This window comes from Calliphora vicina, chromosome 3 (assembly GCF_958450345.1).
Source record: "Calliphora vicina chromosome 3, idCalVici1.1, whole genome shotgun sequence".
NCBI classification, from domain to species: Eukaryota; Metazoa; Arthropoda; class Insecta; order Diptera; family Calliphoridae; genus Calliphora; species Calliphora vicina.
In genome coordinates, this window is record NC_088782.1 from 627419 (window position 1) to 866652 (window position 239234).

General features: G+C 29.4%; 10 protein-coding genes across 11 annotated transcripts; 4 read left to right on the forward strand and 6 right to left on the reverse strand.

Moving 5' to 3' along the window:
* Positions 1–6134: 6134 nt before the first annotated feature.
* On the reverse strand, positions 6135–10708 carry Bre1 (E3 ubiquitin-protein ligase Bre1). The gene is made up of 4 exons (XM_065503045.1): positions 10585–10708; positions 9231–10344; positions 7896–8797; positions 6135–7812 (listed from the first exon to the last, which is right to left on the reverse strand). The coding sequence occupies exons 2-4, from the start codon at positions 10338–10340 to the stop codon at positions 6726–6728; spliced, it is 3099 nt and encodes a 1032-aa protein (XP_065359117.1). The 5' UTR covers positions 10341–10344; positions 10585–10708; the 3' UTR covers positions 6135–6725.
* Positions 10709–14825: 4117 nt separating this feature from the next.
* Tektin-C (Tektin C) lies at positions 14826–16928 on the reverse strand. The gene is made up of 3 exons (XM_065504995.1): positions 16657–16928; positions 16084–16590; positions 14826–15546 (listed from the first exon to the last, which is right to left on the reverse strand). The coding sequence occupies exons 1-3, from the start codon at positions 16827–16829 to the stop codon at positions 14967–14969; spliced, it is 1260 nt and encodes a 419-aa protein (XP_065361067.1). The 5' UTR covers positions 16830–16928; the 3' UTR covers positions 14826–14966.
* Positions 16929–32288: 15360 nt separating this feature from the next.
* On the reverse strand, positions 32289–71582 carry S6k (Ribosomal protein S6 kinase). The gene is made up of 9 exons (XM_065502764.1): positions 70885–71582; positions 63456–63496; positions 58768–58894; positions 58430–58695; positions 58168–58359; positions 58012–58102; positions 57704–57952; positions 57524–57631; positions 32289–33456 (listed from the first exon to the last, which is right to left on the reverse strand). The coding sequence occupies exons 1-9, from the start codon at positions 70981–70983 to the stop codon at positions 33220–33222; spliced, it is 1410 nt and encodes a 469-aa protein (XP_065358836.1). The 5' UTR covers positions 70984–71582; the 3' UTR covers positions 32289–33219.
* Positions 43839–56096, forward strand: LOC135954106 (uncharacterized). The gene is made up of 5 exons (XM_065504174.1): positions 43839–43981; positions 54190–54375; positions 54444–55426; positions 55515–55653; positions 55721–56096. The coding sequence occupies exons 2-5, from the start codon at positions 54249–54251 to the stop codon at positions 55891–55893; spliced, it is 1422 nt and encodes a 473-aa protein (XP_065360246.1). The 5' UTR covers positions 43839–43981; positions 54190–54248; the 3' UTR covers positions 55894–56096.
* Positions 71583–72589: 1007 nt separating the features above from the next.
* LOC135953095 (uncharacterized) lies at positions 72590–74372 on the forward strand. The gene is made up of 2 exons (XM_065502765.1): positions 72590–72989; positions 73049–74372. The coding sequence occupies exons 1-2, from the start codon at positions 72831–72833 to the stop codon at positions 73562–73564; spliced, it is 675 nt and encodes a 224-aa protein (XP_065358837.1). The 5' UTR covers positions 72590–72830; the 3' UTR covers positions 73565–74372.
* A 423-nt stretch (positions 74373–74795) lies between these two features.
* Positions 74796–92655, reverse strand: Tbc1d8-9 (TBC1 domain family member 8/9). The gene is made up of 11 exons (XM_065502760.1): positions 92163–92655; positions 89478–89644; positions 88051–88309; positions 87689–87950; positions 87451–87622; positions 87100–87376; positions 78406–78997; positions 77547–78332; positions 76603–77476; positions 75962–76053; positions 74796–75687 (listed from the first exon to the last, which is right to left on the reverse strand). The coding sequence occupies exons 1-11, from the start codon at positions 92204–92206 to the stop codon at positions 75358–75360; spliced, it is 3855 nt and encodes a 1284-aa protein (XP_065358832.1). The 5' UTR covers positions 92207–92655; the 3' UTR covers positions 74796–75357.
* Positions 92656–93579: 924 nt separating this feature from the next.
* LOC135955193 (uncharacterized) lies at positions 93580–159693 on the forward strand. Of its 2 annotated transcripts, XM_065505517.1 has the most exons (4): positions 93580–94275; positions 153776–154031; positions 154994–155114; positions 155228–159693. In XM_065505517.1, exons 1-4 carry the CDS (start codon positions 93727–93729, stop codon positions 159549–159551), a joined length of 5250 nt encoding a protein of 1749 aa, XP_065361589.1. In that variant the 5' UTR covers positions 93580–93726; the 3' UTR covers positions 159552–159693. The 2 variants fall into 2 exon arrangements, with proteins under 2 accessions (XP_065361589.1, XP_065361590.1); XM_065505518.1 differs by lacking the exons at positions 93580–94275; positions 153776–154031 and adding an exon at positions 154670–154817.
* Positions 97093–111211, reverse strand: ebd2 (earthbound 2). Its single transcript, XM_065504736.1, has 2 exons — positions 111052–111211; positions 97093–98457 (listed from the first exon to the last, which is right to left on the reverse strand). The coding sequence occupies exons 1-2, from the start codon at positions 111133–111135 to the stop codon at positions 97342–97344; spliced, it is 1200 nt and encodes a 399-aa protein (XP_065360808.1). The 5' UTR covers positions 111136–111211; the 3' UTR covers positions 97093–97341.
* A 298-nt stretch (positions 159694–159991) lies between the features above and the next one.
* On the reverse strand, positions 159992–161225 carry LOC135953838 (bromodomain-containing protein DDB_G0280777). Its single transcript, XM_065503851.1, has 2 exons — positions 161214–161225; positions 159992–161026 (listed from the first exon to the last, which is right to left on the reverse strand). Exons 1-2 carry the CDS (start codon positions 161223–161225, stop codon positions 159992–159994), a joined length of 1047 nt encoding a protein of 348 aa, XP_065359923.1.
* Positions 161226–169697: 8472 nt separating this feature from the next.
* Positions 169698–174645, forward strand: LOC135954732 (uncharacterized). Its single transcript, XM_065504953.1, has 2 exons — positions 169698–170505; positions 172904–174645. The coding sequence occupies exons 1-2, from the start codon at positions 169888–169890 to the stop codon at positions 174386–174388; spliced, it is 2103 nt and encodes a 700-aa protein (XP_065361025.1). The 5' UTR covers positions 169698–169887; the 3' UTR covers positions 174389–174645.
* Positions 174646–239234: the final 64589 nt, after the last annotated feature.

Below are 239234 nucleotides of genomic sequence, written 5' to 3' on the forward strand. Positions count from 1 at the left end.
AAAATATTTATTTTGATAGATATCCCACTCGCATTCCACTAAGCGACCAAATAGGTCTTCAAGGAAAATATCTAAGCTTTATTTTAAGAAAAAAGGGCCCATATTAAAAAAAACGTCAAAAAAGTTTTTGATTTCGGAAAAAAAATATATTAAAAATTTTTTATTTCTTTTTCTTTAATAAGCTATTTGGGACACATTTTCATGTTTTTTTAGGAAAAATAATAAATAATTTATTTGTTTGATAAAACAGAATTTTTGCCAAAAGATTATCGTCCAATCGTATCGGCTGGGCTGGCGACGGCACCACACTCCGGTACGCTATCCCACTACTGCTTACCGCGGGGACTCTTGGCTGCTGGTTTTCACCCCTGGCCCGGTACACCCCTCCTTAGCCAACCTGAATACCTTGGACTCCTCCATGGTACCCATATTGACGGCAAGCTTAGTGCGGACGTTCCGTCAACATGAGGAAATCCACCACACAGAACCCCCAGCCTCAGACCATTCCACAATCCGACCGCACAGAAGCGTGATTACAGAAGATGCCAACCTTCCAGTCGAAGTAAAGTGATTATAATTTCAGTATAAGTCATTTGGTAAAAATGTGAGTACACTAATACTTATGCATCTCTAGAGGTTTTAATTAAGCACAAATTCGATATTACATACATACATAATATCGCTCATTTTCAGCATCAACGTCATAACTCAAAATCCGGGTCTTTTGAACTGAGTAATACAAAATATGCGCCGTTCTTTTTAGTCTTTCATATAGTTTATCAGTTTTAAAAAAGTCAATTATTTTTTGTATAAGAGTGTTTTTTTTTTGTAAACGTCAAAATTAAAATTCATGTTTTCTTGTATGTTTGACAAGTAGAAATTTGGGTTAAATACAGATTAGAATGATATTAATATTTAAGAAATAGTAAAATGTCACAAAACATTCAAAGCCGTTTTTCTCGAAACGACTTTTTTTTGTATTATGACGTTGTTGCAGCAAATTAGCGATATGTATGTATGTATGCAAATGTGTATTATCTTTTATTCTTTACCTGAACAAAATTTTTAATTTAAATAGTACAATTTTTGAATATAAATTAGTTTATGTGTGTTCATTTATTGTGAATTTATTGTTTATACTAATTTACCATATTATGCTGTCTTTTTGGAAAGTTTTCATCGACTGGAGGGTTGGCATCTTCTGTAATCACGCTTCTGTGAAGTCGGGTTGTGGAATGGTCTGAGGCTGGGGGTTCTGTGTGGTGGATTTCCTCATGTTGACGGAACGTCCGCACTAAGCTTGCCGTCAATATGGGTACCATGGAGGAGTCCAAGGTATTCAGGTTGGCTAAGGAGGGGTGTACCGGGCGAGGGGTGAAAACCAGCAGCCAAGAGTCCCCGCGGTAAGCAGTAGTGGGATAGCGTACCGGAGTGTGGAGCCATCGCCAGCCCAGCCAATATGATTGGACGATAATCTTTTTAACCAAATTTTTGTTTATTTAGACAAAAAGTTTAATTTATGAAACAAACATTTTTCATATAATAAATATTATTTTTACGTCCTGGTTCAATACCCAGGTCCTCCAAAAAAATTTGGTTTTAATATTTTTTTTTTTTAATTAATTTAATGACAAAAAATATTTACTAATTATTTTTGTATTGTTTCATTTAAGTTAATTTTCATATTATAATCCCAAATCCATTTTAAGCTTAGTTTTTCTTTTGTTTGAAAATGTTTCTACGTGATAAAGATTATGCAAATGAGTTTCAAGCTTATTTTGTAGCTGAAAATCAATGTTAGCTACCGTTAACGAAATAACTTAAGTAGCCTTTAAATAATTTAAATTATAAGCCACAAATTTAAATTTAAACAATAGCGGTATTCACAATGTAAAGTACTTGGCCTAGTAAAAAGGCTATTTATTGACAAACATTTGAATTTGTAATGTATTTTGTTTATAGTCTACATTACCAGGCCATTGTGAATACCGCTAATGTCTTAAAGAAAAATGTCCATACAAAATTTGATTTTAAAACGTTGTTTAAATTTAAAAAATGTTTATGAATAAGGCCTTAAACAAAAAATAATAGCGCCTTAAACAAATCATACATTTGTCAACATATTTTTAATTTATGTAAATTTTATTAATAATTTATTTCAGAAAAACGACATTTGAAAAATGTATTTAGTCCAGCGGATACCACACTGAATTCTCATGTCTCGAACATTAAGAGCTTTTGATTCCTTAATATTTATAACGCCCATAAAATCAGATGAAGCAACATGAGACAGTAAGACAACATTTTGTCTTATGTGCATTAAAATCTAATCTATTTGCACAACCCCATTCATGATTTGCTCCAATCTCCGGCAGATTTGATCTATAGAGTAAGTTCGGGTAATGTGGTATACCTATTTTTTATTTGACTATAATTTTAAGAATCTTAATTCGATTGGAACAGTTTTCAGCTGGTGTTTTACTACAAGTGTTAGGTTTACATCCATGAAAGTAAAAAGTCTTTTAAGTTCAAGTTTCAGAGAAATTTGGGAAAAAGAGAAAACACCCATAAACAAGCCATTGAAAAAATTGGCGGGTAATGTGGTACACCATGTTCTTTTAATATTGTATACCAAACCGCATAACCGATACATAGTATTTTAATTTGTAAATGAGTTGCGTTTTATTTAAATCATCTTTAATGGATGCGGTTAAAGTTGGCGGCTGACCAAGCTTACCAGAAGCTCCTCAATACATTCTTCGCTTCGTAGGAGACATTGAATGACTGATGCGAAACATCATTAAAATCTTCCGCTGCCCATTTTCATACTTCACATTTCTTTGGCATATTATTTGCTTGAAATTCTTAAGCTATACCACATTAGCCGACCACGTGGTTTATTGAAATTATTATAAAATTAAACATATACACTAAATATACTATATTGTTACATATGTATGTTCTTCAATAGCAAAATATTCCCATTTGACTTTAAAATTAAATTAATAATGTTTAAAACACGTGATTGTAGAAAAAAATTCATTTTTAACAGACCACAAAAAAAGTCTACCATAAGATAATGCTGATTTTTTACAACTGACTATTAACATGACCTGCAAAAATGAAGTTTAATTTTAATTTATAATTCCTTTAGTTTTGCATTTCCCAGAAGCTGTTGAAATGGATGAATTTAAATAAATAGAAATAAATCTATGGTGTGAATTTCTTACAACCTATTGTCTTTTGCTGTTTTATTTGCATTTTTGTTATTTCTCTATGTTATACAATTATTTTTTTCCGAATGCAAAAGCCTCTATCTTTTCAAATAATTTTCAAATATTTTTTTGGAATAATTTCTTCTTGCAATTCATGTTTTCCTACTAATTTTTGAATGCTGAACATGAATTTTACATTTTTCAATCATTTAAAAAAATGAATTACCATGAAAATATTTTACCATTTTGTTTTTGGAGAATATAATTTCCATGGCATAAAAATAAATGGTTAAAGTTGGAGTTTGCTTAAAAAGTGTCTACTTTTAAAGTTTTTTTTTATCTTATGTTGTATTATTAGCCGTTATCTTAAATAAATCACGTTAAAAACTGACAGATGGCATAAATGAAATCAAAATAATTTAATTCTATTAAAATGCAAAATCCTCTATCTTTTCATTTTTATATACACATTGAATATTTTGAGAAGAAAAACTCTCTAGCATACCGAATTTTAATAACTCAAGTAATACGCGACAAAAAACAGTTTTTTGGCTTTCCTGAAAAGTTGTTTTTTAAGATAGAGAGTTTTGAATATATTTGAATATTTTTATATAGAATTATAAAAATAACCCTGTTTCAATAACAAAATATTATTATTTTTGTACTAAACTTTGGATACGGTAATTTTACCTAAAAAACGGTAATTTTTTTAGGGCTGTACGGTAATCGAAATTAAAAAGTTAACATCACTGGGGTTATTCTTTGTTTTTTATAACAACTCTCACTTAAAACAGAGCGAAATCAATACTGTTAATTGTTTCTCTTATTTATTTACTTAAGGTTCACATGTACACGTTTTTGCATATGTGCTAGTAACATCTTTCAACGCTTATAACTTCTAAAAAACTGAACCGATTTGAATAAAATATATATTCTGCACTTCTGTGAATAAATCCCTTTAAAATGGTATATTTCTTGCCCAAATTGAATGTATAATGCGAGCGTAAAAGGGGTCTAAGAAATCGACTTGCCTATTAATATTATGATTCACAATTTATGTAATATAAGCCTTTAAAGGCCCTTAAATTATATTACAAATTAACAATTCCTGAGTATATATAACGTAAAATTAAACTGAAATAAAGAAAAATTTAAATTGAAATTTTAATTGAAAACAGGGGCCGAATTATCGCATTCGTGATCGAATGAACTATCGTATCGAAAAATAATTTCGATATCGTAATTATAACAAAATGTACTAAATTTCATGCTGGATATCGAATGCCGTAATATCAAATAAGGAAATCACGATCGATTTTACTCAATATCGAATGCGGTAATTCGGCCCCAGTATGTATTTTAAATGGCTCCCCCCCCCATCCGCAATATAAATTTACAATGAAAAATAAAAAAAATAGTAGTAAAAAAGAGATAACAAACAGTCCATTATTAAAAAATGCACTTTAAGAATGGATAAGTAGTTAAATATTTAGTAAACAATAAAAGGTAAATATTATTTAAGAAGCATTCTGTTGAAAATGTGCCAGCAATTTAAGCCTAAAGGTATTATTACAGTGAGATATCATGATGATTATCAAATAGTACATTGTATTAATGTAATGTAAGAAACAAATGGATCACATCCATGCACTTTTGTGACAGTTGAAGGATTTTATCTACAGGTGTTTAAATTACCCATGTTCGCACTTTTTTGAGCTTTTATTTTAAAATTATCTACAAACTCTCTTCTATACATGGAATTTGACGGATGCTCTAACAGTAAAAATAACATTATTTTTTTTCTGTATTGATTGAGAGCCACATACTTTTTTTTTGGAAAACTTGATACTCCACTTTCTATATCTTATCATTAACAGGTCATAGTGTAATTCGATTCGAAAGAAATCATTTTCAAAGCATACAAATTCAAATGATTTGCTTTCGAATCGAATTACACTATATAACCCCCTTCATTTTAAATTTTAAAATATTAGCTCTGTTCAATAACTAAAAGTTGTTACTATATAGTTAGTAACAATTGTTACTGGAAAAGCATTCATTAACTCAAAAAACTTGCAAGTAGAGAAAAAATCATGAGCGTATAAATTTTAGAGATTGTTCTCTAGTTGCAAAGTATTACAAGTTCTATTTTGAACTCGTAATAGTTAGCAGCTTATATTTCATATGTTTTATTGTTATTTGTTATTGTTTATTTATTTACAATTTTATTTTTGTGGTGAAAAATATAAAAAAATAATTTTCAATAAAATTTAAGAAAATGTGAGTATTTATACATTTTAAAAGGAAAACAATATGAAAATGTTGTGTATAAAACAATTGTTACTGGAAAAGCGTTCATTTACTTTTTACTAATTTTGAGAATTTAAGAGAGTAATTTTGTAAATTTTGATTTTAATCTCTCGTTGCAAGTATTTACTGGGAAAGTATATGAACAGACCTATTATGAGAAAACATAACGTAATTCAAAATTTGTTCTGAAAAACCTTTAGCTTCTGAAATATTATTTCTTTGGCCAGCGTAAACATTTTTGTTGCTATTTTTTCTGCATTTGTTATTAGTTTTTCCCATTTTTGTGTGAATAACTTCTCAAATAGTATACATAATTCAAAAATTGCGTATGGTTCTTTTGAAACAAATATGGCTTCACGAGAATCCCCCCTCACAAAGTCGTGGCGACAACAAAAAGTCTTTTGTGTAGTTTTTGAAATATTTTATTTGATAATACATATTCAAAATAACTTATTAGTAGTATATATATTTTTACCATTTTTAATTGAATTGTTTTATGCTCTCCTGAAAAATTATACAAAAACACATAGAACTTTTTGTTGTCGGGTCGACGATCTTTGTAATAAATAGCCGTTACAAATAAAAATGTTAAATTTAAAACCAAATGGATATTTTATATATTTTTTGTTATATATATATTTATTATTATTTATTAATTCGCTTTTTGCTTTATGTCCATCTAAAGCATTAATTTTAAGTTTCATTTAAAAAATATAATCCTTTGGGATTATGTTCATGTATATTTTGTTTGATTTAAAATTAAAATAAAAAAAACATCATGTTAAATAAACACATTAAACAAAAATGGAAGTGTATGAATGTTTATAAGTGAGTATGTTTCTCTGTTATTATGTAGGGATGTGCATAGAGGAAGGCATAGAGCTAAAACTCGGAAAAAAACCAAACAAAATAAATTGTTATTGGTTTCATACAGTGTATTAAAATACATTCTTACCAGGACGACAATTCGGCAACTCGATCCAAAATGAAAAGGTACGAATTTATATGCATACATTGGTAAATTGAAAGTGTTTTTTTTTTGTTTTTTTGAAGAATCGATTTACGGAATACTCCTCGGTCTTAGATTTATGTCAGCAGAGTTTCCTCTCTATGACTTGCTCTATGTGTATGTTTGTTATTATGTGTGTGTATATATTAAATATTCATCCTATGCGATAACTGTAATTTAACTAAACTAGCTTAAGTTAAATACAAACGATGATAATCATTGGCACCGAAGGCACAATTACACTTGGGACATTTGCGCTGTCTTGTCTCGTAGCGCGTACGCAAACAATCGTAGCAAAAGACATGGAAACATTTAGAGAGTACGGCATCTTTACGTTTAACTTTGCAAGATGGGCAGGTGAGGGTCTCCTTGTATTCACGGATCTCTTCGAGCATAACTTCATCAATGGTTGTACCGGCCATTTCGATTTTCTTCATACGTTCTGCTTTACGTTTGAATTGAGCCAATTCTTCTTGCAAACGTTTAGTTTTATAGGCTTCGGCTTCCAAGGAACTTGTCTTCTCTGCAACCACCTGTTGGGCCTCTTTCATTTGGGCGTGATATTTTTCCAAATGTAATTTAAGATCGGCTGCTGATTGGGCTGATTCAATTGCTTTACGCTTATGCATTTCCATGGCTTGTTGCCGCAGTGCAAGCTCTTTTTCAATAGCAGCTACTGTAGCTTGTAAACTCCTTTCCTTTTCCTCGAGTTTACGCAAAACTATATGCATGGCTTCTATTTGTGTATCCCGTGTAGTCATTTGATCTTCTAAGATTTGTTTTTCCTCTCTTAGTAGTTTGTGCATTTGATTGGCTTTAATGCGTTCAGACATCAATTTGAAATTAGCATCATCTTTTTCACGCAACTGTTGTATAAGACGAGAATTTTGCTCCTGCATGTCTTCGAATGCTTGACCGGTTACTTCCATTTCGTTTAGCAAGGCCTCTTCTTCATGAGAACCTACAAAGGGACGCGCATAATTGGGCCCAGCAGGTCCCCAGTTATCGGGAGGCTTTTGGCTGGCCACTTGTTTTTGCAATTCATATTTTTGTTCTTCCAGTTGTTTGATTTTACGTAGGGCTTCTTCGTCGGCAAGTTTTTTGCGCTCCTCTCTTTTGCTTTCCTGTAATTTTTTCAACTGCTGGCGCAATTCTTCGATTTCGGATCTTAATTTCTTTTCAGTTGCCATCAACTGGACCTTGTCACGTTGATCTTTGGACACACCTTTATACATGTCCAACAGAAGTTTCATTTCTTTTTGATCATTGAGAGCTTTTCTAAAATGAAAACAATATATTGAAAGTACGTTAAAAAAAAATACACAAATTATGTAATACGCTTGTAATTCGGGATAACTTACTTTAATTGGGCTTTTAGGTCGCGTACTATTTCAGATTCTTGAACTTTAACATCTTTAATTTTTTGAACATCCTTAGCGTCTTTTTCTTGTTTAACAGCCGTTGCAGCTGTAACCGCACCACCAGCAGGTGTGGAACTAGAAGTATTAGATCCGGTTTGATTTTCTTTTTTATCTGGACCTCCCGGTGATGCAAGCTCCTTTTTGATTCCTTCTTTTTGATCCTTATTAAAATCGTCATCCATAGTTTCATCTTCCGATTTAATGGCTGCACCTTCTTCTTTTACAGCAACACTACCGTCTGTTCCCACGCCACTGGTATTCGCTGAATTACCCGAGTTGCCAGGAAACTCTTCTTTAATGTTCCCACTACCCTCTTGCTTAATATCTTCGCCATTTCCTGCCTGTCCTGGTGTATTTTGTAATTTCGTACCCTCCAATTTGGCTGTCGATTCTTCTAATTCTCTGCGCAATTTAACATTATCTGCCGATGCGTCCTTATATTTACGTTTATATCGTTGTACCTCTCCCTTCAATTGGCCGTTATGATTTTGCAAAGATGTTATCAAATGTCTCATTTCCCTGTTTATGGGAGCCGTCTGCTCATTTGCCGCCATATTTTGCTCAAATTCAATACGCAGAGCTTCATATTCTTTACGTATTTGTGCAAGGACATCCTCCATTTGAATCATTTCACTTCGAACCTTCTTCTGTGCAATCAATTCTTCACTTTCCATTACTTCGATTTGACGTAAATGCTGATTCTTGCTAGTTTGTAGTTGATTTCTGGTTTCATCTAACATCGTTTTAATTTGCATCGATTCATTGTACAAAACCGAAAATTGAGATTGTAAACATTTATACTCGGTTGTTTCCACAATTACCGACTCGGGGAGTTGGCGAATCTGCAAAACAAATCATATATGTATAAGTTTTTTAACAAGTTCAAACTCTGTCAAAAGTCAGTAGATCTGATATTTTTTGGCAAAATTAGTTCATAAAATTTGTCTGATTTCTTTAATTTAGAAAACACCGCCTTTCATAGTAAAATTTAACTTTAATTATTGTTAATTGAGCTAGAGAACAGATTTATAAAATAGTATATGTTTTCATTTCCAATATTTCGCTACTCCATTGTGTAGCATCTTCAGGTAAAATTAACAAAAACACAATTGGTCAATTCACAAGATCTCCTATCATGCCATATTGTCATAATATCCTAATATTTCTCAATGGTTTAAAAAGTATGGTATTGCCTTTCAAGCAAAAAATGTCCTAAAATAATACTACTCTATTATGTTTATAATAATTATCAATACGTTAAATTTCTCAACTTACATCCATTTTAAGTTTTTCAACTTCTTTTAAGGTCTCTCGATGCGTAGCATGTAGTTTGTCCAGTTCTTGTAAACGATTGTTGGCCAAATCTCGGTTTTCTTCAAGTTCTTTTTGCAGATCTTCAACCTGATGACTACTAACATGAGTGTGTCCTGAACCCTTGGAAGTTGAGGAGCTTTTATTGGGATCGCCATGCATTTGATGGTAGGCCTTTAGTTTTTCTATAGCCTCAGCCAAATGGTTCTCAAGTTTGTCATTTCGACAATGGATTTTTTCCAAATCGTATTGCAACTCATCAATTTGATTCTTGAGTTCTGCATTCTCTGTCTCTTTGGCAGTCAAGGCATCTTGATATTCTTTCATTTTTAGAGACATTGTATGAAATTTTTCATGAAGAGAAGTATTAAGATTTTGTAAATTACAATTTTCTGTCATAATTTCAATGTGGGTTTGCTTAAGAGTCTCTTCAATGTTGGGTATGTTATTAGCAGCAGTGGAGTCTGTCTGTGATTCATCTCCTGTTTCTGAAGTAGATGAGGACGGACCCGTAGTTGACGGCTCTCCTTTTAAAGACATAGTAATTTTTTCATTTCTTTGCATAATTCTGTCAATAACTTGAACAATTTTGGCCACAGCCCTCTTAGAGACTTGTACTCGATTGGCAAGTTTATCGTCAAGTTCTTCCTTGTCCCAAGTGGACAACTGCGTCAAAAATGATGTCGTAACCTCATTTTCATTGCGATTCTCAAGTTCGTCGGCTGTTTCGGCATCGAACCTTTGCAGCAGCACACGTATATCTTCATTTAATTGGTTCCAATACCGGTTAACCACATTGAGAACTGCGTCGTCTTGTGTTTGACGTTTTTCCAATTGTTCTATGCGATGCCTCAGTTCGGCCTCTGTGCGCATTCTTTGCTCAATGCGTTGAGCTAATTTTTTATTTTGAAATTCTAATACTTTAATATCCATTTCCTCCAAAGTAGATACGGGCCCAATTAGATGTGGCTCAAAATGTACTTTTTTAATGGGTGGTTGGCCGAGATTGGTGTTAGCAGCGGTGTTACCCGAACTGCCAACACCGCTGTTGTCGTCAGCAGCACGTTTAGACATTCTTCTGAAATGTAATTAAATAAAATAGCGATTTGTTCAATTTCAATGCATTGGGAAGTATGTACATCGTTTTCCATATTTATTTACAGGTTTTAAATTGAAAATTTATAATCTAGTAACAAAATATGTCGAGTTGGAAACCACACAGCGTAATTATGTTTTGCCAAATAACACAAAAACTATACAATATTTGTATATGAAATTGTATTATGTTTAAAATATATTATTAAATAAGCACACTTACAGTCTATTTTATTAGTATTTTCCCTAAAAATTTATATAAAAAGACCTGACAAAAATATTCTCCACGAATATCAGAAAAAATGCCGTCTATAAGAATAAAAAAATATGTATGTGTGCGTTGTTTTGACAACTACCAGTAATGGTAAATTTGTTCAACAAAAACCGCTAAATTTGTGACAAATATATTTGTTAGATTAAACGCTAAATAATTTTATGGATTTTTAAAACATTAAAACAAATTTCAATTTATTAAGCCCTATACTATCAATACCTTAAGTAAATCGATCAGCGCCGAATAACTCTATAAACCAATTTAACGAGCCGTTTTGCTCCAAGAGATAACAATTTTCTGTACAGCAAAACCAGTTCATCTAAAAACCGCATAAAAATAAATTGTTTCGTGTTTCCCTGTTGTGTTTATTTATTCGTTCCTGCTATGGCAGATTTACGCTGCGTTTACACATGCAAGTAGATTGATGAAAGTTGATAATACGTATTATTATCGAAAATGTCGAAAATACATCGAAATGTCTACAAGTTGCTTGAGCGTTTACACATGCAAGTAAAAGTTCATTTTGTAAATGTTAGCGAAGGAGAATGATGTCTTCAAAATGCCACAAATATAAGAATATTACAGCTAATTCGATAAATAAACCTTTTATATATCAGCATTTGTTATTTTTAAGTCCATTTGCGGCTTGAAACCAAATTTTATTATTTTTATTCATAACAATAAAGTGTTACCATGATATTCAAATATAAAAATTTCTGGGGAAAATGTTAGGTTAACAATTTTTATAGATATTAGTAACAATTTTATTTATTAAAACTAATGAAATTGCTATTTTTACGAAAACGATAAGCATTAGTGGTCATTTGTACTATTTTCTTTTACAAAAATACATAAAATAAGTTAAAAATATAATTATTATTTTACCACCTTCTGATAAATTTTTTAAAAGCTATTTATTGGCAACTCTATTTGTCATCACTTGTATGAAAGTGTCGAAAATCACTGTCCACCTAAATTCAGTAGGCAGTGAGCTGCAAGTGGCTGCATGTGTGATTGTGTTAGTGCAAAAGTATGTATGTATTGTGTTTTTCGAACTGTTACTTGCATGTGTAAACGCTAGGTTAACAAGGTAGAACAGCTGATTGTTTTTTATATATTGACTTTGACAGTCACAACACAGTAAAGGAAAACAATATGTCTGTTATATGTCAAACATGCGGTCTGCATGTAATATTTCTATGTAAAGGTAGGGTCACACATGGCAAATATTTGCTCAAAAAAGCGTAACCACTTTTTTAGCACAAATTTGTTTGACGTGTTTACTCTTACAAGTGTTTTGTAAGATCAAACAGCATCAAATAAAATAAAACTAAATTTTTTCTTTCGAATCATCCTAAGTAAAATAAGTTTTTCAAATAAATAAAAGCATTCAAATGTATTTTATTTAGTGGTTATGTCTTTATCGTCAAATATTTGTCATGTGTGACCCTATCTTAAGCGATAGAATTTGACATTATGTTACAAGGAAACGCTAATACCTAAATTAAAATTACTACACTTTAGAAATCGCTAATTATCATTACTGTGTATTTCCAACCTTTTAACCAAAGTAAATTAATATTAATATTAATTTACTTTGCTTTTAACCTATACAAATGCTAAAAATTGTGATACGACAAAACAGAGTTGTACATAATAGTACTAAATTCTTAACCCTCTGTCAAAAAGCACTAGAAAAATTATTTTTTTCATTTGAACAACAAAACGCCAGTTGTTTTTGCATTTGTTGCCGCGACACCAAGGCGAATCTATAGAAGGTGACGACAGAAGAACAGCTGATTATTTTTTTATTCAGTTGTTTAGACAAGTGAACTATCAATTCACTTGTGTTTGTTGTGGCGAAAAATACAACAAACACAAAAGCAGAAACAACCACAGGCAACTTTGACTGTTCACTTATCTTTTTACAAAAACAAAGTACCTGTTGTTTTTGTACATGTTGTAGTTCTGTCGTCACCTTCAATAGATTCGCCTTGCCGCGACACATTCACCCATGGTCAATGCGAATTTATATACCAGGTGGTGTCGATTCTACAACATTTACAAAAACCACTTGCAATTTGTTTTTGTTTATGTGGTTTAAGCTGTCAAAGTTTGCCTGTTGTTTTTGTTACTTTTACATTTGACAGCTCAAACATCCAAACAACATTAATCAGCTGTGCTATCAACACCACCTGGTATATAAATTCGCCTTGCCCATGGCACAAAGTATACAGAGGCGTCACGAAACAGAAAATAATATAGTTCTATATTTGTTTCATTTTTAGTAACTGCCCTTTTCATTTTGTTTTAGTCTTAATTTTCTGCCGCAATAATTCAATTTCTTTATGATTTAGTTTGATGCAATCATTTATTTTTGTAATATTTCACTTTTAATTGCCATTGTACATGTGGAGTTTTATTTTGCAAATGTAAAAAACAACCAAGAATTTTGTTTCATTTAAATTTACACGTAAACAATACACACATTTTTATAATTTTCCATTTTAAAAAATTTTGTGCCACAGACTACGAAAAAATTGTCTTTCAAATTTATTTGTTTGTTTTGTTCACATTTCTTTGTCTACCAAATTCGTGTTGTATATAGCGTTTTGCTTTAACACATCACTGATATTGTAGTACAAAATATATTGCTATCTCTTTTTATGAGAACTGCCCTAACATCTGATTTGGCGTTTTTTAAACGTCAAATTTGACACTTCTGTATATTCTGTGCCCATGGTGTAATGATATACAAGGTGACATTAATCAAACAGCTGATTATTTTTTTGCTCGAGTTTGTTTACAACTTTAATCTTGTCAAAATTTTGTTTGCAGTAGTTTGTATACATTATGTCAGTTGTTTTTGACACTATAAAAGTTATATGTTTTTGTATTGTTGTATTTGTTGCCGTAACGCATACACCTTATAATCATTACGCCATGCATTCACCTTATTAATTAGGCATTATGGTTTCGATAGCACAATTGATTTCACTTCACTTGTTTAGGGGCTCAAGCAGTCAAATTGGGTAAAAAGCAAAAACAAAATGTATGTTGTTTTTGTATTGTTGTAATTGTTGTAGGGACGAGTACACCTTATATGAATTCGCCTTGCGTAAAATCAACAAAAAAAAACATCAGACTTTGACAGTTCCAGTCATCATAAACAAATTGCATGTAGTATTTCGTCACCTAAAATGCAAAACAACGTATCATCAAAAAATTCGAAATTGGTTTTATTACTGATTACGATTCACTGCATCATATTACATATGTGTACAAAATTTTAAACTTTTACTATCAGAAATATCCAAGTTATAACCAAAATAGAAACTAAAGTATCATCAAGTATATGATTTTCTTAAACAAAATAAGGTATACGCTTAGAGTAATTAATTAATAAATAGTTTTTACCTTATTTTAGGTAGTTTCCATATTTTTTTTAATAAATTTGTTGCAATTGAATATTTTTTACAGTCTTAATGAAAATTTAATTAAGAACCATTTTTAGTTTAAAAAAGTAGTTGTTAGTAATTAAAATAAAAAAAAACATAATAAAATAATAAACTGCTTTTATTTAAAATAAAAAAAATATTTTTGTTTCAGTTTTTATTTTTTCATAAAAATTTATATTGATGATACGTTTTTTTGTTTCAGAAAATAACAATTCAAAAAAACGTAAGCCACATATCTTAAAGCAAGGCGTATTTATTTATTTATTAAATGCACCTTGTCTTAAAGTGTGCTTTGAAAAAATTATTTTTTTTTATAAAATATATTTCTAGAGTCATTGTAATTCAGATTTGAAAATTTTGTTTCAATATCTCTAGTTTTCATTTTATATCGTTTTTTGCTTCACCTATAAACTTATGAAAAGTGATGTTACGTTATTTTGCATTATAGGTGACGATTTGTATTTGTTGCAGAATCGCTCTCAAGGCGTATTTAACAAGGTGATAGCAGTGGCGAATTGAAATAAATACAGGCGAATTCACTTATTTTTTATATATAGTACGGGCGAATATTTTTTATGTGTGTAGTTTGACATTTCTGCGTGCTATTTCTGTAATCACCTGTGCTGCCGATGGCACCTTATTAAATACACCTTGATCGCTCTCATCTTATAATGAATTCGCCAGGGTTCAGAATAAAAATACCGTAATTTGTTAGTGAGTATGTAGTGGATTTTAAAAGTTTATTGAAACGTGAAAAATATTTTACAATTATTTAAAAATAGTCCAAATTTGTGTTGGTGACTAAATAAACTTTGTAATTTTATTCATGTGCAGTTATAAATATTAAAATTTCGTAGGTCTCAACAAATCTTTTTAAAATGAGGAATATTTTAATGCATGTCGTATAGTCATACAATCTACTTCATCAATTTTTATAGAATTCGATTTAATATTGATCTCCTCTTCTTGCATTACTTGCACATGCAACAAATAACGCAAAGATGCTTTATTCTCCTGTATCTTCTGATTTAATTTACACATGGACGCTTTTAAAGCGTTATGCTCATGATAGAGAGCGTCTTGCACCTCGTCACATGTTAATTCTAGTCCAGGACGTGTTGCACGATTGCTTAAACGTGTCAAACATAACTGTTGAGCTCTCTGTTTATCGGCCAATCCTTTTTCCAATGCATTTATATTATTTTGCACTTCGTTGATATGATTCATTGTGTCGTTGTGTTTATTTTCCAAACATTTTTTAACATGCCGCAATTCGGCTATTCTATGTTGGAAAGCTTCGTTAGTGCGATCAGTTTGATTTTCCATGTCTTCACATACTTGTTTCAGCAATAGGTCAATATACGCTCTAAGTTGAGCTGCAGAATTTAATTCCTTTGCGTTACACTCTAAATTTTTATAAGTTGTATGTTGCCATTCACCTAATGAATATTGGCTAAAATGAAAAGGTATGAATTTCGTATATATATGTATGTATATAAATATTTCTCTAGTTTTCATTTAGTGGAGATCGAATGTATGAACTAGAGACCTCATAATTATAAGTTAAGTTCGAAAAATGTTCATCTAAAACATATTAAAAAATAAATACCACTAAAATACCACTTTAGCTCAACTACTGGTATCGAATAACTCCAATTACCGTTACCGATATTATCGTTAATGCTGCCAACTCTAAAGACCTTTGCAAAATTTGTTAATTATTTAAGTCAGACCGATATAACCGTTACCAAAATAACAGCAAATACCGTTAAAGAGATAAGCCAAAATACCTTTCTTTACCTATTCAAATCGGTAACCAACCTTGATCATAAACATACATACATACGTTACTCAAAACTAGAGCTACATACTAAATGAGTTTTAACAACATCATATGGTGTTGTTTTCTGAATTTCATGAACTAAACTTTATTTTTAGAGTTAGTACTTCGAATTTCAAATTAATAACATTCCACTCAAATCAAACTTACCAATGGTGATGGGCTAAATCACCTCCACGTAAATTTTGTGAATCCCTAAGAGTCAAGTTCTTTTCATCAATCAGCAGTGACTTATCCTTTTGAGCTAAATCTTTATCTAATAAATACATTGTTGCACGTAATTTACGCAATTGTTCGTTTGTTTCCTTCAAAGCCTTGTCCATTAAACATTGGCATCCTTTGATAACTTTTAATTCGCGACGTAAATTGCGATCAACTTCATCTTCACATAGATCTACGCCTAAACGTCCTTCTCGCGTAACCAAACAACGTTGACAAATTGTTAAAGACTTTTCCTTTAGAAATCCAATGGCATTGAGAACACGACAGCGGTAAGTGTTTAAAGCTTCATCCTCCAATAACGCCGTTTTCTTTTGCTTATTTAATTCATCGCAAAGAAAACGAATTTCGCTGGCTCTCTCGCGTAAATGGTGTTCAACTTCACGTTGCCAATTGCGCGTCGTGTCATTAACATCGTCCACAACACGGCGAGATTCCCTATAAATAAATCTTAAATTATTTGACAAAACAAGCATATGTACAAAAATTTGTCGTTAAGCTCACTCCATTATTCGTTCTGCCATCCTTTCCTGGTCACATGTTATTCGAAATTTCATTTTATTGTTAAAATCCCAATCTTCATCAGAATATTTTGGAGGTAATTTGGCCATTTGACTCATACTTTTACCACACATATGAATGCCAGAAATGCGTTTAGTTCTCATATTGGATAACATTATAGTAAAATTTAAAAAATGTCCAAAAATTAGTTAATTCTTCTTAATCTATGTATATTCCGTTCTTTTTGTTAAACGTCTTGTTATCAATCTCGAAAATTCTAAACTCAATTTGTTATTACTTTGACTATAACTATTTTTATTTATTTTTTTTTTGTATACGATTTCCATAACTACAGTAGAAAATAATAATAATACCTATGCATGTATTCAGTAGTAATACACGGAAAAAGATTGAGCATAAATAGTATGAATTACTTTCATTAATTCATAAATAATCCATCTTTGTTTGATGTTTGTATAACTTTTCAGTGAAATAAAATCTATAAAATTATTTAAATTTTTATTTTGATGTTGCGAAAAAATGTCTAAAATTTTAATGGTAAACTAATTTACGTTTTGTTTAATCAGAATTGTAGGAACTCATACTCAAAATTTCTTTACTATTTGTTGATCTCCCATTAATGTATCTAATATCTGGAAAATGCATTATATCATCTTGCGTTAATAGCGAAGTTTTTTGTTGAAATAGGTGTTTCGAAAAAAAAATTAAAACAAATTTCTTCCAACTTTTTTTTCTGTGTACTTAAATTTTGCCATTTGTATTAACCTCTTAAATCTGACAAATAAACTTCTGTATTGAGTTTACATAAAACTTTTGTTACAGTGGCATATTTCTTCTGCGCATAAATGTCATATCGTCAGTGCGCCTACAAAAAGAGCTATTGTAAAGTTTTTTTATTCCACAATTTGAATGCCTTACTTATCGGTTTTGGTTACGCACCAAACCGATTTCGAAATTCTCTAGTGGATATCATGGCACAATCAACCAGGTAGAATTATTAGGTAGAGTTGTTACCTTTTATGTTAAACTACGGAAATATACACAACATGCATCACTTCAAATTTTGATTTTATCTGCTGGACATTTCCAAGAATGCATATGTATCTTTCAAAAGAATTTATAAATAAAATTGTAATATGAAAATTATTTTATGTTTGACGTTTTTATGCATCTGACATTTTAGCCAAATTATACCTGGATGATTGGGCATGATGTTTTTGATTTAAACAAATAATAATTTAAAATCGTATACTAATAACTTTGTATGAAAAAACAATTAATTTTTCACATATTAAGGTATTTACAGATGTCAATACTGTGTATTAATACTTTCAAATTAAAATATTATTGAAAACATTTTTGTATGTCAAGAAATCGTTCGTATTTTAGTTTTTTATTGATTGATATTTTTCTGCAAACTTTATTTTTATTTATACCTGGTACACTTGTACATACTTATATAGATTTTCCTCACATTTTTGTTTACCTTGCGGTATTTTCAGACGACAATACTGATTATTATTAATAAATAAATAAAAAAATAAATAAAATAAATAAATAATTATCAAAAACGTATGTACATATTATAATACAATTTCATCGTCTAAAGAAAAATATTATAATACAATTTCATCGTCTAAAGAAAAATTGTATAAGATTTTTAAATAATACAAATGATTTTTTTGATTTACGGTAAGTAAAAGAACTTTTATGAAATGAACTTTTGAACGCTATAGCTAATTGACGAACATAAAATCTATTTTTTGCTCTTCTATAAAAATTATTTTTGTAGGCGCATCGACGATATACATATGGGGCATTTCACGTCAAGTGAACCAACTTTTGAAATCGATGTCTTCCGATCGCGATGAACCAATGTTAGTTCTATTGGATAGTAATTCGGACACCATTTTTCAACAAGATCGGTCAAGAACTCTCTGAGTTATAGGAGGTCAAAATTTGACATTTTGGCCAAACAGGTGTTTTTTTTATCCATATAACTTATTACCTATTGTTCTTAGCAAAATGTGTCCCAAATAGTTTAGATAGCTATTTATGCAATCTTTCGAAAAAAAAAATTAAAAAAATTTAATAAAATATTTTTGATTTTTTTTTTTAAATCAAAAATATTTTTGACTTTTTTTCAAAATGGGCCCTTTTTATTTTTTTTTTTTATTTTTTTTAAGAAAGCTTAGGTCTTTTCCTAAGCGACCTATATGATCGCTTAGTGGGAAGCGAGTGGGATATCTATCAAAAAAAATATTTTGTAACTCAAGATTTAAAATTTTTGAATTTTTTTGCAAAATCAAAAACTTTGTTGACTTTTTTTAAAAAAATGGACCCATTTTTTAATTTTTGCTCAAAAGAAAGCTTAGGTCTTTTCCTTTAAAACCTTTTTGGTCGCTTAGTGGGATGCGAGTGGGATATCTATCAAAATAAATGTTTTGTATATTTGTGTGTAAGTGTTTCTAAAACCTTAAAAATAAAAACCACAACAACTGACCGATAATAGCCACTGGAGGGGTGCAATATGAGGCCGACCGCTATTAATTTTCCTCCCCCAAAATTTGTCTGAGTTTTGTATCTTGCTGCTTTTTTAGTCAATCCTAGAGGTAGTTTTCAGCGCACGTGATTTTCATTGTTAAAATATCAGGTGCCCCAGAAACAAATTTTTGGAATCAAGTGGAAATATTTTATGGCCCTTCTCCGAAGTACCAGTTTATTTATTATTTTATGACATTTGACTTTAAGAAGTGGGTGGAGAGGTAGAAGTTGACAGGTAGGTTATTTATATGGTGGTTTATTTTTATTATTATTTGTAACATTTGGTTAAACTAGGTACTTTAGTATGTAAGCCCTTCTTGACCCTAATAGAAGATTTTAGACTCATTCATTAAAACGTACTACCTATATGATCTTAAAAAACTATTTATTGTCCTTCTGAAGACATACGGAAATCAGTTTTTTAGAAACAGCGTTAAAGTTAAGACGTGTGTTATTTACATAAATACTTACAAAATTCAAAATGTCTACGACTTCTAAAAAGGCTAAGGTTGAAAATGAAATTTATTCGTCTTTTTGTTTTAATCCCTTTAACAAAATGAAGCACAGATCATCAGATATGCGAAATATTTCCGACGGCTTATTAAAAAAATTCCCTACGCTGTCAAAACGCTTGAAAATTTGTGGATCATGCAGGAAAGAGCTCGGAAAGTTGAACGAATTACCGAATTTGAATAGTAATGAGCCTTGCGTTGAAGTTATTCCAGATGAAGACAAAAGTAATTCCGAGAATCAAGACAGAACTGTTGATGATGATGGTTATTCTAACTTTTCAAATTCAACGAATGAGTGTCGAAACCAATACCATAAGGATGCAGTAGAAGTTCTTGAACAAATAAAAGAGAAATACAAAACGTCACAGAGTGAAGCTGAAAGAATTCAACTTCTCACGCTTGCTCCAAGAACATGGAGTTCTGCAAAAACAATGACTGAGTTTGGAACGTCTCAACGAAAAGCAAGAATTGCTAAACAATTGGTTGCTGAGCATGGGATTCTCACACTCCCAAACAAAAAGAAGGGAAAAACTTTGGAGTGCGATACTAAATCTCTAATAACTCAGTTTTATCAGCGAGATGATATGAGTCGCCTGATGCCAGGGATGAAAGACTGGATGTCTGTACGAATCGATGGCAAAAAAGTTCAAATGCAGAAGAGAATGGTTCTCTTTAACCTGAATGAATTATTCGCAACATTTCAATCTGAATACGAGGATGTCAAAATTGGATTCACAAAATTTACACAACTGAGGCCAAAACATTGCGTTTTGGCAGGAAGCAGCGGAACTCACACAGTATGTGTTTGTATTTACCATGAAAATGTTAAATTGATGTTGAAGGAAATCAACTTAAATTACTTAAAAGATGATTCATCAGAAGATTTACACCATTACCGCGATTGCCTTAAATTGACTATGTGCCCTAATGCTACAACTTCTTGCCACTTAGGTGAATGTTCGAATTGCCCGGAAACCACATCCATCAAAGAAAATTTAATCAACTCTTTTGATCGAGAATGTATTGAGGAGTTAAAATTTGAATCTTGGCTTCAGACTGAAAGATGCACACTGAAAACCATAATTTTAAATGTGGATGATTTTGTGGAAGAACTGTGTAGAGGATTGCTAAATTTGAGAACCCATGACTTTTTAGTCAAAGAGCAGTGGTCATTCTTCAAGGACTTGAAAACACATTTGAAGTCTGGTGAATTCATTATTTCATTTGATTTCGCAGAGAACTATAAATATGTTCTTCAGGATTCCATACAAGCATTCCACTTCAATAACGACCAAGCAACTATATTCACAGTAGTTATTTACTACATGAAAGAAGAAAACCTGGAACACAAAAGTATGGCAATCATATCCGACGATTTAAAACATGACACCGTTGCAGTTTATGAGTACCAGAAGATAATACTAAATTATCTAAAATCAAAATTTACAGTAGAAAAGGTATACTACGTTTCGGACGGAGCTCGTCAACATTTTAAAAACAAAAGTAGCTTCGCAAATCTTACAGCTCATGAAAAAGATTTTGGAATGCCAGCTGAGTGGCATTTTCATCCTACTGCTCATGGTAAAGGAGCATGTGATGGTATTGGAGCAAACCTCAAAAGAAATGCAGCGAAGTATAGCCTCCAGTGCTCTCATCAAGATCGCATCTTAGATGCGACTGCTTTATTCCATTGGGCAAAGAATTATTGTAAAGAAACTAAAATAGTTTTTAGTAGCAAAGAGGATCATGAGGAAACATTGAAAACACTAAAGAGCAGATTCGATGCTGCGGTAACAATCGATGGCACTGCTCAATACCATGCTTTCATACCGCTTGTCGATGGAAGACTCAAATTAAAAAAGTTTTCTGCATCTACTCAATGCGATTTCTTTCCAAAGCCAAAAAAGAAGCCAGCAGCGAAATCAGTAGCTGATTCTAATAACGCCCAGAAAGGATTGACAAAAAAAAGCAGCTAATAAAGGTGACAAATAAGGAGGATAAAAGTATGGATATTTGAAAATTTAAAAACTTCATAAATTAAGTGTAAAAATAGTTATTATATAAATTGATCTATTGTGATTAAGATTAAATTTTACTAAATTATTCATCTTTTTATTATTATTATTATTATATATTAAATTAATTATTATTACAAATAAATAACAAAATTAAATTATTCAACATTTCCATAGAAAAAAAGTGATTTTTATTCCTGAGGTTAACATATTATGGGTATTACAGTATCGAGGCTATGAAATTTTAGTTGGGTATGTTACATACCATCGGAAAGGCTAATGTGTCTAGTTTCTCTGCGTAAGTTTAATTTTTAAGGTTTACACACAAATATGAAAAAAATTAAAATAGTGCAAATTTAAAAACCTTTGTCTTGAGTTACAAAACATTTATTTTGATAGATATCCCACTCGCATCCCACTAAGCGACCAAAAAGGTTTTAAAGGAAAAGACCTAAGCTTTCTTTTGAGAAAAAAAAATTAATAAAAAAAGAGTCCATTTTGGAAAAAAAAAAGTCAAAAAGGTTTTTGATTTTTCAAAAAAAAAGTAAAAAATTGTATGTCTTGAGTTACAAAACATTTTTTTTATAGATATCCCACTCGCATCCCACTAAGCGACAAAAAGGGTGTTAAAGAAAAACACATAAGCTTTCTTCTGAGCAAAAAAAAAAAATTAAAAAATGGGTCCATTTTTTTAAAAAAAGTCAACAAAGTTTTTGATTTTGCAAAAAAATTCAAAAATTTTAAATCTTGAGTTACAAAATATTTTTTTGATAGATATCCCACTCGCATACCACTAAGCGACCATATAGGTCGCTTAGGAAAAGACCTAAGCTTTCTTAAAAAAAATAAAAAAATAAAATAAAAAGGGCCCATTTTGAAAAAAAAAGTCAAAAATATTTTTGATTTAAAAAAAAAAATCAAAAATATTTTATTAAATTTTTTTAATTTTTTTTTCGAAAGATTGCATAAATAGCTATCTAAACTATTTGGGACACATTTTGCTAAGAACAATAGGTAATAAGTTATATGGATAAAAAAAAAACCTGTTTGGCCAAAATGTCAAATTTTGACCTCCTATAACTCAGAGAGTTCTTGACCGATCTTGTTGAAAAATGGTGTCCGAATTACTATCCAATAGAACTAACATTGGTGCAAATTTCATCGCGATCGGAAGACATCGATTTCAAAAGTTGGTTCACTTGACGTGAAATGCCCCATATGTATAACATTTTATAAACATAAATCCTTCTCATGATACCGTTTTATGTCATGAATATTTAATATATTTTGTTTACAATGGGTTATTTCTTATATTGATCATACAACATACTTTTAAGTTGTTGCCTAGACAGGTATTAATTAGAATGTAGGCTTGGTTACAGTTATGTATGTGAAGACATACTTATGGAATGAAGTACACTAAAAATAGCATTGCTTTGGATTTTTTCTTCTGCATTTAAAACTATCTGATGATTTTAGGCCAATCAAATAACAAGAACTCGTGCTGAAAATCGATTGAATGTTTTAAAATTGGGTAAACAACAAAGGTACTTAATTCCATATTGCGAGGACTTATATTTTATTACAAAATGTCTAAGAATAAATAGAACTATTTCACAAGAAAGTAATTTTATATCAATCACCAATATAATACGGGCACCGATTTTTGTGCATTTTGTAAAAAAAAACATATACATATTTAGTTTATTGATTTGATATTTTTTAGTACCAGGAAATATCAGTTATCTGGACCAAAATATGTCCAAACTTAGATTTTCATATATTTTGATCCAACAGATTTTGTTTATTATTGGACACATACCGTCAGCTTAGTATTGTTTTGGTCCACCGACCATTTCAACAAAAATTTAGTTAGGAGTTTATTATATATGTATATTTTAACTGTCCTCTTTCTAATTTCTCGATATTTTGTATGCATTTTGAGATGTTAAGCATTATCAAACACAAAACTAAAGCATGTTCACAATTTTACAATTTTTATTATGTGCTGTTTTTCTATAGCGAGCGAGTACTTTGAGTGGAATTTTAACATGTGTTTTGTTATTGTAACAAAAACAAAATACATGTAAAACGTCCACTCAAAACGTTCATTCGCTATAAACAAACAGCACATTAATTTTGTTTGTGGGCTTTATATGGGAGATATGAAAATTTATAACAGTTATTTAAATCTAATTTTAACTCAATGTCGATTTTATATATAAGATAATTATTCACGTTAAAGTGATTTTCAGATGTGGGCCTTATGAGGCTGTTTCGTCAATTATGGACCGATTTTCGCAAAATGTGGTGGTGTCAGTTTCACTAATATGCATAAGACTTATTTACGTTGGATATTTATGGCATTTGTATTGTGCCAAAAATCAGGATATGAAAATACATCGCTGTTTATATGGATATACACCATTCTTAAATGATACACAAATTTGATATGCATACAAAATAAGTCTTTCTATTCCTCAAAAGCTTAATAACTTTTGATTAATTGGATATAATGTTATACAAAATAAAATTTTTGTTCACAATATAAGCTATTGTGGGCAGGTACGGCACCAGGTCAACCATTTGGGAGGGAAATAAAGAAAAAATTATTTTTCATCCCCGATAAAAACAATAATTGGTGACTGGCTTAAAACCACCCAGAAAACATGTTCCAAAATTAAGTATTAGGTAATTCAATTCACCGTTTTTTCCCATTGCGACAATGCGAACTTCCGCACAATCACAACAACAACAATGATACGAAACAAATGACAGTTTTCAAAAAAGTAATATCGATCCCTATGGTTATTTTAACGTTCTACAACCACTTTTCAATGGTTGGGGTTTGCAGAGCGAGATAAAATTATGAAATAAATTTCAAATGTGTTTAAGAATTTAAAATCGATTAAAAATAACTGTGTTTGGATTCGTCAAATGTAAGTCTTGAACCAAACCTACTGTCTCACAGTGAACAATTGTTCGCTGTAGCGCAATGTAATCTTTGGCAAAGTGTCCAATATGGCATAAACGCCTAAATCTCTGTTTTAATTTTTTGAATAAAAAATAAACCGGTATATTATGAAAATCGATTTCGACAAAAACAGTGATGGGTTTATCGTTTTCTTCTTTTATAGATTGTGTATTATTTAAATTTTATAACTTTTTCACTAAGTGTTATCTGTTATCCATCATATTGTATTTGGTTTAAAAAAAAAAAATAAAAAAATGGAAGCTATGGAAGCCCTAATAACTGAATGAATGAATAAAAAATAATAAAACTTGTCGACCGAATTTCGATTTTCATAACATACCTGAATAATTCGATAATTTAAGTGATTTCAACATGGTGTATATCTTGTTATTATATTTAAATATCGTTATGTTAAATTAAACTTAAATTTATACTGAAACTTATAAATATTAATTACATATTTGTTAAATTTTACATACATACACAATTTGTTTTCTTTTCTTTTATTATTTTCAAACAAGGACATTTTTTTGCATTTTTCATAATGTCAGAATTAGTTGTTTAATCATATTCTCAGACAAATACCAACCAACATCTGAATAATTACATATGAATGAATTCTAATTGCATACATATTTTTATTTTTATATTTTTGAGTGGAAATGTTTAATTTTTATTTATAAACATATTTAATATTTAATGCAAAATCTGTTGTGGACACATTACCACATCAAATTGGCAATAGTTAATTTAATAATAAAGTTGAGGGATTGGATAATTTTAAGTTTGTCTGTTTTTTATTTATGTTTTGCTCTTGTGTAATAAGACACATTAAACATGATGATGATGATGATGCCGATGATATTATGTAGTAATTCGTTAATGCATTAATTAATACTTCTTTTAAAGATAATAGAAAAAATGAAGTTATACTTGTTATAATACTTATTATTATTATCCATATAGGTATTTTTTGTTTGCGTAATGCTATATCGAGAGCGAATATTCAATAAGGACTCTCTGCATTATAGATAGACCTTTTTGAAAATAAGCCATCGATATGTATGTAATTTTTATTTTTTAATGTGGAAGATTTTAAGTTATTTTAATTAAATTTTGTGTATATGTGTGTGTGTGTGTGTGTGTGTGTTGAACATTTTTTATTAATACTTGTGTATTTGTTTATAATAAATAACAGTTTTTTTTCAATAGTTTGTTGATTTGCTATGTTTTGTTGCTTTTTGTTTGTTTGCTTGTAATTAATTCATTATCTAAACTTTTTGGTTTTAATAAATTGGTGTTCCTAGAAAAGAGTTAATGTTTCTTTTTTGTTTGGTTGTAGTTATTTTTCCATTTTAATTTATATAATCAGGCAGTGTAATTTAAATATTCTTTTATTTTCTATTTCTGTTGTTTTAATGTTTTGTTTAGTTATATTATTATCAGTTTTATGTTACTTTGTCAGTTCCTTTTTATATGATTTTCAAAAATTATATGTAGTTGAAACTTAAGTTTAGCATACAAGAAAATAAAAATATATTTACTTATTTATTTTCGATTTAAATTATTAATTTAAAAACAAACAAAAATACATATTTTTCGTGTTATATGTACTAAATTCAGCTATTTCCTTTTTTTATTTTTATTTGAGGTAATTTTTAATATTTTTAGTTATGGTTCATTCCTTTAAGGTTTTTGTTTTCAAGTCCCGGGCTTTATTTATTTCTTATTTTATTTTGAGTTTTAATAGATTTTAAACATTTATAAAAATAAACTTAGTTTTCAGTCGCATATGAAACATAATTGTACATATAATCTTTTTGAGTATTGTGGTATTTTTATTTAAAACACATTTTGGGCAAAGGGAAATAAAAAACTAAATAAATACACACTATTTTATCAAATCATTAATTATCTTTTTCACGATGTTTTGTGTTAAAAGGCTGTACTTTCTTTTTAAGGATGGGCTTGTTCGGAATTGTCTTTTTAAATATTTGTTTTATCATACTTAACACTGAATTAATTACATACATCGTACGTGACATTTGTATGCCTATAGAGTGAAATAGATTTTGCAAAATAAGAGTAACTGCAAAATAATTTCCATTCAGAGGGTACTATATTTAAATAATAAGCGATTGAGGTACATGCGAAAATCTGAGAACTATGTGTTTTTTCTTCTAAACCAAAGATTTTTCCTTAACAATCCGTTATATTTAAATATAAAAATTAAAACAAACTGTATGTTTTTATAATAAATAAAATTTAATATCGTTTGTGACGTACATACATATATAGATTTTTCTTTATTTCTTATCATTTAAAACATAAACATTAAATATATGAAAATTGTGAAAACTAATTCATAATTATAAATTTGTTCAATTCTGATTGATTTTATAGATGTTTTTATTCTATAAAATTTTTGGAAAAATGTGTACTAATTATGAAAAAATTAATCAAAGTTTGAAATATTTTAAAAGTGGACGTTTTAGGAAAATAGCGTTTCTGCGAATTCATGGATTCAACTGCACAAAATTTCCAAATTGAACAAAGTTAATGAACGAGAAATTGGAACATATTTTATGTGAAATATTGATCCGCGATAGGGGTGAATATAGTTGGATGTTCCAAATCACAAAAAAATAAAGTTACTTAACTCTCAATTTCACTAGAAATTTGTGAGATCTATTCGGAGATATCAGTAACATATGTTATATGTATATAACAATGAAACTGATTTTCATCAGGTATGAAAATAATAAATAAATTCGATGACATTTTTAAACAAAAAAAAAAATTTTCTATAAAAATATAAAAATATATAAATATGTATGTAAATTGTCCCTATTATTTTTTCCTTGCGTTTTTATTGAAAAGCAGAACATTTAAAGATTTTTTAATATATTTTTTATTTCTATATGCTAGCACAAATTCATTTCGCCACCGTAGCCCATTAGGAGGTACCAATTAAATTAAAAAAATAAAGATAGTAAACTGACTACATATATTTAATTTTATGTTATTTCTGCCCTTAAAAAGTTTTAATTAGCTCTAAATACCTTAACATAGTAAAATTTGACTATTATTTACAGATATTCTGCCTCCAAAGATTTTGTAGTGTTTTTACAAAAATTCTGCCGCAATATAAAACCATTTTTTAAAAATAAAATTTATTTATGTATAGTTATTTAACTTTATTCGATCTTTTTATAATATTAATGTAATAATTAGTTAAGCTTTTAAGTTGCGTGTAGCCTACGGCACAGCTGTCAATTTAAATTAATTTGACAAGCGGTACGTTAAAAAAACTTGAAAGCAAAACTTGAATGCAGCCACGATAATATAACAAGCATGAATTGTTTGTTGGGCATCATTATTGCATCTTTAACAGCCTGTAATGATCTAATGGGAAAATATTGATGTCATATACACACATAGTACTTTATGATGGTTCCAAAGCATAATTGGACAAGATTTTGTCTGCTGTAAATGTGCTCTAAACATCAAAATAATGTAACAAAAAATAGTTTTTTTTTCGCTTCTATTTATACTCCACATACAAAATTTAAAATTTGCATTATTGAAACTGTAAATTTTTGCAGAAAAACCAAAATAACTCAATTTCTTGCGCTCAACACATAATCGGACAAAGTAGAATTAGTATTTTAACGTGTGCGATCAATATTTAGTTGCATATCCTTTGTTGTCTAGAATGGCCTCCTTTATAATCGATTTTACCAAGTATTGGCACAATTCCGGCACTGTTGAGTGTCATGCTTCAAGTAAGGACTCTTCTATCTGAACTAACGTGTTAAATTTTATTTGATGCACTCTCCTAGCTAATTCCTCCCAAAGATGCTTAATTACATTAAAGTCTGGACTCCGTGCAGGTGTTTCTATACGTTTAGGACAGTTATGGATCAACCAAAGCTCTGTAACACCTGATGTGGGCTCGGAACCGTTATCTTAAATAATGGCAAAGTATAACAGAGCCTACTATATGCTTAACAGTGTTCTTATAATGAAATTCGGCATTTCGGTCACACAAACAGCTTGCCATGTAAATTAAATTTACTTCCGTCAGTGAACAAAACCTTGAAATTATGAAAACTAACTTGGGGCTGGATGTAATTTATATGGCATTATTTTTTAAAATTTTTGCAAATTTGTGTAGTCGAAAAGTTCAGAATCCTAAATATTCATTCTGTACGTTTGCGTGCAAGATTACTATTTCCCATAATTTTATATTTTTTTTTGCATTAAAGATGTCCAATGCTAGTAAAACCAAGCCCATAAATTAATGATAAATTTTAATATCAGATAATGAATAAATTAAGTAAGTAACTATATTACTTACTTAAAAAGTGTCCCTACTGAAAAAACATTTTTTTTTAATTTACCCAACTTTGAATTCAATAATTTCTTAAATCAAAGCAAACATAGCAAAACAAAGTTAACACACTCAATCATCTCTAAAAAAGTACACAGTGCGTCTTCGAAAAATGTACATGATACCATACGGATTTGATTCCACTTTCGATCGGAATGGAATTCGGCGACAGGAGAACATATACATATCGTCACCTTAAATGCAAACGGACGTAACTACACTTTTATTTTATTTTTTTACAGGAGAAGCAAGACTTTATACAATTAATAATGATAAAGTCAAACGTCCCACAGTGGGGTCAAATGCCCCTTTTTACGGATTTATTAATATCACAACATCAATAATAGCGACGCTCGCAAAATTTTACGTGGGTAGCCCTTAGACCAATCCTCATATTGTAACAAAATTTTAGGGATATAGGAGGGGGAAGTCAATTACCCACCAAATAAAATAATTATTAACTTGTGCTATATCTATAGAACTACAATAGTTATGACCACTAAATTTACTCTAAAAACAAACTACAAGTTCCGCCAAAATCGGAGGGGTATACGAGGGTGGAATCCGGTTCCCCCCATACAAATGAACTATTAATTCTCCTATATCTATAGAACTACATCAGTGAGACACACTAAATTTATGCATGTTATTGATAAAAAAACTACCATATTGTTTTAAGATGATATCATTATATTAACTAGTAATGGGAGGTTGAATAATAGAGATCTTTCCCAACTCCTGCCACTAAAAGACTTGCAAAGTTTAAATGTACTGCTTTGAAATTTATACAACACAATATTTGAAATGAGACAATATAAAAACTACAGATCTGAACGTGAGTGATAACTGGCTCCCGATATAAAACTTTAAAATTCCCGCGATCGCGCTCACTAACATGATTTTATATTAAGCTAAATTGCCTGCTATCGGATGACTTCGTATTAACCACAAGAAAAAACTTCGAATTAATCACAAAAAAAAAACTTTTAAACAAAACTTGTATACAAGCGTGAGTGCATGAGAGTTAAATTGTTAAAATTCCGCGTGCTATTTATTCACGATTAGAAAATCAATGGATTTTCCATCCATAAACTGAAATAAATAAAAATAATTGGTAAAAGTTTATTATTGTTTATCTCATTATAATACAAGAATATAGCCACGTCCAGGCCTGACTCACACGTGACTCTCGTATTATTAATCACAACACTTGCACATCTCTTATGAAACAAAAAAAAACCGTTGTTATTGTCATTGGTTTTTTTGTTTCATAAGAGATGTGCAAGTGTTGTGATTAATAAAACGTTTTTCAGAATCGCAAAGTGCTTTTTGATGGTAGACTTAAAGGGTGAAGCTTTTACTAATTTACATATAACTTATGAGGCGCAGCGATGCGCAACCTAATTTTTTCTGAAACAACGCCTTACTGTCCAGGCTTTTAAATTATGTTGAATTCTCTGCCCAGCTGAGCCCAGCTAATAACTTTATGTCCATTTGAACTGACAAAATCCATTTTTTTTTGCACTTCCAATATAAAAACTAATATCAAAGCCACTTCCACAAATAATTAAAATTTAACCAAAACATATCAATAAATACCTGAACTTCATGGTTGCATAATTAGATTTGTTAATTTTTTAAATTACCTATCACAAATAGTATTTATTTGCGCAATTTTTTTAGGTTTTTTTCTCACAATATGTAATTTTAACACGTGACTATAAAAATACCTTTTAATATTTCGCATTAATTTTTGCCTGCTAATGTAGAATTTTGTGCTCTTTAAGCTGGCACTTTCAGTTTTCACGATACTTGAAATTTGTTTATTCAATTAATCCGCAAAATTAGTGTGTTTGGCCCCTCTGTGCGTCCGTTTGAATTTCTTTAATAAAGTTGTCATTTTGGATCGCAGGGGTCTAAAAATTAGCTTGAGAATTTTGTTTGATAAAAATAATCATAATCAATTATGATTAGTTACATCCGTTTGCATTTAAGGTAATAATAATTTGCCGCAATTTGTGGAATAAAGTGTTGACAACAAAATAGAAAAACAAAGAGTGGAGGATTACACTACAAAACAAAGCATTATCATTGTTGTATAATATTTCAAAAATATTGAAAGTTTGGGGGGCCACATTATCCTAAGCGATGAAGCTCATTTTCACTGATGGCTTTGTTATTTGTCAAAATTGCCTCATTTGATTGTTGAAAAAAATTCAGATTTTGGGCAGTAGGCATCCTTGAACTAAACTTCTGGCTAGATGTGCTTTACTTTACAATCAAAAAATAACAATCTGAAGAAAGAAAATATATTCAAATCTTGCGTAGATTTTGGGACATCCCAAAAAATAATTATTTTGCTATTTTCCAAATGGAAAGTGTTTTTAAAGTTAATTATTAAGAACATACAGTAATTACAAATTCACCCATGCGTTTAGACACCTTTTTTTATAATTTTGAAATAAAAAGTCAAATATAATTTTTTTCTGTTTTTAATAATAACAAACAATAATAAGTAAAGTAATTATATTTTTCATTAAAAAAATAAACTAAACGTAAATTAAGAAAAAGAAAATGAAAATCTTGAAGTAATTTTCGATTTTTAACACTTTAGAACACAGGCTTCATTAATTTTGAACAATAATTTTGTTTAATAATAAAGTTATCTTATGTTTTGTTTTGTTTTATGACTTAAATTTAATTTATAAAGTAAAAAAAAAAAATATATATAATAATAAACAAAATATTTGAATTGTTTTATTATTTTCTGTTACTATGAATATTCACTTAACATACATTGATGAATTTACGGCTGTTCTTTATGTTATTTATGTACTTTCTTTAGAATATTATTATTTTAATAGAAATTTATTTATATTTTGTTTTTTTGTTTGTGTTTTTTAATTTATGAAATTTTACTATAGACTTTTATTATTTGTCATATTATATGTAAGATATATATATAGTATGTATATGAAATTTTTAATGGATTTATTTTATTATACATATGTAATATTTATTTATTTATTGTAATTATTTTTTGTGTTTTTGTAATTATGTATTTTTTAAACAGCAGTTTAGGAGCTTTTAATATTTTTTCTATAATATAAAATGTCATAGGTGTTTTTTTTTATTTTTTATTTTTGGAAATTTTATTTTGTTTGTTTAATATTTAATTTATTTCTCTTTTGTATTCGTATAAATAATTATATGTTTACTTATAAGGCGCAAGCACCTTGTTAATTTCTTTTTAATCTTGGTCTATTTCATTTTACTGTAATTACACCATTTTCTTTTTAAAGAATTTCGAAAATATCAACGACAGAGATATACATATGTACTTTCAAAATATCTACTTGAAATTCAGCGATAAGTGAAGGTTTCGTTTCTAGATTTATTAGATATTTGCTATGATCTACTTCCTGATTTTAATATTAAACATTGGTTTAGTGTTTAGAGATGATTAAAAAAAAATCGAAAAAAAATCAATGATTTTGAATTTCTTGGCATTTAAAACTCCAATTAAAGCTAGTACATAACTAGTTCCTGGCTGTTTTAAAAACAAAGCTGTATTAAAGCATTTTCTAACAAAACAGATAGATTTTACTTTGGCATTGAAAACATAGCTTAAATTCAAGTCCTAGAGTTAATTTTCTGTAGTATAATAGGATTTAAATTTTCTTCTGAATTTGCAATTGAAAATGGTGTAAGATTTAAATTTCTGTATTTCTTTATCAACACACCGCCGCAGTACATTACATTTACCATAACCAATTTCGGTTTACTTTAATTTTTAATTTCTAGTTCATTAAAAAACAAAAATAACATTAACATTCATTTTTGTATTATTTAAATGTAATCAATCAATTATCATAATCATATATGTTTTGAATATGTTTTTCTTTATTTTTTTTTCTTCTGTTTTTGTTTTTAATTTATTTTTCAGTTTTAAAATCATCCGATTTTATGTTGTTTTGTTTTATACATGTGTAGTTAACAGTACTTTTAGTATTTATATAGTCAGCATTTCAAACGCCTTTAACCATTGCCTTTAATGAATTTTTGATGGCTATTGGAGGAGCAGTTGCAGCTGCTTTTATGTACGCACTACGACATGGGCAAACCTTGCACATCCATCATTTCGTCCTGGGGAGAGGGACGTGGGGGAAAAGCTTGCAAATGTGGCGGCGTTGCTCGTGCGTACATGCCTCTTGGAGCTAAGGGATATTGTAATCGATAGGAACCATCATGTGCTTGTCTTGGTGTACGTCTAGGAGAACGGGCCGGCATTCGGTTAGCTCTTTGCATTTCTTCTAAAATTGATGGCGCTACATATGTGAAACCCTGTAAATAAAGAAATTTTTGTATTTATTATAATTTCTCTTTATAATTGGAAATTCTCTTCGGTTTTAGGTTCTCTTAATATTAATATATACATTCTCTGACTATTATCTCTGCTCTTACTAATTACATACCGCATTTCATCGTTGAGCATGTTCACATTCATTACTTGCTTCGATTTACCTTGAAGTTTTCGTTGTTTTAACACAAGGTTTTACGCATGATTACAACAAACAATTAGGTGGTGATTTATTTTTATAAAATAATATTGAAATTCGAATGATATTTAACAAAAAAATATACATACGTCTCTATACTTTGTTACAATTGTTATAGATACGTTTCAGAACATGTGAATCTATAAAATAGTATGGCTGCCAAAAATGACTTCCCAAAGACATTATGCCAAAAAAATGTTCTTACATCCGCATAAGAAATATACATACATTTCTTTCATAGATTAACTTAGCTGACCAATTTATGTGATATATGTATGTATAATCTTGATACCAAATTGAAGGTAATTAAAAAACTTGTCGTGTAGTAGGAACATTTTTGAAATTATTTTTATATTTTTAGAGATGAATGTTGAATTGACTTTTAAATATGGGGCATTTCACGTCAAGTGAACCAACTTTTGAAATCGATGTCTTCCGATCGCGATGAAATTTGCACCAATGTTAGTTCTATTGGATAGTAATTCGGACACCATTTTTCAACAAGATCGGTCAAGAACTCTCTGAGTTATAGGAGGTCAAAATTTGACATTTTGGCCAAACAGGTGTTTTTTTTATCCATATAATTTATTACCTATTGTTCTTAGCAAAATGTGTCCCAAATAGTTTTGATAGCTATTTATGCAATCTTTCGAAAAAAAAAATTAAAAAAATTTAATAAAATATTTTTGATTTTTTTTTTTTAAATCAAAAATATTTTTGACTTTTTTTTCCCAATGGGCCATTTTTATTTTTTTTAAGAAAGCTTAGGTCTTTTCCTAAGTGACCTATATGGTCGCTTAGTGGGATGCGAGTGGGATATCTATCAAAAAAAATTTTTTGTAACTCAAGATTTAAAATTTTTGAATTTTTTTGCAAAATCAAAAACTTTGTTGACTTTTTTTAAAAAAATGGACCCATTTTTTAATTTTTTTTTTGCTCAGAAGAAAGCTTATGTGTTTTCCTTTAACACCCTTTTTGTCGCTTAGTAGGATGCGAGTGGGATATCTATAAAAAAAATGTTTTGTAACTCAAGACATACAATTTTTTACTTTTTTTTTGAAAAATCAAAAACCTTTTTGACTTTTTTTTTTCCAAAATGGACTCTTTTTTTATTAATTTTTTTTTCTCAAAAGAAAGCTTAGGTCTTTTCCTTTAAAACCTTTTTGGTCGCTTAGTGGGATGCGAGTGGGATATCTATCAAAATAAATGTTTTGTAACTCAAGACAAAGGTTTTTAAATTTGCACTATTTTAATTTTTTTCATATTTGTGTGTAAACCTTAAAAATTAAACTTACGCAGAGAAACTAGACACATTAGCCTTTCCGATGGTATGTAACATACCCAACTAAAATTTCATAGCCTCGATACTGTAATACCCATAATATGTTAACCTCAGGAATAAAAATCACTTTTTTTCTATGGAAATGTTGAATAATTTAATTTTGTTATTTATTTGTAATAATAATTAATTTAATATATAATAATAATAATAATAAAAAGATGAATAATTTAGTAAAATTTAATCTTAATCACAATAGATCAATTTATATAATAACTATTTTTACACTTAATTTATGAAGTTTTTAAATTTTCAAATATCCATACTTTTATCCTCCTTATTTGTCACCTTTATTAGCTGCTTTTTTTTGTCAATCCTTTCTGGGCGTTATTAGAATCAGCTACTGATTTCGCTGCTGGCTTCTTTTTTGGCTTTGGAAAGAAATCGCATTGAGTAGATGCAGAAAACTTTTTTAATTTGAGTCTTCCATCGACAAGCGGTATGAAAGCATGGTATTGAGCAGTGCCATCGATTGTTACCGCAGCATCGAATCTGCTCTTTAGTGTTTTCAATGTTTCCTCATGATCCTCTTTGCTACTAAAAACTATTTTAGTTTCTTTACAATAATTCTTTGCCCAATGGAATAAAGCAGTCGCATCTAAGATGCGATCTTGATGAGAGCACTGGAGGCTATACTTCGCTGCATTTCTTTTGAGGTTTGCTCCAATACCATCACATGCTCCTTTACCATGAGCAGTAGGATGAAAATGCCACTCAGCTGGCATTCCAAAATCTTTTTCATGAGCTGTAAGATTTGCGAAGCTACTTTTGTTTTTAAAATGTTGACGAGCTCCGTCCGAAACGTAGTATACCTTTTCTACTGTAAATTTTGATTTTAGATAATTTAGTATTATCTTCTGGTACTCATAAACTGCAACGGTGTCATGTTTTAAATCGTCGGATATGATTGCCATACTTTTGTGTTCCAGGTTTTCTTCTTTCATGTAGTAAATAACTACTGTGAATATAGTTGCTTGGTCGTTATTGAAGTGGAATGCTTGTATGGAATCCTGAAGAACATATTTATAGTTCTCTGCGAAATCAAATGAAATAATGAATTCACCAGACTTCAAATGTGTTTTCAAGTCCTTGAAGAATGACCACTGCTCTTTGACTAAAAAGTCATGGGTTCTCAAATTTAGCAATCCTCTACACAGTTCTTCCACAAAATCATCCACATTTAAAATTATGGTTTTCAGTGTGCATCTTTCAGTCTGAAGCCAAGATTCAAATTTTAACTCCTCAATACATTCTCGATCAAAAGAGTTGATTAAATTTTCTTTGATGGATGTGGTTTCCGGGCAATTCGAACATTCACCTAAGTGGCAAGAAGTTGTAGCATTAGGGCACATAGTCAATTTAAGGCAATCGCGGTAATGGTGTAAATCTTCTGATGAATCATCTTTTAAGTAATTTAAGTTGATTTCCTTCAACATCAATTTAACATTTTCATGGTAAATACAAACACATACTGTGTGAGTTCCGCTGCTTCCTGCCAAAACGCAATGTTTTGGCCTCAGTTGTGTAAATTTTGTGAATCCAATTTTGACATCCTCGTATTCAGATTGAAATGTTGCGAATAATTCATTCAGGTTAAAGAGAACCATTCTCTTCTGCATTTGAACTTTTTTGCCATCGATTCGTACAGACATCCAGTCTTTCATCCCTGGCATCAGGCGACTCATATCATCTCGCTGATAAAACTGAGTTATTAGAGATTTAGTATCGCACTCCAAAGTTTTTCCCTTCTTTTTGTTTGGGAGTGTGAGAATCCCATGCTCAGCAACCAATTGTTTAGCAATTCTTGCTTTTCGTTGAGACGTTCCAAACTCAGTCATTGTTTTTGCAGAACTCCATGTTCTTGGAGCAAGCGTGAGAAGTTGAATTCTTTCAGCTTCACTCTGTGACGTTTTGTATTTCTCTTTTATTTGTTCAAGAACTTCTACTGCATCCTTATGGTATTGGTTTCGACACTCATTCGTTGAATTTGAAAAGTTAGAATAACCATCATCATCAACAGTTCTGTCTTGATTCTCGGAATTACTATTGTCTTCATCTGGAATAACTTCAACGCAAGGCTCATTACTATTCAAATTCGGTAATTCGTTCAACTTTCTGAGCTCTTTCCTGCATGATCCACAAATTTTCAATCGTTTTGACAGCGTAGGGAATTTTTTTAATAAGCCGTCGGAAATATTTCGCATATCTGATGATCTGTGCTTCATTTTGTTAAAGGGATTAAAACAAAAAGACGAATAAATTTCATTTTCAAACTTAGTCTTTTTAGAAGTCGTAGACATTTTGAATTTTGTAAGTATTTATGTAAATAACACACGTCTTAACTTTAACGCTGTTTCTAAAAAACTGATTTCCGTATGTCTTCAGAAGGACAATAAATAGTTTTTTAAGATCATATAGGTAGTACGTTTTAATGAATGAGTCTAAAATCTTTTATTAGGGTCAAGAAGGGCTTACATACTAAAGTACCTAGTTTAACCAAATGTTACAAATAATAATAAAAATAAACCACCATATAAATAACTTCTACCTCTCCACCCACTTCTTAAAGTCAAATGGCCATCAAATATTTCCACTTGATTCCAAAAATTTGTTTCTGGGGCACCTGATATTTTAACAATGAAAATCACGTGCGTTGAAAACTACCTCTAGGATTGACTAAAAAAGCAGCAAGATACAAAACTCAGACAAATTTTGGGGGTGGAAAATTAATAGCGGTCGGCCTCATATTGCACCCCTCCAGTGGCTATTATCGGTCAGTTGTTGTGGTTTTTATTTTTAAGGTTTTAGAAACACTTACACACAAATATGAAAAAAATCAATTTAAAAACATTTGTCTTGAGTTACAATAGGTAATAAGTTATATGGATTAAAAAAACACCTGTTTGGCCAAAATCTCAAATTTTGACCTCCTATAACTCAGAGAGTTCTTGACCGATCTTGTTGAAAAATGGTGTCCGAATTACTATCCAATAGAACTAACATTGGTGCAAATTTCATCGCGATCGGAAGACATCGATTTCAAAAGTTGGTTCACTTGACGTGAAATACCCCATATACATATCGACTAAATTTTAAAATTTAAAATGGCCAAGATACACATTATGTACGTTGTATACGTGTTTTTACAACAAGGGGTAAAAACACGTTATGCTGAATATGCTCGTTGGTATTTTAGTACTCACTGATTTTTTTTAGCACGATTCACTATAAAAAGAAGTTATGATAAAAAAAAATTTCCCAAATGCTAGTATTATTATTAAAGAGAGAGTGTGTCAATCGGCCACCAGAAATGACATATCCATGTTAAATACACCAGTCAATAATGTTGCGAGAGGGTTGAAAATTCACTAATAGTAGTTCTCAGTGGCTAACTAATTGGATTTGGCGGAACTAGTTCAACGAACTGCAGGGAAGTTATGTTTCCGTGGTGAGTATGTATGAATTGACGCAGCTGATTATAACACTCTTGTGTGCTAAAAGAGTCCTTTTGCATATTCATTTGTGTAAATACTTGAAAACTTAATTGAGAGTCACATGGAATATAGCAAACAATTTTGTCTGTATTTCTATTTTTTTTTTTTGTTTTAACATAATGTTTGTACCTTTAAAATAATCTACATACATACATAAATAAAAATCAAATGTCGTTCGTTGGTAATTGCATCAGTTAAGAACGGCCGGACCGATTTCGACAAACTTTTTCTAAAATGTTGGTCATAGTTCAACTTAGATTCTTACGGATTGAAAAATTGAACACGTCCACTTTTTTCGATTTATCCAAAATCCGAAAACGGCTGCACCGATTTGGCAAATTTTTTGTTTAAATGTTCATTGTAATCCAATTTAAGTTTTTATTGAAAGAAAAATTGACCACCCCAATTTTTTTTCGATATATCCAAAAATGCAAGACGCCTGGATTTGGCTAATTTTTTTTAATGCTCGCAAAAGATTTACAGAAAAATTGTCCACGTATAAAAACTCAAAATATATAAAATCGTTAGTAACTTGGCCAATAAGCGCTTAATCAAGAAAAGGAGCTAATTACTTGGCCATCATGAAAAAGAGCTCGATCTGTGATCACTCATATTTCTGACAACAAAAAAAAATCGATTTTTAATATAAAAACTCAAAATATCTAAATTCGCTAATAACTTGGCCAATAATCAAGAAAAAGAACTCGATCTGTGATCACTCATATTTCTGACAAAAAAATCGATTTTTTATATAGAAACTAAAAATATCTAAATACGTTAATAACTTGGCCAATAAGTGTTTAGTCAAGAAAAGCAGCTCGATCTTTGATCACTACTCATATTTCTGAACAAAAATCGATAACTTATATAACAACTCAAAAGATGTACATAGATTTAAATGTATTCTGTTGTTGCAAGACTTAAGGTAGTGTCACACATGACAAATATTTGACGAAAGAGACGTAACCACTAAATAAAATCATAATATTAATAGGCAAGTCGATTTCTTTAGACCCCTTTTACGCTCACATTATACATTCAATTTGGACAATCAATATACCATTTTAAAGGGATTTATTCACAGAAGTGCAGAATATATATTTTATTCAAATCGATTTAGTTTTTTAGGAGTTATAAGCGTTTAAAGATGTTACTAACTCAAGGCATGTTTGTTCAATTTGTTGTTGTAAATAAATAAGAGAAACAATTAAACCGTATTGATTTCGCTCTGTTTTAAGTGAGAGTTGTTATAGAAAACTAAGAAGAAGACTTTAGCAATTTAAAGTCACAATAATATATGTATTTTGAAGGTGTTTTTTTTTTTATTTTCTAACTCCCATATGCATAAACAATTTTTAAATATATCAAAGGTTTATAAAACTAAATTTCCATTCAAAATTTGTTTATGCATATGGGGGTAAATATGTAATTGTACATAAGTAAATAGTTATTTTATAATATGTGCAGAACTATAATTGTGACGGTTTTCAAACTTCATACGAATCAATTACTTATCACTGCATGAAGTTTAATCAAAAATGGGACGGGTCGGAAAAAATGGTGAGTCGCCTCCCATACAAAGTAAATTGTTATTTCTAAATATTGGTTCTTTTATAATTTTGCATAGTTTCGCTGAAATTGTTCGGGATTGGAATAGTGGGCGTGGCACACGCTATACAAAGTATATAATAAATTTTGATTGTAATTGTAAAAGTGATTAAACTTATAGAGAAATAATTTCTTATTACTGTGCGGAGTTTAGCTGAATATAGACGGAATTGGATTAGAGGGCATAGCACACAAAATGGGAGGGGTCGGAAAAGGAGGTGAGTCATAATATTTGCAAGGTTCTTCAAACTTTGTCCGCATAGCTCTCTTACCATTTTACACAGATTGGCTGAACATGGTCGGGATTGTGGCACAAAGTAAATAATTAATTTTGAATATCTGGAGAACTATAATTCTAAAATAATTTAAACTCTGTATCAATCAATTCATTACCATTCTACGGAGGTTAGATAAAACGAATTTATTTCTGTTCCCTGTTCGAAGTTTAGCTAAGCATGATCGGCTTAGTAGGAATGACCCCTCCCTTATAAATGAAAGTTAAAGTAAAGCTTGATATTTACATAAAAGGTTTAAAAATGGGTGGGATCGGAGCAGTGGAGTGATATCTCCCATACAAAATTAGTTAGTAATTTTCGAATATCAAGTGAATATCAAGTGAGATTCTCAAATTTTGTATGTGTTATTTTCGTATTTTCATTCCTATTTTTTTTTAATTTTACTAGGGTAGGGGTAGCGAAGTGCACCGGGTTATGCTAGTACATTTGAATTGTTTTATTTATTTCAAAAACTTATTTTACTTAGGATGATTCAAAACAAAAAATTTTGTTTTATTTTATTTGATGATGTCTGATCTTTCAAACCACTTGTAAGAGTAAACACGTCAAACACTAAAAAGTGGTTACGCTTTTTTGAACAAATATTTACCATGTGTGACCCTCTCTACCTTTAGGTTTTTGACAACAGACTTATGTTCTTTGTCTCTCATTAAAGCTTCCATGTATATTTTATTCTATGACCATAAGATTCATTGTACATATTTAAAAATCAAATGTAAATCAAACATAAAACCCATAATATAAATTATCATTCAACAATACGTTTTTTTTCTTTTAACTATTTTTACCCATTTCAAACCGCTTCTCACAAATTCACAAATCGAACACAAGCATTTTCATTTGGACAGGACAAAGTCTGTCGGGTCAGCTAATAAATAAAAATTTGTCTTTAAGGAGCGCTAAATAAAAGTAAAAGTAGATTTTTGATACATTTTTATTAGTTTACTGTTAAACCGACTTCCCCATCTATAACGATCGTAAATTAATATTATAGAAATTAAAAGCCAACCATAGAAATTATATAATTTTTAAGATTTTTCACCAAAATTATATATATTTTTTTAAATGGATTTATTAGCCAAATTTTTATTTTTAATTTTTTAAATTTCAATTGATTTTGTTCACATCATTCATTTTACACTTAATCCAATTAATATTCACCATATTCATAATCAATTTTAAAATTTATTGAAGTTTTGTAAAACAAATTTTGTATGGAAATTTTGTTTTATAAACCTTTTATAAAGTTACTATTTATTATGTTTTTCTTCCATAAATACGAAAATAATTTATAAATTTGTCTCCAAATCTTAATTTTTTGAATGTTTTTGCAAATAAAATGTTCATTTTTTATAATTTGTTTTAAAATATTTATATGTATATATATTTTTAAAAAAAGGATAAGATTTGGATAATTTGAAAGACAATCGAATTTAGAAAACTTAAAAAGAAACATTTCGAATGTGAAAAATTTACGATATACATTTTTAAAACAACTCTCAAAGACCGACCTTTCATGTGATACCAAAATTGCTGCATATGGTTCCTTTGGAAAAAAAATATGAGATAAATAAGATAAAGCTGAAATAGTATTAAGTAAAATATTTACGACTTTTTTCCAGTGCTCTCCTAATTTACATACACACAAATATATATCAAAATTTACATAATCGCGATACATTTAACTACCAATATCTTCAAAGAAAACGAACACATTACTATTTCAGGTTAAAAATCCAAATGAAAGAATCTTTTAGAGTTTGCAACGTAAAGAGAGAAAGAAACTTGGATCTCAATATGAATATTTATTTATTTATTTTTGTTTGTAAGTATGTATTTATCATTAATCCATACAATTTTCTCCAATATGTAGAAGGCACGAACGAGTTAAAAGAAAATTACAAAAAAATCTCTTTCTTTAACTACATACATATACATATATTTATAAACTTAAAGACAAGGCAGGCAGTTGGTAGTGTTGGTTCATGGTTAATAAGGCTGATCCAAAAGTTTAGTCAGGCGTATGTATTCAAGGTGGTCGGCACGCAAGCGCACAAGATTTACAAATACGTACCACAAATAACGGATTAATTTACTAACGCAAAATATTAAATAAACAGAAAGAGCAAAGAAAGCTAAAGCCACAAGTTTAAAACTAATTTGTATTTTTTTAAGCGCGGTTGTTTAAATTAACACTTTAAAGTCCCATAAAGATAATATGGTAAAGATATTATACATACATGCTCTTGAAGATAATAGAGAAATAATTCTAAAGAGAGGAGAGTAATAAGTCCCATATGTGTGTAGTTCCAATATAACCTATGAATATGAATTTATAAGAAAGTACCGTCAGTTTATGCTAGACTCATAACGAAGGAAATAAAAAAACAACATTGAATTGTTATTTTTAAAAGTCAAAGAAAAAACATAAAAAAGAGGTCGCGCCGTCTAAACGTGAGTTTAAGAACACGTTACAATTAACAAAGAAAAAAAATACATAGTGAGCGATGTAACTTTCCAAAAAAATTGAACATGTATAATAGAATTTTTTGTGATATTTTTTTTACAACATAAAAATGCAACATTCAACAACTAGACGACGAACGAACGAGTTGGGATGAAAGTGCAATTTCTTGAATAGATATTAAAAATAAAAGAAAAAAGTTAAAAAAGATAATAAAATTAACACACTGAAAAACAAACGGGCTTTACAACTTTGCCAGACTCGCGCGGCGATTGATATTAAACTGAAATCAACAACCACTTGATGAATGAATGAATGAATAAATAAATGAGTGACTTTCGTAATTTGAAAATAAACAAAAGCTACGCGACATAACAAATATTTCTTGGCTAAAGTAAACATTATCAAATTATATAGTGAATGAAAGACTATTAAAGTGTTATTATGTAATAGAAGCAATACGAGTTATAATAATAAAAACTCAAACTGGTCAAACTATCTTCTTCATCATAAGCAGCAAGAAGACCAAAAGCAAATAAAAACAATCAAACAATTAAAAATTACATTAGAAGTGGTCGTATGAATTATTAACATTGTTAACAAAAGCACAAACAACTGAAACAGAGTAATAATTTCAACTTAATTTACTAGTTGAAATCAATGTAGTACATGCGCACCTGACTCAAATACTACCATTATCTATATGTACATAAAACAATTTACTAGGATGTCAAATGAAAATACTGAAAAATGTCATTGTAATTTTCAACAGCAGCACTTTCTAGTGCTTTCATACGAACAACAAAAACAACATAAACAACCGCCTCCTAAATGTCGTTACAATCATGAAAAATGTGGTAAAAGTAAAGGCGGTAATCGCACCACTAGCATTTGTTGGCTCTTATGCACTGTACTTGTACAATTTCTGTATGCTGCTGAAAGTACGGCACAAACTTTAGATGCTGCTGCAGCATCAAATAACATTCCATCTGCAGCTTCAGTAGTAACATCTTCAATAGATGCTACTGCTGAAGCCTTTATTGAAAATAAGTCAAGAGTTAGTAAACGTAGTCACCATTCAACATTCTCGGACTTGGACAAAGAAGTAGGTATGACTGGTATTCCATCTTAGATCACATTTATTGTACTATTTATTAACTACTCCATACCATATTCTTTATTTGTGCAAAAACATTCCCCTTTTACGCCTGTGACTACAATCTGCAGCTATAGCTACTCCACCACCATATCAACTCACCATCACATTATGAAAAAAAGCTACATTCATATAATAAACATTCAACAACAAATAACAACAAAGTCGACGTCGTATGTGCGAAAGTGAAATTTGTAGTACATACACACATACATACTTATTTTCTATATGTACAAATTTTAATATTTCGGGTTTTTCTGTACATACATACATATGTATATATATGTATACAGGTACATACATATGTATATATGTTTAAGATATAGTAAGTGTGTATACAATACATAAATATCTAGACATGCTGATTAATCACAATAACACAATTGTGTTATAGTTTTTTTTTAAAGCCTAAACGTTAAAAAGGAAGTATAACATTTGTATATTTTTACGCAAATAAGGACAAGCCATATAGATTTTTGACAAGTGACATTTGACGCTAAACTTAAAGTAACTATGTAGCAGAGCTGTAAATTAATAATTAATATTCGATTTTTAATTCGTTTCATCCAAAAAAAGTATTGAGGACGAATTAAAAAGTTGTCCAAAGTATTTTTAAATCCAATGAGTAGCTTGATTATGAATAGCGATTGAGGACCAGGGCTGTCAGATGTGGCGATTTCTCGCCAAACATGGCGATTTTTCATTGCCTTTGGCGACCAAAATTTTCAATTGGCGACATTGCGATTTTTTGGCGATTTACAGACTATTTGGCGATTTTTTAACAAATTATTTGTTTTTCTTGAAATAATTTTTTTTTATTTATTAATAAAATTAATCATTTATAATATGATCATATGGATGCAGGTAATATACATGATCAAATAGTTTCAACAATATAAATTTTTTCTTCTAAAATGTTTAAGCCGTCATTTTTAAATAATAATGGAAATATTGATAACCAATTAAAATTGGCTATCGGTTCGACGGATTCTTTGGAATCAGGAATCTATCGATTTTGGCACAGAATTTCAAAATATAAAAATGGAGGAATATGATGTAGAAATTTTAAAAGAAATTTGTTTTTTGTACTTAAAAAGCTTTTAAAAGAAATGCTTAAACAGTTACCAGAAAATATAAATATTTTTAAAGTATATAATAGCGGTATTCATGATGTAGTGCTCTTGTCTGGTAAAAGCGCAAAAGAGCAATTTAGTGACACAAAATTTTACACATTGTGAACGTACCTTTAAAATTTGCTGTCGATAAATTTTATTCTCAAACCATAAATTGCATTTGTAATGCACTTTTCGATTTCTTTCTTCGGATTTATCCACATTATTTTGTATTATATTTTTTTTCTATAAAATATATTTAGAAATAATATTGAAATTATTTCCAAAACACAAATAATATGTCATGAAATATCAAATACAAAATTACCTCAAATAAGGTCTGTTCATTTACTTTCCCAGTAAATACTTGCAACGAGAGAATAAAATCAATGTTTACAAAATTACTCTCTTAAATTCTCCAAAATAGTAAAAAGTAAATGAACGCTTTTCCAGTAACAATTGTTTTATACACACAATTTTCTTATTTTATTCCTTTTTAAATGTATAAATACTCAAATTTTCTTCAATTTTATTGAAAATTCTTTTTTTTTAATTTTTTCACCACAAAAATAAAATTGTAAATAACTAAACAATAACACGAAATATATGAAATATAAGCTGCTAACTATTACGAGCAGCGTTGCCACTCATAAAATATTTTTCCTAACAAATTTCTAATTAAAAACTACCAAAACCTACCAAATTTAAAATATTTGAGAAATGAAACGAATCAATACGTTTCAAAATTAATAGTTAACTAAAAATTATATTATTGCTGCTATAAAATTACCCAAAGGAAGAAAGTTATTTAATAACTTCATAATAATCATAAATACGTTAAAATCGTTCAGTTTTCGAGATTTTATTTTTGAGTCGATTTAACGATGTCCTTCCATGCGTCTGTCTAGCTGGTTGTCCATGTATTTCACATAGCCCCCATATAAATGTCCTCCAGAAATAAGACATTATCCGTCATAAATGCTTGATTTATATAGATATTAAATAACATTTTTACAAATAAATTACACCTAAAAATTCAATTTATAATTGACCATAGCTCCCATATAAGACCCTCTTCCGAAAATTACTTAAACGAGCATAAAACTCCTAAAAGTGTTGGTATCCCGAAAAAATTCAACACAAATAAGTTTCATATAGAAATAAATTACGCGTCCTAATTTCCATAATTGGATATTTAAAGTGTCAGATGAAACTGAAATATTGAAGTAGAGTTTAACACATATTATTAGAAAATAAAAGTTTTGAGAGCCCTTTGTCATTTTTTTAACTCAACACTACTAAATAAATACACATTTACCTGACTAAACTAAATATTTAAGAAAATGATATCTTCATATTTTGCAAATATGTAGTTTTATTATTTTGGCTTAATATATGTAGTTTTTTCGTTATTATTTTAATTATTTTGTTCTTAAAAATACTTCTGTATTCAGAAATATCGTAGCCTACCAGAATACGACAAATATCGGAACAAACCAACCAAACTACCAAAAGTCAATTTGTTAACTTGAAACTACCAATTTTGGTCCATTTGGACCAAAGCGGCAACGCTGATTACGAGTTCAAAATAGAACTTGTAATAGTTTGCAACGAGAGAATACACTCTAAAATTTATACGCTCTTGATTTTTTCTCTACTTGCAAGTTTTTTGAGTTAATGAACGCTTTTCTAGTAACAATTGTTACTAACTAGTAACAACTTTTAGTTATTGAACAGAGCTATAGTTTAAAAAGCAAAAGTGTAAAGAAGTAAATAAGTAGTTCTAATGTATTTTGTTTTTGGTTTTTGCTAAACTGCTCTTTTGCTACTTTGCTAGAGAAAGTACTCTACATTGTGAATACCGCTAATGAATTTTCAATATTAAAATGTGGAAATTCATTAACTTTATTTTTAAATCCAAAAGTATCTGCAGGGGAATATGAATTGCAATAGTCAAATTTAGCATATATCAATTGGACTTAAATCTTTAAAGGTGAAATTACAACAAATTTGATAGATTTTTGTCCACAAGTTTACAATTATTGCGATGCAGGCATTTAAAGACTTAGCATTGGTCGTTCTAAATATGTTAATTTTTCCAACCAGCAACGCTTGCATGATAAAATTCAATATGAACTTTTAGATTCATTGATAATAATTTAGTTGCAATTCATTTCAGCCTAAAAAAGTTTAATTCTAATACAATGTATACTTTTGATATCAATTTAATATAAATAACTAATGCACTAGATTTAAACCGAAATGAAATGACTTTATAATACATACAATAAGTATGTACATATGTATGTATTTCACAACAAAGAAATCAAAAAAATTATTTTGACGATATTTGGCGATTTTTCGCGATGGAGGTAAAAAAAAATCGGACAACCCTTTATTTTTTGTCAGATAAAAACTCAAAAATTAATTACAATGAAAGTCAAAGTGAATTGAATTCTTTTTTTGGGATGAAACAATTGCATTCAAGAATTTTTAATTCATGATGAATTCATTAAAATTTTAATTCAATTGATATTTTAAGGAAATTAATTTTTTTTTATATTTTGGACAAAAAATTTAAAAAAAAATCATTGATTCAAAATTTCTTTAAAAAATCATTCTTTTACAGCTCTGCTATGTATTTTTTGTTGCAAAATATTTTGTTTTTTGGCGTTTTAAAAGAAATAAAGAAAATTCATTTTGAAAACTGGAAAACATTTTAATGTTTAAAGATAATCGATATCGAACAACGTAAATTATGACATACAAATTATAACAAAATCGAGTACATTTTATTCTAATTTTTTATTGAATCCATCTATTCTATAGGAAAAATATGTGTATTTGTTCGATTCGAAAGATCCATCGGTATCGGAAGGTATTAATAAATAAAGTAAAATTCGGTGATAATCTCGCATACAACTAATTCTTAACTATTCTTTTATATAGTTTTTATTTTTAACGCATTAGTAGCTTCTAAAAACATTTTCTCGAAAATTAGTTTTTTATAGCTAAGTATTCCCTGACTAATTTGTCATCTGTCATTTAAATTTAAAGAAAATATATATATTTTCAATGGTTTTTTTTTTCATAAAATTTGTATTGTGCTATCTAACACACAATTTATTTTGTTAGTAAAAAAGTGCTATATGCATATGAAATATCAAAAGTTTTTTTTATAAAATATAATATAAATTACACCGTACGACACTCAATATTAGACACGAACCGGATAATATACGTCTAAAACTATAAATTAAATGGAGAAAAACTGCGTTTTCAATTTTTCATTTCGTGATCCTGTTTCATTTTAAAAGGACTTCAAATTTTCAGAGGAGTAAATTTTTGAAAAAATGTTTTAAAATTCTTCTGATCATTCTACTATGCCAAATTTGATGTCAAATGATCAAGAAGGGTTGTAAAATATTTCGTATTATTTTGATTTTATCCTGTCTGGATCAAAACATGTTCAAAATGTCCTTTCAAATTTTTATTTCCAATAATTTTTTTTCCCAAAAAATATTGAGTTAAAGATCAAAATATTGAATACCATATTCCAATATTTCATCCTTCTATCTTCACTACTTAAGTGTTAAATAATATTTTAAATTTGCATTATTTGATTTTTTATATTTTATTTTCGAAAAAATATAACAAAAGCCGTTGTGAAAAGAAACGAAGAATACATTTTAATAAACAAGTAAAATGATATAGTCGGGCAAGCCTGATCAACCAACAAAATGTATTCGCTACACTGTCTACATTTGAAACGTTTTGGAGTATGTCCTGAGAAAGTAAGCAAATTTTTTTAAAGACCCACGTAGCACAGCTTCCTACAAAAAGAAATTCTGTGGAAAATTCTAGAAAGCTGATTAGCTTTATGTATAAACTTTCTTACAACTACGAAGTTCTTCACGTATGTAAATCTATGTCCTATACAACTAAGCAAATATTAAAAACTCATGTTATAGGGCCCATACACTACACCCTCATGAATGTGCAATCAAGTGATTGTGCCAGCTGCTGGTGCTTTATCAAAAGTAGTTTGATATTTTTTTTGATTGTACCAGTATGATTGAATCGAGTGTTGTAAAATTAGCTCATAAAAGTTTCCAAACGCGTTTCTTCATTCAAACGCGTTTTAGGATAATAGCTATAATAAATGCATTACAAATTTATTTATTCATTACAACCTTTTCCACACAATTTTTGGTAAAACATTTATTTTGTACCAGCATGCTGCTGCAGTGTGTGTGTCCAGCTTAATTGCACAATCACTTGATGGTACATCATTGATGGTGTTGTGTATGAACCCTATTACTTACATAAAAACCTCAAAGTTTACATTAAAGTTAATTTTTATTTTTGTTCAAATAGTGCTATCTGCTTTTTTCACTGTTAGAATCGAAAAACTTCAACTTGTAAAAAGTGATATCTAACATATGAGCGCGAATATCAGGAATTAATAAAAACTTAACGTAGGATTTAGACGTCGTTTTTAAATAACATTGTAAAATAATCTTTAGTTATTAATTTTTTTCGCTCTCCTGTAAAATGTTGATTTTCCTTATAGCACTATTTGAATAGAAACCCTCGATATAAATATTTGAATTAACATCGATGTAAACTAATGAAGATAATGTTAGAAGCTAATTGGTAAAAAAAATGATAATACAAAACGTAAGCCGTAAATGCCCCGATTCTAACATAAAGACAACACAAACATCATATAACATTCTGGTGTCAATGGATTTACGTACAAATTCTATTAATATAAAATTGTAAAAATTTTGCATTTTTCTCACGACGTGTAATCAGAGTTGGGTACTGATTCTCTTGATATGTTGCTTCTCCTAAACACATATGGAGGAGTTTTTAGAACAAATTAAACGATTTTACAGTTGCTAGGATTTAATTTGTTTAATCTTTTAATATAGATCCATTTTCATCCGACTAATACTAATGAACGATCCTATATAATTGCGATATATGCATTTTCAACCTCTTCGAAATATGTACATAGTTAAAAGGAAGTGTTGGCAAAAACGGTTTGAAGTGTAAATGCACAATATGTAGGTAGGGCTTTCGGATTCTGAAATAAAAATAAAATTTATACATACAAATGCTCTTTTTGTAGACGCAGCATCGAAATGTTACCTCCTTAATTTCATATAATAAAGTTCATTTATAATTTCTGTCGTACATGTTATGTAAATAGTATTAGTCTACAATACAATATGAAAATATTTTTTAAGCATTAACACTCATCTCATATGTATTTAAATAAACATAAAATATTCATTTATGTAGAATAAGAAAACAATTGCAATTGTTTATGGCCACCCAATTATCATCTACTCAATTTAAAAACTAAAAGCTAATAAAAAAAAATATTTGGGGTATTCACACGGTCTACTATAATATTTTTGTTTGTTTAAAACACAACAACAACTATTGTAATATAGTAGGACATTAAGATAATATGACTAATAGCAGACCGTGTGAATACCCCAATTGGTTCAACCTCATGTAAAAAGCATATCTTAGTCAACCATATAAAGTGATGATAATGCATGGAATATTAATGCGAGTGGGTCAATAACAACAACAGTTAACTAAATTATGCGTTCAAAATTTTAATTGAAATATGTAAATCCCAAAAACTTATATGCAAAATGATTGTATAAGAAAAATTTCATAAAACTGTATAATTTATTGGAAACAGCAATGCACAAGACGATGTTTTTATTCTAATTGTCAATTAATTCTAATTAAACTAGTATTTTAATTTTTTTAAAAAAAATTGCTAAACATTTCCCTATTAAGCTAAGTACTCTGTTCAAAATTTCGTGAGAAATGCTGTCAAACTACATATGAAATTCGCACGAAATAAAAACCAACAGCTGATCATTTGTTGCAGATAAAATTTAATGGTACATATTTAATTTATGAGCTCAATGTGTGTTCGGAGGAGTTCAAACACAAACATAGTGACACGAGATTTTTTATATTAGATGTATGTATTTTTCGAAATGCTTTTCAATGATATACACATCTGCTCAAAATAATAGATACACCAAAATTTATTTTTTAAAAACGAAAAAAAATAATGGTATATTGTAAAATTATAAAAAAAATTCAGTCGATTTTTATTTATAGTTAAAAGGAGAGTAAAAAACAAAAACAAAATATTTCATAATTAATAATAAATATTATAAAGTAAATTAAATTTCTTAAATTTCGAAAAATTTGGTGCTCATAATAATAGATACATTTTTAAAAATTCTTATTAAACAAAAGCTAATAAATTTTATCTTAAAAAAATTAGTTTATTATTAAAGTAAAGCTAGTATCCAGTATATCCACCTTTGTTTTGTAAAACTTTCTCCACTCTTCTGGGCATACTGGATATCAAGTTCTGACACTTCTCCAATGGAATCTCGTACCATATTTTTTGCGTTTTCTCCCATAAATCGTCTTTATTTTTGAAAACTTCCTTCGAAAGCCTTATCTTTAATTCACTCCACAAGTTTTCTATTGGGTTTAAATCAGGGGATTGGCTGGGCCAGCTTAAAACAGGTACGTTATTCTCCAAGAACCAGTTTTTAACTAATCTTGAACTATGTTTTGGGTCGTTGTCCTGCTGGAATGTCCATATTAATGGCATATTTTCCGATGCATATGGAAGCATTACGTTTTCCAATATGTCTCTATACTCACTAGCATTCATGGTATCTTCTATTCGGAATATCGGACCAACACCATTCCATGAAAAGCAACCCCAAACCATTATGTTTCCCCCGCCATGTTTTACCGTCTTTTTTGTAAATTTAACGTGGAATTCTTTTCCTTTTGGTCGGCGTACATTTCTTTGGCAGTCGTTTCCAAACAAATTTATTTTTGTTTCGTCGCTCCATAAAATATTTCTCCATTTTTTTTCGCCTTCACACCCGGACCATTGTAAGTGCTCTTTAGCAAATTCTAATCTTGTCTTGATATTTTTTTGGCGCATTAGTGGCACTTTTCTGGCAATTCTTCCCGGCAATTTAGCTTGTAAAAGACGACGACGAAATGTTTGTGGACTGATTTCGTTACATAGCTCCGCAGAAATAGCTTTCGATGATATGAAAGGGTCTTTTTTAACCATAAGGACGATCCGCCTATCTGTTTCTGGACTGGTTTTCTTTGGTCTACCGCGAGTTTCTCTTTTTTGTTTTTTAGATAAAGCATTTTGGACAAAATGTAAAGATCTTACTATGCTCTTTACTATTTCCCGTAATGATTTTCCTTGATTTCTCATCGTTTGAAAAATTTTTTTCTCATCTTCGGTACAATGATGATTTCGTCCCATTTTCTTCAAAAGAGTCCTATTTTTTATAAAATTGTTGCTAAAATTTAAATTATACTTACTGTTTCACGTAAATAGGAACAAAAAATTGCACAAAAAAAAAAATTGTATATAAACAAATTACAAATTACTGATGTGTATCTATTTTTATGAGCAAATAATTTTTTGTAATTCAAATAAATTCGTTTTTAAAAATCAACATGAAAGCAAATAGTTGCAGATTTTTGACTGACATGACATTGCCAGATAGAAATTTTAATAATATGATGTATTCTTAACGCTTGCGAGGAAATTTTCAATGTTACCGCCATTTAAATTTTTTCCAATTAGGTGTATCTATTATTTTGAGCAGATGTGTATGTACCAAATACATTTCACACATATTCCACACCCTAGAATCGAACTACTGATGCTAATAAAATCATATAAATAAACAAGGTCCGAATTACCCCATTCGATGTCGAGTAAATTTGATGGTAATTTTCTTTTTTGAGATTATGGCATTCGATAACCAGAAAGAAATTTAGTACATTTTATTATGAAATTATTCTTTAAAATTTTAAATATTAAATTATTTTAGAAATAGGTAGAGTCCGACCGAAACAGGGGCTTTCAATCCGAAATTGAACTTAATATTCGGCAAACAAACAGAAACTTTTCGAATGTACTATCAAATCTTCATAATAATTTTATTATCTTAATCATAGAGAAAACAATAAAAAACTCAAACAAAAAAATTACTCAAAAAAGTTACACTTACAAATGTTGGTTTTGTTTTCACATAGTTTTTTCAGAGAACTGCTTTGACCCCTTTCACACTAGGCAACAACAAAACAGCATGCAAAATTTTATTTTCCTTAACCCGATATTAACTCTGGCATCTACGAACACAAGAGACTTGCGCAACTAAATTGCCTAGTGTGAAAGGGGTCTTTAATAGGGTAACATACAGACGAAATACCTGCTATTCAACGTATTTGGTTGTTGTATGAGACATACGATTTGTTGTATTTTTGTGTGACAAATCGGAGTGTCTCTTCTCCATGTATAATTATCTACGACTGCTTTTCTGAATGCTTAGACATTTTATAATCAAATATAAGTTTATGGATTAAATTTATTATATTCGGTCTGTTCAACTTAGTACAAATTGTATTTGTTAAAAAAAAAATTCAAATTACTGCGAAAATTTTTAATAGTTTTTTTTTTGTTATTGAACAGACGACCAATTTCTCAAATACACCAAAAACTCGTTTCTCCTATAAAATTCCACAATCTATGTTTTTTTTTCATTATAAAATTTACGGTATTCGGGCATAATTTGCCGAAACCGAATATTCTAGAAATCGGTAATACTTTAAAAAAGTTTCCGTTAGATTCGGATATAATATAAATGAATATAAATGGATTAAACAACAAAAGTCCAACCAAAATCCGGTTTTTATAGCCAACATTTAACTGTATAGTTATGTTACGTATTGATAACCTTAGCTGTAATCATAAAAATTAATATTAGTGGTTATTATTAATTAATATTATTAATATTATCCACATACTAGAGGCCTTATTTATAATCAATTTTTAAATTTCTTTATTAGACTAATTTAGTATGTAAATTCTGTTTTATAATATTTGAAAGTTTTAAATTCTATTTTTTATTTATGGACGAATGACAAAAACCTTTGTGATAATTATTTTCAGTTGAACGTTTAATCAAACAATGGGCGCCAGTAGTTTGGTTGGCTCCAGAAGAGAAATTTATGCCCCTTGGTGTGGAAGAGTTTTTAGCACATGTCCATCCTGAAAGTAAAGATAATTCATTTACGCCTGGCATGCCACTGGGAGACAACTCAGAGAAATCGTTCTTAGTTACCAACACAGAAATAGGTAAAAATACGTTTACAATTCAAATCTAACGAGAATATAATTAATTGTAATTAACAATCCATGTGCAGATAAATTGTTAGAGAATGAAACATCATTTATACATGGACGGAATCCTAATGTATCACCAGTTCCTATATACGCTGTGGTAACATTATGTCATCAAGATCAAACTATGCCATCCATACAGAAAATGGCGATAATATCATCGTCTACTCAAGCCAATTATTCGCCACAACCTCCTATATCAAGTTTACAACACGGATTTCTGTCAACTTCACTGGAACTAACGAAACCAACAAGAGGACCCTATATCCCCATAACATTAGGGCACCACAATGAAGGCGATAATAATTTACGGCGTTCTTCACGACTGTATCCCATGTTCCATAAAACTAAACGTAGTTTACCAAATTCTCCTATTACACCATCAGGTCCTGTACCACCATATGATTTAGTAATGGGCGAATCTGTGCAAAGTATTCCTGTAGAACGAAGAATACCAATACCAACTTCAGATCCAATCAACACTGATGATGAAGATTCCGAAAAAATTAATAATTTTATTGCGAATTTAGCAGATAATGTCAAATTTAGTATACCATTTAATGAGCAGGAAAATTTATTGGAAAATGAGAGTGGACAACAAATGACGGGCTTTGGTAACACTGAAGGCACCATCGTACCCTCATTTCACGTAACATACTGGATGTTTTATCCATACAGTCAGGGTAAAAATATGTGCACAGTAAGTTTAGGACCCTTTGGTCGCATCCCATTTCCCGCCGTATATGGATACTGTTTGGGACGCAAAAAGGATATTGGCAGCCATATAGGAGACTGGGAACACATGACTTTATATTTTACTGCATCTGCTGAGCCAGAAGCCATGTATGTTTCGGCCCATGATGCGGGCGCATATTATGTCTATAATCGTTTGACAGGCTCTTTCGAATTTAAAAGACAAGAGACCCGCAAAGGTATTTTACAAATGCCTAATTTTCCAAAAACGGTAACTACGTTTAATGATCATCCTGTACTGTTTGCAGCTAAGGTATGTACACTAATAATTAAAACATACGTTTTTGTTCCGAATACATTATTACTTACATATGTACATATTTGTATAATTTTTGTTCCAGGGTTCCCATGGTTTATGGACAGCACCGGGAAAACATCGTTTTGTTAAAGTTGCAAGGTTGTATGATATTAATGGTTTTGGTACACCGTGGAATACATGGAAACATGTTCAAATTACATATGAAAATTTAAAATCTTACGGTAAGTTCAACAAGTATCTAAGAATTATAGATTTTCCGTTTGTTATCGTGTGGTCTATTTTTTCCAGGTCGTTCTTTGGCTCCTTCGTGGCTGTCGTTCAAAGGTAAATGGGGAAATCCCAAAAGTAAATGTCATCCTTTACGACGGATCGGCTTGAATTTTTGTGAATTTACGGATGGTCCCACTGGTATTCCACTAAAGGAGCCACATTTTCAATGTGGTGCTACATATAGACGTTGATAAATAATTACTATTTTACACGAATTAGATCATAAACATTGTGCAGTATTTTATCTCTATAAATTATTGTTGGTTCTTTCTTACATATTTATTTTAGAAACATTTTATTATATAAAAGTTAAATAAATCCTTTTCGTAGCAACGTTTTAAAAACTTTGTTACATATTATTATGAGAACTCCTTATATGATAATCATGAAATAAGGTGTTATGTTGGTCAATACAGTGATTTTACAACGTCCTAACAATAATTTTAACAGTGCATTAAAATATTGTTTAGTAATTTTACAGTAATATTACAAATTATTATTTAATTAGTTCGATTTTTGTATTAAAAAAAATAGCTAAGAGAAAGTACATTATCAATTATACTGTAATTGATAATGTATTCAATTAATCGGGTTTCTAGATTTATCGGTTAATCGGGCAAATAATTAATCGGGGTTTAGATTTAATCGGTTAATAATCGGTTGATATTAAATTATTCGATTAACCGAATAATTTCTATTTTAATTTTAAATTGAAAAGAAAAACACGATTTTTGTATACTTATATAAGCATTTTGGTAATAAAAAGAACAAAAACTTAAAAAACAAACAAAACATAATAATTCAACAAAACAATAAATCTAATATATAAAAATCTCGTGTCACAATGTTAGTGTTTGAACTCCTCCGAAACGGCTCAACCGATTTTTATGAAATTTTGTATGTATATTTGGTAGGTATGAGAATAGGTCGTAAAGTATATTTCGAATTTAAAAGACCGTTAACCGTTAACCGATTAACGGTTAATCGATTGAATACCCTAATAACCACACAATATTTATTAAGTAAAAAAATATTTAATTTATTATCGAAAAAAGTTTTATGAAATTTTTTTTTTAATTAATGCAAAATTTTTTGAACTTTTCCAAATTGTACCTTAACTTCTTTTATCGGAAACACTTCGTCTTCGTTCTGTCTCTCTACTTCTCCGTTATTTCTTATGTGCATTGATTTAGGTTTTAAAATGAAAATAAAAAACTATTTTGAAACTGAATTTCAAAAATGTTTTCTTTATAATCTAATTACGCAGTAATTGACGACAGCGTCATTGGTTCTAGGTCACACATGGATCAATGGCATTTTGGAGCAAAAACATAAGGTAACATAAGGTCACACATGCCAAATATTTATTCAAAAAAACGTAACCTCTTTTTACCACAGATTTGTTTGTAGTTTACTCTTAAATTCAAATATATTTTAGTTAGTGGTATAGTATATTTCATACCGCTAGGTCATTAGGGTGACCCTATCCAGAATTTAGTATTTTGTATGAGCAATATCCAAATATCAATATTTAGCTATTTTTATGAAATTTTTTATATATTTTTGGTAGGTACGAGAATATTATATATCATACCGCTAGGACATTAGGATGTCCCTATCCACCCATTTTTTAAAATATTTTTCGCCAAAAATTTTGTTTGTATTTCTCTTCATTTGCCATCAAAAATACCTATGATGCCAACTTCACTTAGAATACATTCGCTATTTTTTATTTAACAACCAAAATATTCACTAGAAATAATTTGTATGGCAGAACAACGTTTGCCGGATCAGCTAGTAATAAAAATAAAATGTACTTACTTGGAAAATTAAATTGACACTTTCGCTAAGAGTTGTTTCATCTGGTGAATCTACGGGAATTTGTCTAGTAAATCTTGTATCAAATTGAGACACATCATCTTCACTGCGCTATAGGGACAATTACAAATATAAATAAATAAGAAATTGGATGAAGAAACTAGAGTGTATAAAGCTATTTACCAATAGAGGTTTAATTGGTGGATCCAAACGTCTAGCAAGTACATCATCCCAATTTACATGCTTAAAGAAGGGATGGGCCTGAACTGCTGCGGCATCTTCAGGGCCACTACCTAAACGTTGTGACTCTTGACGTTTCATTAAACGTCGTACTAAATCTCTAGCTTCTGGTGTTAAATAAGCAGGCAAATTAAGTTTAGCTTTTAAAATAGTCTCTATTGTTTTTTTACGATCTTCCGCTGTGAAGGGTGGCTAAAATTAAAAATGATAACATTACTTCCATTGACGATTAAGAACACGCTATTACTTACCACACCAGTTAACATATCGAACATTAAAGCACCCAAGGACCACCAATCAACAGCTTTACCATGACCACGGCGTGTAAGGATTTCTGGAGCCCTAAAAAAAGTTAGACAATTTTACATTACAGGTGTTGTTCCACACATTCGATTAATTTGTCTTACATATACTCTATGGTGCCACAAAAAGTATGTGTAACAATGCCTTCCTGTATATGTTCTTTGCACAAACCAAAATCTGTTAATTTTACATGACCTTGAGCATCTAATAAAATATTTTCTGGTTTTAAGTCACGATATATAATGCCCAATTTATGTAAATGGCCCAGGGCCATTATAATTTCACTTAAATAAAAGCTAAAATAATTGCAAAAAAACAATAAAATTAGTATTAGTGTGTTATATATTGAATTTCATTCCTTCTTACCATGTTGTATCTTCTAGGAAAATACCTTCGCGTTCTAAATGCATAAATAATTCCCCACCACTTAAATATTCTAAAATCAAATATAATTTGCCATCCGTTTGAAAGGCATAAACTAATTCTACAATAAATGGATGTTTAACAGCTTCTAATATATTACGTTCAGCACGAGTATGTGCTGTATCTTTTTGATTTGTGACTATTGAGGCTTTTTTCAAAACTTTCATGGCAAAATATTTATTAGCATCACGACCAGAAGTCTTACGCACCTTGAATCATTAAAAAAAAACATTTGTAATTTAATTAATATGCCATACCTTTTCATTTTTACAAGTACATACCTGAAATACTTTGCCGTAACCACCTTTGCCTAAAACTTTCTTCAATTCAAAATCTTTTGGACCTAACTTTATTTTGCCAGGATTTACATTTTCCTCCGATAATTGAATAGTTTCTTGACCTTCAGCCCTTAAAAAGAAGAAATTTAAAATTATTAAAATTTTATTTGATTTAAATATTACAAGTAAAAAGAATTGTTACAAAATTAAGTAATTTTATGTGTCAGTATAAAATTACTTAATTTTGTATTTTAGATAAGTGTCACTGAAATTAACTTGAAATGAGATGACTCTTAATGGATGAATTAAGAAAATTAGTAGTATGTAGATAAAATATCAGTTTAAATAATAAAGGTCATCACAGAAGAGGGAAGCAGCGCCTGACTTATACACTTGCCTTATACTCTGCTTCATTCGTACTTTTACGATTCTAAATTTTCCAAAAATGTAAATAAAAAGTAGTGCAAAATTGTTGTAGTTTTGACAAATCTGACGCGAAAATCAGTGACAGTTTTTCGAACTGGATATAAAAAGGACGACAATTTCACTACTGGAAGCAGTTAAGAAAATTCTCAAAATATTTGATTACCGAATCGTCGGCTGCAACAGAATTTGAACATTTTTTTCATCCCCATTTTGAATTATTTTAACGATCTATTAAATGGCTATCTAATTGACTAAATTTTCCTTTTGAGAATTTACACAGAAAACAAGTTGGGGATATTTTTAGCTCCTTCTCTTTCAAAAACGACCGCTACATCAAACATTTTCCAACATTAGGATGTTATAAAAGGATGAGATTTTTATATAATGGACGAGATAATTCGCGGATCATAAATTAACTTAATGGCCCTCTGAAGTGTATGGGTAGTAGACATATTGTTGTGTAGTATTGTAGTGTAAGAGTAGTAGACATCTTAGATAAAATAAAGAATACAATAAAAAACAATTGTAGAGAAAACAAGTAACAGAGCTATATATAAAAATTAATGTATATCTATTTATTTGTCTGTGACTTATAGGAGCCTAAACCACAGGACCGATCCTCTTGAAATTATATTTACCTTGTTAGAAGACAATTTTCTCTAGAAGATAAGATTTATTTCAAATGTTTAGAAAATTTTATTTAAATAGGGATTTTTCAAGATATCCAAAAAAGTACCAGTATTTACCCAATTTTACAACTTTCAATCGATTTATCCGATTGCACTCAATTTTGCAGTAGTTAGTTTTAGCTACTAATGAACAAAATAAGACCCACCCAAAGCAAATCAATTTTTAAGGGCATGTCTAGTGTATACAAAGTAAATCTGGAGAACTATAGTTGTGAATGTCTTAAAATTCTGCCCGAAAATCTGCCTTATTATTGTACATAGTTTGGCTGAAAATAGGCGGTATTGTATTAGTGTACGTAGAACATCAAATACAATGCAAATCCTTAATTTTGAATGTCTGAAGAACTATAATCGTAAAAGTAGTTAAACTTTGTACGTATAAATCACTATACGGAGTTTGGTTGAAAATGGGAGGAATTTTTTAAAACAAACACAAACTGCAAAGCTTTTTGTTTGTCTACAGACATACCAAAGTATCTGACGGGAATCGAACCCGCAACCCTCAGATTAATAGTCCAACATACTATCGACTGGTCCATCGGGGCACCCTTGATTGTATATGTGGGCGTGGCACCTATCATACAAATAAATATGTAGGTATTTTCCAATATCTCGAGAACTATAATTGTGAGTCTTCAAACTTTATATGAATAAATTTCGTACCACTGCACGAAATTTAATCAAAACAGGGGTGAGTACCTCCCTTACAAAGTAACCAGTTATTTTCCAATATCTCGAGAACTATATTTGTGAGACTTCAAACTTTGTCCGAAGAGCTGTGTTATCATTTTACATAGTTTGGCTGGAAATAGTCGGGATCGGATTAATGGGCGTGACACCTGCCATAGATAAGACAAATTTTATATGTATAGGGGATGCAATAGCAGCTATAAGTATGAATATTTAAGACATAAATTGGCGGACTACCAACAACATTAAGTATATATACATATATATTGTATATAAAAATTAGTTTGTGTTTGTTTGTATGATTGTTTGCTTATTTGTACTTTATAGGAGGCTAAACCGCTAAAAATTACATTACTTTACCGGGAATTCCCGGGAATATTGAAATTTTCGGCAATTTCTTTTTAAGTTTTCTTCTTAAAGTTACAATGTACAGAGTAATTCCAGTGACCAAATTTGTTGCCAATTGAATTATTATATTATATCTGCTCTGATAGCCTAAGTGCGATAAGGGCTCTAATGAAGAATCACCATGGTATCTATGATGACATGTTGTGGCTGCAAGATGGGCAGATTTTGTTATTATGGATCCCCTCTCACATTGGAATTCAGGGAAACGAAAGTGCAGACCGCGGAGCGAAAAGGGCCTTGGAATTATGTCATGTAACGGAAGTCCCATGCTTCCCAAAATCCATAAGCAACCCCTTTAAAATTATTCGAGACCAACAGAATCCAGCTACTACTAGCAGACTAAAATATAATAAGAATTTAAAAAGATCACAATGTATTATGCTTGCCCGCCTAAGAGTTGGGAAATGCATCTTCAACTCCAAACACTACTTCGAAAAAACTGATCCGCCTAAGTGTACCAATTGCGATGAAATTCTCACCGTATCTCATGTTCTAACAAATTGCCCGACTTCAAGGATGGATGGCACACTGGAGGAAATACTCGACTGTAGTAAATCTAACAACGTATGCAGAATAATGAGATGTCTACAGCAGCACAATATTACTGAAGTTTAGGTTTTATTTTATAAGTTTCTTTCTTCAAAATTCACCATTTCCGGAATTATGCTTTTTTATTTTAATCTTTTTTAATTAATTTTTTTTTATTTCCTGGAATCATTTATTTTATTCTTTATTTTCATCACTATGTATATGTACTCTATTTTTATCTTATTTTGTAGTTAATCATAATACGAGCGCTTATGGTCTGGTTACCGGCGCCTTTTTTGTATATATTTTATAAATTCATTTGTAAAGTATATTATAGATAAATAAATAAATATTATATTTTGTTAATTTTCGGGAAATGTTTGTCGGGAATTGCTTCATAAGTTTTCTTCTATAAGTTACAATTTTCAGATTCATTTCTATGGCCAAATTTTTGCTAATTGATCATTCCATTATATCCATAGATTTTTTCTGTTCTAGCAATAGATAGTCAGTTGGCAAAAGAAGTATTACAGTTGAAATAACCGAATTTTTTTTCACTCAACTCAAGTCACAGCAGACAAATTTGGTTATTAAGAATGAATCTAATTTAAAGTTTATGCTCTTAAAGGAATTATTAAGATGTCTAACATTACAACTTTTAGGGATATTCAATGAATATTATTCATATTTAGAGAAAATAATTACAATAATAGTGGTTCAAATTTGTTTATTTACAATCAGATATGAAAGATGTCCCCAACTACGCATGATTTATAGATTTAACTTAGTCGAAATTTGTAAGTTTTTTAATTAAACAAAGAATTTATTGATTTTATACTGATTAAAACTACGACTGTGACAATACCGATAAAATGCCAATATTAAATAAGAAACTCTTATAAAGGCTGGACCAACACTGTACAACCAAATATAGTTATTTTATACTTCTTTTAAAACCCTGGTACAATTACAAGTCAATTTATTCGAAAAAAATTTCTGGTTTTTGGTTTAATTTAATATTAAGAAATTCCCGGGAATGAAACGATTTTTTAATTTCCTCCGGGAAAGAAAAAAATCCGGGAAATTAGGAACCCTATATTATATCCATTGACAGTAGACAAATTCGATTATTAAGAATGAATCAATCTGAAATTTAATGTTCTTAAAGGAATTATTAAGGTGCCTTTACTTTACAACTTTTAAGGATATTCATATTAAGTGAAAATAATAACATTCATTTTTTTTACAATATGAATTGAAAAATTTATCTTTCGAAACTAACTACTAACTGCATATTATACAGATTTAACCCCTTGTGGACCAAGGCTATAAATGTTGAAAAAGTTTTATTTTTTTAATGAAATATTGAAAATAAGGACTTGAGGTAGTTATTTACAAAATTTTAACTTGGGCCAGCATCAGCCAAAAAATAAAAAACTCATAGATTTTTGTTTAAATTATATTAATATATTGATTAGTTTTGTAACTTTTATAACTTTTTCTATTACAAGTCTATTTTATGGTATTTTACGTAACAGTATTTTTATCATTACAACATATAGGCAAAAAAAATATCCACATATGTATACTTCAAAGTACTTTTTGGCAAAAAGGGTCAAAATATGTTTTGTTTTCATTTTGTAAGCTTATTATTGTTATGGTACTTATAAGTACCGTCGGTCGACAAAGGGTTAACATAGTGGAAATTCTTAAGTTTTTTAATTAAACAAAAAATTTATTGATTTTATACCGATAAGTGTCACACTTCACATATTCAACTGTCCCGGGAATTCCCAGGAATGAAACGAGTTTTTAATAAAAGGAAAAAGTTCGGAAAATTAAGATACCCTTAAAAATAAAACCAAATTTTAGTTGATTTGTTTTCGTGATCGATATTACAGATTATACTTTGGTTTGATAAAATATAATAGAACATTTATTTATACTTACTCTTGTTGTAAATTTATGCTTAATTCTGGTTCCAAGTCAACCTAAAACAAACAAAAAATATATATTAATAAAATTACAACTATAGTTGTATTTCAAATTACATAGTTATAGGAATTACTATATTCGGATGAATCGATTGTTATATGTACCATTTTAAAAGCATAAAGTAACTAGAACCCAATCTCCAACAAACCGAAACTTTAAATTTTAATCGATGGATAAATGTATCTTAAAAAAATCAAATAATTTTTGGCTCACTGTATATTGTTAAATAACAAGAACTTACTAAATTAAAAATTTTGTTTTCCAAAATATTCTTTGATATAAAATTGTTTACGATTATAATAAACACTAAATTTAAGCTTTTTATAGAGTTTTTTTTTCAATATTTCCTTGCCACCAAAATTGTTAACCCTTTTATATCTGGGGTCAAAATTGTCCAAGACATCAAAGTTAAAGTTTTATAAGATTTCAAATAGATTATTATAAACTTTTTTCTTTTCGTGAATTTGTAAATTTTTTAACTAAAAATAGACCATTGGTCTTAGTTATATAACTGATTAACAATACATCAATTAAAATTAAATCTAGAAGAAACGTACTGAACGTTCATGAAATAATAGAGTCCGGCCGAAACCGAATAATATAATAATATTCGGTCAAAAAACATTGTTTAGCCTACTCCGAAAAAACAAAAATTTTTCAAATGCACTATTATTTAAAAAAAAAATATTTTAGCATGTTTCAGGTCATTTTTAGGTGCCCTACAGCAACCACCTTACATTTATTTTTTTCATTTTAAACTGAAACGCTTTAAACATTTTGTGTTCTATTATATTCTCAACATGTTTCTACTTTAAAATTTCACAATCTTTATAAACGTTTCAGTTACGGCATTCGTCAAAATTCTTTCCGAATATTGGTAGGCCGATTTTCGATCTAATTCTGTTGTAATGAACAGAAATATAGAGTCCGGATTTGGTCAAAATTCAAATTAAAACACATATTTAAATTTGAATTAGTCAGAAAATTCAAATTTAAATCTCGTTTAGTTGACAAATTTTATAAAAAAAAAATATTTCTAAACATTTCAATAAAAATACCAAAAACTACGCCATGAATAATTTCTGAATATTTAGGAATTAGTTCAATACCTGAATGAAATGTTAAAGTATACAAGTCATGTATGATTTATAAAATTTAATTAAAACATTTCGCTATGAACTTTTATTCTGTGTTTTACAAAAACAGGACCTTAACTAAAGTTTGTACCAAAGCGCAGCAAAGCTGCTACAACAACAATTACTTGCAATGTAAGTAACTAATCAAACTAGATTTCAACTGCATATTGGCATATTCTAATTGTACGAGAAAAATTATATTAGTACTTTTGTCCACAATTTTTTTCAATAAAGTATTGATGATTATAATTAGCATATTTAAATATACATATCTTAGTTACACGTGTTTATATTACGAACCCTTAACTTTGTTTAAATATTGGAGAGTAATTATAAAACAGTACACATTTATACGTGTTACCTTATGATATAATTAGTTTTTAATGATTTACAACAGCAGGTATTAGTTTGAAATGTTGATAAATTAAGTAAAACTACATTTATGAAATCTTGTTGGCTATATTTCATTACGAAATAGTTGATGTATTTAAATATGTGGATGTATTTACAATACACATAGGAAAAAGATAAACAAAAACTTAATTAACATATTGATCATAATTTATAGCGTTCGTAATCTAAACACGATTACCCTACAAACTAATAACATCAAAAATAGTACCTATAAAAAATGAACAACAACAGTTTCATCAATGCAAATCAATATAATATCTACATAAGTGGTACATAGTAATAACATAACGTCGGTAGCATTTATAAATCTGCGTCTATGTATATTCGCATATACATTTATAAATATATACCATATGTACATACCAACATGATCAGAAATTACAACCTAATGAAAAATATTAATACATATAAATTAGATCAACTTAGTTAGATATTGTAGTATCTAAATAAATATTGTAATTTATATTAATAGAATACATTCAGAAATATTAAAGTCTGTTCATTGCTCAACTACATGGATTTTTCTTTATAATCTTTATTACGAACCATATGTTATAATATTCTGATTTATGGTCTAGTTACAACACATATTATAATTCATTGATATTAGATATTGAAATCATACAATAAAGTTAATTAAATACACATTATGCTGAAATATTCATAAGTATCATAGTGATTATCTGGTTGCACTCCAATATCATATTTTAAATGAACTTCGTAGTGACATAAAAGTTTATTGTTTATCTTTTTCAGAAATGTTTAAAAATTAATGCATCAATATCAAAAATATCCTTTTACATAATTTAATACTTTTGAAGGAAGGATTATAAAACATGAGAGAACTTGATATGGATGGTCTTCTGGGACTGTCGAAAGACTATTTTGGGGAAAGATAGCTCTGCACATTGACGATTAACACTATACCACTGTGATACCTACTCAGGGTCAGGTCAGGAGATGCCTGTGCCACCTCGTATTAACTTCATAGTCGTACTAACTTCACATTGAATTTTCACTACGACCTATCCTGTCCATTAAAATTTCCAGGCAGACATAAACAGCCTAAATGAAGGACCAGGGAACTACGGGTTCAAAGGTCGATGGTTATGAAGCTGTTTAACAAGGCAAAGCTCACAAGATTACAAAGTGAGCTTCAATAAGTATCCGTTGAAAACGTCAATGAGTTATCTAGGTTTCGGCAATTTTATCCAAAGCCCCTAAATTCATAGGGGCTGGGAGACTCTCTCCTTGCTTATGGAACACACATTCCTGATAGTGTAGGGATTGGAACTAGGGATGACGACCAGGGGGACATTGTGGCGGATATCTTTAAGAGCCGTCTCAGTAGGAGATATCTGCCTAGTGGGTGGAGAGAGGTTAAGGTAGTTTTCATACCAAAAGACGGTAAGACTAAAACCTCAAAACCAAAGGATTTTAGACCTATTAGCCTATCTCTTTTCTCTTGAAGACACTACAACGACTGATAGATCTACACTTAATAATATAGATAGATGCTCACCTCATTAGCAATACTCAGCATGTCTATCTTAAGGGAAAGCTTGTTGAGAGTGCGCTTCATGAGGTGGTGGGTTGTATAATGCACAGTACATGTTTCAAAGCTGAATTATTTTGTAAGAATCACCATAAATTAAATTTTACTTTTAATATCATAATCAAAGATCAAATTTATTTAATTTGTATGAAAAAAATATATTTAAACATTGAGTAAGCCGCCTTAACTACGTTCAAAATTTTGATAAGTTACCCGGCCTAAATTTGTTTATTTTTATTTTTTGTAGATGTAAATATTTTTTAAATTGACTAACAAAATTTGTGGGTTTAAAATAATAAATTGAAGAAGGTTTTCTTAATTGGCAGGCTATCTACAAGTAGCTCCATCTTCAAGAAGATGAAAATACTGCAATCATCGAATCACTTCCAGTCGTCCTACATATATCTTCATCTAGGAAGGATTGTTTTTATATCCTGGTTTATTTTTTCCAAAATTAATTTTAATGGTAATCCTCTAAATTATAATTCCAAATAAAAACCTTTGTAGTTAGTACCTTCTTTATTTTTATATACATAATTAATTATGTATTTAAAACTTGTAAATAAATAAAAATATATATATAATTCCAAAATGTGAATCACAATAGAGCTTTGTGTGGTACTTCTTCATCAGTGTCTTTTTACCACCTAAATTCAAGGTTTTAACAAAATGGAATGGTTTATTGTAAACGAAACTGTGAAAACAGTTATGCAAATTAATACCAAACAACAATAATTTGCTTGAACATCCTTAAGTGATAATTATGATGACGCCTGAGTTAATATACAACTCAGACTTAAGGGAGCGAAATTTTATTTTCTCCGTCTACAGCTCAAACCTATTAATTGTGGTTTCCTACAACAGTTTCGCAAAAAATAACAAAAAGTAATACATCTATAATTAAATACATATTAAGAAAGTGTATAAATATTTCTTTTTCTAATTCAAATTCTTGACAGTTCTTAAGATTTAATAAATAAATGTTATGGAAACTTTGACAATAACGGGAGAGCAGTGTAAAGAATTTATAAATGAATTCTTATCATTTGCTTAACAAAATTTACGAATGTTTGTATGTACATACATATTTATATGTGTTTGATAAGATTTTGAGTTATACATACAAGTGTAGACATGTCTGAATGTTCATAGTAAAAACAACAAAAAAATATATTTCATACTAGGTAGTACTGGGTAAACTGTAAATACTTAAACGTTTAAAAAATTAAACCAAAATATGAAAAACATAATAAAATAACATTCTATGTATTCCAATAAAAATTGACTGCATTAATACAGTAATCATATTAAGTCAGGAGTGTTTAGAACATATCGGTGTGAATTGATGATAGTCAATGCTATTAGTATAGGTAGTTGATACAATTAATCAATTTTTTTTTATTTTTAACTAACACAACTACCAGTCCTCTATAAGTATACAATAAACAATACTCAAATTTTGTCGAGTATCTTATCACTTAAAAGGATTCAAATGACGTTAAAACATGTTATTACAACTGTTTTTTGGAAAACGTCTATTTAATAGATAAATTATTTCGTGGGAAAATAATGGTTAATTGCAGTAAATTGTGGGTATATATTTCTTGAAAGTAAATGGTTATCTCGAAAAATACACAAATTCTTGATTGCAAGTAACATACAACTAATACCAGCTTTTTTGTAATGGCCTGTATACAACCTCAGCCCACGCCACTGCAATCTCGCATAACTTACAAAATAGGAACAATGTCCTCAAGGCATTAGCCGCCAGCACGTGGGGTATGGATAAAGAAACCTTGATAACTACATGCAAGACGATTGGTCGGTCAGTGGTCAACTTGCTGATCCAGTGTGACGATGATTGATACCCAGTGGAGAAAAATTCAAAGCTGTCAAAATGCAGCCTTAAAATCCTCAAATAACACCCAAACACTATCTTCACGAGGATTCTAAGGTTATACCGGAACAGTTCCTTCTGGGATATCATCTAAACATCGACATTACACAGTTGGACTCTCCCCCTAGGCATATCAAACAGAAAAACATATTTAATTGTCCAGCTAGCCAGCCCTACTTCACTGCGTCCAGAGGATTTATGGACTCATCCTGTCGACGTAGTACAATATCATGCAGAATCCCATGCATAATATTGTAAAAATGTTTATGCTGTTACAACAACAACCAGCACAGTATTCGGCAACACTATTCACTACCTGAGCGATGCTTAATATAGGCGTCGCAAAGTCCAACTGTGAACCACCCACACATTTTGTGGCGTCACATTTGACAGCTTCTTTACCAACTCACCTCATGTCACTGCCATAACGCACAAATTGTAATGTAGAAACAATGTTCTCAAAGCACTTGGCGGCAGCCAAGATAAATTACTCTGTTTTAGTGTGATAACTAGTGGTAAAATATTCAGAGTTGCTAATATAATGCTCTAAAGAATGTCACGGCTGCATTCAAATACCTTCGGAACACCATCTACGTGAGGAAACAGAGGTTCTACCACTAATGGGAAAACATAATAGTAGCCATCCAGTATCGAAATCACACAGCTGAAGTCTTCCACCATACATGTCAGGAAGGAGAACATACAGATGTTTTATAGGATCCATTTGATCGAAATTCGTATACTCAGACGCGGAGACAAGGGATCCCCGGCGCCGATGCATATCATACGGATTCGAAAATATAAACTTCTGCAGGAAGTTGCATTCCAAATCAATTGCTATTGCAAATTAAAATATGCCAATCTCCTAGAATCACTCGTAGTTAAAAAAACTTAACTTAACTCAACTCAAATTTTACTTTTGTTATATCATGATATCACAAAATCAGAACACAATTTTTGTTCCTTAATCTCGAACGAAAGGCAATTTTTTTAATTTCGACTTGTCGCATTGAATTGGGTTTAATGAAAAACAAGTATTTTTTATAGTAGGTATATCTTTATAATTATAATTAAATTTGGTAAAAAAATAAGTTTTTTCAAAGATTGAACTATAGACCATCATTGAAAAAAATCGGCTACACACTTAAAGGTTAACTAACTACTATAAATACCCCGAGCACATCCGTCCCAACAGAACTTAGTCTACTTCAGTATTTCGTAATGTATTTGTGCAATCAGAGCGTACCTACTTTTGGGAAACTGATAATCTTATAAAATGTTATAGAATAGGAAACAGCTGATATTTGTTGTTACCAAGTATTTCAAAAACATAATACAATATCTGGTTAAAAATGAAAAAACAGTTTATGGTTCCAAAAAATGTTGATTAACAAATTATATGTATACATACATATCGCACTTGATCAACAAGAGGGTATTAACTCAAAATTTTTAAAATTTCACTTTTTTCAAGAAATCAACTAAAAACATCAATATATATCTACTATAAAAATTTCAACGTATTCCGATTACTCTTTCGTCTCGAAAACAACATTTGAGACCATTTTCGTGATAATGTAGTGACTACTTTTATACAACAAATAGGTATTATTTTGAGTTAATACAAAAGTTGAAATAGAAATGTATCGTATATTTTCATAAAAAGGGTATTATTTTGAGTTGAGCCTTTATTCCAGTTAAAAATAATCAAATTGTTTTATTTATATTTGGTTGTATTTTGAGTTGATACTGTTTTGTTGATAAAATTTGTTTTACTTTTTGATTTTAATTCGAAATGTGACTCTTTTTATAATAAAATTGTTCACATTTTTTCGGAAAAATGGTATTAACTCAAAAAACAGATTTTTTTTGCAATAATTGGAAAAATTTAAAAGAAAAAGAATGTAATTATATTTTTAAATGGAATTTACATACTATGATGTATTCAGATTTTCAAATTCTCTTAAAATGTAACCACTAACAGTTTTTATCCTCTACTGAAAATTTTAAAATTTTGAGTTAATACCCTCTTGTTGATCAAGTGCGATATGTACAACACACATATACTATGTACATAGTAATAGAAAAAAGTAAATTGCATTCAGAATTTGATCAAGTTTTGTATCTCCTTCTTTCAGTACATATTTCTTTTTTGTATTTCCGTCTGTCAATTAATTTACTCATGATTCTCGGTGCTGCCTGCTGTTGTTGGTGTGTTCGATTGTATGTGTATTAAAACGCAATTAAGCGACAGCAACAGCATGTTTTCATTTTAGTCTCTTATTTTGATTTTGGTTAAGGAAAATTTTTACATGGAATTCTTTGTTTATTTTGATTTGGAATTTCCTATATTAAAAAGTCTGTAGTGTAATTAATACTTACATCGTCCAATTCTATTTTGTCATCATCTGAATCACGGGGATTTTCATCCTCGTGTAACTCAAGAACAAAGAGTTCATTAGGGTCACTCACGTCAGCCATTTGTTGCAGCAGATAAAGAGAATAACGTGGAGTGAAGGGGAAAACACACGGTGAAGCAATCACCTCAACAAAGAAGTCGCTGTGACAATTTTCTGTTTCTTCGTTTCGCTTGCTTTTGTTTTTTGTGTTTTTGCTTCTTGTCTCCGTTTATAGCAGCAGCGGAGATTCAAAAACAAATTAAATCACTTTTTTAAATGCGTGCGCAGCTAAAAAGCTGCTTCTGTCTGCGCCTTTAAAGACCTTGAAGACAAGACAAAGCTCTAAATAGATTAGTTGTTTGATTGTCCCAGACAGCTAGTCAGTCAGAAAGGCTGATCACCAAAATGCCAATGTAATCAATCAGTTAGGCAGACTGACAGACGATTAGAGATGTCCAGAGCAGCTTGCGAGCAAAATCAAGCAAGCTCGTGGCAGAACACACTACACAATACACACAAAAAATATTTTAGAGACAAAAAAGCACACCAAACTCCCGTCCGTATGCAGAACTTTGTACAATTAATTTCCGTATGTAATGGTTAATAAGTTTGTTACAATTATCAATTGAGTATAACAAATAATTTTTTATAGAGCCAACGCGTTTATTTTTCAGTTAAATCTTTTTTCCTTCTGTTGTTATAAATAAAAATTTCACACTAATGATGACGAACGAGCGAACGAAACACGAGGAAATTTTGTGTTGCCATACGCATAACTTATACATTATGTTGCCACTGCATACCTGTCATGTTAGAGTTGCCGCTTTCATGGAATTAATCCATAAAAACAAAAAAGTTTTTCCTACAACACAATATATATTATAATTTCTTTTAATTTAATACCACCGATTTGAGAACAACAATTTTTGTGTATTTTTCGAAATAATGTGGCTTTCTTTATTCACAAAAACATTTTGTGTGTTTTCTTTGCATTTATCGGTTTTGCTTTGGCATTTAACATACACACGGTTTTTTGTGTGTATTGTGGCTCAGAGAATCAAGCCGACCTAAAATATTTGCGTCGTCTGGACTATTTTCTTCCGGCGGCGGCGGCTTTTATTAACCAAAACTACGGCGGTTTTAACTCGATTAACTTTTTTATAACCAATTTTGCACTTATTAGTATAACGCTTGATTTTTATTAAGTCCATGGCTTAGAATGTATTATCTTTGGGCAGATTTCAATAATTTGAATGGCTAAAAAACCTATATGCATACTTTATTATTATCGATGCTACCCATATTATCTCATTCCAACAGCCAGTTGCTCAGAAAACATGTTTTTTTCCTTTCTATAAATTAGAGCAAAAAAAGTATATTTTTAGTTTTAGAAAAATTGGGACATTCAGAGTTGTAAATGCATTTAGTTGCATGAGTTTTTGAGATAAACAGTTTTTGCTAAGCTGAAAAATTTTATTGGTAAACAATTCGATTGTTTTATGAATTTTATATAATGTATAAAAATTGACATGGCATAATCATTAAAATCAAATGCATTATTAAAAATATTGATAAATATATTTTGTTTGTTGGAAAAGAATCTAATGTTGCCGTATTTGAGTCAATATGTGTTGAAAACTAAAGACTTGGCATCACTTTGTTATAATTAAAAATATCTGTGTATATAACAAAGAATACAAAGTGGTAAAAGTCAAACAAAACGAAGGCGAAAATAAAAAAAAAACGAAAATATCAATTATTAATAATTGTTCCATAGAAAAAGAAGTTCAACATTCATTACTAAACAAAACATCTTATTATATGATTTTTTGTTGCTTTGATGCGATAACCATAGATAAGAGAACGTAAAAATTTTAAAATACTTAAAAATAATATACATTTATCGGCAAATCGAGCGAGTCAATCAATATGTCACAGGAAGAGGCTACACCTGTTAATCCAAATGATTTGAAAGACCTAAAGGAACGAATGAAGTTAATAGTAGACGCCGACCCAAAGCAATATCATAATGAATATTCATTAAAACGCTATTTAAGAGCATTTAAAACAACTGATGAAGCATTTCAAGTAAATTTTCTTTAATATCCTTGTCTAATTATTTCCTTTAACTTCCGTTTCCTTGGCAGGCTCTACTTAAAACCAACAGATGGCGCGAACAATATGGAGTTGAAAATTTGGAAAATCTGCCAGATTTACAGAAACACAGTAATAAAGCTCGAGTTTTAAGACATCGTGATTGCATAGGTCGGCCTGTTATTTATATACCGGCCAAAAACCATAATTCCAGCGACCGTGATATAGATGAATTAACGAAATTCATTGTTAAATGTTTGGAAGAGGCCTGTAAGAAATGTTTTGAAGAAGTCACCGATAATCTATGCATTGTGTTTGATTTGGCGGAATTTAATACATCCTGCTTGGACATGCAATTAGTAAAGAATATGATTTGGTTGTTGAGTAAGCATTACCCGGAACGTTTGGGCGTGTGTCTCATAGTCAACTCTCCGGGCCTCTTTTCTACCATCTGGCCATTAATTCGTCAATTAATTGATGATAATACAGCAAAGAAAGTTGTATTTGTAAATGATGAGATTGATTTGTGCAAATATTTAATACCTGATATTTTGCCCACAGATATGTAAAGGAAACAACAAAAACAAGGTTATTTGTATTAATAGCAGAGCTTTTAAAGAATGAGTATATCTTCAACGTATATGTTGAATTGTAATAAATACCTACACATGTGAATTCAAAAGAATTTCATTTGCTAAAGTTTTCCGTTATTGACACTGTAGTACCTATATGATTAGTCACTGCTTAATCGTTTAGTTTATTATCATCTATATTTGGATTATTTTATTTATTTTCTTTATTTTATACTCGATTCATTCATTCGCTTTTCTAATAGTTTCTATTAATTTTTATTATCAATTAAACATTCCTTAAAATCTCTGACTTACACTAAAGTACATGCAATATGCTACAATATTGTTTTTCTTGTTTCTAACAATATACATACAACCAGTTTTGTACCTTAAATAATCTACATGTTTCATGCTAAAACTTAACGCATTCCCATATTTGAAATAGAGATTATGTAGAAACCTAACTAATAACATAATTATATATATATAAAGCAAAAGATCCCCGTATAACAACTAAACCAAGAACTGATTTACTCAGTAAAATTACTTTAAAGCGTCTGTAATCTAATCTATGTGTGTATCTACATAATAATATTATTGTATTTGTTTGTATGTATGTTTATAGATGTATCTATATTAAAATATATTTGTTATCTATATATTATATGAAAAAAAAATAACTATTGATGTTTATTTGTGTAATATTTAGTTTGGACATATTTGTGCAATAAACTGCTTTTAATGAGTGCAACAACAATGTTAAAATTAAAAATAAATATAAAATTTTAAAAACAAATATGAAAAATATTTATTGTTTATTGTTATGATCGTAATTAGGTGACTTCTGGTCATGTTATTATGAAATTGATCAAATATTTTTGATTCACTGAATATGTTCTGCAGTTGGAAGGAGTTTGAATATTTGTGAATAAGCTACTTTCGCTTTTCGTGAATATATTAGAATACATTAAAAAAGCTGTAATCATTTATAATACATATCCAAAGATTTAGATCTAATATATCACTAGTGCACCAAAAAATACAATCTTTCATAACATATTGGATCACTTCCCTCCTATGACAAACGCGTTTTAAATTCTTTGGTGTTATACCAAAAATGAAACTACTTAAGGTTGTGTTTTACCACCAATTCGTAACGACGAATAAAACTCTTCTTATCATACAGCTAATATTTGAAGAGTCTATTACAATTTAAAAGATTCAAAAATTGTTTATATATTTCAACATTTATTTAATTGTATGATGCATTATTAATAATAGTAGGTATATTTATGTTTAAATTTTGTTACGTTATAATAAATATAATATTGTATATTGTAACCATTTATATTAAAAAAGTAAACACCATTTTCCTTAATTTCGCTTCAATTGCTAAATAAAAACATTTCCATATAATTATTTTACATTTCCATTACAATAATAAATGATGCATCAAAAATATATTACGTACAATTTTTTTTAATTTAGAAATGAAAAAGTTTATTTTTAAATTTTAATAAATGGTGAGGCGAAAAACAAGGTGATAAAAAATGAATTAAAGACAATTTAAAGCTAAAATATTTATTTATCTTAAATCAAATGATCAAAAAATCTATATAAAAACTTGCATTAAATGGTTGCTGTTGTTTGTATTTTTATAGTTTTATTTTAGCCTGCTAAGGAGGAGCAATTCTATTATTTATTTAAATTGTATTTGTTTATTGTTTTGAAACAAAAAAACAATTTGATTGGTTTATATAATACACATTGTGTGTGTGTGTGTTCGATAGCTAATAATTCGATGATATACATTTACGTCTGTTCTTTTGCATCTTTTCAATATTCTCTTTGATGGGTGTACGATTGTAGAACCCTTTAACAATTGTTGTTACTGCTAAAACTGTGGCAATAAATTGATTAATTGATATTTCCCAATCATCAAAGTCTAGTGAACTATTGCTACAACTAGTATTTTTACTGGATTTCTGGTTGTTTGATGTTAAAGTCCCATCTCCACCTCCATTATAACGTGCTTGTCTCAATTCCTCTTCTAAATCCACAAATAATTTTGTAGTTGTTAGTGGTTCACATGGGGTAGTAGGATTTCCATTCGAATCAGGCTGTAAAGAAATACATAATATTATTATTGTAAAACATTTCTCCTTTGGAGGCTGAAAAAGATGACCGAAAATGAAGAAGACTAATGACATTTATCAGATGAACATTTAACAGCAATATACATTTTGCAAATATGAATACAATTGCTGAATTCATATTAGTTTATGAACACGAAGTTAAATTAGTTACCATATATAAATGATTCTCGTATGTATACTTAGAGATGAAGATAAATAAGTATTCAAGATTTATGAATTAGAATAAATATATATTTACCTCTTCATTGCCACCCAAATTCAGTTGCGTAAAACTTTCCAAACTGGAATCCTTTCTTATATTGTCCTTGCCCAACTCTAAAAGATTTTCATCTGAAATTAAAAACATAATTGTATTTAAATAGATCATTTGCATCGGTAAAATATAGCTTAATATAGACTTGTATTCAAAAATGGGTTATTTTAAATAGAAACCTCAAGTCAAGACGTAAACTAAAAACTTAGAAAATAACACGAAATAAATTCTGGTCGAATTATATTTCACATATTTTTAACAACAATAAATCGAATTAAAAATTAATTAATAAAGCCATTATTTAACAAGTTATATACTAAAAAGTTATTAAAAATTTATAATTCAGAAAAATTACTTAATATGACGAGTTATTATTACGGTTCCATCCCTGAAAAGGAAACCATCTTTTCTTTTTGTGAAAAACAGTATTTTTTAACATTCTGAACACAATAAGTCTTTTTTTTACATGACATGTAAAGTGAAGTTTTGAGGAACCAAAATTACAACATATAGATATCTACGGTGTAAAAAATACCCAGCAGATAAATTTATAAATAAAAATCAATATCTACGGTTAAAAATATTCGGCTGCCATTGTGAAAATGGGTTTAAAAGTATGTACTTACAAGCTTGATTCATGTCTGCATCAGTTTTGCCCAGAATTTCTGCTAAACTTCTCCACAATATTTGGAAATTAGTCTTCTTCATATTCGGTATATTCTTATTAGGCGAACTAGCATCATCTGGCTGATCCAGAAGATAACGTAAACTGCCCAAACTTTTCGTATCGGTATTCGAGTCAGTACGATCTCTTTTGGCATTTGTGTTTACTATTAGATCGCTGATTTGTGAAAAGTTTGATATAGTTTCGACATTTAATTGTGGTGGTGTAACTTTAGCAGCACCCAGATCGGATATATCGGAAAAGGTATCTATGGATTCAAAACGACCTTGCTGTTTCAACTGTGCTATGGTCGACGAACCATTTTGAGAACGAGCAACACCGGCCATTATGGCTGTGGCACCGCCACCACCAGGTGTGCTATTTTCGTCTTCTGATAGATCCACATAAAATGTCGATGTTCTAGCATTGACAGCCATTGATGAAGCATTTGAGGCGCTAGATAAATTGGGTGTCCTTAAGATGTCCATAAAAGTATTGCTTGTTATGCCTGCTAGTGAATGTAGCTTTTGTGTGGCCGTTATTAAGGCATAATCATTTTCATCGAAATTATTGTCGGTAGGTGATGGTAAGGCCTCGATAGATTCTGAGGGATCATCACCAAAGAAATCTTCAGCTTCGATGGCTTCTTCAGCATCATCTTTAGTTTTCTTTTTTGGATTTCTTACTTGTTCGATTTCAACTTTAGATAGTAGAGGTGGTAAATGCAAAATATACAAAAGTTTAAGTTTTTCTGTATATTTACTGGAACATACTAGACCCAATGCATTCAGGATTTGCGAGAAATCTAACATGCCAGTACTTTTTTTGTCGGTAAGCTGAAAATAAGAAGATACATTTAAGTGTCAATAACATTTGATTCTACTATTTCTCCTTTTGATTACCTACCCGGAATAACTTTTCAGACAAATCAATCGTTTCACATGTGCGCCATGGTGTCAGCTCATAAAATAATACACGGAATGTATCAAAATCAATACTATATGCCTCAGCACGACTACAGTTGTTGTCGGGAAAACCGAATCGAGGGTGTGTAGGTGAAGGTGATGGCACTAAAATGGGAGATTCACCAATGTGGGCCTGCAACTTCTGAAGATGTGCTTTGCGAAAAGCCATCTTCTCCTCGCGAATAATTCCCAATAACAAGCGTAACTCCTCATTGCTAAAATACATATTGTCCGAGTGGAATTTCACAATGGTTTCCTCATTGTCTAAATCAAATTTTCGCATGGTTAATCGACGATGTTTATTACGCAGCTCCTCTATTCTTTGCAAAGATATATCGCCGAACTTTGTGTAGGCTTCGTGGATTAACGTTTGCACAGACTGTGTGCGTTTGCGTTTGTCATTTGCAACTGGCAGATCGTAGTCGGGATTGTAAATACCTTCTAAGAATTTGGAAAGTACCAGCATGGCCTCGCCATCATCGTTGCAACGTAACAATTTCTCTTTGTTCCATTCCAAAATTTGCAAAGCCACAACAAATATTATTTTAGCTCCATCATAAAAGAAACAATCGATTATTTGCAAAGAACTTTCGTACGATATAACACTGATGAAAATGGTCAAGAACCATGACAGTGATATCATTTTAATGGTACCCAATTCATCTAAATGATGGTGCAGTTCGGGCAGATAATGTTTAACTAATTCATTTAAAACGCCCTGATCAATCTAACCAAAAACAAAAAACAAAAACACAACTAAATAAATTAGATCAAGCTGTAAAGCACTTTTCAGAACATACCTGTGCTCCAACGACTTTATCTTTGTAATAATCGGGTAAAAGACTTTCACACAAACTAGCCAATAACCAAAAGGCATTTTCCTCATCACAAAACAGTAGAAATACTGAAGTTACAATATTCATGGCCTGTGTGTATCCAACTTGCGGATTTCTTAAAGCATATGCCTGTAATACGCGCTTCAGAGCAAACAAGCCGTCATCATTTTGAAAAGCTGGATGTTCCGGCAACGATCGATGCAAATCTCGTTCGATTTCATCGTGCGTTGACGAATGTTTGATACAAGCGGCCTTTTCCACTAAATCCTCATATAGACCAGGATGCATTTCTTTTTCATGTATAGCACCTGAAAATATCATCCATATTTCTTGCCGCAACTTTTCGGGAATACCTTCGACAATGAGATTTATTACAGCTGTAGTACGAAACATCGATACGCCGCGACCATAATCACGAAAATGTGATTCCCAACGAGATAGTTTTTCATCTTGTATACGTTGCATTTCCGGAGTAAATTTTGTTTTAAACGTATTGATCAAGGCTGATTGTTTACTCCATGATATATCATATTTTGGACGTTCACGACTGATGGGACTAAAAATTATGTACGAAATTTCACTTTAAAACATTATCTTCTTAACATGTTATACCATATAACCACAGATTTAAAATAAGCTACTTTATTATAGAAAGTTGAACGATAACAAATAACATACGACTATTAAATACTAATTGTGCCAAAGTTAGAGAATTGATTTGAATTGACCCTACCAGCGTAAAAATGTTACATCTTGAAAATTAAAAAAAAACGTAATAATTTCACAAAAATTTAGATAAATAAATGCATATAACTGTAAAACTACACAATGTACAACTTCAGTTTTGATATAGAATTTGCTTCTTGAATATACATACATCATACATCTTATATATAAAAAGAAATGTACATTTTGATGTCACCACTAACTGCGAAGATCGACCGATTTCAAGGTACATTGGGGATGGTCTGTAGATGGTTTATGTAAAGTTTGCACGAAATCGGCATAGTGGTTCCGGAGATATGGCTGGACCGATTTTTATCAAATTTTCATTGAATCTTCAGATTTTTGATTTTCGGTCTGTGGGCACAGGGGCGTGGTAAAAATCAAATTTTTACACTACATCGCTAATGATTTCAAGGTAAAAAAAAAGTGTAAAAAAAATCCCAAAAAAAAAATTGTCAAAAAATGATTTTTATTTTTTCATTCGAGAAATAAATGCTTTTTTTTCATTCCCAACGATCAAACAATGCTAGTTTTAATTTCGTTGCTTAACATCATTCTAAAAATTGTAATTCACAGTGGTGTACTCTGAAGCGAATGATTTGGTGTAACATGTCCGGTACATACCAAATTTTCATATCGTTCGATAAAACAAGTAGGCCGTTGTTAACATTGTACTATAAAAGTGCTTTTATATTATCAACCGATGATAAAAAAATTTACCAAAGTACAACTAATATAGTATAGTAAACAACGTCGACAAATCAGATTTCGTTCCCGCCGAACTTCTGCCAAATGCAAATGAATATTCAATCCGTTGTCGACAAGGTATTCACAACCAACTACAAAAATTCGGATTGGCTGTGGGAACGTGCAATTTTGGTACCAAAAAATGATGATGTCAACAAGCTCAATGAGCGAATTAATTGAAACTGACTGGCGACACAATGAAATACAAATCGATTGACACAGTAATGAACGAAGAACAAGCCTCAATTATTCTACTGAAACATTGAAGGTTGGATCACAGATAATGTTTCTCCGCAACATAAACGCGCCAAGATTATGCAACGGAACACGATTGACCATCAAAAAATGTTCACCAAATTTAATTGAGGCAACAATCATCGGTGGCAGATTAAAATGCGAAGACGTAATGATTTCAAGCATAACAAAGATTTCCAACGACAATGCATAAGGCCAATCGTTGACTATTGCTGGCTTACATTTGGAAAATTCATGTTTTGTATGTGGTTTGCTCCCGAGTAAATAAAAAAAAAACGTATATCCCCTGTCCTTAAGATGAATTCATAAATATAATGTCCCATTTGCCTTAAATATATCCGTTTCTTTTTTTTAAGGGCAATCATGCCACTGTACTTATAGATATCTGCTACAACTTTGTCAAATGACCACCTCGGTGTTTCGGGTGCGATGTCAGGTCGACACTGTATATTCAAATCGAGATGTAATATAAAACAGAATTATTGTACGGGCTAGCAACGCGGACCGGGTTCAGCTTGTATATATGGGGCATTTCACGTCAAGTGAACCAACTTTTGAAATCGATGTCTTCCGATCGCGATGAAATTTGCACCAATGTTAGTTCTATTGGATAGTAATTCGGACACCATTTTTCAACAAGATAGGTCAAGAACTCTCTGAGTTATAGGAGGTAAAAATTTGACATTTTGGCCAAACAGGTGTTTTTTTTTTATCCATATAACTTATTACCTATTGTTCTTAGCAAAATGTGTCCCAAATAGTTTAGATAGCTATTTATGCAATCTTTCGAAAAAAAAAAATTAAAAAAATTTAATAAAATATTTTTGATTTTTTTTTTAAATCAAAAATATTTTTGACTTTTTTTTTTCAAAATGGGCCATTTTTTTTAAGAAAGCTTAGGTCTTTTCCTAAGCGACCTATATGGTCGCTTAGTGGGATGCGAGTGGGATATCTATCAAAAAAAATATTTTGTAACTCAAGATTTAAAATTTTTGAATTTTTTTGCAAAATCAAAAACTTTGTTGACTTTTTTTAAAAAAATGGACCCATTTTTTAATTTTTTTTTTTTGCTCAGAAGAAAGCTTATGTGTTTTCCTTTAACACCCTTTTTGTCGCTTAGTGGGATGCGAGTGGGATATCTATAAAAAAAATGTTTTGTAACTCAAGACATACAATTTTTTACTTTTTTTTTGAAAAATCAAAAACCTTTTTGACTTTTTTTTTTCCAAAATGGACTCTTTTTTTATTAATTTTTTTTTCTCAAAAGAAAGCTTAGGTCTTTTCCTTTAAAACCTTTTTGGTCGCTTAGTGGGATGCGAGTGGGATATCTATCAAAATAAATGTTTTGTAACTCAAGACAAAGGTTTTTAAATTTGCACTATTTTAATTTTTTTCATATTTGTGTGTAAACCTTAAAAATTAAACTTACGCAGAGAAACTAGACACATTAGCCTTTCCGATGGTATGTAACATACCCAACTAAAATTTCATAGCCTCGATACTGTAATACCCATAATATGTTAACCTCAGGAATAAAAATCACTTTTTTTCTATGGAAATGTTGAATAATTTAATTTTGTTATTTATTTGTAATAATAATTAATTTAATATATAATAATAATAATAATAAAAAGATGAATAATTTAGTAAAATTTAATCTTAATCACAATAGATCAATTTATATAATAACTATTTTTACACTTAATTTATGAAGTTTTTAAATTTTCAAATATCCATACTTTTATCCTCCTTATTTGTCATCTTTATTAGCTGCTTTTTTTTTGTCAATCCTTTCTTGGCGTTATTAGATTCAGCTACTGATTTCGCTGCTGGCTTCTTTTTTGGCTTTGGAAAGAAATCGCATTGAGTAGATGCAGAAAACTTTTTTAATTTGAGTCTTCCATCGACAAGCGGTATGAAAGCATGGTATTGAGCAGTGCCATCGATTGTTACCGCAGCATCGAATCTGCTCTTTAGTGTTTTCAATGTTTCCTCATGATCCTCTTTGCTACTAAAAACTATTTTAGTTTCTTTACAATAATTCTTTGCCCAATGGAATAAAGCAGTCGCATCTAAGATGCGATCTTGATGAGAGCACTGGAGGCTATACTTCGCTGCATTTCTTTTGAGGTTTGCTCCAATACCATCACATGCTCCTTTACCATGAGCAGTAGGATGAAAATGCCACTCAGCTGGCATTCCAAAATCTTTTTCATGAGCTGTAAGATTTGCGAAGCTACTTTTGTTTTTAAAATGTTGACGAGCTCCGTCCGAAACGTAGTATACCTTTTCTACTGTAAATTTTGATTTTAGATAATTTAGTATTATCTTCTGGTACTCATAAACTGCAACGGTGTCATGTTTTAAATCGTCGGATATGATTGCCATACTTTTGTGTTCCAGGTTTTCTTCTTTCATGTAGTAAATAACTACTGTGAATATAGTTGCTTGGTCGTTATTGAAGTGGAATGCTTGTATGGAATCCTGAAGAACATATTTATAGTTCTCTGCGAAATCAAATGAAATAATGAATTCACCAGACTTCAAATGTGTTTTCAAGTCCTTGAAGAATGACCACTGCTCTTTGACTAAAAAGTCATGGGTTCTCAAATTTAGCAATCCTCTACACAGTTCTTCCACAAAATCATCCACATTTAAAATTATGGTTTTCAGTGTGCATCTTTCAGTCTGAAGCCAAGATTCAAATTTTAACTCCTCAATACATTCTCGATCAAAAGAGTTGATTAAATTTTCTTTGATGGATGTGGTTTCCGGGCAATTCGAACATTCACCTAAGTGGCAAGAAGTTGTAGCATTAGGGCACATAGTCAATTTAAGGCAATCGCGGTAATGGTGTAAATCTTCTGATGAATCATCTTTTAAGTAATTTAAGTTGATTTCCTTCAACATCAATTTAACATTTTCATGGTAAATACAAACACATACTGTGTGAGTTCCGCAGCTTCCTGCCAAAACGCAATGTTTTGGCCTCAGTTGTGTAAATTTTGTGAATCCAATTTTGACATCCTCGTATTCAGATTGAAATGTTGCGAATAATTCATTCAGGTTACAGAGAACCAATAGAACTAACATTGGTGCAAATTTCATCGCGATCGGAAGACATCGATTTCAAAAGTTGGTTCACTTGACGTGAAATGCCCCATATATATAATATAATTCAAAAAAAGTCGTTTCGAGAAAAACGGCTTTAAATGTTTTATGACATTTTACTATTTCTTAAATAAATGTTCAACAAATCATGCGATTTCATAAAATCAAACCTGATTTAAATAGTAGATATTAATATCTTTCTAATCTGTATTTAACCCAAATTTTTACTTGTCAAATATACGAGAGGATATGCATTTTGATTTTGACGTTTACAACGAAAAAACACTTGACTCTTTTTTATCTATCTATCTATCTACATATATATATAAAATACAAAAAATGTGTCTACCTATGTCCGTTATAGACTCTGAGACCATCCAACCGATTAGCTCCAAACTGGTATCATTAGAAAGGAAATTTTCTGAATATGGTTTTGGACACCTAAAATACTACATTAGGTCCATTCGGTGATTTCTTAAAGAAGATTTTCGAATTTTCTCATACAAACATTTTTCATCAATATATATAATCTTCAGAATATCCTAGCGGGTAACACTCTGCAGTCAGATTTTTGATTTTCGGTGTGTGGGCGGAGGGGTGTGGCAAAATCAATTTTTTACATTATACCGCTAATGCCATCTATATATGTATATAAAAAACCGCTGGACCGATTTTGATGAAATGTTCAGGGAATCTTCAGAATAGCCCAGAGGATAACACTGTACAGTCAGATTTTTAATATTCAGTCTGTGGGCGCGGGGGCGTGTAAAAATCCAATTTTTACATTATACCGCTAATTCCATATATTTTATAAAACTGGATGTGTGTATGTATGTTCCGTATGAACTCAACCCGATTTTGATAAAATTTTCACGGAATCTTCAGAAAAGCCTTTTGGGCAACAGTGTATGTCAGATTTTCGGTCTGTGATAAACAATTTTGTTTACTCTTGCATATTAGGTGCATGAATAAGAAATTTCCATATGAAATCTACTTTTAATCAATAAAGTATGATGTTAACAAGCTCGATGACCAAATACAATTGAAAGTGTCTGGCGAAACAATAAAATACAAATCGATTGACACAGTAATGAACGAAGAACAAGTCGTCAATTGTCCTACTTAATTTTTGAATTCATTGGAACCAGCCGAAATGCCACTTTTTCCGACACTGTATATTAAAATCGAGATCGTGATGCAATATAAAACAGATGTTTTCTAAAGGCCAGCAACTCGGACCGGGTTCAGCTAGTAACTGATAAAACTACATATATGAAAGACTAAAGAACGGCGCATATTTTGTATTACTCAGTTCAAAACACCCGAATTTTGAGTTATGACGTTGTTGCAGCAAATGAGCGATATATATATATGTATATACAGTGGGGAGCTCAAATGAGTACATGTTTCTATTTTGTGCACTTCTTATGGAATAAAAATAAAACTAATAAAGCAAATCCAAAAATGTTTTCTGTCATTTATTTTATGTTTAATATGTAACAAAATTAATTACAATTCAAAACAAAAAACATCCAGTTCTAAATAAAAAAAACAGACAAAACTAAAATAACTCGCATGTACTCAATTTTGCACCCCACAATAACTTTAGGGAAGAATTGCATTTTTTAAAAAAATGTTCAAAATCCTTTATTACGTAAATAAAATTTTACATGCATTGGCATATTTTCTATCAATTTTTCATTAACTTTTTTTGGAATACTCTCTCTCTCGTGCTTAATCCGCTGTTAAAGCTCGTACAAATTGGTAGGAGTTAATCGGTATTGTTTCAACCGCCAATTCTCGATTCACCAAAAATTCTCAATAGGATTGAACTCAGGACATTGAGCTGATAACTGCATTAATAAGAAATTTTTCTAGGAACACCATTCTTTACGATTTTTGACGTGTGCATTGGGTCACCATCCTATTGAAAAATTACTTCTTCTGCAGGATTTTCTCTTTTATATACAAAAACGTGATGATGAGACTAAAAAATCGGTATGGTGAGTCTGCAAAATACGCAGATGGTTTTCTTTACCCATTATTTCATTGATTCTTTGCATTGGTCCAAGGTGGCACCATATAAAGCAACCCCATATCATTACCGTGTTTTACTGTTTCCTTACTGTATCACCAATTTTGAAAAAATCGGCGAAATAATGAGTTAAGAAGACTATCTGCGTATATTGAAGACTAATCATACCGAATTTATAGACTTGCCATTCCGATTTTGTAGATAAGAGCGCCAATCATGCCGAAGAAGTTATTTTACAGCAGAATGGCGAATTAAAGCACTCATCAAAAACTTTGAAAAATGGTTTAGTGAGCAAAATTTCTACCGAAATAGTGTCCAGTTCGATATACTGACCTCAACACGTAATCATCTTTGTGTTTTTCACATTCATCTTTTGACTTTGTAGATTATAACGCTTATCCTGCAGAAGAAGTAATTTTTCAATAGGATGGTGACCCAATGCACACGTCAAAAATCGTAAAGAATGGTGTTCCTAGAAAAATTTCTTATTAATGCAGTTATCAGCTCAATGTCTTGAGTTCAATTCTATTGAGAATTTTTAGTGAATCGTGAATAGGCGGTTGAAACAATACCGATTAACTCCTACCAATTTGTACGAGCTTTAACAGCGGATTGAGCACGAGAGAGAGAGTAATCCAAAAAAAGTTGATGAAAAATTTATAGAAAATATGCCAATGCATGTAAAATTTTATTTACGTAATATAGGATTTTGAAATTTTTTTTAAAAAATGCAATTCTTCCCTAAAGTTATTGTGGGGTGCAAAATTGAGTACATGCGAGTTATTTTAGTTTTGTCTGTTTTTTTATTTAGAACTGGATGTTTTTAGTTTTGAATTGTAATTAATTTTGTTACATATTAAACATAAAATAAATGACAGAAAACATTTTTGGATTTGCTTTATTAGTTTTATTTTTATTCCATAAGAAGTGCACAAAATAGAAACATGTACTCATTTGAGCTCCCCACTGTATATAATTAATCAAAAAACTCTCTTCTGTACACCTAAAGAGTTATGAGGTTGACGCTCTTTGAGTTTATAAGTTATGAACCAAAATGTAGTATGAAGATAAAAAATTTTGTACAGACTGTAAAAAGGATTTAATTTTATTTAAAAAAAAAGTTAAAAAGAGCCAAATCCGATTCCATTTAAAAACGGTGAATTCTTTAATACCACTTTTTCAACTTTGACAACCTTTATATCATTTATTATTTAAACACACTCAATTACCTCCACTTCATCTTCAGTTTATTTTGAGATGCAACTCACTGTGTGCCGTTATGTGCTCGTTAAATTTTTCATATGAGTATCTACCTACCTATCTATCAATCGTTCTCAGATATTTTTTTAAGAATTTTAAAATAGTCAGTTTTTGTGATATACAGTTTTTGATATATTCAACACCAAGAATTTAAAAATAAAAAAAAATATCAAGTCCAAGATAGCTTTTTTTCAGTATTCAAGACATCTTATTTCTAGACCGGTAAAGGTTTCCAGTCGAAAAGACAATGATTTGAAAGTATAACATTTCATTGAAATGTTTAAAAAGTATTAAATTTATATAGTTTTTGAAATCCTTTACAAACAAATTTAAACAATTTAATTTGACATGATACTGTAAATTGATTTACCCCCATTAATACGTTTTAACTAATAGTTATACTGACAGTTTTCATACAAAAATAATTTTAAACGACTGTATAACTTTTAGTTAGCACCTAACCAGACTTCGTGTTAATGGGGGTAATAAATATTGATTTTTAATCTCTAGAAACTTATACTTACACATGAAATTTTGATAGTAAATCAGTAATTTTTGTTATTAAAATATCACGATCGACTATTTGAGCAAATACAAATGGTACATTTTCTGAAGTTATAATAACAATTTGATTTTCGTAACGATGATTGCCATCGTCCTTTTTCTCTACACTTTTAATAACTTTTAGAGGAATGACCACGCTAACGAAATCTTTGATTTCACTAGTGAAACAAAAGAAATTTGTAGATAAATAAATATTTCCTCCGATATAACGTTTTGAATACGGTGTCCATAAATTAGCTAGAACGTTTGAGGTAAATACAAACATTTAATTGTTTTCAAATTTAAAAGTAGTAGTCATTTGTTAAACTCACCCTTAATAGTGCCATCTATAATTTCGGATTGTGGTAAACGGAAATACACACGATATTCTTCTGATTTCTGACGGGCTGTCAAATCACGGCACAAACCCGGTTTCTTAGAGGTTTTACGACCAAACCGCAACAATAACGATGAATCGTGATCTATGATGGGACTATCGGGATCCTTAAAAATATATATACCAATTAATTTTATAGGGTGTGAGACGAATGGTTATTTTATATTGTATACCTGTATTATTCTTTGTATAGCCATTTTATTTAGTTGTTCTATTAATTCATAGGCCTCTACATAATCAAATAATATTGTAAAATTATATTGCATTTTATTATTGGTTTTCAAATAGATAATATTTGCATGTTTAGATAGCTCTTCGAGTTCTGTGAAACGTATACTTCTCTTGGTCTCCTGACCCAGCATGTACGAATAAAAACTAACATGATTAAGTGATATATAGAGATGTCCTTGTCGTGGTATTTTATTTTTAATATATCTGTAATATGTTTATATGTACGTACATACATACATGCATACATAGATTACAAAATAACATAAAACACTTATTTACTGTAATCTTAAATTAAACAACTTACGTGCATGAATAGTAATTTACTAATTGCTCTTCTTCGGGCATATTGAAGTATTGTCGAAATTTCGATTGCATCACTTTAAAATCAGCCGAATCTCCAGATTCATCTTGATTATTTTGTGTATACAAAGATTTGATTTTACAGATTGTAAAATTTGTAATTTCATCTTCACTTTCCATTTCTTTTAATACTCTAAATAGATTTTGGGATAGCCACTCCCAATCTTTGTATATTTCTGCTTCCGTTATTCCAATAGCAATTTCTGTTAAATTAAACATGTATATGTATATTGTTTTAAAGTTCATAGCAAAGCTGTACATTGAGAATATTTTTACTCCAAATATTTGCAAAGAATTAATTATTTTTAAAAATAAAATTATATTGAATTCCTTTCATATTATTCAAACCATAGAGTTCTTTTCTAGTTTCCGCTCTATTTGTATTTATCTATGATAGAAACTAGGATATTCGTAATTTATATTTATTTATTCAAGAAGGAATAAGTTGTATGTCATTTATTGTGCGGAGAAATGATTTTAAAATAATCATGAAAATCATTATAGTCCGACTTAAATATTTTTTTTTTCAGAACCGTATCTGTTATTAACCCAATCTCCATCCAACATATCGAAAGTTTTAAATTTTAATCAATGGATAGATTTTAGGATTTTTATTATCTTAAAAAAAATCAATTAATTTGTGGTGTTTACTCATTTTTGAGGCTGTGTGTATATGCATACAAATTGTATGTTGTACAATTTTTTTTTATAATTAAATTTATGTACATACAGACATATATGAAAATTTTTAAATATAAAAAATACGAGGGCATTACTAAAAGATTTTGAGATAAGAATAGTTCTTTTTATTATTTTCTAAGCCTAAAATGATAATGAAACCCTGATAACAAAAAAATGCAAACGTATATTTTTACATATGTAGGTTTTCTATAGAAACAAGACTGTTTTGAAACACTTGCTCATTAATTATTGCAAAGCTGTTCTTTTAATAAGAAGAAAAGTGTAGAATATTCTTTGTTTAAATTTTTTACAAAACTAATAGTTTTATAACAAACGTCATAAATTATAAAAAAAATTCAATGAATTCATGAATCTTATCAAATTGAAACATTTGAAAGGGAGAATGAAATACATGTATGTATGTACCAATTAATTTTTTTAGTTTGCATTACTTTTTTCACACAACTTATGTACATATATTAAACCAAGTGTTATATGTAATATAAAAGACAAAATAGTGATTCATTGCTAAATTAAGTGAAAAATTTATTTTATCAATAACTATCATTTTGTTAATATTATAAATTCGTCCTTTTTTTACTCAAACAAGCCACATTTAAGGCTGATGGTTAAGCAAACAAATGTGTATAGTTTTTATAATTTTATGCTTATTTCCAAAAGGCTACTTACCGTAGGATACTTCTGAATTAGGAGTTTGATGTAATATTCGATAAGGGGCTGGTTTCGTATCAAATACACTGTCAAATGTCCCCACCAATAATGAACCAAAACCTCGTGATTCGCCATGACCTCGGCGTTTGTGCAAAACAAAATAATTCGAACGTTTTTCCACCACCCTGTATAGATAATGTAAATAAAATAATTTGTAATAAGAATTAATTAATTACATAAGAAATTAAAGGGCACTAGTTTCAGCGGTTATAAGTTCTTAATGTTGATTAAATATAGGTACACAACTAGCCAACCAGTGCTTCAGGTTCTGGTGAAAAGCCTATGAATTTAACGTTATTGTGTCATTGTAAGCATGTTGTCAATTTCTTGACTACTTTTTACTGCATATCCGTTTCCAATGTAATTTTTAAGAAGAACAAAAAAAATGCTAAGTAAAACTGCCAATTAGGCCCTTTGGGTTTTGAAATAATTAAATAAATAAAAAAAAACAACTGACGTGGTCTTTCTATTAAACTATTTAATTTTACTGATCTCATTAAATCGATTTGATATAATAACGTAGAATCCTGCGCTTTCCCGTTTTTAAAAATTAATAGATAGATCCATAGAATACACAGAAAATTAAACAACACATACATTCTCATGAATAATCAAGTTGTCATTTATGAATATAGCTTTGACAGGATTGTTCACGCATAAAGCATGCGGAATGTCAGATTAATTTATAATGCAAATAATATTATTATTTATTAAAGTTTATTTTTTAAAGACCATAAAAGTTTAAATTAATACCAAAGGAAAAATTACTAAAAATTTTTGTCGTGGCATCAGTATTTGTTGATCTGGATCAAAGAAAAAAATTAAAGTTTTTAAGAATTTTTTTTATCTTTCGACAAAAATAAAATGTTTGTAGTTTTTTTTTGCAAAAATTTTTTTGTTCGAATTTTATTTAAACTTTTCGAAATCTTTTTTATTACGGTTTTACCCATCCAAATAAGCGCAGTTATATATCAACAAATATTTCACGCAAAAGATGTCATTCATTTAAGATTTTCAATGCTGTTGTTTATTTTATGCGATAAATGAGTTCATTTCAAAGATGCTAAAAATATATCATATGTGTCTTTTGCGAATAATATGCAACAAATCTTAAAAACCTTAAAAAGGTCCTTTTTATCCTTTGATCCAGCTCACCAAATAATGAACTTAGGACAGCCAATTTGGGAAACGGTATCTCAGAATGGATCCCACTTTTTTTAATTGGGAACACATCCACAAAATTTTGTTTGGTTTAACCCTAATATACGTACATATTTGGGGGATTCAAACGGTCTCCTATTACGTCGTATTGTCATAATGTCCTAAAATATTTTTTTAGTTTAAAACATGGTACAATCAGTTACCAGGTACAATTATTAGAGAGAGTTTTCATTATTCAACCCTAAAACGTCAAACTATGTGTTTAATTACTTACCTTTTCCAATTTGTTACCGCGATATTTTATACATTTTTAACGTTTTAATTGAAATTAGTACACATTTATTTAATAAAATATAGTTTTTCTTCAATTATTAATGAATTTATGGTTGAAATTGAATTTTTTCGTAACAAAAATTTAAATTCAATTATTTTTTTTAGACATTTTCTTTTGATATTTTTTCATTTTCTTTTGTTTGAAGTTATAGGGAATGTATAATTGAGAACATACTTTCTAATAATTGTACCTTGCTTGTTCTGCCATGGTTTAAACAAATTATGTTGGGTTTCAAACAAAAAAGTTATAAACTAATAAGACTTTTTGAACTATGTTTATTGGTTTGTCATAAAATAACACTTTTTTTGTTTGCAGCACAACAAGAATTTGTTTAAACTAAAAAAATATTTTAGGACATTATGACAATACGACCGTTTGAATCCACCAATTATGTTCGTCTTTATTCGATATCTCGAATATTTTTTTACATTTTTACCATACCTTTAATTTTTTGTTTGGCAATAAAATGAAATGTATCAATATTAAAATGTATTAAAAAGTATTATCACTTTTGTTTCTAATAGTTCGATTTTAATTTATAATATAGTAAAAAAATTAACATTACTGATTTGACATGTTTATTATCAAACAAACCCAATAAGCACAAAATCCCAAAAAAAAATCAAGCACTTGAACATTTTGTTGGAATTTGACTTGAATGCAAATAGAATTATGTTTTAAACTTGAAAAATTAAATATTTTTCAATTCGATATGTACGATGAATCGATTGTTCGACTTTTTTCCAACTAAAAAGTCGATTTCGATTTTTATAGCATAAATTCAACTGTTTGAACAATCGACTTATAGAACCCTACATACATCATTCCCATGACAGCCGGATCTACGCACCGAAATGACCCGAGTTCACTCCGCTACGGGCTGTTAACTCAGCAATTACTGCTGCTACATCAACCCTACATACATATACTAATGAAATTGGAAGACTCGTACAAATAAATAATATTTTTCTTTATATTTCTATAGTATATTTTAGTCCCATATGAAATTAACATTGAAAATTACTTGGTAACTCTACTTATAAAATAAAAACACCCAAAAATTCAATGCTTCTGACTAGAAAAACTTGCCAATGATCTTATTGGAAAAATATAAAGATATTAGCCAATTGTAAACGACAATAACTTACCAAAATGCCGATGGTAAAAGAATTTCTTTAGGTTCTATCCACATTTTGCTTATATGTTTCTTCTTCTATCAAGTTATACAAAAAGTTGGCAAAAACTTAACACAAAGAAAAGTTTCCCATAAACGTTTAATTATCTTCAATTATTAACAATTGACTTTTATTTATTTTCTGCTATCTTTGTGACAGTTTTAACTCTATTATTATGCACTCAAGTTTCGATTCTTTTTTTTGACGATAGCAATGGAAAAAGAAAAATACAACAGCCGTATGATTGTTATTTAAAAATCACAATAATCACTTTTCTATTGGCATTTTTTTGTTTTGTAAATATTACATGTTTTTTCATATTTATTGTATAATACTTTAATTTTACAAGATTTGAACTTTTGTTTATCGTTTAGTTTTAATTTTTATTGCGTATTTATAATGTAAAAATACTTTCTCTCTACTTTCAACTCCACCGCTTTCAAGTAAATGTCACAGAAAATATGTGTAAATCGAAATTAATGAAAAGAATAGCACACAAAAACAACAGTCATAAAATTCTTTAACTTTATTTATGCATTTTCTTTCTTTTTCGCTATTCTTTGTTTTATTTACAGTTTTTTGTTTATGTTTTATCTCTTTTTGTTCGGCTTTTAGCTGAGTGGGAGCAAAAGAGATGACTGAAACAAATGAAAACAGCTGATGAGGATTGTCAACATGTGTGGATGATTTGTGGATAATAAATCGGCACTGAGTTGCCAAATTTTACTAAATTGCTAGAATTCAAATTAAATTGTTTTATTAGCCTTGTATAACAATTATACCAATTGTTTATGCATATGGGGTAAGTATAACAAATAAAATGTATCTGATGTTTGACTTGCAAAAAAATATGCATTTACTTACTTTTTTTATTATTCGAATTTTTTCAAATTTCAATAATCATGAATTATTGTGAGACAGACCTACTTGTAGTCTCAAAAATATTTCTGTTTATTGCAAAAATAAGGTTTAAAAATTTCAATTTTGATTTTATGTTCTTCAATTAATAATAATCAAAAACTTATTCAATAATAATCAAAAACTTATTCGTTAAGCATGACATTAGAGGCATTGTACCTATGTATGTAAATTAGCCCTGGCCTTAACATACTGAATTGATTTGGATAGATCTTATTTTTTTATTATCCAATATTTTGAACTTAATTACAGTGATAAAATTATAACAGAACCGAAAATTTTACAACTTTTACATGGAAATGTTTATAATATTGTCATTGTCATAAGTTGAAACTTGTAAAATTGTGTAAACAATGATAAATAATATTTTTTAAGCGTAATTGTTTTTTAATTTTACTTAGATGACATTTTTGTCTGAAATCATTCTCTCTTTGAATTTATTATAAATTTATTTTACATTAATCAAACTAAATGAAAAACTTTAAGGAAAAGATATTAAAAAAATATAAAATTTGCATTACATTTATTCATTAAAAAAATTATAAAAGTACTGTTATATTTCAAATACCAAACATTTTATACAAAATTTAAAAGTTTTAGTAAAATAAAAAAATACAAAATGAATAAAAAATTTGTACTACTTACGTCAAATCAAACCCCTTCAAAAAATCCCTATGAGATACGAACATATATGGGAGAATCACTAAGTTCGCCAGAACCGGAATGGCATACCGGCAAATGTGTTTATCAGCGTGATTGTGATGTTCCACAGAACTCGACTATAGCTAAAGTTTTAACGCTACAAGATGAAATTCGTAAACTTCATCAAAAAACTAAACAAAATATTTTCTTAAGACCATTCTGTAAGCAATGCAAATACGAAGATCACTTCACGACGTGTGTAGTACCGCAGAGAACATCCGAACAATTAAGACAGCACGCTGTAATGTGTGAAAATTGTCTTAAGGTAAAACTCGAAATGAACGAACGTGCTAGCGACGTGGGCAATTTATATTCCCATCATAAAAGTTTAATTCGACTAATAGATCCGGAGGAACAGAACGAAGATGAAGAAATGGATGACTCTGAAGGAGGCGAAGGCATTATACCCGAGCTAGCTAGCCCGGAGTGTAGCCGTGAATATATTTATGTGCCACAAAAAAAATTGGTAAGTTTTGGTGTTATAAATTAAACAAATCAAATAGATAACATGGAAAACTACCAGCCCTATTCATAATAGGAACAACCAGATCTACTTGCTATCCGATTTGTATGATACACCATCCAAAATACTCCGAATTTAATTGAGCGGAAACTCGAAAAACACACGAGTGTGGTTTTTGTTTTCACATAGATCTTTTACTAATACATTCTCAGGTCTTTGACAGGAGAATTTCCGATCTATGTGTATTTATCTATTTACGGTCATTCTCACAATGTACGATTAAAAGTTAACGTGAACTTTAACCGCAAGTTAGGCTAATTTGAATTTCACAATGTACGATTAATTCTTAATTGACACTATTTAACAACAAAGTTGCTGTTAAATATAACCGAACAAATTTCGCCGGTTAGCATCTTAATTGTAAGAAATATAATAAAAGAACATGGAAAAACATTTATATTTTTGTAATATTTAGAATTTTTAAAAGTGTAAAGCGAAGAAAAGTAAGTTTTGCACGGGGTGATCCATATACCACCCGGATATTGCACTTACAAACCAAACAACAAATGTGCACTTTTGCTTGTTGGTTTTCAGTAATTGTTGTTCAGTTTGTTCTGTAAATTTTACAGTTAGGTACCTTAATATTTTTGAGTTTTATACGTTTTTTTTATTATACCACTAAGAAAACACAAACTATTATTTTTTATGCCGTCTTTTAGACAATTTTTTATATTTCAATCTTTCATTACACTATTTTTCGTAAACAAATGTATGCATTATTGCCATACTATCTACTGAATGCTTTGGTTAAGTAATCAAATGATGGTGAAACGTAAATCGGTAACCGTTGGTTAAATGGTCCCCGTTAAACAAACCGACAGTTAGTTAATTTTCCGGTTAAAATGAAATAATCGTACATTGTGAAAATGGCCGTTAGTTGTATAAAAAACAACAACAACGCCAAAAGAAACAACACACAAAAAAAACAAAATACGCAAAGCATGCACATCCAAAAACATACGTTTTGACAAACTTATATATACCCTTCTCACGAAGGTGAAGGGTATAAAAATACAAGGTCTGGCTCATTCATTCACTCACCCACTCACTGATGAGTCAGTGAATGAGTGAGTGAGTGAATGAATGAGTCAGGCCTTGTATTTTTAAATATATAGATGTTTAATAAAAAGCCCAAAATCGATCGTATGTATACTTTTGTAACGGTGTGCATATATACGAACTGGGTTTTTTTCAAAAAATATATGGCAACACTGATTGCATGTATTTTGTTTTTGTATGAAAAGAGAGTAATATTTTACTCTCTCCTTCCGTTCTATGCGTTTATTCTATGACTTTCAGTTAGATCAAAAAGTTTTAATGCCTTTGAGGATTACCTGTATGTTTTAATGCAAATTTTAAAAGAATATTTTGTAATTTTGTAATTTAATAATTTTCTTTTTTCGATAAATATTTGTTTTCAACTGTTATTCTTTATACGAATATGAAGGTTTTTCATGTAACTGTACTTTTTTTGTAGTAATTGTACCAAAAACCTATTTTATGATTGAAAATTATACGAAAACATTTTATAGTTTTGCTATGAAATATTGAAGAATGTTAATTAAGAATTGGAGTTCTTTCATTTTTGACTAAACAAAAGTCAAATTTCATGTATGAAAAACGACAGAAAAAAACTAATTGTTTCAGATGTAACGCTAATCAACTAATTGAGTTCACGTTTAATAGACATTCTTTAGAATGTTTTTTCATATATTTACATTTAAGATGTTTCCGAAGCTGACACTTTTTCAAGTACATATTAGCTGTGATCATTAACTTTTTATAGACTTACGGCACACCAAATGAATACCAATAGAAAGCTATAATTTTTCCGATTTATATTTAGTTCTTAGGATGTGGATTGAGTATAATATTTAAAGTAATTTTTTATTTTTTGTTATTTTTTATTTTTAAATTTTTAATTTTAATTTATTGAGCTTGACTTTTAATACCGAAACTGCGACTGTGAAACTGTGTTTCATAAACAAACTAAATTAGATTAAAAAAAAAAAACACTGAACAATTTAAAAAGTCGCAGTTTCGGTATTAAGAGTAAAAAGCGATCGGGTTTGGGATAGGTATTAAATATTATGATAATGTCCCGCACAAGAAACATTTGAAATATATAAAAATCATATAACTACATTCCTCGTATGTTGATAACTCGTAAATTAATTGGTAATATTTTTTATTGAAAGGTTTTCAAATATGTATGGATTAACATAACTTGTACATCGATTTTATTTGAGATAAATTAAGAGCATTAATTATTATGAATATTTTTTCTTGTACCTCTCTAAATATCTATGTCTCTCTCATATACTATTACTTGTTTCAAAAAAAGGAAAATATTTTCAGAGTTAATTAAATGCTAGACTATCTTGGGGAATTAATCATCAGGATTTAAAATACCTTTATCTACTGTTACGTCTGATTTTACCATCCATTGTTTTTGAAATCAAAATTTTGAATTTATCTGCTGAAATAAGTTCTAAAAGAAAAAACTGAAAATCGATGAATAATTGTCGGTTTTCGGTTTTAAGACAAATATTTAAACAAAAAATCTGCTTGTGACTCAAAAGATGTTTTTAAAAATTTAAAATTTTTGTTTGGAATTTGCAGAATATTTTCTTAGAGTAGGATTATTTTATTGTATTAATATTAAACGGCCATTAACCATCAAACAAATTTGAGCAAGAACATTTATAAAATGATTTCTAGTCTTCAACAATAAGTAGATTTAGATAAATAATGGATTCATTTTGTATGGTGTAGAAATAAATTTAATTTATTATCCTTTTTCATATATTTATTCTTAGATTAAAGTAAATAAATTCATTTCAATAATATACTGAAAAATTTAGGTGACTCTTAAAAGTATGTAAATTAATAACTGACTTCATAAATACAGCTTAAAACTATTGAAATAAATACATATTTATAAGAACGCTTAAGTACGTTTGCATGTAATTGATAAAAAAAACTTAAATTTAAAGGATTGCTTTCAAGTTATTCAATCAAAACGATATCATCAATGTCCGGATAGATATTATCACCATTTGTGTCTAAATCTGCCGCGTTTATATCATTGGTAACGGATGTCGCCAGCGACAATTGTTTGTAGGCACCTTCGTCGGCTTGAGTTTTCATATGAACACCCAGTTGGGAGATTAATTCCAAAGCTTTGACGTCCGAATTAAGTAAGGCAAATTGGTGTATAACAGCTAAATGTGGAAAGATGCTGTGCAGCAGAGCAGCGGAACCCGCATTCATACGATAATCTTGAGCGACCGTGAGATCAGTTTTTTTCAAATCCTCAGTTGTAGGGGAGAAATTTGCGGGTATTGGTAGAATTGCTTCCTTGGTTTTAATTTCAACCACTTCAACATCGTCGTTGTCGTTGTTAACCGGATTCTTATTGTTCTCTTTACTGTCGTTCATATCGTCATCATCATCTTCATCCGATATTTCAAAGTCATCGTTACTATTATCATCGTTTATGATGACTGGAACTTCAGTTCGTTTCATTTCACTAACAACTGCCACTGCAGCATCATCCTCCTTGGCCGAAGAAGTAATGGCAGATATTTCCTTTTGCATGAAACTTGGCAGAGAATCCTTAAATTCAATGATAATATCCTCAACAGACAATTCGCCTTCGACGGTATTTGGTCCCGTGCCAGATCCCAAATCTTCATCGTTATACTTGTATTTACCGCGAAAACGATTCAGCCAACGATAGGAAGGACGAAAAGCGGGCAGATTTAGAATAGCAGCCATTTTAACGGCCGTCTCTTTAAGTGTTTCATTTGTGATACTTTTACGCAAACGCATTTGACGACATCTCTCCACCCATTGATGCAAAATGAAACTAATGGCGCTCATTTCAAATTTACGTCTCTTGCGTGTCATCTCTTCGATTATAATCGAAGCGTCTGCTTCACTTAGAGTGGCCAGCTGCTGTAAAAGTTCCTGTTTGCGCTCCAATATGCGGCGAATTTGGGTGGCGCAACAGTGAAACATTTTGGCCAAACTGTTGCGTGATATATTGGTCTCATCGTAATAACGTATGACGGCAATTTTCTCATAAAATGTAAGAATATTACGTTCGTTGCGTCTTTTTGGCTGAAATAGGAAGAGAATACAACAATTAGTAAGAGAAAGAATATACAAATATTTTCCAAAAATAAGCTCTTCAACTAACTACTTAAATACACAATTCCTTTGTTCAATGTAATTTCATATTAGATCAAAAGTTATAGCAAAAAATCAAAAATAACATTTTGTTGAAGCAAACTTGTTGTCTTCAGACTCATATTAACCCTTTGACGACCACGGGGACACCGGTGTCTCAACACAAAAATATTGAATAACTAAATAATGAAAAAAAGAATGGGTTCCATTTTATTTTTATTTAAAACTAGTTGACCGCCCCGGCTTCGCCCGGTAGCATTTACTAATGTTAGTTCGTCAAGTTTCTCCAACCCTGCCTGTTCTTATTTATTTGCAAATAAACTATCTAAATTTGTGCTGCATTCTTTAGGGGCTTTTTATTACAGTTGACTGGACTCAAAAAAACCGGTTTTAGCCGTAATTTTTTATTATTTTTTTTACAAACCAAATCGCTCCAGCCGTTCTCACGTAGAGATAGGTAGATGGAACCCATTCGTAAACTTATTAATGTGTTTAGATTAAAACAAGTTCGGTTACAGCATTTATTTTTTTATCGTCTATGAAAATTGACAGTATTATTGTTACTTTTTTCAAGAATTGTTCAAAAAATAATCTTCTGGTTGTGAAAGGGTTAAAGGGTTGGAAATTGGTTAAAATAACTTATTCCATTAAATATTCATTCATAATTCCTTGTTCTAATTTGTATGTATGTATGTCATTTCATTTGTGCAGGTATGTGTTACTTCCAATATACATACATATATGGCCAGTGTGACACAAGTATGAAATACGTCATTTAGGGTTAATTTTGTGTTATAAAAGAGAGTGGTGAGTGGCCCAGACTAGATACATACATACTAGGGTATTCAATTAATCGGGTCTCTGGTTTAATCGGTTAATCGAGCAAATAATTAATCGAGGTTTAGATTTATTCGGTTAATAATCGGTTAATTTAAAATTATTCGATTAACCGAATAATTAATATTTTCATTTTAAATTGAAAATACAACAACGAATTTGTGTACAAAAACATAAAAAACAGCAAATAAGGTATTTGAGATCATTTTTGTAAACATATCGCCTATTTGCTGCAACAACGTCATAACTCAAAATCCGTGTTTTATGAACTGAGTAATACAAAAAATGCGCTGATCTATAATCTTTCATATAGTTTTCAAAAAAGTCAATTATTTTTTGTGTGAGAGTGTTTTTTTTTTGTTGTAAACTTCAAAATTAAAATTCATGTTTTCTCGTATATTTCATAAGTAAAAATTTGGGTTAAATACAGATTAGAAAGATATTAACATCTACTATATATATTTCTGAAATCGCATGATTTGTTGAAAATTTATATAAGAAATAGTAAAATGTCATAAAATATTCAAAGACATTTTTTGGAAACGACTTTTTTTTAATTATTACGTTGTTGCAGCAAATGAGCGATATGTGTGTTTTTTGGGGTTTTAGTGAGATCTTCTGAAATAATCTTTTATAAAAAGAATATAATTTAAACGATTTTTTTCTTCAGATTTAATAAAACTTTTCTTAGAAAAAACTCTCTCGCTGATTGTATATGTTGGAGAAATCAAAAGCATGAATATTCCTTTTTGGATTGTTTTAGATTTTGATTAATTTAATAGATTCGATTAGTTATGATAAAAGACTCAATTCAAAAAAGTTTAGTCTATACATGTAAATACAAAGTTTCAAATACATGTAAATTAAATATGTCAGTTGTTATATATACTCACTAATCATGTTTATTGGATGTTCAAAAAATATCTAATTTTAATTTGTATTTGAATTGAAACGGAAAAATAAATACAAAAAAAAATGTTTAAAGTGCAAAAAAGAAGGAATTTCGGTTAATCGGTTAATCGGTTAATCGACACAAATTAATCGGTTTATTTGTTATTTGAAAATCGGCCATTTCAAATTATTCGAACAGTTAACCGTCCAAAATTAATCGGTTAACCGATTAACGGTTAATCGATTGAATACCCTAATACATACATATGTAGGTGACGGCATAAAACCATAGTAATACCAATAACGTGCATATACACATGTCACTACCATTACAATACTAAATATATAGATTTTGTAGTAAAACAAGCACATGCAGCGCAATGATATGTTATTCCAATAAAGCCCAACTCAGTCACATAATTATTGCTTACTTAGCTTCTTGTATTTAGCCAAAGAAACAAAATACGATTGAAATTTTAAATGATGATGAATCAACTATAGACATACATACATACAGTGGTGACCTTATAATTAGAAACGATGTTTTAAGAAAATAAAACGGAGTGCAATTTCTTTCAAGACCCACACTATCAATTATAAGTACAGTTACTTAACGGCTAGACAATTAACATTATTGTCGATGCAAAAAAACGTGGAGTTCAGTTTAGTTATTAAAAAAAATTAAGATTATTTCCCAAGTAGTTGCTTTTAACTGGCCACTTAATTAGAAACGTGCAGTGTTCGCTTTAATTTCTGAACTTATCGTATTTTTAGTGACAACGTAAGTGTAATTTGGAAAGCAATAGAGAGTTTGTTGTTGAAAAACTGAAGGCTATCGTATAAACGTTTGTTTACTCAAAAAAAACTGTATTTGGTGCAATTCACTTGTATAATAATTCAAAGGAGTTTGAAACCATAGACAGGACGCCTAGGGCACGTAAGACCACCCCGACAGAAGATAGTATTATTTGTAGTGCCATTAATCCATTATTGTCTTCGCACGGATTAAATGCAGAAATATTCGCACTTACAATAAGAAAGCGCTTGCAAGAGTCAGGACTGCGTTCTCTGGAGCCATGAATCTAAGTTAAACTGTTGCAATCTGACGCCAGGTAAACTGAGAAAACGGTAAAACACGCTTTTGCTGCAAAGTCGTATACGTACCATGTCTATGTGTGTTTTCAAGTACACTTGAATAATAGACAAAACTAATTTGTAGAAACACTGGAGTTCTCCAAAATTATATGTCCGAAAAATAAAAATATTAATGTACAGTCGCAAGAACTTATTTGTTTGTCATATTTTGGCGAATAAGTCCAATTTCTTAACTGTTATGAATTTCAAAGGTAAATTTTGCAAATATTTGGAATTCCGAATAAAAAGATAACGAAATACTAAATATTTTGTGGGTCGGCTTTTATGAAACTTGAGAAAAATCGTGATACTAAAACCTATATTGATTTAACATCAAACGTATCTCCAGAATCTTATTTGTGAAACTAAATTACATAGAGAATAGACATAGAGCGGAAACTCTCATGTCATAGACCTAACTCAGTTGTCAGAAACCTAAGTGGTGAGAATGTATTAGTAGAGTTTTTGTTTGAGTTTTTTTTTTCTAGTTTCCGCTCTGTGTTTCTCTATGCAAATAACTTTTATTTCCTAAGCTAAAAAAAAAACTCAAAAAATAACTTTTTTTCTAAGCAAAAAAAAAAAAAATAGAAAATAATGTTTAAAGTTGAGTTTTTTAATATACGGTAGTACTTGCAACAAGTATCATGTTGGTTATGGATACAGCACTTCTCTTTCAGTATGATTTTTTTTACTGCGAACTTAAAAAGCATGGGATTTCCAGGAACAAAAATGTATATTTTCGAATACTGGCAAACGAATCCGCATACCACCTGCTTATATGCTATGTAGAGTCAAATACATATGTACTTAAATTTAAATTGTATTTACTAAATACTAAAGTTTATTGTGTAATGTACAATTGTTATTGTGTTATTATTGACTGTGTACAATCGTACATAACTATTATGTGCTTTAAGAGCATTATTGGGTTTCGTGTTCTTCCAAGCGTTACCTTACAACAAATACATCGTGTATTTATGTCGGTATGTGTGTGTTCGTTGTTGGTATTGCATCTCTGTACTAAAAATACATATACCCAGTTGGCCACATAGTCGTCCTAGACGACTTATCTAAGACATGTCTTAATGCCTTGAATGTTGACGTAAAGATGTGGTCTTCTGTTAACTTATAGCCGAATTTTTCATTGTTATTGTGTGAACGACAAACTGAGCGATATTTGTTGGAAAAATTCGTTGACGATTTGTTCTGGCTGTCCCTCATATATCGTCGATGAATATACATTGTCGTGCACCTATCATTGACGATATATTGAAGACGGGGCCAACTGGGTAATATTGTATGTTTAGTACACTAATAGTTAGTGTATCAAACATCTATCGTATGTATTTGTTCTTATTTCGTATTGATATTAGTATGTATAAAATACTATTGATCTTACGTAGTAAAGTCGACTAGTAACTTGAATAAATTTTTGTTATAACGACTACTCATGGACTTATGTTATACTTAGTAAATTCATTCAATATACAGTGGATGACAAAACAATTGAAAGTTTTTCAAATACATACATTAACTAAGTAATAAATCAAAATCCAAAATTTTATATACTTTCACATACATATATTAACCAAAACAAGTAAAGCTGAATTCACCCAGGAGTTTCTGAAACATTTTTTGTTCGGAACAATTTTTTTTTATATGTAGTTTGAAGTCTCTCTCAAAAATAGAACGTCAAACTACATAAAAAAAATTTTTCTTTTTTTTGGTGAAAAAAAAATACGGCTTAAAATTTTTTTTCCGATTTTGACCCATTGTAGGTCCAACTTACTATGGTCTTATATACATCGTTGCAAAGGTCTTTGAAATATCTATCATTAGCAGGGAATCCAAAATATGCAAATGCATGTTTTTTCTGGTGAGTCTAATGAGCACATGGATAAGATATTTACACGTTTCAGAAATATTTAAGAATTTTGGCATCGATTTGTTATTGCATATTTTTGCATATTTTACCCTTAAATGCATATTTTTGCATATATTCGTTTTAAGAGCATATTTATGTCATATTTTTGCGTTTTTAGAGCATATTTTACTGTTTAATAGCATATTTTGACTTTATTAAAAACAAATTTTGTCTTACTTATTTTTCGCTGTTCTGTTACAGGATTTTACTTCCTTTGTTTAAAATTCAAAAATAGATGGCTTTTTTTAATATAAAATAAGCACAATTTTCATAATAGCGCCATCTAAATATCAAATTTTAGTTCTAATTCAAACTTAACCGTTGTAAGTGTTAAAGAAATATTGTCTTTTAAATTTCCTCCTGTAACATCAGTTGATGTCGAAAGAACATTTTCTATGTATAAAAATGTTTTCAGATCCAATTGTAATTTATTGCAATAGTAACCTTAGTAGAAGAAGTGACTTTATATTTATATAAAATACCTTTATATTTATATAAAATAGCTTAAGTTCCTATTGTTATACCCTACACCACCATAGTGGGGAGGGTATTATGCATTTGTGCAGATGTTTGTAACGCCCAAAAATATTAGTCTAACACCCACCTTAAAGTATACCGAGCGACTTAGAATCAATTTCTGAGACGATTAAACGATGTCAGTCCGTCCGTCTGGTTGGCTGGCTGTCCATGCAAACTTCATAGCTCCCATATAAGGCCCACTTCCGAAAATCACTCACGAATATAAATTATTGATATTTTTACTCATTTACTTGATGTATGTTTTATTATATTTTTTGTTAGACATGTTTTAGTTCATGTTATTTTTGTTTATTTTTTAAATAAAAGTATATTTTTTGGTTAAAAATTATGTAAAAGTTTGTTTTTTTAAGAGCATATTTTTTTAAATTTTAAGAGCATATTTTAAAGTTTTTACTGCATATTTCCTGATCATTAGATATCCATATTGTCTATATTAATGACTTCGTAATCCAGTAGCTCGTTTCTGTATTTCTCGCATCGGAAAACTTCTCACATGAAGTGTGAAACAAAAAATTCCATCGTTTCTCGATGTGCGAGAAAAAAGTGTTTCTGTATTTGAATGCGAAAACAGACAACACAGATTCTGTTCTTACTGGAATATTTCCAGTAATTAAGTGTCAAATGCAAGACAAACGTCAACGAAAGAAAGAAATTATAATAAAACGAAAACAGTGAAAGGCTAAAAAAAATTAAAATGCCAAAATATAACAATTGTGTTTTATTGATTGTCATCATTTAAATATAAAACAAAAAGTATAGTGTGGCGCTTGTAACTGCTGAATTTAAAAAAATAATTTTGAAACACATTTTTGTGTACTTACATACTTACATTTTCGGCTGATTTGGGTTCCATATTTATACATACGAAGTTAAAATATCTGTATTTTTTAAAATTTAGTTTTTCTCACACCAATTTCAAATGTGACTTGTTTTGACAGTTCTTGTGAGAAACTTTTCGCAAAATATTGTTACAGAAACACTTTTTCTCACATCCTTCCAATAATTGCTGTAAAATTATTCAAATGACATATAATTCTCGCAAACTCAAGATCCAGAAACACTTGTGCGAGAAAAAACACATTTTATTTCATTTTTACTGTTTTTGTTGCAATTCAATCGTTTCATGCGGAAAGTTTTTCGATTCGAGAAATACAGAAACGGGCTACAGATATACGTTAAAAATAGGTCAAAAATCGAGGTTGTCCTGGGGGGTTACTCTCTATTGCGATGCGAAAGAAAAACTGAACCATTGGTACCCTTTACTCCGTTTTCGCATCGCAAACAAATGTGTTTAAAATGTTTTTATTTACAAGTTTTGACATTTCCTTTCGCTATTGTTTATTTTGTGGTACCAGTGTTGCTTATTTTTCAACTTATTTTGCGAAAGCGTTTGCGTAGATGATACATACTACGTTTATACGCACGGCTTATTCGCAAATAAAAATATTGCATTTAGAAAAATTTGCCGCATAAACAGTGAATTAATTTTTTATTTGTGAATAGCTAACTCACGAAAACAATTCCTGATTAACGACACTATTTGCAAATAAGATTTTAAGCATTGAAGTTTACCATCCGGCATCACATAAAAACATAAATTTTCCGACTTATAAACAGTGAGTTAGTTAATTGCAAATAATTTTTATTTGCGAATAGGCTAAGTATAAACGTAGTAACATAGTACTAAATTGTATTCTTATCGCATTTACCTTTCGCATCGCAATACAGAGTAACCCCCCTGGTTTTTTCCTCATATCTCAGCCATGTGTGGACCGATTTTGCTGATTTTAAATAGCAAAATTCTCGAAAGCATGTCTGACAGAATTATTGAAGATTTGGATCCCGAAGATATCTGGGATCTTCAGAAAATAGATTTTAACAGACAGACGGACATGGCTTAATCGATTCCGCTATCTATAAGGATCCAGAATATATATACTTTATAGGGTCGGAAATGAAAAATGTAGAAATTACAAACGGAATGACAAACTTATATATACCCTTCTTACTTCTACCTTCGAAGGTGAAGGGTATAAAAATATGAGAACATTATTAATCGAATTCTGAAAATAGAAAACCGATAAAGCAATCGTTGTATAATTTTGATGCCGTCGTATTGTACCACGCGCTTTAAACATCGTGTATAATGAATCTGTGTCCGATTCCAGTAATAGTATCTTTATGATATGAATTGGCCACTGCCAAATTTGACTGTCTTATTTATGCATTTGTGGTCCAGTATTTTACCCTTGACCGTCTTACAAATATTCTCCCACTAAGAAGGGACTTATAGGTACTTTTTCTTAATACTTTTCATTTAAAATGAAATTTTGGTTTGAAAATATAAGAGATCACAGATAATTGTCCTTTTTTCAATTAATAACGCTATTTAGCGAAGGTTAGCAAATTTAATATGTTTTAATTTAAATAAAAGTTAATTTGAATAGGAAAATAGTTTAAACATTTTTTTCTTGTATTGTCACTCACTGTATGTGTGTATTTTCCCCCTCTATTCCCACTACATACAAACATACATACATACATACATACATACATACATACATACATACATACATACATACATACATACATACATACATACATACATACATACATACATACATACATACATACATACATACATACATACATACATACATACATACATACATACATACATACATACATACATACATACATACATATGTATAATTATATTTGCAACATGCACAAGTGTGTGTTAACTTTAATTCATTTGTAATCTTTTACAATAGTTTTTTTTTTGTAGTCGTATGTGTGCTTCCGTGTTTTTCCTCTCTACTTGTTATTGTTAGTAACATGGCATTAGAATGTTTGCATATTATGGTATCCGTGTATTAATGATATGTCGTGTATATGAATATTTATATCTATATATATACGAAGGGTGGCTGAAAAGTCCTTCTACCATAATTAGAATACATATCGCTCATTTGCTGCAACAACGTTATAACTCAAAATCCGTGTTTTTTGAACTGAGCAGTGTTGCCATTTAAGAAATGAAGAAAAGCGCCAAGTTTATAGTAAAAACGGGTAAAAAGGGTAAAATAATTACGAAAAAAGGGTAAAAAGCGCCAAGAGAAAAAATAAAATTTTTACAAAAATTTTGAAAACGTATTCTTTCTCTATGCTAATAACATCTTAAAAAAGGGTAAAATGGTAAATTTGGCATTCAAAACAAGGATAAAAAAATTTAAAAAACAGGTTAAAATTTAGGAGAAAATCATGGTAGAACTCATGATACAATAACTGTAGAAGGTAGAATCACTAGGGAGAGTTTTCAATATTTAGCCCTATAACGTCAAACTTTGATTTTGATTTTTTTCATATTTTTTTATATTTTCTTTTGTTTGACGTTACAAGAATTGTGTAATTGAGAATTTATTTTCTACTGAGTGTACCTTATATTGTTGTGTTATGGTAGAACTAACAAAGTACAATTATTAGATAGTATGTTCTCAGTTATACATTTCCTATAAAGTCAAACAAAAGAAAATGTATAAAAAAATAATTGAATTTAAATTTTTATTACAAAAACTTAAATTTCAACCATAAATTCATTAATAATTGAAGAAAGAGTATATTTTTTAAATAAGTGTATACTATTCAATTAAAACGTTAAAAATTTATAAAATATCGCGACAACAAATTAAAAAAATTTAAGTGATTAATGTGCTGTTTTTCTATAGCGAACGAGTACTTTGAGTGGAAATTTAACATGTGTTTTGTTATTGTAACAAAAACAAAATACATGTAAAACGTCCACTCAAAGCACTAGTTCGCTTTAGGAAAACAGCACATAACTACATAGTTTGACGTTTTAGCGGTGAACAATGGAAACTCTCTCTAATAATTGTACATGGTAACTGATTGTACCATGCATGGGAGTAAACAAAAATTTAAAATAAAAATTTAATAAGGATAACTTTTTATAAAAAAAACAACTTCATTTTCAAATACATCTGTTTCATAATCATCAGCATCATCGGGCCACAAAACATTTTTAATGAAATATTAATGTTTTAAAAGTTTGATTTGTTTCAAAATCACATGGTTGTAACAAAAAGCACCAAAAACGCCACAAAATATGAAAAAAGCGTAAAAAATACCCTTTTTTAAAAAAGGCTACTTTTTTCATGGGTCCTACTTATAAATGTACTTACATTCAGCTCAGTTATAAGTACATAGTTACATTCACAACAAGAATATGAAGCTAAAAAAAAAACAGAAAAAATGCCGCCTTGAGTGGGAATCGAACAGACAAATTATTTGCTTGTGTTTGATAGTCTAGCTGCTAACTCACTGCTCCATGTACGAGTTATTTTATCGTAAATTAACGATGGTTTTAACATAAACATATAAATTAAAATTAATGGCTTTGACTGGTTTCGAACCACTAACGTCTCGTTTTTCAGTCAAACACCCTAGATAGCTGTGCTAAATGCAAAATTTCATTACCAAATAAGTATCTACTCTACTAAATAAAAAAATGTGCTGGGTAACCACCACTCAGTACAAAATAATGTATGTGGTAACTAGTTTGAGAAAATAAAAAATAAATTGTGTAAGTTTTTTCCAAAAAAAAATTTAAAACAAAACAATTTTTTATTTTACTAGGTAAAAAGAAAAAAATATTTTCTCTTGAAATGCCTTCTAGATTTAATTTGTTTTCCCGAAAATGGAAATTTAAGAAGTGCTTTTGAGATGGCACTCGAATGTTTTGTACATGTTTACATTTTAGTAGTATACATATGTGTAGGTATGTAGTTATGTATTACTCCATAGATGCCAATTGTGTGACGACGATGACTTTATTATATCTATACATCCCTTTAGTTTGAACTAAACTTGTAGTTTATTGCTCGCTCTTAGAAAATAGTAAAGGCGAAAATGGAACGAATGTGAACTTATTGTATAAAATAGTCTTTGTTTTCTTGTATGTAGTTAGTTATCCATAGATTAGTTTGAAGTTGTGTTTATTACAATATCATTTGTTTAGTTTTCAATATTATTTTCAACATTCGGCTATGTTTTCTTTTATTTTGTATATGTATGTATTTGTGCGTCTTAACAATCATGCTTTTGTATGGCTGTATTTTATTTATTATTTGAATCAACAACGACTGTGTCATTATGGCTGCTTTATACACTTGTTATTGATTTGTATGTTTCTTCATTCTAAGGGTTAATGATTAAACATTAACTATAATACACACACATACATCCATATATCCTAAACAAACACACACACTTACATCAGCGTTTCAATGTTGTATAAGTTGTTGTGCTTCGACTGACCTTTCCGAATAAGCTAAGGGATAGTACTTAGTTGACGTTTTTCTTAAACAAAATTCAAGCACTTGAACATTTTGTTGGAATTTGGCTTGAATGCAAATATAAATACATACATATGTTTTAAACTTGAAAAATGTTTGAAAAAATTTTATATTTTTCAAACTAAAAACATATGGGCTTGAAGTTATGTTTCCTTTTTACTTTAGAATGCTATTGAAATAATGTGTAATCCGACTGTAATTCAATTGCTTGGCTATAATTCAAGGCTTGAATTAAAATAGCTTTCAACTTGAATTCCAGCAAAAATGCTTATTGAGCTACATCTGTGTTCAAAATAATAGCACCATCACATTCAAATTGTTATAATACTGTTACGAAATTGTACTTGAATTCAAATATAACGATTTTAAGGGCTGATTTAAAAGTAGCATAATGCTTTCAAATAACAGTACTGTAATTGCAAACTGTAACATATCTGTGGGCATTATTAAATAAAAGCTTTCAGTTGACCATTGATCGTAAGTTGGCAACGCTGTTTGAATTCGAATATTCAGTTAAAGAACATTGTAGAAAGTACACCACAGATGGCGTATGATCTAGAATATTCGAACTTTGACAGTTAAAGAGCAATCTAGAGTGAAGATGGCAGTGTTATAAATAGTGACAGAGGTTGCAGTCGTGATTGAGTTTATCAGAGACGCTTTTCGAATAAACACCAACTAAGTGCCTTAAAGTGAGTTGTGTTTTTCAAGTAAATTCGTGTACATTATAAATTGTGTCTGTATTTCTGGGAATTTATAAACGTGTATAAAAAACATTGAGTGGCTATTTAATTCTGTGGTTGTTTTACATTTTAAATAAAGAGTTGTTACAATTTTTAAACTACTAAACCTCTTTTATTTGCAATCAAAAGTATCCGGTTTATTTAAAGGAAATAAACTAACGTTTTGAAAAGGTTAAAACGTAACAATACGTAGAAACTGTTAAATTTATTTTTGTTGTGTTTTTATGAATACATACTTAATCCTCTAATCTTTCAACAGTAATACAATTTTTTGAAAATTATATGCATTTTATTATTATTACTATTTTGAATTATTTAACTAAAACTCTTTCCTTACTTGTATGTTGAAGAATGATAAGTATGATTTTTAATTTTTTTCTGAATCCAGAAATTATATTTTTTTTTAAAAAAATTTAAATAGTCTATAATATTGCTAAAAAAAACTTGTAACAATGTTGAAATGGTTGCTGTAAACATACACAACTATATTTTTTCTCTGCGTGTAACTACCATAAAGATTAGAGTATCCAAAACCGAAAACCGGTCAACCGGTTTTTTCATCTATGTAAACTCCACCGGATTCAGTTTTTTGACAAACCGGTTTTAATGAAATATATTTTCTGAACCATTTTTAAAAATATTGATTTATTTTATAGAAAATTATAGCATTTCACAATATTTCGTAAAGGATATATAATAATTGCAAAAAGATAGAGCCTTAAGAATTCAAAAATGCAAAATTTTCGAAGATTTAGTACATTATTCTTAACACATTTCCTAATAGCGTCCACAAATAAAAATAAATTTAAGGAGACCTTTTTCATATTAAATAAATAAAAGTTTAACATAAACCGGTAAACCGGTTTTTTTGAAGACAAAAACCGAAACTGTTTAACCGGTTTTTTTAAAGGAAATAATCAAAACCGGATTTTTCAAAAACACACTTATTCGGTTATTTCGGAAACCGGTTTTCCAAATTTGCCGGTTTTTTGGACACTCTAATAAAGATGTTGGTAAAGAATGTGAAGTATTTACATAATATGTAAGTAGTTGTGATTTAGTTAAAAATTTTAGTTCTTACCTTTTTTGCGGGCGATAATCCTGCATCTGTTGATCCATTCGAATTTGCACCTGATGAACGTCTTGATAATGTAGCCATTTTCATTATAGGGAAAACAACTCTTTCTCTTCCAATAAAATCTGTTGGTACCTACTATGTGTAATTATGTATGTATATAAATTGTTCAAAATTAGAGATGTGATGAAATTATTCCTCCTCCTTTTCAGAAATGATAAACACACACTTGCAGCATTTAATATGCCAACTTTGTAAAGTAAAAAATATGCCTTTTTATTGCATTATGTATTTCGATTTGAAAATGTCAAAACTTTACACACACACGTACATTTAGTACACGTAATAATTGATGTGCCAATGTATTGGTGGAGCGAGAGTGTATTAGTGCAATAAAAAAAAATTCAAATTTGAGGTTATGTGTTTGTTATTAGTAAGGAGATGGATGGATGTGTTGTTGATGCCATAACAACAAAACACTTGGTTTGAAATATTATTTGTGTTATTACGTTGTTTGTTTTCGCATTTCTTGCACATCTAATTTTGTTTTTGTTTGGTTCTTATCCAGCTTTATTTAAACGCAAATTATTTGAGATTTTAAAAACATTAATTCTTTTAGTTCAGTAGTAGTAAATGAGCTGTGAAGTTTTTGTTTTAAACTAAATTCGACTTTGCAATAAAGGTAGTGAGTGAACGAACACAATAGTTTTTGTTTAGTAAAACGTTCTCACTGTTTTTCTTTTTGCTTGTTTTTTAGTCTTTCTTTTTTCCTTCTGTTTTTTGTATTTCTCGTGTGTGGTGTTTATGTGCTGAGTAACACTTTAATACTAATGCTTCGCTAGTACACGTTTGCCATATGGAATAAAAACGGTATAATACGAGTATTTGTATGAGTGTGTTGTTGCTGTAGTAGCATTCGTCGTCGTTGTTGTTTTTTGTTGTTTGTTTTTATTTTCATTTCATATTGCCTAGTTGTTCTTGCTGTTGTTGCCAGAGTATACAATTTGCGTGTGACTGAGTGAGTGTGTGTATGTATGGATAATGTACATATATTCATACATATCTACTTATATACTTTAGGAGAGTGTCTGCTGTTGTTGTTGTTGATACAAAATGTACTTAATATCAAACAAACCCATCGACAAATGAATTTAATTATTCTCACATGTACACGAAAAGAACACAGCACAAGGTATCAATTGTATTCTATCCAAACGTAAATAGTTCTGTGTCTGTATAGGTGTGTATTATTTGTATTTTTATTATATTTCTCTGTTTGTTTTTATTTAATTTTTTTTACTTGCTGGTGGTATTCATTCAGTCTATTCATATATATATGTACTTAGTGTGGCTAGTCAAGAGTCTATCTATCCAACCATCCATGTAGACGGCATCTACCACTGTACTAACTACTACTACTACTACTACTACTACTACTACTACAAACAACAACAACTATTAGTTCGCTAGCTATTTTGTGCTATGGCTAATAGTTAGAATAGAACATGTAGTGGTTTTCTACAGCCGTTTCTATAGTTGCCATAATGGTATGCATTAATAGCTAGTACACTAATATATTCAAACAACCGACATAGACTGGAGCAACATCAACAACAACTACAATAATTATACAATCATCATCCGAAGCCCATTTCATGACTAGACTACGAGGGTATATTTTAAAGTCCTTTCAAAACTATGGAAGAATATGGCTCATTATCATAGTGAAAAATAAAGAATACTTTAAGAGAATTAAACTCGACTTTACTCAAGAGTGGACTTTAGGTCTATCATAGACAAGTTAAAGTATACTTCTGACGTTGAAGTCGACTCTAAATATAAAAGTGGCTGAAGCTGTTATTAACTCGCTGTTTTTCGCCAAGTAAAAAGTTCGACAAAAAGTAAAAAATGTTTAAAGTTACAAGATATTGACAGAGATTTTGCAATTATTGAACAGTTATCAATAAAATTAGTACCAAAATATCCTAAATATGATATTAATCTTATCTTTTCCATTTTTCCACTTCAAACTACTTTTCCCGGTTATATAGGTATGGGCAATTTCTCAAAGGTCCACCGTGACCGAAAATAAAAATTTAATAACCAAATTACAGTAGTTTTCCGGTTTAACGACCATTCATTTCTACGAATATCGCATTTAACGAACAGTCAAATTTTTCCTATTGAGTACCTTAAATAGCGAACAAAAATTATTTTTTGTACTCAATTTAACGAACAAATACAAATAATATTTGAATAAAATGACATTTAAAAAATATAGCAAAAAACCTAATGTGTAGTAAAAAAATATACCGTTGTTTTAAGAGGTGTTTTTTGTGTTCTTTTGATGTTTTTGGTGAAAATAATATTTCACCTGAAGAAAATGATGAAGAAGAAATTGAGCATGATGATGAGGAGCATGTTGTCGAAAACATGGATCCCAAAATAAGACACGAGGATGCAGTCAAATACTTTGAAAGCTGCTTTAAATGGACGCAGCAAAATAATATTGATTTTTCAAAATCAATGATTTTAAGAGAACAATCAATAAAAATTAAAATTTCTACACCAAAAAAACAAACATTGCTAAATCAATTTTTTAAATATGTACATATGTAGATTTGTTTCAAAGAATTTTTTTGTATGTTTTTCTTTATGTTCTTTATTTTTTATTATTTTTATAAAACAACAATTAATTTGTGGTATGAATTGTTTTCTTTTTTGTATTACTTTTATAAAAAAAATAATTAATTTTTATAAAATACATTTAAAAAAATATTTTATGTACTTTTAAATTATTCTCATACCAAAAACCCACATTTAACCCTGCATGACCAACCATATTTTTTATGCGTTATGACCAATGTTAGTTGATTCGACTAACATGCGCGAAAAATCGATTCTGTGGAACCGGCGATACGCCTACTTCTCAAAAAGTACTGAAAACGTGAAATACTATACCACTTTATATATAAAAATTAAAAACATTTATATTTGCTATGGTTTTTGTCACTTGGCAATATCACTTGGAGTTTTAAAAAAAAATAAAAATAAATGAAATAAATCGAAAAATTAAAGCTGAAACAAAGTTGTACTTCAATGTTTTGCACAAAAGACGCAAAGCTCAACTTTGTGTTCGCCACATATATTTTTTCGCATTTTGAACATGCAGTCTTTGTCATGCTGTGTTTCTGATAGGAACATAAAACGCAAAATTTTTCTTTTCTTAATTTTTTCAAAACTCGTCTCCTGAGCAATAATGTCACTTGGTTATTCATCGCTGTCTTCTAAATCGTGACCACTGCTTTCATAATTGTCACTGTCCACTATATCTTCCGAAGAACTTTCTTCAGATAAACGTGGCGCGTATTCGCTCTCGGAGGTACTAAAATCTTCTTCATCATCATCGGATATAGCCAATATTCTTTAAAATTCATCATCAGATATTCCAGTTGCAGTCATTTTGTAAAGAAAACAAATAGTCGTTACGACTACGCTGCTTTTACAAACATATTCATACCACTTAAATGAGTTACACAACAAGTTAGTATTGATCGACAGCAGTCTCACAACTAAATCAGATCTCTCAACGTAAAAAATGATAACGATACAGAAAGAGAAAAAAAGTTTGGACGGTAAAAATCAATGATGTTAGTCGAAACGACTAACAGTAGGCATGCAGGGTTAAGTTAGTACTGCATATAACGAACTTTTCGATTTTACGAACAGGCCTGACAACATATAGGTTCGTCAAATCGGAAAACTACTGTATTACAAAAATTTTATAATATAGGACCTATATTATAGGTAATGTATTTTTAGCTAATCTGAGTTATTATCATGAGAAAATTGAACTGAAAATTGAAAATATACATGTAGGTATTTGTTTTAGCTCTTATCCACAATAAGCACTTGAACATTTTGTTTGACTGGAATGACTTGAATGAAAATGTAATTATGTTTTAAACTTTATTTTTGAAATATTTGAAGAAATTAAAAAAATTTCAAACAAAAATCTTATGGCTTGAATTTATGTTTCCATTTTCCTGGAGAATGCTATTAATATAATAGGGTTTTTACACTTACGTACATTTTGGCGAAACGTATGAAAGATGTTGAAAACTTGAAAGATTTGTTCACACTTGTAACATCTAACAAATTGCAAAAATATTAAAAATCATATTGTTTTAATGAAAACAAAATGAATTGAGACTGATTTTCTTTTTTATACTATCAAATTAAATAAGAAAATAATTTCACAAACACATTTCAAACAAATAAAATTATTATTATACATTATACAAATATTTGTTTACATTTTTTTTTAATATAAATGAAATTTTATTAGTGGTGACACTAAAATATAAAGTGTAATATGTACAACTATAATTCAATTGCTTGACTAGAATTCAAGGCTTGACTTACACTTGCTTTCAACTTAAATTCCAGTTAAACTAATTAATTCCAGCTACTTTTAATGAAATTTTGTCTTTAGTATTTATTGTTTATATTTTATATAAGTGATGGGATTTCAACATTTATATTTTGTGACAAATTGATGTAAATAACGTGCAAAAATGGGTTCAATTGTGCCCAGATTTTGGATCATTTCTTATATACATACATAATTTGTTAAAAAGTTGTGGTAATTAATTGCGTAGCACAGTACTCTGTTCTATAGACAAAAGTCGAAAATAAATGTTTCTTCCAAATTTTAATAAGATATATATAATTTGAAAGCTAAGAAGACAACTAATATACGTATCCAAAAATTATTTTGATATGACCATATTTATTATTGAGAGAAGGCTCTAAAATCAGAAAATTTTTCAGGGAAACGAAAGTGCTTTTGAAGATAGATTTGCAAAAAATATTATAAAAATTTAGGTTTTTAAAAAAATGTTTTTTGGTTTAATATTTTAAATAACTATGTATACGTTCAATTACCAAAAAACAATTTGTTGTGGAATTTCACTCCTAGAATGTTTTTACATAGCTTTAAAAAATGCATATAAAAAATTAAAAAATATCTCACTTTGGTGGAAAATATAAACAAAGTGTGTAAAATGTAGTATTTTTTTGTTATTGCTTTTTATAGTTAATACATTTATTTATTAAAAATAAAAATAAAATTAACGGAATTTTTGCCGCATCTTTGAAATAAATTATTTTTAAAAATGCTTATTATGGTTAATTTTAGTATAAAATGTTAATTATATCCCAAATTGAAAATTAAATTAAATCATTTAAATTGTAATATCAATTGTACAAATTATGTATTTCAAATTTTGAATAAATTTTCTTTAAAAATTTGTCCTGTTTTTTTATTTTCAATAATTGGTTCATTGGAGTTGCTAAGTATTGTTTGTAATATTTATGGGTTTTGTCACTTAAAAAAAATATTCTATAATTTTGGAATTTTGTTATAATTGTTCTCGATATTAATATTGATTTTTAAATAATAAGTGATGATGTTGTTTGACAACATTTTAGTAAAATTAGTGTATTGAAAATATACAAAATATTTTTTTTTATCAATATGGTTGTTTTAAAACATTTAGACTTGACTGATTGCTGGTTTCAGTATCTTCAAGTAAAAGAATAATAAAAATATATAAATTTGTAAGAGAAAAAATTGGTAATGTACAGTAGCCCAAGAAAGTCTACATACAGTAAAAATTATTGTGTTACTTTAAAGCAGTTTTTTAGTTTTTTATGAGATATACATGTCTTATGTCGATTTTAGCAAAAAAAAAAACAATTCAAATAATGCCCAAAAGTTCATCGTTATTAGAGTTATTGATTCTGAGTAAAATAACGAAACATTTATTCTCGGTCATGCCTACTTTTGGGTGGGCGGGGCTATTATGTTTCATAATATTTTGAACATTAAAGCCCAAAAACCAAAAAAAAAATTTCGTTATTTGGCTCAGAATCAATAATTCTAATAACGGTGAAATTTTGGACGTGATAGGAAATGTTGCAAAACCCGAATTAAGTGATGTTGTTTTAATTTTTTTTTATATGAATTTATTTTTTAAACAAATATATTTCATTACTTTTAACTTACAAATGCAGTTTTCAACGAAAGAAATTTAATTTGAATTCCTGTATGTAGACTTTATTGGGCTACTGTATGTACATTTTGAAAAAACAAAACTATTTGAAAAAGTAAACTTTTTTAATATGCGTATAACTAAATTCAGTAAACAGTGCTATTATAAATGTCATTAATAAAATTAAAAACAATCCTTAATTATAAATTAAGAAATAAAAATCACTGAATATGCATTTTTAATTTACCGTTTTTAGAATTAGCAAATTTGAGACTAATACATATACCCTTGTACATTATTTAAAAAAAAAATTATATTTCCAATAAATAACTTTTATAATTATTACCATTTATTTTCCAATAGAAAATTGGATAAATTAAGTGAATTATCTCAAGAATATTCAAAAAATGGTATTTCGATTTGTATAAAATCGTCGAACGAATTTTATATAAATTATGCTTATATGGAAGTAAAAGGAGTCTTTGTCTTTAAGGTTAAATTTGTCATACAATGAAACACCTTAATTCTAGAGATAACTGAAAATGTGTGAGACATTTTAATCAATATTTTAGCTAAAACGTAATTTTTAATATTCAGGATATATGGCAGGTAGGCAAGTCCTTCATCCGATTTTGCTGAAAATTTGTATTTTATTTAGCAATGCAAAAGGGTATTAGTGTACCAAATTTCATATCTCTACGAAAGCCCCTTCTACTTTTGTCCATTCGTTATATGGGGACAAAGCACTGTGCGTCGTACCAATCTCGTGGATTTTCTAGACTCCAAATGTGGCAATAACAATGATTACGAATTCATCATTATGAAAATAATTATTTCAATAAATGTTTGTAAGCGGAAAACGAGATACATACTTTTATAACAAAACACTTCCTTCGTGGAAGTTTTCAAATCTGAATGCAAGAATAGTAAGCTTTTAGCAAACTTTATACGAAAATCGAGAGGCCCTTAAAAAATTCGAATTTTCATATCAGATAGTATGTATATGAATTTTTTTTAAAACTTATTGCATCAATTTGGATATACATATATGTATGTATATTAAGCTAAATTAAAAAATACTGTTAGAAACCTTTCATTTCTTCTACAATTCCTGTATATCATGAATCAAATATTTACAAAGCTAATTAGGTATATAGAAATAAAAATTTTGATTTTAGTTCATAAAACTAACGGGAATACTTTGTAGTAAAAAAGTTAAAAAATATTTTTTTTCACACTAACCCCCATTAACACGAAGTCTGGTTATGCCTTAACTAATAGTTATATTGTCGGTTAAAATTATTTTTGTATGAAAACTGTCAGTATAACTATTAGTTAACATTTAACCAGACTTCGTGTTACTGCGGGTTAAGCTAATAATTTTTAAATTTACTTAAAATGTTAAATTAAAGTATTATTATTTTTTAAACAGCGATTACTTTTGGGTCCCCACCTCAACGGATTATTCACGCTGAAGCACTTATTTTTATTCATACAAAACGTAATTGATGTGCTTAAAAAAATTGTGTTTTTGTCCATTTACAAAATATTACCGGTATTCGAAAATTGCATTACTTCTCCTGTGACGAACATTCTACATTAGAAGAAGCTCATTAAATCGCTGATTTTAACATTTATCTAGAGGCAGCAGAAAACGAGCTCTATTTTTGTCTCGTTCGGGATACTATGTTCCCAATGAGCATTTTTACTGTAATTCAAGCCTTGAGTCCAGTGTCAAGCAGTTAAATTATAGTTGTATTACACTTTATCTCAATAGCATTCTCCAGTAAAAAGGAAACATAAATTCAAGCCATGTTATTTGTTATATGTTATTTTTTAAAAAATAGAAAGCAAAAATTTTACGAAGACGCGTATATCCATTAAAAACTCTATTTCGAATTTTTTGGTTGTCATGCCCTTTTGTTTGTTAATTTCGAAGATACATAGTACATATAGCAAAATATAAAATCTGAAAACTCAGATCCTTGATCTCTTCTATAAGTATTTGAATCTAATATTTTAAGAGACTTTTCAGAATACCCACGCATAATAGACTTTGTTCTTATGTGCGCTTTTTTTTGCTGTTGTCGTTGCTATTATTGAGTACTGTATTTTTGTTGTTTGTCTCATTATACTACATTCAGTTTATTATTCTTGTTGTTTTGCTATTCTGTATATTTTTTTATCATCCGTTCACATCCACCTTGCTCTTGCTCGATAAAATTATGAAAAATTTACTCTTATGCGAGCAATAATAAAATTTTTATTATTTTTAGTAGGTATGAAGTACTATTGATGTTGTTGGTTATTTACTAACCAACAACATCAAATCAACATCAAGTACTAAATATGTACACAATTATTATTTTGCTTATTATTTTTACTAACATCAGATCTACTATGTATTGCAATCAAAATTAAGTTTATGTTTTTTTTTTTTTCGTTATAAACTCCATCTAATATCATTTTCTGTACAATAATTTAATAATATTATAGTTACCGATGATTATGGACAGAGTTGTCGTTAATTTCGCTATTAAAAATTTGTGATATTTTCTGCAAAAATAAAAAATCTAAAACCTTTTTTGCTTTTATAGTCATGTGCATTTATAATTTTAGGAATTTCAGTTTTTATTGGAAAAATCATTGTGAAAAACAAGTAAGAGTTCTATATTCGGCTATGCCGAATCTTATATACCCTTCACCTTTGTTGTGGATGCATTATTATTTTTTATAATTTTTATATATGTATGTACATTGCCCACTTTCAGCGTACAGCATCCTAAATTTATCAAGAACACAAAAAACAACAACGCCAAACGAAACAAAACACCAAAAGAAAAAACAAAATACGCAAGGCAATGAAACCAACACACATCCAAACATACGTTTAATTGTATAAAAAACAACAACAACGACAAAAGAAACAAAATACGCAAAGCATGCACATTCAAACATACGATTTGTTGTTTTTTTATCAAAAAAAACCAACACACAACCAAACTAAACTTTAGTTGTATAAAAAACAACAACAACGCCAAAAGAAACAAAACACAAAAAAAAAACAAAATACACAAAGCTTGCACATCCAAGCATACGTTTTGTTGTTTTTTTGTCAAAGCATGCAATACATTGTGTTTTTTGATGAAATTTTCAGAGGTTGTCTCGGATTTTTGCTCATATCTCCGTTATTTATGGACGGATTTTGCTGATTTTAAATAGCAAAATTCTCGAAAGTATGTCTGACAGAATTGTTGAAGATTTGGATCCCGAAGATATCTGGGGCCTTCAGAAAATTGATTTCAACAGACAGACAGACAGACAGACAGACAGACAGACGGACATGGCTTAATCGACTCCGCTATCTATAAGGATCCAGAATATATATAAAAAATTCCATATTCTGCATCACGAAATGATGTCGTTTAATAAAAAATATAAGTACAAAAGAAGTCGAGACAAAATTCATTTATTTGAAAATAAAAAAAAGAACCCAACAAAACTTCAATTTGAAATGCAACATATTGCATTATTATACCCTTCAGCTTCGTGAGAAGGGTATATATAAGTTTGTCATTCCGTTTGTAATTTCTACATTTTTCATTTCCGACCCTATAAAGTATATATATTCTGGATCCTTATAGATAGCGGAGTCGATTAAGCCATGTCCGTCTGTCTGTCTGTCTGTCTGTCTGTCTGTCTGTCTGTCTGTCTGTCTGTCTGTCCGTCTGTCTGTCTGTCTGTCTGTCTGTCTGTCTGTCTGTCTGTCTGTCTGTCTGTTGAAATCAATTTTCTGAAGGCCCCAGATATCTCCGGTATCCAAATCTTCAACAATTCTGTCAGACATACTTTCGAGAATTTTGCTATTTAAAATCAGCAAAATCCGTCCATAAATAACGGAGATATGAGCAAAAATCCGAGACAACCTCTGAAAATTTCATCAAAAAACACAATGTATTGCATGCTTTGACAAAAAAGCAACAAAACGTATGGTTGGATGTGCAAGATTTGCATATTTTGTTTTTTTTTGTGTTTTGTTTCTTTTGGCGTTGTTGTTGTTTTTTATACAACTAAACGTTTGTTTGGTTGTGTGTTGGTTTTTTTGACAAAAAAACAACAAAACGTATGTTTGGATGTGCAAGCTTTGCGTATTTTGTTTTTTTTTTGTGTTTTGTTTCTTTTGGCGTTGTTGTTGTTTTTTATACAACTAAACTTTAGTTTGGTTGTGTGTTGGTTTTTTTGATAAAAAATCAACAAATCGTATGTTTGAATGTGCATGCTTTGCGTATTTTGTTTTTCTTTTGTGTTTTGTTTCTTTTGGCGTTGTTGTTGTTTTTTATACAATTAAACGTATGTTTGGATGTGTGTTGGTTTCATTGCCTTGCGTATTTTGTTTTTTCTTTTGGTGTTCTGTTTCGTTTGGCGTTGTTGTTGTTTTTTGTGTTCTTGAAAAATTTAGGATGCTGTAAGCTGAAAGTGGGCAATGTACATACATACCTATATACTAATTATAAAAAATAATAATGCATCCACAACAAAGGTGAAGGGTATATAAGATTCGGCATAGCCGAATATAGCACTCTTACTTGTTTTTGAGCTATAATTGTCAACTCCAAAACAATGACTAGACTAACAAACTCAGAATGCTGTATGGGTTCGAAACAAACAGTTTTTTTCAAGTCCATACATAATTATTCTATAGCCTGACAAATTATGTATAATGTATTTTTTTGGGTATATTAATAATAAGGTTGGTTCTTCTTTCTAAACAATATCAAACAAACTAGATTTACACAAATTATGCTCGGCGTTGAATATTGTTGTTTTTGGTTAAAAAGTTTAAAAACTAACAACAATCGTAGCTAGAACAAGAAAATAAGATAACGGACTTAAGAATGCTGGAATTTTTTTTGATAAAATTTATTAAATATTTCGCCGTGGACCGAATGTGGCCCAAAATATAACACTTTGGTCCATATTTTTTCAACTAGACTAGGGTTCCTAACCGGAATGAATATCCCGGTTATTCTAGGGAATATTTTTTTTTGGAAAACCCCGGGATATCTTTGATGGAAAATTTAGGGAATTTCTTCTTAAATCTGTTTTATCCACTCAGATAAAACAGATTCGTTGTGATTCGATTGCCATTCGAATGATTTGATAATATCTATCGAGTTTTTCTATACTAGCAACAGAAAATCAGTTGACCCAAAAATAATTACGATTTAAGTAACCGAATTTTTGTCACCCAAGCTAAAATTGGACACTGTGAATTATTTGATTATCAATAACTTCGGTGGTTATCACAACCACAACTATTCCCTCTGTGTGAAAAATATTTAAAATAGCTTAACATTAGCACTTGTAAGTATATTCATATTGAGAGAAAAAATTACAATAATAGTTACCTTTACATTTCGAAACCAATTACACATTTTTTTCAAATTTAACTAAATACGACTTCTAAAATAACTTAATTAAAGTATATATACTTATTGAACTTTGACCGATTATTATTAATAGTTTTAAATATTTTCCGGGAATGAAAAATGTCCGGGAATAGAGGACTTTTAATATTAAACTGCTTAGGACAACGATAAACTATTTGCGTGAATCTGATTAATTTCTATATCCATATTTATCATAAACATTTCAACATTTTTACAAGTTTTTTTTTGACAATATTATGGTCATTGTAATTATTTATATGGTAGCGGTAACCATAATATGTTTAAGTTACCATTCACATGATTGTAGTAAGTAAATGTGTTCACGATAAATCATATCAGAGTGTATTTATTACCTCATAAAAATGATTGCCACAAACATATACTTAATTACTTCAATCATATATGTATGTATGCATAGTTTAAGCGTAAAATTAATTTTTCGGGTTTATATAACCCCACAAATTAATTTTGAGTTGTGTCACTTTTGAACTGGGTGTGCGATATGTGTGTATGTAGATCTATCGATTTTCTTTCAATCGAATTTAATAAGGATTGATATATTCATTATATGTATATTTCAAAATAATGTATAGAGCATTAAATGGAAACTAATAATATTTTGAGAACAAAACAATCATTTTAATAGTTTTATGGGAGATGAAAAGTTCTTTTTAGTTTATCTTGTTATTAATAAAACAGTTCGTTTGTATGAAATGTATTGGGAAATGTTTTATTCAATAGCTACACAAACTATGTAAATTGTAATTCAAAAAGCTTTATGTACCTATTGTTTTTGGATAAAACAACTATGTAATAATATTATTTGCCAATCGTTAATATTGTTTTTTTTTTAAACCCCAAACCCCTCAACAAAAAATAAAATACACTGTTTGGGTATAGTAAAATAAAAAAAATAATAAAATGCTTCATAACAGTGTTGCCAGTATACTTTTGGTTTTCACATGCTGCTAAATTCTCAAAAAACATATCATTAAATCTTGTAAATAAGAAACATATTTCATTTAACCCTTTGTCGACCGACGATACTTATGAGTACCATAACAATAATAACCTTACAAAATGAAAACAAAACCTATTTTGATGCTTTTTGCCAAAAAGTACTTTGAATTACACTATCATCTTTGGAATAATATATTTTTTTTGCCTATTGGCAAACTCGCTTACCCAGAATAACGGTGAATTATTTCATGTTCTCATTGTGATGTTTATTTATGTTGTAATGGTAAAAATACTATTTCGTAAAATACCATAAAATCGACTTATAATAGAAAATGTTATAAAAGTTACAAAACTAATCAATATATTAATAAAAATTTAAACAAAAAATGTCGATAAAATTTGTTATCTTTTGACTGATTCTGACCTAACGGTACCAGGTCCCTTTCGGATCCTTGCAGGGCCTCCACAATTTTTTATTTGTTATTAAAATTAATCATATTTTAGTTGCAAAAAGTTTGCGCTACGAACGAAGCCCCCAATAAACTAAATCCCAAAAACGAACATGAATTAAGTCCCATAACTAGCTGAAAATTTGCCAAAATGGCATCACTTCTACATACTCGTAGCAAAAAAAATGTATTCACTGACTACTTAACTGCTATTTTTATGACGACTGCTTAATGTATGTATGTGAGTAGTAAATACTATTGTACATTGTATTATTTATTTTGTGAGTGATTTTATACCATCCACCACCAAAAGTCATGAATGAGGGTGTAGTATAAAAGTTTGTCATTCCATTTGTAACATTGAGAGAAATATCCATCTGAGACCCAACAAAGTATATATGTATGAATGTATATTAATGACCCTTTGGCGATTGTGCTATGTCTGTCTGTCTGTCTGTATGTCTGTCTGTGTCAAACACTCTCACGTCCAAAATACATAAGCGAAATTAATGAAATTTATTCCGAAATGCTTATAATTTTAAGCCGTTTGGTATTGAAAATCAGCAAAATCGTATTAGTAGGACCAGAGTTTTGGAACGAAATGTAAGACAACCTCCAAAACTGATGATTATTTTCATATATTTGTTGTTATGTTATGATAAAAGAACAAACTCTGTTGAAAATGTTAAGAATGGGTACAAATTTCTTAACGGAATATGGCTTTATGGTCCATAAATGCCTATAGAATAGAAGTTTTCATACATAATTCAGCAAAAACGAGTTTCGAGCAAAAAGGAATCGCAATACCATGCTTTTTTGGATCGGTCCATATTTGACCATCTATATATGTATAAATGAATGTATGTACATATGTCTGTAAATTTATTTGTTTGTTTGTCTGTGACTTATAGGAGACTAAACCACAAAAATAGTTAAATAGTAAAGGTATCTAAACATAAGTATTTCTAAATATCATGAGAACATTGCGATATTCTTCAAATTTTGTTCGAATAGCTCTTTTATGGTATGGATTAGTGGGCGTGGCAACTCCCATACATAGTAAATAGTTAATTTTGAATATCTGGAGCACTATAATTGTGAAAGTCTTCAAACTTTACACGATTCTATTTGTTATCACTGCATGAGGTTTAACCACAAATTGGAGGGGTCGTAAAAGGGGGTGAGTCACCTATTATACAAAGAAAATAGTAATTTACAAATATCTTGAGAACTATAACTAACTAATTCAATGTCGAAAAATAGTCGGTATTGACTTAGTTATATTCATTTAGTTTTTTATAAAATACTTTAAATTTTTTTATTTTACTACGATAGGGTTAGCAAAGCGCAACGAGTTACGCTAGTTTTAAATAAAATATCTTCTGCCTTAATCCTATAAAATAGCAAACATTGATGAATATGGATATGGATGAATATGGTGTTTATACCAGTGTAATTTCTATAATTGTCATCATATTTAGGTGGAGTGTATTTAAGATTCGGCACAGCCGAATATTGTACTCTAACTAGTTTTTTGTTTTATTATTAAAATCGTTGATTGTGTGTTTTTTTTGCTTTATTTTATTTTATTTTATTTTATTTAGTACATTGTGTTATTTTAGCACTTCGTTTTTATTCTTTGCTGGTGACACTCTCCACTCAATTCTGTTGTTGTTGTTATTATTATTTGTGCATCGTATTAAAATAATATGAGTTATTTGTTGTTATTGCATGTACTCTAGCAATACTGTTATTGCAATATGTATGTATGTACCTACATATATGCTTTTGTTTGCCTTTTTTCTAAAGTGAATTGTAATGCAGTGTTGCCCTCCCTATGTGAAGATTTATCTATTTGTGAAGTTTTATTGAGTTGAGAAGATTTTAGGATTTTCAATCCGAAATTAAGATTTTTGAGAACTGACTATTTCGTAATTTTTGCTCTGTTTATTGTAGTTTTTGAAATAAATATACATATGTATGTATGTACCTATGTACATTAATTAAATTAAATATGTCTAAGAGGAACTAATGACTCGCTGTTAGTGGTGTTAACAAATAGTTTTAAAACTACTTTGCATGTACATATGTATTTGGTAAGAAAATCAAGGCCGAACACCACAATCTTAAAATATTTTTTAAATCACAATTATTTCTTGAAATTATGCGATTTTTTTTTTTTTTTTTTAATTTTTATAACTTTGAGAACATGTATGTATAGGTATAAATCGTAAAATAAATATGTTTAACAAAAAAGGTTTTGGATTCGATTTTTTAAATAAAATAAAAAGATATTTCAAAATAATTTATGTGATGTTGATCGTATTGAACTTATTCTCTTTTTGTTGTTTTGATTTGAATTTTGTTATTATTTGTCAAAGTTATGATGTTTTTATGCACCTGTTTTAATGTTTTCATTTATACTAGCGGTACTTTTTTGTTGTTGTTGTTATTTGCAATAAAATCAACCAAAAGTCTGCCGTCAAACTGATTCCAATGTTATTAAACAGTATCGGGAGAATTTGTCCTTTAATAGAAAACCTGGTTCATGTAGAAGGAATGGTCCACATGATGTTTTTATAGCCAATAAATAGAAAGGATTTTCAAAAGAGCTCCCAACACATCCGGTAGGAAAGCAGTCCGGTTAGCTCAGTACTCGGACTATTTGGTACGAAAAGTTAAAGCCAATGCAGGTTTAAAAACATACAAGGCTTAAAAAGTTGCTGACAGGAACTCTGCTAAAAATTTAGAGGCCAAGAAATTGAAGTCAAGTTTTATAAAAAAAAATATTCCTGCTGCATAATGACAGATTTTTCGCAGCTTCCGGGTCAAAAAGTGAAGAAAAGTTTAGGACTAAAAAGCAGACAAAATTTCCCAAAAAGTTCTTGGTATGGCAAGCAATATGCAGTTGCGGCAAAAAAGCCAAACATTTGTTACAAAAGGCTCTATAAGTACCGAAATTTACATCAAGAAATGTTTACAAAAGAGGATGCTTCCATTCATAAGACTTCTTAATGTGTCCACTTATGAGTTGGCATCCTATCACTTGGTAAAGAAGGTCTTGAGTGGTAAAAGAACAATAATGAGGTATTTGTACCAAGAGAGACAAATCCTCCAAACTGCCTGGAGCTAAGACCAGTGGAGAGATATTGGACTCTTGTTAAAAGAGAATTGAAGAGCACAAAAAAGGTGTCCAAAAGTGTGGTAGATTTTAAACGGAGATGGACAACTTGTTCGAACAAAGTGACAGACAGCACTATAAAAACCACATAGAAAAAGGTTCAAAATTTCATCACTAGTTATTAGAACTATAAAAATATATATTTTTTTTTGTAAATTATAATAATAAAATTTAATAATAAATAAAATAAAATTAAAACTGTAAGTTTAGTGGTTTTATTTTTATTAACATATACAGTGGTGGCCAGGAATTTAAGACAAAAATTGTTTGCTAAATTCCATGTAATTGTCAATTATTTTTTCAAATATTTCCACAAATATGTATGCATGAGGACTGTTTTATTCGACTGTGTCCATTCATACATATTCACCATGAACACATACTATTTTTCTACAACTTGACCAACATTTTTTTTTTTTTAAATAAACATATTTTCTCACATTTATATCATTATAATTTTATTATTATAAAATATTCGGACCAAATTTTGTATTTTTAGTTCCATTAGTTTCGGTCATATCATGTTATTAACAGCGGATGTTCGCTGAGGTGGGTCAACGTATTTCCACATATCTTTGTCCATATATGTTTTACCGATTTTTCCAAACATTTTTCAGAAACTAGAAACATTAATAATAAATTTCATACCCTTAGAGGTCCTTTTATTTTGGCTCTATCGCACTTAAAATTCAGTTGATGAAAAAAATTCAAGTATTTGTCTTAAATTGGTGGCCACCACTGTATGTATGTATGTCAGGAATTTTTCGATCTCAGTCCTTAGTAAATTTTTAAATACCTATAGGTATGAATTTATTTTAAAAAAACTTAAAATTTTCATTAAAAATTCTTGAAATATCACATAAATTATGGAATATCAAAATTTTAGTGTACTTGTTTGACATAGGTATATACAGTGAAAAATTATTATAGTCCTACTTGAATCTTTTTTTTCACAACAGAATCAATAATTCAACCCATTCTCCAACAAACCGAAACTTTTAAATTTGAATCGATAGATAAATTTTAAGATTTTCATTATCTTAAAAAAATCATATAATTTTTTGTGTGTACTCACTTTTGAGGTTCACTGTACATTAGGGTGGGTCGATTTTGTTCATGAAAAATCGTATAGCAGAAACGCATTCTATGGAAAATTCTAAGAAATTTTCCCCAAGAAACCATCGGTCTAAAATCAAATCCTATCTTGCGCATTTCATCTTTTATCCAATGATATTTCAATGTAATTTTTTTTTAATAGTTTTTTTATTGGATAAAAGACAAAATGCGCAAGATATGATTTGATTTTAGACCTATGGTTTCTTGAGAAAACTTTCTTAGAATTTTCCGTAGATTGCGTTTCTGCTATACGTTTTTTTAGTTTTTGATCGTCCATGCAAATCGACCCTGCCTAATATACATATATCGTAAGATGGGCCTCGAAAGGCTTTTTTAATGTTACCCCATATTTTAAGTGTTATCTTGGGAGATTTTTATTTTAAACAGTTCAGATTACTAGACCAAAAATATTTTGAGAAACATCATAAAACCAAAAAAAAAAATTTTGGACAAAAATCAGCTGGGCTAGTGATGCCTGAAAACATTTTCCCTTGGAGCATATAAAGTTTGAAATTGTTGTTTTAGTTTTAAAAGAACAATAAGTAAAACAAACAATAAATAAATTAAATAAATTAATGTCATAGTAATCCAGATATAGGTCAAAAATCGAGGTTGTCTTGGTTTTTTCCTCATATCTCAGCCATTTGTGGACCGATTTTGCTGATTTTAAATAGCAAAATTCTCGAAAGCATGTCTGACAGAATTATTGAAGATTTGGATCCCGAAGACATCTTTGGTCTTCAGAAAATTGATTTCAACAGACAGACAGACGGACATGGCTTAATCGACTCCGCTATCTATAAGGATCCAGAATATATATACTTTATAGGGTCGGAAATGAAAAATGTAGAAATTACAAACAGAATGACAAACGTATATATACCCTTCTCACGAAGGTGAAGGGTATAAAATTAAAAACGTTTATATTTGTTGTAAAATCACTAATTATATTTATAATAATATATTTAATAACATATTTTTAAAATGTATATTTATTTTTTTGCAATTTATAAAATTTATTGATTTCTTGCAATCTGATTTTGAAAATATTCTATTTTTCCAATATAATCCTTCTAGAACATTCCTAGTAGAGTATCTAAAACCGAAAACCGGTCAACCGGTTTTTTCATCTTTGTAAACTACATCGGTTTCGGTTATTTGACAAATCGGGTTTTGTATGACAATATTTATGAAAAACTTTGATACTATTTTTAAAAATATTGATTTATTTTATAGGAAATTGAAGCATTTGACAACATTTCGTAAAAGATAGAAAATAATTGCATAAAGAATTCAAAATGCTAAATTTCCATTAAATAAAAAATTAATATAAACCGGTTGACCGGTTTTTTTGAAAGACAGTAATCGAAACCGGTTTTTTCAAAAACACACTTTTTCGGTTAAACCGGAAACCGGTTTTTTAAATTTGCCGGTTTTTTGGACACTCCAATTCCTACACGCATGGTTACTGTAACCATTTCAATATTGTTACAAGTTTTTTAACTATATTATAGTCACAGTAACCATTTAAATGATTGTGGTAACCATAATATGGTTAATTTACTATTCACATGATTGTAGCAACCATGGTTACAGTAAACAAATATATGTTTGTGACAACCATTCATATGATGAAGGACTTATCATATTATGTTGCTCTCGGCTTAAGGCTTATCATAATCCGAGAACAACATATTATGATAAAATTATTCATCATAAATATGGTTGCCACAAACATATATTTGTTTACTGTAACCATGTATATGGTTGATACAATCATGTGAATCATAAATTATGGTTACCACAATCATGTAAATAGTTACTGTGACTATAATATTGTTAAAAATCTTGCAACACCATTTAAATGGTTACAGTAACCATGCCCAATTATATTTTTTATCTGCGTGTAGGTATTAATTTAATATTTGATTTGTAGAATCACAACTGTGATTAAAATTTGTTACGAATATAAATAAATCATAAATATATCAAATATACTTAAAAATAAATATCATCGTGCATAACTCGAAATATATATTTACAAAAGTTTAATGCTTTCTTGCGAGCTTTACACTTTTGGTACACTCTAATGTACAACTATATTATTTATCTGCGTGTAGCCTTTCTCAAAAATATACATACGTTTCATTCAATGAGTTTTAAGTAAGATATATGTATGTAGTTTGTTAAAGAGCGATGTTTTTAAATATGTATCCTGTTTTGATAAGATATTTCTAGCAAATAACTATGATTTATTAGCTTCAATATAAAATCCAGATTGAGAATGTTAAAATGCTATTACCACCTATAAAAAATATGAAATTAAAACCTATATACAACTGAAATTAATGTGAACTGTATATTGTTTCAATTGTTAATTTGGTAAAGAAAAAATCAGAAAAATTCGGGTGTACATTATTTATTTGTGTTGGCAAGGAAAATCAGAATAACCTGAAAAAGAACGTTTTTGTGCGTTGATTCCTCAGATTCCAAGTTTAAAGCCACCTACCTAGCTTTAACTTTTGTTGGGAAAATTTACCAAAATTGCTCACAAAACAAGTTTAACTGGGAATACATTCTAAAGGATATGTTTGTATGTACATATGAATGTATATGTGTAAATGTTTATGGTTATTTATAACTATTATGCGTATAAACATCAATACACATATAGATAGACACTAACAATATTAAAAACTTAAAAACAACAGACAGGTGTTAATAACACTCATAGATACACACAATATGTAGGTGTATATGGAGATAATAAAAGTTATAACCAATTTACAGTCTCAAGGAAGTATGGATTGCATGTGTGAGTTCAGGTATGACTGGGTATATGTACATATGTATGTATGTATCTACAATAAAAACATACATAAACTACCAATTTTGGGTTACTATAGTGATTTGAGAAACAAACAAAAAATTAAATATAGGAACACTACAACAAGATCTTGTCGACATCTAAGTGCACACATACACACGATACATTTATATTTTTACACACACACACAATTACACAGCGCTTATGCGACATGTATGTATGTATGTATGTATGTATGTATGTAGGAAGGTATTTTAACATTTTCTAAATACAATTTCTTTATGTTTGCTCTTTGTTTTCTGTATGTGTTTTTTACGAATATTGAAAAGCAAATAAAAATTAAACGAATGACAAACATATGCCACATGAATGAAGTGCATACAATAAATAAAACATAACATGTTTTATATGGATGCATGTTGCATGCATATACACTATCGGTCAAAATATATTGCACAAAATTCGCGATATAAATTCTTTTGCAATTCCAAAGAAAGTAAAGATTTTAGAAACAACAAATGTACTCTAAAATAAAAATACATCCTTAGTATTATTAACAACGACATTTAATTTCAGCAAAAAAGATAAAGAATACATATTAATATTTTGTTCTAAGCATAGAGAACTATTAAGATGCTCTATTGTTCTAATTTATAGCTTGAGACAATTTTGTTTGGATCTCGATGTGTTAAGGTCGGGTCATATTTTGGTAATTTTCGGATAAAAAATCTGTAACTTTTGAATGGGTACGGATTTTTGTAAGATTTTGTTTTTGTTGAATAGGTGGAAATTTAAGCTTTAATATGTATATTTAATCATACAAATCGAATTATTAAAAAAAAGTTATGAACGGTTAAAAATACATTTTTTGATTTTGTTTTTGGAGTTTTTGTATAACAGTAATAGTACTATAGTACCTCTAACTCACATATTTTTAGACCAATTTCAAAATTTTAAACAATTATGGAGAGGCATCGAATTAGTCTTTCATAAATGTCTGCATATTTCATGAAATTATGTAAGTTTTTATAAAAAGTGTCACATTTTTTTATTTTTTTTCGTAATTTTTCAAATTCAAATTCAACAATAGTTATTTTAATTTTTTTCTATGAGAACCTATTTTTTTGCACAGTGTTTTAAAGATAATTTTATATAGACAAAAATGCAACATTACTTCTTAAAATCGGTTTACATTTGCACAAGTTATTAAACTTTTTCAAAAAAGTTAGAAAAAGTTAAAAAACATTGTTTTTATACTTAGTTTTTTGTTTTTTAGTTTGTTGTTAATGAAAAGTTGAATAACTTTTACAATTTTCATTCGGTTAAAAAAATTTAAACACTGTTTTGTTAAGAACTAAATTTACTTTATATATAGTTAAACATTTTTATAAGCTATCATAGCAAAATAAGCAATGAAAAGCAACTAAAATCAAAAAAAGGTGATAATTTTTTTTTTTTAATTTCTGAGTTGCTCAAAATTTGTGCATGCCATTTGTTTATAGGCACCAAAAGGCAGCTAGTTTTGATATACTTTTAGATAATAAGTTAAACTTTAATTCTATGTTAAAACTAGATCGGCGGCAAACGGCGCCAATAGTTAAAATCCGAATCCAAGTTGCGTAGGTAAGCCAAAAAACATTATATATTTTAAATGAATAAATTTCAAATCTGCTAACAATACAAAACTAATTAAAAATATAGAATTTGAACAAGATACCCTTTCCAACTAGATATAACAGTCCTAAAAAAATAATTATAAATATTAAAAATACGCCCATGAATATGGTATAATTTTAACTCCCCAAATCTTTAAAGTCGAAAGTAGTGTGTTCTGTTGCCATTTTCGATTGACATAATAACTATAATTTCTGCAAATAATTATTGCTTGAAATCTTTCTTAACTTTACGATAGAACTTGTTTTATGGTTAATTTCAATCATTTGCAAAAATCAATTATGAGATGTATATAATCCACTGTGCACTGCATGACATTATCGTCTTCCTATTCTAAAAACTCCTTCACCAATTTGCATGTCTGTTTAGGGCCATCGCAATGCATTGCTAAGTTGAAATATCCATTGGTGTGAAATTTTATCATAGGCATGAGGCAGCATCTTCTGCAATTTATTTTTATACAGTTGTCTGTCCATAAATCATCATTTGTATTTAAAGTCCTAAGCATTCACCAGCAAAGCAACTTAACCCCATTAAATGCCTGCATCCATGCTTATCTGTTCCAGTACAGTATTTGGGATGTAGTATATTTTTGACCGGTAGTTCAAATCTCCTCTACTCTAGATTCTGGAGTAATACATTAAAGGGGTTTTGCAGGATAACCCCTTCAATTGATCTTGATGTTCAATTGAAATTTTTATTAAAAAATTGTAACGGTAAGTTTCTATTTTCTCATTCAAATAAAACCGGTTTTGTTCAATATGTTTTGTCGCTGTCTTATTATATGCTATTAATTGTTTTATCTATTTAATAATAATTTAATTACTTTTTAATTATATTATTTATCATTTTATGTTTTTTAATTAAAAATCCGGGTTGGAACTTTTCGTAACATATATTTTTTGTTTTAAAAAAACAAGGAAATTTGTTGCAATGTCTTTTGACCGACACTGTACATTTGTATGTAACATAGTTGGTGGTAACTAAGCATAATACCAATTTGTTTGCATACATGCATATACATACATACATACATATATAAACCATATGCATCCACATACATGGATACATATACATACATACATACATACATACATACATACATACATACATACATACCTACATACACATTATGTGTTTGTATGATTATTAGGAAGGCGTCAAAGAATCTTTTGGCCAATGCCACCAACTAAAATTAAATTTCGGATTGTTGTAGGGCAATATTTTTGTATATTGTTTTTTAGCACTTGACCTTGGTTAGCTGACAACTTTTTTGGTTTCATACAAATAATGGTGCCATCCTAATGTACACACATTTGTAGTACTTACTTTCATACCAACATACATATTTACATACAAACATGCAAAGTGATTAAGTATAGGTACATATGTGTCTATCTATGTTAAAGTCTGTATGCTGCAGAGTTTTGGTAAGGTGATTGAGTGTGTGTGTTTGTGTGTGTGTGTCTGAGTATCTGTGAATGTATGTATAAGTATGTTTAGATGTATGTATATGTTTTGCTTTTTATTACTATGAACATAAAAATCGTGGGTTGTTTAGTTTTCGTGCAGTTTTATGTAGGAAAACAAAATTGTGGAGTGTACAGTGTTATAATAAAATAAAAAATTTAGATTCTTTACAGTATTACTTTGCCCGGGAACTTCAATATGTATCAATATACATACATTGTTCTTAAATTTAGTTTAGTTCACCTAAGAAATGCATATAAATTTATTTTTTTCCTGTATGTCCTATAAAGCCGTCCATGAAGTAGTTATCAGTTTCAGAACATTTTAAGGATTTTGGCATCGATATGTTAGGGCATATTTTAGCATATATTGGTTTTTACAGCATGCCCATGGCATATTTTTCCTTATTAGAGCCTGTTTGTATAATTTTTTTTGTATTTTTCTAATTTTATATTGACAATTTTTTTCATAACTTTTTTTTTAGAAAGAAATTGTTTTTAATCTTTATCTTTAAATAATATAAAGTGTTGGGTATATAAGATAACCCAATATAGCTTTTTTATACATTTTTTTTTTTTTTTTTTTTTTTTTTTTTTATTAAAATTCTGTAATAATAAAAGCCTTCATATGGCCAACAAAGTATTACAATAGTTGCTTAATTTATTCTTAAAATAACCCTAAGAAAACTATGTTAAATATAGTTTTAAAAATTATAATACGGCATCAATTTATAACAATTATAATAAACGAAAAATGTAACGAAAAAATTTAAAGCCCAAAGTCAGTGGTAACATAATTCGGAGTATCTTTAAGTGTTATTAAAGTGTTCAATCAGCTTATTGGAATAGACGGAAGGAGAAAAACGAAATAACCTTAATGATGTTGGCAGTTGATTCCATAAGCGTGCAGTTCTAACTAGAAAGGATTTTTCAAAGAAGGAAGTATATATTCTTGGTATAAGTACTTGTACATTTCTCGATGAACGATTAAATTGTATTCGTTGCATTATAAATTCAGGAGTTGAATGTTTGATGATTTTGTAAAAGCTTAAAAGAAGTTTCATGGTCAAGAAATTTGAAAAAGAGCATCGGAGAAATTTAATAACATATTGTGACACATGATCCCGTCGTCTGAGCTGAAATACAAATCGTACGATTTTATTTATCAAAAGTTCGATTTTTCTAATATTTCCATTTGATGTACACGAGAAAATATCCAAACAATATGATAGTTGTGACATCAATAAGGCATGGGCCATTTTATATCTTACGTGATACGGTAAATATAAGTTAAGGGAATATAAACGTCGGAGCGTAAAATTAACTTTTGAACAAATTCCATTTATATGAGATGAGTAGCAAAGTCCGTCATCCAGCACCACACCTAAAACTTTCATTCTATCCACATAATCAATATTTTCCCCATTAATTTGAACTATAAAATTTTGAGGAAAAGATCCACCAAATTTCATAGCCTTCGTTTTAGATAAACTTATAGAAAGACAATTTGATATTATCCAAGTTTCCACCATGCACAAAGTATTACTGACCAATGTCTGTAGCATATCCAGTGATTGTGTCTCAAAAAATAGAAGTTGGATATCATCAGCAAATGCATAGATCTTACATGAATCTAAGTCAGTAACAGAAAACAATTCGTTCATGTACATTGAAAAGAGTAATGGTCCAAGTACAGAGCCTTGAGCTACACCTGAATTTATTCGTCTCAAATTCGATCGAGATGCATTAAACATAACAAACTGTTCACGGCCATGTAAGTAGGAAGACATTAATCGACAAGACAGTCTCGTAAACCCGAACTCTAGGTTAAGTTTCCTAATCATTTTAACATGATCGATGCGATCGAACGCTTTTGATAAGTCCAAGGAAACCAAAACGCAAGATCTATTTATATTAATCCTCTCCCTAATTGCCTCAGTAATACCCAATAGTGCAGAGGACGTGCTACAATTCCTTCGGAAACCAGTTTGTCTGTCATCCAGTAATGAATGTTGAGAAATATATTGTCCTATTTGTGATTTCATTACATGTTCGAAAACCCTGGAAAGGGCAGGCAAAATACTTATTGGCCTTAGATTTGTCAAGCTTAAGTCAGTTCCCGTTTTAGGAATAGGTATTACCTTCGCACTCTTCCACCTGTGTGGAAACGTTGATGTAGTTATAATAGAGTTGAATAGATGCAGAATATGATCAGATATGAGGGGAAAAATTAGTTTATAGAATTTGAATGGTATCTCATCCACTCCACAAGCATTTGTCTTAATTTTACCAAATGCATCATATAGATCAGACAAAGAAATATGTGTAAACGAAAAACCATCAGTATGGCTGTCATAGAGTCCATCTACGACGTTACTTTCAATATCTAATTCTAAACCCAAAACATCACAAAAATAGTCATTCATCTGATTAACATCCAAATTGTCTTCCGAAGGTTCATTAGATGCTAAACCAGCTGTTCTTAAATGGCTCCACATCTCCCTTGTATCCATATTTTCAAATTTCCTCGAATAGTAGCCTTTTCTCATGTTACGCATAACTCTTTTTGCTCTATTTCTAAATTTACAAAAAACCTTCCAACTCGCAACAGTTCTATCCCTCATATATGCTTTAAAAGCAATGTCCCTAAGAGACCTTGCATGTATCACCTCTCTCGAATCCATCCACGCTACCTTCTCTCTTCTTATCTTAATTCTAGAAATAGGCACCATAGAAAACATTCTAGATATTAATGAATCCAGTATTGAGACTTGATAGTTCACATTGCTGGTATCATAAAACAATGATAGGTCATACTCAGTTAAACAGGAGGCTATATCATCCATATCTACTAAAGAATAATCGCGATATTCCTTGTAGAAACTGTTTCTTGCACGACAACGAATATGGTCGAAATTAAATGATGCAAAAATCAACGAGTGGTGAGAAAGAAATGGGCATTGAACTTGATTTGTTCTGTTTAAAATAGACGGATTACTTACTAGAAATAAATCTAAAAGCGATGTGGATTGATGCTGAACATCAAAATATGTTGGTTTCAAGTTATGAGCGATAGATAAATTCAAACGATCGCAAAAAGATCAAAATTGGTTTGACTTTGCTGTGTTAAATAAATTGTTGTTGAAGTCGCCAACAATTATTATATTGTCATATTTCTCAAAAAGATCTACCACAGTATTCTCAAATATAGCCAAGTTACCCTTCGGTAAGTAAACAACTCCAAATAGTACAGTAGTACCACCAACATTTAATTCAATAAAAAGAACTTCGCATTCACCGTAATGTGATACTACATTAACATGTCTATAACGAAGTTTACGGGACACATAAATACCTACCCCACCACTTCTTCCATCTTGTCGATCATTCCGACAAAAATTGTAATTCGATATAGCCACGGAACCACTTGGGACATGCGGTTTAAGCCAAGTTTCTGTGACAGCAAAAATGTCTAATGATGATTCTTGTATCATGTTGCTTAGTTCATTAAACTTAACGGAATATGTGGCTGGTTTTATGCTTTGGCAATTACAATGACCAATATTTAAACTAGATAGTGAATTATTAAAAAAACTTCGAAATTCTTGAGCATCACTGACAATAGGACCTAAATTTACGCTAACGGAATTCATTTTTATATGTTATAAATTGAAGCCGTAAAATTAAAACTAAATACTTATACATATTACTAATATAATTCAGTTTCGATTTAATAAATAACTGCCGATAATTATATAACAAAAATGCAATTTTTAATACTTATATACATAAAATGCAACAGAGAGTATTAACAATTAGATTAGTCTAAAAGTTTTTTGAAATTTTATGTATATATGTACAATATTACCTAATGCAATATACATAAATATTTATATTTTAATAATATTTTATAAAAAAAGTGTATCAAGGACTATTTAAAATGACCAATAGTAAATTCATTCTTGCTAAATGTATTTCAATATATTTTCTATTATTCATTTATAGAAAAAAAAAATAGAGAGATTAATATATACATTAAACACTTTTCATAATAAATTTTTAAATTTATCAAAGGTTTATAAATCAAATTTTATATGAAAAGAAAACAATTGAATGTATATTTGTAATAAATTTCTTGTAGTGTAATAAGTTGTTTATGTTAATAATCTGGTAACTATTAACATAACAGAAAAAGAATATAAAAGAAATAGAAAATTATTACTTTATTTAAAGCGTATTTAGCTAGGTGGTGAATGAATATCAAAAGCACAGCTGTTATATATTTTGTGCAGTGATCTTGACAGATAGAAGTAACTAAACAAAAACAAAAATACTTCTTCTTTATTTTCTGTATTGTTATAAATAGCTGAATAGAGATAATATGAAAAACAATATAAGTATGGGAAGGAAGCAAAAATGCAAAATAAAGAAAGCATAAAATAATAAAAGTGAAAAAAAAATTAAAAAATAGGAATAAAAATAAATGTTTTCTTTTTTATAATGCATATACATACATACAATATAGTACATTTTAGTGGCATCATGGATATATATATGTTATAGACAAAATTATGACTTTGTAAAGTCCGGATATTTTTCCAACATCGCAAATAGATTCAACTGCATCTCCATTCCCTCAGTGGTAGTAATTGCTGCAACTGGCAGATCGCTATTGTAAAATTTGTATTTCGTGATTTGTTTACTTTTTTTCAATTTACGACATATGAATGACAACTTATTCGCCATAGGTGTTAAATGGTCATTCAGGAATACTCTTTCCTTTAATTCACCTCCAATCAGATCATCCAATGTTAAGGCTCGAGTTTCAAAATATTTTTTCATTAGTTTATCTCTTGTGTTAACAGAATTGAATTTAACTAAAACTTCTTTTCGATTTTTTATATACAAGCCTTGGTTAATATCATTCTCAGCCAAGGGGATGTCATATACCGAACCTAGCTTTAAAATTACATCCATTAGGTTTGGAAGGGCTGCTGGCAATCCGGATACGATGATATCAGGACGATTCATCCGCCTCATTAAGACATTATTGAATTTCTCTAATTCAGTAAATTTGGTCGATGTACTTTTATCAATTTGTTTGACAAATTCATAGCAATGATTAACATCTGATTTCATGTTACATATTTCTTTGCTGAGTTCTTCTTTGATTTTTCTCATCATGACATCAATTTTAACCTCAAACTCCTGAGTGGCTTTTGCAATCTGTTCTTCAGTAAGTTTACGATGGAGTTCTAGTTTATGTTCAATATTGTTATTGATCTCCTTAATACCATTTTGAAGCTGAACAGCAAAGGTATCAGAATTACTTTTAGGAGGCATATTTATTAAAAAAAGAAACAAGTATTTAGCAGTAAAGACTTTGCTTTTTTAATTTCTTTTTTAACACTTTCGCTTAAAGTTCAGTGGGTTTTTTTTTATGCAAGTGTCAATTACAACCTTATTCTTTTGTATAAACTTTATAATTCCTCAAATATTTTTTTTTTAAAAAATTGTGTTTGCTTATTGTTTTTGCATTATTAATTTTTATTTGTTCAAATTAATTAATTTTTGTTAAAATTATCGACAGATAACAAAATTTTTTCACTCTTCCATGGTAGGGTTACCAGGTATTTTATATCCTACACCACTTAGAATCAGTTTCTGAGTCGATTAAACGATGTCCGTCTGGCTGGCTGGCTGGCTGCCAAAATAAGATACAAACTTCGCTCCAAATAAGAATTATATATACGGAATGTCACATAATTTTATGATGATCGGTCCATAATTAGCCATAGCTCCAATATAAGGCCTGCTTCCGAAAATCACTTCATCGGATATGAAATGTTGGTATTTTCATACAATTTTACAGAAATAAGTTTCATATAGACATAAATCATACGATCTAATTTCGTAGATATCGGTCCGTAAGTAGCCATAGCTCCCATATAATGCCGACTTCCGAAAATCATTCACAAAAATAAATTATTGAAATAACAAAAAAAAAAAAAATATTTCTGCTCATTTACTCAGTGTAGGGTATTATATGGTCGGGCTTGACTTTTATCTACAAATTTTTTTTTTAATTTTTAACAAAAACTATGATGGGTATATAGGATTAGATACAGCCCAATGAATCTTCCTAAACACTGTTTTTCATGGTGTCTTAATATGTAAAAACTTGCTATGGAAACTTCTAGGGAAATAGGAATATGGATATTAGTAGGGACTGCCAATAACACTATTCGACACTCAAATGGACTCCTCGTTCAAAACATTTTTCTTTTACGTAATTTTAACGCAGATATGGCAGTCATAATTAAATCGTGCTGTCAGTTTATTTTAGGGTTTCACTAAAAATTAATATTTTTCAATTTTATCTCAGAAACGTGGAATTAAGTTGAAAATGTTAAAAACTGTTTATGGTTTTAAAATCTACGGATTTTGAACCATTTATTATTTTAAAATTTAAGAATGTTTTCAGGTTATTGAAAAATTTTAAACTTCAGTTAATTGTCAGTAGTTTTTATTTGTTTATAATATATTTAAGTTTTTTTTTTTTTGAACACTACAGAAACTATACAATTTTGAAATAAATATTTTGCAGAAACATAAAATAATTCTTAAAATTATAAAAAAAACGTTTGAATTTGACGTATGTTTTAAAAATAGTCTTTTGAAATAATCTGAATTTTAAGTTTTCTACTGTGTAATGTTACTACAAATTGATGGTGGCATTTTATTGACGTTTTTAAGTCAAAATGTCAAAGTTGATATAGTTGCATTCGGACTTATTTAAAATTGTGTATACCTACATTATACATTTTATAAATTTAAATAAACTTTTAACAGCTAAATATATTGACAATACGACGAATAAAATTCATTTTAAAATTCAGATAAATTGTCAAGTAGGTATGTACATGTTATTGTTGTGTTAATAAAAACAGGTGTTTTTATCTTTTATCATTTATGTTTGTATATTCAGATATGATTATACATAGTTATATATTGTGTTCACGATATGAGTTATAAAGAATTTCTAGACACAAATACAATTTACAAATTATTCACCACAAAATACTCGTATTAGAATGTGACACTTGTTTTATAAACAGAAGACCCATTACAAATAATGAAACAATAACAACAACTGATGCAAAAAGAAGAATATTGCTAATAGAAATATGCTGCTATACAACTACTATATATTGATAGATTCTATGGATCTTATTCAAAATACATTCATACATACATACATACATACTTACATTCATATGTATGTACATGAATTACGTACTCGTATGATTATTATACGCCACAGTTAACAAAAAAATTCATACAAAATAAATAAAATAAAATAAAACCCAGCCAGCCAGCAGAATATAAACGTGTATGTAAAATATGTATCTACGAGTGTTTATGCATATACATATATCAGTAGTTCTGGGTGACTGTCCCGAACAAGTGATTTTACCTATCATTTAGGTTGACCACTAGTTACATACATAGCTACGTAACTATTTATTTTAACACATTAATTTACGTTAATTTACGATTCACATGATTGTATCAATCATATATATGGTTACAGTAAACAAGTATATGTTTGTGACAAACATTTTAATGAGGAAGGACTTACCATATTATGTTGCTCTCGGCCTATGTATATCATAATCTGAGAAGACCATATTATGATATAAAGATTCATCATAAATATGGTTGTTTACTGTAACCATTTATATGATTGATATAATCATGTGAATTGTAAATTAACCATATTACGGTTACCACAATCATATAAATAATTACTGTGTCAATAATATTGTTAAAAATCTTGTAAAAATATTGAAATGGTTACAGTAAACATGCACAACTACATATATTTTTTCACTGCGTGCGGTTATACAGAGGTGGTCAAAACATATGCAACCAGCAACAGAATTTTACAAAAGTGGTGGTAATGGTAATGGTATGGGGGTTGTTTTTCTGCTGATGGAGTTGTCCCATCGCTCTAAATTAATGAAATAATGGATGGATTTATCTATAGAGACATCTTGGAAAGAGTAATGCTTCCAAATTCTGTGGATAATATGCCTCTTCGATGAGTTATTCAGCACGATAACGACCCCAAGCACTCTTCACATGTTGTTAAATCGTGGTTAGCACAAGAAAGAGTTTCGGTAATGGAATGGCCACCACAATTACTAGATTTAAATCCCATTGAGAACATTTGGAAAATCGTTAATCAAAGAATCGACCCCGAAAATTGCACTAATTCAGATATTATGTTTCAAGGATTGGTAGATGCTTGGAAAGCTATTCCTGCAAATTTTATTACCAATTTGATAGCTTCACTGCCTTGCCGATGTAAGGCCGTCATTGAAAATATAGGATTTGCCACGAAATATTAAGTTTTATAGACAGAAATGTTTTAAAAGCAATTAGTTGCATATGTTTTGACCAATGAAATATCAACCCATACGTAGTTTTTTAATTTTTTTTTCTTTTCAATGCAAAAAATTCTGAATTAAATTTCATATTCTTATTTTTAAAGCATTAATTAAAAAATATTATAAGCAAATGAATATTTTTGTTTACATCTTAAGCTAGTTTAAACCACTTTTGTAAAATTCTGTTGCTGGTTGCATATGTTTTGACCACCACTGTATATGTATATTTAGTTACCTTACTAGCAATCTAACTGGTTACTTGATTAGCTACATAACTAGTTATGTTTACAAGTACGGGTGCTAAGCGGAAGCTAATTGACCTGAAATAGTCAGTTAAAACGACATGTAGCAGATTTCAGCAGCTCATATTAGTTGGGACCCTTTTGGGCCCATCAAATACAGAGCATTACCTTAACGCCATGGATATTTGCCTTTGGTGTCGATTCGGCTGTTGGCTGGGCTTCACATACGATCTCTTACACTTCAGATTAGAGTAATAGATCCATTTTTCATCGCAACAATTATTTTCTTTTATACACGCAGAGAAAAAATATAATTGGGCATGGTTACTGTAACCATTTATATAGTGTTACAAGATTTTTAACAATATTATAGTCACAGTAACCATTTACATGATTGTGGTAACCATAATATGGTTAATTTACGATTCACATGATTGTATCAACCATATATATGGTTACAGTAAACAAATATATGTTTGTGGCAACCATATTTATGATGAATAATTTTATCATAATATGTTGTTCTCAGATTATGATAAGCCTTAAGCCGAGAGCACCATAATATGATAAGTCCTTCATCATATGAATGGTTGTCACAAACATATATTTGTTTACTGTAACCATATATATGGTTGATACAATCATATGAATCGTAAATTAACCATATTATGGTTACCACAATCATGTAAATGGTTACTGTGACTATAATATAGTTAAAAAACTTGTAACAATATTGAAATGGTTACAGTAACCATGCACAACTATATTTTTTCTCTGCGTGTAGCGTTCAAGCTGCTACCAAGGTCTCTCGTCTTCAATTCGTATGCTACATAATTTCACTGCTTTTGGATGATTGTTGATTACACTATAATGTTCAATAACTAACTGAGAATAAATGACAGATATGTACTCATCAAAATGGCATGTGGGCAATTCCATATCATCGTACGTGACATTTGTACGTCTATAGAGAATAGATTTTGCAAAAATAAGAGTATCTGAAAAATAATTTGGTCTTTAAGTTCCATTCAGAGGGTACTATATTTAAAAAAAAATTATTAAGTTCTTTTGAAACGGTACGTGACATAAAACCGAAGTAATTTTGAGCTACATGTAGAAATATATGAAAATGTCCGAAACGTGTCCGGCGTTATGTTTTCTTTTAATTTCTTACACTTAAACCAAATATTTTTTCATTACAATCCTTCATATTTAAATAAAAACAATCTTTGGATGATTTTATAATAAATAAAATTTAATATTGTACGTGACATACCGTACGTGACAGATTTGTCTCTTATAGTAAAACAATATATATTCTGCAAGTATATATGTATTCGATTTCAATAAACAATTTGATAATAGAGTTTTTAGTGTTTTTTCCTATTCAGATCATCTTGAAAAAAAGTTTCAAGGGTTTTTGTTTTTACAGTCGCGGTTGTTATTCTTGTGGAATTGCCCATATGTAATCGAATTATTTGAACAATATAAAATCTCTTATTCGAACAAAAGAAAAATCGAATAATTTTGATACCCTAGTCGTTAGTAAGTTAACTGTTATGAATGCTATGCGTTGACAACTTTGGACCACATATCAGACAATATCTTTGTAATCTATGTAAGGTCACATACCTATTTTTATGCCACTAGTGGTGATAGGAAAAATCATTAGTTCGGGACAGTCACCCAGAACTGTTGGGATATATATATATATATATACGTCGTGCAACAACGACAGCAAACAAATACAAGTTATTCATAGTAAATGGTCTGCTTATTTGTCTGCTAGTCAGCTTGTTGGTTTGTTTGGCAGTCAGTCCAGAACATATATGAGGTGTGTAAGTAAGTGTGTATGTTTCATTATTTTACTTATTTCGTATATGAGTAATACGATGACTATTCCACTGAGCTCTGGCATATACGAATGAGAGCTGGTTATTTATACAACTTGGTTCATACCTATACAGGCAAACAATCATTTATATTTCACGTTCACACACACACACACACACACTTAAACAGACATTGAGATACATAAGCATTTGCGTTCGCCCATACACTACTCAGTCATATACATATTAATGTGTGTATGTATGTAAGTAAGTAAGCAAGCATGTCTAGTACCCGTTTGTATGGATGTAGTCACACTTGTTGTCTGGCCTTATTAAACTCCCTCCACAATCTGTACCCACATGGAATGAATGGAGTTGGGGCAAAACGTTTGTTTCACACTCTGCTACAAAATATGAAATGAGTTCATCACAATGTCGATTGTAGAATTTCCAAAAGATCCTCTAATTTGGGTGTTATGGTAGTCAAGTTTTGCGGGGAGAAACTTTGCACACTCAAAAAATATTTTGTTTAAAAATCTGTTGTTATGGAAACAAAAAGTGTCAGTCCATAGCGCTTTCCAGGAATATACATTCATTGTAGATCGTTTAAACGAAATAGCTATTCTCTCCACCTTAGTCATTGTACAAAGTATCTTTTATGAATATGGTGTGCAGATACATCCACAAATATTCATACATTTACGATACTCGAATGCACGTATTCCAACGAGTACAATCTTTCAGACATATGCATGTATGTACGTACATACATAAGTACTACAGATAGAAGAGCACAAACAATACGAGTACGTTTGCTAAACACACGCGATTGATAAGATTATAGAATGAAAAATTAAACATACAGGCATAAACTTATTCTCAATAGTAGTAGTTGTTGTATACACCTTTTGTTGTTCTGTAACGTGCAATTGTATCATCGCACAGTGGGACCATGTAATTAAAAATCAATACTAATGTTTCATCAATCATTTCGTAGTCAGGAATGACATACGAAAGATATATTTTTTTTTAAATAAATCTTTTTTTGTATGGAGAAAAGTTTTGGTGTTATGTATAAAGAAATATTAGAAACAATTTATTAAATTTTACACTTTTTAAGATTATTTGAAAAAATTTCAAATTTTACATAGAAAACATTTTCAAATATATTTTTTATCATGTAGTCTAAAGAAGGAAAATATAACTAACGGTTTTATATAATACGGTTTTTGAATACTCTAAACTGAGAACATTTTTCAATTCTGAATTAAGATTTTAGAGAATTAAGCTTAAATTGTTATTACTGATTTAATTAAAAAGTGGATTTTAGTTTTTTCTAAAATATTTTATGACAGTGGACAGGAGAATCAAAATTATTTGGAAATAAACGGGATAAAATTTGACGTGTGCGTAACCAAGGAGTATTCGAAAAGTACGCCCTATTACATTTCTAAATTTAAATTTTCAAATGCCAGATTTATTTCCAACAAATTTTGATTATGGCTCACTGTGCAGTGGTTTACAAACATTTTATTTTGGAAAGCATTCAGTATCTCGCGAACGATTGGAGATATCTAAATGAAATTTTACATAGTCAGTGCTCGGGGGCTTATTGATTGTTGATTTGATTTGCTTTTACATGGGTTCATAGTTGAAACGGAGACTAGTGGACGGCTCCGCATTGTTTCTTACCTCGGACCTACTAAATCTAAAAAAAAAACAAAAATTTTTCCGAATATCAAGAAATTTATAAAATATTATATCAAAATTTGGAAAAAAATTTTAAAAAAATCTCCAAAAATCTCCAATATTTGAAATTAATTTGTATTTTGCGAGTACAGACGCGGGCTCCACTGTACATCTCCTTTGTATATAGTAGAGATGAGCGATATTTCCATACCTGTGATTTGATCACTGTGATTGAAAAATCACTGGTAACAACAGTTACTGAATATTGCAAGTAACAGGTACATTTAAGTCGTTCTTTTATATCTTTCAATGTTGTTGTTAAATGTTGTTCTTTTTATACCCTTCAGCTTCGTGAGAAGGGTATATATAAGTTTGTCATTCCGTTTGTAATTTCTACATTTTTCATTTCCGACCCTATAAAGTATATATATTCTGGATCCTTATAGATAGCGGAGTCGATTAAGCCATGTCCGTCTGTCTGTCTGTCTGTCTGTCTGTCTGTCTGTCTGTCTGTCTGTCTGTCTGTCTGTCTGTCTGTCTGTCTGTCTGTCTGTCTGTCTGTCTGTCTGTCTGTCTGTCTGTCTGTCTGTCTGTCTGTCTGTCTGTCTGTCTGTCTGTCTGTCTGTCTGTCTGTCTGTCTGTCTGTCTGTCTGTCTGTCTGTCTGTCTGTCTGTCTGTCTGTCTGTCTGTCTGTCTGTCTGTCTGTCTGTCTGTCTGTCTGTCTGTCTGTCTGTCTGTCTGTCTGTCTGTCTGTCTGTCTGTCTGTCTGTCTGTCTGTCTGTCTGTCTGTCTGTCTGTCTGTCTGTCTGTCTGTCTGTCTGTCTGTCTGTCTGTCTGTCTGTCTGTCTGTCTGTCTTTTCTGAAGGCCCCAGATATCTCCGGGATCCAAATCTTCAACAATTCTGTCAGACATACTTTCGAGAATTTTGCTATTTAAAATCAGCAAAATCCGTCCATAAATAACGGAGATATGAGCAAAAATCCGAGACAACCTCTGAAAATTTCATCAAAAAACACAATGTATTGCATGCTTTGACAAAAAAGCAACAAAACGTATGGTTGTTGCTTTGGCGTTGTTGTTGTTTTTTATACAACTAAACGTTTGTTTGGTTGGTTGTGTGTTGGTTTTTTTGACAAAAAAACAAAACGTATGTTTGGATGTGCAAGCTTTGCGTATTTTGTTTTTTTTTGTGTTTTGTTTCTTTTGGCGTTGTTGTTGTTTTTTATACAACTAAACTTTAGTTTGGTTGTGTGTTGGTTTTTTTGATAAAAAAACAACAAATCGTATGTTTGAATGTGCATGCTTTGCGTATTTTGTTTTTCTTTTGTGTTTTGTTTCTTTTGGCGTTGTTGTTGTTTTTTATACAATTAAACGTATGTTTGGATGTGTGTTGGTTTCATTGCCTTGCGTATTCTGTTTTTGTTTTTTCTTTTGGTGTTCTGTTTCGTTTGGCGTTGTTGTTGTTTTTTGTGTTCTTGATAAATTTAGGATGCTGTAAGCTGAGAGTGGGCAATGTATATACAGTGGTGGTCAAAACATATGCAACCAGCAACAGAATTTTACAAAAGTGGTTTAAACTAGTTTAAGATGTAAACAAAAATATTCATTTGCTTATAATATTTTTTAATTAATGCTTTAAAAATAAGAATATGAAATTTAATTCAGAATTTTTTGCATTGAAAAGAAAAAAAATTTAAAAAACTACGTATGGGTTGATATTTCATTGGCCAAAACATATGCAACTAATTGCTTTTAAACATTTCTGTCTATAAAACATAATATTTCGTGGCAAATCCTATATTTTCAATGTCGGCCTTACATTTGCAGAAATAGCGTTCCAAGCATCTACCAATCCTTGAAAAATAATATCTGAATTAGTGCAATTTTCGGGGTCGATTCTTTGATTAACGATTTCCCAAATGTTCTTAATGGGATTTAAATCTAGTTATTGTGGTGGCCATTCCATTACCGAAACTCTTTCTTGTGCTAACCACGATTTAACAACGTGTGAAGAGTGCTTGGGGTCGTTATCGTGCTGAATTACTCATCGAAGAGGCATATTATCCACAAAATTTGGAAGCATTACTCTTTCCAAGATGTCTCTATAGATAAATCCATCCATTATTTCATTAATTTAGAGCGATGTGACAACTCCAGCAGCAGAAAAACTGCCCCCATACCATTACGTTGCATCCTCCATGTTTCAGTGTCTTTTTACAGTATCGTGCTTGAAGCCGCGTGTTAAGTGGTCGTCTTACGTAACACATGAAATCACTTCCGATGATATTAAATTCGGATCCGTCGCTAAATAGGACAGTCGTCCATTTGTTTTCTGGCCAATTTAAATACTCCATAGCAAACTTCAAACGTTTCTTTTGATTACGTTTTGATATAAGCGGTTTTTGCGCGTAGGGAAAACGTCGGTGAAGCATGCAGGATGAAACGTAATGGTATGGGGGTTGTTTTTCTGCTGCTGGAGTTGTCACATCGCTCTAAATTAATGAAATAATGGATGGATTTATCTATAGAGACATCTTGGAAAGAGTAATGCTTCCAAATTCTGAGGATAATATGCCTCTTCGATGAGTTATTCAGCACGATAACGACCCCAAGCACTCTTCACATGTTGTTAAATCGTGGTTAGCACAAGAAAGAGTTTCGGTAATGGAATGGCCACCACAATTACTAGATTTAAATCCCATTGAGAACATTTGGGAAATCGTTAATCAAAGAATCGACCCCGAAAATTGCACTAATTCAGATATTATGTTTCAAGGATTGGTAGATGCTTGGAACGCTATTTCTGCAAATTTTATTGCCAATTTAATAGCTTCACTGCCTTCCCGATGTAAGGCCGACATTGAAAATATAGGATTTGCCACGAAATATTAAGTTTTATAGACAGAAATGTTTAAAAGCAATTAGTTGCATATGTTTTGGCCAATGAAATATCAACCCATACGTAGTTTTTTAAATTTTTTTTCTTTTCAATGCAAAAAATTCTGAATTAAATTTCATATTCTTATTTTTAAAGCATTAATTAAATAATATTATAAGCAAATGAATATTTTTGTTTACATCTTAAACTAGTTTAAACCACTTTTGTAAAATTCTGTTGCTGGTTGCATATGTTTTGACCACCACTGTACATACCTATATACTAATTATAAAAAATAATAATGCATCCACAACAAAGGTGAAGGGTATATAAGATTCGGCATAGCCGAATATAGCACTCTTACTTGTTTATTTTTCAACATTCACTGGTAACGTTTTAGAAAAATCACTGGAACAACTGTAGTAGTAACAGGTACTTTTAATATCGTTCTTTCACATTTTTCAACATACTGTTAAATATCGTTCTTTTATATCTTTCAACATTCATTGGTAACGTTTTTAAAAAATCACTGGTAACAAAACAAGAAAGTAACAGGTACTTATAATGTCGTTCTTTTACGTATTTCAACAAACTGTTAAATGTCGTTCTTTTATATTTTCCAACATTCACTGGTAACAACAGCCTATTTTTAGGCGCATAATTTTATTTATCTCAACACGGTGTATAAAATAAAATGTTAGTACCATATCAGTTAATTCTCTTAAAATTTTGATGCATTTTCTTAATTCTGTTATTTTAATATTTTTTTTAAAAAACTTTTTAAATTAGCAAATATTAGTTTTTGGTTAACATATGAGCAGATTTAAGAATGCAAATAATACATAATATATTCTTCTTAATACAATTATTATTTTGCTTCAACTAGACAAAATGTGATCACGGTCACTGTTTAAAAGAACAGTGATTTATAAATCACGTTCACTGAGAACGACGTTCTTCTCATCTCTAGTATATAGTGTATATTTTGGATACATATACACACACGCGCCCAAACACTTCTACACAACAATATTCTTTTCCGTTGTATTTTCTAACCAAGCATGTCTACATCTATGTTGTTTTTGTTATTTTAGGTTTTAACAGGCACAAACAGGTGTATGTATGAGTGTGTATACGTAGTACACACTCGTATGGCATGTTTGCATATGATCATTAGGGTGGCCCCAATAATACTATTGTTATTGAAATTTAAATAACTGAAAAAAAAACTGAAAACTTAAAAATAACCAGTTTGATATTTTTTCTAGTTGTATTCTAAAACAAAATAGTTTTATTCTACAACCATTTTTTTGCAGCCATCCTAATGATAATACGTCCGTTTGTACTTAATATTTGTATGATAATGTTGTGTAGTACACGTTGCATGACATTTATACTTTGTTTAACTGAGAGCGTCTGTATGTATGTAACTAAATAAAATTTGTGTTGCTGTTATATAAAAAATATGTATAAAAAAAAGAGCGGGTTTAGTAACCTTTTTTATCTTGTCGTGTTTCTGTATATTCAACTTAAGACCAAAATATCAGCAGCATAATTTCATACACATGTCATATTTGTATGTATATGTACATGTACTTTTGTACACAATACGATACTATTACCTCACTACAGCAGTACATTCCACAGTTTGTGGCATGTAAATGAAGAAATCACTCACAAATACACATGCAAACTAAATATGAGAATAAAAGTTGGCAGTTGTGCCATAGAGAAAATGATTTAAGTTTTTGGCCTGGTATTTTATGTTGACATTTTTCTTAAGCTACGTTCACATTGATCAAATATTTGACGAATAAAAACATAACCACTATTTTCAACACATGTTTATTTGATATTATATGACTGTTATAAGTTAAACTAAAAAAAAATAATCTTATATTGTGTGTGATATTTCCGAAACTGAAACTTGTTTATTGAAATAAATATTGGTTCAATGGAAAGAGAAATATTGAATTTTTAGTGGTTACGTTTTTAACTTTATAAACATAGCAGTGATAAGTAAAAACCAGTCTGAAAAATCCTTTAAAATATATTTTATTTTTTAACACACATAATTTTCTTTAATTTCGATATTATTCTCTCAAAGTTTCATTGGCGCATATTCATAAACGATCATCTTTTTTAATTACCTATTTAAGTTATTCACAATTGGCTACTTTCAGCACAATTAGTTAGCACTTAATCATGGGTAAAGTTGTAACTAAATGCCAACTACTAATACATTCAAAAAAACTGCTGATTGATTTCATTTTAATACATGTATACAAAAAGAAAATAATCTAGAGATGTGTGTTTTTTTTTTGTCAACAACATTCTATTGAATAATTTCATTCTACATACCCTTATTTTAATTGATTTACATACAAACTATAACTATACATTTTTTTATGTACTTTTAGAGAACAAAAATAGTCTCTTAATAGCTTTATAAGCCTTTTAATTAATTACTGTATATATCGATCAAAATATTATCGATATTTTGTTTTTTCTATATGTCAAAGCAGTAACTAAGCTAGTTATGAATTGTAGATAAGATCTACAACTATCTATGAACTATTTTTTAGTTTCTGTTTTACTAGTTCCGACTTTAGTTATGATTTCTGAATTGCGCCATTAATTTTTAATTGCCTAGATAAATCGATAAATTAGGAAAATTGTAAGTCCTTAAAATATTTTAAATCTTTCGGCCACAGTTCTATATGTATAAGTTTATAATCAAAACAATTGCATTTTTTCTTTAATTAGGGTTCACATATTATGAAAAATAAAACAAAAAAAATACAGCTAAATGTTTTTATGGAATAAGGTGGTTTGTTTATTAACCACCATGGCGGTTGGTATTCAAAATAATTATGATAAAAATGTTCGTAGCATATAAATTTGATTGAAACTTAGGTGAGATATTCTCCAATTATTTTATCTCATTTGGTATACCCCCATCTTCTGTGTAATCAAGCGGCTCTTCCAATCGGCACTTTGTCCATCATCAGATCGGCTTGCTCCTAATAATTCTCTTCTTCGTCGGGTTCAAGACTGCAGACACATTTGAATACGAAGGTATACATACATACCTTCGAATAAAACATCTTTTTTTCATAACACTGAATTAGATGAACAATAAACACTCAGACTTTTTTATTTAATGCGGGAAAAATCCCTTAGAAAAACTGCGGTTTACAATATTTTCAAATTAATATATTAATCTAAACGAGCAACCTGACGGCAAAGATTTGCAAAAAATATTTAAACGATGACTTAAGAAAATGTAATTGTTTAGCAAAATGCCAATAGATGTCACTTAAAATTCTTCAAAGGTGGTTAGAAAAGTGACCACTAAACCGGAAAGAGTTAACGCCCATAGGATTTTTGATAATAATTTATCAAACTGTTGAACATTTCAATATCTTTTAAATGATGTTGAAATTATATTCCACCGTATAATTTTCCGCCAAAAAGTATTACAATAATTATTTCTCTAATTTATGTTGGATTTAATCTGAAAATTTTCGACTTTTAAATAACTATAACTTTAAGAGATGAAAGATTCGTGACCTAAGATTTCGGAATCACATGTTTTTTTATATGGTCTACCGATATGTGTTACTGATTTTTTTCATTCTGAAGCCCAATAGATATACAAGCCCTTCTGAATTCAGTTTCAACGATAATTATACCCTACACCACCATAGTGGGGAGGGTATAATACGTTTGTGCAGATGTTTGTAACGCAAAAAAATATTAGTCTAACACCCACCTTAAAGTATACCGATCGACTTAGAATCACTTTCTGAGTCGATTAAACGATGTCCGTCCGTCCGTCTGGTCGGCTGGCTGGCTGTCCATGTAAACCTTGTGCGCAGAGTACAGGTCGCAATTTTGAAGATATTTCGATGAAATTTGGTACATATTATTTTTTCAGCTCAAGGATCAAGCCTATTGAAACTGGCTGAAATCGGTCCATTATTTCACCTAGCCCCCATACAAATGTCCTCCCGAAATTGGACTTTATCGGTCATAAATGTTTAATTTATATATGTATCTCCACAAATTTCGCTCCAAATAAGTTTTATATACACAAAATTCATGTCGCCAAATTTTGTCACGATCGGTCATAGCTCCCATATAGACCCGCTTCCGAAAATCACTTTAACGTGCATAAATCGCTTAAAAATGTTGGTATACTCACAAAATTCAACATAGTAAACTTCCATGTAGACATAAATCACACGGCCTAATTTCATGGTGATCGGTCCATAATTGGACATAGCTTCCATATAAGGCCCACTTCCGAAAATCTCTCAAAAATATAAATTATTGAAATTTTAAAAGAAAAATGTTTTTGCTCTTTTACTTAGTGTAGGGTATTATATGGTCGGGCTTGACCGACCATACTTTCTTACTTGTTTTTCATTTTCCTTTCTTTTTTTTTAAGCTCGAACTAAAACGTCCCAAAAGTGGTTTATACGTCAATGAAACTGAACGACCACCATTTTATCCCAGTGATCACATCCCTTACAGTACTTACAATCCGCGAGTGTTGCAGGAGCAATTTGATGCTCAAGGTCTAAAGAAAATTGATTTGATTCCTACTAAGAATAACGAAGATTTGTGGACATGGAATGTCGGCTTACAAAAGACAGAAAGTGAATTGGATCGTATTTTTATTGAGGCAGCTGTGCCAAAATTTGGTAAGTCAGTAATTACAAACTAATGGACGTACACGACGGACACATGAAAACATGTATTACAACATACTTAAAAATGATATCATTACATACTATATTTCTATTTAAAAATAGTTAGCTTTGTTGTAATTTTGTAATTGATGTTTTCAAAGAATAACCTAAAAATCTTGAAGCCGAAGCCGAAGCCGCTTTTTGATACATCCGAGAGGAGAATAGCTTTGAGTCAGCCCGAAGGCCAGCAATCCAAATATTTGTTTGGGAATTTATTTCATTGTTAGTAATTAGGGGCTTGTTCATAATGAAATATCGCATTATTAACTATATCCACAATTCTGAAATTGATATACATATATAATTGCCCCAAACATTTACAAGGTCCCTAAATATCGTTGTTGTTTTTTTCTTTACATAAAATGTTGGGGCTTTAATTCGTTTCGTAACGCCTAGGGCCATACCGTTTTTAAATGTTTTGCAGATATGAGAATGGATCTAGCCTGGGCGTTACAAACATCAGCACAAACGCATAAGACACTGTTTTAAGGACAATATATTTGGCTTTAAAATGGAATCAAAAATTATGTTGGACTTTGAGTAGTTTCAATGTTATGGGAAATTATGTTCATATAATTTTAGATAATTTTAACAAATTTTTAAATTGTCAAATCGCGATATTTTTGAAGAGGAAAGGGTTTCCGATGAAACAGTCATTGATTTGAGGAACCCTTTGGAAGATGTCAAATCCCATTTAAAATTTCAAGTACATGGACATTTTGAAAAAAGCTTCTGAAGGTGAGGTTTTTGTTTCAAAATGAATCGAAGCAAGTGACTTCGCAAATAACACAATATTGGCTTTAGCCTGTTGCCAGGTCCAACAGTTGTGTGCCCTAATGGACATGTTTCTTCAAATTATTTGCAAAATACATTCGAAAATTTTTATTTATTTTTTAACTGGATTTTTTTTATAGAATGTAACAATCTGGAATTGGGTGTTTATAGAATACCTAAGGATTTAGACAAAACCTTTTTTGCTGGTATAGCATTTGGCACGAAAGCTGTACAGCCGCATCCGATACCGAGAAAGAAGCCGTAAGTATGATCATTACTTCTAGGGAACATTGTATGAAATAAATAAAGAACTTTAATTCTCATTTAATAATATTATAGTCTAATAACTAGTTTTAATTGTTCTTTAATTTCAGCCACTATCAGAGGCCCCTTGAAATGGCCTGTCTGTATATTGCCTTCATTGAGGGCTTCCGTTTAAATGCTGAATTTTGGGCGGCCGTAACTATGGATAATATCTTAAAAATGGCTGAAAAGCTTGTTGAGAAGAGTGTTAAATTGAATTACAAATCGCCAGACAATGACTACGATATAATTCCCCAAATCAATGAACGACAAGCTGAACTTAATATAAAAGCACATTTTGCGGGCCCTCTGAAAAGTGAACCTAATATCTACAAAGCCCTGAGTATATATTTCTCCAAATATAACGCCTGTATTTTGTGTTCGAACAAATTGTATTTATTGATATGGAAGAGATGTAAGAATTTATTTTATGTCTACGATCCTAATGGTAGAACTGAGAATGCAACTCGGGATTTTGAGAACGGCAAGTGTGCTTTAATGTCCATAAACTTTGTCGAGCATTTAGTACATTTCATAGTGAATATAAGCGATACAAATTTGGAGGATGAATTTAGACTCTATGAGATTTTCCTAACTAGCTATGGCAAAATTCTTGATCCTCTACCCACGAAACCATTTCCTAAAACTATTCATAAACAATGGGCTGTGGTAAATGAGTCATACGCTGTTATACCGGGCTGCAATAATGGTTTGTGGCAGCCCACTACATCGGCCCTAGATAATCCCTCCATGCTGATATCGGTAATGGCCATACTTTATGCCCACATTGAACGTGGTAACAGCTGGAAACCAGATCAAGTAGACGAACTTATACGACTGGGTACCGCCTACTACAAAAGTCTAAGGAGAAAATTAAAACTGAAGGATGCCCAGCACGTTACCATAGTTGATTTGCCAGATAAATACGTCTTGGGAACGTTTAAGGCATCTCTGAAAAAGTCCCCATTTATGAACACTGGAACCGTGACAGATTTATGCAAGAAATTTATGGATTCCGTCTTGACTAGTGCTCTGCAGGAATTATTCGATAAAAAGTGGGAAGCGGCTCTACTTCAAATCGATAATTCTGTTTTGGGTCTATGGCGTGATAGTGAATTGTTTTATGTCTACGATCCCTTTAGGAGAGGTAAGGCTGGTCAGGTGTTAGATCCAGATGACTATAGAATCCAGGGTGCTGCTATACTACAAATACATGCCAATATTGAGTCCGTTCTAAGGATAATGCATGAAAAGTCCCTCAAATTGCGAAGAGGAGGTAAATTTTTCATACACGCCATCAGTGTAGGTTGCATTAAACCCATTATGGATGGTAAGCAAAGGAAGCAGAGATATCCAAAGTTAAAGCTAACTCCAGAAACATATGTGCAACCAACTGAAAAGCTGCCGGAAGAGGGACAAGGCGATATATCAGAAGAAGGTGCTCAAATTAAAAAAGACAATAAGAAGAACAAAAAAGATAAAAAATCTAAAGACAAGAAAAATAAGGTGGACAAAGTGTGTAGTATTGAAACTTTGGATGAAAAGCAACGAATTATAGTTTTTGAAAATTCCGAAATAGTAGAACCCATGATAGATGAAATAATATGCGATATTATTGATAAATTTCCTGAAAGCATAATAGGTCGTCCCAAGTTATACAAATCTGCGGGTCGTGTTCTATTACGCTCTGATAAAGAATACTTAGAAAATCTAAAGTATTTGGTTAAACATGAAGAGGATTACGATAATATGGAAATGTCCTTCAAAACTGAGCCAGAAACCAATACACCCGTTATATCATTGAAAGAAGAACTACAAATGCCCAGTAATTTCCAATCTTTACCAGATGGCACCTGGATTATTTTCGGTTCTCAACTGGTGCCTCAACTCGATGAGGCACAACTTAAACTTAAGGCTCTTCTATCCAGCATCGTAAGTGTCGTTCTTACGGCGAAATATAAAATATCAACTTGGTCTACCAAATTAATTGACTACGCTATGGATGCAGTCGATAACTTTAGTGAGGACTTTCCAACATATCAATATGCTTTGGGAGCTTTGTTACATAGGAGCGTACCTAAGATATTGCTGGGTGATAGAACCTATGAAGTAAAGGTGCAAAAAATCTTAAGATCGGATATACAAAAAACCTTGAGAGAGGCGTTGATAGAGACCTTAATAGATTTTAATCGTTTATTGGTAATTTGTCAAAGATTCTGTTGTCTGATAGTCAAAAGATACAATTTCCTCTATATGCATTGCGGCTTTCCCGTAAATACCGTGGGTTACAGAAAGTTCAACACGGGACCTGGCTGTCTGATTCGCTTCGTTGAGCTGGATCCTCTAATTAGACGCATTGAATTCGGTTGCAATCCTCAGGGTTGTGACATCTCGAATTATGTTGTCGTTCCACTAAAGGTGTATGATATAACTCCAGAATCTATGGGCCGTTATAGAACATTGCCCCAGAATATAGAGCAACAAATGTATAATGTGGCATTAGATGAGAAATCTCGGTTTGAAGAAAGCAAAAAGTCCAAAATGCGTTTCCTTAATGAGGCATTGGCCAAAGAAGATCGTCGTATAAAAGAGTTCATGTCAGAGCGAGCAACAAGAAACAGAAATAAAGCACCAAAAACCAATAGTTTAGAAGGAACTTCTGTAGGCAAATTTAGGAGTGAGGACAACATCGACTACGAAGATGAAGAATTCCTCGACGAAGAAGAAGCTGTTGAAGAATGCACAGTTGAAGTCAAACATGAGTTTGGTACAGAGTTAGGCACAGCTGGAGATGAAGAGTATCTAAAACCACAACCCATACTCTATGGTTACAGGATGAGCGAGAAGGATTTATTGTATAAAATACAAGGTAGCAAAGCCTTAGAGGGACGGACGAATTGTATTTATGATGCAATTAAACCCTGCTTGTTTGCCAGTGCCTTGGCCATTTTGTATGCCATACTAAAACCGCTTAATGAATGGACTTCTCATCGCATTGACCAGGTTATTGATTCAACTTTAGTACTAAGTGATACAATAAAAGATATGTCCAATGCCCAAGAAAGAATTATCAAAAATGTATCCGTGGATGACTATATTTTTGATATTTGGTTAAGAGTTAATGAACCTCTTGGTTTAATCGGTAATCTTGAAAATCAACTGGAACTAGTTTTGTCTCAGAACAAATATTTAATTTTGCAGACTGCAAACTGTTCTTATACATTAGGAAAAGATGAGTATTATCATTTATTTGATTCTTATCAAAGCATGGAACTAATGGACAGTTGGGAAGAAGAGGATATATGTGAAGAAGAGGATATACATGAACAGAAACGGCAACATAAATATCCGAAATCAATAAAGCGTTATGGAGAACGAAATACCGCTTCTTGGATACTGTTTGCCGACATAAAGTCTATGATAAAGTATATGAACCAAAGAGCTTGCAATCAAACATGGAAAGAAGACCGGGTATATAAATTTATGATCATGGAAATAGTATCCTTTAAAAAGGCCGCACAAAGCACATTTGTCCTTCAATTACTCACAGGCATGCAATCTTGTAATGTGCAAGTTGAACAGGAGACATCCATATGTGCCCATAACGAGTCCATTGCTTGGCTAGAGCACTGTCTTCCCATTTGGAGTAGGCTGAATAGAAAAAATGCAGCTGGACGATATCGCGGTATGGTCGTTACGAAATTGAAAAATTATGACATCGAAATTGATCAACGTCTATGGTCCTTATGGGGAAATTTACATCCGCAGGCTCCAGTTTTCGGAATGTCTACAAGAGGCAAACAACATCTGGCTTGCTGTGTCATGTCCTTATGTGCCGCCAGTCTTTACAGGCTGGTCGATTGGAGTCCACAACTTTTAGACTCGATAATTGTCAATGGAGATCGTTATATGCAACAGAGCATGCAGAGTATTAAATGCGAAGATTATCAATTCGCCTTGGAAAATCTCGAAGTTGAATGCCAGCTGGACAATGTGGAATTTTACATTCATATTGAAATGGTGGCCTATGGCAAGCTATACAGTAGTCCCAATTACAACTGCATGAATTTGGCCGAAGCTATTATGTATTTCTTTAACTATTTCCAATTTGGCATACTGCAGTCTTTTAAAAAATGCTTAGCTATTGGTTTTATGCCCGGTCGTGATGGTGGTTACTTCATGTTCGATTGTCAAAGTCAGGATCATCCACTCTTTCCTAAGGGTCAAGGTGCCTCGTACATATTACGCACTAAATATCTGCAAATTCTTTTGTATTGCATCGTGATTACTCTCAACATTCCCTACTATAATGTCCAATTCACTTTGCACAAAGTGAACTTGTTGGCCAAGAATCAGCAGGGCTACAAAGAGAAACAAGCTGTTGAGAATCCTTGAAAAATACTATTGTTATAAGTTTTAAAAGTAATCATTAGAACCAATTCTAAAATTGTATGTGTGTCGGTATTTTTGGAACAAATTAGTTGTAAATTTGTATTGTATTGTTCAAAGGTTTTTACAAATAAATTCAAATAAATATTTAATTATTCGAAAGCATTGTTAACTTGTCCATACAATCATAGAGAAATATTTATATCGCTAACAAGTTAGATAGAGCTGTGCCTTAAGTTCTTAACATGCTAAGTTAACTTAGTCCATCTACAAAGGATACTTTCTGATACATTCGTTGGTATTCATGGTTATAAAAAAAATAATACTAAAAATATAGTATGAACTTTTACATTGTTTAACATTTAATTGAACATATAATTTTAACAACAGAAAATAACAAATACATACTTATATGTATATAAGAAAAGTTAGCCTTCCTAAATTTCCTAATGACGATAGCGATAACGTCTCAAATCATCTTCAGCCGTTTTATAATGATAACCATCATCACGTAAAACATGGGCGGGCTCTACCGGAGCAATAGGCTGTTGTTGTTGATGCTCTTGTGGTTCCAGAGCAATCATTTGCTGTTGTTCCATTTCGGCAATTGCATGCATCACTTCTTGCATTTCTTGTTCGCGGTACATCTGTTGCATGTGCTGTTCACGCATCAATTGTTCCTGGTATTGTTGATATGTAAGCTGGGGCATGGGTGCAGGTGGTGGCAACATCATGCCCATAGGAGGAAGATATTGATTTTGTGGCATCATTGACATGGGCGGTAGATAGCGATTTTCAGGCATTGTTACGGACTCGGGTGGTGAAGTGGTTGTATCGTAAGACGCCTGTTCCTGTGCTGGTATCTCAGTGGTAGTCATGGCATAATTATTTATATTTTGTTCGGTGGTGAATTGTGGTTCCGTGGTGAATTGTGGTTCAGTGGTGAACTGCTGTTCAGTGGTTGTCTCTTCTTCCATATAAGGGCTGTTGGTAGTGGTGGGTGGTAAAGAGGTTGTTGTTGGTGGGACATCTGTGGTGGTAGTGTCTGGTACAACAGGTGGTAAATATGTTCTCATGGGCATTTCGTAGGGTACTTGTGGTGGCTGTAAGTTTTCGATTTCTTGTGTTGTTGGCATATAACGAGATCTTATTTCGGGCACATGTTCGTTGTTGTTAGAAGATACTCTAACCATTTCAATGGATTGTGGATGTATACCATAGATGGGTTGTCCCTCTTTGATGATTTCAATTTGTGTTGGTAACTCAACTACTTCATGTTTTTCTATAGTCGTTTCAACACGTTCATTAGCTGGCCTTTGATTACGATGCATTGGCATCTGAATGCCATCCGGATGTTGGTTATGATGTTGATGCTGTTGATTTTGCAATTGATAGTTTGGCGGCAAATAGTGACTGGCCAAATGGGAGACATCTGCTGCTGCAACAGCCATCAAAATGGCTAATGTTACTAGAGAAGATTTCTTTAAAGAAATTGGAATTTATTACAATTTGTAAAAGTTATTAAACGAGAAAATATGGTAAAACCATATTGACATTCAGACATCATAATTTCAAGGACGATTACTGTAAGCCAAACGAAAATATCTCAGTTTTAAAACTGAACAGTTATACTAATTTTTTATCACTTCTATTTATGTTTTTATTTACCTTACTTACCATATTTTATTAAATAAATATATAAAAATAAGGAATAAATAGATGAATTGTGCGTTTAATATAAATTGACTACTTAAGACTATGAATTTAAAAATGAAACTGTTAAATGACCAAGAACCTCTAACCGTATTTATATCAGTAAATAGTCAAATATTTATTTAAGTATAAAACTAAATCAAATAAATAAATAAATAAATAAATTAATGAATAGAGAGAGATACAAAAAACATAACGTCGACATACAATTTTAAAAAAAATAAAGACCTTCAATGTTTAAACATCCAGCCCATTTAAAGAAGAAATCGATCTTAAAAAAATCTACTTGAACTTCTTAAGAGTTACAATACGTATACAATTGTACATTCAAATCTGAATAAAATATTTTTTTAGTTTTTTTTTATCTACAAGAATAAAACTTTGCCTTACAAATTCAAATACTATGCACATAATTATTGTTTAATAAAAAATAGTACTAAATAGTAGTGGTATGTATCTAGCGTTAATTGTAGTACCATTATTTTTAATGTCATGTTGTATTATGACGTTTGGGCCAAATCTCCCCCCACGGTTTATATTTATAAACTGCCGTGTCATCTATGTGTTCAATGTATGAAACCATACTACTACTGATCTCTATTTGAGGTTCATTCATCCATGAGATAGTTTTGTTGAGCTAAATGATATTAAAGTGTGTAAGTTTTAAACAATGTTTCATTTTAACCACATAAATCTATTGTCAGTTTTTTATCTAAATTTTAAACATTTTAAATGCTGCGTTAATTACACTCACACTTTGTTTTGTGGTATTAATGGCTTGTGGCATCGAACATTTATTTCTGTGACCATTATTTGCTTTTCTGTTTGTAACCCTAAAGGGCAGTTTTAAATTTTAGGTGATTTTTTGTAATTTTTTTTTAAATTTTCAAAACATAATATATATGAGGGGCTTAGAGCACAAGGGGTTCAAGTGCCTTTTTTTCTCAAATTGAGTTAACATATGGAGTTAGTAGGTGAAGTTCAGAGAAGTTCATAGGACAATAGTTGAATGTGGGATTCTCATCCGTTAGCGAGATATGGCGACCAATTCTAGCACTTGTCATTAGCACTTAAACCCCTTGTGCTCTAAGCAATTATTAAAATTAATTTTTCACATGGACTGATTTAGTGAATTCAGATGAGTGATCAGCTAAAATCTAGCAATTAATTCCATCACTTGTTTTTAAAACACCTGTTTCAAATACCTTTGTGGATTATTTTCCATAAAAGAAAAAGTAACATAAAATAATGGAATAATGGAAAAATTTTTGATTTTTTATTATTTATGGTACGTAAAATCATTAAAAATAAGTGAATCTGAAAATAATATTGACGAATTTTCTGAATCTGATCATATTATACAAAGACGATCTTATGAATGTGCAAGAAAACTTCACCAAACTAAATCTGAAAGCTCGAAATGTTGACCGAGTCGTGTTGTTACTACCACAACTTCCTCCAAGAAACAGCGTCAAAACAATAATATTCCCGAAATTCAAGAACCTACAGGATCTTCTTTGCTATATACCACCAATTTACCATGAATGGTTTAAAGCACTTCCTCACGATAGAATGGAATAAATTCCGGAAAGAATCGAAAGTCAAGGTGAGGATGTCCCCGATGATGTCATGGAATCTGATTATGACGACTAAAAAATGTAACAAAGAACCTAAAAGCTTTTCTTAATAAAAAAATTCCGCAATAGAATTGCCTTTAAGTAAGTATAAAACTTTTTTTTAATCTGCGCAATTATTTTAGAAATATAATTTTTTTTGGCAAACAAAAATATTTTTTTAGGAAAATTTCGAATTTTTTGTTTTTTAAAACTGCATAAAAAATTGGAAAATGTATATTTTTAAAACGATTGCGAAGATTAAAAACGTATTAAGCCTTAATTAAAGGTAATTTTATAAAAACTATACCGTTTTTGAGTTACGCGAATATATGTTATGCAAACTCCTCCATTTTTGAAATATCGGTATATCTCGAAACGAGAGGTTGGCACTACTGAATTCAGTGTACCCGAATTAGTTTAAGCCGCTGGGTGCCACCCTTGACAGAAAAAAAGTGTCAATTTCATGCACAGTGTTATTGTTTTATTACCTACTAATAGGAAGGGTATATGAAATTCGTCACAGACAAATAAATCACTCTTACATGTTAATCTTTAATTATACTTTCATGACAATTTTAAGCATCACTCTTCACAATTGACAAGGTACAAACCGATTTAATTTGGTAGGCTCTGTGAGTTATTATTGAATATTGAACTTCTTAAAATTAGAGCATTTTGTATGCTTAAGGCAAGGCTGTTTTCAATTGATATCGCCTAAAGTTACCAAAATAAAGTCATACATATATGAATGTATGATTTAAATTTTAGCAAATATTTGTAAAAAAAAATAAAAATCAAATCATAATGAAGGCTACACATTTGGTTTGCTTTTGAGTGTTTTAAGTACACTTCGTGGTTAATTTTGTTTAAAAAACCATTAAATTCATTAAATAGTTTTGATATGTTGTTTGAAAAACAAAAAATATAACAAAATAATACTAATTGAATTGAATTTGTATAAAATAGAGAAACACTTTAGCAAAAGGCACGAGTTGGTGACAAATTGTCTAGCGTTAAAGACTGTTTGAATGAAACAACGAAATAAATAGATGTTGATCTGTCTCAGTTGAGTACAAAATTATTTACAAGTTTTCTATGTGTGGAGACCCCATGCATAGACAACAACTAGATAGGTAACTGAGAGCCAAAAACCTAAGTCCGTTGTCAAAAACCTAATTCATGAGAATGTATTGCATGTATTTTGTTATTGTATCACCCGTATGTGTGAAATGAGAGTAATTTTTCCATATATATTACTCTCTCCTTCCGTTCTATGTGTTTATTCTATGACCCCATGTAAGGTGCAAAATTTCGTTTCATATTTTTTCTAAACACAAATTATAAAGTGATATTCCAAAAAATGAAAACAAATGAAATAATAAATGCATACATAATTGAAATATATTTTTCTATAAATTTTATTAATCTATCATGATTTTTTTTGTCTAACCTTTTCTTTCATTTCGAATTAAACCATGTCCATAGATATTATGAAACTGTATTTGATTCCATAATTTGTTAATATTTTATAATAACTTGCTCTATATTGACATTTCTTAATAATTTAATTCCACACTTTTAGTTATTCATAAAATTTTTCTAATACAATCTGTAACCAGTTCTTAAAGTAAACCAATTGGATTAAGTCTACGCTAAGTGTTGAATATGTAGAGTAACTACTCTACACTGTAGTCATAGGGGTAAAGCTTATAGCTAATTGCTTAATTACTGAGAGAAGATTAAAACATTATTAAACTAATAGACACATATATAAACATACATAGAAATAACTGTTATACATCTGTACATCATATATCGAACTTTCAACAGCTGAATAAAGTTATTGTTCAGAATGTTTTACCATCTTAAAACTGAACTCTCTGGAAGTTCTTTGAAATCAAATTCTTTCTTTTCTTATTTGGTCGTCAAAGTGTACAGTATAATTAAAAACTAGAACTGAGAAATTGTGAAACAATTATATTCAACGTGGTTTAGTGATTACATAATTCAAAACCATCAAATTAATTAAATTAAATTCTAAATATTGCGAGTGAAACAAAATCTACACGTTTCTGAGGGATTTTAAATCATTTTACCTAATTTTGTGCGTTTCCATCAAAAGCAAGTAAGATTTTACCCAGAATTGATTATCTGGATAATTCTAATAATAATTTATTTTAGGAACACTCCATACTTTAATTTTTACAAGCGACAAAGCGTGATTTGAACGTACATAAAAGTGCCTTCTAACCTCTTACAGTTTGAGACTTTCCGTCTTCAGACTATAAAAACATAAAGTGTACGTTTCCGAAATCGCTGCTGAGCTCGCTTCTGGATACCTCTTCTTTTTTTTCAATTATAGAAGATTTGCATTTCATCAACTGTTCCTAACCTCAACAAGGAGTTACTTACGTCAACTATTCCTCGGCGTTCGAATAGAAGATGCCAAATTAAGTATCACCATATTGTGGAATTATTAGTCATAGTCGCAAAGACACAGTTTCGTATTTATTTAATAATTAACCAATTAAGTTCCTCAGTTTAATCCTAGCCCATCCAAATTTTGCTATATTTTCAATAAATTAAAACCAGTAAATTAAATTTATAAGCCACTTTGAAAAGTACAAAGGAAATTAACAATATTTAATTCTATTTAAATATAGAAATTCTATCAGCATGAAAAGAACATAGACAACAATGTTGTCACAATTTCAAAACTATTTTGCAAATCACCCAAAAACTTTAATAAATATATCAATTCTAAAATCCTAAAAATTTCCTTATTAAATCTCATTTAATTTCACTTTTTAAATTGTTAAATTTGCATTTTCCTTAAAATTACTAAATCAATTTCTAAAAATTAACAAATTTATACAAATTTCTCTAAAAGAAGCAATAATTGAATTCCATAAAAAAATTAATATTTTATATAAATAATGTACTATTATAAATTTAAATTCAAAAAAAAATACTTATTGCTATCTGTAGTATAATTTGCTTGTAATATAAGATATTACAATATAACAATTAAATTTTAATCATGTTAAGCAAATTTCTAAATTAACTATAATAAATAAGTTCATACAATTACCCATTTTATATATAATTTCTGTGCTGCGATCGATGCAATAATCCCCAATAATTCCCAATATTTATGCAATCAAACAATTAATATTAAAAAACATTATATATAGCCAATCATCTCATACTGGAGTAAGTTCGAGAGGCCTCATCGTGCTGCTGCAGAATGTAAGTGGTGAGTGAAACAATAAATTTATTGTAATTTGTTTTTGCTGTTGATCTCTTTTTTTTTTTTTCCAATTGATTGTTTATTTGCATATTTTTTTTCTATTTTGTCTTTGCTTTTACATGTGAATTTTTAAGAATATAAGCAATAGATAAACAAGTAATTTAACTTTTATTACTTATGAATGAATTTGAGTGTGAAGACGAATTACCAAAAATCAGATTAACTGACCTACATTAATATACAGTCAACCTTAAAAATAGTGATACCAAAATTTAATATGTTAAATTGCTTACATTCTTAAGTTACACATGTAAAACAAGAGATTTATTGCCAATTCATAAAGAAATTATTGATCGATCCGCGATATTAACATTAAAATTATTATTCTGTTTTTTTTTTAATATTATAAACAATAAATATCTATTGATATCTTTTGTTCATTTAGAAATAACATCCTAAATATTAGTTATAAAATGTTCTTTATATACTTGAATTTTGATATCTTGTGAAATAAAAATATAGTTAAAATGAATTTCTGAATCTTTATAAAATTTCTTGTATGATGGTATAAGGTTAGTAGTGAGTTTTACGATTAGGGGTTTTAGCATAAATTTACGTCGCTAAAACCAAAGGTAGGGTGGGTCATGAGACGTATGTCTTTAATAACATCTTGAAGACAAATGTATCGTAATATCGACAAGGAGAAACTAAAACCACCAAACCACTAGAGAAACTTAATACAAAATTAGGGAGTCTATAATAATATTTGTGTGGCAGGGTTTTTATGTGGATTTAGGGAAGACAGGTGGACACGACCCCCCCAACGACTGCTTGCTAGTGGCTTAAATGGCTCCCATTAGTCCTTCCTAGAATTTCCCAATAAAACTTATCATATATTTTTTGAACATACACATAAATTTGATTTCATCTTTGTTTACGTTTGTGACTTTGTCCTCAACACTATTTATAATTGTAAACCCCTGAACATAACACCCATGTTAATAAAGCTTAAATAGAGAATTATACATAGAGACGAGACACCATGATATAAATAAATACAAGGTAGTTTAATTTTCTCTTTATGTCAGTCAACCTTATTAAGCATTTGACAATAAAGGATATTTGAAGTTCATGTGTAAAATAAAGCTACCATATTTATTAAAATTAATCCCATTTTTGCCTTTTTTGATGTATAGATACTTCAAACATAAATAAAATAAAAAAATATTTTATTCAAAATATTCTTGTGCGAGTGTTCTGTCGCGTTTATAAAATAAGAAATACGGTTCATACAATTTTAAAATACTCTGGTCAGAGAGAATTTATATTTGGTAAGGACCATTTTAATTATAACGGCTTTTCAAAGGGCAGTTACCTAGCTCTCATATTTATTCTTCAATATTTTGGTGTTGATATGACCGTAAGTTTTTATTTACTGCAATTGGACGTTCTATTACAAAAAAAATCAAGTGGACAAAAATAATTGGAAGCAACATGAGCTGTCTTTATCCAGATTGCAAAAGCTCGAATCATCTTTCCAAAAAAATTAAATATCAAGTTTTTTAAAAAAGTATGTCAAATAGCTGAAGAAGAATTACCTGTTCAGCCAATGGTTTGCTCCCTACATTTTTCAAAGATGGACATACAAATAAATGACAAAAATGTAAGGTTGAGTATGATTTTATTTGTTTGTTAAATTTTACATTGATATCAATTGACCTCCCATTACGCTATTACGCTGTATGATTAAAAACTTTAGAAAAACAAATAATTACAATGAAATATCAATTGCACTTTAAAAACTGACAGTGGTTTTATTCAGGAAAAAAATTTCGTTTTACTTTTTCTGAAGAAGCAAAATAGGAATTAATTCCACTTTCGATCGGAATGGAATTCTGTGACATGCCAGAAAAACCGTTTTTGATTATTTTAAAGATAAATTACACAGTAGTGAGAATTGTTACATACTACACATATTTTATTGAAAATTTCTCGGAGTATTGTAACTTTTCTCTAAATGTGGCAACGCTTCTCTGAATATTTACAAATAAAATAGACGTCAAAAATCCCCTTTCTTGTCAAAAAATTATAAATGAAACCATGATAGAAATATAGAGGTAGTTTCAATCAAATTTTTTTTTTCAAATAAGGTTTTTTGAAGTTTCCTTATTTTGTGAGCATTATAAAAAGCGTTGCCACATTCCGAAAAATGATTTTTATTTTAGAGAAATTTTTTACAAAAAATGTGTAATTTATAATTTAGTATTTAAATAAAAATGTATTAAGTATGTTGTGTTGGAAGTTAATGATTCAATTCCTAACATTCGCTATATAATTTGGGCTACCTGACAAAGAATTTTCATTAAATTTTAAAAAAAATTAATTTAAACGTTCCAAAAGGCTTAAAAAACTGGTGTTCGGTTTGTATAATCCACCATCTGACAAGTTTTACATACATCCAGCCACTGTTGTCGTTTGTTAGGTAATGTAGGGACTTTATAAAAATTTACATTTGAATTTTTGCAAAAATATTTGGTATTTTCGCAGTTGGGGAAAATGCAACTCATGTTTGTTAAATCTTAAAATAAATGTTCACAAATTAGCTTTGAAATATTTGAAAATGAAAATCGTACCTTTGATCCCAATTTGATAGTAAATATTTTTTTTAATATTCTTAAAATTAATGAAAATTATGTATTAATTTTTTCACAAACTTCAAAGAATATATGGGAACATTTTTAATTAATATGGTATTACTATTTTAACGAAAACGTCAAAATCCTTAAGCATGTCAGACGTAGAATTTTAAAAAATAAAGAGAGAATGAAACTACCTTCTATTTTTCTACTATGAATGAAACTACCTTGTAATTTTTTTATATCATGCGAGACACCTCCGATTTGTCAAATAAAAATACAACAAATCATATGTTTGATACAAAATAACAAAATACATTGACTAGCATCATGATACAACCATTAGAAGGTAGAATCACTAGAGAGTGAGTTTAAAATGCTATGCCTTGTTACGTCAAATAATAGAAAAATAAAAAAACAGAAATCCAAAAATACGAATAATAACAAATGAAAATTGAGAAATATTTTGTTTATATTTGAAATAGATAATTTATTTGCATACGAAAAAAAATCATTTACGCCTTTAACTGGTGTTTTTGATGTTTTATTTCAATTGTACTTTTATTTTTTTATTTTCTGTTAGTCTGACAATTCAAGGCAAGTATAATTGAGAACATATTTTGTAGTGATTCTACCTTTTATTGTTATATTATGGACTAGCATGTATTTTGTTGTTGTTGCTAGAGTTAGGTTTTTGACAACAGACATAGGTTTTTGACAATTACGTCTCGTCTCTATGTTACCCTATGAAAGCTTGTATTTGAGATTTAGGTTCTCATGTTATAAAACGAAACGACAAATGTTTGCAATATCCCAGTATTTTTTAATTTCAATACGTTTACATTTTGAATCTACAACCCTACAAATATATTTAAATTCAAAGCAAAATGTGTACATTTTCAAAGAAATGTGTGTGAAAACATCAAAGAAACTTTTTTTCATTATTACAAATTGCTTCAATCAACATCAAACTAATTCAGTTATTTTTTTTTTTAATTATTTTGGCAAAACAAAATTTCCAACGTTTCTTAATTTTAACAATAAAGAACACCATATATTTTGTATAATTTTCTTCGTTTTTTTTTGTAAAATAGAGATAGAAGAGATAGAAGTTATTTAAAAAAACCATGAACTGTTCAGCTTGTGGAGTAAATAAAATTGGTCCCGAAATTGATCCTTTTGGTGGCTATTTCTGTAGCAATTCACATCTTCAGTGCAATGAATGTAATGCCTCAAAGAATGGTCATTGTGGTCTTTGCCGTGCCAGTACAAAATTTATACGAATGAATTTCAATTCACCCAAATCCTCAGGTGAACAGCCATTACAATCGACACCACATTCAAGTTTATTTTCTAAGGATCAACCCATATGTACAGCTTTCTCAAATCAAATGTTTGAAGAAATCGAGACACAATCTAGACTATCCAAGGAACATTTAAGTATGAAAGATTCTAGGGAATCCATTGGCAGGAAATCAAATGAAACCGGTGCCATTGTCAGTGTAAGTGATGTGTTGACAATAGAAAAACATTGTGACGAACATCTGAATATCATGGAAACTTTATTTATTGGTAAAACATCAGCAGATAATTCGGCCTCCTTCATTGATAATCCAGTTCATCAAGATGTCGGAACAAGTTTAAATGTTGGCGGGATTTCAAAAGTTGAAAATGAAAAATCATTTAATTATTGCCCCAAGGAATTAGAGGATATGAAAAAAGAAAATGTGTTTTTATTTGATAAGGTAAGTGTGAAAATACAGGAATAATAATGACTCTATTTTTATACCCTTCAGCTTCGTGAGAAGGGTATATATAAGTTTGTCATTCCGTTTGTAATTTCTACATTTTTCATTTCCGACCCTATAAAGTATATATATTCTGGATCCTTATAGATAGCGGAGTCGATTAAGCCATGTCCGTCTGTCTGTCTGTCTGTCTGTCTGTCTGTCTGTCTGTCTGTCTGTCTGTCTGTCTGTCTGTCTGTCTGTCTGTCTGTCTGTCTGTCTGTCTGTCTGTCTGTCTGTCTGTCTGTCTGTCTGTCTGTCTGTCTGTCTGTCTGTCTGTCTGTCTGTCTGTCTGTCTGTCTGTCTGTCTGTCTGTCTGTCTGTCTGTCTGTCTGTCTGTCTGTCTGTCTGTCTGTCTGTCTGTCTGTCTGTCTGTCTGTCTGTCTGTCTGTCTGTCTGTCTGTCTGTCTGTCTGTCTGTCTGTCTGTCTGTCCGTCTGTCTGTCTGTCTGTCTGTTGAAATCAATTTTCTGAAGGCCCCAGATATCTCCGGGATCCAAATCTTCAACAATTCTGTCAGACATACTTTCGAGAATTTTGCTATTTAAAATCAGCAAAATCCGTCCATAAATAACGGAGATATGAGCAAAAATCCGAGACAACCTCTGAAAATTTCATCAAAAAACACAATGTATTGCATGCTTTGACAAAAAAACAACAAAACTTATGGTTGGATGTGCAAGCTATGCGTATTTTGTTTTTTTTTTGTGTTTTGTTTCTTTTGGCGTTGTTGTTGTTTTTTATACAACTAAACTTTTGTTTGGTTGTGTGTTGGTTTTTTTGACAAAAAATCAACAAATCGTATGTTTGAATGTGCATGCTTTGCGTATTTTGTTTTTCTTTTGTGTTTTGTTTCTTTTGGCGTTGTTGTTGTTTTTTATACAATTAAACGTATGTTTGGATGTGTGTTGGTTTCATTGCCTTGCGTATTTTGTTTTTGTTTTTTCTTTTGGTGTTCTGTTTCGTTTGGCGTTGTTGTTGTTTTTTGTGTTCTTGATAAATTTAGGATGCTGTAAGCTGAAAGTGGGCAATGTACATACATACCTATATATTAATTATAAAAAATAATAATGCAGTCACAACAAAGGTGAAGGGTATATAAGATTCGGCATAGCCGAATATAGCACTCTTACTTGTTTTTAATGAATTTGTATTTCATTGAGACGTAGTAGGGTCTAAAATAAATATGACACTGAAAGTGGTTTCAGCACAATCTTTAACAAAATGATTACATTCTTGCTTTTTTCTTTTTTAATAACTCGTTCATCTAGTATTATATCGTTACCTTAATATAGATTTTTTTTGGCTAAATATGATATATGAGCGGACCATTTATCGAAATAAACGAAAACCTTGGCTTACAAAAAAAACACGAGTTAGGGCATTTCTATATTAAGATATCGTTAGTTAGATGAGACCACAATATCTATGTTCCGTGAATTAGTTATAATTCTTTTGTAGTATTTGATTTTCAAATACTATATATTTGAGGAGCCGCTTTTTCGCATTTTTTCAAAAATATATTTTTTTTTTGTATTTTTATAATATTTGGATTGAAATCTTCTAGAAACAATCAAGTTTACTAAGTAAATTGTGCTTAACAAAACGTACAATACTAGTATAAACCGAACAAAAAATTATTTAATTTCAATGTGTAATTTGTTTATATATTAGATCAGTATTAAAAACATTAATTTAAAATATTATAGTTAAAAGCAATCATAAAAATATACAGCCTAACCACGAAAGCCTTAAAGTCGATTTTAAGTCCATAAAGTTGACTATTATTTTAAATTTCGTACCATAAAACAAATATCAAATATAATTTAAAATGTTGTGTTATTATTTTAAAAAAATAGCTTTTTGTTTTGAACTTTTATGTACAATTTGTATTTATAATTTTTTTAAATTTCTTCTTTTTATTTACATTCATTGTAAAATATTTTCAATTATTTGAATGTATGTATATGTTGGAAAAAGTTTTGAAGTCGACTTTAAAAATTAACTTTAAAATTTCTTTCATAGTTAGGGTGATACTTTTTAATTTTGTTTTTAACAAAACGTACTTTTTTTCTTTTTCCGATATCAAATGGTTTTTTTCAAACATCCCAATATTTAATGTGGTGACTTATGACAGTTAGATGTATCTATTGATAAGTAAGAAACTTGTTACCATTTCCAGGTTCATGTATTTTTCTATACATGAACGAAATAAATAAAACTCAATTTCCCAAAAATTTTAAATGAGCGAAAAAGCAGCTCCTCATTTATGTATACATTTGTACATACATTTTTTTTCTTTTTTTAAATTGACTTGAGAGTTTTTCGAATAAATATTTACCATCAATATTTTCCAGGATCCCAATGATTCCTATTATATACGTACATCTGAAATACGTTTTTTGGATTCAACTGATAGTTTTCAAAATGTATATACCAAAACAGAACCCGAGGATCTGGCGTGCCCATCAAGTAACAATGAACAACAGTGGAATTCCCTATCGGTAAAAGTTCTACGTGATTTTGAAACTCAAAACTCTGCGGATAGAACAGAAGTTGTTAAGAGTTATTTAGAGAATTGTAGTCCAACGACATTTTATCACTCGCCCGTCTACAATTGTCAGCATTCTCACTGTGACCTTGGATGGCGAACAAGAAAGTCAAAAATGGAAATGACCATGAAAACCGTTAGTGTTTCGACCGATTCAGATCCAAGTCTTAAATCTATCTGCTTAGATATAACCAATGAGAAATTGACCACCAAATTTAAATCTCATGATTATTTAATTATGCAAACAGCGGGAATTTCCCCTCATGTGCAATGTTCTGCTATTGAACCCTTAGATAAAGATGTTAAACCCAGTATGGACATTCGTATGCAGAAAATTTTGAAGACCTTTAAAGAGGATCCGAAACAAACAAAATTTAGCGAAAAGTCAAATGTAATTAAACTTCCTACACAAGTTCCAGCGAAACAACCGCAGGAGAGAGAACATAACGAGATACGAAATTTAAAAAATGAAGACAAAAGCTCTGTTTTAATTAATAGATTATTAAACACACATCGGGCATTTTATAATCCTTCAAATTCACAAATATCTCCGGTAAATAATTTACATCTGCTGCGACAACATCAACCTGAACAACAAGAACCTCCTTTGCCACAGTTTCAAATAGTGCCCTGTTCTAACGCTTTGGCCAAAGAACTTCTTCTAAATCAAAAGAAGCTTTTAAGTTTTAAACCGGTTCCCGCCTGTGTGTTGAACATACCCCGCTCACCCATACAATGCCCTGAATCTACTTGCCAGCGCATGATATTTGTATCGAATTTCAATAAACATTTGGTTGTTGACCACAGCCACCTGCCCATGGAACGCATTACTCCTTACCAGTGCAAAAATTTCTTTCTGGATGCACGTTTGGCCCACTGCGGCACTAGTAAATGCCACCTGTTGTATTTAATGCGTGATAAAATTACCGATTTGGGAAGCAGTGAATATAAAGATTTTCTTCCCATCCTGGTCATGACCACTCGCATTTCCCTCAATGAGTTGTGTGGCCTAAGAGATCAAACATCAGCCTTGGAGTTTTTCCTTATTTGGGTAACTGGTATTGCGCCCGAAGAATTTCCCACATCGGTGTCATTAACCGTTTGGTCCAGATCTGGCAGAGTACCTTCGTGTCATGTTGTCTACTCGGGACAAATGTACTCCATACGAAAATCCCAGCGTGCTTTAGATGTTTGGCAAAGTGGTCGTATGCTTTTATTGTCGGCCCATGAAATTGATACTCTGACTTGTAATGGCAAGGAAATGCTGAATTTACAATTACGCGTTCACTGAAAAAGGCATGGGAATAATATAATTTAAGAACAAATTGAATGTTTTGGAGTTACGTGTCTTGTTAATGGGTTCATTAATATGTACATATATCCTTACAAATATATTTTTTAATTAGTTTATTTTAAAAATTTCTTATATAAAACTAAATAGATTATTGATCTTTCAGATTAGAAATTAACAAATTATACTTTTTTAAACCGTAACCTCATTTCTAGAATTATATATGAATAATATTTTATTCGAGATGTTTATAATCCACCCAGGTGAAGTAATATTAAATCGTTTTTGTTTACTTTAAATGTGTTCAGTTTGAATATTACCCAATTAACGCTGGTAAAAACTGGATGACTATTAGAATTTTCAAAATGTTTCGACAAATACTTCTGAATTCATCTGGTATTGATTTCGACAATATGGACATTAAAATCATTTCAAAGGTCAATATTTTACCATTATTTCTGGATGTTAAAAACATAAGTGGTATAGGGTATATTAAAGCTATATGAAAACAAAAACAACAACAACATATGTTTGTGTTTTTTCAAAGTTTCCGCTCTTTTATATACAAAAAGGAAGATGGATTAGTTTGTATATATGGCTTTGCTTTAAAAAAAGTTTTTTTTTCTTATTTTCAACTTTGCTAACACTGTGTGGTGAAATTTTATTTTAATGCCTAAAAGTATGCACGAATAATTAATAGTGTATTTTTTAAATGAATGTCAATAGTATGCAATGATGCATGAACAAGCATTAAATGATTATCACTTGAAGTCACTGTGAGTAAAAATATATTTATTTACATATTGTTTTGATCTTTCAACGATACTGGTACATATTAGGAATTTAATTTATTCAAATAAATCTATTGTAAAGCTCAACTGCTTAAGTTTATGAGCCAGTAAAATAATAAAATAATTTTTTTAAGAGTCTCGTTGCTACTTTATGACAATTACAAAATTTGGCCGAACTTTTATAAAGGAACACCATGGAATTATTGAATTTTAAAGAAGAGACTAGCCTTGAATATTCTATTAATTGAATAGACAAATTTATACTTATTGTCTATGCATACTATAAAAACGGTACCGTTGGTGCTTAACTACTTATTTTTTGGTTTTAAAAGTATTCGTTTTCAAAATCGATTTATTTCAATACAAATTTTTTCTCCCCGTATTTCTTTCTGAATAATCATTTTTGTTTTCCTATCATAATTATTTTTTTTTATTTATTACAAATTGTATAATAAATTCAACTTTGAAAATTTTTAGAAAATGTCTAACGGTGCTTTGCCCTGTTCATCGTTGAGCGGTCATTTGAATACACAAAATTCAAGTAGCGAATTGTTTGAATTGAAACCGAAACCAAAATTATTCTGTATTCCCGAAAACTGTACAAGATTTTTAAATGAATTGAGGTAAATTATCCTAATGAAAGCTTTACTAATTAAAAATATTGACATCTTACTTCACTTTAAGGAAAACGCAATCCTTGAATGTCCATAAAAATATTGATCATCCCGAAAAATCTTGGTCTGTGTTATTTGTTGGCTCCAAAGCTTATGATGATGATAAGAAGAGGTTTATTGTGTGATAAATTAATGTATCATAGAAAATTTTAATATTTGGCATTCGAATTTATTTGCTAATAAATATTAACATCATTATGTATGTATATAATTGTTTAAATTACAACTTAATAAATTCAATCTGTATCTCTGGATGTTACATTGTACACCACCGAAGCAGTTACATAAAGTAATATAAGCTTTAAAAAGGTTCTTTTAAAGAAACCCAAACGAAATGGTTTTTTCGGTTTTAATTGAAATTGTGGGAATTTGAATCCAGGAGTGTTAAACGATTTTCTAAATGTGTGAGAATTAAGGATTAGTAAGGAAATCAAAAGCTTTTTGAAAAGTTTACCTCCATTTTTTCATAAAATCTAAGTCCATAATGTGGTTCAGATGTAACTTTGATTGGTTGAAATGTGGTTTTGTTTTCAATTAATATTTTTAAATTTATTTTGTCAAAAATTATTTAGGCTTGCCAAAGTATTGAAATCGAAATCTTTATAAGTAAGTAGTGTTCCGATTTCTAGCATTTGTGGTTGATTTTAATGTAGCGGTGACGTTATAACTACAATAGAAATTTAATATTTAATTATTTTTTTTTTAAATATTTTAACATAATTCTACATTTTGTTTTCAACGGCCGCTTAAAACTATTAGTTTTTGGCATTATTTGGGGTTTTGATTGAAAAACTATTAAATTTACTTTAGTTTTTCCATACAAATCAGAAACTACTATCAACTGGTTTTTGATGAAAACTCAATATCAACCACTAAAATATAACTTGCTATCTTTTCACAACATTAAGCTTGTATATATGAGTACAGGCGCGGATTCTATAATAATTTGTTAGCTACAGCAATGTTTTGGTTCATATTTTATAATTATCGCAATATGCCTGGCAATAAATATGATTGATTTTGAACAATATTATGCTTGCTAATTCAAATAAAAATCTCATTATTATTGATCTGGAATCATTATATGGTTGGGCTTATTCATAATAACATTAATATGATATTAGGGTTAAGATTGAATCATAATATGTTTGTACATAATCATATTATAGTTATGCTCTTATTAAAATATGATCGTTGAAACATAATATTATATGGTTCAACAATAAAGAAATAAACATAGCATGGGATTAAAGGGATTAAATTATGGTTAAATAGGATCATATTATGATAATTTATGATGCTAAACATTATTAATATTATACGAGCCATTATATAATTTGACAGCTACTAACAGCTACTATAAAATCTAATCATAATATGACGCTGTTCGATTATGGTCATCTCAACTATGTTATTTGTTCGAATACAATGCGTATTTAGAGATCATTTTTTAAAGAACTGGTTCCAGAAACAGTTGTTGCCATTTATGTGATAAATTCTTACAATTCCAATGTAAAGTATATTCTAATTGAATGAAATCACATTCTTTTCTAAATCAAAAATATTCATAATAAAATCCAAGAAACAACCAAAAGAAAATTAATAATTTTTATTCAAAATATGTACAATAAAATATTACGTATTTATTTATGGCACCATTTGTTTAATCAACCAACTCAATAAATAATTAAGAGATTTTTTTGTTTTTTTGCTTACAAAAATTTAGAACAATTTCAACAAAATTGAGGCAGTCGCTTTAACACTGGTCACTGCGAGTAATGGACACAGCTGTATGTTCTTGTAAATTGCTTAGAAAATACAGCCATTAATATTGTAGATGAACAATAAAATACAAACACAATCTTATAAATAAATTAATAGCAATTTAATGAATTGTGTAAATCATAAAACAAATTTAAATATTGACAACAGCGGAATACAAAAGCCAACACAAAGTGTTGCCAATAAAAAAATAACGAGAATAAAATATGGCAAACAAGGCGAATGAGGCGTATGAGTAATTAAAATTAGCGAAAAATAATAAAAAAAAATTATAGATTCCTTCAACAATTTACAACAATATTAAAAGTACGTACATATATATGTATGTACTTACTTACATGATGATTATGATTCCGACGCTGATGTCGATGTAAGTTAATTTGTTATTTTGTGGTCAGTTTGCTAGAATGAAAAATGCGAAACAGAAAATTTAATACATATTAGAGGGTGTGTAACAAATTAATAATCAGTTTAATAAAAGTCGTTTTGCTTTCACTGCGTCATCGTTTCAAAATGTGTTTTTCTCTTACATAATTCCTGGACAGAAATAGAGATGACGAAATTTGCTAAATTTGCAAACTAAAAAAAATCAAGTTAATAAAAATCGAATAAATTATACCAGCTGTCAATATGGATTTAAGCTCAATTACATATGTATGCTTGTATGTACTCGTATATAGACACATAGAAAAACACATAGAGCGGAAACTCTCCTGTCAAAGACCTAACTCAGTTGTCGAAAACCTAAGTGGTGCGAATGTATTAGTAAAAACTATGTGAAAACAAAAGCAACACTCGTATGTGTGATTATTTTGTTCTCTATGTATAGACATACAAATTACAGTAAATAAATTGATGGTCACATGTTGACATCTCGTAGCTGAAAATTATTTTGAACATGATGCCAAATGACTCCTCCCTCCATCATAGCGATATTTAACGAGCGAGTTTAACTTCATGGAATCTGTTCAATTATATATTAAGATGTGGGAAATAAACGGGAAAAGCCTAGAGCGATAATAAAGAAAATCAGTGATCACTCACATTTCCCATCAAAATTAGATTTTTATAACGAAATATCTAAAAGTGCTTATAATTCGTAAACTAAAGAACCTAGAGCGAAAATAAAGAAAATCTGTGATCACTCATATTTCCCACCAAAAATTGATTTTTGTAACGAAAATTCCAAAATATCTAAAAGTGCTTATAATTCATAAACTAAAGGACCTAGAGCGAAAATAAAGAAAATCTGTGATCACTCATATTTCCCACCAAAAATTGATTTTTATAACGAAATATCTAAAAGTGCTTATAATTCGTAAACTAAAGGACCTAGAGCGAAAATAAAGAAAATCTGTGATCACTCATATTTCCCACCAAAAATTGATTTTTATAACGAAATATCTAAAAGTGCTTATAATTCGTAAACTAAAGGACCTAGAGCGAAAATAAAGAAAATCTGTGATCACTCATATTTCCCACCAAAAATTGATTTTTATAACGAAAATTCCAAAATATCTAAAAGTGCTTATAATTCATAAACTAAAGGACCTAGAGCGAAAATAAAGAAAATCTGTGATCACTCATATTTCCCACCAAAAATTGATTTTTATAACGAAATATCTAAAAGTGCTTATAATTCGTAAACTAAAGGACCTAGAGCGAAAATAAAGAAAATCTGTGATCACTCATATTTCCCACCAAAAATTGATTTTTATAACGAAAATTCCAAAATATCTAAAAGTGCTTATAATTCATAAACTAAAGGACCTAGAGCGAAAATAAAGAAAATCTGTGATCACTCATATTTCCCACCAAAAATTGATTTTTATAACGAAAATTCCAAAATATCTAAAAGTGCTTATAATTCATAAACTAAAGGACCTAGAGCGAAAATAAAGAAAATCTGTGATCACTCATATTTCCCACCAAAAATTGATTTTTATAACGAAATATCTAAAAGTGCTTATAATTCGTAAACTAAAGGACCTAGAGCGAAAATAAAGAAAATCTGTGATCACTCATATTTCCCACCAAAAATTGATTTTTATAACGAAAATTCCAAAATATCTAAAAGTGCTTATAATTCATAAACTAAAGGACCTAGAGCGAAAATAAAGAAAATCTGTGATCACTCATATTTCCCACCAAAAATTGATTTTTATAACGAAATATCTAAAAGTGCTTATAATTCGTAAACTAAAGGACCTAGAGCGAAAATAAAGAAAATCTGTGATCACTCATATTTCCCACCAAAAATTGATTTTTATAACGAAAATTCCAAAATATCTAAAAGTGCTTTAATTCGTAAACTAAAGAACCTAGAGCGAAAATAAAGAAAATCTGTGATCACTCATATTTCCCACCAAAAATTGATTTTTGTAACGAAAATTCCAAAATATCTAAAAGTGCTTATAATTCATAAACTAAAGGACCTAGAGCGAAAATAAAGAAAATCTGTGATCACTCATATTTCCCACCAAAAATTGATTTTTGTAACGAAAATTCCAAAATATCTAAAAGTGCTTATAATTCATAAACTAAAGGACCTAGAGCGAAAATAAAGAAAATCTGTGATCACTCATATTTCCCACCAAAAATTGATTTTTATAACGAAATATCTAAAAGTGCTTATAATTCGTAAACTAAAGGACCTAGAGCGAAAATAAAGAAAATCTGTGATCACTCATATTTCCCACCAAAAATTGATTTTTATAACGAAAATTCCAAAATATCTAAAAGTGCTTATAATTCATAAACTAAAGGACCTAGAGCGAAAATAAAGAAAATCTGTGATCACTCATATTTCCCACCAAAAATTGATTTTTATAACGAAATATCTAAAAGTGCTTATAATTCGTAAACTAAAGGACCTAGAGCGAAAATAAAGAAAATCTGTGATCACTCATATTTCCCACCAAAAATTGATTTTTATAACGAAAATTCCAAAATATCTAAAAGTGCTTATAATTCATAAACTAAAGGACCTAGAGCGAAAATAAAGAAAATCTGTGATCACTCATATTTCCCACCAAAAATTGATTTTTATAACGAAATATCTAAAAGTGCTTATAATTCGTAAACTAAAGGACCTAGAGCGAAAATAAAGAAAATCTGTGATCACTCATATTTCCCACCAAAAATTGATTTTTATAACGAAAATTCCAAAATATCTAAAAGTGCTTATAATTCATAAACTAAAGGACCTAGAGCGAAAATAAAGAAAATCTGTGATCACTCATATTTCCCACCAAAAATTGATTTTTATAACGAAATATCTAAAAGTGCTTATAATTCGTAAACTAAAGGACCTAGAGCGAAAATAAAGAAAATCTGTGATCACTCATATTTCCCACCAAAAATTGATTTTTATAACGAAAATTCCAAAATATCTAAAAGTGCTTATAATTCATAAACTAAAGGACCTAGAGCGAAAATAAAGAAAATCTGTGATCACTCATATTTCCCACCAAAAATTGATTTTTATAACGAAAATTCCAAAATATCTAAAAGTGCTTATAATTCATAAACTAAAGGACCTAGAGCGAAAATAAAGAAAATCTGTGATCACTCATATTTCCCACCAAAAATTGATTTTTATAACGAAATATCTAAAAGTGCTTATAATTCGTAAACTAAAGGACCTAGAGCGAAAATAAAGAAAATCTGTGATCACTCATATTTCCCACCAAAAATTGATTTTTATAACGAAAATTCCAAAATATCTAAAAGTGCTTATAATTCATAAACTAAAGGACCTAGAGCGAAAATAAAGAAAATCTGTGATCACTCATATTTCCCACCAAAAATTGATTTTTATAACGAAAATTCCAAAATATCTAAAAGTGCTTTAATTCGTAAACTAAAGAACCTAGAGCGAAAATAAAGAAAATCTGTGATCACTCATATTTCCCACCAAAAATTGATTTTTGTAACGAAAATTCCAAAATATCTAAAAGTGCTTATAATTCATAAACTAAAGGACCTAGAGCGAAAATAAAGAAAATCTGTGATCACTCATATTTCCCACCAAAAATTGATTTTTATAACGAAATATCTAAAAGTGCTTATAATTCGTAAACTAAAGGACCTAGAGCGAAAATAAAGAAAATCTGTGATCACTCATATTTCCCACCAAAAATTGATTTTTATAACGAAATATCTAAAAGTGCTTATAATTCGTAAACTAAAGGACCTAGAGCGAAAATAAAGAAAATCTGTGATCACTCATATTTCCCACCAAAAATTGATTTTTATAACGAAAATTCCAAAATATCTAAAAGTGCTTATAATTCATAAACTAAAGGACCTAGAGCGAAAATAAAGAAAATCTGTGATCACTCATATTTCCCACCAAAAATTGATTTTTATAACGAAATATCTAAAAGTGCTTATAATTCGTAAACTAAAGGACCTAGAGCGAAAATAAAGAAAATCTGTGATCACTCATATTTCCCACCAAAAATTGATTTTTATAACGAAAATTCCAAAATATCTAAAAGTGCTTTAATTCGTAAACTAAAGGACCTAGAGCGAAAATAAAGAAAATCTGTGATCACTCATATTTCCCACCAAAAATGGTTTTTTATAACGAAAATTCCAAAATTTCATAAATGGCTTATAACTCGTAAACTAAAGGACCTAGAGCGAAAATAAAGAAAATCTGTGATCACTCATATTTCCCATCAAAACTTGATTTTCATGAAGAAAATTTCAAAATATCTATAATTCCTAAACTAAAGGACCTATAGCGAAAATATACACAGAAAGGATAGGCGACTTACAAGTTAAATATGGAACTTAGTACATTATTATAAAAAAACAATTAAAATCAATAAATTTAATAATTAAATTCAATATAATATTCTACATTTAAGTCATTTATTTATAAGTTTTTTCTAAAAAAAAAAATAAGTAAATTAAGTAAAAACATTTTTCATTTCGTTTCAAAAACAAAATTTCAAATTATTTCGAAATACAAAATAAAACGTAATAGATCAAAGTGGAAACAATTTTCCAGCCACAGGTACAAGTTAACATTTAAGACATAATTGACTTCAGAAGAGACTCCCCCTTGACGTCATGGGTGGCAGGCACATAGTATTCGTCATTAGAAACCAACAAAAATCATTTATAATAATTCAAATAAATATTGACTTGGGCCATTATTGAACAAATTGGCCGGCCAAGCAGTCTGTCCGGAGGCAAATGCAGAGTGTTTTAATATGTAGATACTGTAGATAGGTACTATAAATACATGTGTGGTTTGTGCTTAAAAACTGAAAACTGTTTATAGCCAAAATATTAGTTGTGTGTTCCAAAAAAAAAAAAAAAAATATTGACATGCCCCCACTGACAACCATTTTTCACTCATCATCTTTTGGAAATGCAAATATATGTTAGCTTTTTTTTAAAGATGATTCAAACTTAGAGTAGGAAGGATTTTGTGTATGAATATTTTTAACATTTTCTATAAAACTACATACATATAAATGCGAGCAATAAACTCAAATGTTTATTAGGTAGAATATGAATCAGAAGTGAAGTGACAAAGTGAGTAAAATTTCCATTAAAAAGTCGATAAAACAGCAGAATTTTAAAATTCATCAATCGTACTCGTATCGCACTCGTTGTTGTCATTATATCAAAACTGTTGTGCTGTCATTTCTTGAAAATGCTATGGTTTTGTGTGTTTGTGTCTACAACTACTGCTATAAAGTTTTAAAATTATTTATGTGGGAAGTGATTTTAACAAAAGTAATTTTTTTTATCGCTAATTGAATTTACATTAAAAACTAATCTACATTTTAGATTTATATGTGTAATATTAAATATTAAGATCTTTAATAATTGGAACGTCTAAACAGGGAGCGATCATAGATGAAATTACTTGTACAACTTGTAGATGGGAAGGAAGACATTGAAAAGTGTTGTGTGATTATTCCCAACAACTTTTAAAATCTTATATAATTTGAATTATAGGACATAAAGTTAGTTTAAAAACAGAAGTAGAGATGAAACTAAAAACAAAATTATAACCTTTAGCTTAGATAACAAAAACGCTAAGTACATACATATTTAATGAAACATTTTGTTTTTGTCATTCCGTTAATAATTTCCACATTTTTTATTTAAGACACCATAAATAATATATTCTGGGGCTGTCTGTTGAAGTCAACTTTCCAAAGCCTCCAAATAATTTGAATAATAAAATAACTGATACATAAATATATCGGCTATAGTCCTGGTTGTGTTGGTATTTTAAATCAGCAAAATCGGTCCAAAAATGACTGAGTTATAACTAACTCGATTTTTGTACCTATATCTCGATCAATAAGTCATGTACATAGACAATATATTTAAGGTATTTCAAAGACCTTCCCAACGAAAGTCGGGTCGATAATGTCTCTATTAAGAGACAAAAATTTGTTCGATACTTTGGTGATGGGTGTAAAAGACTCGGTACAGCCGAATAAATTTCGTATTTCTTAAAAATATTATAGGAAATATTACTCTATAGATACGAGAATATAACTTATAAATGTATTAAAAGTATTGGCCATTGTTTGCTATGATCTTTTCCCATTATGGATTCCGAGCCAAAAGAAGTGCTCATCTTTTGAGGTCAAGAGCGAATCAAGCCAATTTCGAATACATACTTTATTCCAAAGTGTAGCGTATACCAGGGGGAGCGTTTTTCATCGATCGAAACAAATAGTAGTCGGATGGGGGTGGGTCTTGACTATAAGGCGGCTGAGGCAAAACCACGTCTTTCTAAATACATAGGCCCATAAACATAGTCAAACACTAAAGTCGGTTCTTTTCAAAAACAACTTTAAATTAAAAACCCACTTTATATTATTTCCCAACTATAGTCAAAATTAAAGTATGTTTTAAATTGAACCGACTTTAACTGGGTGTCACCTCAAATATAGAAAATGTTTTCATACACTATACAACGAAATACAGACAAGTGGCACCGCTGAACAGCTGACATAGAAAATTAAAACAAAAACCAAAAAAGGTAAACAATAAAAGCAACCGGGACAACTAAAGAAAAAAAGTTTTTTTGTGGTGGAAAGATGGAAAGATAAGATTATCAGATATCATATTTAGAATATTTTGGTATTTATTTGATAACTGTTCAATAATTGCAAAATCTCTCCCAAATTCTTGTAACTTATTTTTTTTTACTTTTTGCCGAACTTTTTTACATGGCGAGTTATGAGTTAATAATAGCTTCAGCTTGTTTTATATTTACAGTCGACTTTAACTTCAAAAATATACTTTAACTTGTCTATGGTAGACCTAAAGTCCACTCTTAAGTAAAGACGACTTTATTTCTATTAAAATATACTTTATTTCTGACTATGATTATGGGCCATAGTTTTTAACAGGTATTGCAACATGTGGTCGAGCATTGTCATGATGGAATATTGCGGTTTCAAGTTTGGCCGCATATTCTGGGCGTTTTTCTGTTCAGATCTCACCAGCTCGTAGAGTAACTTCGGGTAATGTGGACTACCGTTTTGTTTTTTCTAAATTTTGGCCACAATATATATGGATATTAAAAGAGTTGTGAAGCAATAAATTAGCTAATGTATTCTCTAATGGTTTTTGCAGTTGAATATTTTTTCCGTTAAAGGATAAAAAATTTATGTGAAAATATTGTAAGGAACCCAAAAATCAGCATTAAAAAAATTGGAGGGTAATATGGACCACTATATGAGGGTAATGTGGACTAGTATTTAATACATAAAATTCATGAACCAGCTAATCATGAATGATTAAAAAATTTAATTTCAAGCGTTCTTGGCTTAGATAGATTGCTTACAAAGTACATAGTTATTGTCGGGTAATATGGACCAGTAGTACATAATCAAGTAATTTAAGTGGTCCACATTACACGAACTTGGGTTACAGTGGTAAAAAGTTATTTTTACCTAATAATCTAAATGTGCTTAAATTCTTACCAAATATATGCAAAACTACGTGTCCACTTTAACTATATAAAACAACCAAACATTAAATTCTACCAAGTAACTGTACCAAATTTTGTTTCTTACTTGAGCCGAAAAAAATGTTGAGCTGTCGCATTAATTTCAATACAAGAATAAAAAGTCAACATATCAATAACTCATGAAAGCAAATGTGTAATTGTTGTTTCAAACAAATTGTAAAATGTACGACATATCAGTTTTATCATACCTTCAATAGTTTCTGAAAAAAGACACTGGTCCACATTAGACGCATAGTCCACAATACCCGAAGTTACTCTAATAGATAGGACCCTTGTGTTCTCGCCGAAAAAATAAAAACACCTTAGCGCCATGGATATTTGTATTTCCGTACTCTAAGGACCTGCATAATTTTTTCGTTCACTTTTATATCACTGTGTAATTTACTTAAAACCAACGATTTTAAATAATTTTTAATATTTTCTGGAAAATTAAACTTCTTTGTACCAAAAGTCAACTAAATATGTAGTATATGTAAGTAATTTGATATCCCATTATATACCAGTTAGTTCAATATTCACTATTAATTAATCAATTGATTTTTATAAATCACCAACAATTTGAGGTTTTATTTATTTTGTATTTTTGGTAATTTTTTTGTAATTTTATTGTAATAATCACCTAATGAACAAACGAGAGAGAGAGCGAGCGAGCGAGTGAGTGTCAGTGTTGCCACTTCATGTGTAATTACACATATTGTGTGTAATTTTAACTTGGATGTGTAGCCCATGTGTAATTGAGTAAATGTGTAATTCATGTGTAATTTTAAATTCCAATTATATCCAAAATATATTGTCAATGTATGTCTTTTATCTATATTTTGGATTTTAATTGAATGATTGTTCAGATTTCAAAACCGACTGAAATAAATATGTACGTTTATATGAGGGAATAGCTACTATCCTATATTTTACTCCTATACTCAGTATAATGGAATTATATGTATGAAGATATGAATCCAGTTTGAACTAAATTAACATTAAGGTTTGCAGAAAAATACGATAAGTAATTTGGAGATTGCTACGTTTGGTTTTCCAAGTGGACATTTCGCCGTTTGTGATAGTTTTGTTTGCGTAATATTGGTAATAGAAACTAAATTTTGGTTTATATTAAACACTTTTAATTCCAATATGAAAAAAATATAAAACAACAAATAGTATTCAATAACTATACATTTTTACAAGTTATTAAAAATTGTTATTGGAAAAACGTTAATTTTCAAGATAACCCAAAATCTAAAATTTGTATTTTTATAATTTTAAATTGTTTATAGAATAAGGGTAGCGGTATTTACAGATAACGATATAAACTATTATATCGGTAACGGTAATTGCAGTTATTTCGGGGTATCGTTAGCCAATCTTAAGAGAAAAAGCAAGAACGTAGTAATTTGTATGAGAACATTTTTTTTACAAATTGTTACTAGATATTTTTTTACCCGTAAGAACTGTTTTGTGTTTATGCTATTGTCTCTCTGGTTCCTGGTGTGTGTTTTAAATAATAAACAATAAAATTGACTTACTATTTACTATTTTGGAAGCTTTATTTCAAATTTATAACTACAAATTTTAAAAATATAAACGTTACAAGACTTTACTGGTAAAGTATTTACTGGGAAGGAAAATGGTCAGAGCTATAATTTTTAAACAAATACTAAAAAATATTTATCTTTGAAACTGAAAACAAAACTGATTTCAAAGCACTTTATATAAACAAGGAATAAATTCAAATTCGAAAGCAAACAGTGTGCTATTTTTTAAATATTGTTAAATTTTTAATACAAATGTAACAATTTCCAATGGAATAATCTCCGAATGAACATTGATTAATATTTGTTAAAAGCGTATTTGGGATTGACATATTTGACTGATCTCAAGAATTCATTAAATTAGAAAAGTTCATTAAAAAAAAGAGTGCTTACCTTCTTTTAATACCCTAATATATCCAATTCCTGGATAAATTAAAATCACCGCAAGTGAAAATTGTCCATTAACAATAAAGTGATCGTATTTGGTCCAAACTGTGAAAAACCTTTTATATTCATGACAATTTTAGACAATTTCTCCTATTGAAATCACGAAAATTTATTTACATGTGTAATTTTTTCTCGTATGTGTAATTTAGGTATGAGGATGTGTAGTTTATAATTTTCTTGGTGGCAACACTGGTGAGTGTGCGGCTGACTAAAAGTGTGGTCAAAAAGTAAGTGAAGTGTAAACAATTTGTGGCCGGTGGTTACAAATTAAAGAAAACGGTTTAACAACAAAATTCAATTAAAAAACGATAAAAATGCCTTTTTGTGTTGATTTTTTATTTATTTATTTATTTATAATTTCGTTTATTGGTTAATGTTCATGTAGAACAACAGCGGTAAGTAAGTGCAAATGCGTTACGCATTTTAAATTTGTTTAAAACTATTCGTTTTTATTTGTCTGTTTATTTTTGTTTTCATTAATATTAATTGCTATTTAGTTAGTTATCTGATTTTATTGTATTTAAATTCAACATTTTGTTAAAGGAATTGCAATAATTGCGAAATTATTGTTATTATTTTTTAATTGAAAGATTATAATCTTAACAATTAAACACATCATCACCACATACAACTGTACATTCTTAAATACACATTCACACATTGATAGAAAAGATCCTAATCATTTTGCAAACGTGTAATAGATAGAAAAACTCTTGAATTTAAATTAGCATGAACATGATTTGTGTTTAATGTTATTTCCGTTATTAATAACGTTTTATTGCAATTGCAATTGTTGTTGCCAATTCAAACGGTTATAAAAGGGGATTGCCAGAAGTTTAAAATAATTAATACTTATTAAAAATGTAAATAATTTTGATATATGCTATAATTGGAAATGTCGAATTCTTATATAGCCTTTAGCATAGAATACTCTTCAAGTTGTTTGCTATTATTTAAGGTTTTCGTCTATACGTCATCTAATTGTGGGCCGATATTCAGATTTTTTCTGAATATTCAACAATATATCCGATATGTTAATATAACAATTATATCCTAAATTTATTGATGGTTTCGGACAGACATCGCTAATTTAACTACCCTACCTCAAGGTATCCAGTCTATAAAATTTATAAAATAATTATCAAACAATTATTGAAATAACCAAGAAAAGAAATTTTATATGTATTACCGCATGTTTTAAAAAAAAAATTATGAATTCACTCCCTCAAGACTCTTGCACTGTATACAAGAGCCTAATTGTAATTGTTTATACCGTTACAGGTACAATTGCAATTACAATAGTACTCGTACTATTGTAGTATAATCAAACCAAAACAAAACAAGCAAAAACATGATTATTTTTATTTACAGTTAAACAGTCAAATTGTTAAACAGAAAACCGCAACAAAAACACTGAATACAAAAATACAAATTTAGCACATGAAATCATACATCTTTCTTTATTCAATTCAATTGTTTCTTTAAAAATGTGTTTGTTGTGTGTTGTTTTCCCTTAAAAATTATGAATGTGATTTTATTAATCATCATCATGATCATCACCCATATTCGGCTAAAAACTTAATGACGAAATATTATTCATATGATGTTTGCAGTGCAGGGATGGAAAAGGTACAGCGATTTTACTTTTTTGATACAATTTCGAACTTCTGTGAATTAATTGATATCATTATGGATGAATTCCATAATGTGTTTTTGTAAAGCAACTTAAAAAAGTCATGCGTTTATAAACGCATGTGTAACTCAGCAAAAAACATGATATTGCATAATTTTGGTTGGAATGTTGTCCCGGAAACCTGATGCGTAGATCTCATAATACCGCATTTACGTTGTTGAACTGTGAGTGTGTCAGGCCAAGAAGATATGTTGTCCGCCCCCGGTATAGTCGGGGCCATATCATTCGAGTACAGACGGATTCACCTCACCATCTGGTCGGAGCGAGCTCATTACTAATTGCAATTAGATACAGGAATCCCGCATAGGAAGTCTATGTCTCCGTCAGGCATCATGGCGCCTTTTTTCGCCAGATCATCCTAAACACAGTTGCCCAAAGTAGCTCAGCGTACCCATATGAGTACGACAGTTGAATGTCTCGCCATCCTATTTAAGGATGCCCGGCATTCCTGAACAATGTTCAGCTTTATTATCAGTATATATACGAATATTCCTTCCTGATATCTTGTTATAACTGAGCCAGTTAGCTGCCCTATTAATAGCCGATATTTCGGCTTGATTTCATTTACATTCATTTACAATTCTGAAAGATAACCGAACTCGGAATTCCTGAATGTAGACACCTCCGCCAACTCGATTTCCCTTCATAGAACCGTTCGTATAGACTGAAAGATTCGTTGTAGCGTGAAAAGGTCCCTCCATTGATTCCATGTTGTTTGAAATTGAGAAACCGAACCGATTCCGTATACTTCCGATTATACTAATCGTTTTAGCCGTAGATAATACCATTTTTGGCCATTAGATCCACAAGGATCCAGTTTAATATTGTAAAGAGCTACGTTGTTGCAGTCGTTCTTAGGGCTGCTGTTATCAGGATTGACCTTCTTCAGCTTTTGTTCAGCCTTTGTCTAGTGCCTTCCACCATACATATAGTCTATAGAATAGTATTGGCTTGGTGACCGTATCAAATAGCCAATTAACAAACTGTGGTCTAATACCCCAATGCGAGCCTATGGCCTTTCTGCAGATATACATATACGTCGAGGCTTTGGATTTCCTTGCTAGGGTATTGGGTTTGCAGGATAGTTTACTATCCAGAATAACACCCAAGTATTTTGCGCTATTCGATGGTGTTACCTCAATACCATTTAATCGGGGTAGCGAGAAATAGGGAATTTTGTACTTTGCTTGTGTTGATACTCAGTCCACTGTCAGTACTCCATCAAGTGCCCAAGTAGATCCTAGAGACTGCCACTGCTACGTCATCCGCATAGGCGTCAGTCTTATAACCCATGAAATCCAATTTTCTGAACAGACAATTTATGGCCAGATTCCACAGAAGCGGTGATAAGATGCCTCCTTGAGGCGTACCCCTCGTGGACATTCTAGTGATCGTGGTCATTCCCTTGTCAGAACGGATGATCCTATAGTGTAAAAGGTTCATTATAAACCTAATAATTGATTGGTCCAGACCAAGATCCTTTAGGTCTTATCCTATAGTAGCAGATTTTACATTATTGAAAGCTCACTAATGTAAAATTTTCATATTCAATATATCCCACTAAGGAGTAAAGTGCTGTCTCAACAGATTTTCCCTTCATATAGGCATGTTGAGAAGAAGATAGTGATCCTTGTTTCAGGGACACTCGTATGTGAATGTCGATGAATTTCTCAAGGGTTTTCAACAAGAATGATGATAGACTTATTGGTTTAAAATCGTTTGCTTTAGTGTGTGACGTTTTCCCTGCTTTCGGAATCACAGTGCATTCGGTCCAACGGCCAGGTTTTTGAAAACCGGTTATAACCGGTTTTTTTGGTTAAGTCGGTTTCGGTTTTTTTGAAAAGCTCACATTTCTTATATCGAAGAAACCGGGTTTTTCTCCTCGAATAGCCGGTTTTTTTCTAAAAGTATGTTTTTATGATTTTTAGTGTATTAAAAACTTTTAAATTTATTTTAATATAATAATTATTTATGCTTAAGGTCTTTTTTATAAAAATATTTAATTTTTATTTCAATATTTCGCTACATCAATGTGTAGCATCTTCAGGAAAAAATGTTGTTTTTGTTATTTCTTATGTATTAGATGTCTGTAAATTTGAGCTACATTCTCGGTATCTGCTTTAAAGTTAATTCTTTGTGTTGTTGGTATATTAATTATTTGTAACATTTCTAACATATAACGACGTTTATAGTTATTTTCTGTATTTAATACTGATACATTTTCAAAGTTTGGATAGTGATTAAATTTTGCACAATGAGAAGATAAAGCAGTTTTTTGTGAATTATTGTCTCTGTATTTTTGGTCAGATTTATGTCCAGCTATTCTTGTTTTTAGTTTATTTTTCGTTGTACCTACATAAACTTTATTACAATTTTCTGTATCATTTCCGTTACAAGGTATTTTGTATACTATATTTGACCTATCCCACTTTTGCATTTTATCTTTTGTCCTACTGAATAATTTATTTAATGTGTTATACGTTCTATATGCCATTCTATATTTATTAGTATCGAATATTTTTGATTTTTCTAATCTTTCTGAAATTTCTGGTACATAAGTAAATGATTTGTAAATTTTTGGCTCTAATCTGTTACTTGTATTATTTATATTTTTATCTTTGTATTGTCCTATTAATTTATTAATAAGTTGAATTGGAAAATTATTGTCACTTAATATATTTTTAATCTTTTCTTTATTCTTTTTGTGAAATTCCTTATCACTTATCGTTAATATTCTATTTATTAAATTTTTAGCTGTATTTATAATGATTCGTTTATTGTGTTTTGAGTAGTAGTTAATGATTCTTCCAGAAGCCGTAGGTTTTTGATACCAATCCATTACTAAATTATTATTCTTCCTAATCAATAAGGTATCTAAATATGGAAGTTTTGAATCACATTCTTTCTCTATTGTGAATTTAATATATTGATTGAAATCATTTAAAGTTATTAACATGTCGTCAATTGCATGTTCTGAAATAACACAAAACAAATCATCAACATACTTTGTCATTATTCTTGGTTTTATACTTAATTTTTCAATACAGGTGTCTAGTAACTTTTCCATAACAATATCTGCCACAATTGGAGAAGCAGGAGATCCCATTGGAAGTCCTTTCTGTTGTATATAAATATTATTATTATTTATATTTTTATCTTTGTATTGTCCTATTAATTTATTAATAAGTTGAATTGGAAAATTATTGTCACTTAATATATTTTTAATCTTTTCTTTATTCTTTTTGTGAAATTCCTTATCACTTATCGTTAATATTCTATTTATTAAATTTTTAGCTGTATTTATAATGATTCGTTTATTGTGTTTTGAGTAGTAGTTAATGATTCTTCCAGAAGCCGTAGGTTTTTGATACCAATCCATTACTAAATTATTATTCTTCCTAATCAATAAGGTATCTAAATATGGAAGTTTTGAATCAGCTAAAAATTTAATAAATAGAATATTAACGATAAGTGATAAGGAATTTCACAAAAAGAATAAAGAAAAGATTAAAAATATATTAAGTGACAATAATTTTCCAATTCAACTTATTAATAAATTAATAGGACAATACAAAGATAAAAATATAAATAATAATAATATTTATATACAACAGAAAGGACTTCCAATGGGATCTCCTGCTTCTCCAATTGTGGCAGATATTGTTATGGAAAAGTTACTAGACACCTGTATTGAAAAATTAAGTATAAAACCAAGAATAATGACAAAGTATGTTGATGATTTGTTTTGTGTTATTTCAGAACATGCAATTGACGACATGTTAATAACTTTAAATGATTTCAATCAATATATTAAATTCACAATAGAGAAAGAATGTGATTCAAAACTTCCATATTTAGATACCTTATTGATTAGGAAGAATAATAATTTAGTAATGGATTGGTATCAAAAACCTACGGCTTCTGGAAGAATCATTAACTACTACTCAAAACACAATAAACGAATCATTATAAATACAGCTAAAAATTTAATAAATAGAATATTAACGATAAGTGATAAGGAATTTCACAAAAAGAATAAAGAAAAGATTAAAAATATATTAAGTGACAATAATTTTCCAATTCAACTTATTAATAAATTAATAGGACAATACAAAGATAAAAATATAAATAATACAAGTAACAGATTAGAGCCAAAAATTTACAAATCATTTACTTATGTACCAGAAATTTCAGAAAGATTAGAAAAATCAAAAATATTCGATACTAATAAATATAGAATGGCATATAGAACGTATAACACATTAAATAAATTATTCAGTAGGACAAAAGATAAAATGCAAAAGTGGGATAGGTCAAATATAGTATACAAAATACCTTGTAACGGAAATGATACAGAAAATTGTAATAAAGTTTATGTAGGTACAACGAAAAATAAACTAAAAACAAGAATAGCTGGACATAAATCTGACCAAAAATACAGAGACAATAATTCACAAAAAACTGCTTTATCTTCTCATTGTGCAAAATTTAATCACTATCCAAACTTTGAAAATGTATCAGTATTAAATACAGAAAATAACTATAAACGTCGTTATATGTTAGAAATGTTACAAATAATTAATATACCAACAACACAAAGAATTAACTTTAAAGCAGATACCGAGAATGTAGCTCAAATTTACAGACATCTAATACATAAGAAATAACACAACTAATTATAAATACAATATTTTTGTTTGTTATGTTATATTCATTCAAAAAACTAACTTTAAAATTTTTGTTTGTATGTTTAAAATTTTCATATACTTTTTTAAATGACAAATATTTTGAAATAACAAAAACAACATTTTTTCCTGAAGATGCTACACATTGATGTAGCGAAATATTGAAATAAAAATTAAATATTTTTATAAAAAAGACCTTAAGCATAAATAATTATTATATTAAAAAAAAAAAAAAAAAAAAAAAGTGTATTAAAAACTTTAAAAAATATTCAAAATCCATAAAACATTTTTAAAAGAAATACTCCAACTATTTTATAAGACTTTTTATATTTAGACATATGTCACAAGCGATCTGGAAAGCTTGAAAACATAATCAATGCTTTGTTAACTATATGTCCTGCAAGTAGACTAAGTGAAAGATCATTTTCAATGTTTAACAAAAGAAAAAAATCCATATACTCCAAAGCATTTAAACTGTGTTTTATTCCTAAGAGATTATTTTAACCTTCATAGAAAATATATATTTATTTTGCCAATTTTTTTTTTTTTTTTAAGAAACCTAACGTAGTTGTTTACATTTGAAATTCATACAATATCGAAAATATCAACCACTCACTTTTAGAAAAAATTCAATTTTAATTTCAAAATGGGTCAAATTTGACTCGAATACCTTGTGAACGTCAAAATAAGTAATCAAAATTAGAATTAAAAAGTATTTAAGCGTTTTAAAAAGGATTAAGCTGGAAGTCCACACTACGCATTCTACGCTTCAAGTTACATGCGAAAAAACTTCGCGTTTTCTGCAGCTTTCATTTATTTTTTCACCATTAAACTTGTTTTAATTTATTAAAATAGAAAAATACACATTAAAAAAGAGTATAAATTGTCAAAATCAGCTGACATGTTCGTGCGCCGCTTGTGACGCTTATAAGTGTAGAAAGTAGATCTACTTTAAGCATTCTACGCGTTATGGCATGTTATGCTTTTGTACTTGAAACTTGCAGCGTACAAATACATTGATTCAACTTTTTTGACAGCCGCATAGAATGTGAGAAAGCGTAAAACGCGTGGTGTGGACCTCCAGCTTTATTTTATTTTTTTATTAAAATACATGTATATTCTTTATCATAATTATATGATTTCTTTTTGTTCTGTCATGTTTTTTCATGAACGGTTTTTATTTTAATAAATAAAACTTTTATTCTTCTTATTTTTAGGCGTTTTAATATTTTACCGGTTAACCGGTTATTATTAAAAAACCGAAACCGAAACCGGTTTATATTAAATTGCAATTTTTCGAAGAAACCGAAAACCGGTTTCTAAAAAATGTCGAAGAATCGATCACCCTAGTATGTACTACCAAGTAAGACAGGCATGATAAATAGCTATCAGCTAAGGCGTGACCAGATCTTTTTTTACTAACTGCTATCAAATAAATTATTAAAAAAAAGTTTTGAGTGTACAAAGAGTATTTTCTATAATTTTGTGTACTGCTGTAGTTTCTATAGAAAATGTTACATATAACAGTGTTTTGTATAGAAAATGTACTGCTGAGGGTGAAGAATATTATTTTGATATCGAGCCAAATTGTAATTATCCATGCCTGATGCAGTGTAATCAATTCTATGTACATATGGAAGTGTATGTTAGAAGAACTTGGGTTTTGTTATTTTCGCATGTAGAATTTACATTTTAGTGTGAAATTATACACAAAATATGAACAAATAAATTATATGTATTTATAAAAAAAAAGTATAATTCTTGTTGTTGCTTTATTCTGAAGACTCAGATGACGAATTTTAGAGCTATACTTTTAACCATAATTGGTCATTCACAACAAATAATGGCAATGAATTCTGGAAACAAAAATTGTACTTATTTATTTAAACTATTATTTAAAAAAAGAAAAAAAAACTAAATTATAGTAGATTATTTGGAATTAGAAAGTGTTAAAAATTGACAATAGCATTTTTTTAAACTGATACAATTAATTTAATAGTTGTAAATTAACGTATATGTAACACTTTTTAAAGCTTTCGTAATTTTACACATTTAACTCCTCTTACTTCCGCTTTTCCAGTAAACTGTTTTTCTTCTTCTGATTATTTAGCATATTTCATTGATAAAAACGGGGTTATTTGTCAATAAACTACTTTATGGCTGTTGATTCATTCAATTCAATTCTTTTTTTGTTCGTTTGTTTGTTTGTTTGTTTGTTTATTTTCCCAACATTGTTGTATGTCACACTTCAATTATTGGCTGACTGGCTGGTTGTGGTCTTGGGGGTATTGAGTCTTGAGAGTGTTCTTCATTCATGTTCATGTGTTTATGTAAAAGTATTAAATTAAAAATACAATAAATGCCAATAACAACAATAATAATATTTTGGTGGTCCGTTAGCAGCAACATTGTTTACATTGCATGTTGTTGGTTGGACAAGAACTTTAAAAGAATGTAATCTTTAAATAGGCTGAGATAAATAAAACAAACAAACAAACAGGGAAATGTTTTCCAGCTTTTTGTGGGAAACGTAATGACAAATTCTCATGGTGAAGGGTAAACAGACAATTCAAAAATTTCTTAAATGATTTAGTTCTTTAAATTATGGAAATTATTTGTTTTTCAGTTTCTTTATTATTTTTTGGTTTTTTTTTTTTGGTTTTGGAGGGAATACACAAGCAATTTTTTAGTGCATTTTAAGATTTGTTTATTTTAGCCGTATCGTATATTTGTCGACTATTAAATATTTATGAGAAAGTTTGTGTGTATGTATGCATGCAATTTGAAATAATATTTTTTTATCTACATACAAACATATTTACAATCATTTTGGTTATTTGCTTTTCTATATTTAAATGCATCATCAGTGGTATAAATTTAATACAAAAAAAAGTTAAAAACATGTGTCATGAATCATTATTTTCTTAAAAATATTAGGAATATTAACAAATAAAAAAATAAATAAATACAAATATACTAAATGCAATTGAAATTTGTTTAAAACCATAATTTAAAATACGTATATGTTCTAAATATGTACGTTTAAAGCAACATGTTGCTAGAGTAAAAGCAACATATGAGTGTTTAGCTACATTGTTTAGAGGTTTTGTAAAAGAAAAAGAGAAAAATCTCTAATTAAATATGTATTTATATAAAATGTGTGTGCGTGTAATTTTTATTGTTGTTGTAATACTTAATTGCTCTATTTAACTTGAACTTTTCCACAAAAACTATTAAGAGTTTTATTGAAATTTCTAAAAAAAACCAAGACCCTGAACTTTTATGTTGAAAAAAAAACAACAAATTGTATAAATCAAGTGTGTTCTAGGTTGTCAGTCAGTGTATCTCATCCATCCATCCAGCTGTCCATATAAAATCAAATTAGCTCCATTATTATGATCTATTTCTTTTTTATTTTCTTTTTTTTTATTAAATAAAATAATAAATAGTATTTATGTATGTATGTATATGAAAAAACAACATCATAAATAGAATTAAAAACAATTTAAGGAGTGAAGTTCGTTTATTTCTTTTAATTTTAACAATTGACACAATGACAGAATAAACATTTGATACGAGCATTTTGAATTATTAAATAGAGAAACATACATACATATCTGTTGATTGAATTATTTGTTCTATAAATTTTAAGAGAAAGACATTTATTGCTTTTCTATCTTCTGACCAACTAAACTAAACTAAACTAAACTGAATTGAATGTTTGAATGAATGAATTATTCTATTCTAAAACATACACAAATTTCGTAATATGAATTAATGAATGAGTGAGTGAGTGAATACTTCGCTGTAGAGAATTTCAAGTGATAGATTTGAAATGTAAAAAAATAGAAAATGTTGCCATAATGTGACAGGCCGGTCAATTGACAGACGTTTGTTATTTGAAACGTTTTAGGCGCCAAGCGTTTCATAAAAAATATCATTAGAAAATAGTAATATTATTTGGTTAATGAGCAAGTAGGTACTTCTATTTAAGAAATGTTATTTTTGATTTTTAAGAGGCGGGCCAAAATAAAATAATTCATATAATGAGGCCAAAAAATTCATACATTGAATGACATCATGACAAAACTTGCATGTCTTCAATAGTACTGAAATTTCCTTGGTCTGGAAAACAAATAAGAAAGTATGGTCGGTCAAGTCCGACCATATTATACCCTACACTAAGTAAATGAGCAAAATAATTTTTCTTTTAAAATTTCAATAATTTATTTTCGTGAATGATTTTCGGAAGAGAGCCTTATATGGGAGCTATGACCAATTATGGACCGATCGTGACAAAATTTGGTAACATTAATTTTGTATATAAAACTTATTTGCAGCGAAATTTGTATAGATAAATATATGAATTAAACATTTATGACCGATAAAGTCCAATTACGAGAGGACATTTGTATGGGGGGCTAGGTGAAATAATGGGCTGATTTCAGCCTGTTTGAATAGTCTTAGTCCTTAGGACAGCCAGCCAGCCAGACGGACGGACATTGTTTAATCGACTCAGAAAATTATTCTGAGTCCTGAGTGGGTGTTAGACTATTACTTTAGGGCATTACAAACATATGGTGGTGTAGGGTATAATTAAGTTAGTCATGGTTTTTTGTTTATATCTCAGTCATTTATGGACCGATTTTGTCGATATCGCATGTGGGTATTCGGGAAACTTATATTAACCAACACACGGACATCAGTAATCGAAATTTGTTGCTAAATGTTTTTAAAATTCCTCCTGATTAAATTGTTTGTTTTATCTTGATATGTACTAAACAAATACTTTGTTTTCTAATATATTATAATGAATTTCATTCGAATTTAAAATTACTGTACAATAAATTCAATTAAAACGTTTTGAATGAAACAAAAAATCGTTTAATGCTTCTATTTTTTTTTTTTTGCATTTATTGATGTTGAAGTACTTCGTGTTTGAAATCGAAATAAATTGTTTTAATTTAAAAAAAAAAATGCAAACAAATTGCTATGAATTTAATTGAAAGGTATTGAAAGTATTATTTTCTTAATTATTTTAAGCACTCTACAGCTACATGTGCAAATGTAGGTACAATCAAATGTTGGATTTTGTCGCCAAAAAGTTTCTAATGTTGTATATGGAAAGGAAAAATAAAGCATTAATAGACCGAAAAAAATATATTTTTTTATTGTTTGGCTCTCCTGAAAATTTAAAAAAGCACTTACAACCAGCTGATCTATATTAATTTGTAATAAAACATTATTAGATTTATTGAGGGCTAATAGATGATCGATCTCTTTTATGTAAAGTGTCTTCTGATATTTGTTTATTCTTTTGGTATCTTATAACCATTTATAGTAGTAAGTTAATTTTTTGTGTCAGTCCATCAATGTTTGAAAACAAATATTTTAAAATTTCAAATTCAAATAAAAAAAAATTAAAAAGCTCTTCGGGAAATATTTAAAATTTGAAAACTGATTTCTCTAACACTAACAATAGATTCTCTAAGTGGCTGCGAAAAGACTTTGTTTAAACAATTTTATCTAAAAACACTGATCGAATTTTCCTTTCTTAATCACAATAATTAATATTAATCTCTCAGTTAATACTGGTAATAACAATTGGAGAATTTTTTATTAAAAATATTTCCTTGATTTCAATAAAAAAAAATATTTGCATTAACACGGCGTGAGGTTTTCACAAACAATTTTTTATTTGATTAATAAAAATCAAGAAAAATTGTTTAACAAATTAACAAAACACTCAAAATTAATGCAGCCAACATTAGACAAGAATAAATTGTAACAATTTTTCTTATATTCTCACAGTTGAAAGAAATAAACAGGATGATGAAGCAAGGAATGAGATCATTGTTTAAATTAATTTCCCTTAAATATTGATAGCAATTGTTTATAAATGAAAATTAATAAAATAAAAATAAAAGAAATGATGTATGAGTATCAATCGAACGAACTATCTATATTAAAACTCATTCGTTCATTTTTCTGTCACTCATTCATTAAGATCGTTGTGATCGTTTCGTATTCTTTGTAATTTGTTGTAGGAAGAGTCCCGCACTGACTCAGTAGTCACCAATAACAATGATGATTTTCATCCCCTGATGGTTTAATGGATCAGTTTAATAGTTTATTGGTTGCTGGGTGTTTTTTTTTGTTTTATTTTTGCAGTGCGCCAAAAAAATAAATTGCAATGAATTTTTTATTAATGAATTTATTTATTCTTTATTTCATTCGCGTTTGTGTTTACTGTCTTAATTTATTTTTGCACATTGACTAGAATCCAAATGTTGACATCATGTCTAATTAAACTAAATGAGAAAACTATTAAAGACCCAGACATGTTTGTAGTTGTTTTCTGTTTTGTTGTTTTTAGTGAAATTGGTACAAATATGATTTTAAAAACCAAAAAAGAAAAATGATAGTATAAGGAAATATCAGAACTTATCATAACTGATCATGTGATCTCACTTTCGATTAGTGACAAAATAAGATTAAATTAATGCACAACGACTCAAAACATCCCATAAAAGGTTGGGTCCACGAATGTTGCACAAAATTCTCTGTGGTGAAAAGATCTAATGGATCTAATATAGGCGATCCAAGAAATTTCATACAACATGACTCCAGTGGGGGCAGTCACAGAATACATTCTCTGATGTTTTGGAAGTACGATAACCAGAGATTGAGAAAATGGGAGTTAGAGTGTTAGGCGTTTTAGCTTTCTTTCTTATTGCAATTTGTATACTGTTTAGTCAAACATCCACAAGCACCTAAAATAAGATATGTCTATTTCTGTAATTCTTGTTTCAGATGGAGTGTATTTACGGTTTCACGCCGCCGAATGTAGCATTTCAACTATCAGGTGGGAAATTCTTTTATTGTTTTACAAAATGAACATCAAAAAGATTGAAATTTTCTTTTAGTTTTATTTTGTATAAACAAATCATAAAATTCTGTGATAAACTTTCGCTGAAAATTTGTTAAAATTAGAAATGATCAAAAGAAATGAAAGGGAGAAAGATTAACATGTTAAAAATGTTCTCACTTAATAAAGAAACAATAATAAAATAAATTGGCACACTAAAGGTGTTTATTAAGAAAGTCTTCTCAACATTTTTTCTTACACTTTCATGTTCATTGTGATGGCCGCTGATTTGTTAACAGCAAACATAATTTGATCATCATAATCATGACAGAAAAGACATCATCACTTAAATTACCACACACAAACACTAGTAATTTATTATGATACTTACACTATCACTATCACTTCAAATCAATTCACTTTCCTTTCCTTTCATTCAATTCAATTTGATTGATAAAATATTATTGGCTTCTTCTTTAGCGGATGCTATTTTTTGTGTGCAAGTATGAAAGTTATAAGGCGTGATAGATGATGCACATTAGACCAGCCCCCCCAAAAGTGGTCCCACACTATATATCTTTATTCTTTAGTACTAATTGGCATAATTGACGGAAATCAATTGATTGATACTAACCAAGGAAATCAAATCCTTTCAAATGAATTTATTCTAGGTGCCTGTCTAATGAGTATTCTAGGGTATCCGTTCATAATTATTCGAATAATTTAAAAATTAACATTTTCGAATAACGAATAATTTTGTGTTGAATAATTGAAACGAATATATATAATTGATTTAATTTAACATTTTTGGTTTAAAATTTTCATAATTCTAAATTTAAATAAGTAAGACTCGTTTCACATTAGGCAATTTAGTTGCGGAAGTCTGTTTATGATTTTCAAAAATAAAATTTGAAAAATGTTCTTCTGCTTAACCCGTCTTTACCTCTGACATCTATAAACAGTTATAAACACAAAATTGCGCAGGAGACTTTCTCAACAAATTGCGTAATGTGAAACGGGTCTAATGCATGCCTTATTATTATTATTATTATTATTATTATTATTATTATTATTATTATTATTATTATTATTATTATTATTATTATTATTATTATTATTATTATTATTATTATTATTATTATTATTATTATTATTATTATTATTATTATTATTATTATTATTATTATTATTATTATTATTATTATTATTATTATTATTATTATTATTATTATTATTATTATTATTATTATTATTATTATTATTATTATTATTATTATTATTATTATTATTATTATTATTATTATTATTATTATTATTATTATTATTATTATTATTATTATTATTATTATTATTATTATTATTATTATTATTATTATTATTATTATTATTATTATTATTATTATTATTATTATTATTATTATTATTATTATTATTATTATTATTATTATTATTATTATTATTATTATTATTATTATTATTATTATTATTATTATTATTATTATTATTATTATTATTATTATTATTATTATTATTATTATTATTATTATTATTATTATTATTATTATTATTATTATTATTATTATTATTATTATTATTATTATTATTATTATTATTATTATTATTATTATTATTATTATTATTATTATTATTATTATTATTATTATTATTATTATTATTATTATTATTATTATTATTATTATTATTATTATTATTATTATTATTATTATTATTATTATTATTATTATTATTATTATTATTATTATTATTATTATTATTATTATTATTATTATTATTATTATTTATTTTTTCTTTAATTTTTATGGCGGATCTATAAAAATGCTGTCTAGAGAAGATAAAAAAAAATAATTGTTTTTTTAATTCTATTTTATTCGACCTTTTTATTTATTTTTAAATTTAATAATTTATTGAGCTTTAGGTCACTTTTATAATAAACAATATTTATCATAAAAGTGACCTAAAGCTCAATAAATTATAAAATTTAAAAATAAAAAAATAATTGTTTCTAAAATCCAACAAATTTCTTAAATACTGGTTTTTAATCATTGTAGATGATCCGATAGCTCATTTTATAAATACGTTACTGCAAGAAATTATAATCCTAAAAATAAAGTTTAGTTATTTGGTAGAAAGAATTGTAGGGTCCACATATGGCGGGGGAGGTAGTAGTTCAAAAATATGGTGACGAAATATTGGCAGAATCGCAGTTATGTATTAAATATGCTATATATTTGATCGTTATTGATAACTTCAGAAGAAAGTCATATTGAAAATGTTGACGAAAGTGATATTGAGGATTATATTACGTTGAAACAGATGAACAAAATGATCATGATCGCGATACGTATGACTTGGTGAAGAGAAAAACCTAATCTCTTCATTCTCTTAATTCGATCATGTTAAAATCTCTTATTCGAATTATTGGTATTATTCGAAAAAAGGAAAAATCGAATAATTTGGATCCCTAGTATATTCATACTTGAGTAAATTCTATTTTTGGTTTCACAAAACAACAAAACATCATCACACCATCATCATAATCATCATCAACACCCATCATCATCTTTCTTGTCTATAAAATGACAAATTAATTTAATTTCCTCTCGTTTTCTATCGTTTACATTTTCAATGTTTCGCTACAGAACAGTGACTGAGTGAGTGCACTGTACCGCACAGCAACCGTTTTACAGTGAATTTTCTCAACATAATTTGTCTTTAGTTGTTGTTGTTTTTTTGCGCAGAAAATTGTTGTTTATTTTCATTTGTATTTCATTTAGCATGAGTTTTCTTTTCTTGTTTAATATTAATGTTTCATTTAGTCACCGAATTTAGGTGTTTATTTCATTAGATTAGATGGCGTCATTTGCAAATTTAGTCTGAGTCTTTGACTGACAAATGCATTAACAAAAAGGGAGCCAGAGAGACGGGGGAAAATAATATGTATGATAAAAAAAACACTTGTTGCCAATTTAAAATGTCAATGATTTTTTTCCTTGTATTTATTTATGGTAAATATTAGTATTTGCATACAATTGAAGAGCAAAAAAAAAAACGCTCTAATTATAGAACATGGAATATTAATTGAAGAAATTCACAATTTGTTTAAATATGAATTCCTAATAAAACATTAAAATTATGTGGTAAATTTCCATGTGCAAGCCAAAATTTAATGCAAATATTAATGTTTTTCTAAATAATGCATTGTTGCCAAAATTACTATTTTTTTTTTAAATTTTGTTTACGAAACAAAGCACATGAATGATATTAAAAAATTTAAGTAATTTTTTTTTTAAATTGTTATGTAAATAGTTTTGTAAATGTTTCCAAAAATTTATGTTGAAATAAATTTTTGCAATTAAAACAAATATTTACATATTTTAAAATATTAATAGTAAAAGGCGCCGCAATAAAATTAGCATTATACAGTTTCGCCTACAATTATTAATATATCTGGGATATATTAATAATTGTAGGCGAAACTGTATAATGCTATTTACCAAGCGCGGTAACAAATAGGGGCTTAACATTCATATCAGCCTTGTGGGAAAACACTCAAATTTAATCTTTTTTATACATTAAAACAAATTAAACGCTGTTCATGGAATTTCTTAACATTTAATGTCGCATCAATTTTGCACAGAAAACTCTTTAATTGAATTATTCATACAATGAGATATTCAAAATATGAAGATTTTTACCCCGGTGTGTGGTTTTCCACACATATTCAATTTTGCACTAGGAACAGTATCTCATTACCAAAATGCGTTAACGGTAAACTAATGCTATGTTCACACTTGGGCTTTTAAACGCGTTTAAGCAAAATTTTGATTAAGTTGACACTAAAATGAATAAGTTATATAATTATTGAATAGATAATTTTCGTAATTGAAACACAAAAAATAACAAAAATGTGTTTTCAATTACGTAAATTATCTATTCAATAATTTTTGTGTTTGAAATTCAACCAATAACGAAAATTGTATATTCAATTGTCAAAATAATCAAATTCAAAACTCAAAATTCAATAGAAAATATCAAGAAATTTTGTTTTTGAGCAAATGAATACTTGATTTAATTATGAAATAATTGAAATATTGAACTGCAATATGTGACAAATATTTGAATTGAAACGGTTTAAGAAATAGTTTTTTCTGTGTACATGGATATATCGTATGTGTGGAAAACCATACACGAGAGTAATCAGCGCAACCAAAACTATTTTCGCTGTGTGACAAAAACAGAAAAATGTTTATTTATAACAGGAAAATTAACATTTCTAGTCAGTTGACTTAATATAAATTGTGTATTAATTTTGAGCATTTAGTATTAAAAAATCCCGGGATTGAACAGATATTTTAATATTTTCCGGGAATGGAAAAAGACTGGGTACTCAATAGGGTATTCAATTAATCGGGTTTCTGATTTAATCGGTTAATCGAGCAAATAATTAATCGAGGCTTAGATTTATTCGGTTAATAATCGGTTAATTTAAAATTATTCGATTAACCGAATAATTTCTATTTTCATTTTAAATTGAAAATACAACAACGAATTTTGTGTACAAAAACATAAAAAACAGCAAATAAGGTATTTGAGATAATTTTTGTAAACTTATCGACTATTTGCTGCAACAACGTCATAACTCAAAATCCGTATTATATGAACTGAATAATACAAAATATGCGCTGTTCTATAATAGTTTCATCAGTTTTCAAAAAAGTCAATTTTCTTTTGTGTGAGAGTGTTTTTTTGTTGTAAACATCAAAATTAAAATATAAGATAAGTAAAAATTTGGGTTATTTTCTGAAATCGCATGATTTGTTGAAAATTTATTTAAGAAATAGTAAAATGTCACAAAATATTCAAAAGACGAAACGACTTTTTTTAATTATAACGTTCTTGCAGCAAATGAGCGATGTGTGAGTTTTTTTATATAATTTAAATGATTTTTTCTTTAGATTTAATAAAACTTTTCTTGAAAAAAAAACTCTCTCGCTGATTGTACAGTGATGGCCACCAATTTAAGACAAATACTTGAATTTTTTTCATCAACTGAATTTTACGTGCGATAGAGCCAAAATAAAAGGACCTCTAAGGGTATGAAATTTATTATTAATGTTTCTAGTTTCTGAAAAATGTTTGGAAAAATCGGTAAAACATACATATATGGACAAAGATATGTGGAAATACGTTGACCCACCTCAGCGAACATCCGCTGTTAATAACATGATATGACCGAAACTAATGGAACTAAAAATACGAAATTTGGTCCGAATATTTTATAATAACAAAAATATAATGATATAAATGTGAGAAAATATGTCTATTTTAAAAAAAATTGTTTTCGTTAAGTTGTAGAAAAATTTTATGTGTTCGTGGTGAATATGTATGAATTGACACAGTAGAATAAAACACACTTGTGTGTTAAAACAGTCCTCATGCATACACATTTGTAAAAATATTTGAAAAAATAATTGACAATCACGTGGAATTTAGCAAACAATTATTGTCTTAAATTCCTGGCCACCACTGTATATGTTGGAGAAATCAAAAGCATGATAAATATTATTCCTTTTTGGATTGTTTTAGATTTTGATTAATTTTTTGAAATGAGTCCTTTATCATAATTAAACGAAGTTATGATAAAGGACTCATTTCAAAAAAAAAGTTTCGTCTATACATGTAAATACAAAGTTTGAAATACATGTAAATTAAATATGTCAGTTGTTATACATACTCACTAATCATGTTTATTGGATGTTCAAAAAATATCTAATTTTAATTTGAAATTTGTATTTGAATTGAAACGGAAAAATAAATACAAAAAAATGTTTAAAGTGTAAAAAAAGGAATTTCGGTTAATCGGTTAATCGGAACAAATTAATCGGTTTATTTGTTATTTGAAAATCGGCAATTTCAAATTATTCGAACAGTTAACCGTCTAAAATTAATCGGTTAACCGATTAACGGTTAATCGATTGAATACCCTAGTACTCAATAATCTATATATATAAAAGAGTAACGTTACTGACTGATTCCACATTGCCCAGACCAAACGCCTAAAGCTAGATTCCATAAGGGGCGATGGAATATCAAATGTTTAGGGGGTAACAACAGGTATATATTCATTGTGATTTGTTGCCAATCGAATGACTCATTATGTAATTAAGATGGTTTTATTTGGAACACGAGTGCGAAGATCTAGATTGGGCCAAATCTTTTGAAAATATATTTTTTCTTTAGCATATAAACACAGATTTAAGTCGTTTGAGGCATATCTTTGTCACATCAAATTTTGCCAAAATCTAGTAATTTCAAAAATTTAAACAAATCTCTTAATGGTACTTTTGAAATATATTAAATTAGTTTTCTTATACATTCTAATATTCTTTTCAGTAATAAAATAATCAAGAATAGGGGACTCAATTGTACCAAAAAAGAAGAACTAAACCAAACTAAGGAGTACTTTTTCGTTCTTCAAATGATACTTTTTTAATTTTCTATAATAGTAAAAATATAATTAATTGATCAAATTTTAAACGGTGGTTTATGTGTGAAAAATTGATACTTTTTCATCTAATGGTACTTTTTATTGTATGTACTTTTTCCAAATAATAGTACTTTTTGAATATTTTATAACGGTGGACCTAGAAACATGAATTTAAGTATTTATGGTTCTGAGTGAATGAGAATTCAAAAGGGACAATAAATGGTACTATTTCTGTATTGTAATGATACTTTTTGAATTTTGTTTATAATAATAAACCTATAAATTAGGCATACATGTTGTGTTGAAATAAATGTGTTAGAATTAGAGTTAAAAACGGTGAGGTGATAAATTTAACTTTGGAGTAAAAAGCGATGTGAATGCCTTAATAGATTTGAAACTATAGATTATTAAATAAACACAATTTTCTTAAATTCCTTGAATTTGTTTAATACATTTTGCAAAATACCCAGGGTTTTTTGGCATTGACAAAATTTTTTTTTATAGTTTTATAGAGTTTATTTGAATAAGTAACATACGCATTGACAACGGAAATTCTTTGTCACACAAACAGCGCTTGTTGAAACAAGTGTTTTAGCACGAAATGTGTTAATTATTTAAATGTTACTCATTAATAAATAAATAGATGACAATGTTTATAATAAGTATTGTACATACATATAAATATGTTTATTTTTTTTCGGTTCAAAAATAAACTTATTTAACGAAATAATAAATTGTTGCTAAACAAATCATGCGCACGCCTTGTCATTTATTTTGACATCCACTTAAGAAAGAAAAAATAATTCAGAATACAAAGTGACCTAGTGCCATAGATATCAATATTAAAAAAAATAGTGAAACAAAGAAGATGTCAACATAGTAATAAGTAATAGCAAATTTCAAATTCCCCTACATTACTTGTACGTATTCTTAAATTCAATTTAACTAAAGATCATCATCAATTTCCCAAAAAATACTGTTTTCATTTTAACAAAGAAATTAAAAGAATTTTGAATATTAGAATTGCTTAAAATGCAAAAAAACGTTTTTGGAAATAGATTTTGTTCAGATTTTTTTTTCTCAATATTGATTATTTTTACAATCCAACTACTTGTTAAATTTAGCATATTGTTGCAATATTGTAGGGCTCCTACGGCAAAAAACTAATCCATTGACAATGTCAAATATTTGAATGCTGAGTGAGTGAATGAATGAAAAACCACAAAAATAAAATTGACACTTGTTGATTTGTACTACAAAATGATGAAAAAAGTCTTCTAAAATTAAAAACACACATGTATTTTTTTAATTTTACACAATTTAATTGTATTTAATTTTTTTTATTTAAATTTCAATATGGTTTCAGAAAGGGCTGTGGGACTGATGAGGCGGTGATTAATGTTGTGAATTACATATGTGACTCTTTGGACAAAGGATTTACGTGTGTTGGTGGTATTTTTTACGATTTTACCAAAGCCTTTGATCTTGTAGATCACGGAATCATGATTCAAAAGTTAAGATGTTATGGAATACGGGATAATGATTTAGCATTATTAAAAAGTTATTTAGAAGGAAGAAAGCAGCATGTTCAAATAAATGCTTGTAGAAGTTCGATGAGTAATGTTGATTATGGTGTGCCGCAAGGAAGTGTTTTAGGCCCTTTATTGTTTTCTATTTATCTAAACGATATAAATAATCTGATGATTTGTGCATTTTTTACCCTTACAAGGAGGACTTAATTTTTAAAACTTTTGTTGAACGGGACGCAGCTTTAATTTCAGAGTTTGCTAGGTTGAATAAAATTATATTAAATGCCGATAAAACGAAGCTAATAAGATTCAGGCCGCAGCCAAATAGAAACAACAACAACATTATTTTTATAGATGGTAAGGAAGTTATGGAAGTAGAGACCGTTAAATATTTGGGAGTATATATCCAAAACAATTTAACGTGGCATCATCACATTCAACATCTACAAAGCAAAATATCTCCTGCACTTGGAATTTTATTTAAAATGAAATACACACTTGATGAAAAAACTAAGTATATAATTTTTCAAACATTAATTCAAAGCCATCTCAATTACTTGATAATGATTTACGGATTTAAAAAGAACACTGAATTAAAGTCTTTACAAATTCTACAGAATAAATCTATAAAAACTGTGTTCAATCTTCCTCGTATGTATCCAACCTTATCACTGTATAAAGATATCGCTCATAATGTTTTACCTATATATGGAATGTATAAATTGCAATTATTAATGTACGTTTTTAAAGTGCTCCATAAAATTGGTCACCATAGTATTGATTTTTTAAGAAATCAGAATGTTTTCAATACAAGAAATAACTCAAATTTAAGAATTGCTAAATGTCGTTTGGAAACCACCAAACAGAGAGTAGATTATATCGGTTGTCTGGAATTTAATAGTTTACCACAACGACTTAAAGAATGTTTAACTATTTCTTTGTTTAAAAATAGATAAAAGGATTTTTTTTTGCAAAATATTGAAACATTTGTAATATAACTTTTTTTTTTATTTTATTCTTTACTAATTATTCTAATTACATACATAAAAAATTATTGTTTTTTTTTTTAACAAATAATTGTTAAATTATTTTAAGTTAGATCTCTTTGCCAACTTGCCTCAATAATGTCCTAGAGACACTGAGGCTCAACATTGTATGAAATAATTTGCTGAAATAAATATAAAACTTAAAAAAAAAAAAAAATTTAATAACTAGATTTTAAAATAAATATCAATGAAAATTATACATATCGGTCGAAAGCGAAGCGAACTATTTTCGATAACTTCTCAACAAAGTATCACGGGAGAGTGATTTACAAACACAAATCGACTTTAAAATTCATACGGATCAAGGAATTATATATTTAAAGGGATCTTAGATGAATATTTTTTCTAAGTGTAACAGACGGAATGACAAACTTATACCCCTATTCACCTCCTTAGTATTGGAGGGTATAAAAAATGTTATTTAAATATTTTTAGCTATGAATATTTACCAGATTCTTGTAAACGCTTTGAGAACTGCTAAAACATTATTTATTCAAATTTGTTTATTACCCAATTTTTTTTTTAATGAACATCATAAATTAATTAATTAATAATAATATTTCTGAAGGACAAAACTTAAAGCAAACAACTTTTATTAATGAAATGCTCATAAAACTTTTTCTCTGTTAATCAATTTATGAGCATTTAACACAGTTTCAGCTTTTTAAGACATTTTCTATGAATTTTTTTGCAATGAAATTTATTTGAATTGTTTCTCCAAAGTTTTTTTTTTTATGTATTTCGATTTTTTTGTTTTTTAAGTACATTTTATTTCTTTAACAGAAAATATTCAAACATAATGAGTGTGTTCGAAAGTATGCAAAGAAAAACAAGTAAGAAAGTATGGTCGGTCAAGCTCGACCATATAATACCCTACACCATAAGCGTAGCTAGACTATTATTCTGGGGTGAGCAAGTGCCCTTCCAAATAGTAAAAATAAACAATTTTTTATAAAAAAAAATATTTTTTATTAAAACAAAACTAAATATCACAAAAATTCAGTTTGCTAACATAACTACTTCATTAATATTTAAAACTGCTAATTTATTTTATAAAATATTTTTATATATTTAACTTCCAATAATCAACTGAAGGAATAGAATCCGGCAAATCCAGATTTTAGCTTTTACCTAATGTTGATTCTATATAAAAATCTTCAAATCTTTAATTACAGCGTTATTTTTAATTACTGACTTACAATTTTCATATCTACAACTCCATCTAGTTGTGCAAAGGCTGGGGCCGTAAATTCGATAGTAATTTTCTGATTTGAGATTACGGCATTCGACATCGAGCATGAAATTTAGATATAATTGGTTATAATTACGATAACGAAATAATTTTCGATACGATAGTTCTTTCGATCACGATTCGGTAATTCGGCCCCTGTTTATTTTATACTGTTTAATTTGAAGAGCATGGCTTAGGCTTTTTAAATCATTATTATTTTCTGATTTCGAAAAGTGAATGCATAAAGCCTCTATGCTAAGAATGTTTGCGCTGTTGATATGTGTGAACACAAATCCACAATAATTAAGTTTAGCCTGTGGGATAAACAATGAACCAAAATGGCTTGCGGATTCGACTCCTTTATTTTAGCTTGTAAAAACCAAACATTACATGTGCTCCGTTGTACGATTGGCATTGGAATATTTTTTAACTTTTTGTTTTCCAAAAACCCCATGATTAATGTTCTAGGGCACAGGAATCTCATAACGGAACAATCTACAAATCCAAAAATATCTTTCTGCGACTTTTCAAATTTTTATATGGGGTGGGCAGATGCGAGTCTGGGGTGGTTTTGAAAGTTATTTCTGTTGAATTTTGTGTATATACCAACATTTTTAGGAGATTTATGCACGTTTAAGTGATTTTCGGAAGCGAACCTATATGGGAGCTATGACTAATTATGGACCGATCGCAACAAAATTTGGTGACATGAATTTTGAATATATATAACTTATTTGGAGCGGAATTTGTGGAGCTACATATATAAATTAAACATTTATGACCGATAAAATTCAATTTCGAAGGACATTTGTATGGGGCTAGGTGAAATAATGGACCGATTTCAGCAAGTTTCAATAGGCTTGGTCCTTGGGCCGAAAAAATAATATGTACCAAATTTGATCGAAACATCTTCAAAATTGCGACCTGTACTCTGCGCACAAGGTTTACATGGACAGCCAGCCAGCCGACCAGCCAGCCAGCCAGACGGACGGACATCGTTTAATCAACTCAGAAAGTAATTCTAAGTCGATCGGTATACTTTAAGGTGGGTGTTAGACTAATATTTTTGGGCGTTACAAACATCTGCACAAACGCATTATACCCTCCCCACTATGGTGGTGTAGGGTATAAAAATCATTAAATAGATTTTTAAATATTAAATCATGGACAACAGGAAACTTAGAAGCTTCCAGACATTTTCAAGTAAAATTTATTTTTAGTTGTTTTGGTTAAAGTTTTTGCTTTTTTATTTTGCTTATAATCAACATTAAATATGCACAAGTTTTCCTTTAGAGTTCAGTTTAGATTCGGTACAAGTACACACATGGGTAACATGTGTTTGCTTAGTTTTTTTTTTGTTTAAATGTTTATAAATTGCCTCTCTCTTTATTAAAGATTTGAGATTTTATAAACTTTATCATGAGTAATGAAAGTTCGGCATGCCGTTTGCAACACTATATTTATAACAGAATTATATTTTTAACAAGGTATGAAACGATCATATTACAATAGTAGCAGAAACATAATATGAATGTCTCTAACCATATTAAAATTTCAACTTAATCATATTATGGTTATTTAAGAATATGATAGTAAAAATTTCAGACTATGTTTAAAATTAACTGGACTATAATATTCTGAATAGGTTTTACTTAAAATTCATAACACTAAGAAAATTCGGCTCATTCATCACAACATGGCCAAAAAATTATTTTTTTCTCGAAAATCGCAAAACTTAAATCGCAGGTACGGAAAAACTATAGAAGGTATTGTCATACTTTTTTCATATTTTTATTTCGCATTATGTTTTCAATAAATTCCAATGTTATGATCAAAAACTTCTGAAATTTGTTTAAAAAAATTTTAAATTGGAGTTTTGAAACTGCCTTTAAACAAATTAATTTTTTTTGGTCATACCTGCGAATAGGTTAACGGTATTCTACGACGACAAAAACTCATATACAAGTAAATATACATTTATTTTAAGTAAAAATAAGCTTTCTTTTAATATTTCTGTTTTAGTGGCCTGGCGAATATTTAATAACTGTAACATTTTTAACCAATTTTTGTCTTTTGTATCTTATTGGAACGACAATTACGTACACATTTCGATTGTTTTAAATTAAATTGCAAAAGTAATTATTTAATGGTAAAATTTTTACGAAAACTGAAAAAAAATGCATTTTTTCCCTTGTAAATGCACTTCAAAACTTTGAGCGACGAGCGGCACGGGTTAATGTCGTTTAATCGTGCTCAAATTTCGGCAATCTCAATATCTGGAAAGGGGAATTGTTTTGTGGGGTCCAGACGAACAAAATTCTGACATCGATTTTGTGTGGTCACTCTAATCGACTACCCTACATATAAAGATCCACTTTAAAAGTTATAAAGTCACAAATGAATGGTGTAAAAATACCTTTAACAATCATGGTGGAAAAACTAATTTTGTTTTCATGTGCTAGTAAATGTTTCATATCTAATTAATTATTGTATAACTTTGTTTTTAACTCTAAGAGTAGGGTGGCTAGCATTTTGTTTGATGATATTTCATACTGCTGATATACTTTTTATATACATATATGATTTTTATATTGTTTGCTTTATAACGCTTTTCAATTCTATTCCGAATCTTGTATATCTTGTATACCGAAGCAGAAAAACAAAAATACAGATAGAGAGCAACAAATGCCTACAAAATGAACTGATACAGCAATTTGGAATTCTGTGTTAGAATGTAAATATTTTTTTAATATGATTTTTTCGCAAAAACACAAAAAACTAAAATAAAAACAAACATCAAACAACAGCAGAAACAAGAAGAAAAATATTGTCTAAATGTGTAAATTTTTGGGTCAAGCTACAATGGAAGCATAAAATGTGGTTGTTGGTAAAAAAATGTTTATTAAACAAATAACAAAAAAAACACAAAAAAGTAAAACATTCAATAAAAATGTACGAAAAAAATGTAAAAAATAGAAAATAAAAACTATACAAATTTTAAGAAACACTGGATGGCTGAGGGTGCTAAAATTTACTTTTTTTTTTATAAAAGTGGTTTTTAAACGGAAAAAGAAAATTCTTTAGTTTAATGAGAGTGATTTTTCAGTATATTTAATTTCAATAACTGGTGTAGTTTTAGTTTAATATGAGTCAATTGTAAAATATTTATTTAACTTTTAATTTAATTATAATTAAAACTATAAACTCATTTTTTACTTAAAGTGTAATTGAATACAGAACGAAAAAAAAAACAGGAAAAAAACAATTATTTAAACATTATTTGTAATTAATTTACAAAACGATCATTTGAATATGTCAGTTTAAATTCCCCCACTGTTAATAAATCAATTTATAACGCCTCAAATACAAAAACAACATTCAATACAAGAGAAACAAGTAAGAATGTTCTAATCGGCTGTACCGAATCTTGTTTACCCACCATCAATATGTGACAATAAAATATTTTCTGATATAGGGGATAGGGTCAATTATGGACCGATCCTCACAAAAGTTGTTAGAATGATTTACATAGGTTAAAACTAGTTTATGTCCAATTTCATAACGATATGAACTATTTTCAGACAATTATGAATGTTCAAGTCATTTTCTGAGGGGGACCTATTATGGGGACTAGCGACAAATGTTGCCTGATTTATGCCATACTTTACAGTATAATTTCAGAGTACTTAAAACTAATTTGTGCCATATTTTATCAGGATTGCCGTATAATCTTGGACCGATATTGGCCATTTTCAATACCAAATAATCCTTATCAACCTTCATTTGGGCCTTATCGTGTTTTTATGTGATGACCCATAATATCTGTATATACTAATGTGGGACTGCGACAAATATTTTGTTGTATTACAAATGGAATGACAAAATCAATATACCCTCAACTTTTTTGCTGTTGGGTATGAAAATATTATAATGACAACATTTTCAGTGGTGTTTATAAAATAACGTAATAAAGCACACATACGTACAAATGTCTATTAGGGCGGTACAACAGAAATTCTCCATAAACGAGCGCTGAAGTGTTTATTAAGGGCATTCTTTATATGGGACGTGGAAGCAATAGCGTACCTATTTTAACTTTATTTTAATGAGTGAAATATTGATGCTCACATATTTATTTAAGTAAAATATTGTTTACAATAATAATACAATTTGTGAGCTTAGTGAAATCATAAAATGATCCTTAACTATTTCGATACGATCGTTCTTGAGACTATATCAGTAATCGGCACACATAGCCACCAGCACCGCAATTCTGTAACTTTTTAACGACAAAATTTTGTCGTTAAGATATCAAAATTCGTTAGTTAACAATATTTATCGTTAAGAGATATTCCGAATTAATTTTTACCGATTATTTTCGTTAAAAATAGTCGGTAGATAACGAAATTTGTCGGTAGGTTAACGACAAATAAAATGTTCTAGTTAAGCCATAACGATAATTGTTTAGGAGTTAGTTTTGTAACATAAATATTCGGAATAAGTTGTTTTTTGAAAGAACTATTGGTCAACTATTTTGTATTTGTTATATACAGACTGATTTGAGTTTTAAAAATTTATAGGACATATATTTCGTCAATTCACAAGGTCTCTTATCAGTCATAATGTCCAAATATATCACGACTCGGCGGCTCTGCTTAACCGACTCTTAGGCATTCGGCGCAGGTCTCTGCTGGCTAGTGACGATAACACAATAAACATAGCATACAGAGTACTATATTTTAGGACATTTTTTGCTTGAAAAACAAAAAAAAAACATTGTGAAAATGTTGAGATAGACATATTTATCCACTTTGCCATCGATAAAATGAAAATTTCATACTCCGGCACTCAATATGCAGCCCAAACCATAACAGAGCCTACTCCATGCTTAACAGTGGCTTTTGTGTTTTTATAATAGAATTCGGCAACAGCCAGTGATAAAATGCTTAAAATAATGGCAACTATCAATAAAAATGCGCTTTACGGTGGTTTTCCAACAAATTTACTACTTTGTCCCAAAAATCTTCTATTTTGTTTATGTGTTGGGGCTGCATATTGAGTGCCGGAGTATGAAATTTGCATTTTATCGATGGCAAAGTGGACAAATTTGTCTATCTCAAAATTTTTAAGCAAAATTTAGAGCAAAGTGCGAAAAAGTGGGTACAGAAAACATCTTTTCCTTTTATCAAGACTACGATCCCAAGATCACATCAGGTGTTGCAAATCTTTAGTTGATCCATAACTGTCCCAAACTTTAATGCAATTGAGCATCTTTGGGAGGAATTAGCTAGGAGAGAGCATCAAATAAAATTTAACACGTTAGTTCAGATAAAAGAGTCCTTACTGGAAGCATGGACCTCAAAAGAGCCGGAAATATGCCAAAACTTGGTAAAATCTATTCAAAAGCGATTACAGGTCATTCGAGACAACAAAGGATATGCAACTAAATATTTATCGCACACTTTTGAATACCTATTTTACTTTGTCCGATTTTGTGGTTGACGCAAGAAATTGAGTTATTTTGGTTTTTATGCAAAAGTTTACAGTTTCAATTATGCAAATTTTAGGTTTTTTATTTTTTAGAGATTAGGGTATGTGGAGTGTAAATAGAAGCGAAAAAAACAATTTTGTTGGTACATCCTTTTATGTTTAGAACACATTTATATCAGCTATATAAACTCTTGTCCGATTTGCGTTTGAGTCACTGTATCTAAATTCTGGTGGCATAGACATACATATGGATTACACTGGGTTACTTTTATTTTTAGAAAAAACTCTTGTTTTTTTTGTTTTCAGTAGGTTTCACGAACATATTTGGGTGAGCTGGTGCTTGATTTTTATATATAAATACGATTATTTACTCACACGAGTGCGAATTTATCTGCAAACACGAAAAAATAGTAAATATTTCTATGATTTTTTTAATTTTAAAAATATTGACATTTATATTTTTAACTATATTCGTCGTTGAAATGTATTACCGAGAGATATCGTTAACTTCAAATAGTGAATATTAAATTCGTTAAAACAACCGATATTTTTCGTTACTTAACGACATCGGTAGGAAAGTATAAAAAGCTACAGAATTGCGGTACAGGGGCTGAACATAATGGGCTGATTACTTGTAAATAAAACAAATCTTAAAAAAGTCATACAAATTATCAAAAAAGAAACGAATATCACAATCAATATTTGGTCAGATTACAAGAGAGAAAGAAAGTGCATTACATGAAATATCCAAGTTCGCTTTAGACCACTGCAGTGCACTGGTATAAATAAACTAATTTGCAACACCTGATAATCTGAATAGAAAAAAATTACTTTTAGAACTAACAATTTAATTTTTTCTTTTTTGTGGTACAAATTCTCATGCACTTTGTTACAACTTAATACCACCCTAATATTACAGACACCGCTAAAGGTCATATACACACTTTGGAGGAGGGTCTATTAATTATTTTTTAAACTATTTCAAATTGTATGTCATTATCGAATCAAGTCACACTTAATTAAAAAAAAAAATTAATAAATAATTTTGCAAAAACATTCTAGTTTTTTGGTTTATTTGTGAATCATAATGCCAGATGCCAACTAAAGAAAAATTTCTTTGAAACATTTCAAGAAAATTGGAGTATAAGATATTTTTTCATATTCTATTTTTAGTTTTAAAAGAAAATTTACCACAGAACCTTTAAAGTCCAAAAATTTAAAATAAAATCTGTTCGCTTTGAGATTGATCGTCCCAATTGTACTTTTTTCAAATGATAGGTACACTAAGGGAAAAACAAGAACGCATCATATTAATTCAATAATGTTCATTATAATAGAAAAACCATATAAAAACCATATTGAAATAGGATAAATCAATAATTTTCAACTATAGATTAATATTGTTCCATATTGAAATAAAAAAATTCAAACATCAAACAATGTTTCTTATTGAATCAATATGGTTTTTATTGATTTTAAGTTGTTTTTTTCTCTGGGTGTACAGAGTTTAGTGTCCGAAAAACAGGCAAATTTTTTTTTTTTCAAATTTATTAGGCGTCAGAGATAAATTATTATTACTTTTTTGTTAAAAGCGATATAAAAAATTTCACTGGAACCGAAAATCGAATTTTCAAAAACCGGTTTTTTGATCTCGACCATTTATAGGCCGATTTGGACGATTTTTTCAACACAAAGATTATAGTTTATTTATTCATTGCATTCTGATTGATTTTTCTTTAGGTAAATTTAGTTTTATATTTGAATTATTTATGATCCGATCTTCGTGATTTTCGATACAAAATTTTTAATAAATATTTCCATTGGTTATCTGGGTTATATACAGATAAATGAACATTTCAAAATCGACAAAAGCGCAGTTAAGTATCCAGAATATGGGGATTTAATGTAAAGTGAACCAACTTTTGAAATCGATCGGGAAAATAAAAGAGTCCATTTTGAAAAATAATTTAGATTTAGCAAAAAAAGGCAAAAATTGAGTTATCTACACTTCGAAAAAAAATTAAAATTTTTTTTTTTTGAAAGATTGAAGAAATGGCTATCTAAACTATTTGGGATACATTTTGCTAAGAACAATAGGTAACAAGTTACATGGATGAGAAAAAAAAACCTGCTTGGCCAAAATTACAAATCTTGACCCCTCTAACTCAGAGAGTTCTCCACCGATCTTGTTGAAAAATTGTGTCTGAATTGGTCTGCCGATCGGAAGACATCGATTTTAAAAGTTTATTCACTTGACATGAAATCCCCCATATATAAAATAGTTCAGAAAAGCGAACGGAAACAGTTTCCAAATAATTTGAAAATTGTTTTTTGGCCGTGTTTCTGAATCAGGCCCTAAATTATAAATGGAATCCGATGTTTTCATTTTCTATTAAATATAAATTACGTTATATCAAATTTAATACAGCTTTTGTAATTATTAATTTTTTAATGGTACCAAACGATTCCTCCATCAGACAGATGTTGTTTGGAATAATTACACCGAGAGAAGAAATGTAGTTGTACATGTTTACTGTAACCAATTCAACATTTTTTTAACAATATTTGGTCACTCAAATCATGTATATGATTGTAGTAAATAAATATATGTTTATGGCAATCATGTTCATGATGAATCATTATATCCTAATCAGCCCAATTATGAATAAAAATTCCCCGGGAGTTTTTTCCCATTGAATTTGAATAGGAAAAATGGGAAAAGGGAACAAAACTTCCGGGGAATTTTTATTCATAATTGGGCTGAATACGTTGTTCTAAGATTATGAAAATGGTTGTCACAAACATATACTTATTTACTGCAATCATATATATGATTGCTACAATCATGTGAATCGTAACATTAACATATTATGTTATATATAATATTAACACAATCCTATAATTAATTACAGTGACCATAATATAGTTAAAAAACTTGTAAAATGTATAACTATATTTATACCCTACACCACCATAGTGGGGAGGGTATTATGCGTTTGTGCAGATGTTTGTAACGCCCAGAAATATTAGTCTAACACCCACCTTAAAGTATACCGATCGACTTAGGCCACTTCCGAAAATCACTCAAAAATATAAATTATTGAAATTTTAAAAGAAAAATTGTTTTGATCTTTTACTTAGTGTAGGGTATTATATGGTCGGGCTTGACCGACCATACTTTCTTACTTGTTTTTCTCTGCGTGTATCTAACATCGGTTTTTTCGAGTATTGCAGGGAAAGTTTTATGTAGTTTTTCATTAAAGAATACAAACAAATATGTATACAAACTCGTTCGTATCTTCCATTCTTTTTAAAAAAAATATATCGAAAAATTAAAAAAAAACTGCCCGTTCATGCTGTGGTCCTCCATTATGTTACAACTTACTGGGTCAACTGTTCTCGAACATTAAAAAAAGTATGACAGATTTGTTTAAATTGAAATGGATATAAGCTTTTTAGTCATTATATGGTTTGAAAATAAATCACACTTGTTTTATACACTCATGAATGTTTCAAAACGATTTAAAGATAATAAGGGTATTCATATTTATAAAGTAACCATTTTTTCAGTACTGACAAACACTAGTATGATTTTCATCACATTAGTTCAATTATCTATAATCTTTGCCTATTGTTATTACAATATTACTACATATTCTAATGATTTTGGTAAACTTAAAAATTCTATATCAATTTCCTATTCACTTCTAATTTTAAAGTATATGTATCATTGAAATTTTCAAACAAAACACTTTGCTGGGTGTTTTATCTTATAACAATTTGATATATTTCACTATTAAGTGATTAGCCCCCTTGAGACAAGTCGTAGACTACAAACAAACTCAAAAGATCTTCAGAATTAGCGTCTGTCTGCAAGACCCGGAAAACAAATTCTGTTTTTGTTTGTCTATTTTGGACAATGACCGACCGACAATCTTTTGGTGTTTGTTACGGCTCCTTATTATCGCTATTTTGTTGCACTTGTTGTTTTATTTTTACCCCTTCCCTTTGTTTCTTGTTGGTTCATTTACACAGCCAGAAAAAGTCAGAAAAAAGTGCGTTTATTTTTTGTTTTATTTTTTTTTTATCCACATCTTATTGAATGGCATGGACGCTGTTGTGTTCTAGTCAAGTGGCCTAAAAGAATTTCAAATTGCCATCGAGGCATTAGGTGTTGGATAATCTGTCCAAAAGGAAAATGTAAACGAAAAAGACAACAAAACCAAATGAAATAAATAAAAAAAAAGAAAAACGATAGCAATCTGAAAAAAAGCCACAAGAATCGCAGAAGTCATTACACTCACAAAATAAAAATAAAAAAGTAGCACGTCAAATTGAAAATAAATAAATATGGCTTCAGTTTTTCTTTAATTTTACACATTTTTTTTTTTTTTTTTGAAAAATACATAATTTGGAAACCATTTGATGGTTGCACGTTTCGTTCTTGATGTTTTCGTTTCTTTTTTTTATGCGTATAGTTTATGTGTGTTTTGGCATTAAGGAATTTGGCATAAATATATGATGTACAAATTCGTTGAATAACTGGCGGTATTTAAACAAAAAATTTTAAAAAAAAATTAAAATTTTTTTAATGTAAAGAATATATATGAACATAAATGTATGTATGTAAATGTAACTAGTTATAAGTGTGCACATGCATAAATTTACAAGTCTGTCTATATGAATGTAAATACGTACGAGTATGTTAAACAAATTGTTCAAACCAACTCACATCGTTTAATCAAAATATATTTTATTGATACTTCAATTACATGAAATAAGACAGCACATATTAACATACATTTAAAGGAATTAAATCATTAAAAATAATTTTGGGGTGTTATTTTATGACAAAACAATAAACATAGTTCAAAAAGACTATTTGTTTAGAACTTTTTTGATTGCAACACAATAAAAATTTGTTTAAACTATCACAATATATTAGGACTTTATGACAATATGACCTAAATTCTAAATTTTTAAAAAGACAAAAAAAGATCCGACAACTGTTTGGTACTTTTTTTGAAATTCGAAAAAAAATTCCCCGGGAGTTTTTTCCCTTTTGGTTTTTTTAACATAGAATTTGAATAGGAAAAATAAGAAAAGGGAAAAAATTCCCGGTGAATTTTTTTTCATAATTGGGCTGTATACTTTGATATTGGTGTATGAATTAAAAAAGCGAAATTTTTAAATTGTTTTAGCTTTCATTTTAAAACATTTGTACAATATAAATTAATTCAAAGTATTGGCCATTGTTAGCCATGACCTTTTCCCATCTTTCTGGCAACATGTGGATTCCGACCATCTTTTGAGGCCAAAAACGAATTAGGCCAATTTCGGATACTCTGTTCTAAGGTTAAGGTGAAGAGAGAGAGCGTTCTGCATCGATCGAAACAAATAGTAATTGGACGGGCCACGGTCTGGGCAATAAAGCGGGTGAGGCAAATCTTCCCACACAGTTCATTCTAAATACTTTTTAACAGATATTGCAACATGTGGCCTGGCGGTTTCATGTTTGGCCGATAGGGCACTTTTGCTCCAACCAAAAACAGAGAATTACCTTAGCGCCATGAATATTTGGCTTTGGTATCGATTCGGCTGGTTGGTCGGGCTTTACGTAAGATCTCTTACACTTCGGATTATCGTAATGGGTCCATGTTTTTTATCGCAAGTACATCATTTCGGGCATGTACCTAATTTCCCAGCTTTTGGATGAATCCTGCTGCTCGCAATCGTTTTGAAATTACTGCTTGAGTAGCTCCCAATGATTTTGCAAACTCTTGTTAAGTTTGCCTCCAATTCTTAGCCTTAAATTTTTTTTGTTGGCTGGCCTGGGCGATCTTTGTCTTCCGTGTCAAAATCACCTCTTCTGAAACGCACAAACTATATCTTGTACGTTGAAACAGATGGAAAAAAATCACCATAAACTGTGGTGAGAAGTCGGTGGCACTTATTTTCAAATTAAAGAAGTAAAGCAAAACTTCCCGCAGATGACGCTTTGTTGGAGCAAAATACGACATTTTTGAAGCAAAAAAAAACTTTGTTGTTTACACTATAATGTTCAATAACTAAGTTTTTCCTTGTGACATAAATAAACATACAATTGCATATTTCTGGTTTCCCTGGTCATGAAAAATTAGGTATTAAAAATCTGCAAAATCGGGCCATAAATAGCTGAAACTGAAACACTCAAATTTATAAGAAATACAGGCCTGACATACATTTTGTTCGGAATGGTTTTGATTCCGTAGCTACTATTGTGATCGATTTTGTTATAGCTCCTTCAGATTTAGTTAAATTTTGTAAATTGGCAAAAAATTAATTCATTGTCTTTTTAATTTTTAAATTGCAGCGTTTCGCTTATAAAAACTGTATTTTTAGTGAATAATTGGATCGAATATTTGAAAAAAAAACCATAAAATGCAAACCAATATCAATTCCACATTGAAAACCAATAGTGATTTCATTCCGAAACTAATTACCGTTTAACTCTTTCTAAGGTTTGCTTCCTTATGGAATTAATTCCATAGAGTGCTGTGACAGGGGGGATAGTTTCTGAACTGACTTTCATTTGTGTATGACTCTAAATTTGCAAATATGTTTGCCTATACCTCGGAAAGGTATTTCAAAGGTCTTTGCATACAAGTAAACAAAATTGGGGTTAAAACTGTTTTTTTTTCTCTATTAAGGAGAAATTCTCAAAATAATTTTTTTTTTAATGTAAAAAATTCTATAAAAGTAGGATCGCATACATATGTAACTCATGTTGAATAACCCATTAATGGCTGCATAAAAGTCAAGGACTGCAAAGATTTCATGCATTTAAATCTCTTGCATTAAGTTCACACAAGTACTGTTATTACAACATGAAGCGAGCATGTTCTGTTATGACATCATTTTATAATAAAACTGAAACTGAAATCTATAATTAAAATTTACAACAGCCACAAGTTACAAACAGAAATTATAAATAAATAAATGCATTTATAAGAATTGGCATTGATAGAATATTATCCAAGTAAAATGTGTTTGAATATGTACGGAATACTCAAATGAATGAGTGAATGAATGAATTAATGACTAAATTACTGAATATTGTTGAAATGCCAGTAATTTGATGGTGAATGATTAATTTAATACGAAACTTTTGCTACTACCACAACTAAATAGATAGATACTAAATATTGTAAATAAATTATTTTTACACCATAATAAATTTAATTCTACCAAATAACGTCAGTCAGTTCTGGAACTCAATACTTCACACTAACACCCAGCGACTACAACAAACCTCTAACTATTCATTCATCTACAATAAATATCTCATTTAATACTGTTTTTTATTTTTAATTCTCATAAATTTATTAATATTTTTATTACAACTCGTAGTTGCAATTGGATTATTGCTCGTGCAGTAATCAACTAGTGACGTGATGCCTGCCAATGTTGCTGCAGTTGCTGGCGCTGCAACTACAACCACCCGCCTACAGTTAGTTGTTGTTGCCAGTTGTGTCGGCATTTGTGGTGATGCCATGCTGCCATCATTAAGTTGTTCTGTCGGCCAACACCCCACCTGCTGTTTGATGTTGAACTTTATAAATTAAATTGTTTCCAACAAGATGATCTTAATCAAACAACTTGTAATTAAATTAAGTTAAACAAATTGCAAAAAAACATATCCATAAAATGATATCATTTGCTGTTATTTTAATATTGCAAACAAAAATTTAAATAATATTATATGTGTAATAATATGAAATGCACAACCAGAGTAATTTAATTGTTTAACTTTTGAGATAAAATATTTACAATAAAACAAACTTATAAATGTTATTATACATCATATATGTATGTATGTATGTATGTATGTACTTAATAATACACAACAACGATTGTATTGTAATATTTTTGTAATTTACACCTCAATTGTGGCTTGTCATCGGTTGAAGAGTGTGAAAATTGTAATATTTTACAAATTACATGAATTAATTTAAATTGAAAATAAATCAACAATATACAATCATTTTCAATCAATTACAAGGTTGTGTTAAAAACTGTAATAAAATTAATTAATGATTTACATATAATTTCAAGTAATTTTAAACCTGATAGAAGTTTACAGAGATTTAAATTTTATATAAAAGTTATAACTATGACGAAACAAAAACTAACAAAATTTTTCGGTTATTAATATAATTTGGTACCAGCTGGAGAATCTTGGATTAATGCCTATGAGTCCGAAACTAAACGAGTCTTCAAAAGTAATAACTCAAAGTCTGAGAGGTCGGTCGGTCGACTTAAACATTAATTATTTCTTATTGCTCATAAATACTAATCATTTTAATATTTACAACAACAGAATCCCAAAGAGATATCATACAATGTATGATCTTCTGATTTGTTAAACATTTTCATATAAATTGCCAATAATATAATCCTGTCGTAAATAATATTTACATGTTAATTAATTACTTCAATGTAAATAATATGCAAACTACTGTAAATACTCGTAATATCAGCTGCTTTCTATTAGTTAAATTTATTTATACGAGTATTACAATATTGTTTACACAATTTCCATTTCTATAATGTCACTATTTACTTAATTTATCTCTAATATCTGCGATTAAAAATCAATAAAATCTAATTTGTTTTTAAATTACAGATAATCGTATTATTAAAGTAATATTAATGTTTTTATGACTGTAATTGTACAGAAATTGTGTGACGCCAGTTACAAGGCCCAACCCTATTTTATTGCAGTGTACGAGTAGGCAACAAATATCAGGTATAAAAGTTGTGAAAAGTGAGATCTCATTTTTGTATTCGTAAATTCGAGGCAGTTTCCACTACTAAAATATATATAATAGGATGGCACCGAAAGTAGAAAATGTCCAATATAACAGTGCTCTCAAGGTCTAAAATTTTCTCTGTCATATAAAAATAAAGTGTAGTAAATTTGAGCAAAATCGAATAACTTTTAGTTAGAGGTTGCTCATTTTATTTGAATTTTCGAATTTTGGTTCAAAGTATAAATACGAATTTTCAAACATCGTTTACCAACTATAACTTGATAACTTAAACCAATAAGCATGTATTTCAAATACTAAAATTACATTTTAATTTTTTTTAAACGAAATTTAAATTTTTCCTCATGCCAAAGCTAACGAAAAAACGACCCATCCTATTGTACATATTATTTATTGGGTGTATGACATAAACATGTGAGATTTACAATAGATGGAGTATTTTTTTAACCCCGTTTTTGTTTTTAATATTATCAATTATTTATTTAGCATTATAGTGTAAACACCGATTTATTTTTTTGCTTTGAAAATGTCGAATTTTTGTTTTGTTTTATTCTTTAATTTGAAAAAAGTGCTGCTGAAGCAGACCGATTGCTTACCTAAGCTTATGGTGAATGTATTCCATCGGTTCCAACGTGGGAGAGATGGTTTGGTGATTTTGACACGGAAGATGAAGATCGCCCAGGCCAGCCAAAAGAGTTTGAAGACCAATAATTGGAGGCATTACTCCATGAAGATTGTTGTAAAACTCAACAAGAGCTTGTAAAATCATTGGGAGCTACTCAAGCACTAATTTCAAATCGTTTCATCCAAAAGCAGGGAAATTGGGTATCACACGAATTGAAGCTAAGGGAGCTTGAATGACGATTTTGCATGTCCGAAATTATGCTTGAACGCTATAAAAGAAAATCATTTTTTCACCGAATCCTTACGATATTCCGAAGAATTAGAGATCGTACGTGAAGCCCGGCCAACCAGACGAATCGACATTAGAGCCAAATATCTGACCAGACCATCACAGGGATCCTGTACCGAACGCAACTGATACGTTTGAAGCGAGCATTGGCCGAAAAACGCCAAGAACATGAAACTGTAATATTCCATCATCCATCATAAATCTGCAACTTCTAAATGGTTAGATTGGTTTGAATGAAATTTCACATGTGCGAAGAGAAAATGCTTCCGAGTATAAATTTTGAATATTGACCACATGAGCCCACCAGGGGTCCCTGTCCGTGCCTCAAAATTAGCACATTTTTAAAACGATCATATTTCTTCGATTGTGTTCCGATTTTATAAAATTACATTTCTGGACTAAAAAGACAAAAAACTAAAAAAACTAAAAATTTTCAAAACTTGTTTAGGAATTGCGGGATTCACGATAACAAATTTAAAAATTGGTTGTCATTTTTCCATTTTCAAAATAAAAATCTATATAACTGTAGAATTTCATTAAAAAATCTTCATAAATAATAATTTAATTTCAATTTGAATATTTTGTATCTTTGCAAAAACTCAATAAAAAACATTTTTTGTCATATTTTTCAATAAATTATTCCATGAATTTTTAACTATCAAAAGTTATAAATATTTTTGAAAAATTGACAAATAGCATCATAACATTCTTAATTCTACGTATAAATTTCAAAAAGATCAAAAAAACCTCCTGTAAAATTTGTATTTTGTCGCTTACGATAATTTGGCGCTAAGGGCTCGATATTTTGTTCAACTAGGATAATGATTAACCGGCCGAAGACAAAGCTTTTATGAATCTAAGGAGGCAAAATAATCTTACCTTACATAATTGCGTTTTAGCAACATTCATACTAATTCTACAAAAACACCCTAATATAAATGTCCTATTTATCTGTTTTGTTAATTAACAAACATTTCAATTGCTTATGTCACCATAATAACATTTGAAACACATTTTACTCTAATATTTACATAATTTACCTGATGTCAATAAACAAATAATTACACAAGAAACTGTTTGATTTTGCAATATTTTTATTTAAAACAAAAAAAGCAGAGAAAAACCATGACTAATACGATTAATTTGTCTTAGATGTTTTTGTTTATTTTCTAACAAACAGCAATAAAAGTTGGTTGTAGAAAAAGTTTAACATAAAAATAATGCTAGACTGATGATGATTGTAAAGTAAATTTAGAAGATGATTATGACAATCAGTAAACATTTTGTAGGCAGAGTTGTTTACACTACATAAAGTAGAAAACAGACAGAAGACAGGCAGATTGGTGGACTAAGAGACTGCGGATTTGAAGGGGAAGATACGAGAGTATTTGCAGATCATAGAAATGAACAAGAGTTGAAAAGATTTCTGTGGTATGTTCCAAAAATAAATCACTTTCTTGTGTGATATTTTTGGTGCTGATTGATTATAATTATAAATGTTTTTATTTATGTATAATCTAAATTTGTTTTTATAAATATTTAAATTCTGTTTAAAAATAGCTGAAACTGAAAATTGAACATGAACAATGTTCATTGAACTGCATGAGATTTTTGTAGCCAAAAGTTCAATTGCAAGACGTAACAAATAAAAATGTAACTCTGATGTTTCGCTTAATTTAAAAATGTCTTAAGGGAAAGATTTTGTTTGCAAAAATAATATTAAAAATTGTTTAAGCTGTTTTTCATATGATACAAAAGGAATGAAAGATTTGGAAAAATCTACAACAGAGTAATGCTTATTATTGCATAACGTAAGCAGAAAAAAATCTCTACACATTAAATGAAAAACACAACCATTTACGTAACAAAGGTTTTGTAAAATAGAAATCCTGTTTACTTAAGACGATGTCTTACAACTTTCAGGTTTTGATGGGACTTCATTTGATTTTTTTAAGATAATGAAAATCGTTAGAGTCCGAACTAAACGTAATATTCGGCCTAGTTAATCTGCATCAAACCGAAACTTTTCTTTTTTGGAGTTGAAAGCTAATAAACAAATTTCGGTTATCGTAATCATTTTTCAATTTTAAAATGACTTGTTATGTTTTGCCAAAGTATATTTATATATAAATATACTTTGTGTTTTGCATGAAAAATAAAAAAAAAATGTTTGAAAAAATAAATTTAAGTATAACTTTTATGCAATTGAATTAAATGCTACTGAAAGTTTACTGTCCGTTTTTCAGCGGATATGTAACAATTAAATGACAAATCTATTCCAATAAATAAATAAATGGTGTTTTTTTTTAAGGTAAACTGTCAAACAAACGCTCACTTTTTGATACTTATGATCAGTATACTGACAAAGCTCCATTAAAAGATTGACGTTTGAACAACGCTATACACATTATCCAAAATTACTTTGAAAATCAGTCACCGAGTCGCGCAACTTGTAGACGACTTTTTTTTTATCGCAAAATTGTGTTTAGAAATGAGGCTCATTTTTGGCTTAACGGGTTTGTTAATAAACAAAATGTCTGCTTACTTCATTAAAATATCACTATTTCGGACCATTGATCATTTATATCGATTTAAAAATGTATTAAGGACTGAAGTCTTATGAATGGAAGCATCTTCTTTTGTAAACATTCCTTGATGTAATTTTCGGTATTTATAGAGCCGTTTGCTTGCCATACCAAGAACTTTATGGAAAAATTGTCTGCTTATGGGTTTTAAACTTTTCTACAACATTCCTTCGAGTATCTGCAACATAAAAATATTGACTCGGAAGCTTTCTATTTATTGGCTATATAAACATCATGTGGACCATTCTTTCTACATTAACCAGGTTTTCTATTAATGGAAAAGTTCTCCCAAAACTGTTTAATAACAGTTTGTACGCTCTTTTTTCTGGTCACTCATTTTAATCAGATTAACAACAAATGAATATAATTGACATTAAACATACCAACTGACATTCTTTACAAAGGTAACTTGATCAAAAAAAAAAAAAATATCAAATAATACTTGGGTTAAAAGTTTTAATGAAAAACGTGTGTTAAGAATTTTCATTAATTTTCAGAAAAATTAACAAAAAAAATTAATTATAATTTTTATCAAAATATACAATGAATTTTTCATACTCATTTCAAAATTTTAAATCTGATTATTTTCACGACTAGGGGACAAACAAATTTCTAAATGTTAGTATGGAGTATATTTTGCTCAATGCTATTTCCAAAATAAAATCAAATACTTCCGGATCTGATGGTCTACCTCTCAAGTTTATTAAATTAATCCTCCCTTTTATTCAGGAACAACTTTTACTTTTGGTTAATAATATTATTTCAGAGTCTCTATTTCCTTCTGATTGGAAAGTTACTAAGGTCATACCCATTAGAAAAAAAGATTCTGTAAATCAATTTTGGCCTATCTCCTTAGTACCTGTATTGTCAAAGATTGTAGAACATGTAATAAAAAAGCAAATTATGAAATTTTTAAATACGAATTCAATGTTAAACCCTTTTTAATCCTGCTTCCGTGCTAATTATAGCACTACTTCTCTTTTAATTACTCTTACCGATTCTGTCAGTCATATATTGGACACTTATTTTGGTTTTTCTGTATCGGCCTGTAGATTACTATATTCGTATTTGGCTGGCCGCCACCAATACGTACATTGCGGTAATGCAAATTCAACGTGTTTACCTGTAACTAGTGGTGTCCCACAGGGTTCAGTTATAGGAACTTTACTTTTTATGCTTTACATTAATAATTTCTTTAATTTACTCCAAGGTTTTGAATGTGAGGCTTTTAGCAGATGATATACAACTTTTATTTTCTGGTCATCTTCAGCTTCTTGATGTGTTTCAATATGATATAAATCTTATATTATCTAATGTTTCTGGATGGATGAGAGAAAATAATCTGAAGATAAACCCTGCAAACACTAAAGCTATGCTTTTTAAACCGCATTGTTCCGAAGTGCATTTATCTATTACAGTTGATGATGAACCTATTGAGTTCGTTGAATGCATCAAATGTCTTGGTATTCAGCTGGATAAACATCTAACTTTTTCCCAACATATTAATTTTCTGAGCTCTAAAATTAATTTTACTCTAAGGAAATTATATTCCTTAAATTTGTATTTACCACTTTCTATTCGAAAAACTATTGCACATATTGTATTATATTGAAGTTTATTCTGGATGTAATGCTCAGGAGTTTAATAAGTGTTTACTACTTTTTAATAGAATAATACGTTATGTCTATCAATTAAAAATGCATGATCATGTGTCTGAGTATGTTAGTGATTTCTTGGGTTGCTCTTTTATGAATTTTGTTCAAATCCGTTTGTTATTGTTCTTTTATAAGGTAGTAATAGCTAATTGCCCTGAATATGTTAGAAATACTTTTGAATTTTTGCATTCTGACAGAAATCCTCAAATTCTAATTCCTATAATAAATCGAACCACTTACGAAAGATCTTTTCATGTGCGAGTTGCTAAACATTGGAACTCTCTTCCTCGAGTTCTTAGATGTTTTGATTTACAATTTACATCATTTAAGACGCAGCTTTTTGAATATGCATCCACTAATGTGATTTAATGTAATTATTACTTTTTCTTAAAGATTGCAATGAATTTTAAAATTATACAGCGCTAATAGATATTATCATATATGAAGTTATTTACACACACATATGTATTAATGAAATTATCTGTAATATTGATTTAAGTTGCCTATTTTAACATATAGATTTGCTAGTCTACCAACTATATATAGCCCTATGGGCTCGGTTTTTTTTTTCGTAAATAAATAAATAATGTTCTTAGAAAAAATGTCTGACAATATTTGCGAAAAACAATATATTTTATGAAGTATAAGAGATAATTTAGTGAAATAAAAATGATTTTTGTTATGATCCTTGTCATTTAGTATCTATCCGTATTTGTACATGTTATGAGCTTTTCTAACTAAAGGTGGGTCTACTTTGACACTCTTCACCTCAGCTTATGATCTAACAGGGTGGTCGCAAATTACATTTTTTGAAAGCTCATATTTATCACCACTTTTCATTCGATCGACCCGATTGCGACTTATTTGAACGGAAATATCAAGGTTTTTGGGACTAACATTTGCAGGAGATCCAATTTTGATGTTATTTAGTATGTCCTTTCTTAACAAATATCTCAAAAGTTTAACGTCCTTAATTTTTTCAACATTTGTCTTCTAGACTGACATTTGTCTTCTAGACTGACCTGATATCTACTAAACTTATTTGAAATCCCTGTAGTATCTCATAAGATTTCCTCGAGTGCTGCTATTTTTAATGAATTATTAGCTCATTTTTAAATTATGGAAAATATTTACTACAAAATCTATTTATGTATACTTTCCAAAAAGCTTATTGTTGTTGTACTGTATTATAAACATCCGATCAAAATCAAAATCATTTTATTAAAAACATTAAACATTTTTAAATAAAAAAATCACACACACAAAATACTCGAACGTGATTAATTTTCAAAACAAAATCGAAATCATTTACAAACTTACGAGGTCATTATGATACAAAGAACATATTGAACATATGAAATATTAGCTAAACAAATAATTAAAGAACAAATTAATTTTCCTTTTATTGTTACAAAATATAGTACAATAAATTTCAAGGTCTTCAAGTCAAAAAACTCTGAGGCTACCACTTGATGATTTTCTAAAAAAATGTACTTGACCTACTGAACTTCAGCCTAAGAATTAAAAATGAATTGTAAAAATGTATATCGTATAGCTTTAGAGATCTATAGAGATGCAAATAGTCACTAAAAATAACAAGTAAGAGTGTTAAATTCGGCTGTGCCGAATTAGGCAACTTTAGGACCAATTCATCGTACTAACTTTTCCGATTAATTAAAATTCTTTTAATACCGGAATTATAAGGCAACTTCAGGACCAATTCATCGTACTAACTTTTCCGATTAATTAAAATTCTTTTAATACCGGAATAATATTCAACTTGTTGTCATTTCATTAATTGTTGTCATTTCATCCTCTCGTCATTCATCTTCATTTCATTCTCACTTTAAGAAACAAACAAAAATGTCGATCATTATTTTGTGTTTTTGCTCGTAATTGCAAACTAAAAGATATAAACTACACACTCTGGTCATATACAACTCATCTCATCTCAACTCATTTCATATCATCTTGTATTTGGAATACACATACATACATAAATTCATAACATTTTTAAATAAGAAAAACTTGCATTATCATTATTTATGTTAGAAACCATTAAAACAACAGACACAAAATATGCAAAAATTATTTTATAAAATAAAAAAAAAACAACAAAATTAAATGACAGACAAAAAGAGACAGCTTAAAGTTTGTTTTTGGTATATTGACATTTATATGAAATTTACATAATATTGATATAAATACATACATACATTCATATGTATACTTACATATTTACATATTTACATACTACATACTTATTTACATTTATTACATATTGTACATTTCACTTGTTATTTGTACATCCATCGAAAGAAGTTTATGGTTTCTTTTTGGAATATCCTAAACTGTAGTGATCTACATATCGTTACCTTAACCCTCTAACCCGCAAGAGTGCCTCAAGGCATGCATTACAAAACACCAATTATCTCAAAAATTAATTATAATTTTTATTTTAAATTTAACCGTGACTTTAGTAACAGATTTGTTAACATTTCCCTCGAAGGTCAAAATCCATTCTGACTTTTAGCACGTGGATTTTTATCTGTATTTTTTTTAAAAATCAAAGCTTTACTAACATTTAGTAGCCCGATCTATTCGAAATATTTTTTATTAGTTTTTCAATAAAATCGTATCATAATTATTGTTTTTTACACCTAAACCGGCAACAATGGTTCCTAAACTTAATTTACAGATTAGTTTCTGATGGCTGTTCTGAGTTTATTGGATCATAATTACCCTAAACAAAAATTATTCAACATCTTTTTTTAGCTTTTTAAAGTTTGCGGCCCTAACTCCTGTTTTGTTTTATGAGGGGACCATTTATCGAAATAAACGAATGTCCTCCCGGCTCTTAACTGAAAGGAAAGCACTGCTCCTGTAGACAGGCAGCTGTGAGTTGACTCCTGTCAAAAGCTGCTTCATTTTTATTTTTTGTGGAAAAAAAGAATCACTCAATTACTTGGTAAATACTATGGGAACTTCGCACCATCAATTTCAATGGTAAAAAAGTGGTTTACTGAATTTCACTGTGTCCGTACAAGCACGGAAGATGCCGAACGTTCTGGACTCCCAGTTGAGGTCTCTACACCCGAAACAATTGAAAAAATCACGATATGATCACGATATGATCCCTCTTCCGTCCTATTCTGCGGATTTAGCCCTAAGTGACTATTTCTTGTTTCCAACCCTGAAAATATGTCTTGGCTGAAAGAGATTTGATTCCAAGGTTAACAAAAATACCTATTTTGTTGACCTAGACAAATCTTATTTTTTGGAAGGCATAAAACAATTGGAGAAACGTTAAACAAAGTGCATAGAGCTCAAAGTAGGCTACATATGTATGTTGAAAAATAAAATAATTTTTTATTCAAAAACTTGAGTTTCATTCCACAAAATTTGTTTTATATGCAAATAATAAACACACACAGAAAAAGGATTGGTTGGAAAACGGTTACAACTATGAAAATTTAGTAGAATAAATCAATATTGTGTTGTAGTCATTGAAAATTTATAAATTCAACAGATTATCTTTATTTATAAGTGAAAAATCATAATTATAATAGAATAGAGGTTCCTATAATTGTATTATTAGTTAGCATAATCAATTTGCGTCTGGTAAACATTAAATTAAGGAATTCGGCAGAGAGGACTGAAGTTTTCAGTTACAATAACCAATAAATTCGGTCATAAAATAAAAAAAACAAATTCGGTGATTACAACCGACAAATAATGATTATAAAAACTATAAAATTTGTTTGACAGTTTTCGAAAAATAAATAATAAATTAATTAGAAATTAAACAAAAATTGTGTACACACACTTAAAAGTAAAATATTAATTAAAATAAATAAAAGTTATCACAACAGAGCGCAGTAACACTCGGTCTTAGGACGGTAAGTAAGCCATTCGTGGTTAATTTATGTAATATGAATTTCACTTTTTTCACTGCATTTTTTTACAGACGATTTTATAACTAACACAAAATTGGCCAATTTTTGACCTGGGGTAATGTAAACTTAATCGTACTCTTTCTTGTAAATAATAAATCATCCAGTTGGAGAATTCTTCATTAAAGCAGATCGTTATACATACTTCCAAGTGCTTCTTCATGTTTTAATGAATGTTAGTTAAATGTCTGACTGGTACTCAATAGATGAAAGAACGATTAACGGTAAGGAAGTTGTGAATTTGCTATATTTCAACCTTTTTGTTACAATCATTCACTTATTTAATGATTTTGTAAATTCTCTTTAGCATTATCATCAATTATTTCTTTCGTAAATATCAATATCGTTATTGCACGTCCCCATTTGTCGTCAAGCCTCAATGGTGATACGTGGTATAAACTGAATTATTTGGTAATATGTTTACCGGTGTCCATGTAGCTTTTGAAAATATATATTTTGTTATCAGAAGCATGTATGTATGAACTGCAGCATTCAAGTAAATCAAATTTATCTGAATTACGACATAAAGATAAATTTGAACGTTTTTTCATCTCACAGGAATAATAAATTATTGTATATAATTATTTATATTAATGTATGTTAAAGAAATTGCAATAAATAAATTATAACATATATTTAGTAATAATAAAAAATATATTTATTTTTAATTGGGCCATTCTAATGTAATTATATAAAAATTGCTGGTTATTCCTACCGAATTATTTTTTAAATAACAGTTGTGAATATCATATAAACAGTAGTCAGAATCGAATTATGTGATAGTACACGCAACCGACAAAATTCGATTGGCGCCAAATTCGGTTGTGAATACGAATCTGTTTTCTCTGTGCACCTAAAAATGTTGTATGAATCTATTCATAGTTGATCCTACTGCCGAAAATCATTTACGAAAATAAATTATTGACATTTTAAAAGAAAAATCTTTTTGCTCATTTACTTAGTGTAGGGTATTATATGATCGGTCTTGGCCGACTACTGCTTTTCTACTGTTACTTTTTTTTCCAACTTTTTTCGCACAGTAAGTTTTATTAAATAGTTAGTAGGGTTTTTTTGTATTTTGACCCTTCCATTGAATATTTGGAAAATTTTGTATTATCAATCACTATGGTTGTTTGGTTCCTTGGTTCTGTTGGAGTTTATTTGCGAATTAGGGTCCATATTTACAAGATTCTAAAAATAAGTTCTGAGACTTGTTGTTAACTTTGTACCATATCTTTATTTCAAAGAGTGTAACAGAAATACTCACAAGGAAGTGTTATTTAAATATAAAACCATTTTAAGTTTTTTCATGTTTGGAAGATTGTGGGATGTTGACCATAATGAATGGGCTTGAATAAACATGTTCAATTAAATTTATATTTTCCTTTTGTCTTCACTTAAGTATGTGCATAGTTAAGTAATAGTTAAGCTAAATAAATGTTATCAGTTTCATGTCAAATATAGAAATATTTAGAAAGCAGTGTTTATTCAACAACATGTTGAAATACTCAAAATTGCAAATAAGAAAATGAGCAATTTAAAAATGTTTGATATTTAAGGAAAACGTAGGTGAGTGAAAAATATATTGGTCTTGAATGAGTCTAATTTTGTTCTTTGTATAACTATCTATAACAAATTAATGCAAAATTTTCAGCCCATCGTTTTTTGGGAAACGATATAATTGTACCCAAATTTGGATAACAAATGAGAATAATTTTGTTTATGTTTTATATCTTTTGAGAAAGATAATATTATCTGGAACATAATATTTATTTTAAGCATCTAAAGATCGATAAATTTTTCTAAAATATCCCAACATTTAATCAATTTTCAGGATCCAATTATACGATATGCTCCATATTCTGTATCAATTAGTTTAAGATACCAAATAGCAATATCAGACTCATCTATGTAAAAAAATAAAGAAGGACAGGATTAATTTCCTCTATGTACAAAAAATCTAAAACTACAAAAGTACTCGTATACGTTAAAATGGTAGCTGAGTTAATTTGAATGGCAGGAGACGTGTCAAATGTTTAATACTAGTGATTGACGAATTGCGTTCATTACCAATGGAGTATTATTAACATGAACAAAATTTCAATGGCAAATTACACAAATCATTTAGAATAACATACAAAACTTACTTTTTTCTTTTTAAATAAAATGTGTATTTAAACTAATCAGCCATTTAAGAACGCAAACCATAGAGAAATTAACACTTTAAAACGTGTTTGCTAAACATGGAAAGTGATTTGAAAACGAATTTAACCATAAATTGACCAGAACAACAAACAAAATAAGTTTGTATTTAAAAGAAAATTAAATCTATTTGTTTTAAGTGAAATTGTATACTTGCTAGACCAAAAAAATTAAATTTTAAATTTCAACAAATCTATTTACTACTTGGTAACATTCAACATTATTTTTAACGATTTATTATACATAAGTGTTCTTTGACAAATATAAATAAAAACATATTTCTCTACCAACTACTCTACTGTTGACTACTCTATCTATAGTTTGTTTATTTTTAAAATATAAAAGCTTTTTTTGAACAAAACATGTTTAACTAAACAATGTTGAGAAACATCAACTACTCGTAAAACATGTGCTTCAACTCTCCAACTCGAGAGGCAACAGCAAATGAGACTAAAAGAAAAAGAGATAAAGAGCCAAAGCATTTATTAAAAAGCTTTTAAATGCTATGCACGAATTGAAAGTGCAAATCCAGTGAAAAATGCCATCAACTTACATCTCTGTTTACAAAATAAATCTAATGAGACACATATTTACCGGTGTTTTTTTCTATTCGTGTAAGTGCACGTAACTGTGTGTTTGTGTTAAATTTACTCACCTTAATACTCATTTGAAGAACTGTCAACGTTGAAAACAAGGCGCCAAAATCTACAATTAAACAAAAGTGTTTTTAATGTTTTTAATAAAACTTGCTGTAATCAATTTAACAGCAAAGAGTAAAACTCTGTTTTATACTCAATTAACAATTCATTAAATTTTTAGTTTTTTTAAATGTAAAACTGAATTTTTGTTAGTAACACCACTCCCCAACCCACCATGAAATGGGAAACAATGTTGCCGAGAAAAAATGTTGCTGCTTAAATGTTTAAATACCGTATATATGTATGAATGCATAAATAGCTTTATGCAAATTCGATATTTTTTGGCAACATTCATATCATATTATTTATGTAGGCGAAATTGTACGTATTAATGGTATTGCAAGGAACATAGTACGAGGTTGGTATTAACATTAATAAGAGTATTTTAACAAATGTTATGAGTGTGGTTGGAAAACTTTAACCCTTTCAACACCAGTGTCAAATGGAATTTTTTATAAAAAGGTATGGAATTATTAGGTATTTATTAGCGGATTTGAATAAAACATAAGAGACATTTTTGATGAGTTTTCAATATTTAATTTGTGTCAGAGTTAACCATTTGATGTATTGTACATTGGGGCAAAATAAGTCCAAATTTTTATATAGGGAAAAATGTTGGTATTTTTACGTTAACCCTTTCATAACTGGGGTCAAAGATAAAAAGTTATTTTTCATTAAAAAAGCTAACGAATTGTTATTGGATTTGGAATTAGCTTCAGATAAATATTCCATAACTGGATTTTCACACTAATCCTATCAGTAAAAACAAACTCCCTAATGAATATGTTTACTCCAGAGCTTTGAATTATTTAATTCAATTGAAAATGAATTCACTAAAATCTTAATTCAGAATTAAAACGTCAACAAGTCATTTCATAAAACCCTTTTTAACTATAGCTTAATTCAAAATTTTTTATTTGAATAGAGAATACAATTCATAATAAAATGCATTCAAACATTGAATGGTTAAATTTTTGTTAATTCAAATCTAATATAAATTGAATTCCTATAATGATTCAGTAAGGATTTAAGTCTTTAAAGAATTAATTCTCAAATTAATGAATTCAGCACGTTTGAAGTACTAAGGAATTCGTAATAATTCCTTAATGTAATGGAGAATTAGAAATTGAATGAAGACTTAATTCTTTCGAACCTTTGGTATGTATAGACGAATGATATGTAGTCTAGACACACTTAATTTTCAAAATTTTTGTTGTTGTTCTTAAATTTCACCTTGACAATGAATGAATTGCGACGTTGACTTTAAAAGCAGAATATTGAATATCAACAAAAATAGTTTCGCATTGAAAAATATGGCAATAAAAATTTCAATAAAATAATAACAGAAGTTCGTTTGCCAAACTAAGTGCGTTTTAACCAAAATATGTTTAGCAACATGTTTGTAGTTCTTTCTTTATTATTGAACTCATTTTTAACTCGTTTTATTTTGAGTAACATGTTGCAACAGCAATTTAAAACAAAATCATATAAAATATACCCATCAGTTCTAGCTATGTGCCCAAACTAGTGATTTTAAAAATCATTAGTATCATCTCCGGTCCTAAGCGGAAGTCAATTGACCCCTCATAATTTACAAAGACTGTACTTCGCATTACAAAAGAAAGCTTAGTGAAAAATTACTATCCAATAGTCTATATTTGGTGGGTAAAATAATTACTTTCTAAAGTTCAGTACAAACAAGCTTACAGTGACTATATTCTGCATTATTTAGATAAGCTA

Bases quoted from the DNA above. Each gene is read 5' to 3' on its own strand.
- Tektin-C (XM_065504995.1), bottom strand. From the start codon at position 16,829: ATGTTATCCAATATGAGAACTAAACGCATTTCTGGCATTCATATGTGT. The intron at 16,591-16,656 runs GTGAGCTTAACG...ATTTATTTATAG, and splicing joins ATGGCAGAACGAATAATGGA to GGAATCTCGCCGTGTTGTGG. The intron at 15,547-16,083 runs GTAAGTTTGATT...TTTTCATTTTAG, and splicing joins GATTTAGCCCATCACCATTG to CCAATATTCATTAGGTGAAT.
- LOC135954732 (XM_065504953.1), top strand. From the start codon at position 169,888: ATGAACTGTTCAGCTTGTGGAGTAAATAAAATTGGTCCCGAAATTGAT. The intron at 170,506-172,903 runs GTAAGTGTGAAA...AATATTTTCCAG, and splicing joins ATGTGTTTTTATTTGATAAG to GATCCCAATGATTCCTATTA.
- Tbc1d8-9 (XM_065502760.1), bottom strand. From the start codon at position 92,206: ATGTGGATAGAACCTAAAGAAATTCTTTTACCATCGGCATTTTG. The intron at 88,310-89,477 runs GTAAGTAGCCTT...TTAATTTAACAG, and splicing joins TAATTCAGAAGTATCCTACG to AAATTGCTATTGGAATAACG. The intron at 78,998-87,099 runs GTAAGTATAAGT...CATAATTTTTAG, and splicing joins TTACTATCAAAATTTCATGT to TCCCATCAGTCGTGAACGTC.
- LOC135955193 (XM_065505517.1), top strand. From the start codon at position 93,727: ATGAATAAAAAATTTGTACTACTTACGTCAAATCAAACCCCTTCAAAA. The intron at 94,276-153,775 runs GTAAGTTTTGGT...TTTTTTTTTAAG, and splicing joins ATGTGCCACAAAAAAAATTG to CTCGAACTAAAACGTCCCAA. The intron at 155,115-155,227 runs GTAAGTATGATC...CTTTAATTTCAG, and splicing joins CCGATACCGAGAAAGAAGCC to CCACTATCAGAGGCCCCTTG.
- LOC135954106 (XM_065504174.1), top strand. From the start codon at position 54,249: ATGCCCCTTGGTGTGGAAGAGTTTTTAGCACATGTCCATCCTGAAAGT. The intron at 55,427-55,514 runs GTATGTACACTA...TTTTTGTTCCAG, and splicing joins CTGTACTGTTTGCAGCTAAG to GGTTCCCATGGTTTATGGAC. The intron at 55,654-55,720 runs GTAAGTTCAACA...TATTTTTTCCAG, and splicing joins TGAAAATTTAAAATCTTACG to GTCGTTCTTTGGCTCCTTCG.
- S6k (XM_065502764.1), bottom strand. From the start codon at position 70,983: ATGGCTGACGTGAGTGACCCTAATGAACTCTTTGTTCTTGAGTTACAC. The intron at 63,497-70,884 runs GTAAGTATTAAT...TGTTTGTTTTAG, and splicing joins ACAAAATAGAATTGGACGAT to GTTGACTTGGAACCAGAATT. The intron at 33,457-57,523 runs GTAAGTACATTT...CTTTATTTACAG, and splicing joins GTGTCAATTTAATTTTCCAA to GGTTTCACATATGTAGCGCC.
- Bre1 (XM_065503045.1), bottom strand. From the start codon at position 10,340: ATGTCTAAACGTGCTGCTGACGACAACAGCGGTGTTGGCAGTTCGGGT. The intron at 8,798-9,230 runs GTAAGTTGAGAA...TTTGTTTTGCAG, and splicing joins TTGAAAAACTTAAAATGGAT to ATTCGCCAACTCCCCGAGTC. The intron at 7,813-7,895 runs GTAAGTTATCCC...TTTTCATTTTAG, and splicing joins GACCTAAAAGCCCAATTAAA to AAAAGCTCTCAATGATCAAA.
- ebd2 (XM_065504736.1), bottom strand. From the start codon at position 111,135: ATGAAAATGGCTACATTATCAAGACGTTCATCAGGTGCAAATTCGAAT. The intron at 98,458-111,051 runs GTAAGAACTAAA...TTCCTATTTCAG, and splicing joins GATTATCGCCCGCAAAAAAG to CCAAAAAGACGCAACGAACG.
- LOC135953095 (XM_065502765.1), top strand. From the start codon at position 72,831: ATGTCACAGGAAGAGGCTACACCTGTTAATCCAAATGATTTGAAAGAC. The intron at 72,990-73,048 runs GTAAATTTTCTT...TTTCCTTGGCAG, and splicing joins CAACTGATGAAGCATTTCAA to GCTCTACTTAAAACCAACAG.